The sequence below is a fragment of the Heloderma suspectum genome, chromosome 2 (assembly GCF_057233095.1).
Source record: "Heloderma suspectum isolate Gila_16-S chromosome 2, 16-S_ref, whole genome shotgun sequence".
NCBI classification, from domain to species: domain Eukaryota; kingdom Metazoa; phylum Chordata; class Lepidosauria; order Squamata; family Helodermatidae; genus Heloderma; species Heloderma suspectum.
The window spans coordinates 165,891,656-166,161,633 of NC_139459.1; the positions used below are offsets into that span (position 1 = coordinate 165,891,656).

General features: G+C 45.7%; 3 protein-coding genes and 1 long non-coding RNA gene across 5 annotated transcripts; 2 read left to right on the top strand and 2 right to left on the bottom strand.

Annotated features, from left to right (window-relative positions):
* Window positions 1–442: 442 nt before the first annotated feature.
* On the top strand, window positions 443–139,838 carry LOC146353124 (A.superbus venom factor 1-like). 2 transcript variants are annotated; one of them, XM_084835752.1, is made up of 40 exons: window positions 443–922; window positions 14,312–14,504; window positions 19,065–19,227; window positions 26,808–26,878; window positions 28,028–28,113; window positions 28,684–28,766; window positions 28,981–29,071; window positions 37,065–37,167; window positions 37,243–37,363; window positions 54,633–54,748; window positions 55,461–55,607; window positions 56,833–57,045; window positions 57,446–57,640; window positions 59,864–60,025; window positions 60,141–60,270; window positions 61,273–61,344; window positions 70,519–70,719; window positions 73,387–73,498; window positions 74,347–74,432; window positions 85,363–85,502; window positions 87,939–88,151; window positions 90,765–90,828; window positions 92,868–92,954; window positions 94,013–94,216; window positions 97,324–97,399; window positions 99,215–99,377; window positions 106,212–106,307; window positions 107,584–107,734; window positions 112,602–112,753; window positions 113,725–113,883; window positions 116,931–117,081; window positions 123,376–123,430; window positions 124,623–124,710; window positions 126,790–126,879; window positions 128,861–128,966; window positions 129,626–129,709; window positions 133,718–133,804; window positions 134,167–134,250; window positions 136,784–136,919; window positions 138,516–139,838. In XM_084835752.1, the coding sequence occupies exons 1-40, from the start codon at window positions 852–854 to the stop codon at window positions 138,661–138,663; spliced, it is 4,950 nt and encodes a 1,649-aa protein (XP_084691878.1). In that variant the 5' UTR covers window positions 443–851; the 3' UTR covers window positions 138,664–139,838. The 2 variants fall into 2 exon arrangements, with proteins under 2 accessions (XP_084691878.1, XP_084691879.1); XM_084835753.1 differs by lacking the exons at window positions 443–922; window positions 14,312–14,504; window positions 19,065–19,227; ... (2 more) ...; window positions 28,684–28,766; window positions 28,981–29,071 and adding an exon at window positions 31,272–31,417.
* LOC146353125 (uncharacterized) lies at window positions 138,036–156,161 on the bottom strand. Its single transcript, XR_014787984.1, has 3 exons — window positions 155,934–156,161; window positions 139,494–139,645; window positions 138,036–138,473 (listed from the first exon to the last, which is right to left on the bottom strand). It is a non-coding gene; the product is annotated as an uncharacterized LOC146353125 (long non-coding RNA).
* A 133-nt stretch (window positions 156,162–156,294) lies between these two features.
* Window positions 156,295–168,893, top strand: TNFSF14 (TNF superfamily member 14). The gene is made up of 4 exons (XM_084832203.1): window positions 156,295–156,549; window positions 159,638–159,674; window positions 163,602–163,646; window positions 166,493–168,893. Exons 1-4 carry the CDS (start codon window positions 156,349–156,351, stop codon window positions 166,912–166,914), a joined length of 705 nt encoding a protein of 234 aa, XP_084688329.1. The 5' UTR covers window positions 156,295–156,348; the 3' UTR covers window positions 166,915–168,893.
* A 47,035-nt stretch (window positions 168,894–215,928) lies between these two features.
* Window positions 215,929–225,066, bottom strand: LOC146353127 (uncharacterized). Its single transcript, XM_084832204.1, has 3 exons — window positions 224,802–225,066; window positions 224,410–224,446; window positions 215,929–218,492 (listed from the first exon to the last, which is right to left on the bottom strand). The coding sequence occupies exons 1-3, from the start codon at window positions 225,048–225,050 to the stop codon at window positions 218,071–218,073; spliced, it is 708 nt and encodes a 235-aa protein (XP_084688330.1). The 5' UTR covers window positions 225,051–225,066; the 3' UTR covers window positions 215,929–218,070.
* Between the last annotated feature and the right edge of the window lie 44,912 nt (window positions 225,067–269,978).

Consider the following 269,978-nt stretch of genomic DNA (forward strand, 5'->3'; position numbering starts at 1 on the left):
CACACTTCATTCCTTGCCGTCGGAGGTCGTTTGGCCACAGGGGTCAACTAGAGGAAAAGTCCCGGTGGAGTTGCCATTTGTTGCACAAATTATGCTTAAGTTCGTTCCCTCTAGGAGGGGTATGCCAATATCCCCTTAGAGACACACAGACCTCTGAGATTCAGTCCAACGCAGTTTTATTTGGCAGGAGACAAACAGCGCTGTTCGGGTGGATTCTTGCGGCTGACGCCACAAAGGAGAACCACACCCTAGATGTTTTTGGTACAGCTTATATACATTCAGTATAATGACCCCATTAGCTATGCGGGGTGGGCCACATAATATTCATGAACTACATTAAGCATGCATAGTTGACATGTCTCTATGGCTGACCTGTCCTTGCAAGCTGGGCAGGAAGTGATCTAGCTGGAACTGGTTCTAACCAGCTGCAGGAGTGGCGGCTACTCGAGGGGGGGGGCTCCTCTGGCTGTACCTGATATGAAACAGACCGTTACTGTTGGTGCCAACAAGGCAGTTGATAGGACTATCTTCCTCTGAGACTTTCCACTGTAGGAGGCTGCCTCAGATGGCTGCCAATACTTTAAGATGGTGCCTATTCGATTCTATCACCACCTCCTAGCACAATTCTCAGGAACAGATTGCACAAAAATACTGTTTAGCTGCTGCTTTAAAAAGGACATCATTGTGATTTCTGACAGCCTTGTTCAAGTCTTTTGAAATTCCCAGGTTGCTCAAACTCCTCCCCATTTACTGATTAAACTTTGAGCTATTGCAAAAGGGCTTGGCTTAGAAGCAGGCTGGCAGGATAAATACTGGGATTGTACTTGCCTCTCCTGGCCCTCCGGATCACCATGGAGGGGACTGCTCTGTATCTGGTGGCTGCCCTTGTGGCTTGTTTCCCAGCTTCTTCGCACAGCCAGCTGTAAGTACAAATTACATTTCAGCAGCCCACCCAGCATTTCTCTTCTGTGAAGTTATATGTTGAGGAAATCTATTACATTTAGGACTTCTAGGGGTAGTTTGGGACTTTTTCAAATATCACAAATTTCCCCAGATTTCAGTAAAGAAAGGTAAGTGAGGAGGTCTAGGCCCCATTTGCTCATACTGGAGGCTGATGATTTAATGGCATCAGCATTCTTGCAAGTGGTGTAAATCTATAGGTGTAAATCAAGAGTACATCCATGAAAAAGAGAAATTTATGAATCCTAAACACTGGTTTAGAGGGTTTTTTTAAAGAGTGAACTGGAACCGAATCCAAGCCTAAAATCTTTTTATTGCCTTTAACATGAATAGGAACTAAACTTCTAAATACTAAAACTGGTAACTGTCAGTGCTCGAATTATAGGAGGGGACAGAGAAGGCCTGATCACCTTACCTTTTGTGATAGTCTGTTTTCCTGTTTTGGTCTCAGTTCACCCTTGGATTAAAGGTACTGAGGTTATATGTACGTTCACTACAAATTTACAATAGTTTCATATCAGTCTAACTGCCATGGCTTTTCCTGAGGCATCTTTGCAGTTGTCTTTGGTGAAGGTGCTGAAATTCTGTGTTAGCGATCCTTAACCCCACTCTCGCCTCTCTCACAACCATAGTTCCCAGGGCTTTCTGGGAACGGGGATGTTAAACCAGTGGAAGAATTCTCTAGTGCAGATACTTGAATTCTCCTGATTTCACTGAAACAAAGAAAAGCCCCGTGCTGCTGGCTGTTGGTCTGGCCCATTTGGGCAGAACGAAAACATGCCTTTGAGAGTGAGATACGGGGCTTCTCCACATTAGCAGAAATCCCATAGCATTACTGGGGCTTTGTCTTCTAGAGCAGGGGTCCCCAACCCCCGAGCCGCAGACCGGTACCAGTCCGTGGCATGTTAGGAACCGGGCTGCAGTAGGGGTGTGGGAACCCCCCTTACCTTGGGTCCGCGGGGCGGGGGAGGCAATCCGTCCCTCCCCCCCCCGAATCCTCGCTGGCCCTGGCCGGCTGCGGCCGTTGGCGGACTTCTGGCCATTGGGACGCAAATGGCGTCCGCTATGCGGACGCCATTTGCATCCCAGAGGCCGGAAGTCTGCCAGCGGCCAGAGCCGGCTGGCAGCTCCGCAGACTCACCGCGGAGCGCAGCTGGCCAGGGCTGGCGAGGATTCCAGGGGGGGAGGGACGGATCGCTTCCCCCCACTGTGGACCCAAGGTAAGGGGGGTTCCCACACCCCTACTGCGCCCCAGTCCGTGGAAAAATTGTCTTCCACAAGACCGGTCCCTGGTCCCAAAAAGGTTGGGGGCTGCTGTTCCAGAGTCTTCGCAGGTTTAACACTTGGCACAATACACGCGCACCCCCGCCCTTTTTGCTGGTTTCCTTCCCATATGTTTTATTTATACCATCAGCGGATGGCGCTGTTTTATCGCATGATTTCGATTTATTACAGCATTTTCAGGGTTTTATGAAATGGCAGATTCCTGCTTGAAAATGGCAGGAGAGGCATCCAAGGTTGACCATGTCTTGAAAAGCACCCGCGAACCTCTGTGACGGAACAATCACGAGTGCATGATAAATGCCTCGTATAGAGACACTCACAGGCTCTGAGGGGATAAAATCTGTGGCTGGAGGATGTAGTGCAAATTCCAAGGAGAAATAGGGCAGAAATAATGTGAAGGTGATTAATGATAGTAAATGGAGGAAGAACATGAGGTGTTGGTTGTTGTTATTGCTGCTGCTTTTTACTAAAATGATAATATAAAACACTATACAATCATAAAAATGAATCAAAAGACTTCACATACTTTATCCTGATATACCTCACAGCAATCACATAAGCAGGGCAGGCCAAGGGCATTTTGTGGGCTGAGGCAGAATGGCATATAGCGGCCCCTCCCTCCAAGCCAAGGAAAATAGTACCCAAGGCTGGTCAAGTTATTTTGGTACCTGAGGCACAAAATACCAAGTGCTTCTCCCCCCACCCACCCCTCCCTGGCAATCACCACCACCACCACTACTTAAATAACTAGCAATTTGCTACTCTTTCATGACATCTAAAATCAGCTGCCCAAGGCGGCTGCCTAATCATAAGGTCACAAAGAAGAGAAACAGGTTCTCAGGATGCAGAAATAACTGAATAACAAGAAGCCCGACACGTTTTGGCCTATCCCTTGTTTTGAGGTCTTCTTCAGGGGGCTGTAAATAAAAAAAGTGATAAAAATTACAAATGAGGCAACACATAACAGTAAAGCGCTTTTTCAAAACTGATTACTAAAACATTGCCTCAAGGGTCTATTTAATATTGTTAAAAAACCATGTAAAACCTGCCATAATGCTAAGAAATAACATATACATTCTTACTAGAGAAAGATGTCTGCAGATTCTTTCACAGCAAAAAGGTTGTCTCCTGTATTAATCTCCTGGGGCCTGGAAAAAATATTTTTCAAATTCTGTCTTATACTCTTGGCCAATTTTTTTCTCTTTTTCTTTTCTGGGGTCTATCAGGTGTTTCCATGATAATATGATTAAGTCAAAGAGCTAATCTTCACAGAAATGCATAGAGAAGCGTTTTCAGCTTTTCTCTGTTTTTTCCTGAATGGGCTTTGGTCCATCAATGGCACACAAAGCAAGAAAAGCGGGGCATGCACTACCTAAAATCTGGCTTTTCTTGCTTCATGTGCCGCTCACAGGCCAAAGCCGATTTCATCATGAAGAACATCATCAACCCCGTAGGTGCTGCTCAGCGACTGAGAGAGTTGTTCCCCGCCCCTGTCTACACTCCCGTGCTCAGGGAAGACTCTCGGAGACTTACTTCTTATTGGGGGGAGCAAAACTTACTTCTGAGTACACATGCCCAGGGTGCTTTTGGATGCAGGCTTCTTTTCCCACTTTTTTCTCCCCCTCACCAGACCACATTAGTTAGCCTTTTTAATTCATAAATAATTCATAAATACTAGCCTCTGATTGACAACTTTATATATGGACTTCACCAGATGGTCGACACACTGAAATCAGATTGACTACATCTTTTGTAGCCAAAGGTGGTAGACATCTATACAGTCGGTAAAAACAAGACCTGGAGCTGACTGTAGTTCAGATCACGAGCTTCTTATTGCACAATTTAGAATCAGACTAAAGAGAATAGGGAAGTCCCACAGATTAGTTAGATATGAGCTCACGAATATTCCTCATGAATATGCAGTGGAGGTGAAGAATAGATTTAAGGGACTAGATTTAGTAGATAGGGTCCCGGAAGAACTATGGACAGAAGTTCGCAACATTGTTCAGGAGGCGGCAACAAAAAACGTCCCCAAGAAAAAGAAAACCAAGAAGGCAAGATGGCTGTCTGCTGAGACACTGGAAGCAGCCCAAGAAAGAAGGAAAGCAAAAGGCAACAGTGATGGGGGAGATATGCCCAATTAAATGGAAATTCCAGAGGTTAGCCAGAAGAGATAAGGAATTATTTTTAAACAAGCAATGCACGGAAGTGGAAGAAGATAATAGAATAGGAAGGACAAGAGACCTCTTCCAGAAAATTAGAAACATCGGAGGTAAATTCCAGGCAAAAATGGGTGTGATCAAAAACAAAGATGGCAAGTACCTAACAGAAGCAGAAGAGATCGAGAAAAGGTGGCAAGAATATACGGAAGATCTGTATAGGAAGGCTAATAATATCAGGGATAGATTTGATGGTGTGGTCAGTGAGTTAGAGCCAGACATTCTGAAGAGTGAGGTTGAATAGGCCTTAAGAAGTATTGCTAATAACAAGGCAGCAGGAGACGACAGTATCCCAGCTGAACTGTTTAAAATCTTGCAAGATGATGCTGTCAAGGTGATGCATGCCATATGCCAGCAAATTTGGAAAACAACAGATTGGAAAAAATCAACTTATATCCCCATACCAAAAAAGGGAAGCACCAAAGAATGTTCAAACTATCGAACAGTGGCACTTATTTCACATGCCAGTAAAGTAATGCTCAAGATCTTGCAAGGTAGACTCCAGCAATTCATGGAATGAGAATTGCCAGATGTACAAGCTGGGTTTAGAAAAGGCAGAGGAACTAGAGACCAAATTGCCAAAATCCGCTGGATAATGGAGAAAGCCAGGGAGTTTCAGAAAAACATCTATTTCTGTTTTATTGACTATTCTAAAGCCTTTGACTGTGTGGATCATAACAAATTGTAGCAAGTTCTTGGTGGTATGGGGATACCAAGTTATCTTGTCTGCCTCCTGAGGAATCTGTATAACGACCAAGTAGGAACGGGAAGAACAGACCACAGAACAACGGACTGGTTTAAGATTGGGAAAGGAGTACGGCAGGGTTATATACTCTCACCCTACCTATTCAACCTGTACACAGAACATATCATGCGAAGTGCTGGGCTTGATGAAGCCAAGGCTGGAGTTAAAATTGCTGGAAGAAACATTAACCATCTCAGATATGCACATGATACCACTTTGATGGCTGAAAGCGAGGAGGGGCTGAGGAACCTTCTGATGAAGGTAAAAGAAGAAAGTGCAAAAGCTGGGTTGCAGTTAAACCTCAAAAAAACCAAGATTATGGCAACTAGCTTGATTGATAACTGGCAAATAGAGGGAGAAAACGTGGAGGCAGTGACAGACTTTGTCTTTCTAGACGCAAAGATCTAGAAATTTAGATCTAGAAAGATTTAGAACTGCAGGTGCTGACTGCAGCCAGGAAATTAGAAGACGTTTACTTCTTGGGAGGAGAGCAATGACAAATCTTGATAAAACAGTTAAGAGCAGAGACATCACACTGACAACAAAGGTCCGCATAGTTAAAGCAATGGTATTCCCCGTAGTAACCTATGGCTGCGAGAGCTGGACCATAAGGAAGGCTGAGCAAAGGAAGATAGATGCTTTTGAACTGTGATGCTGGAAGAAAATTCTGAGAGTGCCTTGGACTGCAAGAAGATCAAACCAGTCCATATTCCAGGAAATAAAGCCAGACTGCTCACTTGAGGGAATGATATTAAAGGCCACATAATACTTTGAAGTATTAAAGTAGTACTGAAGTACTTTGGCCACATAATGAGAAGACAGGATACCCTGGAGAAGATGCTGATGCTAGGGAAAGTAGAAGGCAAAAGGAAGAGGGGTCGACTGAGGGCAAGATGGATCGATGATATTCTGGTGATGACGGACTCGACCCTGGGGGAGCTGGGGGTGGCGATGGCCAACAGGAAGCTCTGGCGTGGGCTGGTCCATGAAGTCACGGAGAGTCGGAAGCGACTGAGCGAATAAGCAACAAAAAGCCTCTGATTAAGTCATTCACAATCACATCCCCGGTTCATTCATTCACAACCCCGCAATGGTGATGTTTCACCCCTTTAATACAGTGCATTAACCTTCATCCAGAAATACTAGCCAGTTTCCCCTGTTGTGTGTGTGATTTTACTGGTTGGGGGGGGGGGAGGAGGAGGCTTTCCTGTAGAAAAACAAGAGTTTGGGCAGGGGAAGCAGAGGTGGTGGTGGCAGCAGCAGCCCTGCTGAACACTAGCAGAGGGAGACAGCAGCTGCGGCAGTACTAATAATGATAGTAATAACAGACACTGCTGTGGCAGGGCCCTAAGTCCGGGTGAAGTAAGGCTCAGTTCGCCCATCCCTACTTCCAAGTTAGCATGAATTAATATTTAAAAGGAGAGGCAGCAATTGAGCAGTTTTAAGAAAAAGGGCTGGCAAAGGAATTCTCCCAACCCCTCTGCTCCTGTAGGCAAAGTGCTATTGAGGGCAATGAGTTACTTACAAGTGGACCTTTAGCCCTCTGGCTCTCCCCATGCGACTTTCCCTTCTGCCAATCAGCGCTGCTTCTTGCAGCGAAGCCAGCTGGGATCACACAGATTGCCAAATTGCATCGAAGCTGCTATGATGGAAAAAAAAATCCCAACATGAGTATGAAAAAAACCCCAATTTAGGGCAAGAAACACCACGCTAACTATGTGCATCATCTGACATGATCGACTTGGGGGCAGAGTAGAGCCGGAGTAAAAGCCTCGTGTGGATACCCCCAAGGTCTCATAACTGGACTGTGCTGCATAGCTAGGGTAAATCACCCATAAGTCATAAAACTGGTAAACATTCTAGATCTTCATTTAAACCACATGGAAACAGGATTTTTAGTCTCAAAATCCACTCCATTTCTCTTTTTAACAGACGTTTGTCATCTCTGCTGCTAGGCTTGTCCAGTGCCCAAAATTTCAGATCTCTAAGATAATGCTGTTCTGTGAAATAACTTGCTAGTGGAGGACCTGGCCTGTTGTTCTTAATGTTACTCTGGTGTTCACCTTTCCATCTTTTTAGGGGTCTTGCTGTTTTTCCCACATGAATCTAGGGCATTTACACTGGATAGCATAGGCTACAAAGACACTACTGCAGGTGGTAAAATGCTTCAAGATGTATGAGTGTTGGTTGGAGGGATTTTCAAATTCTGTGACTTTGGAGGTATACCTTTAAAACATACACAAAAGGTGCATAACAAGCAGCTCATGAACTGCATGCCCCTGCCCTGGTGTGGTCCCTGCTGACCCAGCCACACTAGGGGCAGCAAAAAATAAATAAAAAAGAACCCCCCTTTTTGCCCTCCCAAATTGCACTTTTAGCACTATGGAGCACCAAAAGGGCCAAATTTAGCTTGTCCTTTTACAACAGTGCAGGGGCATTGCTAGGTTCTTAAAAGATCCAGGGCACAGGCCCATAATACACATTTGCATATATATATATATATATATATATATCCGAGTCTAAGCACACCTCTAATACATATATATGTGTGTGTGTATGTGTGGTGTGTGTATGTGCTGTGCTTGCGTGTGTGTATAGATTACATACATATGTTAAGAAGTGTGCACTGACCCCCCACCCCACTTCAACTCAGACCCCGATTCAGCATTTTGGAAAACATCCTGCTTCTGCTTGGGCCAATTTGTAGTTGGACCATTTCAGCTCAGCTCCAAACCTGAGTCAAGGTTTGGAAAAATGAGTCTTTATGCTTCCTGTTGACTATCATTGGAAATTAAAAAAAAAAACACCTGTAACTTTTTCTCTTGATCAGGACTGGATGATCATTTCAGGCATAGCAGCCCCCTAGAAGGGGATTACACCTGCCCAATGTCAGAAAAATAGGTGCAGGGTTTATATTTTGATTTTCTTTTAAAGGCAACTGCCAATAACATTTTAATTTTTTGGAAGAATTGGATAAAAATTTCAGGATTCATTGCCCCATCAGAGGAGATCATGTCTGCCAAATTTCAGAATGCCAGCCACAAGGGTTTTTGTGCAAGGGTGGCCTTGACATTTTGAGGTCTCCAAAAGAAGATATACTTCTCTCCCTATGTTCCTTGTGGGCCATTGTTCTGAAAATTACAGACAGTCTACAGTTGCCCTTAAGTAAGAAATCAGCAAAGTTTCAGAAGGATAGGTGCAGCAGTTCATGTGGAAGGGGAGTTCTCCAGTTTGGGGGAGGGAGTGATTTGCTTTCCTTTCCATTCACCCCTTCCCCATTAGTTTTTGGATAAATTTGTATGAAAATGCACAGGTCATTAGAGGTTTCCCCCAGGCAAGAAACCTGCAAAGTTTCTGAAGGATATACATGCATTCTAATTTAGAATTAGAATTTATTTACATTTCACTAATCTTAGTAGCAGGGGAGCATGGGTGGGAAGGTGCTATTGCACTCATGTCCTGCTTGTGGGTTTCCAATGGGCATCTGGCTGGCCACTGTGTGAACAGAATGCTGGACTAGATGGACCTTGGTCTGATGCAGCACAGCTGTTCTTATGTTTTTAAATAGCGAGTGCCTCTGAGCATGTGTAGAATGTTTTTCTTTCACCACTGAGCACTTACATTCTCCCCCTACCAATTATATTCCCCTCCATGCAACCATCCCTCCTCATCCTACCATCCTCCAGAAACTCTTCATAAAAGCAGATGTCTTGTTTCGTACAACTCCGCTCTACCTCCTCCTTGTTATGCTCTCATTGTATCTTCCTCCCCATAACTTCATTTGTGCCACAACTTCACCAGGATTCAGCCAATGAGTCTGTTTTCAAAACTAGGGCTAGGTTATGGAGAAACTCTGAGTATGCACTAAGTGCCTTTCCCTCACCACTGAAGCCAGAGTTCATGCAAAAACAAACAAACCCCAAACCCACAAATGACAAAACATGCATAGGACTGAGCTGAAAGGGTAGTCAATTCATTAGACAGAATTGGGTAGACACTGTATTAAGTCTGCAGTACCATGCCCACAACTCAGGAATTATTTCTGAGTAAACAACAGAATGGGAAAGACTAGAGATCTCTTCAAGAAAATTGGAGATCTCAAGGGAACGTTTTGTGCAAAGACGGGCATGATAAAGGACAAAGAAGGCAGGGACATAACAGAAGCAGATGAGATTAAGAAGAGGTGGAAAGAATACACAGAAGAACTATACAGGAAAGATCTGAATGTCCCTGATAGCCATGATAGTGCGCTCACTGAACTTGAGCCGGACATCCTAGAGAGTGAAGTCAAGTGGGCCTTAGGAAGCATTAGTAACAACAAAGCTAGCGGAGATGACAGTATTCCAGCAGAGCTATTTAAAATCCTAAAAGATGATGCTGTTAAAGTGCTGCATTCAATATGCCAACAAATCTGGAACACTCAACAGTGGCCACAAGACTGGAAAAGGTCAGTTTACATTCCAATTCCAAAGAAGGGCAATGCCAAAGAGTGTTCAAACTACCGCACAATTGCACTCATTTCACATGCCAGCAAGGTGATGCTCAAAATCCTACAAGCTAGGCTTCAGCAGTATGCGAACCGAGAACTACCGGAAGTACAAGCTGGGTTTAGAAGAGGCAGAGGAACTAGAGATCAAATTGCCAACATTTGCTGCATCATGGAGAAAGCACGAGAATTCCAGAAAAACGTCTATTTCTGCTTCATTGACTATGCTAAAGCCTTTGATTGTGTGGATCACAACAAACTGTGGCAAATTCTTAAAGTGATGGGAGTACCAGACCACCTTACCTGTCTCCTGAGAAACCTGTACGAGGGTCAAGAAGCAACAGTAAGAACCGGACATGGAACAACCGAGTGGTTCAAAATTGGGAAAGGAGTACGACAAGGCTGCATATTGTCACCCTGCTTATTTAACTTATATGCAGAGTACATCATGAGAAACGCCGGGTTGGATGAATCACAGGTCGGAATTAAGATTGCTGGGAGAATTATCAACAACCTCCAATATGCAGACGATACCACCCTAATGGCAGAAAGCGAAGAGGATCTAAAGAGCCTCTTGTTGAGGATGAAAGAGGAGAGTGCAAAAGCGGGTTTGAAACTCAGCATTAAAAAAACTAAGATCATGTCATCTGGCCCTATCACTTCCTGGCATATAGAAGGGGAAGAAATGGAAGCAGTGACAGATTTTACTTTCTTGGGCTCCAAGATCACTGCAGACGGTGACTGCAGCCATGAAATTCAAAGACGCTTGCTCCTTGGGAGGAAAGCTATGGCAAACCTAGACAGCATAGTAAGAAGCGGAGACATCACCTTGCCGACAAAGGTCCGTCTAATCAAAGCTATGGTTTTCCCAGTAGTAATATATGGCTGTGAGAGCTGGACTATAAGGAAGGCTGAGTGCCGAAGAATTGATGCTTTCGAACTGTGGTGCTGGAGAAGACTCTTACGAGTCCCCTGGACTGCAAGGAGGTCAAATCAGTCCATCCTAAAGGAAATCAACCCTGACTGCTCATTGGAAGGACAGATAATGAAGCTGAAGCTCCAATATTTTGGTCACCTAATGCGAAGAGAAAACTCCCTGGAAAAGACCCTGATGCTGGGAAAGACTGAAGGCAAAAGGAGAAGGGGACGGCAGAGGATGAGATGGCTAGACAGCATCACGGATGCAATGAATATGAACTTGAGCACGCTCCGGGAGAGAGCGCAGGACAGGAAGGCCTGGCGTGCTATGGTCCATGGGGTCACGAAGAGTCGGACAGGACTGAACGACTGAACAACAACAACAAAAACATGCAGAACATCAAGGTGCAAACCTCCCTGCAAAAGTAACTTGTGTTGGAATCCTATGCACACTTTCCTGAGGGTAAGCCTCATTAAACATAATGAGGCTTCTGAGTAGGCATACGTAGGCTTGTATAAATGAGCAGCATTTATCTCCCCTCCACTTAAAAAACAAACCAAAAATTCGTATTTTTATTAAAGCTTTCTGTTCATAAGAACATACGAAACTGCCGTATACTGAGTCAGACCCTGGGTCCATCTAGCCCAGAATTGTTGACACTGACTGGCAGCAGCGGCTCTCCAGGGTTTTGGGCAGGATTCTCTCCTAGGCCTACTGGAGATGCTGGGGATTGAACCTGGGACCTTCTGCCTGCCAAGCACAAGCCACTGAGCTGCAGCCCTTCCTGTTGCTGGATAATGGTGACTGACAAACAAGACAGCCCCAGATTTGTTTCTCTGCAGCCATGTGAACCCACTCTTCTCAAAGACTTGAGTGAGGAGGAGGAGAGAAAACAACCCTCTTGTCTGTCTGTATAAAGTCAAATACAGTTCAGAACTTCTCTTGCCTGCCAAAGAGAATTCTCTTTAAGAATTCCCCAAGATATGCCCTGGGTGGAATAAAGAAGAGAAGAGAACAGGATAGGGGAAGGAAGAAGAAAAGAAGAATGGTGATTGGAAATGTGCGTGGGGGTGGGGGGTAGGGAGAATTCCCTAAGCCAAGTGGCTCCTTTCAGAGAGGTAGTACTTAAGAGGAATTTAGGAGGCTGTGGAGGGTTTATAAGGATTGCACGTACTTAAATGAACTTTATGAGGTGGCTGAGGGCTTTTTCTAGCTTTTTAAAACTGTAGAACATATTTAAAAGCCCCAGCAGTTTCTCGATCATGACGCCACATAGTCCTAACCCTCCCTTTGGGATTATTTGAGTCCTACAGCTATTTAGGAGGAATTAAAGTGAAGGGAGAGAAAGAAGTTTGTGGAGATTGATTGGACCCTTTGCTGTACTGAAGCTACTAAACTTCTGCAGAATCCAAAGGGTCCAGTTTGGGGCAGTAAAATCAGATGCAGTGTGAAACACCAGTATTTCACATGGAGCTCTTTCTTCCCTTCCTTCTCCCACTTCAAAATGTCATTGCAGGCAAGGTCTCAGCAGTGGGCATGTAAGAGCGGAAAAGTAGGGGGAGAGAGGGGTTTTGCACCTCAAAAAAAACCCCTACACCAGAGATTAGGGATAGTAACCTTGTAATGGTCACCTTAAATACCTTCTGATTAGGTTCTCTAATCCTCTGTGTGGCTTGGCAGTTTTTACATTGTTTTAGTCTGTGAGAAAAGGAAACTTTACGCATGACTTGCACAAAAGCTACTGGGCCTAACTGTCTGAAATTTGGCAGATTCAGTCATCTATATAGGGGCTGCCAGGTCCCCAAACTCTATGCACTTATGTGGAGGAACAACAACAAAAAATAGCTCTTTGCTTTGACAGATTTTCTTGAAAATAGCAAATTGTACCTGTGACTAGCACAAAAGCCACTAGACCTAACTGCCTGACATTGGGCAGGTTCAATCAGTTCTATGGGGGCTACCAGGTCTCCAAATTTCATGTATTTATCGTACAAAATAAAAACGTTACGGGCATTTCTGTTTTCCAATGCAAGTCAATGGGAAAATGTAAAAAAAATGGCGATTAGGCCAGCTCAAAAGATCCGGGGCACAGCTCAAAAAGATTCAGAGCCCAGGCCCAGGTGGTCTTCCATAACGATGCCCCTGCAACAGTGATCTTCACTAATTTTAGGAGAGAGCCACCTTGGCAGAAATATTTCAACATGAGAGCCATAACAGCTCTATTTTCGATAGTATATGAGTGGAAGGATTCCCAGCTACTTCGTTCAAAAATATTTTTGAAACAAACAAATCTGCCTGTCCAGCCGGCAGTGTCCTCAGGAGTTCTGAGGATTTTCTTTTTAGGAACTGTGTCTGCAAGGTAGCAGAGTCTGGTTTTGCGTGTGGGAGGGGAAACCGAGCATGCTTAGACCCTGTGTAATTCTTTCAGCTTTGAAATTAAACATAATTTAAATTGAGGGGAAGAGGTAGAGTTCGGGGTGAGGGGAAGCAGGAATGCATAGCATTGACAGAAATTATTAAGCCTTCATCGCAACATAGTTCTGAGGGACTCAATCCTTTGAGTGAGTAGGGAAGAGAAATGGAGGAAAAGGAAGGGTGCCTGAGTGATTATGAGTCATGGCTGCTTCTAAATAACTTAATGTCTACATTCTCTTTTTCAACATAGTTTTTTTTTGTAAAAGGCACAGAGGCAGAGCCAGGACAAGGTCACAGTTCCTTATCAGCTGCTAAGATTCTGTTAATTAAAGCTACAATAGGAGAGTTACAGTGCAGGTTGCTGATGAACTAATGTCCTTTATTGAATGATTTGATTGGTACTCTGACTTTCCACCAAGAAACAGCACTCAAGGCAGCTCCTTTCCCCAAAGAAGCTCAGAACAAATGCACAACTTTTTACCTGCTGCATGTCAGCTGTCTGCAGCAAAACTACAACAGTCGCTCTACTTGCTGCTCTAACACCCTCCTTTGCCACCAGTAAGCTGCGCTCCCCCCTTCTTCCCCTACCACACCAATTAGAAGGAGAGTGGGAGAATAGACCAGCGTGGCAGCCAGTAGGGGTAAAAGGCTGAGGAAAGCCCTGAGGGAGGCAACGAGTTATGGCACGACAATTATGGCAAAGGAGAAAGGGAAGGTTTTGTTGCAGCTAACACAGGCAGAGCAATGTGGCTGTGATTGGAACTCAGAGGGACAGGCAGACACATGGCTCTTTTTTGGGCAGTGGTGGAAGGCGGTGGGTTTTCCTTTCCCCAGTCTTCTCAATCTGCCGCTTAAGGCAGGAAGATGGAGAGTGCGGCACTTCAGATGATTAAGAGCTGCCAGCATCCCGCAGCCCTTGCAACAAAGAACTCTTTTACAGAGTGGTTTGCTGCCAAATTTCAGTGGCAAACTGCCATTTTTTCTAAAGATGTTCTGGGCATGCTGCCCTGCAGACTACAGCCCACTGCAGGGTGTGTGTGTGTGTGTGAAAATGGCCCCCAGACCTCCTACAGTTGCCCACCCCTGTCATACACAACCACTTTCCACTTGATTTATTCTATTGATTTATCCTATGACTGGATTGAATGTGAGGAGTGACTAAAGAGTGGCCTTAAACCATTTATTTATTGAGTTTTCCAAAGCAAGAGAGTCAGGAGATGCAGCATGGAGATGTGGTCTGCCATTTAAATGCAACAAACAAATTCAATATTTCTCTTTTGTAGCTACACCCTCGTCACCCCTGGTGTCCTGCGGGTAGAGACGGAAGAGCAGGTTGTAGTGGAGGCTCATGGACTCAATGTTGCAACAGAAGTCACAGTCTCTGTCCATGATTTCCCACAGAAGAAGAAGATCTTGTACATGACCAGAGCTTCCCTGAACCCAGGAAATGGCATGCTGGCATCCCCTTCCATAAAGGTGGGTGTGTGGTGATAGTTATAGATGGTGCCATCCTGTATCTGCATAAATCAAGCTGCAATGCTATATTCACTGACCTGGGAGTCATTCCATTGAACACGGTAGGGCACACATAGGACTGCACTGATATTTGGGGATGTTGAGCGTAAAAACCTGTGTGTAAAAGGAAATAGCAAATTGACTGTGTAGTCAAGCCAAGTTATGGGAAATGTCAAAAAAGTGTAGCAGAATTATCGTGTATAATCAGACCAGCACATAATGCATTGTAAGAACCAGATTGCTAGAGGTTCCAGAGCAGACTCATTTTAGTGGTTAATGAATATACTTTGAAGACCTGTGCAAACAAGCCTCCTAGTTTTGCTGGAAGAGGATGTCAGTGGGCAACAGCCACGATTCTCAGTTGCAGCAATTTGGGCACTGCAGTGTCTGTACCACATCATCCTAGAGATGTGCTCCTGGATCCCTTGTAATGTCATAGGAATGACAGTGGGAGCAACTCAAATCCTGCAACTGTACTGGGTCTTTCGGCAAATGCAAGTTCACAACAGGCTCCCTTTACGTGCGCTTCCCTTCCTCTCCTTCCCCCCTTATCTATGTTGTTCTATATATTTCATTATACAGCTGCTAGATGGCGCTGCGGTCTAGCTCTTATTGTGGGATTTCATCTTATCATGAGGAAGCTCAACTTGCTGTAATTTGATAGCTCATTATCTCCAATCTTTCTAAAAATGGGATACAGGTCATTTAGTGTGGGAGACGCCCTGGAGGTTGCTGACAACATGTGAAGAACCTGCAAACTTCTGCAAGTAACTAATCTCAATAGCAGGATAAAAACCCCATGTGGAGAAGCTCTTGGACACATGGCAGCTGTAATGTCCCTTTCCCTTTAACTCAGAAGCCTACAATGGCTTGATATAGAGGGCATTCACTGGTAGGCAGGAGATTTGGCATTCAAGGCCTTGCTGACCCTGACAATAGGACAAGAGCCAGGGTAGTCCTGGCAAAATAATTGTGAGCAACCAGATCACAGCCACAATACATATGAATGATCCAATTCACTGATGGTGACATCTTTGTCCAGAATTAGGGAGGCGAGTCTACACCTGTCAGGATTCCCCCTTTGCCCTGCTGAGAACTCCAATAGCCAAATCAACACTCAGACAAGAGGCTGCATTTCCAAGCATTTAATTCCATTTACCCTAATGAGGCATACAGATGCAAATTTCTAGAGATTCACAGACTACAAAGGAAAAGCCTTCAAGGAGTTCAAAGGAGAGCTAGGAAAGTTGCAAACCCTCTTAACTTAAGGGGTGGGAGGGGAAACTCCCCCCCTCTCCCGTGACACCTCTAGGTGCAGCTGTTGATGCCGAGCCAATCGGGCAGAGTGCCTAAGTTCAGCCTAGGAATGGCGGAGAATTCTGCCATGGACCCCAATGAGGCCAGATTCAAAAGAATCCGGCCTCCAGAGTCTGTGGCGGAAAGGATCTCTTACCTCCACCTCTGATTCCAAGGAGCCTATAGGCTAGCCTATCGCGGGAAAAAACACAGACGCAAATGGTGTAGTGGACGCCATTTGTGGCCATAAAGCCCTTAGTTTAACATAATTGCAGCCATTTACGGCTGCATTTAGGTTAATCTAAGAGCTTTATGGCTGCAAATGGCATCCACTACACCATTTGCAGCCAGAGTCATCCCTCAGCCAGCGGCATGGCAATGGTGGCCGTTTCACCAAAAATATGGAGCTGGTGGCTGGCTCCGCAGAATCGCCGCAGAGCAGAGCCGGCTCCTGAGGATTCCGGGGAGAGGGATGGTTCGCCTCCCCCCGCAGGCGGATTCCTGGCCGGGACGAAAGTTAGGGAATCCGCCCTTCCCTAGTTCAGCCCCTGCAACTTCCCGCTTGTGCCTTCGTCTGCACTTTGCGTCTAAGAGTTCAGGTTGTCCTTCCCTCACTTCCCCATGTTCGCTATCACTCACAGGGATGTGTGAAGGGAGGGCCTCTCACCGTCCAGCTGTGCCTCTGAAGCCTGGGAAAGTTCCTCCCCCACGTGTTGCAGCTCTTCCTCAGAGTCTGAACTGCTCTGGCACTCTATATGCTCAGAGGCAACCCTGACACATACCCACATCTGAATCTATTGCGTTCTCCTGACCTATATCAGTAGATACTGAAGATATGAATGTCATGGAACTGAAAACAGAGTAATTCTCAGTCTTTTTCCGTCATCTTCTATTGGAAAGGGTGCATTTCTAGGCTTTCCCTACAGAACCTCAGACTGCAGGTACTTGACCTCCTATCTGAGTCATTGCTTGTTTTTTATTCTGTTTGTCATCTCCTCCCCCTCCTTGAAGCCAAACTGGAAGGAGTGTGGCCCATGGAGGAACACATAGAAGTCTGCATAATTATGGGTGCTTACAGACATACCTAAAAACAGAAGTTGGTATGTTTTTTTGCTTCCTATATAATAAGCCCAGATTCTCTCCACCTTCATACCGCAGGTGACAGGTATCCTTCTCTGTGAATCAAATGCTGATTTACTGTTTAGACTAGCCACACTTCAGATAGGCTGCTTGCCTTTTTAATTTTTTTTAACAATTTTTAAATTGTTTAAAAGCACCATTTGTATGTTAATACATTTAAAAGTGCATCCAATGCCTTAAAAATCCAGATGCCCTTTTTTAAGTTGAAAAATGCTTGGAGGGGCAGAGACGGACTTATGATGTTGCAGATACCAGCTAATCAGTGTGAATCATAGCTGGTTTCTGCTGCACAATGGCAAATCAAGTTGTCCCTGAGTGAGACCTAAAGAGATTACACTCCACCCAGTGACTGTGTTTCCATTACTTCCCTGGTGTTTAAATTGTGTATATAATCTACAGCTGCTCCCAGTCAATGAATCCTGCACGCTGTAGGTCAGTCTAGAGCAGCGTCCCACAACCTGGTGCCCTCTAGATGTGTTGGATAACAATTCTCATAGTGTCCAATGGCCATGCTGGCTGGGGATGATAAGACTTGTCATCCAACACATCTGGAGAGTATCAGGTTGGGGAAGGCTGCTCTAGAGAGCTGAGTAACAATAAAGGCCTGGAGTCACATACAGGCCTCCCCCGCCCCCACCGCTAAATATGTGGACGGGGTGATGCAGAAGACATTGTTTACTTGGACTTCCAAAAGGCTTTTGACCAAGTCCTTCACGAAAGACTTCTGAGCAAACTTAGCAGTCATGGAATAAGAGGAGAGGTGCTCTTATGGATCAGTCTCTGCTTAAAGAACAGAAAGTAGAGAGCAGAAATAAATGGTAAATTCTCCCAATGGAGGATATAAACAGTGGGGTCCCACAGGGACCTGCATTGGGACCAAAGCTTTTCAACGTGTTCATAAATGATCTGGAATTAGGAGTGAGCAGTGAGGTGGCCATGTTTGAGGATGACACCAAATTATTTAGAGTGGTTAAAACAAAACGGTATTGCAAAGAGCTCAGAAAGGATTTCTCTAAACTGGGAGAATGGGCATAAAAATGGCAACTGTGGTTTAATGTAAGCAAGTGTAAAGTGATGCATGTTGGGCAAAGAATCTAATTTCATGTATATCTGAGCTAGTGGTGACTACCCAAGAAAGAGAATTTGGTGTTGTGGTGGACAGCTCGGTGAAAACATTGATCCAGTGTGTGGCTGCTGTGAAAACACGCAAATTCCATGTTAGACATAATTAGGAAAGGAATCGAAAACTGCCATCATCATATTCCCCTTATAGAAATCTATAGTATGACCACACCTGGAGCACTGTGTACCGTTCTGGTCACCGCACCTAAAAAGGATATTGCAGAGTTGAAAAATGCAGAAAAGAGCAACTAAAATGATCCAAGGGCTGGAGTAACTCCCCTATGTTGAGCTTAGAGAAGAGGCAAGTGAGGGGAGATACGATAGGGGTGTACAAAATGATGCATGGTATGGAGAAAGTAGATAGGGAGACATTTTTCTCCCTCTCATAATACTAGAACCTGGGGTTATCCCATGAAACTGATTGGTGGAAAATTCATGTCAGAAAAAAGGAAGGACTTCTTCACCCAGCAGATAGTTAAAACTATAGAATTCACTACCACAAGATACAGTGATGGCCATCAATTTGGGTGACTTTAAAAGGGGATTGAACAAATTCATGGAGGATAGGGCTTTCGATGGCTATATGCTACCTCCAGTATCAGAGGCAGTATGCCTATGTACACCAGTTGCTGGGGAAGATGGGCAGGAGGATGCTATTTATGCTCACATCCTGCTTCTGGGTTTTCTGCAGACAGCTGTGTGAAGTTGTGAATAGAATGCTGGACTAGATGGACCCTTGGTCTGAACCAGCATGGCTCTTCTTATGTTCCTATGTTCTTAATGGGCAAAAATACCTCCTTCATTGTCCCTCTAACTGGGGAAGTGTGGGGAGGGAGGGTACTCTCCAAGTTGTGGAATTTACATTTTTCTCCTGCAGCACCCTCTATGCAATTTCTGTATGGCACTACTTGCCTTGCTAGGTCAGGAGAAATTAATTCTCTAGTTCCTGATCTTCCCATACAGCTTTCTGCAAAAGATCTAAAGCAGGATTCCAAGGAAAACCAGTATGTTGCTGTCAAGGCCAGCTGTCTTCAATTCACACTGGAGAAGGTGGTTCTGGTCTCCTTCCAGAGAGGATATATCTTCATCCAGACAGATAAAGCCATCTACACACCTGGATCTCTAGGTAAAGCTTTCTTCTGGCTCCATCGGTAGCTTTATCTGGGACCAAGGGGTGTGTGGAGTGGAAAACCTCCTCAGAATCTATTTCCCTGTCAGATCTTTACTGTTATGAGATGTGTCCCTTGCAACTGGAGCTGGGAATAGATTATTTTATTTTCTCCCCCAGCATTTGAAGTTGGGTTGAAAGAAGGGTGCTTCTTGAATAACGCTATTCTGCACTAGATATTTAGCGTGCTTTATCATGCCATCACCCTGTCTCATTCATGGAATGTTACAGGGGGTCCAGAAGACATCAGCGTCCACTTGTAACCCTCCTGTGTTTTCCCACTACTTCTTCCATCTTTTTCTTACCTCGGGAAATCCATTAAGTAAGAAAGGACAGAATACCTGCATGTTGCCTTCTGATTGGTAGCACTAGGACTGTGCCATCTGGAACCCCTTTAAACATTTTCAAGCCTGTTTAACTATCATAGCTGCCAATCAAGGAAATCAGCTGACTGTAGTTCTTCTCTGGCAGGGTCTAGAGATCTCTAACAAAGGATTACCAGCACACCCGAAAAATTACAGTTCAGATGATTCTTGGGTAGAAGCCATGATACTTTGCCTAGATCTAAACCTAATTTATAGGGTAGATATGCTCCAGTGTTATGCTTTAAAACACACACACCAGGGCTTGCTCTGCTCAGCAGCTCTCTGTTTACTGAATCTATCCTGATTCCGGGCTGCACTCCTTGGCGAGAGCTGCAGGGTCACTTTTCACTCTACACTGATGGCACTAAAAAAATAAAAAAACTGATGAGAATTAGGATCCTTGGGGTGGGAGGACATCATTCTCAGGAAGGGAAACTTTTTGGGAGAGGAAATGGTATATCCTCATGTAGAGGATATATCTTTGTGGATTGGGGGGGGCTCTGGGTAGTGGGAGAACCAATAATTAAGAACAGAAAGAGAGATGGGTTTCGTTTACCACATAGACAGGCTTACAGATAATGTAGTGGAGGGTTCGTTAGTTGTGGTGAGCACTGGCACCAGTGGCTAGGGGTGCTGGAGAAATCTGCCATGGACTCAGATGAGGCCGAAGACAAAGAATCTGATCTCCGGAGTCCGCAGCGGACCAGCCACACTTGCCTCCATGTCCACAAGAGTTCCTATGGGGTAGCTCTCCAGCTTTCTAAAAAACATGATAAGCTAATGGCGGCTGCCATTAGCTTATCGCAGGAAAATTACAGCTGCAAATGGCATATTGTATGCCATTTGTGGCTGTACAGCACTTACTTTTACATAAATACAGCCATAAACAGCTGCAATTTATGTAAAAGTAAGTGGCGTATTTTATGCCATTTTTATGGCTGCAAATGGCGTAAAATACCATTTTAATTTTCCCGTGATTTGTATCTTTTTGAAAGCTGGAAAGCCACTCCACCAACTCCAGCAGATTCGGCAGGGCTGCGAAGAAATCCGCGGGGCCCCGAACGGCCCAAATTGCTCTTCAGTGGACGCCCCCAGACCGAACGTTGGGGGATTTGCCCATCCTTACCAATTACACTGTAAAACAGTGTCATGTGGTCATGGACACTGAATTTAAGTTGCTAAGTAAGATGCCCAGACTGTCCATATTTAATTTCAAAAGAGGAAATAACAGTGATTGGGTTAGTGGAAAAAAATTAAAATGGAGAGTGAAGAGGGCCAAAATTTCTTCAGGATTCTTGAAGATGATTGAAAAGTATAATAATAGAAGCTTAGCTGGAATGTACACTACAGATAGGGCTGCATGCGCCTGATCTCATCTGATCTCGGAAGCTAAGCAGGGTCAGCCCTGGTTAGTACTTGGATGGGAGAGACCACCTGGGAATCAGACTTCCTGCACTGAGCAAGGGGTTGAATTCGATGGTATTGTAGGCCCCTTCCAACCCTATGATTCTATGATCTATGATTCTATAATTCTAAGTCTGAGAGGATGCCAGCATGGTTAACAAGTAGAGCCAAGGAAGCTATAAAAGGCCAAAAGGCTCCTGGGCTTCCTGGAGGCATCTCATGGGCCCTTGTGGAAACAGGTTCCTGGTAGGGATGTCGGAGAATTTCTCCACGAATCTCCAGGAAGCCGAATGCCAACGCATTTGGCCCCCCGAAATTGGTGGAGAAACGGTCCGCCCCCCCGCCCCCCCGGAATGGGACTTACCTTTGCTGAATGTCCCTGGCGCTGGTGGCTCCCGGCAGCGGTTCGGCGGCGGTTCGGCGGCGGCGGCGGCCAGTCTTCTGACCGGCCGCCGCCGCCGCCATTTCCCAGTAAAAAACAACAACAACAACAAACATGATAGGCTACGTAAAGATTTACATAGCCTATCACGGCTAGATTTTCAAAAAACACTGTGATAGGCTACGTAAATCCTTACGTAGCCTATCACGGCTGACTTTGGGGGGGGGAAGCGCGTATGCAAATGGCGGCGCCCATGGGCGCCGCCATTTGCGTTCCTTATTTGGGCACGTGTAGTCTACGTAAACATTTTTGGGCAACGCAACATTTATGTTGCGAAAATAAGGGCAACGCAAATAGCTAAGAACTCACAGCTGAGACTTGGATGTGGCTCTGATAGCCTCTGCGTAAAAACAGCAGTTTAAGGCTGAGAGAGTAGCTGGAAACAACTTCAACCAGGCCTTCCAGAATCTGGCTTTCTTTGCCTTGACTCTGGACTGCTTCCTTGATTGGAAGTACTTCTGAACTGCTGTGTTGCCTTGGGCTCTTCTTCTGCCTGGTCTTTGTTACCTACTTCTTCTGCCTGCCTCTTGTCTGCAGTTTTGCCTTGGGACCTTGTTGGTCCCAAGGTCCTTGGGACCTTGTTAAGGGCTGTGACCTTGACTTTTGTCTGATCCCTCTTTGTGCTGATCATCTTGGAACTCCTGGACCCTTGAGCTTACAACTGCTAGGCTCAGACTCTGGAAATGTGACAAGTATGGCATTTTCTTGTGTCAAGGCCTCCATCTATGCAAGGGCTGGAATAAACTGTCTTGCTGGGACTGGGTCAGGCTCAGTCTTGGAGCAGTGTATGAGGCATACAGCAAATTCAAAAGGCAAACAGAGGTCCAAAATGCAGTTTTACTGGCCAGGAAGTGGGGCAGTTCTAAAGCAGGGTCTGAGGCAAAGCCTCAGAACAACACCAAACTGCCAGGGCTTTGCTTCAGGCACACCAATCCAAGAGCAGAGGTAATGGACGTCCTGAACTCTCCATAGCCCTAGGATTAGGGATGTACGAAACTCACTAACCTTTTCACGGAATCTTTTGCGGTGGGGGGGGGGAGGCACTCCGTCCCTCCCCCCGGAATCCTCGATGGCAGGGGAGGTGATCTGGTCCTCCCCCCGGGATCCTTGATGGCTGGCTCCGCTCCGCAGCCAGGCCGCGGAGCACCTGGCCAGGGCCATCCACAGCCAGATTTCCGGCCGCGGATGGGCTGCTGCGGACACAAATGGCAGCCGCCATAGTGGCCGCCATTTGTGTCCAGCCAGGCAGCTGTGATAGGCTACATAAGAATTTACGTAGCCTATCACGGCTAACCCCTAAAAAAACCAGCGTACACAAATGGTGGCGGCTACAGTGGCCGCCATTTGCGTTCTCTATTTTTCGCCGTTCTAGCCTACGTAAATATTTACGTAGGCAATTATGGCGAAAAAAAAGGGAACCGCAAATAGCGTAGTGGGCGCTATTTGCGTTTCTTTTTTTTGGCGCTGTAATTGCTTACGTAAATATTTATGTAGGATAAAACGGCGAAAAACAGAGAAAGCAAATGGCGGCCGCTGTAGCCATCGCCATTTGCGTCCATATTTTTTTTTGGTTTTTTTTTTAGGGGTTAGCCGTGATAGGCTACGTAAATTCTTACATAGCCTATCACAGCTTGATGGATGGCAATGGCAGCCGCAGCAGCCCGGCCGCGGTCGGCCAGGAGACCAGCTGCCACCGCCGCCGCCACCACCGCATCATCCGCCCCAGGTAAGTTCCATCCCGGGGGATTCCACGGGGGGGGGGGCAGGAGGCCATTCCGTCACGGATTCCAGGGGGATTCCAGGGGGATTCTTTAGAATCCGGCCTCTCTGGAATCCGTGGCAGAATTCTCTGCCATCCCTACCTAGGATCATCTCTATGCCTTTCCTCCAAGCCCTCTCATTGCCAGAGTGCTTCAGAAAGCAGAAAGAACAACAGTTGTTCTCCTGGCTTTATTTGGGCCAAGAAGACTGTTTCTCAGATACTACAGTTATCTCAAGGATAACTCCCAGGGTATCATAGAATCATAGAATAGTAGGGTTGGAAGGGGCCTACAAGGCCATCGAGTCCAACCCCCTGCTCAATGCAGGAATCCAAGTCACAGCATCCCTGACAGATGGCTGTCCAGCCTCGTCTTGAACACCTCCAGTGTGAGCCCACTACCTCCCTAGGGAATTGGTTCCATTGTCGTATTGCTCTAACAGTCAGGAAGTTTTTCCTGATGTTCAGCCAGAATCTGGCTTCCTGTAACTTGAGCCCATTATTCCGTGTCCTGCACTCTGGGATGATCGAGAAGAGATCCTGGCCTTCCTCTGTGTGACAACCTTTCAAGTACTTGAAGAGCGTTATCATATCTCCCCTCAGACTAGTCCCCTCTTCTCAAGGCTAAACATGCCCAGTTCTTTCAGTCTCTCCTCATAGGGCTTTGTTTCCAGACCCCTGATCATCTTTGTTGTCCTCCTCTGAACCCTCTCCAGTTTGTCTGCACCCTTCTTAAAGTGTGGTGCCCAGAACTGGACACAGTATTCCAGATGAGGCCTAACCAGTGCTGAGTAGAGGGGAACTAGTACTTCCCGGGGTTTGGAAGCTATGCTTCTATTAATGCAGCCCAGAATAGCATTTGCCATTTTTGCAGCCACATCACATTGTTGGCTCATATTCAGCTTGTGATCGACAACAATTCCAAGATCTATCTCGCTTGTAGTGTGGTTGAGCCACGTATCCCCCTTCTTGTAACTGTGCATTTGGTTTCTTTTTCCTAGGTGCAGAACTTGGCATTTATCCCTATTAAATGTCATTCTGTTGTTTTCTGCCCAGCGCTCCAGTCTATCCAGATCACTTTGAATTTTGTTTCTGTCTTCCAAAGTATTAGCTATCCCGCCCAATTTTGTGTCATCTGCAAATTTGATCAGCATTCCCTGCACCTCCTCCTCCAAGTCATTAATAAAAATGTTGAAGAGCACTGGGCCCAGGACTGAGCCCTGCGGTACCCCACTTGTTACCTCTCCCCAGTTTGAGAAGGTCCCATTGATAAGCACTCTTTGAGTCCGATTCTGTAGCCAACTGTGGATCCACCTGATCATTGTTTCCTCTAGCCCACTTTGAGCTAGTTTGCTCATCAGGATATCATGGGGCACTTTGTCGAAAGCTTTGCTGAAGTCGAGATATGTGATGTCTACAGCATTCCCACAGTCCACAAGGGAGGTTACTTGATCAAAAAATGAGATCAGATTCATCTGGCAGGACTTGTTTTTGACAAATCCATGTTGGCTTTGAGTAATCACTGCATTGTTTTCAAAGTGCTTACAGATGGATTGCTTTATCATCTGCTCCAGAATTTTCCCAGGGATTGATGTCAGACTGACTGGTCTGTAGTTCCCAGGTTCCTCCTTTTTCCCCTTTTTGAAGATAGGGACAACATTAGCCCTCCTCCAACCATCTGGCACTTCACCCGTCCTCCATGATTTCTCAAAGAGAATAGACAGCGGTTCTGAGAGTTCTTCTGACAGTTCCTTTATTACTCTAGGATGCAGTTCATCTGGCCCTGGAGATCTTAACTCATTCAAAGTAATTAGGTGGTCCTTGTTGTTGTTGTTGTTCAGTCGTTCAGTCGTGTCCGACTCTTCGTGACCCCATGGACCATAGCACGCCAGGCCTTCCTGTCCTGCGCTCTCTCCCGGAGCATGCTCAAGTTCATATTCATTGCATCGGTGATACTATCTAGCTGCAATCCTGCCCCTTCAGCCTGTACTTCGCCTTTGCCAGGGGGGTCATAGACGGTGTGAGGAGGCATCCAGACCACACTCTAGTTTCGGGGGAGGGGCTGAGTCTGAATACAAATTAATGGTTTTTACTTTATGCTCAGGTGGCGCCTCTTCTGCAGATGGGGCAAGAGGGTTTTTCTTTCACGTTACCCTTTTCTCCATTGTCATTCATTTCCTCACTGGTCTATAATAAGTGTTATCTGTCTACTTCTTGGCCATGAATGGAACTGGAGAGGCAGAGCCAGAATCTCCAGGACCAAGGCAAATGTTCTTAATCAGATGATCCCCGCCTTGACTGGGGTGGAGGGGGAACATAACCCATCCTGGATGACTCCTCAGAGCAACCCAGAAGGAAGCTTCATAGTGAGTACCCAGTGCTCCATTCTCTCATGGGTGAAGAGGAAGATGCTGCCATCTCAGAATCCCCAGGGTCTTTTATCTGCAGCATTGCATGTTGCTTTTGTTTGAGATGCAGAAGATACAGACTAAACTTTGAGCATGCCTGGTCAAATTCCAACTGTTTGCCTTTTGAGACTCACAGTAGCAGCCACAGGGAATAGTTGACTACTTTTTTCAGGTTGGGAATTTACGTCCATCTTCCTGGATGCCAGCACCTGCTGCCTCCTTTAAAAAATATATATATATATATATTAGATTTATTAGCCACCCATCTAGCCAGCTACCTGGCCACTCTAGGTGGCATACAATACAAATAACAAATTCCAGCCTTAAGCCCTTACAAAATACAACATAATCAACTAAACAAAACAACATTGCTCTAAAAAAAACCCTAACCCATCCCAAATGCCCTCCTGAACAGCCAGGTTTTCAGAGCGGAAGCTCATCAAAGAGGGGGCATGGCGAAGGTCACTAGGGAGGGAATTCCACAAAGTGGGGGCTACCACAGAAAAGCCCCTCTCCCTAGTCCCCACCAGCCTAACTGTTCTGGTTGATGGGACAGACAGAAGGCCTACCGAGGCCGATCTCATTGAGTGGCGTCTGTGTTGTTGCTGGAGGCGCTCCTTAAGATAGACTGGGCTGGAACCGTATAGGGTTTTAAAGGTCAATACCAACACCTTGAATTGGGCCCAGAAAACAACTGGTAGCCAGTGCAACTCCTTCAGCACTGGAGTGATGTGATCTCGCCGACAGCTGTCTTTAATCAGGCGGGCCGCCGCATTCTGCACCAGCTGCAACTTCCAAACCGTCTTCAAGGGTAACCCCACATAGAGCGCGTTACAGTAGTCTAGGCGAGAGGAGACCAAGGCATGAACTACTGATGGGAGCAGATGGTTAGGGAGGGAGGGGTGCAGCTGCTGTATCAGATGGAGATGGTACAGCGCTGCCCAGCTCACGGCTGACACCTGAGCCTCCATGGACAGCTGGGAGTCTAAAATGACCCCCAGGCTGCAGACCTGGTCCTTCAGGGGCAGCCGCACCCCATTCAACACCAGGTCAACCTCCCCTTGTCTCCCACCAAAAGTACTTTGGTTTTGTTGGGGTTCAGTTTCAGCTTAGTCCTTAACTTTATCACAAATAAACAATATCCTCTTATTCTTTCTCAGTGCGCTATCGTGTCTTTTCTGTGGGTCATGGCTTGGAGCTTTTGGATAACAATGTGATTGTCGAATTTGAGGTAAGAGTTATAAGTGCAAGTGTATATGGTGGCTATAACCACCTGAATAGGTAGTGACTGTTGGTGCTTCACTGAAACTTTACATGCATCTGTGGTAATGGCAGAGGAAGAACACAGACCACTCTGTATAGCTTGCTTTTTTTTAAAAGAACCATCTTGCATGTGTATTTTCCCATAAATCTTTATTTTCAGACCATGTTTATTTTCAGACCAAATCTTTATTTTCAGACCAAGTGCCAAAGTTTTGTAGAGATGAGGCCAATCTGACCAGCACCACAGAATTAAAATTGTCCTGCCTTGTAAAAAGAAATGTACTGAGATGAAGTGGTTGTTCATTTTTTGTCTATATGTTGCAGAACCCAGAGTCAGAGAGACCACGGAGTGAAGGAAAAAGAGATTCTTTATTTAATGCGCGGGCTTAAGGCTGGAATCATTTCCAAAGAGCCAGAAGCCCCGATTTACATTAGCACATTGTTTTTATAGACATTGTGACACATATGAAATGGCTCCTCCTCTCCCTCCCGCGTGGGGTTGCAGTCCTCAACATTTCTTCTCTTAGCATTATTGTTTATAATACAAGAACTGGGTTATAGGGTAGCCATGATAAGGAGAGAACAGAAGAGAACAGCAGAGAACAAGATATACAGTTGTATGACCTTTGACAAGATAAGGAATTCCTGTGTCTCGTCAGCTTACAACAATATATTCAAGGGAGAAAGAGCTCAGCAAGAACATGAAGCATGATACTGCATGAGGCTACTTAGTCTGACCCCCGATATGGCTGCTACATATAACTAAAAACCATTTATTTCTTACATTTGCCATCATGCTCTTCCATGTGGAGCTCAGAGTGGCATATCGCCTTTTATGCTCAAAACAATTTGGGCTGAGTGTTTAGTGCAGGGCAATCCAGTGAGTTTTATGGCTGAGCAGGGATTTGAATCCAGGTCTTGCTGGTCTAGATCCAATTCTCTATAGAAAGTACTACTGCATCACATTTTATCTCCACACTCTGATAGCACAGAGCTCCTGAGGACACAGGATAGGTCTTTTGCTCCAGTAGAATGCATGCCATATGGAATATAAATAACAAGTACAAGCAATTTTTATCCTTTCAGTACCCATGTAAACCTGTTTTTCCCCTCTCAGACACCAGAAGGCCTTATTGTCAGCCAAGGTTACATCAAGCCTACATCAAGAATCATCCAGGCTTACCATTTACCCGAGATTCTCAGGTAACTTACTATAAATATTCTGTTACTTTACAGAAATGTAGCTGCAACAACAATTAGTGAAGAAAGCTTATTAGCATGTACGGTGTTCTTTATCATGCATTCCTGCTTTCATATTAAACCAGGAACACCTCAAGCTCTCACACACTTCCTTATTATTATTTTCATTATTATATTTGTCCATCACACTTCTGTCCCCTCCTTTCCTTCAAGGAGCATGGGGCAACACACATGGGGGTTATTCCATTTTATCCTCACAATAAACCTGAGGTACAGAAGGTAGAAAGTGAATACACACTGATTGCATGAAGACCACTCAAGAGCTCCATAGGTGAGCATTTGAACCTGTGGGGGTGGGAAAGGCAGATTTCAGTTCCACATATCCAGGTCCTAAGATTTCTCGGTCAGGTGTTCGGTTCTAAGCTTATGTCTATTTTCCATGGATGAGCCCCAAAGGACGTAAAATATACCCATATTCACAATAAGAGGTACTGTGACCTATGCTTATTTCATGTATTCTTATGAATTGATGAAGCAGAAGCAGTGAAGAATCCCTTCATTTTCCTTCTCTAGTTTGGGGACCTGGAAGGCTGTGGCCAGGTATGACGACTCCCCACAGAACAGCTTCAGCACATCATTTGATGTCAAGGAATCTGGTAGGAAGGAGGGCCATCCCTGCTCAGCATTTTCCTCGCCCGATCCCTGGCTTTATCCCCGCTTTAATCCCCTTACTCTTTTCCTGGGAAGACCCACTTTTGCTTTTGACCTTTGCAATGGAAATTGCGAATACTGTTCTTCAAGGTTGCTACTCTTATCCTGTCATCCTTCCATTAATATTTATGTTCTCCCTCTTCCTGTATTTTCCTCCAGTATTTCCAGGCCTTGAAGTCACAGTGAAACCATCAGAGACATTTTTATACATTGATGAAAACATGGATTTCAAAGTGTCTGTCACTGCAAGGTGGGTGTATGTGCAACTGTGGGAAGGTGAATGAGAGTTAATTTGACACTTTCTATCATCTTAATAAAATCAAATTGTCTCATAATATCCAGAAAGAAATGATTTGCAGCTTGATCTTGATTTAAATATTTTTACTTGGAATTTTTTACATGATTTTAAAAGTCTTTTATTTATAAAAATACAAAGGATGAACAAGTGAAAAACGATAGCAATGAAGAAAAGGAATTAGACAAAAAATGTTTTCATTATGTTTCGTAATAAATTAATTTGGATATTAGAGCAATTGTCCAGACTTTACTATACCATTTAGAAACCGAGGAAGCTACACATTTTTTTCCAGTTGTTGGGTCTTCAGTTATAATCAATATTTATTATAGCAAGTACAGTTTTCTAATAATAATAATAATAATAATAATAATAATAATAATGGTTATGGTTTGTTTATTATATTTTTTTTTACTGAATGTATTTTAAAATAGCTTTCAACAAGAGTCTCAACAGAAGTATCTTTTATAACTCTCCTCCCATGTCTACCCATCCACTTACCTTCCCTCCTTTCTCTGCTTCAGACCATCTTTGGTTTAATATTGCATGAGTATGTTTACTTAGTGAGTGCAATTCTACAGATTTCTATTCAGTGGGATTTATGCCCAGGTAAGTCAGTATATATAGGATTACAGCTGTATGTAAAAAATCGTGATGCTGTCAGCATCTTCATAATGGAAACTAAGCGCAGAGCTGTTTTCTCTACTGCAGAACTTTTACAAACGTGTGTGTGTATGTGTGTGTGTGTGTGTGTGATTAATACAGCACATAATTGGAAAGTAGCCTTTGTAATCTGAATGGCCACCTTTAGAAATGTGACTTTTTAATTTAAAAAGACCTGTGTGTGGAGATGGACATGTATGAATGAATTTTCTTCTTCCAAGTAATATCTGCAGACTTGATAACACAAATACCTTAACATTGACCTTGAATAACAGGGATTGGTGATGCTATCATTCAGAAGCAGGAACCACAAAAATCAGTTTAAGCCTTAGCCCAGAATCATTCTGCATCATGTCAATCCACGCCACTGCCAAATTGAGATAAGAGCACTGTGTGAATCCTGCTTTTGCAGAGGATTGAGGAATCTAATGTCATTTACTCTTTCTTCATTTTAAGTAGCAATCCATGTGTAATGCATGCATAACCCAAATCCATGTGTAATCCATCCTAGTCACCAAGCTTCTACCCTGCTTTTGGCCCCCCAGCCTCTCCTGCTTGGTTAGTGTTGTGCAACTGCATTCACTACATGGGTGAATTCCAACCTGCCCGAAATGCAGAAATGAGCATTCTGGTAACTGGCTCTCATAGACTTACCTACGGCTTTTCTTCAGATCAAACTGCACATGACACTAAACACATCACTTGTAGCTGTGATTGTTAAAATTTATTGAGTTATAATGCTTGTATACTGCCTAATACCTGTAAGTGGTTCACACTAAAATGAACATAGAATACAATATAAAATAAATAAATAATTAAAAACATTGCTGCTGCAACAACAAAACAGAGTAGTTTTATAAACTGCAAATCTTCCAGGCAGTGGAACTCCCTCCCAAGGGAGGCTAGGTTCACTCCCTCTCTGCTATCCTTTCACCAGCAGGCAAAGACCTCTGTATTCAAGAAGGCCTTTGGCATGTAAATGGATCTGTTGCGTTGGGTGCTGTTTTTCCCCCTGTAATTGTTACGTGTTTGTTGTATTTCAGTGTATTGTTTTAACCAATTTAAATTGTCTCTGTAAGCTGCCCTGTGTGCTATTTTTGGTAGAAAGGTGGGGTACAAACAGTGGTGGATCCAATCAAAGTGCGTGTGAGGCAACAGACGCCCAACCAAACACACACACCCAGCAGGCAGCCAGCAGCAGTCTCCTCCTTACCGCCACTCTCAGTCTCTCTCCCTCCCTTCTCCCATACTGCTTCCCTGGCTGCTGCTGCAATAACATCCCCTGTGGACAGGAGGAGCTTCCTTAACTGTGCAGGCGCCGCAAAGTGTTTTCGGAGGACCGGGCGATCTTTGAAACGATCCCTCAAAGCAGGCAGGAAATGCGCCCCGCCCCGCCCCGCCCCACCCTGCAAGCCATATTGTTCCCCCAGCCAATCGGTGAACAACCCACTCTTCCCTATGGAGCAGTGGAAGGGGCACCGCCCAGCTCATTGATCCCTAGGAGTGAGTTGGCTTGTTGAGTTGAGCCAATTGCAATCGTTCCGGGAACGGCTGGCTGGAGCGCCTTGGGGCAACCCCAGAGTCACTTGAGTTCAGTTGAGCAGAGCGATATGAGGCAAGCCGCATGTGTCTTTTCAGGTGAGGGAGAGGGGCAACGATGGAGCAGCAGCTCCCTTAAAACTAATTGCAAAATAATACACGTTGCTGCTGGTTTATATAATAACAAACCGATAATGTTGCTTATTGCTTGCCTGCCTTACAGTGCACTCCTCTGCATGTCTACTCAGAAGTAAATCCCATTAAGTTCAATGGGATCTGCTGTCAAGTAAGTGTGGATTGCAGCCTTAATTGTAGCTAAATAAATTCATTATTTATGTATGGGGTGACACTGACTTCTGTAAAAAAAAATTCTGTAAAATAAATAAATGTATTGTTTTAAACCCAAGCCACCTTTTATTGTGGGCTCTGGAACTGCTTCCCACTCTCCTGGAGAAACACACTTGAAAAACATTTCCCAGCATTTCTAAGCTCTCACTTAGGGATGCTGTAAGAATTCCAAACCCCTTCCTTTAAGTGGGCATGAGCTTGAAGGAGGGATATAAAACATAAAGGGCACTGCATTTGAGGAAGTTTGAAGGATGGTCCTTGAATCACAAAATCCTGGCCTGAGAGGAGTGAATCATCTCAGCTGCAGCGCTCCTAGGTCCCTCCCTTCTAGACATGTCAGTGACCCGTAGTGTGTGTGTAATCCGCACAAGACAACTCCCCTCACCATAAAGACTTGCTTCCCAATTGCTAGAATCCTCCACTCCATCACACACCCTGATCCCCATTATGTATTATTAATCACCGTCCACCTCCTTCTTTCATTGCCACCCTCACTGTGCCTCCCTCCCCATGCTCTTTGCTGCCCCTGTTTCATAACCTCTGTCAGGATTTAGTCTGAGCCAGATTCCAGCCCTCAAACCAAGCAATAATAAAGAGTGTCTCTGAGCATGTACAGGGTACATTCTGCTCACCTATCACCTCCCAGGGCTTTTATCCTGCTATTGAGATTGGTTACTCACGGAAGTCTGCGGGTCCTTCAGATAACATCATCAATCTCCAGGGCGTCTCCAGCACTAAATGCCCTTTTTTTCCTTTTTAAAAACGATTGGAGATAATGAGCTATCAAATTACAGTGCTTGAGTTCCACTTGGGTTACCTCCATGAAAAGAGGAAAACTTGCGATAAGAGGAGCTAGACCACACCGCTATCTAGCGACTGTATAATGAAGCATATTGAAGACTTGGAAAAGGAGGGGTTAAAATGGAGGAAGAAGTGCATTTAAAGGAAGCCTGTTGTGACCCTGCATTTAAAATGGAAGCAGAAAGCCCTGTTTTAAATGCGGGTTTTAGTGTAGTGTTTCATGCTCCCAGTCTGCATGTGAAGAGGACATTTTAGGGGATTGAAAAAAATCTCTATGCTGTCCAATGTTTTAGCTGTGGGTTTCTTACCCTCAAGGAGCTACTATTAAAGGCACACTGGGTCTTTCTTCTCTCCCCCCCACCCCCATTAATGTTTTTAAGATAAAAGTTAATTTCCTCCTCTATGGTGTGGAATGGGGGTGGGGGGAGGAGAAAAGAAAAATGTTTCTATCTAATTTGATCTATCTATCCCAAATGTTATCAACTTCCAATGGGAAACAAGGAACTTTACCAAAACTATTTCTGGAAAACATTAAACAAAAAGAATTAACTGCTATCTGGAGACATACCCATCTGGGGGAAAGGGATTATACTTTTTTTCTCAATCCTTCATAATTCATATTCAAGGATTGATTGATTTTTTTGGCTCCACCTCAGTAATTAGATTCATGGATAACATTATAAAAACATCACACCTTTATGCTGACCATACACCTGTTAAGCTGGAATGGTTGTATGATAAAAAAAATCAGATCAGAACTAGAATGTGGAGACTCTATAATCTTTTTAAATATTCAGAAGACTATTTCTGAATTAAATTCTAAACTGGTTGAATATTTTCAATTTTATAGAACTCCGGATCTCACCAAAGTTACAATCTGGGAAGCATCTAAAGCTGTGATCAGAGGTGAACTTATACAAAAGGCCTCCTATTTAAAAACAACAACAACAGAGAGAGAAGCTTTTCAAAGATGTTACAACTCAAATAACCATTTTAGAGCAGAAACATAAGCAAACCTGTTGGAAGGGTATATATAAGAAATTAGAGGCATTGAGGTAACAATTTGACCTGATAAACTCTGTGGAAACAGAAAAGAAATTAAGGGAGCAATCCTATGGTTGCTAGTCAGCGGCTAGACGGCCATAGGATATGTGATTTTCTGGGAAACAACCTTCCCCCCCTTCTGTGCTTCCTCGCAGCCAGTGTGGAACAGACCCGCACTTGGAGGAGGAGCATGGAGCCCTCAAAATGGGGAATTCCAGGGGGCGTTCCAGGGCAGGGAAGGCGGAAATGACACATCCTATGTGTTGTCCGGCAGCCCCCTCCCCCTCTCTACCTTCCCCGCTCTGCCTTCCGGCAGCTACACAACCAAAATCAGCTGTCTAGCTGCAAATGCAGGGCAGGAGAAGCGTGGAGATAATGAACCCCTCTGTGCTTCTCTTGCCCTGCATTGGATAGGCCGTCGCCTCCGAGTTTACAAAACAATGTTGCTGTTTTTTTTAAGGTAATAAAGCTGGCAAATTATTAGCATATATGTTAAAAAAGAATTGGGTTTTGGGTAATGCACAATTTAAATCAGCTAACAAAATATAATCATGAAAGGCTCCTGTCTGAAACAAAAAGGAATTAAGGCATTGGTCACAAGTGCATACATCATGGATGGGAAAAAATAGCAACTCTTAAAATGATGGTTTACCAAAAATTCTATTCTTATTTTAAAATGTACTCTGTAGAAGCTCATCCTAAAATACTGAATGATTGGCAAAAGGTCTTCTCAAATTTTGTCTGGGATAAAAAGAAACCCAGAGTTGCTGTAACAACTCTAAATAAAGGAATCCATAAAGGCAGCTTAGCTTTTCCCTTGAGTAAAAGATATGAAGCCGCCATTTTGGCACATCTGAAAGTCTGGTTTAACCCAGACAGATCTATAAATTTGGAACAACATAATTTATCTACAAATTTAAGAAACATTCTTTGGCATGTAACAAAAGATAATAAAATGAAACCCCTGCACTTTATAAACATATAAAATGTGGAAGAAGCACAAACCAAAATGTTCCATGAGGAAATGAGAGAGGACACATTTCTTGGAAATACAGCCTTGTGGGTACAATATGGATATTTGCAAATCAATGAATTATTCAGAGATGGTGTCTTCAAATCATGTCAGAATATTTTTGCTGAAACGCATTATAATTGTCCACAATTTTTTCAATATCTCCAACTTAGGAATATCATATATATTTTCATTACTAAACATGGTCCAATAAAAGAGGTTACAGAAGTTGAAAAATTAATGTTAGAAAACCATCCTAAATATGTATTAAGTAGTATCTACAAACTGATTATGAATATGTATACTTCTGTTAACATATCAATGTTCTTATCAAGCAAGATGGAATAGAGAGATCGGTTGTGATATTCCAGTTGATATTTGGAAATGGCTATGGTGGAATGTCACATGCTACATGACAAGCATTAACCTTAAGGACAGCTTCTGCAAGTTATTACTCAGATTGTATTTAACCCCAGCATGTCTTAATCATATTTACAGAGCTGTAAATAATCTTTGCTGGAGATGTAACAGTCAGAATGCATACCTATTTCGTATTTTTTGGTCCTGCCTTAAAATTCAGAAATTCTGGCAAGAAATATTAGGAGAACTTCATTTGATCACGGGTTATAGACTACTGCAACAGCCACTAATACTATGCTTGGATATGTTAAACATCTGGTCTTAGCTGATGATATGGAAATGGTTCAGTATTTACTGTCAACAGCTTGGTTAACAATATCCTGTAACTGGAAAAAAGTGTGAGCGCCGACCCTGGACGAATGGCTGATCAAAATATGGGATATAGTGTCTATCGTAAAAAATAACACATTTGATCAGAGTGAGGGAGGGCAGACAGAGCGAGGGAGGGCAGACAGTTATATGATTCTTTGAGAAATGGACCTTCTTTATTATGTACTGGTCTAATAAAGTGCAAGAAAATGTCAATCCACACTCTCTATTAGGGGTATTATGAGGCTGTATAGATTGCATCTTATACAAGAAGGTACTTTCCCCCCTTTACTTGTAAAATGGAACATGAATGACTTATCATTTGCTAATCATTTGTATGATCTAATACTTGTAACATGTGTAAAAATTATTTGGAAAATAATTTTAAAAGAGAAAAAAAGAAAAATGTTTGTTTCTTTTGGGGCTGGGGCCAGAGTCAGAGTGGGTTGAAGAGAAGTTAAATGGCAGGCTATCTGGGTGGGGGCTGAGTTTGGGGAAAACTGATTTGGGGGTGATCTGGAGATGTTCTTGCAGCAGGATCTGGGTGACCAAGATGGGGGGGGGGATTGATTGGGGGTGGCAGTATCAGTGCCTGGCCATTTTTTTCCTTTTTAGAAACTGTTTATGGGAGCTATTGCCTAGCAATGTTCGCTTTTATTTTTAGAAATGCTGAGGGTTGTTGTTGTGACTTAAGAAAGATTTCTGTGATGCTCTGAGGACATCATCACCATTATTATAATTACTACTACTGCCATCATCATCATTCAGAGAGAGCGCCAGTGTAATATTAGAGAGTTGGGCTGGGACTCGGGATAACCAGGTTCTAGTCCCCACTTGGCAGAAGGCTCACTGGGTAACTTTGGCCAGTCACTGACTCTCAGCCTAACCCACCTCACAGGGGATAAAATGGAGAGGAGGGGGACCATGTAAGCCACCTTGGAGTCCTCGCAAGAGGAAAAAAGGTGGAATATAAATGTAGTAGTAGTAGTAGTAGTATTAATAATTTTAAAAAATCTATTATTACAATCAGCCCCACCAGTCACAGTTGCCACGAGCCACCACTGGGTAAAAATCAAATCAATCCATCAATCCATAGTGGCCACCAGAGAGCCTAATCATGATTGGGATCATGGCATGCAGATCCCGTTCCTCAAGACAAAAGTCACCCACCCCCAAGCAGCTTTTATCCCAATGGTAGCGTCCCTTCCAGAACTATCAGCAGCTAGATGGGTGATTTTTGTCAGGACCACAGACTAGAAGGAAAGGGATGGTATGCACACAGAGATGTGCCGTGTTTCTCATCCTGACTCAGCTCCCCAGTGGCTTCCATTTTCAATTTTTAAAATCTACGTGCAACAAGTGACACATTTAGCACCACATACGGTTTTGCCCTTAAAGACTTAATCAATGTGGCAGGGGCAGCGACATTTGTTCACATATCTACTTTAATCACACATAAAGTGAGGGGTGGGATGGGGGTCTAATTTTAACATCAAAGGGGGCAGATGGGCAACAGAGCCGAACCCTCCCTTCTCCCCCACATGATCTCCCTGCAGTGCGTCGCCCAGATGCCTCCTTTCCCCAGCCCAACTCCAATACCAGAAGTGAGTTGGGCTGGGAGAAAAGTGCCTGAATCAATGGAGCAGAGGGAGGTGAGTTGATTGTGAGAGATGGTTCGCGCCCCTCGCCCATGTGCCCCCCTTTGATGTTGAAATTAAACCTCTCACCTCCCAGCCTGCATGTGAACAGGAAACTAGTTACGAACATATAAACATGTCTAGTTTTACCCTTAATTTTGTCTTGTTCTTCCAGCTTCCTCTATGGAAAGAAAGTAGATGGTGTGGCCTTCGTCCTCTTTGGAGTGAAAATAGATGATGAGAAAAAAAGTATTCCAGACTCACTCAGGAGAATTCAGGTAAGATGAACCTGTGTGTGTGTGCGTGTGCGCGTTAGTGTATACCCCTTTGATTTCCTCCTTTTTGCTTTTCAGATAAACGAAGGGGATGGGGAAGCAGTACTAACAAAAGCCATGATGCAGACCAAATTTCCCAACCTCAACGAGCTCGTTGGGCACTCTCTCTATGTCTCTGTAACAGTGATGACAGATTCGGGTGAGTGATGGTTTTAAAGCCAGACGAAATAGCAAGTGTGTCATACATGGGAAATTTGTGTCTGGCTTACTTGGTGCAGTTCATAGTGTTCTTTGATGACTATTCAATCTCTTCTTATTTAGATTTTTGGTTTGTTAGTGAATTCAGAGTAGAACCAGATAAGGCGAGCCCAAGACATTTTGCTGCCTGAGATGAAAAACAAGATGGTGTCCTGTCCCATTCCATATTCTGGCAGTTGAAACTTACTTCAACACTGGTGATGGGACAGTATCCTCTTTTGGGGAGGGGGGGATTTTTTAATTATTTCATCAATGAAAAATATGACATGAAAACACAACTGACACTAAGCATGAAATAACCTATCAACAGTGACCTGCATATAGTGATACAGATATGTAAAATTGTAGGGCTAAACTTCCTCTTGAAGGTCTACCGATCTAGATTTACTTAGGGAGTATTAATTAGGTATTTCCAGATGATGACATGGGATTGTGGAAGTGTCAATCCTCCCATCGCTCTGGTTGGCTAAAGAAATCCAGGGTTGCCAGCATGTGTAAAAGTCATTGCCATTTGCACTATTACACATGGCCCTTAGGTTTTTGGTTAATTTTTCTAGTAAGGCAATATCTCAGAGTCTCCTTTTCCAGCTTTCAGTTGATGTTTCACTTGTAGATTTCCAGAATGACATGATTTCCATTCTTGCTGCAGCCCAGAAGAATGTTAGTAAATCCTTATGCAGTAGTTGCTTGTAGTCTCCCGCAAAGGGGGACTGTAGTCCCAGTTTCGCTGTTTTACATATTTCTGATTTGTAACTTTTCTTGCAAAATGAAATATCTCTACCCAGAAGCTCTCTATAACTTTGTAATCCCACCACATGTATTTAAAGATCCCTCTCTGAGTGCAACTTCTCCAGCATTGGGAGCTGCTCCCCTTGTAGATATAGCTGATTTTTACAGGTGTGAGATGCCATCTATATATTGTTTTAATTGCCTTTTACCTCAGCTTAGGTGAAATTGATTTGTATAGAGACAGAGCCCACAAGGAATTCCATTGACTTTCTTCAGTGGTGATACTTAAATCTTTTTCCCATACCTGCCTTACACCATTAGTATCTCCCATTGATATTTCTATAAGCATTTTGTATATTTGCAAGACCAGGCCTTTTGAGTTGGGATTAATTTCTGTCAGTAGGCATTCAGACTTGGTTAGAGGTTGTACCACCTGCGCTTTCACTTGAGGAATCGAGGTAAAATGTGTAATTTGGGCCAATTGGAACCAGTTGGTTTTACTTTCCTGTAATTGTTCTTTTAATTGAGGTCCACTTTTTGGTTTGAGGTCATTGAACACATCTTTCACTGTGCGCAAGGCCTGAGTCTCCCAGTCTCCAAACTGTGTAAATTTATCAGCATTAAAAAATAAGGGATCTTCTGAGAAAGAGAACTAACTTGTCTGATTCCAGTAAGCGCCTGGACGTGGATCTGGAATAATATATCACAGCAGGCTATTAGTACAAATCTGAATGAAAGCTTTTAAAAATGTATTTTCCGCTGGTATTTATTGCTTGCAAGGCTTAACCGTATTTATCATAAGGTTGATAACAGGTGCTGGAGATGTAAAATGCCTAATGTAGATGTGGCCGATATTTTCTGGTTTTGCCCAATGATTAAGAACTATTAGCTAAAGATAATAGATGAAATTGAAATCATTTCAGGGAATAGATTACCACTGGATCCAATACTCTCTTCAGTTATATAAAGGAAGTTATTCTGTCTGATGACACAGAGATGATAGTGCATTTACTAACATCTGCCAGAATGCTGATATCTGCAAAATGGGGAAAAAACCGAAAGCCCCCACAATTAATGATTGGCTTATTAAATTATGGGGAATAATATATATGGTTAAGTTAACTAACACAGTAAGGGGTAGGGAGGGATAACAACAGAATAATAGATTTAGAGAAAAGTGGTCCTTATTTGTAATGTACTGGTGTAACAAGAATCAAGATAATGTGCAACTTTTTGTGTTACCTTGTGATATTTGTTGGTATTGTTGGTATATTTGTTTATATTTATTGTTAAATTGTTGATAATACTTGGTCCAATTATTTGTTTGTATACTTTTGTACACTTTTTGTCAGCATTGTAAAAAATAATGAAAACAATAAGGGAGTTTTGGCGGGAACCCATTCCCCCACCTTTCCAGTGCACATATCCCTGGTGGGTTCCCACTTATTCCCTCAGTTCTCCTTTGAACACCATTCTGGTAGCCTCACGAGGGAACTTCTCTGGCGTTCAGTTCATCTGTAAGCACTAAAAGTTTTTTTAAAAGCTGAGGTTTTATTCTTTCTCTCTTAATGCTTCTGACTTTGCCTTCTGTGTTATTTTGTGTTTTTTTTCACAATCCTGTGATCACCCTTATGGGCGTATGGCCCTCAGGACGCCATTTAGAAAGTGTGGCCTCTGCAGGAGCAAGTTACCACCGTCCAACGGACACTCATTATGTCTTTTCCATCTTGGCGAAGGCCACATCGTTGAGGCTTATCCTCATTGCCTGGCGTTCTCAAAGCAAGCCCATTGAAATCACACAGATCGGCTGAAAGCCGTGCTTTGAAGAAAGTGCCAGAGGCTGTTGCAGAGCCAGCTATTCCTGCCTCACAGGAGCCTGCTCAGGCGTTGGGGGATGTTTCTGCTCAAAAGTCATCAAGCATGAGAAAGCCCCTAATCTGGGGAGAACGCTGGCATTTTTGTTGGCCAAGAAAGCTGACTAAAAAGGCCAAAACGCTGGAACAGGTGGTACTATCTTCTTCAGAAGTGAAGACGAAAAAAGTCTCTAAGAGCTTAGCAGGCTCCTCTTGGGATTGAACCAGACCATGCTCCCCACCTTGGGATCGGACTAGGTGGCCAACACTGGCAGTTGCTGCTGATGCCCCTGTGAGACCTTGTGATTGACCGGTGTTCCCGGTACTGGAGGTGATTACCACTGCTCTGCCAGTGTTTCTTTTGCCTATCCCGCTGGTCACCGGGATCAGATCCAATTCTGATTACGTCTTCTTTGGAGGGTGAGATCTGGGATCTCTCCCCACCCGTGCCACCTGCTCTGCCACCTTGTCCATATCATTCCCCGAGGGGAGATGGTTTCCCAGATAGATATCCCGGCTTGCCTGATTGTTTCTTCTTGGTTGGTTCCATCAGGCAGCGTCAGCCGAATAGACTGTATAAGCAGTCACGAGAGCAGTCCAGGTCTCTGGTTTCAGAGTGGGGCAGATACTATGATTGGGATCTATGACACAGGAGACCCCAGGGCTGGGGAGATCATAGAGATGATCTTTATGGGCGGTGCTGCTATTACCACCATGAGGTCCTATCAGATGGGGCACCCACCTGGTACCGAAGCCAGCCATCGGCTACAGTCTCAAGACCTCCTGAACCACAGGAATATTCATTGCTCCTACACCAGTTTCCAGGAAATTGCGCAGCCCGCTGGCTTTTCAAATGCCTCTGCCTCATCCACCTTTGAGGTAACAAGTGCCACCTCCAGCCTCAGCCATGCTACTGCCACCTGCACAGACACTGCAGCATCCACGGGAACAAGCTGCTAATCAGGCCACTGTCCCACTGCCTACGGAAAGGTTGCCACTATTGGGCATGGAGGGCTACGAGTGTGATCCCACCTCTCTTTGCACCATCCTTCCTTGTCATCTCTTGGTGTGGCATTTGAATCTCAGAACGTGATCTCTCCTTCAGAGGATCTGGGCAATCCTTGGATCAAATTATGAGAACGGCCCAATCACGAGGGTTCACTACCCAACAGGCTGCCCCTACACTACAGGACCCAGTTTTCGACACCGTCAACACAGACCTATTGAGACCACTTGCGATTCTGCTTTTTCCTGCTTTGCAGGATACTATTAAGCCATCATGTAAGGTCCCCTCCACCATGCCTCCCACGTCCAAGTGACTGGAGTGAATGTATCAGGTGCAGGAGGTGGATCCTGAAATTTTGTTTAACCACTCTGCCCTGAATTCGATTGCAGTCGAGGCAGCCCAAGGAAAGTCCAGCAGAGTCCATGCTTCACCATTGGACAAAGAAGGCCAGCATCTTGATTTCCTCAGATGTAGGATATACTCCTCTGCAGCACTTGGCTTGCGGGTCTCCAACTACAGGCTGCCATGTCCAGCTAAGGACTTAGCTCACGTTTTCAAAAATGAGGTGATGAAGCTTTCCAGGCAACAGATAAACACCCCCAGACACCAGGTGGACTGTGACGCCAAACTCCTGATTAGTTCCATCACCCTCCAGCGACACATGTGGTTTAGGTCAGTGGAACTCTCTTGAGGCTCGGTTCTGAATAAAGGACCTCCCCTTCAATAGATAAGGTCTGTTCAATGCCAAGACCGATGAGGCATTGGACTCTGTACAGAAAGCGAAAACCATAGCTTGCAAAATGGACTTCCAACAGGAGCCCCCAGCTCCATGACAGTGCTGCTGGTTTCGACCTTCTATGGCTCTGTACCAGCCTTCAACTTCGGGTGCCTCACAGCAACCATGCCAACAACCTTCGCAACCAAGGAAGCCCTATTCAGCATCAAAGTACTGTTCCTTCCGCCAAAGGGATGATGGAGGAAACAAGTGGTGTCTTTGGCTGTCTCTCCCTTTCTCTTCATCAAGTTGCTCAGCCTCCATCTTTAGCACAGTTCTGTCTGGTTTTCTTCCTGCCTAGATCAACATCACCACAGACTCCTGGGTACTTTCCATCATATGGAGGGGTTATAGAATCGAATTCGAGACCCTTCCTCCCCTCTGTATTGTACAAGTAACTGCTCCATCACTGATTCTCCATCAAGAAGTCAGTACACCTCTCGGGAAAGGAGCCATTGTTCCCATTCCGCATTCAAATCTCCGTGACGGGTTCTACTTGAAGTACTTCATGGTGCTGAAGAAGGATGAAGGGCTCCATCTGATCTTGGACCTCTGGGAGTTGAACCTGTATATCTCACCCAGGAAGTTCCATATGGTTTCTCTGGCATCTATCCTCCCTCTCCTCTCCCAACTCGAGGAGATTGGATTGCTTATATCATCTTCAAGGACTCCTACTTTCACATTGCCATAGAGGAGTCACACCAACTCTACCTCCATTTTGTCATTGATACTGATGCCTACCAGTTCCGGGTACTACCCTTTGGCCTTACCATCACTCCAACAGTATTCGTTAAGTGCATGGCGGTGGTTTGTTCCCACCTTCAGGTCCCATGACTGGCTACTCTCCGCATGATGACGTAGAAGATAGGGTGGCAGTTGCTGATTTGGTTCTGGCAGTGATACAGAGGATCCTTGATACCACTCGTAAACCCTCTATGTCATGTTCCTACTCAAGGGACTGCTTTCTCCTTCCTCACCCGCGCTCAGGGTTTTCGCCCACTCCAGTGCTCCTTGCACCAAATTCTCCAGTTCCTGCTCTCCCTTTTTGAGAAAGGATTCAGGCTGTCATCTCTAAGAGTTTACCTCTCCGCTGTCTCAGTGTTCCACCCTCCTATTGAGGGGTTTTCTGTGTCCTTGCATCCAATAGCAAAAAGGGTTTTGAAAGGGATCAGGAATCTTATCAGGAATCTGGCACCACCAGTTTACTCTACAGCACTGAGCTGGAACTTCGGGCAGTGCCAAAGGTGCTCTCATTCAAGCCCTTTGAGCCACTGGTGACTATGGACTTATGCCTCCTCTCTTAGAAGGTGGCGTTTTTGGTGGTTACATCCGCACGCCGCACCGGTGAACTCTGTGTGCTCAGAGTAGACCACCCTTACCTCACTTTTCGCCGGGATAAGGTGGTTCTCAGACCTGACCCTACTTTTCTGCTTAAAGTGGTGTCGGATTTGCATTTAAATCAGGACATTGTTCTGCCTACTTTCTTTGCCTCTCCTTCTACCCCTCTGGAGTTGACCTTGCATATGCTTGACGTTCACCGTGCTTTGGCCTTTTACAAGTCAAGGACTGATCAGCTCCAACTTTTGCTTCACCTCTTTGTGTGCTACCGTGTGGCAAGCACAAGGGTCAGCCTCTCTCGACTCAGTGCTTTGTGTCCTGGGTCATCAGGACTATTGAGCTATCATATGAGCTGGCTGGACTCGAACTGTTTGCCCCAGTCCAAGCTCACTCTACTCGTGCAGTAGCAGTGTTGGTTGCATTCCACAGGGGGGTTGCCATCCCTGAACTGTGCTGCACTGCAACCTGGCCAACACCATCTATCTTCATTCGTCACTATAGACTGGATGTTCGGGCTAGAGCTGACTGTACTTTTGGTCGTGCCATCCTTTCCTCTGTTTTGTAAGAGGACACCGACCCGCTACCTTATAAGTTAGGTTGTTACTCACCCATATGTGTGATGCACAGAGAGCCCGAAGAAGAAAGGCAGGTTTCAACCTGTAACTGTAGTTCTCTGAGTAGTCATCTGTGCATTCACACAATCTGCCTGCCATCCCCTCTTTGGTGTCATACCTGAGTTCAATGTTGGTAGTTCTTCTAGGTTCTGAGGCTACAATGTCGGTCTCAAGAAACTGAGGAAATAAGCGGGAACATGCTAGGGACATGTGCACTGGGATGGTGGGGGGCATTCCTGCCAAAACTCTTCAGCTGTAGAAGTTTCCCGAATTGAGGCTCTGCGCAGGCACAGAACCCATATGTGTGAATTTTCAGGCTGCTTTCAATTCCATATCATGGCCTAATCTTTGGCACAAACTGGCTCTTTTGAATCATAGATTGCTAAGGGAATTCAGGGGTTGTATGATTATTAGTGATGTCACTGAATTTTGTAATTAGTCTGCTTGCTGGTTGAATGATAGAACCATTTGTAATGCTCACCTTTTTAATTAGCCTAGACCAGTGGTTTATGAATTCGCTATTACGTTCAGAATGGATCACAAGTTTTTGCATATGTGCAGTCATTTCTGTGCATGCGCTACATTGGTTGGAGTAACCATTCCCTTGTCTAATCTGGCATCTTCATATGCACTGCATTGGTTGGATTAACCCTTTCCTCACCTAATCTGGTGCTGCTTCCTCCTTGCCACTGCCACTGCTGCTCTGGCTTTGTGAGAAGGACTTGGCAGTGTTCCCCCCTCCCCCCTTAAGTTTTAGTTATCCTACTCCCCTTAGCAGCTTATTTATTCTATTTGTTTACATTATTTGTGATATTTATATACCACTAAATATAATAAAATTCCTCAGCAGTTCACATACAAATATTAAAATCATGTTTAAAGTACAACAACATTAAAAACACAACATTAAACCAATTCCGGTTACAATAAAATACAAGGAGCAGTAAGATGGAGCAGCATGATTTATTTAATTACAGCCCAGGGAAAGCCTTGGTGAACAAGTGTGTTTTCTGGAGGCATTTAAAAGAAGCCACGTTTTCTGCCTCCTGAACTGCATGTAGGAGGATTTTCCAAAGGGTGTGTGCCACTACTGATAAGGTCCTGCTGTCGGGGTATTGTATGGCAACATTCCATTAGCTTGGGAATGACCAGCAACGCCTCTTCTGATGATCTTAAAGGTCACCTGGATATGTATAAGGGAAGGTGGTCTGCTAGGTAACCTGGTCTCAAGTTGTTTAGGGCTTTGTATGACAATAATATAGCATTGTATGAGGCTTAGTAGCTAATAGGCAGCCAGTGCACTTCTTTTAACACAGGTGTTATGTGAGCATAGCTGGGTTTCCCAGTGAGCACGCTGCCTGCTGCATTCTGCACTAGCTGCAGCTTCTGAACCACATACAAGGGCAGCCCCACATAGAATGCATTGCAGTAGTCTAATTGTGAGGTTACCAGTGCATGGATTACCATGGCTAGGCTATCCCTATCCAAGGGTGGGCATAGTTGGTGTACCAACCGAGTTGGTAATGGGTGCTTTGGGCCACCGAGGTCACCTGGGCCTCCAGTGATAAAGATGGATCCAAGAGCACCCCCAAACTATGGACCTGCTCCTTCAGAGGGAGTGCAACCCCATCCAAAATAAGCAAACAGCCCATTTCCTGGACCTGGGAACTGCCAACCCATAGGGTCACTGTCTTAATGGAATTCAGCTTCAGTTCATTGGCCCTCATCCAATCCTTAATTTCATCCAGGCACCAGTTCAGAATATGCATGGCCTCTCCTGATTCAGATGTCATAGAGAAATAGAGGTGGGTGTCATCAGCATACTGGTGACACCTTGCCCCAAATCTCTTGATGACCGCTCCCAACGGCTTCATATAGATATTACATAATATTGGGGACAGGATGGTGCCCTATGGTGCCCCACAGTTCAGCTGCCATGGGGCTGAGGCAGAGTCAGCCCCAATGCTATTCTCTGGAACTGACCCTGAAAGTACAAGTTGAACCACTGTAGAACAGTACCTCCTTCTCCCAACTCACGGAGGCAGTCCAGGAGGATACTGTGGTCAATGGTATCAAAAGCCTCTGAGAGATCAAGAAGAAGTAACAGGGTCACATTCCACCGTCCCTCTCCCGAAAAAGGTCATCCATCAGGAGGACCAAGGCCGTTTCCATTTCAAAACTAGGCCTGAATCCAGATTGGAATGGATCCAGATAATCAGTTTTATTCAAGACTGCCTGCAGCTGAGACTCCACCACTCTCTTGAGCACCTTACTCCAGAACAGGGTGTTTGTGAAGGACAACAGTTAGCATAGATCTCTGGATCAAGGGAGGTTTTTTTTCAGGAGTTGTCACACCACTGCCTCATTCAAGAAAGTAGGGACCACACCAGTGATGTGTTCACCATTCCTCTGATCCATCTGGTCAGCACCTCATGACTAGCTTGAATAAGCCATGATGGACAAGGGTCAAGAGAGCATGTGGTGGGTCATACAGACGCAAGCGTCTTGTCAGGCTAAGGCTCCAAAAAGTGAAATTGATTCCACAAAACAGGATAAGATGATGCACTGGACACTGCATCAATAGTGGTGTTCAAGTCAGCATAAAGGTGAGCAATTTTATCTTCGAAGTGTCTTGCAAACTCATCACGGTGGGCCTCCAAGGGTTCTAGTACTGGATTCATTGGGTTTGATGAAAGCAACCCCTGAACCACTCGGAAAACCTCAGCTGGATGGCTACTCGAGGATGCGATGGAAGTGGCAAAGTAAGTCTTCTTTGCTGCCTTCACCATCATGCAGTAGGTGATTATATGGTCTTACGTGTGCTTGATCACCTTCATGATGAGTCTTAGCTACTTACATTCCAGCCATCTTCTGACCTGTTCCATTGTCTGGAGCTCCCCAGTAAACTAGGGAGTCTTCCAAACTCCACAATGCCAAAGAGGGGACTCGGCAGCGATTGTGTCAATGGCCTATTGTACTTCACCATTCCATAGTGTGACAAGGAACTCAGCACCATTGCCAGCTCTTAGGGATGTTGGAGAAATCCTCAACAGAACCAAATGTGTTTGGATTTTTATGAATTCAACCCATGGATTCCTCAGTGGACCAGCTTTTCCCCTGTCGGGCAGATTCCGCAGACTTGTGGACCATTTTTACAAGTTTCCCACATTTTGTGCAAATTTCATCCATAGAAAAATACACGAAATAGAAAACCCCAGCATAAAAATGCGCATTTTGGGGAATTTGCACATTTTGGGGAAATTGCTCATTTTTGCACATGCAAATTTGCACAAATGCATGTTCACACAAATGGGAATTTGTGCAAATTTGGAAGAACCCTGCCCCCCCCCCCGGATTGTGTTGATGGGCAGACAACAGAACGAAAGGCACCTGACAATCTGCAAAAGAGAGATGGAACAGATTTTACACAGTCCAAACATCCTACTAGCTCTGGCTACTGAAAAATCCCCCAGAGCATTCAGGACTCACTTGGATTTCATATGTCTCTGGGGGCAGACCATCTTAAGGGGCCCACAGCCCTGCAGGGGGGGACTGGCACCGCGAGACCAAATTTCACCAGGAAGTGGTCTGACCATGACAACAGGGTAATTTCCACCTCCATCTAATATCCAGACCACCCCCCTCATGTCCAAAGGCAAAGGCCAGGTAAAGGGTATGCCCTGCCCTAGCCATTGGGCTGGTGACAAACTGAGCCAGCCCCATGATTATCATGGAGGCCATGAAGTCCTGAGCTGGTCCTGTTAAGCCAGCCTCAGAATGGATGTTGAAATCTCCCAGGACCAGAGTCCTAGGGTTTTCGAACAGCACATCTGAGACCACCTCAGCCAGCTCAGTCTGGGAATCCATTGGGTAGCAGGGTGGGCAGTATACCAATAGTATTGCCAATCTGTCTCTTTGGCCCAATACAAGGTACAGGCCATCATAGCCTGTCCCAGAGTGGAGGGGTTTCCTGGTGAGTGAGATTGAACTTCTGTGGATCATGGTGAATCCCACCCCCGCCGCTGGCCCTCCAGCCTGGGTTGGTGCTGCACCAAGTAACCAGGTGGGCAAAGTTGGGTCATGTCTACAATGCCCTGTTCACCTACCCAGGTCTCTTTGATGCATGCCGGGTCAGCTCCCTCATCCATGATCATATCATGGATGAGCGAGGTGTCCATGTCCATGATCACATCATGGATGAGGGAGGTGTTGTTATGAACCGACCTGGCATTCACCAACACCACAACCAAGCCAGAGGGTGCAGTAGCCAGTCCCCCAGGAACCTGTGAGATGGGGAGGGGATCAGAGAGAGGAATGGCTCATAGCCGTCTGAGTTCCCCATGACTCCAATGATATTTCCTCTTCATCATACCATACTTTCCCTTACCCATGACAACTGTTATGGGAGTACCCTCTACCTCCATATCACCCTCCTTTCCACCGTGACACATCCTGGCTTGTAACTGCTGCTTTCCCCAGAAATTAGCAAGAAAAACAGAGAGAAGAATAAGAGAAGGAAGGAAAGAAAGAAAGGAATGAAGGAGAAAGAAGTGGGGAAATGTTTAAGGAACAATGATTACAAGTTAGGGCAGATAAATGAGACCACATGGATGGTTATCTCAGTCCCAGTTGGATACCATATGGGTGGTTGTATCCCACTCCCAGCTTCCCTCGTTGTTGCCACTGCCATCACAGCTCTGGCTATGAGGAGGCACTACATAATTCCAGATTACATTCCCAAAATGCACTTTGATGTTGTGCATATGCAAAGCTTGATTACACAGAACAAGAGTTTGCTTTGAGCAAGAACTCTCATCCAAGCTTGCATGGGTGAGTTCATTATTTTCCTAGTAATTAATGAACCCCTTTATGGATCACTGCCTTGTTGTGGCGAAGGGGCTTGCGTAACTCAGTGAAGCCATAAGCTATGCCGTGCAGGGCCACCCAAGACGGACAGGTCATGGCAGAGAGTTCTGACAAAATGTGGTCCACTGGAGAAGGAAATGGCAACCCACTCCAGTATTCTTGCCAAGAAAACCCCATGGAACGTATCACAAGGCTAAAAGAGATGACGCCGGAAGGTGAGACCCTCAGGTCGGAAGGTGTCCAATATACTACTGGGGAAGAGCAGAGGGTGTTTCCAAGTAGCGCCAGAAAGAATGAAGCGGCTGGGCCAAAGCCGAAAGGACACTCAGCTGTGGATGTGTCTGGTGGTGAAAAGAAAATCCGATGCTGTAAAGAAGAATATTGTTTAGGAACCTGGAATGTCAGATCAATGAATCAAGGTAAGCTGGAGGTGGTCAAACATGAGATGGCAAGATTGAATATCAACATCTTGGGAATCAGCGAACTAAAATGGACAGGCATGGGCGAATTTAATTCAGGTGATCATCATATCTACTATTGTGGGCAAGAATCCCTTAGAAGAAATGGAGTAGCACTCATAGTCAACAAAAGGGTGGGAAAAGCAGTACTGGGGTACAATCTCAAAAACGATAGAATGATCTCAGTATGAATCCAAGGCAAACCATTCAACATCACAGTAATTCAAGTCTATGCCCCAACCACTGAGGCCGAAGAAGCTGAGGTTGATCGGTTCAGTGAAGACCTACAACACCTTCTAGAACTAACACCAAAAAAAGATGTCCTCTTCATCATAGGGGATTGGAATGCTAAAGTAGGAAGTCAAGAAATCACCAGGATAACAGGCAAGCATGGCCTTGGTGTACAAAATGAAGCAGGACAAAAGCTAATAGAGTTTTGCCAAGAGAACATGCTGATCATAGCAAACACTCAACAGCACAAGAGACGACTCTACACATGGACATCACCAGATGGTCAGTATCGAAATCAGATTGATTATGTCCTTTGCAGCCAAAGATGGAGAAGCTGTATACAGTCAGTCAAAACAAGACCTGGAGCTGACTGTGGCTCAGATCATGAGCTTCTTGTTGCAAAATTTCGGCTTAAATTGAAGAACGTAGGGAAAACCACTAAACCATTCAGGTATGACCTAAATCATATCCCTTATGAATATACAGTGGAGGTGAGGAATAGATTTCAGGGATTAGACCTGATAGACAGAGTGCCTGAGGAACTATGGTCGGAGGTCCGTAACATTGTTCAGGAGGCAGCAACTCAATCCATCCCAAAGAAAAAGAAATGCAAGAAAGCCAAGTGGCTGTCTGATGAGGCTTTACAAGTAACTGAGGAAAGAAGGGAAGCGAAAAGCAAGGGAGAAAGGGGAAGATATATCCAACTGAATGCAGAGTTCCAGGGAATCGCGAGGAGAGACAAGAAGGCCTTCTTAAATGAACAATGCAAAGAAATCGAGGAAAACAACAGAATGGGAAAGACTAGAGAACTTTTCAAGAAAATCGGAGATCTCAAGGGAACGTTTTGTGCAAAGATGGGCATGATAAAGGACAAAGAAGGCAGGGACCTAACAGATGCAGATGAGATTAAGAAGAGGTGGCAAGAATACACAGAAGAACTATACAGGAAAGATCTGAATGTCCCTGATAGCCATGATAGTGCGGTCACTGAACTTGAGCCGGACATCCTAGAGAGTGAAGTCAAGTGGGCCTTAGGAAGCATTAGTAACAACAAAGCTAGCGGAGATGACAGTCTTCCAGCTGAGCTATTTAAAATCCTAAAAGATTATGCTGTTAAAGTGCTGCATTCAATATGCCAACAAATTTGGCACACTCAACAGTGGCCGCAAGACTGGAAAAGGTCAGTTTACATTCCAATTCCAAAGAAGAGCAACGCCAAAGAGTGTTCAAACTACCGCACAATTGCGCTCATTTCACATGCCAGCAAGGTGATGCTCAAAATCCTACAAGCTAGGCTTCAGCAGTATGCGAACCGAGAACTACCGGAAGTACAAGCTGGGTTTCGAAAAGGCAGAGGAACTAGAGATCAAATCGCCAGCATTCGCTGCATCATGGAGAAAGCAAGAGAATTCCAGAAAAATGTCTATTTCTGCTTCATTGACTACGCTAAAGCCTTTGATTGTGTGGATCACAACATACTGTGGCAAATTCTTAAAGTGATGGGAGTACCAGACCACCTTACCTGTCTCCTGAGAAACCTGTACGAGGGTCAAGAAGCAACAGTAAGAACCAGACATGGAACAACCGAGTGGTTCAAAATTGGGAAAGGAGTACGACAAGGCTGCATATTGTCACCCTGCTTATTTAACTTATATGCAGAGTACATCATGAGAAATGCCGGGTTGGATGAATCAGAGGTCGGAATTAAGATTGCTGGGAGAATTATCAACAACCTCCGATATGCAGACGATACCACCCTAATGGCAGAAAGCGAAGAGGATCTAAAGAGCCTCTGGTTGAGGGTGAAAGAGGAGAGTGCAAAAGCTGGTTTGAAACTCAACATTAAGAAAACTAAGATCATGGCATCTGGCCCTATCACTTCCTGGCATATAGAAGGGGAAGAAATGGAAGCAGTGACAGATTTTACTTTCTTGGGCTCCAAGATCACCGCAGACGGTGACTGTAGCCATGAAATTAAAAGACGCTTGCTCCTTGGGAGGAAAGCTATGGCAAACCTAGACAGCACAGTAAGAAGCAGAGACATCACCTTGCCGACAAAGATCCGTCTAATTAAAGCTGGACTATAAGGAAGGCTGAGCGCCGAAGAATTGATGCTTTCGAACTGTGGTGCTGGAGAAGACTCTTACGAGTCCCCTGGACTGCAAGGAGGTCAAATCAGTCAATCCTAAAGGAAATCAACCCTGAGTGCTCATTGGAAGGACAGATACTGAAGCTGAAGCTCCAATATTTTGGCCACCTAATGCGAAGAGAGAACTCCCTGGAAAAGACCCTGATGCTGGGAAAGACTGAAGGCAAAAGGAGAAGGGGACGGCAGAGGATGAGATGGCTAGATAGCATCACCGATGCAATGAATATGAACTTGAGCACGCTCCGGGAGAGAGCGCAGGACAGGAAGGCCTGGCGTGCTATGGTCCATGGGGTCACGAAGAGTTGGGAACGACTGAACAACAACAACAACAACAACAACAATTAATGAACACTCAGGGTATGTTCACCCATCACTAATGATTATTCTAAGGGGCAGTTTATCAGAAGCCATTACTGTGAATAAGGGAGTGTGACAGGAGTGCCTGTTGGCACCACTTTTATTTAATCTGTATCTTAATGATATAGTTTCTTCCCTTTCTGGTATAGGCTTTTCTTTTCTGATTAAAAGAAAGGAGTATTTCTATTCTTTTATATACTGACTATGCTATTCTTCTGTCATATACTCAGTTGGGGATGCGTAGACTTTTGAGAGCCTTAAGTTCATACTGCACTAGGGAACCTTTACAGGTTAACTATTCCAAAACTAAAATCCTGGTGTTTGGGAAGAAGAGTAAAAAATATTGATGGAAATTAGATAATCAGTTGCTGGAACGGGTTGATTCATATAAATATTTGGGTTTATTTTAACATTTAAAAATTCCGGATCCTGGTCTGCTCATTTGAAAGCCACTGCACAAGTGGCTAATGTAACTAGTACTGCTGTTTTTAATTTCTCAGGTAGGCCAGGTGGGAAGTGAGTGATGCCCCTGCTTGAGCCATGTAAAACTAACTTACTGTCCCAGCTCCTATAGGGCTCCTGTGTGGGTTAATTCAGATATCTCTGTCCTAGAATCAGAACAGCATAAATTCCTGTCTAGAGCCCTGGGTTTTCCTAGATCCACCACCAAGGTAATTGTCTGAAGAGAGACAGCCTGTTGTTCAGTGTGAACTTTAGCTCAGAAGGCAGCTATTTAATTTTGGCTTAAGACAATTTTTCAGTGGGCCTCTCCTCTCTTTTTACTAGCATTCGAAGAAGTCTCAGGAAGTCTGACTGATGCTGTCTTCCAGACTACTATTGCACTAGTGGCAATGTGTTGTTCCAGCATGCTGTATTAAGATTTTGTAGTCCTTCCCTTGCTCCCATATTTCTCTTTTATGTGCCCATATGATTTTAGATGGCTCTTAACTAAATTCACATTAAATACACTGCAGTTAATGAAGCTTAAGGGAAGCTGTAGTGGACGACTTAGGGTGTATAGATCTTGTCTACTTGGATGGCAGAAGATAAAGGATCTGGTTCGCTTTCTTTTGGAATGCCTATTGTATTTAGATTTCAGGACTCGATACCTTGATCCCTTACTGCTGGTATTAGATAACTCCTTAAATAAAATCTTATTTTTACCGGCGGAGTTAGATAATTTTGTAACACACCTCATTGCTAAATTTAGTAAGTTGGCTCTAGGGAAGAGGATGTTTTTTATCCTGACAGATGCATTGCACTACTTTAGCTACTTTAATAATTTCTAGTGTACAATCAGTTGCTGACTGTATGTTATTACTGATTTTCCTATTATTATATCTAGCCTGAGTTATTTATTTTTTGTATGCTGACATGCTGTATCTTTCTTGCTTTGTGTTTTTAGTCTGATGTATGTGTAAAAGCCTGGTTGGCTATCTAACAATAAGCTGAACACATGGCACATTCCATAATTCATGGAATAAGATGGGGGATTTCTGTACATAGTCCATTTATTTGTATCCTTTATTTCCACAATACAGTGTACTCAAAGCAGTTCACAAAACAAACACAATAGCCATAATGCTAATACATTACAACAAAGCATTAATTACAGTTCATTTAAACCATATCAAAAATTTAAATAAGCACAAGATACAGCAGTAGGCCAGTTAATGGTATCCAATACAAATAATATCAACATCATACTCACATTAAACAATTCACTAAACAGATCATGTTAAGAGACCTAACGATAAGATATCTCGACTCATCCACATTAAACTCGCAGCAAGAAAAGGAAAGAAAAACACACACAAGGCCTTCAACCAGCCCACCCTCAAGCAGCAGAAAGAGACCCTCCTCTCACCAGGCTCTCACGTCCTGAGCCAAGAAAAGGCACACTCATCCCCATGGCAACACCCCTCCTGGCTGACTCTTGGCACAGGAGCACCAGAAGAGGCAAGCTGGAAAAGGCCTCTCCCTGGGCAGAGAAGCTCAAGCTGTCCTAAAGACAGCATAAGCACCCACACACGCTCACCCTCCCCCAACGGAGCAGCAGCAGGCCTTTATCGAGGCTCCTAGGGCTGGGGAATGGGAAGGCCAGTGGAAACTGCCAAGCTCTGCTGCCACACGCACAGTCTCTCTGCCTTAACTGGAGTCTCCATGAGTTCGCTCTGGAAGTAACCTGTGTTCTTAGGAACTCAGGGGGTTCCTCAGTGGCAGACAACATACTAGAAAGACAGCTTATCCGCCATTACTGTTGTTCTTTGGCAAGGTGTAGATTGGCATGTGGTGGTGAATTTGTTAGTCAACATGGGGCAGCAGCTAGTCCCAACAGTCTTGGCCACTGCTCTGTGCCAACTAAATACATACCCTAGAACATGCCGCAAAGTCAGCATCCTCTGAAATGCCCAGCGATTCTGTGGTCCTTTAGCCCTCCTAGCTTGGCATACCAGGAAGAGCGTGCGTGAGCTCTCCGGCATTATGCTTTCACCTTCATTTCTGCATTGCCAGCTGCAATTTGTGGCATGGCTTTTTCCGTATACGCCTCCCGTTGTTAAAGTTCTTGTTCATTCACCAGCATCCTCTGTGTGGCCTTCTCTTCATGATACATAATAGACTCTGTGGCCTATGCAGTGCACAGGGATTCTTCAGCAGACAAACAACTGTGCAAAGGCTCTCTGAGGTCAGGATGTTTGAAAACTGCTCGTGTACTGTGAGGTTTCGAGCAAATGATGACAGACCGGCTGTAAAATCACTCAGGGATTTTGCTCTTCCCTCTCATGCAACTGGTTTTCGTATTTTTACCTGAATTCCTTCTCTTCTTTCTGCAGGCAGTGACATGGTGGTGACTGAGCGGACCGGCATTAACATTGTGACATCTCCCTATCAGATCCACTTCACGAAAACCCCCAAGCACTTCAAGCCAGGGATGCCTTATGAACTGACGGTAATATTAACGGGAGTGTCTTTCCCTCTTAATGGCCAATTCCTAGGACTGACACACATTGTTTGTTTGTTTATTGTTTATTGCATTTATATCCCGCCTTTTTCCTCTTGCAAGGAACCCAAGGTGGCTTACATGATCCTTCTCTCCTCTCCATTTTATCCTCACGACAACAACCCTGTGAGGTAGGTTGGGCTGAGAGTCTGTGACTGGCCCAAAGTCACCCAGTGAGCTTCCATAGCGGAGTGGGGACTAGAACCAGGATCTCCCAGCTCCCAGTCCAACACTCTCAACGCTACAGTGGAAATCCCTTGAGTCCTCTGATGGTGCAAATGTTCTGGCAGTGGTGATTTAGACTCAGCAGGGACTTCTACATTCCACGCTCAATTATCTCTTCTGACTTGCTTCAGAAATCCAACAGGTCAAAAAAGTGGGGTAGATTTTCAAAACAGTGCACAGAGCTCCCCTTCCAGAAACAAGCATTTCCATTCATTTCAGGGCTTGCCACCAGAAGGGCTACATCCCAGAAGGGCTGCAAGCGGTAGGGGCCACACACGGACAGCAACTGGTGGCACTGGGTGTGTGTACAAGGCTCCTATTGGATCCTGCCCTCTGTCTCCTCCTCACTTTCTTTTCCTCTTTCAAACTCCACCTCCCTGCTGCTGGTGGTTTTTTCTACATTCCACGCTCAGTTATCTCTTCTGACTTGCTTCAGGTGTACGTCACCAACCCTGATGGCAGTCCAGCTGCCCAGGTCCCTGTGGTGTCAGAGCCTATTCGGGCTGAATCGACTACCCAGAATGATGGGACTGCCAAGCTGATCCTGAACACACCAGCAGACAGCCAAGAGCTCAGGATCACCGTGAGTCCCGCTGAGACAAAGCTAATGCGCTGTGATTGGTGGTTACTTTACCTTCTATACACAGAACCAAAACTACCCTTCAGTGGCGAATGTGCAAACCTTTAGGGTACAAGGACCCATAGCTCTCTGGCAGACCACATCCTTTGCTTGTAGAAGAGGGCTGGGCATCCTGCAGCCCTAGTCTGGGTCTATTTCATGAAGCCCTCAGCCTGATTTCAAAACCTCTGCAAGCTGTCAGTTCAAGAGAGATTGTCCCATCCTTGGCAGCCCCTGGGCTGGGAAGAGGGGGAGAGAGAGAGGGAAGTGGGTGGAGGAAAGAGAGCATAGGGGTGACCCCATCCACATTTGGCTCTGGACCCGTCCACTGCTGACTTCATCCCCATCCACCACAGCATGTGACCCCCAACGGATTACCCCCAAGGGAGTGAACCCCTCGACAGGAAAAAGGTTCCCCACCACTGATGTAGAAGGTCTCAGTTTCAGTCCCCAGCATTTCCATGGTAAAAGGGTAGCTGGGCTGGGAAAAAAACCCTCTCGGTCCCAGGCACCCTGGGAAGATGTTTTCACTCAGAGCTGACAGTATTGGGACTTGGTATTCAGCAGCTTCATATGCTGATATGGATGCTAGTGATGATCTTCAGACAGAGTCATCACTAGCAGTCTGTGCACCCTACGTTCACTCAGCAATCGATTATCATCCAGTTTTCCTTTTGTGGGCAGTCCATGACTCATGATTTGTGAACCACCCAGAGAGCTTTGGCTATTGGGCAGTATAGGGAGGGAGGGAGGGAGGGAGGGAGAGAAAGAAAGAAAAAAAGAAAGAAAGAAAGAAAGAAAGATCTGACTTGCATCCTGGTCCTGCTGCTCAGCCATAATTTTGCTATAGCCCGCAGTTCACACGCTACTTCAGATAGAGTGTTTTCACGTGAGAGTTCGGTTGGCTTGTGCTGAACATCAGCCTGTAACTTTGTTCTTTGTTGGTCTGAACAAGGAAGGTGTGAGGGCCCAAAGTGTTCAGGGGGACAATGCCGGCCGGCACCCCCTCAGTCCCTGAGATTGCTGCATTCTACTCACATTTGCTGACGATTCTAGCCAATTCCACACCCCTTTTTTCAGTGGTGCTCATTATGGACCTTCTGGTCATCGCTGAGTGTTGGAATTAAAAGGGTTCATGGCTGCTTTGAGATTCTCATCCTCTCTAGTTAACACATCTCATCTTCTCTAGGTAAAAACCAACCACACAAGATTCCCGAATGACCGCCAGGCAATCAAGAACATGGTGGCTACTGCCTACCAAACCCAAGGAAATTCAGGAAACTATCTCCATTTATTAGTCCCACCTATAGAGTACAAGGCTGGTGACAACTTACATATCAATTTTTTTGTGAAAGGCAACAACCAAGGAGTGCTGAATCAGATCCAATATTTCACCTACATAGTAAGTGCTATAGACCTGGACTGTGTGGAAGTCCAAGGGCCAATTCTCTATTCACCTGTTAACATTAAAGATGTTGGTGGGGGAGGGAAGAGGAAGTCTATAGTCATGTATCTAGACATCATGGAAAAACAGGTTTCTGAAATTTTCCCTACAACCCCTGTCTTCTTAAGATCTCTCGGTTGAGGGCAGCTTCACATTGTGGTCCTAATGAAGAGCCCACAAATATAAATCAACTCTTTTATATCATAGTGCTCCCTGTGGAGGTGTACAAGGTTTCTAATGCCCTTATTGTGCGTGTTAGCCTAATACGTGGAATTTTTCCTGGCAAGCATTACATTGTTCAAACCAATCTATGCTTCTTAATCCTCTTCATTAATCAGTATATCATGTTCACCTTCAGATCTTGACTAGAGGGAAGATTTTCAAGGTTGGGAGGCAGAACAGGGCAGCTGGACAGGATCTGGTGACCATGTCTCTACCCATCACCCCCGCTCTCATCCCTTCCTTCTGTATTGTGGCTTACTACCAAGTGGGGAACAATGAGATTGTGGCTGACTCTGTCTGGGTGGACGTGAAGGATACCTGTATGGGAATGGTAGGTTTTCATATGCTCCATATCTGATTCTTTTTCCTCAGAGCATTGGCATGAGACTTCCCCCCCCACACACACATTTGTTTCAGTTCTGGTTAGAAAATTTGTACAACCTGATAACTCGCATGCAAATGTATTACCCTAAGACTATTCCTCATCAGGCAGAGTGGCACATAAAATACCGTACAGGTATACTTCTTAGGAATATGAAGAGTACATGCCTCCAAGTCACTATGTACCACAGACATTCCTTTTTGTGGGGAGAGAGAGGTATTTGTTCCTGGTAAAAACCTGTTCCAAATTGTCCCTGTGTATTGCATGTTTAAGATTGTAGTATTATATGCTCACATCTGCACCTAGTTTTCAGGTTTGAAGCCTCTCTCCTAGGTCTCTGGGTATTATTTGAGTGGAGGAGAAATGCCTCTTGACTTCAGTGCACATGCATATAATGCACATGTGTGGACACCAACTGTTAGTGCACTGCTTCCTTCCCAGCCCTTCCAGGGCTCCATCTACATGAGCCATTTGCCTCAGTGCTGCTTCGAAGGGAAGATCTTTGTGACAGATGATGCAGTCACCACTTCACAGCCCAATCGTGGTTTTCACAGAGAAATCCAGATTTTCTCAGGGTCGATTTGCTGTGATTTTTTCATTTGCTTCAGGTTCACTGTGGGGGGTTGAGCTGTCTGTCCCTCAGATTGAAATTGTAGTGTCTTTAGTGATGGTGTCACCATGTGACATCTTTTCACTCCTCCCTGTTCCTCCTTCGCAGCTCTGCAGTTACAGAGGCATGAAGAAGTGGGCTGGTGGAAGCTGTGCTGATTGGTGGAAGGGAAAGTAGCCTGGGGCCAGGGGAGAGCAGAGGGGTAAACATGTATACTGGGAAGTAACTTGTTGCCTTCGTTTCCATGTCATTGGCTATCACTGTAAGTAGACTTTAAGTAGTCGAGCGTGAGAGTGGAACCGTGTAGCTACAAAGGAACACAGTTGAGAAATAGTGGATGCCTGTTGATTTGAAGCTGCGAAGTTGAGCAAGGGTGGGTGTCAGGGTGGATGATTTTCATAAACACATACTCAGAAGCACTTCATGCTCTCAGCGCCTGCTCAGTCTCTGGAGGCAGCGGCTGCCTACTTGCCTGCCCACCTCAGAAATGTGTGTGTGCATGTGGGGTATGCAGGGTTTGTTACGAACGTCTACTCGTAAGCAAGTCCTGCTTTGCTGAACATGTTCCCAAGGACAGCCAAGGAATGGTGATGTGTCATCGCACATCGGAGTTCCCTGCTTGGGAAGTCTGCATTAATCCTCCCGTCTACCGTCCCAGTTGTTAATTCACAGCACTAATACTGGGCAGCTCCTACAGAGCGAACAATGAAATCGGTGCCATGTAGATGTGGCCTAGAACTTCCTATCCAGGTAGTAAATGTTGCTAAATATGTTTGAACTGCAGCTATTGTATAATAAGTGCGGTCAGATCCATTACAGGAATGTATGTTCTATTAAAATCTTAGGTGTGTGTGGTTCTTTACAATTCTTGTGCTCAGGTATATAAACATTCCTTGATTCAGAAGCTAGTGAAAGGCAAGTTGTCCAGAGAGTAAATAAATATAGCAGGCAGAGAAGAAGTAACAGGGGATACTAGAAAGGAGCTCAGGCAGTGATTGGTGGTATAAAAACTGAAGTTGCAAACATGTATGTTTCTCTGTTGTCATCTCTGAAGAGCTGAGAAATGGTGCCTTCATTATTATTTTTTAATTCTTTTTTGGATTGGGGATGTGGGAGGCTGACCAGAAAAATTGATGCTGAGGAATAGCCAGATGACCTTTTGGTGGGGTGGGCAGGGTGTCTCATACACTGTCACAGCTGATCTCTGAAGGTCACACAGTGATCAGCTAAGGCTGTGAGCTATGTGGGGTGCACTACCGGCTTCCTGTACTGAGCTTTGTTGTGTCCCAGGGGATAGGTGTCTGCCTTTTTCTGGGACCTCTGTCCTAGCTGCACATTGTAGATTGAACCATGACATCAGGACTTTACACTTACACCCTTTTTTAACTTTGGGAGAAAGAAACATATGGGAAATTTGTAAATCATCTTTACAACTTACTTAAAAGGTTGACACAACAGTTTCTCTCTCCCTGCCCTCACCCCACCCCACCCCAAGACAGTCAGTCAGCTAGGCACTTTCCCAATCACAGAACTGAACCTCTTTGTTGTCTTTCTCCAAACAGTTGGTTGTGAAAGGAGCAACTGAGCGAGACAATCGAATTCACGAGCCAGGAAGTCAAATGAAAATCAAACTGGAAGGGGATGCAAATGCTCGGGTTGGTCTTGTGGCTGTGGACAAAGGAGTCTATGTCCTTAACAAGAAGCACAAGCTTACCCAAGCTAAGGTAAGGCAGTGAATTCCTTAGAATGAGGGGACTTAAGTGTTGAGGTTTTTCCAATTCGGATCTTGCTATGTCTAAACACTGGTTTTGCCTGTCACTTGTGTCTACTGTGTGCCAGGTATGGGACACAGTGGAAAAGAACAACATCGGCTGTACAGCTGGCAGTGGCAGGAACAATGTGGGTGTGTTTGAAGATGCGGGACTGGCCCTGGAGACCAGCAATAAGATCTCCACAAAACAAAGAGCAGGTATTACTGGGGGTGGGTGTTTATGCCCATGAGAGGACAAAGGATTTCCTGTGTGAGAAACACCTTCCATCTAAAGGCGCGGCCTAGGCAGTCTGTTTCCTCAAGTACTAGCATCATATGATCTGCTACCTGTGGCCCAGGACCCCAGGCAGAGGATGCTGGGGCACAGGTTCTTGGACCACATGCTGCTGACCCAGCATCCTCCACTACATGATATGCAAATATGTGTCAGAAATCCCAGAAGGCAGCTGTTTCTAAGGACAGAGGTGCATTGGGTTAAACATGCCTCCCCACCCACCATCACTTCTCCGCCCAAATTGCACCCTCCGTAAGCTATGTTTGCTTAGAAGTGGTCGCTCAGTACACACATGTTCATGGAACCGTGTAGTTAAGCCTTAAGGCTGCAAGCCTGTTGTGTCTTACATGGGAGTAATCCCCATTCACTTCTGAGTAAACATGCCTAAAGCTATGGTTTTCCCAGTAGTAATGTATGGCTGTGAGAGCTGGACTATAAGGAAGGCTGAGCGCCGAAGAATTGATGTCTTCGAACTGTGGTGCTGGAGAAGACTCTTACGAGTCCCCTGGACTGCAAGGAGGTCAAATCAGTCCATCTTAAAGGAAATCAGCCCTGAGTGCTCATTGTAAGGACAGATACTGAAGGTGAAGCTCAAATATTTTGGCCACCTAATGCGAAGAGAAAACTCCCTGGAAAAGACCCTGATGCTGGGAAAGACTGAAGGCAAAAGGAGAAGGGGACAGCAGAGGATGAGATGGCTCGATAGCATCACCGATGCAATGAATATGAATTTGAGCACACTCCGGGAAAGAGCGCAGGACAGGAAGTCCATGGGGTCACGAAGAGTCGGACACGACTTAACGACTGAACAACAACAACAACAACAAACATGCCTAGGATCAGTCTCCACAAGAATCAGAATCCAGCAGTATCTTCTTATTTCAAGTCAGGGTAATAATTTCCTCTTGCTGGCTTCCACCCCACAGATCCAAAGTGCCCTCAGCCTGCAAGACGGAGACGTCGCTCCTTGCAGCTCATTGAGTCTAAGGCAAGCAAAGGTATGTGATGAGTGACAAAGGTCCCGTCTACCTCAAGAGATCAGGCTCATTTGAGCCACATTTAATCAATAATGTCAGTGGTGTGTGTCATCTGCTCTAGGCTACGGCTCAGGCTATGGGGGCATGACATGAGGCAGCTGATGGGAGCAGGCCCAGGACGGGAGATTCAGGACCATGGGCAGTAATACAGGTATCAGCTAGGGACTTTGGGTTCAGTTTCAGGACCGTGGAGAGCAATCCTGCAGTTGGATTGCTGGAGAACAGACAAGTTACCCCAGCATTGACTGGATTTTATAACAAGGCCAGGAGAGGCTTTCTGGAAGCTGCACTGCGTCATGTGCTGTGTCTGGCTGTTAAATGGCCATTGCCCTTTTGTGTAGTCACTGGCATCTCCTGGGGGTTTTGGTGAGGGTTTTAGGACTGAGGAGTGGGTTGGGGAATGCTCCTCAGGGTCTGGAGAAGCTTAAGGTTCACTCCTCAGAGACAGAGGGCAACAGGATCTCCTAGCAATCATGTGACTAGGATGTGTGATCTGAGGCAGAGGGCCCCAGTTTAGAAGGACTAGGGACTTGGTTCTAATGTCTCCTCGGAGTTGCTGTTACTGGAGACCTCAGTCTTCGAGGGCTCTTGCTCCTGGGTCTTGAAAGTTGAGTGGATGTATGCTAAAGGATACTAAGTCTGCTTAGATTTGCAGGTGAGTGTGAATATTGCAAATTGATCACTGGTGCCAATTCTTGTTCTCTCAGTGAACAGGCTCATGTCTGACAAAGAAAGAACTACCTCCATAAAGGAGAGTGTCTCATTATATCTCATTATCATCGACAGTAGGGAAGGCCAAGTGACTCCTGTAGATGTTTGTTAGGAGAACCCATTGGTTAGTGGTAGAGCATATGCATTGCACGCAGAGGACCCAGGTCCAGTTCTAGCTTCTCGAGTTTAAAGGGATCTCACGTAGCAGGATTGTGGAACGACCTTTGTCTGGCGAGCAACTGCCAGTCTTAGTGGGTAATACTGGGCTAGATGGACCAGCTTTCTGACTTGGACTGTAAGACAACTTCATGAGGGGCCGCAATTCAGCAAAAGAGCACACACTTTGTTTGCAGAAGGTTCAGTCCTGGGTATCTCCCATTCAAATAATGTCAGGTAGCAGTGCTGGTGAAATACTGGCCTAGATGACCTGTGATGTAGCATAAAGCAGTTTCATTTGTGGAAGGGGTTATCATTTAGTGGCAGAGCATAAGGTGTGAATGCAGAACATCCCAGGTTCAGTCCTTAAAAGAATCTCAAGTAGCAAAGCCATGGAAAATCTCTGACTGAGATTTTGGAGAGAAGCTACCAGCCAAAGATGAGAATACTGGGCTTAAATGAACCAATGGCCTGACTTGGTGTATTGGCCCCAGGAGCATAGCCAAGTCATTTATAGTGTTAGAGGGGCCTAGAGATCCATAATGCTTCCTTAAGTTCATTATTGGTGCAATTCCCATGCTAGTAAGCCTCTGAGCATGTGCAGATGAGTCAAACAGCCGATAACAGCCTTCTTGGTGCATTCCTTGCTAATGAGGAGAGTCTTTATCTCTGATGTGCCTGAGAAGCGGAGTTTGTTTACCTTAAAGCTGCAGGTGGCTATGCTTGAGAACCAAGTGCTGTTAGTTTACGCTGAGAATGAACGCTAGCGGTTATGCTGCTGTTATGCTGCTTATTGCTAACCTGTATTGTATAAAACCCATTGTGCCCGATGGCTCAGGGTTCAGAGAAGCTGTCTGATCCAACCATTGGTTACGCCTGTGTACTGTAAGTTACTTACTAAAGTCTCCTTGTAAGCAAACCTCTGAGTTTGATTTATCACTATCTTGGCACTTCTAACATGCCAAGATACGGCACGTGGCACGTGGTTCAACGCCCACGGCCGGGGCAACACATTTGGTATTGTCCTTCACTCCAATATCAAACTGTATGGTCCAGTTCCTATCACTTTTGAAGCAAAATGGGCAACCCAAAAATGGTATTAGTTTCTGCTTACTCATGAGACTCCCTTGGTATGTAGAAGTAGATATATTTGTACATGAAAAGCAAGTTTTAATCCTTACTGCCAAAATGGCCCAACAAGGACATGTGCTCTGTAATTTCCAGGACCTATGGAGTTTTGAGGGCAATTGAGCCATAGAACGTTGAAGATGTTGGTTGAAAAAAAGAAGGAAATGGAGGGGAAGGGAATTCACCTGCTTAAGCTGCTAAGAGTGTATCGTGTCCTGGAGGGAGGAACAAGAGTACTCCTGCTAGGGGCTTGGGATAAACTGCAACATGTTGTTTGTTCGTTTATTGATTGAATGTTTCTCAATCCAAAATATAACCTGAGTGTAAACCAAGGCTCCTGATGTAGTAAACAATAAAACTCTCACATAAAATGGCAATCCATAAAAATCAGCAAGAAATCCAATCATGTTCATTTATTTGCTTATTTTTTCTATTTTATACCCTGCCTTTCCACCCAAAAATGGTGCTTAAGACAGCTTATATGTTCATGGAAGCTGGGTAGGGCAGGGTAAGCAAATTGTTCATTCACAGAGTTCTTCCGCGTATCAGCCTTCATCTATCTCCTGTTATGGAGGGCAACACTATGACGGCAACACTAGTTTGGGGCCCAGGCATCCTCTGAAGTTTCATGTTTCATCTGCGCAGTATCAGGATCAGCTACTAATAAAATGCCGTGAAGGTGGCACGCATGAGAACACATGCAAAGAACACGCACAATACATTGTGGATCAGCATGAGTAACAACATCCATGAATGTTGCTGCTACATCAAAATCATGCTGGTCCATGGGTCCGAAAAGAGGTGACCATTACCACTGGAAGTGAATGAATAAATGCGGTAGTCGTTTTTGATAGCATATAACCATAATAACATTCTTAGTCAGGATGGCCATCGGTAGTGAGTAGTGTTCATTGAAAAAATATCTTAACGGTGCCGGGGGGAGACAGAAATATAAAACACGTGTTTGGGGCTTTTACGTTTGACACTTTTTGCCCAGTTAGAGCTCAGATTGACCAGACAAGATCCTTAATGTATTGAAATTAGGGATGTATGAAAGTCACTTACCTTTTCGAAGGGTGACATTCACGGTGGGGGGGAGGCGCTCCGTCCCTCCCCCCGAAATTCTCTCCGGCCGGCTCTGCTCCGTGGAGATTCCGCGGAGCCACCGGTCGGGGCTGCTCGCAACTGCACATCTGGCCTCTGGGCAGCCTGCAGGAATGCAAATGGCAGCTGCCGTAGCCGCCGCCATTTGCGTCCCTGTATTTTGCCGTGATAGGCTACGTAAATATTTACGTAGCCTATCATGGCAAAAAACAAACAAACAGTGAACACAAATGGTGGCAGCTACAGCGGCCGCCATTTGCATTCCCTTTTTTTTTTTGCCATTTTAGCCTACATAAATATTTACGTAGGCTAAAATGGCAAAAAAAAGGGAACGCAAATGGTGGCTGCTGTAGCCGCCGCAATTTGCGTCTCCTTAGTTTTGCCATGATAGGCTACGTAAATACTTATGTAGCCTATCATGGCTTCCACAGGGATGCAAATGGCATCCCTGCATTAGCCGTGATAGGCTATGTAAGTATTTACGTAGCCTATCACGGCTACATGGAAGAAGCGAATGGCGGCCGCAGACGCGGCCACCATTCGCAAGTCAGTGTGGACGACAGCAGGTAGGTGCTCCCTTCCGGGCCCATTTCGCAGGGTGGGGGTGCGAGGGGCTTCGTTCCGCCATGGATTTCGGGGGGCCGAATGCACTGGCATTTGGCCTCACCGAGATCCGTGGCGGAATTCTCTGACATCCCTACTTGAAATAATATTGGAGTGGGGGTGGTATCATTGAAAAGACGCAGAATGGACAGTGCAAAATCTGCAAATCATGTGGGGAAAAAATCTTGTATTTTAGTTTGTATGGAGCAAATTGCTACTGGAGGCCCAGGTGTGGCCTACCTTCTACATATTATACCTCCATTTTTTCCTCATTTAGCCTGTTAAATGATACTGATCAACAGTCAGACATAACTCTATTGAGATAATATTTCTGGTGTAAAACAGTACTTCCCCAGCTTTTCATCCGTCAGTGTTAGGGATGGCATGGACACCCAACTGGGTTTGGGAGTCTGTTGGGCTCCCCCATACACCTGCACACCTGGAATGTGCCCGCCGAGACCCTGGCCTCACTTGACCCCACTTGCACCCTCCTGGATACTCTGCACACTGACCCGGCCCCATCCATGAGTGCCTGCCATTCTGCCAAGTTTTTTGTACGAAAAAAGGAGCTAATTATAGATGCGCATATTTAAATATGCGCACATTCGGGCTGGGAAAGCTTATCTATGCAATATTAGAGGTCTATGCCTTGAATATTGTGTAGCTCAAGCTTTCCCAGCCCGTATGTATGCATATTTAAATATGCACATTTTTAATTAGCTCCTTTTTTCATTCAAAAAACCTTGGCAAAATGGTGGGTGCTCACGGGCAGGACCCAGGGTGAGTGCGGGCGGCTCACCGGGCTCATGGGGGCTTGAGCATGGGTCTGGGGGCTCAAGCAGGGGTGGCGCTTCAGCAGGCACCCTCGATACTGGACCGGGGTGGGTTTGCACATCCCTAGTCAGCGTAGTTCCTTCCATAGCTATTGGTGTTTAAATGGGGTGATTTGTACTATCTTGAGGGATTCAGCTCAGCACTTTTTAGAAATTGCCTATGACCCTAGTAAAATTATTAGCCATATTGCCTGGTGCTAATGAGTAGCTTTTACTGAAAAGCAGTAAAGTATTATGGTGTAAAAAAAGACAAAGAAGAAGAAGAAGACAGAAATAATACTCAAATGTGAGTGCAAGGAGACAAATCAAGTTGACAAACGCAAAGTATTCTAGGTGAAATAAAAGTCAGAAAGATGAAAAAGAAAGAGAACTTAATTCCGTGACAAAACCTGGTATAATGCTGGAATGTTGATACCATACCATTCAGAAATCCTTTTTAAAAAACACAATAAAGCTGTTGTTATCAATGGGCACCATGGCTAATAATTTTACTAGGTTCATAGACTATTAAGAAGTGCCTAGTTGAATCCCTCAGGATGGTACAAATCAGCCCATTTAAAGACCAATAGATTTTGAGGGCTAAATGAGGGAAATTTTAGTGTATAATATGCAGAAGATAGACCACATCATGGCCTGTATGAACAATTTTATCTATGAGTGAAATCTAAAAGACAAGATTTTTTCTGTGCATGTGTGCATCCTCCACTGTTTTTTGCTTCTTTTCCATGATACCCCCTAAAATTATTGCAATATATTTTGGATTTTCTCAGGTCAATCTGAGCCCTCTTGGGCCCTACTTGGGTGAAACATATCAAACCCATAGTCCCAAACATGTATTATGTATTTTTGGCTATTTTTTAAAAGATTTTTTAAGTGCAAACTACTCATTACTGATAGCCATCATGGCTAATAATTTTACTGGAGTCATGGGCTATCACAAAGGCTACCTCATTTGTTCTCTGCCACCTTTTCTGTCCCATGGACTATATTTGATAATAAGCAATGCAAGGAACTGATACTGGCAAGAAGCAAGTAGAGGGTGTTTTTTTTTAAAGATAATTTGAAAGCATTATATTGAGGAGATGGAAAACCTGGCTAGTAAAGACACTAGGAAGGACTTCAAAATCCTTTGGAATATATTATTATTAAAGGCAATTGCTAAAAAAAACCCTGAAAATATTCTACCAATATAAGCCTTAAACTTCTACTACTTATACAAATGGCACATGTTGAGCTACTAACTTGAAACCTGGCATCCATGGTTTCTAATGAAGTTTCTAATGAGGTTTACAATTGTGCAAAATTTCAAAGCAATCCAATAAAATCCAATAAAAATTGCCACAAGTACAGTACATTAAAAAGTGCTGAAGATTGACACCGTTTACCTTTTTTACTCTAATTTACAGGATGGCAAATATACTGTATATTTAAATATTGGCAAAAACTACTGAAGTAATTTATTCAGGCTTTCAAGGAGGTTGAGGAGCTATTAATTACCAATGGGCACCATGGCTAGTAATTTTACTAGGGTCCAGAGTTATGACAATCATGCTCAGCCTCAGTTTTGTTCTGAAACTAGAATGTTTTCAAAGGGTCTTGCAAAAGTAATCTACTGTTTTCTGTGTGCAGTGCCTATTCCTTTAGTTATGGAATGTGACTTCAGTAGGTCAGAATACACATAAGTACACAGATTGGGATCCTACCTTTCCCCGCCCCTGCTGTGGTCCCAGTCTGGATCAGGATCCCTACACCTCCAATTTACATTGAGAAAAAGGCATCCAGTCGTAATGTAAATTGCATGCATAGGGCAAAGGCCCCTAACCCTCCCCCCTTGCACTCTATGGTCCATATTAGGGCCCATGTTCTTACTTTTAATTAAAACCTATCTACATCTTTAACATGTAGTTTGATCTTTAGGGAATTGTTGTGTGGGGGTGGGGGGTCAGGGGTGGGGATGGAATGCACAGGTGGGGGAAGCAGAAGGATTACGGAAAGCAGAATGAAAGCAGAAATGCAGCACAAGGCCTCCAGCTGCTGATCTGAGGCCTTAACAGATGTGTCCGGTGATCAGTAATGATTTTGTGCCATGTCAGAAATTGTGCTTGCTTACAAGCAACAAACAGGCATGGATCAACTCACAGCAGGATTCCTCTAACAGTATATAAGGCTCAGGTGCTTCATAAGGCAATACAGGACTAGTAGGTCATCTTTGCTGGTCCCAGGCACTCCATCCTCCCCATCTGGATTTGGGCCTGAAAGACCAAGGAAAAGTGGGTGCATGGAGAGCAAGTTGTAAGCAAGCACAATTTGTGACATTGCACATCACCATTACTGATCACAGGGAATATCTGTAGGAGTATAGAACTGTTCTGGGGTGGGGGGCTGGATTGCCCCCCACCCCGCAGGTCAGATGACATCAGGAGGCATGGGCCTATCCCTGATATTATGTTTGGGCATGGCCCTGGCCCCTGATGGCATCCACTTTTTGCTATGTAGGTGGCAGGGGTGGGACTCCCCCCACTCATCCCCACATGAGGCCAAGTCCCTACCCAGCTGCCTCTCATCCCCACTGCTACCTTGGAGATCAGAGGCAGCAGGGCTCACCTGCACAGGGGAAAGAACGATCACTTGTCCCCATGCATGGCCAAGCCCCAGCTGTGCTGCCTCTCATCCCGGCTGCTGCCTTTGAGATGGGAGGTAGTCACAGAGATTAGAGGCAATGGTGCTTATGCATGCAGGTACGTGATCATCCCTATGTGCCCTTTTTGCTGGCATTCCTGATGCTATCTCTGATTTGAGACTAGAAATAATGGGGGAGGGGGTTGGCTTGCTGCGGGGGTGCATCAACAGGGGAATCCCCTTTTACCCCAAGGGTCCTTGGTGGGGAGTGGGCTTCAAGCCCTCTCCAGTCATGTTTTGGTGGGGAGGACATATTTCCCCCTAGGCAAGTGAAAGGAAGAATCATTCCATTCACTTGCAGAGGGGGAAAATAGCTTGGTGGGCACCTCAGCCTGGCCTTGTGGGTGCAGTGGCATCTGCAGTTGCTGCGATGGAGATCCCTGCTCTAGATGACAGCTCAGGCCAAGGGGTACAGTGTGAGGCAGCTGATGGGAGCAGATCCTGGACAGAGCAGATTCAGGACCATGGACAGTACTGCATGTATCAGCCAGGGTTCAGTTTCAGGACCATAGGGAGCAATCCTGAAGCTGGAGAACAGACAAGTTAACCCAGCACTGATCTGCAATAACTGACTGGGTGACAACTAGCCATGTCCATCACAAGGAAATCCAGCCCTTTTAGGGCCCAACAGATTCTTGCAATGCCCCTGGTTCAGCTTGCCTTCGCCAGCCTAGCCAGGGGGTGGTTCCCAAAATTCGGGAACTTTCCCCGCCTTTGCAGAACTGCGGCGTTCCGCAAATTACACCAGTAATTTGCGGAACACTGCAGTTCTGCAAAAGGGGAGAAGTTCCCGCCACCGGGCGCATCCCTCGCAGTCTCCTTGCTGATGCCAATACCAACAAGAAGATCACGAGGGGTGAGTCCTCCCTCCCTGCTGCCGCTGCCCGCAACCACCATGCTCTCCTTGCTGATGCCGACACCAGCAAGGAAAGTGTGAGGGCTCAGCCCGGTGACAGTGGGGAGGGAGTCCTCCCCCCCTGCTCCCTCTACAGACATGAACACACCCCTCGCACTCTCCTTGCCAGTGTTGGCATTGGCAAGAAGAGCACAAGGAGTGCGGGTGGCATCAGAAAATCCACCAGCTGGCCCATCTTGTTGCAGACCAAGTCAGGCTAGCTGGCAGATGTCAGACCAGAGTCCTGCATTGGATAGGCAGTCACCTCCAACTTCAGGAGAAGTTGGAGGTGCCTGTCTCTCTCTATAGGATTACACCCTTAAGCAAGTTAATACCCTTCCACTCCATTACCCCCTTTTTCCCCAGCCAACACCCTCTCCTTTCTGTGGTTCAATTAACCTCAACATTCCATAAGTCCTGGGAGATTCTGCAGGCAAAGCCTATGCTCTACCTCTCCCACATATAAGACTGCTTTCTACTGCACCACAGGCAGACCACTGGTCCAGCTAGCCCAGTATTTACTAGCACTGCTCCCAGAGATCTTTTAAACAGGAGATTTATTTATTTATTACATTTCTATACCGCCCAGTAGCCAAAGCTCTCTGGGCAGTTCACAACAATTGGAAACATAAAATACAATGTAAGATGCCCAGGACTGAACCTTTTGCATGAAAAATATACTCTTTTGCTGGGCTATGGCCCCTCATAAAGCTGCCTTACATACTGAGTCAGACAGGGGGTCCATCTAGGCCAGTATTACCTACTCTGACTGGCAGTTGCTTGCCAGAGAAAGGTCTTCCCACAACCCTGCCACTTGAGTCCCCTTACACTAGAGAAACTGGAGATTGGACCTGGGCTTTCTGCATGCAAACCATATGCTCTACCACAAAAACTGGGTCCTCCCCACAAACATCTACAGGAGACACTTGCTCTTTCCTCCTGTTGATGATAATGAGATATAATGAGATACTCTCCTTAATGGAGGTGGTTTTTTCTCTGAAGGTTCATGAGACTTGCATGTTTCAGCTGCCCAGTATCAGGATCAGACGTCAAGAATATGCTGTGAAGATGGCATGCGTGAGAACCCCATGGAGCACACATGTGAAATGCGTGCACACTACATTGTGGATCAGCCCAACTGCCAAAATGTCTTCCTTGAATGTTGCCGCTACATCAGAGGCATACGGGATAACCTACAACGGGATGAAGTGCTGCAACTGACAAGAAGCAAGTAGAGTTTAGTTTCTGTTTTTAACAAAAACATAATTCAAAAGTACTGTACTGGGGAGATGGAAGACTTGGCTAGTAAGGATACCAGGAAGGGCTGTAAAACCCTTTGGAATGTATTATTATTTATTATTGATATGAGGCCATTGTTGTATGTGACACTTTACATTAGGAAGACTGGCCCTTGTGCTTTGATGGAAGGGAAGCAACTAAGAGAGGAGGGAAGCGGAGACACAAGGGTAAGAAGGGATCAATATGCACAAATGCAGTTTCATCTGCTTAGGTTTTGTTTGAGGTGGAGGTGAGGACTATAAGTTAAGCCAAAGCCTTCATAGAGAAAGTGGGTTTTGAGGAAGAGTTTGAAGGAAGGGAGAAAAAGTGGCACTGTGATGATTCAGTTTCAGTTTATTGGCCCTCATCCAGCCCATTACCGCGTCTAGGCACTGATCCAGGACTTGCACACCCTCTCCTGATTCAGATGTCACAGGGAGATAGAGCTGTGTGTCATCAGCATACTGATGGCACTTGGCTCAAAATCTCCTAATGACCGCTCCCATTGGCTTCATATACAGTCGGGGCCAGCAATATTGGAGCAAGGATAACTGTTTTGGCAGTTGGCCTCTGCACATCACCACACTGAAGGTGAAAGGAAACACACCCAGATGGGAGCGAAGTCAGGACTTTCAGCTGTAATTCAAGGGGTTTGACAAAAGTGGGGCACTAACCATTCAGGAAGGACAGCCAGTGGCATACACACACACCTATCCTTGGTGGCTCATAAGTAATGGAACGTATGGCTGACAAGCAGCTGCATGGCCAGGTGTGGCCTGTTTCCTGGTTACCCCATGACCAGTCAAGCAGATAAAAGGCCTGGAGGTGGTTCTGAGTGTTACATTTGCATTTGGTAGCTGTTCACTGGAACTCCCAACAAGAGGTCCAACAAGGTGCCCATGTGAGTGAGGGAGGCCATCAGTAGGCTGAGGAAACAAAATAAACCCACCAGAGAGATAGCAAAAACAGTGGGAGTGGCCAATACAACAGTTTGGAGCATCCTGAAAAAGAAGGAATTAACTGGCAAGCTCAGCAACAGCAAAAGGTCTGGAAGACCATGGAAGACAACTAAAGTGGATGACCGCAGCATTCTGCTCAGGGTGAAGAGGAACCCTTTCACATCTAACCAGGTCAAGAACACTCTTGCGGAGGTAGGCATGTCATTGTCGACATCTACAGTCAAGAGACGGCTTTATGAATGTAAATACAGAGGCTTCACAACAAGGTGCAAAACACTGGTAACACTCAAGAACTGAAAGGCCAGATTAGCCTTTGCCAGCAAAAACCTCAAAAAGCCTTCCCAGTTCTGGAATAAGAGTCTTTGGACTGATGAAACCAAGATTAACTTGTACCAGAATGATCGGGAGAGAAAAGTATGGAGAAGGAAAGGAACAGCTCATGATCCAAAGTATACCACATCATCTGTCAAACATGGTGGAGGCAGTATTACGGCATGGGCATGTATGGCTGCCAATGGAACCGGGTCACTGGTGTTTAATGATGACCTGACTGCTGATAAAAGCAGCAGGATGAATTCTGAAGTGTATAGGACTATACTTTCTGCTCAGGTTCAGCCGAATGCTGCCAACCTGATAGGACGCCGCTTCATATCGCAGAGGGATAATGACCCAAAACATACCACAAAAGCCACCCAAGAGCTTCTGAAGGCAAAGAAGTGGGATGTTCTTCAGTGGCCAAGTCAGTCACCTGATCTCAACCCAATAGAGCATGCTTTTCACTTACTGAAGACAAGACTGAAGGCAGAAAGACCCACAAACAAGCAGCAGCTGAAGGCAGCTGCCTGCAGTAAAGGCCTGGCAAAGCATCTCGAGGGAGGAAATTCAGCATTTGGTCATGTCCATGGGTTCCAGACTTCAGGCAGTCATTGACTGCAAAGGATTTTCATCCAGGTATTAAAGGCGATCCTTCAGTTTGAAATGATGTTGGTTTGTTCCATTACTTATGAGCCACCAACAATGGGTGTGTGTGTATGCCACTAGCTGTCCTTCCTGAATGTTTAGTGCCCCACTTTTGTCAAACCCCTTGAATTACAGCTGAAAGTGCTGACTGTGTTTCCTTTCAACTTCAATGTGGTGGTGTACAGAGGCCAACTGCCAAAACAGTTATCCTTGCTCCAATATTTCTGGCCCTGACTGTAGATGTTAAACAACATTGGGGACAGGATAGTAACCTGCGGAACCCCATAGCTCAATTGCCAAGGGGATGAAGAATGGTCACCCAATGTTACTGTCTGAAATCATCCCCACAGATAGGACTGGAACCACTGTAACACAGTGCCTCCGATGCCCACCCACGGAGTCAATCCAGGAGGATACCATGGTTAATGGTATCAAAAGCCGATGAGAGATAGAGCAGAATTAGCAAGGTTGCACTCCCCCATTAGAGTCCTTCCATATCAGACTTGTTGTATTAAACAGTACAGACACTATGCAGGGGCTAAGCATTAGCCATTCAAGCATGGTGAAATAGTTTTTATTCTCCTCTTAACGAGGAGGATCCAAGAAGTCAAGCTTTGGATCAGTTTTCTGCACCTTTCGAGGCAACATCACAGTAATAAGTTAATCAAAGCTAAGTCTGTGCCTCTTGTTTTCCCAGGTGACTTAGATGATGAGTTCTTCCCAGATGAAATGATCATCTCCAGAACAGAATTTCCAGAGAGCTGGTTGTGGCAAACGGAACAGCTGACTGCACCTCCTAACGATCAAGGGTAAAGGACACTACCCATGTCTACATTCTCCTCTCTGAATTAGCCCACTTTTGAGTCTGAAGGCAAACTTAGCTGTCCCACATAAAGATGGGAAATCAGGCTTGTCTCTAGACTAAAGAGAGCCTTACTCCAGGATTCCACATCCTAGAAGAAGGGAAAAGAAAAGAGCCTAAGTGGAGCCCAAGGTTTACTCTCCAGTCCCCACTGGAGGTGAAAAACTTTATCTCAGTTCTGAGGCGGGAAGTGTCTACCCTTCTTCTTTGACAGCATGAAAGGGAAGGAAAATGGCAGAGGGGCCAGTAAATAGTATATATGGGGGGAATGCTGCCCCTTTGCTCTTGCCTGATGTACTGGGTTGGCCACCAGCCTTTGGGAAAGGGAGAGCTTCTGTATACAGTTGTTGTGTTTTTTTAAGCCTGCATTTCTGTTTAACTGGCTTGCTGTTGTGGAATGAACATGGTTCCTCCTTCAAAGTGGTGGGACTCTAGAGGCAATAAATGGAACAGCTGTCTCCATTTTCAACAGGCTTCTTTAGACAGGAACTGAATGTTACGCTGTATATGGGGCTGCTGCTGAAAACAGCAACCACACATATAGATCCCTGTTCCTTCCCTGTAATGCCTAGGACAATGTACTCCATCTCCCAATCTGTTATGTGTTTCCCACCCCCACCCCACTTCATTATGGGCTGCTGTTAGCAGGGATGAGAGGAAGTGCACAAAGCTGCACCATCAGGACAAGGGTAAATTTTCCTAAATGTTTTGAAGACACAGAGGGGAATTGTATACCATAGCACACGATAGCAGCTGCACCCAAGTATGACATGACACCATTCTCTTTTTATCTAGGATCTCATCCAAGATAGTGTCTTTTTACCTGAAGGATTCAATCACAACCTGGGAGGTGCTGGCTGTGAGCATTTCAGACACAAAAGGTAAAGAATTCTGGACAGTCAAGAGCAGAGGTTGACAATGAGGCATCTGTGGGCACAACAGCACCCTTAGACACACCCTGGGTGTCCCCTGCCTCTCCTGATAGTTTTTTTTTTTTTTTTACGATTTTAAAATATGTTTAATCTTTATTTTTTTAAAGATCCATGTCTGCAAAGGAGATCTCTGGCCTTCAGCCTCCTTTTCTTTTCCCCAGTATGCCACTGGGACCCTGATGAGCCCCAGAGCATTCTTCTGAGAGGAAAGGAAGAAGGCAGAGGGCATCTGCTCCTTTGCAGTATGTCCAGCTAGCTAAAACTGCTTTTCAAAAGAAGAAAAAAGGAACAGACACTGCTTGGGAGGCATGGCAGATGCTGGAGGAAGTGGGGGTGTTCGGCCTCTGTGTGTGTGTGTGTGTGTGTGTGTGTACGTGTGTTGGGAGGAAGTGCCAGTATGATTTTGGGGTTTTTTTTCTTTGGGGAAGGGGTGTGTGTGTGTGTGTGTGTGTTTGGGGGGGACAGTAGTTGTATCTTTGGTTTTGGGGAGAGAGTTGTGCCTGTGTGTGGTTGGTTTGGGGGGGCAGTTTGCCTGACTGCTGCCTGTTTCTTTTTGTGCGGGAGGGGTTTTTGGGTGGGGGGGGGAACAGATTTGCCTGTTTCTTTTCTTTTTCTTTTTTTTGCTTTTGGGAGTATGTTTGCCTGTCTGTTCTTTTTAGGAGGAGGTTTTGCCAGTTTACTTTTGGTGGCGGTGTCAGAGACCATCACCATTTTTTTCCTGTAAAATGGGTATCTTGTGCTTTGTGGGGGCACATATGTGGTGTGGCATTCCCATCCAGTGCAAGGAGACAGCCATCATGGGTTAACTCCTCCCACTGCCCAGGACAGGCAAGGAACATGTGACCAGGCTTTTTGCCTTGGTCCTGGCCACTGTGGCTCCTCCCAGCCAGTTTGTTCCTTGCCTCTGCACCTGACAGAGCTTGTTCTAGTTTCTTCAACAAACTCTATTCAGGCCTCTTATTATCTCATTCTCTTTTTCTGTTTTTTATCTCTACATAACCTTGGAGTGTATCTTCTGTCCTTTCCCAATTTTTCTATTCTCTGTTTAAGGGGGTCAGGGAGAGAGAGAGTGTTTGTTTCTTTTCCTTCTCTTGCCTTTTCCTTCTTTTGCTACAAGATGGCTCCAACAAGCAAGAAAAACTCCAGACCTGGGAAGGAAAAAGGAAGGTCAGTAACTCATATAAGAGTTGCTTGGACCCAAACTGCTGCTCATAGAGCACCTCCCCCTTTCAAATCAGATGAGTGATTGGTCACTGCTGCTTCATATCACAAGGATCTCTCCGGGGGGCCTGCAGTATAGAGGGAAAAGCTGACGCCCATGCCTCACCGGGATTCTGTCAGGGGGCCTGTGGTGTCCAGGCAAAGATGATGCCCGACCATGCCACGCTGATTCTGATGCCATTACAGCAATCAACCGTCATACAATGCAGCAAATGGAGGCTGATTGTGGCAGATTCCCTCTGGAATGGGAAGATGCAGGAGTGCGCATCCTGTCATCTGTTCCCGCCTCACCTGAGACTGATTCAGACATCAACCCGGAAGTCTTCGCTAGGGTCTGTAAGCAATTCTGGGGACCTTCAGAGTGGGATGAGGCGGTGTTTTCCCACCAAAAATCACTTTCATTTTCCCAGGCCTGTACTGCTTGGGTTATCAAGCATACTCGGCCATCCCCAGGGAGGAAATAGAGATACAGCAGGCCCCTTTGGATGCCCATGCCTCTTTCTCAAGGCAAATGGCTAAGCAAGTCCCCCCACCCCTGCCACAAGATCAGAGGAAGCTCCATAGCGCAGTGGTAGAGCATATGCTTTGCATTCAAAAGGTCCTGGGTTCGATTCCTGGTACCTCCACGTAGGACAGGGAAAGACCCTTCTGTGCCTGAACCCCTGCAAAGCTGCTGCTACTCAGTGTAAATTATCCTGAGTTGGATGGACCAATGGTCTGAATTGTCATAAGGCATCTTTTAAGACCTTCAGGTCACTACTAAAGGAAAGCACTGTAAGACTAAAAGGGTTTCGCATGAGCATCTTTCAGACTCAGATTCTCCTGTTTTGTTAGATGCAGCAGCACAATTAGAAGGGGAATTGTCTGGATTCAGTGGAAGAGCCTTCCAATAGGATAAGGAAGACTTCCTTCCTATTCTGTCCAAAGCTATGGTGCCTTTAAATATTCATTCCTTCACTCAGGACCAGCCAGGCCTTTTCCTAGAAATGATGCCTTGTTTCCAGAGCCAAAGCCATCTAATCTTGACGTCCTTTTCCCTTTGTCTTTTGACAAACTGGTTAAAGCCAAATGGAATGGCCCCCTCCAAAGCAGGAAGGCCTCCAACCTGGCACAAAGGCATTATTCTTTACCACAGAGAGTTATCAAAGAACTTAAGGTGCCCTTTGTTGATGTTCCTGTGGCAGCCTTACTCTCGGGAGCCATGAGTCCTAAAGATGGGGATGCCCTGCTTCAAGAATCTACCGAAAAGCACAATGAAGCAGCAATAAGGCTCATGAGGCCACTGTCTTGGTGCTTTGGGCTTCTTCCACAGCATCCTTTTTTCTTTAGGGCTTACCCTCCCTTGAGTGGAGGGTGCTGTCAAGGATAATGGCCTGCTTTCCGCCATAAGATTGGGTCAGGCTGTCACGTAGGATGTAACCACCTGGAATTGTTTGTAATCTAGAGGCTCCTCGGCCCTTTGCCCAAGGCTAGATGCAGTCCCTGCTAACTAGAAAGTGCCAACAGCTGGAGTTGGTGGGGAGTTGCTCCTTGGAGGCAAGGGTGGTCCACCCAGGGACTGAGCCAGTGATTGGCTGAAGCAAAATCTGCCCTGGGTTGTCAAGGCTGGGCTTCAAAAGTGGGCTGAGGTCAAGGCATGGGGTCTCCCTTCATCCTGGTGGTTCTGGACCTGCAGACGGCTGGTTGCTAGCTGGGAAGATCCATGCTTAGGTATGTAAGGATAGGCCAGGTAGATTTATTATTTTGGCTTGGGTGTGTGTTCATGAAGCTCTCTGTATATAGTTAAGTGATTTAGCTTTGTACCCTGTGTGTAACTTGCTACTTCCATTCTTCCCTTTCCCTCTACCCCTTTATATTGATCTTAAGAAACCTTTATCCAGTCTTTAGTTGGTGTGGTCTCCCTGCAGAACCTTAGTGATAATTTCAGTGCCTCTTGGCTTACGAGGGTGGCTACTGGGTATTTTGGGGGACTGAAAGGCCGGGTTTGGCCAGTCCTATTTTTGGGAAGGGGACCCCAGGATCGGGTCCTGGGCAGCCCTCCCTCACAGGGAGGTTGGGGCTGGTCCTGGCGGGATCCTGCCTTCACAGGTGCTATTAACAATAGGAGTTGGATAGTTTCACCCTACTTAGGAGTTTATTACAACTATATAAGACTTACACCTTTATGTGACATGCCACACAGGATTCTATGATTTATGTAGCACATTCCATTCCTGCGACCACAGTGGCGATATGTTCACCTTGGTTAAAACACTGCAACGTGGATGCTTATTCCAAAGGAAACTTGGCCACCCTTCCAAGTGGAAGGGCCCCACCTCTTTGGAGAAGAGGCTGTTAAGAATATCTTAGTGGAAATTGATGACAAGAAGAAGGGTATGCCCACTTCTTCTAAGAAAGATGAAAGGAAACCTAATAGGGCCCTCTGTTCCTTTTGTACCTTCAGGTCCCCATTCAACCCTTCCTTTTGGCCTTGACGTCCTTTTCCCTTTCTTAAAGCCTACCTGGTCCTGGACCAGATTCAATCCTCTGCTCCCGGTATTGGGGGGAAAGGCGGGATATAAATAAATATAATACTAATACTAATACTCCGGGCAGAGTAGATCCTTCCCAGTTCTCCAAGACCCCTCCCCAACAGTTCTGACTTCTGTTCCTGCATGTGCAGGAGGAAGGCTGCAACACTTCCTCCACACATGGAAGCAGGCAGCACCAGACACCTGGACTCTAAACACTATTAAACACAGATATTTTCTGGAGTTTCACTCCACCCCCAGAAGTAGATTACTTCCCTTTCCCCTTCTTCCAGGTCTGTCCAGAAGCAATAGCTAATGTCCGCAGCAGTTGCTCATCAGCAAGAGGTAGGGGCCATAGAACTGCCCCCCTGCCCCTCTGAGCAACCATCAAGGAGGGCCTACACCAGGGAGATTTGCTATCTGCAATAGACCTCGTGGAGGCCTACCTCCATGTCCCCGTAGCTGTACAGCACATGAGACTTCTTCACTTTGTTTTCATGGGGTGCCACTGCCAATACAGGGCAGCGCCCTTCAGCCTGGCGTCAGCACCAAGAGCCTTCTCCAAGCTCATGCTGGTGGTGCTAGTTCACCTCCAGCTCAAGGCCGTTCACATCTACCCTTGCTTGTACAACCTTCATCTGAGGTCCCCATCACTGACAGAGACCCATTCAGATCTACAGATCACGCTGTCCAATTTCCAGGACCATTGGTTCGTAATACAATTCAAAAAGAGCCACTTCAAACACCCCCAGTCCCCATTCACTTGAGAGCAGTTCTAGATACCTCCAAGGGCATAATACTTTTAGCTCCAGACAGAATTTCCAAACTCAGTCAGATAGCAAAGCCCCTTCTTCAAGCACACCCAGTGGACCTTATATTTCTAGCACAAGCCCTTGAATCTCATGACTGAGACTCATGATGATGGGTCTCAGTCTGTTTTCCGCCTCCCAGCTGAGCAGAGCAGAGCAAGCTGCTCCAGCTGGTCCAGGGACTACAGAAGCAAGCAAGCTTCCAGAGAGCGAGTGACCAGAGCAAGTGAACAGGGGGAGCAAACAGGAGTTGGCCAAGGGAGTTGCAGTGGTAGAAGAGACAAAGGAGACAGAGGCTAAGAGGTAAATGGGCTGCAGGAAGCCCAGGGGGCTGCCCTTTATCCTTCTGTGTGGCTGTGAGCTCACCAGGTGCTTCTGAGAGATCCTACTGGATTGGGTGTGTGTGGCCTGAGTACTCCCAGCAGCTGAGTGGGCAGGAAGCTTCAGTCTGTTTCCTGCCTCCCAGCTGAGCAGAGCAGAGCATAGCAAGCTGCTCCGGCTGGTCCAGGGACTACAGAAGCAAGCAAGCTCCCAGAGAGCGAGTGAACAGGGGGAGCAAACAGGAGTTGGCCAGGGGAATTCGGCAGGGGAGGTCAAGGGGGAAGCCCCTAACATTTTTTTTCTTTTTTAACAAACTTTTTTTTTCATTTATTTGTCTTGTAACACACACTTCCACACCAGTGGGACTCTGCTTTTAACCTCTACTGAGTAGAGGAGCAGGCACAGTCTAGTCTAGAACAATCAGAAAGCTAGACACAAAAAGGGGAAAGAGGCTATGGAAGGACAAGACTCGCCAGTGGTGGTGACCTGCAAGGTGTGTGCAATGTTTGTTTTCTTGCCTGAGAACAACATGGCCTACACCTGCAACAAGTGCAAGTTGATCACGCTGCTGGAAGAAAAAGTAAGTGGACTGGAGCAGCAACTGTCGACCCTCCAGGGAATAAGAGAACACGAAGAGTTCTTGGACAGAATGGGGGAACTACAGCAGCAAAGGGAAGACCAGAAGCTTGAAGAGCAACAGCAGGATGAGGCAGAAGTGGGAAATGCTGAGGTGAGGAAAAATGGCGTAGAGGATACTCCTTGGAAAAGGGTGACAGTTAGGAGAAGAAGAACTAGATGCCACTCTGCACCAGTGGAAGCAGTGGAGCTGTGGAACCAATTCCAGGTACTTGCGGAAGAGACTGGAGGACAGCCTGCAGAGGAAGAATCACAGAGGAACCTACATGAGAGTGAGCAAGAGGCTGAAGGTCAGTCAAACAGAGGCAATGAAACCCAGGCCTACAACAACAAGAAGAGAAGAGTGGTAGTAGTGGGAGACTCCTTGCTGCGTGGGATCGAGACCCAAGTATGTCGCGAAGACCCGTGGACTCGCCAGGTATGTTGTCTCCTGGAAGGACAGATTAGAGATGTGACTGAAGGGTTGCCTGCACTCATAAAGCCCATTGACAGGTATCCCTTTCTTCTCATCCATGTGGGAACAAATGATACCGCCGAGCGGAGCTACGAAGAAATCACGTCAGAGTTTGAAGCTTTGGGAAGGAAACTCAAGAACTTTGGGGCCCAGATAGTTTTCTCATCCATCCTTCCAGTAGTTAGAAGAGGGATAGAAAGGGAACGAAAAATACTCTGGGTGAATGACTGGCTACGAAGGTGGTGCCAATAAGAGAGATTTGGATTCTGGGACCACGGGCTATACTTCTTGGAAGATGGGCTGCTGGCAAGGGATGGGTTGCACCTCACAAAGGATGGGAAGAATATGTTTGGCCACAGCATGAAGAACTTCATCAGGAGGGCTTTAAACTGAATCCTATGGGAAAGGGAGATATAAAGTTGGGGGTAACAATGGATGTAGGCTCATGCACTGCAACGGAGAGAACAGCTCTAATAGTGCCCAATAATAGTCTTCAGACACATGTAGGAGGAAAGCCAGACTATGAAGCACGTGGTCTTCGATGTCTATATACTAATGCCCAGAATATGGGAAACAAACAGAACGAACTTGAACTCTTAATACAGGAGGGAAATTATGACTTGATAGGTATAACTGAGACTTGACTGGAATACAGCAATTGAAGGATATAACTTGTTCAAAAAGAACAGGAGGAACAGAAAGGGAGCTGGGGTTGCACTGTATGTGAAAAATACATGTCTCTGCCCAGAAATACACGAGGATGAGCTTGGTAGCCCCATCGAGAGCATCTGGATCAAAATAAATGGAGCAAAGAATAAAAGGAACCTAATGGTCGGAGTCCACTACCAGCCACCCAATCAAGAAGACAAGGATGAAACTTTTGAAAAGCAAATAGCCAATGTTTTAAGGAAGCATGATGTAGTAGTAATGGGGGACTTCAATTTCGCTGATATTTGTTGGGAGACAAATTCTGCAAAACATGGCCCCTCCAGGAAATTCCTGACTTGTGTGGTGGATAACTTCCTCCTACAGAAAGTAGAGGAAGGAACTAGAGGATTGGCTATCCTTGACTTGATCCTAACCAACAGAGATGACTTAGTGGATAAAGTAGCAGTTACAGGAACTCTGGGGGAAAGCAACCATGTTGTACTTGAGTTCTTGGTTCTAAGGGAAGCAAAAGCCGAGTGTGGTCAAATGCGTACCTTGGATTTTAGGAAAGGTGATTTTGATAAACTTAGAACAATGATCAGTAAGGTCCCATGACAAGTGACCCTAACAAGAAAAGGAGTCCAAGATGGGTGGGAGCTTTTAAAAAAGGGAATTCTCAAGGCACAATTACGAACAATTCCAACAAGAAGACAAGGTGAAAGACAACAGAAGAAGCCAATGTGGCTTCACAAAAAGCTTAGAGATGACCTGAAAACAAAAAAGGGCACATAAAGGAAGTGGAAGGAAGGCCAAGTAACAAAGGAAGAGTACAGGCAGGTGGCACAGAATTGCAAGGATCGCGTCAGGAAGGCTAAAGCTGAGAATGAGCTGAGGTTAGCAAGGGATGCTAAAAACAACAAAAAGGCTTTCTTCAGCTACGTGCATAGTAAAAGGCAGAGGAAATAAATGGTTGTTCAGCTATTAAATAAGGATGGCATAACGATAACAGAAAGAAAAGGCAGAGGTGCTCAATTCTTACTTTGGCTCAGTCTTCTCCCAAAAGAGGGTCTATGACCCCCCTGGCAAAGGCGAAGTACAGGCTGAAGGGGCAGGACTGCAGCTTGAGATCGATAGCCATATGGTCAAGGAACACCTCATGACTTTGAATGAGTTCAAATCTCCAGGGCCAGATAAACTGCATCCTAGAGTAATGAACTGGCAGAAGAACTCTCAGAACCACTGTGTATTCTCTTTGAGAAATCATGGAGGATGGGTGAAGTGCCAGATGACTGGAGGAGGGCTAATGTTGTCCCTATCTTCAAAAAGGGTAAAAAGGAGGAACCTGGGAACTACAGACCAGTCAGTCTGACATCAATCCCTGGGAAAATTCTGGAGCAGATGATAAAGCAATCCATCTGGAAGCACCTTGGAAACAATGCCGTGATTACTTGAAGCCAACATGGATTTGTCAAGAACAAATCCTGCCAGACGAATCTGATCTCATTTTTTGATCAAGTAACCTCCCTTGTGGACCGTGAATGCTGTTGACATCATATACCTCGACTTCAGCAAAGCTTTCGACGAAGTGCCCCATGATAATCCTGATGAGCAAACTAGCTCAAAGTGGGCTAGATGAAACAACGATCCGGTGGATCCACAGTTGGCTACAGAATCAGACTCAAAGAGTGCTTATCAATAGGACCTTCTCAAACTGGGGAGAGATAACGAGTGGGGTACCTCAGGGCTCAGTCCTGGGCCCAGTGCTCTTCAACATTTTTATTAATGACTTGGAGGAGGAGGTGCAGGGAATGCTGATCAAATTTGCAGATGACACAAAATTGGGTGGGATAGCTAATACTTTGGAAGACAGAAACAAAATTCAAAGTGATCTTGATAGACTAGAGTGCTGGGCAGAAAACAACAGAATGAAATGTAATAGGAATAAATGCCAAGTTCTGTACCTAGGAAAAAGAAACCAAATGCACAGTTACAAGATGGAGGATATGTGGCTCAACCACACTACAAGTGAGAAGGATCTTGGAATTGTTGTAGATCACAAGCGGAATATGAGCCAACAATGTGATGTGGCTAAAGAAAAGGCAAATGCTATTTTGAGCTGCATTAATAGAAGCATCGCTTCCAAATCCCGGGAAGTACTAGTTCCCCTCTCCTCAGCACTGGTTAGGCCTCATCTGGAGTACTGTGTCCAGTTCTGGGCACCACACTTTAAGAAGGATGCAGACAAACTGGAGAGGGTTCAGAGGAGGGCAACAAAGATGATCAGGAGATTGGAAACAAAGCCCTATGAGGAGAGACTGAAAGAACTGGGCATGTTTAGCCGTGAGAAGAGAAGACTAAGGGGAGATACGATAACACTGTTCAAGTACTTGAAAGGTTGTCACAGAGCAGACAGCTAGGATCTCTTCTAGCTCATCCCAGAGTGCAGGACCCGGAATAATGGGCTCAAGTGACAGGAAGCCAGATTCCGGCTGAACATCAGGAAAAACGTCCTGACTGTTAGAGCAATACGACAATGGAACCAATTCCCTAGGGAGGTAGTGGGCTCTCCCACACTGGAGGCATTCGAGACGAGGCTGGACAGCCACCTGTCAGGGATGGTTTGACTTGGATTCCTGCACTGAGCAGGGGGTTGGACTCAATGGCCTTGTAGGCCTCTTCCAACCCTACTGTTCTATAATTCTGTGATTCTCCTATTCTCATCCCTGTGAGTGGGTCTGGCACTTCCCAGATGTTAGCAGAGCCAGCAAAAAACTGCCATAAAATAACTGATGAACATTGATGTTCTGATTCCCTGTTTGTTTGTTTCCATCCTTCTGCATTTGGGAAGAAGGCCTCCTGTACCACCCTTGCTAGGTGGTTCAAGGCATGGATATTTGCAGCCTATGGGATTACAAAATGACAACAGCTCCCTAAAGCTGCACACACTACAGCTCACTCCACCAAGACGGCAGCTGCCTCAGCGGTTTTTCTCTTCTATTGCGCCTTTAGTGGAGATCCGCAAGGCAGATACTTGGTCCTCACATCACACGTTCATTAAGTATTATAAACTAAACAAATATACTTTGGCTGAACCAGCCTTTGGACAAAGAGTATTACAATAGGTTCTCCCTCAGACTTAGGTTCAGCATGCTTTGGGGCCCACTTTATCGGAATAGTAGCTTTTGTACATCCCATGATGGATGTCTCCTTGCACTGGATGGGAATGGAAAGTTGGGTACTTACTGTGAAGTTCCATTTTGATTCAGTGCACAGGAGACATGCACACCACACCCTGTGGCAGGCTGAGCAATCTCATTAGTTACATTTTTCCAAAGGGAGTGTGCAAGTTCCTAAGAGAAGGGGTTTTGTTCTGTCTCTTCAGTTGTCTCTACGTTTTCTTCCTTCTTTGTTTCTGCTCCTCAATCACTACTGCACCTAAAAGCTCATCTGGAAAAAAGCAGGCTGGGAGGAGCCACAGAGGCCAGGACCAAGGCAAAAAGCCTGGTCACATGTCCCTTGCCTGTCCTGGGCAGTGGGAGGAGTAAACCTGTGATGGATGTCTCCTCCGCACTGAATTGGAATGGAACTTCATGGTAAGTTCCCAACTTTCCATTTCAAGCTCAGCCCTAGTTTCTTTCTTACGGTCTGTTTCTTGAGGATGTTACTTGTCCTTTGTGACTAGATAGTCCCTATGGCATCCATTTTGTGGTAGTGTCCATGACAGTTTCTCAGCTTTCCAAATGTGCCTATGCAGGCTCAGAAAGGTTACCTACCCTGGTCAAGAGCCAGGTCAAGGGTAGGTATGGTTGGGCACCTGCCGAGGGTCCAAATCCCATTTGACAGAGCCCATTGACAAGAGCCCCGTGACTTGCTGCTCTTCATCATCGCAACCAGCTTGTTCACCTGCATCTTGCTCTGACCCAGACAACAGTGGTGGTGAGAAGGAGGAGCAGTAGATGCCACTGCCTGCTTGCTCATTGGCTTTCCGTCTCTTAAGCAACCAAGTGGTAGCAGTGATGGAGAAAAAAGAGGAGGAGCAATAGCAGCAGGTGACAATGGCAGTGAGAAGGTAGACTCACGGAGGGAGGGGGCCCACTGAGAGTGCCTTGCCCAAGGGCCCTGCAGAACCTGGAACTGCCACTGGTCAGGAGAGTGGGGTGGGGACATGATGCCATGCTATAGTCTGCCATGGAAAACACCTAACGCCTTCTTTTAAAAAAAGAATAAGTGATTTGTTTTAATTTTCAACCTGCTTCCTTTCCCATTGACCTTCCTTGCAGGAATCTGCGTGGCTGAACCTTATGAGATAACAGTAATGAAGGACTTGCTTATCGATCTACAGCTGCCCAACTCAGTGGTGAGGAATGAACAAGTGGAGATTCGGGCTATTATTTACAACTCTATGGAGGGGGATATCAAGGTAAGCTTGGGGATTTTGACAGGGTTGTGTGTTTACAACTACGTGAAGTGGTCTATCAAGGTATGCTTTGGGTTTTTGACAGGATTAGGAAGTTTGTGCCATTTGTGATGCTAGGGACTCTACTGGATACTGTGGTGCAACTCGATAGTGCATAGCTATTCATGTATTTTACAAGTTGTGCTGCTCAGCATTGTCTGAGCTATTGCAAGGAATTCAGGAATGAAATTTCCTTACCTCACACTCATGAGAACTGGTATAGCTTAGTGGAGCTGTTGAGTCTCCCGTTCAAATCTTACCTCACATATGAACTGACTAGGTGGGCCTTAGGCAAACCTTTATTGCCTCAGCCTCAGTCCTGCCATCTGCAGAATGGAAGCGCACACTTCTCCAGGCATTGCAGACTTCAGGTGAGACGTTCATCCGAGAGCCAGCATTGTCTGATGTCAAAAGAAGATGGCTATGGCGAAAGGTTTTTTTTTAATCAATCTTTCAGTGTTGTGAGTACAAACTTACACAAGATTTGGAAGTAACACCTCATTGCAAGTGAGGTTTTGGAGAACACACCTTACTGTCAGTGGTGCCTCTAGCCACAGACCATTGGGTGGAGGTCCAAGGCCCCATAACCCGATGGCAACCCAGAGGGCCTGCAAAGAGATGGCAGCACTTGTGCACCAGCAGTGTATACAGTGTGCAAGCAAAGTGCTGCACCAAGAGCTAAGAATGCAGCTGCACACCATTTTACTTTAAATCAAGAGTGGCAGTGAGAATGGCAGCTAGTTCAGCCAGTCACGCTCCACTGAGCCCTTCACCTGCCCCTTCACTGCTCCACTGCTCTCATTGACCACATACTCTGGAGTAGGCAAGTTGGTGTCTTCCAGATGTTTTGGACAATAACTCCTGTAATCTCTGACCATTGGCTATGCTGGGTAGAGTTTATAGGAGTTGTAGTCCAAAACATCTGGAGGACACCTGCTTGCCTAGCCAGGTGGAGTCTTGGAGTGCCATCCAGCAAGAAGCAAAATCATGGTAATGCCCTTGATAGTTCCCATTCATTTCAGCGAGGGACTGTGCAGGAGAAATTTCTGCTGGATGGTTGCCTTTGATGGTTATTTGACTGGGAAGTTGCCAAAAGCTAGAAAAGACAAATGAAAACAAAGTAAAGCATATGTCTTTGGGGAAAGAGGAGTTTAAACACTCTCTGTCTGCAGTGGGCCAGAAATAGAAAACTGTGCATCCTAGAAACACAATGTTAAAATAAAAATGTTCCAGCTCTCATAGCAGAGTGATGAAGAGACACCAGCCATTCAGAAGGAGACTGTCTTCCTTGTCTGAAGAGGTGATCACTATGATAAGCATATTCAAAAGAGACTGAATGCTGATCAGACTGGCTGGATTAGTTTTAACTTCATAGCTTACTAGGGTGAGGGACTATTTAGCAAGTAGACATGATAGAGGTGTACAAAATTATGCGTGGTGTGGAGAAAATGGATAGGCAGACATTTTTTCTCCTTCTTTTATATTACTAGAACCTGGGGTCATCCCATGAAGCTGATTGGTGGGAGATTCAGGACAGATAGAAGGAAGTACTTCTTCACACTGCGTGTAGTTGAACTGTGGAATTCGCTACCACAGGATGTAGTGATGGCCATCAATTCGGATGGCTTTAAATGGGGTTTGGACAAATTCATGGAGGATAAGGCCATCAGTGGCTACTAGTCACGATGGCTATATGTTACCTCCAGTATCAGAAGCAGTACACCTATGCGCACCAGTTGCTAGGGAACATGACTGGAAAAGTGCTGTTGCACTCATGTCCTGCTTGTGGGATTCCCGTGAGCAGCTGGTTGGCCACTGTATGAACAGAACTAGGTGGACCTTTGTTCTGATCCAGCATGGCTCTTCTTATGTTCTTAAGTAGCTTGCCAAATGCCACCATTGCCTTGTGTATGGTAAGGTACACCAGGGCAAGCCGACTGGTCAAGATTTGTGGGGCGGGGGCGGGGGGGAGCTGGACAATTGCCTGTTATCTACAGTTCCAACATTTTAAGAGTGGCCGAGGCTGTTTGGAACTGTTTTCACTGTCCTTAAAGCACATATACCTTTTTCCAGTCCTGGAGTGAGCTCTGGGGGGTGGGGGTAGAAAATGCTCTTGTTAGCTTTCAGGGTGAACTGTGGAAAAGCCAATTCCCCATCCTCTGATATTGATATTAATAGTGAGCTAACAACTGGCTAGTGCCTGTGACATCATCAACTTACTTCAACATACCTCTTGTCAGTCCCTGAAGATTAAAAAATATATAAAATAAGGATAAAATTATATGTATGTATACTTATATCTATATGTATAATCAATTGTATGCCTCTCTCCTCTGTATGTGTATATTTACATTGCCAGGTCAGAACGTATGGATCACCTCCTCCAATCTTTTTCCTCAGGTGCGGGTGGACTTGATACACAACCCGGCCTTCTGCAGCGCTTCCACTGCCAACAAAAGACACCAACAGGTGTTCACAATTAAAAGACAATCCTCCAGGGCTGTCCCATTTGTGATTGTCCCGCTGGAGCTGGGATTGCATGTCATTGAGGTCAAAGCAGCTGTCTGGGGACAGCATGTATCTGATGGTGTGAAGAAGCAGCTGAGGGTTGTGGTATGTAACAAGTTAGATGCTCTGATGCCTCTTGGGGGGAATCTCCACGGCGACGGGTTTAGTTCGCTCTCCCACTTTGTTGCGGTTTTTACTGGAGCTGAAGCTGCAGAGAGCCTGTTCCCACCCTCCGACTCTCACCTTGTTCCGCCCTTTCTGCTTTCTCTGGCCAGTGTGTGTGTTAGCACCTCCACCCTCCCCAACCTATGTCCAACCCTCCCCACCCAATATTTAGAAATTTATTTTCCCTATAAACCACAATAGCACAATAGCGCAATAGCAACAGGACTAAATGTGCAGCAGCGACCCCTCACATTACATACTAGTGAGGACACTCAATCACTTAATCACTTTAGGTAGCCTTTAACATTCTTTAACATTCCCCTCCCTTCTGTGCATGTTTACTGCAAAATTGGGGTGGGGTGGGAGCTAGAAATGGGGGACATTGCAATCCTATGTATCTCTACTCAGACGTAAGCCCCATTGGGTTCAGTAGGGCTTCATCCCCTGTGAGAATTGCAGCCAACATCTGAGAAGCAAAAAGAGGAACATTTGATAGTGGTGGTCGTGGTGATAGTAGTAGTAAGGAGGAGGAGGAGGAGAAGAATCCCTTCCAAAATGGGCACACTGAAATCTGAATTTGAAGACTGAATTTGAAGCAGATTGCTGGGATGTGGCAAAATTGGGGTTTGGCGGGGGAGCTCTGGAGGATTGGGTTCACAAAGAAGTCTTCGAATTCAGATTTTAGCTTGCCCATTTTGGGATTCTCTTCATCAACATCATCATCATATGTTCCCTTTTTGTTTCTCAGAACTCCTCTGGGAGATGTTGGCTGCAATTCTAATCCCACTTACACAGGAGGAAGCCCCATTGAATCCAGTGGGGCTTACTTCTGAGTAGAGATGCATAGGATTGCAATGTTCCCCATCTCTAGCTCCCCGCTCAGTTTCGCCTCAACCCAGCAATCTGCTGTGGAGTTACTGCTCTCCACCCCATTTTCCCCATGTGTGCACTTTGAACCTATGAGCTGTTGAATCTAGGCAGCATGCTGAGGCCATCACCTGTTTTCTAGTGTTTGCAATCTGTAATTCCTCACTCTGGTTTATCATCTAGCAGACTGGTAAGAGCATGATCTGGGTTGAGCAAGCTTATCTGGCATGTGTGACTGAAACCTGGTTGGGTGAAGAGGGTAGCAACTGTTCCCCAGTAACTGTTCCCCACTTACTGGGGAAAAATACAATACTGCCTTTGTATTGGAGGTAGCATATTGCCATTCTCCCAGTTTCGAGAGATCCTTTTGGAGCTCTTTGCAATCCCTTTTTGTTTGAACCACCTTAGATAATTTGGTGTCATCAGCAAACTTGGCTACCTCACTACTCTCTCCTAATTGCAGATCATTAAAGCATTGGTCTCAAATACAGATCCCTGTGGGACCCCACTGTTTACATCCCTCAATTGAAAGAATGAATCATTTATTCCTATGCTCTGCTTTCTGTTCTTTAACAAGTTACTGATCCATGTATATATCCTTACTTTTTCCCTTTGCCTAGCAAGCGCTAATGACGTTGCACTAGAGTTGGTTTACGCTAGTGCTCTAACATAATTGGATACTGCCTATAGTCCTTAAAGCCTTAACGTCTTGATTTGAACTGCTAAAGATCATCTCGCTAAGACTGCTTTCCCTCAGGGCGGCCATCCTCATGGCAATCACATCAACCTGAAGGACATTGGAATGGATTTCACTCTTGATCATGGATCAGCTATGTGTGTTCCATAGGAAAGAGTAATCCCTAAACACTGCAGATGAAACACCTTTGCTTCTTTGGAGGTAGCCTTGTGCGAGAACAGTGCTACAGCATGTTCTTTCTCCCTCGTAGTTTCAGCCATTGTCACCTTCTCTAGACATTAGGTTATCTTGTGCACATGTACAGCATAGCCTGGAACTGAAGATATGCTGGCACTGCTGGCTCTCTGTCCTGCACACTCCAGTTTGTTTATGCAAGGCCTGATCGGCGAGGGGATTCTTTTCTGTCTTTTTCTTTCTCTGTCTTGAGCTCAGCTATGGGATGGAACTGGGTGGAGTCTAGCAGCACCAAGCCTCAAAACAAAAATCACATGATCCCTCCCTTCCTGGGCAGTAGAGGGAGGTCACCCATTGATGGGTACCTCCGTCACACTGAGCCAGAGAGAGCCTTCATGGTAAGTGTGCAACGTTCAGTTCTCTTTGTGGGTTATGCCAGTTTGCTAGAACATCAGTGATATAACATCAGGACTGATAAAGTCTTGTAGGAATGGAAACTTGAGGAATATCCAGCCCTGGTGGCAAAACCCCCCATTAAGGACAGATGGGTCCTATCTGTGGAAAATGACCATAGATTCCTAGTCAAGATGGTTACAATGATGACTTAGCTACTGGGAAGTGATGGGGCTGACCTGAATCTCCTCCCATGATGTATTCAGACACATTGAACCACACTGCTTTTATATCAGAAACAGATCTGATGCGTTTGTGTTTCCATGTTGTCATTCTGAGTTGCTCTTTGCTGTCATGTTAACTAGTTTTATTTGTGGTGAGACTCTCATAAAGGGCAGTTCATGTTCTTTCTTCCTTACCAGCCTGAAGGATTGCAGAGAAAGCTTGTAGAAGTCATTGAGTTGAATCCAACTGAAAAAGGAATCAGTGAGTAACAGTTAGTCGCCCTCCTCCAGTTCTTCCCATTTTATTCTTCCTTGAGCTCTGTGAAGGCCTCTCTCTATTGCTCAACCCCTTCACCCACTTTGCTTTAATGTTTCCAGACAAAACCGGTATAATTTTCTTTGGAAAATTTCAGATGGGAGTTCTTTTAGTTTGGGAAGATGGTTGTGGGCACACAGAAAGGCATGCACATGCAAGGGGAGGAAACAGAGCTCAGTGGAAGAGCACATACTTTGCATGCAGAAGACTGGAGGCTGCGTTCCATGGCATCTCTAGCAGGTGATGGGGAAAGACCTCGGCCCTGGGCAGGCGCTGAGACAGAATAGGCAACACTGGACTATATGGACAAAGACTCTAATCTTAGTCTGATCTGGTATCCTATTTTCGTAAGGCTATTGTATTGGGCACCACTGAAAACCGAACTTTAAAATGCAGAAACCCTGTTCTGTAGGGCTTTGCTCTTAGGACCAGACATTTCTTTGCCCTTGGCCAGACTTAGAATATTTGTGCTCCTCACCCTTCCAAACTTTGAGCAAAAGTGCCAGTTGTAAAATCGTTACACTTGTGCTGCAATTGCCATCATTCTTTAGGTCACTCTTTCTTTAGGTGGTGTCTATGTCACATTAGCCCCTTTCACATGCTACTTACATGAAAGGGTATCACATGATGACTGTGGCTATGCTGTGTATTGACTGCAGACATCTGAAGAGGAGGCCCGCTGCTCCTGTGTAGGGGCTCCGCGCGATTGGTATGTCCGTGCAATGGTTATGAGCAGGGCCCATGGCGTGCCCCTGCAATATGGTTATTACATGATATCCCTTCATGTGAGTGATACATAAAAGGGGCTAATGCCAACGTTATTACATCCTAGCATTATTGGGTTTTCTTCCTGTGATTTTTCGGATCTGATTTGTGACAATTTTGTGTGCATGCTGAAGTGCAGTTGCAACACCAGTGTGGACAAACCAAATATGAGTGAGGCTTTTCAGGACGACTGCTCTTTAAATTGAAAGCTTTCTGTTTGCAGGTTCCAGCTCATTTTATTGCTGTGCTACTCATCTTGGCTACAGAATTAGTATTTTGCTACACTGGAAACAAAAGTAGGCAATACTGGACTGAACATTTTGGCTCAGCTCTAACTGCAGATTCACACAGCCTTCATCCAGCAGCAGACGTGGTTGAGGCCCTCAGGTGCATTCCAGCCTAGGATTGTGTAGCAGCAGATAGGCTTAAGAGAGACTCTAATCACACAGCGATGTATAGCTGATTTATTATACTCCATCCCCTTCTATTCTTTTGTTTTGTATACAATACCTTAAATTGTATATTGAATACCTCCTTGTTAAAGAAATCCTTGTCAGTAAACATTTTCACTTTCTTTAAGATTTTATTCATTGTTCAAAGTTTCATAGCAGTGTTTTGGTGGGCAGATGAAATTTAAAAAACTGGACTACTTGTACGCAACTGGACAGTTTACATTAATAATACTTTTGGTAGAACTAGCAACTTTTTCAGAGATCACAATCCTATGCAAGCCCCATTGAACCTACTAGGACTTATATCTGTGCAAGCTAGAGTAGCAGTAGTACTTTCATGAACAATTCTTTTTAAAACAATCTTCCATTTAAAACCATCATTTTTAAAACAATCTACCATTTGTTAATTAGGAAGCTTGAATTCTGTGGCAGCAATGTAAGGGTTACTGTATTCTGTCACATGTTCTTCCAGGTGAGGGGATGCCCTTTGATGGGCAAAAGGATACTGGGCTATCTCCCAGAAACCCCTGTAAGATCACATGCACACCCCATTAAGTCTGAATAATCTGTGTGCACATGTACATGGATTATATGCACATTGAACTTAATGTGTGATGAACACCCCTAGTCTTGGATTAACTGGCTGTGTGGAACCTCTGTTTAATTTTGTAGAAAAGCAATACTGAAGCCACACTAAAGGATTTTAATATGGAAGTAACTGGTGTTTCTACTTCCATGTAATTTTCCTTCTTTTCCTACCTTTTTCAGATGGAGTTCAGGAACAGCTTGTCAACGCCAGTATTTTAGAAGATTTGGTTCCTGGCACAGAAACTAACATCAAAATTAGCATTCTAGGTAAGAGCCAGTTACTTTAAATTATTTATTTATTTATTTATTTATTTCTAAATAAATAAATAAATAAATTAAAGAGCCAGTTACTTTAAAGTACATCACTCTAGGACTGTAGAACTGAACAGGATCAAACCCCCATCAGTCCAATCCTTGCTGCTACCCATCAGCAATAGGAATGCACTCAATGCATTTCCATTCTGAATGGATGGAATATACAGCAGGGCCTTCTTTACTTATCTCAGTGAGAGTGGAGGTGAGCAAAACCATTCTCACAGATGCAGTGGCTCCATCCTGCTAAAGGATAACAAGGGAACAACCAGCTCACATTGCTCCAAAGGAAGTGTTGGTGGAAGAGGAAGTAAAATTGCAGCTGGTACAGAACTCGGCGGCTCGCCTGATTAAAGGCAGCCGCCGGCGAGATCACATCACTCCAGTGCTGAAGGAGTTGCACTGGTTACCAGTTGTTTTCTGGGCCAAATTCAAGGTGTTGGTTTTGACCTTTAAAACCCTATATGGTTCCGGCCCAGCCTATCTTAAGGAGCGCCTCCAGCAGCACCAGACAGGCCGCTTAACAAGATCAACCTCGGATGGCCTTCTCTCTGTCCCATCAGCCAGGACAGCTAGACTGGTGGGGACGAGGGAGAGGGCCTTTTCTGTGGTGGCCCCCACTCTGTGGAACTCCCTCCCTAGGGAACTCCGTCATGCCCCCTCTTTAATGAGCTTCCGTCGTGCATTAAAAACGTTGTTGTTCAGGCAGGCATTTGGGGTGGGTTAGGGTATTTTAGAAAATGTTTTTATTGTAGAATTTTATTGTTTTAAACTGTTTTTATTGTATGTTGTACATCGCCCAGAGTGGCTGGGTGACCAGCCAGATGGGCGATTAATACATTTAATAATAAATAAAAGAATAAATAAATAAAAATGAGTTGGGGGGTGGGGAAGTAGTTCTGCAAAGGACTGTGGATGCTCAGCATTTTGCAAGAGCAAGATCACAAGCCACACATCTTTCACTGCCTTCCTTCATGCTTGAAATAAGACATTGCCATCCTTTTCATGGTCAGGAGACCCCGAGACTCAGATTGTTGCAGACTTGATCGATGGGAGCAAACTCAATCATCTCATCGTAACCCCTTCTGGCAATGGGGAGCAGAACATGATCAGCATGACACGATCAGTTATCGCCACCTTCTATCTCGACAGCACAGGGCAATGGGAGAAGATTGGTTTGGATCGCAGGCCTGTTGCAGTCGAGCAGATCATGCAAGGTAAAGCAAGCTGGTGTCTCTGGACTTGTTCTACCTCCAACTGATGCAAAGCTATGTCAGTGGGTCCTAGATTTATTCATCCATAATCTGGCTGATGTTAGGATCCTTCCAGATCAAAGAACATTGGAACACTATTTATTTATTTATTTATTCATTCATTCATTCATTCATTTCATTTCTATACCACCCAATAGCCGAAGCTCTCTGGGCGGTTCACAAAAATTTAAACCAAACGGCACACAATAAAACAATTTAAAATATATAGAACATTAAAACCACAGTATGACAATACAACCACAATAAAATCTAGCAGCAATGCAGGAATTTAAAATACAGATTTAAAACAGCAAAGTGAAAAGTCTAGAAAGCTAAAATGCTAAATGCCTGGGAAAATGAAAAGGTGCATTCACCTGGCGCCGAAAGGAATACAATGTAGGTGCATTCTTAACTGGCTGCAACAGCTCATTTTCTCACAGGATGGGTATCTGCCTAGTTAAGGGTGGGGATGTGCAAACAAGCAAAACCCAAGCTCGTCAAAGTTCTCCAAATTCCACCTTGAAGCTTGTTCCATTTTGCATCCATATCAGTTTATGATCTTTACTTCTTTTCTTTTTGCATGAATATTCATGCATGTTTTCATGCATATTTTTTCAAAATGTACACATCAATTCCATGCATATTTGGAATAGGCACAGAATATACACATTCTTCTCCCATTGATTAAAGCATGCTTGTGCGTGTTTTTCAAAAGTACAGATTTTTTCATGTGTGTTTTTCAAATGTATGCATGCTATCAAACTCTTTTTTGGTGGTCTGCAAATCATATTGCAAGCCTGGAAATGTGCGGACCAACTGCAGATTGTGCTCAAGTCTGTGTTTGGGTTGGGAGATGAGAACTAGATAAATCCTTATCAAAACTGAACTGTTTCCAAATCCCGGGAAGTACTAGTTCCCCTCTACTCAGCACTGGTTAGGCCTCATCTGGAGTACTGTGTCCAGTTCTGGGCACCACACTTTAGATGCAGACAAACTGGAGAGGCTTCAGAGGAAGTCAACAAAGATGATTGGGGGCTGGAAACCAAGCCTTATGAGGAGAGACTGAAAGAACTGGGAATGTTTAGCCTTGAGAAGAGAAGACCGAGGGGAGATAGGATAGTGCTGTTCAAGTACTTAAAAGGTTGTCACAGAGAAGAAGCACAGGATCTCTTTTCAATCATCTCAGAGTACAGGACACGGAATAATGGGCTCAAGTGACAGGAAGCCAGATTCCATCTGTGACTCTATGAAACTAATTTATCATACATCCCTAGCTAAGGGTTCTAATTCCCTTTTAGGCGGGTGATGATGACCTCTGATAAAAACCTAAATCCAAACTAACTGAGTTGTCACAATACCCTTTTATAAGGAAGGTTTTGATATTCTGGAGGATTTTGAGATACCAAGATGGAAAACTTGATGTGCAGGAATCACGCTTGCTGGTGCATGGGCAGAGCATCCAAATAAGAACTGCCTTTAGTTCCTTTCAGTAGCTCAACTGGTATAGTCTGAACTATAAAACAGAATGGAATTGCCATGCTGAGAGATCCAGGCTCTCTTCACACCTGGCATTTTATCCCACTACAAACCGTTCCTTTTGATTCCAGTTCCTTTCTGGGATTTACACTGGCCCTGTATACAGGCATCTCTCATAGCGCATTATATCTTTTCATGGCTGGGCTGAGCTGCATGGAACAATCAGGACAGAAGGGGGCTGCTGGCTCCATACCCCCTCCCACCCCTGATCATTGGTTTCTGTAACATGGTTGATGGCTCCCACCCCATCCCTCCACTCCTCCACAGCAGGAGGGGAGTCGGAAGTGATCTGGATAGCAGACTATGGGAACTGGTCCCCTCCTTCCCTCGAGGGAGCTGCTAGTCCTTCTCTGCTAAATATGTCAGTGTGTGATGGAATTAAATGCAGTATATTGCTTGCACTACTGAGTTGGAAGGGTATACTGATTTCCAGGTTCCCAACTACAGATGTAAGAAATCCACAAATGGACTTTTATACAGTCAATGCACCAGGCCATCCCTAGCAGCAGCAGCACCTCAGGCAACCCCCCCCCCCCACCTCAGGCAACCACTTAACAGGGACACTTTCTTCATTAGAACCAGATTGCTCTCCTCCGCCCGGCTGTAGTTGCTCTTCCCCCTTATTCTGGCTTCCCAACAACCCTGCAAGGTGGGCTAGGAGAAGAGATAGTGGCTGACTAGGTGGGAGGGAGTACTGTGGAAAACCACCGCAGCATTACTGCCTTACCTAAAACCACACCGGAAAAGGAAACTATTAAAAATGACAATTCCAAGCTCTGCATGATGGATTTATTCAGGGGAAGAGAAAAGGCACTTTAATACCCACTGAAATCCTAACTGTCAAGCATTTCTCCTGCATGGCTGAGAAGGGAGATACCCCCATCCACCCTGGGAAGAAAAAAGCCCATCAAACTGGTAAGTAAAAGGAAGAAGCAGTCAGTGAAATCAGTGGGAGGGCGAAGTTCCAAGTAAATGTACTGAAGGGGATGCATGCCTACTCAGAAGCAAGCCACGCAGATTTCAATGGCACTTACTCCCAGGAAAGGAAAGCCTTACAGCCAATGAATTTACTCGGAAGTAAGCATTGCTGTGTTCAAGGGGATCTCAGAGCCTGTAGTGGAATGGGAAAGAGGCAGAAACGGTAAGCGCTCTAGGGAGAATACACAGGGAGGAAATGGTGATTTCAGTCGCAAGCACAGAAAATGCCAGGTTTTCCCATTCTCAGATAACATGGAAAGAGGTAGTGGAAGTTGTGAGATAGCAGCAGGAAAGCAGCGGGTCATCTAAAACTCCCGTGAAAACCAATCATTAAAGAGGAACGATCCTGCTAAAAAGCTCAGGTGTGAAGAGAGCCCCAGAAGGGAAAGGTGAAAAGAATACAAAGCAAAGTAAATGTGCAAAGGGAAAGCAGCAGACATTAGACAATGCAGTGAAAGGAGGAGGGGAGCAAGGCGAGTAATGTAGAGTCTACCTGTTTGAATGTACGTATGCTTCTAAACTAGCATTTCACAGCTTCCTTTCTCCTCCCTTTTCAGGTTACACCCAGCAGATGGTGTACAAGAAAGCAGACCACTCCTATGCTGCATTTCAAGAACGCAAGGCTAGCACTTGGTAATGGCAGCACTTCTGTGGTACTGTCTGTATTTACTTGTATGATTTGTAGCCCACCTTTCTACCAAGAAAAATGGCACTCAAGGAGGCTTACAATCAAAGATAAAACTGGATTAAAACAATAAAACAAATGCATTAAAACACAAGAACAGAGTTAAAAACAGTATCGAGCCCAGCAGACTCATTTAAGGTGTTTCTACGCTAAGCAGCCCCCCTCCCCTCCCCCCCGCATCCTTACTGGAGCTTTCTGCTTTTGGTTTCTTTACGGGATTATGATGGGCTCCTATACACAGCAGGCACGTGCTTTGAATCGAGGGAGCGCCTCCCTCCCTCCCTGGCATGTGTGCAAAGGAGGGGAGGTAGTCTTGCTTTCCTCACTTAACTTGTGCTGTGCTGTTTCCGCGCAGACCCGAGGAAAGCAACCACTTACTTCTGAGTAGACATAAGATTGTGCTGTAAGTCTGCAATCCTCAGCACACTTACTTGGGAGTAAGCCCCACTGAACTTAATGAGGTGCTCTGAATCAACAGAGAATGTTGATTTTGAGCTTGGTGGGGTGGGGGATCAGATCTGTCTCCTTTTGTTGCGGGGAGCCATCTAGAGAGCCATCTAAAAACATAAAAAAACTTAGGCACAAGTTTAAAAATTCATGTGGTGCAGCTTCATATTATATATTTTCCTTGGATAGTCAGACAGAAGCAAAATTAAAACAACTCACACCCGCTGATGGTGCTTTTGAAAATAAAGTTCTTACTCATGAGGGGGAGGCCATCAGAAAAGGTTTCTAATGCCAATATGGTATCAACAGGGGCCATTGTGAGCTGTCTGATCATAATGCTTAGTGTTTATGTAGCACTTTGAAGAGATGTAAACATTTCATGTGCATGATTTCAGTAATCCTTCCAACAACCCTCTGAGGTAGGTCAGTCTTATTATCCCCATATGGTAGGTGGGAGGGGGTTGCTGAGGCTGAAAATCCATAGCTGATGCCAGGAAGATCTGAATTAGGGCGTCGTTGTGCACACCTGTGCACACTACTCTGAACTAATTCTCAGGGACTAAAGCCCCCATCCATGTGCACTATTGTGATTCAGTGTATTTATACAGCCTATGTGATTCCCCCAAAGATGTTCAGATGCACCATTACTCCAGGCCTCTTGCTTTGCTCCTGGATTGGCTGAGCCTTCTTTCCTCCCTGTCTTGATGAAGAGATGAGGTTGAGCCACTTTAATCTTGACTTAAAACACTTTAATCTTGACCAAAAACACTGGCATGCATTGCCCAGCAGCATGCATGGGTTCTTCGTGCTATAACCCTCCTTGAGGGCTATCTGCCATGGCTGCCTAATGTGAGCTTAGCAGCCACATGTAGCTTAGCAGCCACTTTTCCAGTTGCGGAATGACCTCCTGGTTGAAATGCACCTGCTGACCTCTTTGACGGTCTTGAGGTGGGAATTAAAGTCTCTATTATTCCAGCAGGCCTTCCCTTTTTAGAACTCCAGTTCCTCTTTGTTGACTTTTATATACTGCTTTTATGCTGTGTTGTTTTTATTGTTGGATTTTTTGTTAAATTCTTTTTAACTTCGTATGCTGCCTAGAGTATTCGAATATACAGTAGGTGGGTGATAAATTGAATTTATAATAATAATAATAATAATAATAATAATAATAATACTGTGCTGCAGAATGTGAATTTGGACAAGTCGTCTTTGCTAATGATTGCCCTGTCATCTGTGGCCCAAAAAGTAAGGTGGACAGCTTATTATATTAAGGACTCTATTGAGATGGTTGGACTGATGCATCATGTTCTTTGCAGGCTAACAGCATACGTTGTAAAGGTCTTTGCCATGGTTTTCAGACTTGTAGATACTATTAGTGACCAAGTCGTCTGTGGAGGTGTGATATGGCTGATTCGGGAGAGGCAAAAACCAGATGGGATTTTCCATGAAGACTCCTCTGTGATCCATAGAGATATGATGGTATACTTTCTTTCTGCTATTAATGGTGCTTGACTTGGATAAATCCAGGGATTTTCTGATTCCTGATTCAGAAGAAAACAACACGGAAATTAATTAGCAGAGTGTATTGTATTGTAGCCAGGTGGTCTATTGATCTTCGCATTCTCTCTGATGTCAGTTGCCACCGAAATGCATCAGGGGGGCTCAGAAGCAGGACATGATGGCAGTGGCAGTTAGTAGGGTACAGGGCAGGTCACCAGAGCCAGAAACAAGGGGTCACCAGAGATGGAGCTGTCTTTTGAATCCTTAACAGGTATCAACCTGTACCACAGAAAGGGTAAACTGAGATGCATTATTGTGAAGATTATGAGCGCAAAGTTGGCGGTATTCACACAGCCACAAAAAACACTGTTGAACCCACATTCTCCTTTTCCAGGAACAACTTGTATTACACAAATAAAGTGATTGTGTTCAGGACCCAAAACAATGGGGGAATCCACATGGCCACACAAAATAAAATAATATTAATAATAATAATAGTATTCTCAGTGCCACATAATAAATAGTCTTCAGAACCCAGCAGCAAGTTCTGAGAGCATCCAAAATCCACCCTTTACATGTGTCTTGGAACAGCTACGCCCTGATCCATATGTGGAAGGGAGAACAAGCCAAATAGAGTAGGCCCACTCCTGTTTGCCATTCCCTGCCTGGTATTGTGACCATAAGTAAAATTCCAAAACCCATATTAGTGGAATACCTTTAATGGGCCAACCAAAAGGTCACCCCAAACATGTGCAAGCTTTTAAGACCTCCAGATCTCTTTATCAGGCAAGATGTTATAAAAGGCAGGTTGGGAGGGCAGGAGTGAATGTGGAGGAAAAAAGCTGACTAGATGGTGAAGTCACACTGTCTTCAAGTTCAGACTAGTTCCAAGGTGGAATGTGGGAGGAGTTTGCAGAAGCACACTCATTTGAAGCCACATTCCCCTGTTCCAGCAACAACTTACCACTGCACAGCAAATCTAGTGACTTTAAGATCTTGAGTACAAAACAGCACACAAAATGATGCTGATGCTGATGTTAACAACAACAACAATGCATCTCTACTCAGAAGTAAGACAGTACAAAAATCCAGCTAATGCAGCTCAGAAGTAAGGAGGACTGGATTACTCAGGAGCAAGCACAGCAAGCAAGTTCTAAGCACCTAAAATCCACCTTTTTCACTGAGCCATCCCTGCAACCACCCCTCTCCCAAACTCCTCAGAAGTAACAGCATCCTGCTCTAGCTTGGTCAGACTCTATACAAGGCAAATACAGGGATAAGTCCAATAGACAATGCAAGTAAGCAGGCAAATAGTCAAGCACAAAAGTTTCAGTCCAGTATGGGAAAAGACCAAGGCAGGAGTAGTCAAGATACAGGCAATGGTCAAAGCACAATATTACCAGGCAAGTAGATGGTTTCCAGAAGAGAAGTCTGAGGCACAGCCAAGGTCGAACACAAACAGATAGTCTGATACAGTACATAGTTCAAGAAGCAGAGTCAAGCAGGAGTCCAAGAGTCAGTAGCACAAAGTTTCAGTCACATCAAGGTCAGGAAAACAAGGCACTGAAGCTGATAGAACAACACTGTTGCACCAATAGCTAGGAATGTACGAAAGTCACTTACCTGTTCGCGGATTATGTTGATGGGGGGGCGAGGATTCTGGGGGGAGGGACAGAACGCCTCCCCCCCCCAGAATCCTCGCTGGGGGGGGAGGCGCGGAGCTAGCGGGAAAAGGAGTCCAAGATGGGTGGGAGCTTTTAAAAGGGGAAATTCTAAAGGCACAATTACAAACAATTCCAACAAGAAGAAAAGGTGGGATGCTGTCAGGGATGCTCTGACTTGGATTCCTGCATTGAGCAGGGGGTTGGACTCGATGGCCTTGTAGGCCTCTTCCAACCTTACTATTCCATGATTCTATGATCTCCGCGCTGGTTTCATCATTTCATGGAGCCGTACATAGGGATGTACGAAAGGTTCTTACCTTTCGTGGATTATGCTGATGGGGGGGGGGGGGCGTTCCGTCCCTCCACTCGGAATCCTGGCCGGGGGGGGAGGCGCTCCCCCCCACCCCGAATCCTGGCCGGCCGGCTGTGCTCCGCAGCAATTCTGCGGAGCCGCTGGCCGGCTCCACCAGCAGCCAGACATCCGGCCACTGGCTAGCAGGGACGCAAATGGCGGCGGCCATAGCCGCCGCCGTTTGCGTCCCTGCAGTCAGCCGTGATAGGCTACGTAAATGTTTACGTAGCCTATCACGGCTGATTAAAAAAAAAAACGTGCGTACGGGAATGGCCGCGCCCATGGGCGCGGCCGTTTGCATTCCTTATTTTGGCATGTCTTAGTCTACGTAAACATTTATGTAGACTAAGACGGCGAAAAGAAGGGGAATGCAAATAGCGTAGCGGATGCTACGCTATTTGCGTTCCCCTTATTTTTGCTGTCTTAGTCTACGTAAATCTTGAAGTAGACTAAGACGTGCCAAAATAAGGAATGCAAACGGCCGCGCCCATGGGCGCGGCCATTTGCATACGCGCGTGTTTTTAAAGTCAGACGTGATAGGCTACATAAACATTTACGTAGCATATCACGTTTTTTTTTTTTTAAACCTAGCCGTGATAGGCTACGTAAACATTTACGTAGCCTATCATGTCTTTTTTTTTTTTTTTAAACCGGGAAATGGTGGCGGCGACAGCCGGTCAGAAGACCAGCCGCCGCACCGCTGCTGGAGCCACCGCCGGAGCCGCTGCCGCCCAGAAGATCCGCCCCAGGTAAGTCTCATCCCGGGGGGGGGCAGGGGGGCAGGCCGTTCCGCCACCGATTCCGGGGGGCCGAATGCATTGGCATTCGGCCTCCCCGAGATCCTTGGCGGAATTCTCTGACATCCCTACCAATACCTAGGCTAAAACTGAAGGTCAGAGCTTCCTGAGCCCCATCCAGGGCTCAGCTACAGTTAGTAAGATGCCCTCTGGCAGAAGTTGGGTCTTGCTCCCGAGAAGTCCTTTCCTCTTGAGGAGTCCTCCTTTGTAACCGAGCTCCTCTTCTCAAAGGAGCCCTACTGGTCTGTGTCTTGAAGGACTTGGTGATTGCCCAGCCTTTGCCTCAGAGGTAGAACTTCCCTCCTCCTATTTGGATGGACCTGCGGTCATCTCCACTGAGGTCCCAGGCTCCCCCAGGTCTCCTGACATGGGTGGCTCCTTGGCATTGTCCATCTCTGGGAGCTCTAGCCCCTCCTCAGAGGAGCATGAGAAGAGTGAGAAGCAGCACAGTAAAAAAAAACCCAGTTTATGGGTCTCTCACAAGTACAAACCGCTGGATTAGTCAGGAGCAAGCATGTCCAGCAAGTTCTAACCATCCAACCAGCCCAGTCCTCCTATATTCAAGCCAGAAATGCATCATTTTGCAGCAGCCAAGGTTTGAAATTAAGCTAAATACTTCTTATTTGTGAATAAATATGATATACAGGATTTTAAGCAGGAATGGAATAGGGAATTAGATTGTCCCATTCTGCCTGATCAGTGGATCACCGCTTTGGCATCTATAAAACGGTAAAGGTGTCCCCAACCAGTCGTGTCCGACTCCAGGGTGTGGTGCTCATCTCCATTTCTAAGCCGAAGAGCCAGCGCTGTCCGAAGACGCTTCCGTGGTCATGTGGCCGTCATGACTGAACACCAGGGTGCACGGAACGCTGTTACCTTTCCCGCCAAAGCGGTACCTGTTTATCTACTTGCAGTTTCTTGCTTTCGAACTGCTAGGTTGGCAGAAGCTGGGACTGAAGATGGGAGCTCACTCCGTCACGCAGCACTCGGGTCTAGAACTGCTGTCCTGCTGACCTTCCGGTCTGCAATTCAGCATCTTAACCACTAAGCCACCGCGACCCCTTGGCATCTATACCTGTCGCATCTATGGGTCTTATGGCTGTGTCTTATTCAGCAAAAACGTCATTTCGTGTCTGTTGGATACTGTAATGTCTCTTTAATAAGGGATTGTGTAATTGGGCTCATTGCTGGTGGTGGAATGCAGCTAATCCTTCTCTTAAAACATATGTTTTGGCAATGTCCAATAGTTGCTTCTCTTTGGGAGGAGGAGATTATATGGATAAATGTTGTACTGAAACAGTTTTTAATATTTGATGATGTATAGACACACTTTTAAATTATCTGTTTCATGGAAATTAATGAATAGTCAGCATAAATGGATTCTCCGCACCTTCTTGACAGCTAAAAGACTGATATTACAGCATTGGAAGGATAAACACTCACCTCCTATAATGCAACGGATTGAGGACCTTATAATGCTACCAACATTTGAACAGTGGCATATAGATGCCACCTTCAAATGGATGCTTTTTTGTCTGCTTTTGTTGAAGCCTGTGTATAATTGTTAGTAAGTTGTATTTTCAAATGTATGCATTTCATATGTATTCATTGCTATGGGAGTGGGGGGGGGGGAGTTGAAGTTGCTCCATTGTCATGGTCAGACCATTGTCTGGTGAAGTTTAGGTTTTCAGAGTCAGTCTCCCCCTGCTGGGGTGGGGGACCTATTAAGATGGTATGCCCCTGGCACCTGACGGCATCCAATGGATTCCTGAATGTGATGGGGGAATTTCCAGTAGCCAGAGCCACCTATCCTATCGAGGCTTTGGTTACACTGTGGAATGGTGAGACAAGATGGGCTGTGGACACGATCGCTCCAGAGTGCCCTCTCCATCGCTGTGGAGCCCACGGTGCTCCCTGGTTCTCTGGTGAGCTCCAGCTAATGAAAAAGGCTGGGAGATGGCTAGGATGTAAGTGGTGTAGGACTTGTTGTGAAGCCGACTGAGTACACCTGGGAGCACATAATCGTGCCTACTGCGAGGCAGTGAGGACAGCAAAGAAGGCCTACTTTGCTGCCTCTATTGCATCCTCAAGTAGCAGTCCAGCAGAGCTTTTCCAGGTGGTTCAGGGCTCGTTGTCATCTTCCCCAGCGAATCCTATGTTGGAGCCCTCAAGGGCCTGCTGTGATAATTTTGCAAGGTACTTTGAGGATAAAATCGCTCGGTTTCATGCCGACTTGAACGCTGCTTGTATTTAGTGATATGTCCAATGCACTGTCTGGTTCAGCTGTATAGAATAAATTTCAATTTTTGAGACCTGTAGACAAGATACTTGTAGCTATTTGATGGTGCAAAGCCTGGTAGGCCCCCAAAAGAAGAGACACATCTCAGGATGCAAGAATTTTATCAGTGAAAAATCTGACGCATTTCAGCCTCTTTTCTTATCCTGAGGCCTTCAAGGGGCTGTAACAGTAGTGATAAAGGACAACACATAAGCACATTGTAAAAAATGTTGGAAACATATGACAAGGCACATTGCAACAAGGCCTGTGCATAGAGTTTAACATTAAAAACTATGCATCACTCCACACTGCACACTATGCCTGTGTATCCATACTTATAGGAGCGTTCATTAAAAGAAAATAACAAGGCACATTGCAACAAGGCCTGTGCATACAGTTGAACATTAAAAAAAACAACAACAACTAAACATCACACTGCAAACTAGGCTATGTATTTATACTTACTTGTAAAAATCTCTGCAGACCATTTTACAACAAATGTCTCCTGGTGTAATTCATTGGCGACTGGAAAAGAGTATACTGAAGGCTGTAATTTATGTTGCTAGATAAGTTTTTTTCTGGAAAGTTCTTACAGGTGTTACCATGACTTAGAGAATACCTTGTACTGCAAATGGGAGCTCCGAAAATGGGGTAGACCAGTGATCACCATTAAAATGACTTGGGGAGGGGTGGAATGGAAGGGGAGACCCCCAAATGTCAGGGAAACACTTCAAAACTTAAGGATAACTTTGCTAAGGGGTCGATTTGGTCCCCCACCACCTGTCAACACCTGTCAAACTAGTGTATATACGGCCCAGTCTTCTCAGTTACCTTGTATGCTTCATACTTCGAAAGTGGAAACATAGAAGGCAATAGGCAAGGCAATGCTATATATACTTGACAGCCGCAATTGTGCGCCTCCGCAATTGTGAAAAACCAATCAACCAGCCAACCAACCAACCAATCACAAAGACATTTGTGTACATTCCTGGGGCCAAAAAAAAAAAAAAAAGATTCAGCCCCATTTTGGGCAAATGTCAGGACATTTTTTTTTCCTGCAAGGAAGCTTGGAGCACAACCAGGGTTGCGATCAGAGTGGGGTAGGGGACTTGGCAGCAGAAAAGGCAGGGATCTGTGCTGGAGCCAGCTGGAGAACCAAGGGGGAAAGAGGGGAAGAACAACCCACAGTAAGCCCAGTCGTCTGTCAGGCTCACTGTGGGTTGTTCCATGGGCAACACAGACTGCATGGCTTATTCACCGGTGTGGGTTGTCATGTTGTGCAAACTCAGCAACTGTCTTCTGTTTGTAGCCATCCCATATTTTCCCAATGCTGCTTCCATCTTTTTTCTTGCCACAGACAAGAAAGACAGAATAGCTGCACAGTGTCTTTTGATTAGTAGTGCTAGGAGCTGCCCTTCTGGAAATACTTCAACTTTTTGTTTGCTGGAAACCCAACTGTGGGACAGAGGAAGTGTTGCTCTATTTTGAAATCACATTTAAAAATCAAAACTAAAAGCAAAAATATCATTTAGTTCTTTAAAGAACTGTATCTTGGTGTTCTTAGTTTTCTGACATTTTCAGTTTCCTGGTATTCTCAGACTGGCTTTTTTGAAGTTGCCATCCCTTCTGCAGCATCTGAGTGGGACTGCTGTTTGGGGCTTTGGCACTATGTAATATATGCATTCAGTTCCTGTTTTATCTCCCTCCTCTGCTTCCTTTTAGGGAGGCTGTATGGGTGTCGAAGCAGAGGTATCATTAACAGCTTTCATCCTGGTTGCATTGCTGGAGTCCAAAGAGATCTGTATGGATCAAGTCAATGTAAGTAACTCTACAATGAAAGAGATTATAAGCAATGGTCACCTCTTAGAATATGAGGATCACATTCCCAGCCCCTTTTCCAGTTTTCCAATTTTCGCCCCTTATTTGCTTACCATAAGCCCAACCACAGCATTAAAAGCCTTCAAGACCTAAGAGCAATCCAGCCAGCACTGCTGTGGTACATCCTCCATTAATTTCAGTAAGGCTGTTGTTGATTTTGTGTGTCACCTAAACATTGTTCTTCCCCATCTAGTATTAGCTCAAAATTTTGGGAGTGAGATGGAAAAGATTGTTCACACTGAGGAGTGATGGGGTGGGAGAAATTTGCCCAAATGTTTGGGAAAAAGCTTGCTGATAGAAGGCAGGGGACAGTGGTGGCATTTTTTCAGGTTTGTTTTGAAGACAGAGTGCATCATTTCCCCCCAGAATGTTCTGGATGTAGTCTTGTTCCAGAGGGGAAGTGGAGATGGTGGTCCCTGGCAGGTGCTATTACACACACACACACTGCAATGCAATGCCTGGAATGACATTATTTCCAGGGCATTCTGGGAGGTGATTGGCAGCCACCAGTGGGCAGCCATGGAGAGACCTGAGGTGTGTCCAGGAGTAAGTTCACACACACACCCCAAACTGCCTCTCTCCAATTTCACTGTCCACAAATGGGGTTGCAGGGCGGGTTTCGGAGTAGCCTTCTTTTAAAGCCTTAAAAAGCTTAGCACCGCAATTCCTAAAGGATGTTCCCACCCCACCCCTTGAATCTGCCCACCTGTTCTGGACATTGGTGAGGCCCTTTTGTACATTCGCCTGCCTTCTAAAGTGTGGCTGGAAGAGACATGTGGTAAAGGGCTCCCTTACTTTTTAAAAATGGCATTAAAAAAATTGTTTTTACTTCCTGTTAAGTCTTATTTAATTGGTTTCTAGTTGTATAAGCTTCCTTTAGCATTTCCATTTTGGGATCTAAAAGGCAGGGTATATACAACATTTATAAATAAATGTGTAGCTGGAGTCAACGAGAACTGGGGGTATGGCCTGGGATGGCTGCACAAGCTGTTCTCTGGGGATCTGCTGCCTTCTGTAGGAATGCCTATTTGTTTCAAAGATGCTATGTTTGTATGTTTGTAAATAATGTAAAAACACCATAAGTATCTGTTGCTTTCTCACCCAGAGGAAACTGAATCCAGTAGAGGTGCCTTTGGAACATCTCACTGCTCAGAAGTGGGGAATACAGACATAACACTGTACTTACATGAAATGTTTTCCTCCCTTTTAAATCCAGATTCTAGACAGCAGTATCAACAAAGCTGCTGCCTATTTATCCAGAAAGTATGAGACATTGGAAAGACCTTACACCACGGCCCTCACGGCCTATGCTTTGGCCCTAGCTGGGCAGCTGAATGATGACAGGGTACTCATGGCGGCATCAACAGGTACATTTTAAGCAGTGTACTGAATAGAAGAAAAATGGCAGACCATTTATGTAAGGAGCAGAATGGAAGACTACTGGCTTGGAGAAAGAAGCAGAATGGGCACATGCCTTAGGTACTGCCTTGGCACAAGGAAAACCAAAAGCTTCTCTCTGCTTCTGGCTGGCCTCTGTGAAATGAAAATCAGTGAGTTTTAGACTCACAGCAGCTTTTCCCCTCTGCAAGGATGGGGGACCTATTAAAATTATTATTATTAATAATAATAATAAGTTAAAAAATTAAAATACAACATACAGAGTTTAAAAGCCATTTACATAAAAGCACATAGACAATATACACAAACAACTAAAAACAACTTTGAACAGTCAGTCATAACTAAAGACAAATTCAGGACCAATTAAAACTCATCCTCTGCTCTCAAAGTTTTGACCTGCCCCAGAGGCGGATGGATCTGGATGGTTTCCAGAGGGCTCTGGGGGGGTTTTCCAGCTGCTGTGGTTGGCTCTCCTGTTGATCTCTGGAATGCAGAAATAGCCAGGGTGGTTGACACAATTGCTCCTGAGGGCCCACTCCTAGTCAGTAGAGCTTGTACGGCTAGGGATGTCAGAGAATTCCGCCATGGATCTCGGGGAGGCCAAATGCCAGCGCATTCGGCCTCCTGAAATCGGTGGCGGAATGGTCTGCCCCCCCGCCCGCCCCTCCCGGGACGAGACTTACCTGGGGCGGATCTTCCTGGCGGTGGCGGCTGCGGCGGCCAGTCTTCCGACCGCCTGTCGCCGCCACCATTTCCCGGTTTAAAAAAAAAAAACACACACAAAAAAAGTGATAGGCTACGTAAAGATTTACATAGCCTATCACGGCTAGATTTTAAAAAAACACCATGATAGGCTACGTAAATGTTTACGTAGCCTATCACGGCTGACTAAAAAAACAAACACGCGTATGCAAATGGCGGCGCCCATGGGCGCCACCATTTGCGTTCCTTATTTTGGCACGTCTTAGTCTACGTAAACATTTACGTAGACTAAGACGGCGAAAATAAGGGGAACGCAAATAGCGTAGACACTACGCTATTTGCGTTCCCCTTATTTTCGCCGTCTTAGTCTACGTAAACGTTTACGTAGCCTATCACGGCTGACTAAAAAAACAAACAAACACGCGTATGCAAATGGTGGCACCCATGGGCACCGCCATTTGCGTACGCATGTTGTTGTTGTTGTTTTAATCAGCTGTGATAGGCTACGTAAACATTTACGTAGCGGCTACGGCCGCCGCCATTTGTGTCCCTGCTGCCCAGCGGCTGGATGTCCAGCTGCTGGCGGAGCCAGCCAGCAGCTCCGCAGAATCGCTGCGGAGCACAGCCGGCCGGCCAGGATTCCGGGGGGGGGGGTAGGAACGGAGCGCCCCCCCCGGCCAGGATTCCGGGGGGAGGGACGGAACGCCTCCCCCCCCCATCAGCATAATCCGCGAAAGGTAAGTACCTTTCGTACATCCCTATGTACGGCTCCATGAAATGATGAAACCAGCGCGGAGATCATGGAATAGTAGGGTTAGAAGAGGCCTACAAGGCCATCAAGTCCAACCCCCTGCTCAATGCAGGAATCCAAGTCAGAGCATCCCTGACAGCATCCCACCTTTTCTTGTTGGAATTGTTTGTAATTGTGCCTTTAGAATTTCCCCTTTTAAAAGCTCCCACCCATCTTGGACTCCTTTTCCCGCTAGAGTCGCCTGCCATGGGACCTTACAGATCATTGTTCTGAGTTTATTAAAATCAGCTTTCCTAAAATCCAGGGTATGTGTTTGACTACACTCGGCTTTTGCTTCCCTTAGAACCAAGAACTCAAGTATAACATGGTCGCTTTCCCCTGGAGTTCCTGTAACTGCTACTTTATCCACTAGGTCATCTCTGTTGCTTAGGATCAAGTCAAGGATAGCCGATCCTCTAGTTCCTTCCTCTGCTTTCTGTAGGAGGAAGTTATCCACCTCACAAGTCAGGAATTTCCTGGAGGGAAATCAGGATGCATTTCAGGATCCATTTCAGTTGGGGTTCAGGCTGACTTTTGGCATGGGAAAAAACCTTAGTCACCCTGTATGATGACCTATGTGGGGAGAAAGGTGGGGGAGTGTGACCCTGTTGATTGTCCTTGATCTCTCAGCAGCTTTCAATACCACTGATCATGATACCCATCTGGGGCGACTGAGGTGGGAATCGGGGCATTGCAGTGGTTTTGTACTTGGATGGCTGACTCCAGAAGGTCCTGCTTGGGGGAGATTACTTGGACTCCATGGATTCTCTAGCATGGAGTTCTGCAGGGGTCGGTTTTGTCCCCCATGCTATTTCTACATGAAACCATTAAGTTTTAGATTGAATTACCATCATGATGCTGATGGGATGCAGCTCTATTTCTCCTTTTCATCTTCATTAGGCGAGGCTGTGGATGCGTTAGATCAGTGCCTGGCTGTGATAATGGGACTGGATGAGGGCTAATAAACTGAAACTCAATCCAGACAAGACTGGGATGCTGTTAGTAGGTGGTTCTCCTGATTGAATGGAGAGTGTTCATTCTTTCTGGATGGGTTTGCACGCCCCGTGAAAGAGCAGGTTCATAGCTTGGCTGTTCTCCTGGAGTCATCATTGTCACTTGGAGCTCAGATGGTCTCAGTGGCATAGAGTGCCTTCTACTAACTTCAGCTGGTGGCCTGTTTACACCTACCCCTATCTGGACAGGGATAACCTGTTTTCAGTAGTCAACGCTCTGGTAACTTCCAAGTTAGATTACTGCAATGCTGTATGTGGGGCTGCCTTTGAAGATGGTTTGGAAGCTGCAGTTTGTGGAAAATGTGGCAGCCAGATTGATAGTAGGGACCAGAAGGTCTGAGCATATAACACCAGTTCTGTCCTGCTTGCACTGGCTGCCTGTACGTTTTTGAGCCCAATTCAGAGTGCTGGTTCTGACCTATAAATCCTCACATGGCCCAGGACCAGAATACTGAATCGAGCTGCTCTCCCAATATGAACTTACCCATACACTGTGTCCAACATCAGAGGCTCTCCTCTGGGAGCCTCCTCTGAGAGAGGTTTGGAGGATGGCAACAAGGGAAAGAGCCTTCTTGGTGGTGGCCCTCTGATTGTGAAATGCTCTCCCCAGGGAGGTCCATCTGGCACCAACATTGTCATCTTTTGGGCACCAAGTTAAAACTTTCCTCTCATCCCAGGCATTTGACGGCATATGATGGGACTTTTTAATGTTTGTTTTTATCAGGTCCAGGCAGTTTTATCGTTAAATGTTTTTAACTGTTTCAAACTGTTTTACATTTTTGTATTGTAAAGGTTTTATATTATATTTTATCATGTTGTGAACTGCCCAGAAAGCTGTGGCTGTTGGGCGGTATAGAAATGTAAAGAAATGAAATAAACTATGCGAAGCACTCTGGGGCATATTCTTATTCACACACGTTAGCCAGATAAGCTGGAAGGGGAGCGCAGTTTGTTTTGTTTCCCTTCTTCATGCTGCTTTTAATCTTGCTATGCTGATAGCCTGTGAAACCTAGATAGGTGACCCTATGGCCTTTGGAAATAGCACAAAGAGGCCTTTTAAAGTGCCCAATAAGACACATTCTCTACCTGGTAGATTATGTTCTTAACATTAGAAAACAGTTGGTGGGTTAACGGATTTTCCCCTCTATTGCCATAATATGGCAACTTGGGGATTGCCCTAAATTTCCATTGTTATCTATTATAAATGCTCTCCTTTGCATTGATCCTTACACATAGATACACTCTCACACATAGAATTTATATATCCACCAACATTTTGATGGCATCTGTTTTTTTAGTTTTCACAGAATATATTATCTCTGGTGGTTATTCTGTGAAATTATTTCTGATCTATTGACCATAATAAAGACGATAAACCAAACCAGAGGATTCTGGGATACATGCCAAACTTGCTCAGAGCATCAGCATCAGCTAGGCTGAAGGCAGCATGCAAGAGAGCTTCACACCCTATGGTTGCCCTTTGTGAATTCAGAATGCTCAATGACAATACAAACAACTCTGAAGTACATCCCAGCTTCACACACTCTTCTCTGGTTGGTGTCAGGAGGCATCCAAAGCAATGGGTTATCTCATCTCGCTGACCAGGATGGCCAGGATCACATAACAAGTGATACTGAAGAAGTATTGGGTTGTCCAGCTCCACCTCCAGTTCCCTACCCTGCCTTTGCCCAGAACAGTTCTCTGCTGTCCAGGCCTCATCCATTTGGGTCTAAAATTTCATTTGTCTGTCCTTCTTGGCTGTTCCTTACATCTCCTGTCAGCTCGTTCACTTCTCTTTCAATCCTAGTCTATTTGAATACTAAAAATAAATATTTACCTTCCTTACCCTCTTGGCTTCCCTCCTCTGTCCTTATGGCTCCAGTAGGAAAGAGTTCTTTCTCCTCAACTGTCTGCAAAACAAAAGCTGGATTTGACCTTAGTTACCAGGCTCCCTCCTCAGAGCCTGCCTTCGTATCAAGGTTGCACATTGTAAGGGAATCTGCCGTGTTGTTGCCCACGTGGCTGTTGCACCCTCCTGCCCATGTTTCCCAGCAACTGGTTTTGAGAGGCATACTGCCTCCTACACTGGAGGTAGCGTATAGCCATCAGGACTAGTTAGTAGCCATTGACAGCCTTATCCTCCATTAATTTGTCTAATCCCCTTTTGGATGTGGGAGAAAGTAAAACTGACAGATTCATCCATCCCTACATTACAGTGTATCAATAATCTCTTAATGGAAACTGTCAGGCGTTAGATCACTCTTTAGGGGTATGAGCTCATATGCCCTCAAGAACTGTTAAGTCACAATCTGCTTCTGGGTTGGTATTTAGGTGGGAATCATTGGGAAGAATACAATGCTGGTACCTACAGCACTGAAGGCACTTCCTATGCCTTGCTGGCCTTGCTGAAAATGAAGAAATTTAACAATACTGGTCGCATCGTTGAATGGCTGACAGAGCAGAAATATTATGGTCAAACCCAGGTGAGTGTTGGCTTTATTGGCCTTTTGACTGCAGACTTCAGGCATTGTCTTCTGAAGAGCTGTCCCCAAAGCTGGGCTGCTTAAAACTGAACAGTAGCCACATTATCGCCTAGTTCTGATCAAGATGGTAAATTTGTGGCTGTGCCACTTCAGTCTGCAGGTGGGGACTCACATGATGGAACGTTTTGCCATACAAAACAATTCCTTAAACATAGAAAACCAGCCTGTCAAGGGTTCTAGCACAGCCTTCTCCTCAACATGCCAGTATCCTATATGGAGGCAGTTTTTCATAGCGAGGTGCATTCATAATCACATGAGCTCTCACCTGCCATCTCAAGTGGTACAGCCCAGGCCCCCTGTTCAAGAAGAACTGATTGAGGGCCAAATTACAGGTTATACTGCACTGCTGAAATGTTAGCTTCTGTGTCGCAAATTATGTCTAGGAAACGGTCCTTTGCAGCTGAGAGGGGATGGGAGGATTCTTCCCTGCCCTGTTATCACAGAGGTATGTTTTCATCTGCAGGGCAAGTAGTACCTTTCAAGGGAAATTTGATCAGGGAAATGATGTAGGAGTTAAGTCCTCCCTCAGCGGCAGAGTTTCAACCTGAATCAGGGGCTCCAATAGCTACTATTAACTTCCTTTTAGCAAACAGTGGGGGGGAGCTCCTGTTCACAGACCTCCTGTGTCCTGCCAAGTTTGGTCCCCGAGACACAAAGATGTGGGTGTTTAAAGAACCATGTAGATGCATGTATGTCATCCATGTTTTACATGTTTGCTGCAGGAAGTCCAGTGCCGCACTGGTGTACTTTCATGAAACGTGCGTCCTGCCTGAAATATGGAGCTGCTCTGAGGGCACTCCAGTTCCCTGGTAATCTGTCACCGGATATCCAGTTCCTCTGTGCTAAGATCCCTACCTAGACAGCTACTTCAAACTGAACTAACTTATTTCATCTTCCTCCCGGCGTTCCAGGCAACCATCATGTTGTTCCAAGCTCTTGCCCAGTACAAGATTGACATCCCTACCCCCAAAGACCTGAACTTGGATGTTTCTATTAAATTGCCAGGACGTCATGAGCCAGTTCGTTTCAGGATTGACTATTCCCACGCCCTCTTGGCTTGTACAGCAGAGGTACAGCATTTCTCTGAGCAAGTTTCATTTATTGTTTGCCCCTCTGGAAATGGTTACTTATTACTCTGTGTTTAGATTTCTCATTGGGTTCAATACCATCAACTATAGTATCCTTCTGGGTAGGCTATCTTGGCTGGGAGTTGGAAGTACTGCACTGCAGTGGTTCTGCTCCTACTCAATTGGTGCTGGAGGATTATTGCTCTGTCCTTTGGCAGAGGGCTCTATTTTATCCCCCATGCTGTTCAACATCTACATGAAATGGTGGATCCAGCATTGTCACTAGAGACACAGGTGTACTCGGTGGCACGGAGCACCTTTTATCAGCTTAGAGCTGATACACCAACTATGGCCTTATCTAGACAGAGATAGCCTAGCTACAGTTATCCATGCTCTGGTAGCCTTTCGTCTGGCTTATTGTAATGCATTATATGTGAGGTTGCCTATGAAAATGGTCTGGAAACTTCAGCTAGTCCAAAAGGGGGCAGCGACATTGTTAACGGGGACTGAACAACATGATCCTGTTATGCCAGTTCTTTCCCCTCTACATGGGCTGCCAGTCCATTTCCAGGCCCGATTCAAAGTGCTGGCATTAACATTCAAAGACCTAAACAACTTGAGGCCAGGTTTACCTGAAGGATTGTCTCCTATCTGTACCTGCCTGGACCCTAAGATCACCTTCAGCAGTCCTTCTCTGGGAGCCCCTGCCAAAGGAAGCAAGGTGGCTGGCCACAGGACCTTTTCTGTTGTGGTATCCCTGTCGTGCTGTGAGCTTCCCAGAGAGGCCTGCCTGACACCTACATTGTCTTCTTTGAAGCACCAAGTGAAGATCTTATTTTTTCAGACATTTTAGTGTTTCAGTTTTAAATCTGTTGCTGTATTTTAAATCTTTGCACTGCTACTAGGTTTTATTTGGTTTTTTTTATCGTATACTGTAGTTCTCAACTTTTATACTGTATTTTATCATGTTGTAATAATGGTTTTAACTGTTGTGAACCGCCCAGAGAGCTTTGGCTATTGAGCGGTATAGAATGTAATAAATAAATATAAACATAGACCTGCCACAATCACTTAGAGCAGGGGTCCAGTAGTGCCCATAAAGCTCTTCACTCCCTGCCCTCTTAAAAAAATTTTTTGAAAAAGTCAGGGCGCCAGGTTCCTCTTCCCATTTCTGAACCTGGAGAGAAAGAGTGAGGCTAAAGGCTAGCAGTGGGGAGAAACAATGAGGTAAAGAGTTGGTAGGGAGAGAAAGCGAGGCTAGGGGAAGGAAGAGAAAGAAGGCTAGGGACGGGGAAGGGAGAGAAATAGCAAGGAAAGGGGTTGCAGGAGGGAAATAGCAAGGCTAAAGGCTGAGAGCAGAGAGAAAGAGAGCAGAGGGGAAATGTCTGTGTGGACAGACAAGGTTGAGCAGGCCAGGAAGCAACTCTTTCCATTTCCCCCTCTCTCCCAGCCTTTAACCTAGCTATTTCTCTCCGCACCATGCCTCTTGAGTAGCCAGGCCCCCACAGCAGCCATTACATGGCTGGCCACATCCTCCACGGGAGCCATTTTGTGGTGGTGCCCACAGCAGTTTCTCAAATTCCCCAAAGTGCCCCCAGGTCCAAACAGGTTGGGGACACCTGAAGTAGAGTGTGTGTGTGGTGGTCTGTTTTTAATAGCAAAAGAGTGAGGAAAACAAAAACTCCTGCCCACTGCTTACCACTGTTGGAATGTCTAGTGTGACTTACAGCAAAGTTATCTTCTATAAAGAAAGCATGGTAACACAGCATTTAGTATTAGAGGGAATAAACACAGCTTAGAGCCAATTTAGAAGAAGATCAAATGGCTTACTTTATTAGTGCTTTTATACACATAATTGAAGAAGGCCATCTAACCTATTTAAATACAGGCATCCCCGAAAGCTGGGTGCATGAATGTAACTAAGCAAAGGCATGAGGTACGGTTACTTGCTTCCATCTGGGAGAGAGAACATGTTGTCTGTTGCAGAGGGGATGGGGAGGGAGAAAGGAACCAATCAAGTTACAGGAGAACACAGGGGATGAACAAGACAAGTGGCTGTTGATACAACACATGCTCTATCGCCTTCTAGTGTCTGGAAGCATGCAGAGTTCTTCCTATTATCCAACAACCACCCTGCCTCTGAGTGTTTTTTTCCCCAGTTGAGTGCATTCAATTATTGGAACTTAGCTGAGGGGAAAAAGCACTCAGGGGTTAGCCTGTTGGGGAGGTTCTGCACCCCTCACTTGCATGCCCCTTTTGCTGTTTAAAATGGACCTTTCCCCCCCATACAGGCTCTGTACATGTGATCTAGTTCCCTACATGGGCTATGGATGTACAGCTAGTATGCATGTAGGCTCAGTGCATGCAAATCATAGATCAAGGCATGGAGATCGCAGGTGGGACCTGCTGATGTGATCCTGATGTGTCCCAAGCATCGATTCTACCCCTGTTCAGATTAATATCTTGACAGGGCTGGTGGAAAGAGCTCGTGATCATCGCAGGCAGGCACAGTCTGGCCTTCCTGAAGCAATGAAGGGCAGCTTCCCCCACAGGGCAGGATCTGCCATGCAGCAGGATGAAGCAGGCTGCTTCAGGTGGCAGAGTTCGGTTCAAAGGTTATCTTTAGACCCCCAGATCTCATTCTTTAAGATTTTGGTTTTTAATTTCTATTGCAGCTAGCTAAATCCATGTATAGTATTATGTTATATTCATTGCTATGACTATAACAAATCTAAAATAATCAATAGGATCTGTGTACAATAGCTCCCATTCATATTCATGAGACTTGCATGGGGAAGACTTTGGTAGATTGTGTTCTCAGATTTTCTTTTCTTCTTAATATTGTCTTATTGATTCAAGCAAACCTACTATCACTTCACCATACATGCACTAAAACATTTATTTTAGTTCATAGATCTGTATCTTACTTCTAGTTCAGGTCAGGTTACAACAAAAATAACAAAACAGTAATAAATAAATGAACACAATCAAACAAATCAAGATAATCCAATACAAGGGGATGCTAACCCTTGCTTTTGATTGCTTTTTAGACCACGACCAATGAAAATTTCACAGTGCAAGCATCTGGTCAAGGAAAAGCAACTATGACCGTTGCGATGGTGTATGACGAAAAGCCACGGGAGGATACAGTTCAGTGCAGAAATTTCCATCTTGACGTTACTGTTGAATCCCTCGAATTGAGTAAGTCTGAATGGGAGGCTTAGATGTCCTAGAAATTACAGGGCCAGATCTGCATGGCAACTGAATGGGCAGCGTGGGCAGACAGAAGGCACCAAGGTCCTGCAGGGAGGGAAAGGGCTGGAATTGCCTCCCTCGGCTAGCGCTCTGGAGTCAGCAGTGGTGGCTACTGCTGCTGCCACCGCCGCTTCCCTGACTGGAACTAAGTCTCCTCCCCCCTGTCCCTGCAAACATGCAGGAAAATCACACACATGGGACTATTCTGAAGGGGAGACATGAATGAATCAGAGGCTGTTTGTGAATGGAAACAGCAAAGTGCTGCATTACGCTGAAGGGGTGACCCAGCACGATTCCATGATTGGGAAGGCTTGTTCCCAGCCCTGTCCGTGCTCCCTTGCTGTACTGGCCACCCTTTCTCCTTCCCCTCTGCATATTCCTTAATTGTAGGTGTATCTCATGACTGCAAAGTTGCAGCGACTGCGAAATAGCAGCTGCAGGGTCCTGCTACTGGCTGCCCTTCTCCTTCTGTTTTGTGCATTCTTTATTGTGCACTACATAGAAATGGGCTACTCCACTACTGAAACAGAGCGACTGCTATTATGAATGGGAAAAGGAGGCCACTTGTTGTGAAAGAAGCCCTACTGCAAATGGGGGAAAAGAGGGAATGAGCAGGAGGGGTGGCCCCACCCCTTGGCCACGTCACTGGCAGGTCACAGAGGCATGCCCAGGCTTTAATGCAGCGGGACAGAGCACACTACTGCAGAACCCCTATGGAGCAACATTTAAGAAAAACAACAGAGTAAAAGGACTAGGGATGTACAAATCCCTTACCTTGTTCCGGTGGCAGCGTCCGCTGGAGGGGGGAAGGTGCTCTGTCCCTCCCCCCGGAATCCTCAATGGGGGGGGAGGCGATCTGGTCCTCCCCCCCGGAATCCTCGACAGCCGGCTCCGCGGAGCAGCCGGCCAGGCCTGGGCCATCCGCAGCCAGATTTCCAGCCGCAGTGGCTGCTGGGTTAAAAAAACAACAACAGCGTACGCAAATGGCAGTGGCTACAGCCACCGCCATTTGCGGTCCTTATTTTTCGCCGTCTTAGTCTACATAAAAATTTACGTAGGCTAAAACAGCAAATCAAAAAGGGACGCAAATAGCACCCACTATGCTATTTGTGTTCCCCTTTATTTTCGCCATAATAGTCTACGTAAATATTTACGTAGACTAAGATGGCGAAAAATAAGGAACGCAAATGGCAGCGGCTGTAGCCGCCGCCATATGCATATGCGTTTTTGTTTTATTTTTTAAACCGGGATGCGATAGGCTACATAAGTCTTTATGTAGCCTATCATGTCTCTGTAAAAAAAAAACAAACCTGAACGACCAGACTGCAAATGGCAGTGGTGGCAGCCGCTCAGAAGACCAGCCGCCAAAGCCGCCGCCGCTGCCCGGAATATCCGCCCCAGGTAAGTCTCTTCCCGGGGGGGATCCGCGGGGGGGCAGGGGGGCAGGCCGTTCCGCCACGGATTTCGGGGGCTGAATGCACTGGCATTCGGCCTCACCAAGATCCGTGGTGGAATTCTCTGACATCCCTAAAAGGGACTTCCTGAAAATGTGGCTTTTCAAGAGGGAAGCTGCTGGTTGGCTGCGGATTGGCAAAAATGTCATGTGTCGCAAAGGGTCTCAAACTGCTCTCCCTCCAGATTCTCATAAAATGGATTTTGCTCTCTAGTTAAACTGCAGCACGGTTCCTGAGGATTTGAGCAGTGCTTTTACACTTTTGTTACAGATTAAATGTATGCATGTAGAACAAGGCGCATCTACACACCAGTATCCTTAATATTTTTCACCTCAAATTTACCCTTCAGGCTTCTGGAACAAATATTCATGTGCTTCTCTCATACATACATACATATCTATATCTATATGAGAGAAGCACATGAATATTTGTGTGTGTGTGTGTGTGTGTGTGTTTTTGTTTGTTTGTTTATTTATTTATTTATAATCCAGATATAGATATATAGATATAGATATCTATCTATCTGGATTACTAATAAAAAGGGCAGGGCACTTTGAGACCTGGTCATGGAGTGGCCTTGTTTATCTTCTGCTTTACAAAATTAACATACAAAATTAGCCAGATAATGGCTACTAAATGAGTACAGTGGTGCAAGTCACCATTTAAAAACTAGGCCACAGGGAATAGGTACTGAGGTAGTGGAAGACAGTTGCAGGATCTGGTCCTTGTTTCCCTCCCCCCACACACACACTTTTCAATGTAACCTTGGTCTGCACCATCACCACAGAGAGGCAGCTTTGCCCTTTGGGACTTGGAACCAGGTGAGCAGAGCAGATTATTACAGATGGATCAGCCAGAGTCAGACTGATTGGTTTGAGTGCAATAAAGTTGGACGTGCGCTGGAGGTAAGAGTTCATCGGAGGGCACAGCCTGCGGGGCTCGGCTCTTGGGTGAGTTATTCTGGCAAGCTACAAGGCCAAGGCCAGAAACTATAGCAGTTAAAACTGAAACAGATTTGTCCCTTCTAGCCCAGAGCTCTGAATTATTAGTTCTGCAAAGTTTCTGGTTGGATCTCTGTGTATTCAACCATGTTTGTGGTGCTGGATTGGCGTTGCCACTTCTTTTTTCTAACAGGTACCTTATCTTTGACATTTGTGTGGTAGGCAGTTACAACATAGCCCACTCCATGCTGGCAATAGCAGAACCTGTTGAATTTGGCCAATGCAGGGTGAGAATTTAGTTTTGGGTGTGTGTTTTTTTTTAATAAGAATTTACCAAAATTCACAAATATCTTTATATACGGGACAGAAAGAACTTCATATTTTAAAAAATTGAATGTGAGAGAAAGCAAAGCTGACAGATTTCTCCATCTCTAGTCAAGACGGAGGGTTGCTGCATAGATTTTTATCACCAAACCCAAGGACATGTTCTTGCCTCACAGTCCATGCCCAAATAAGAAATTATACAGCAAGCCAAAACACGCCTTCTAGAAATAGCAGTCATAGAACCTGTCCCTACAATGGACAGATTTCCTGCAGTCTATTCTATTTTTTTTTGTAGTCCCCAAGAAAGGAGGCAACTGGAGGGCCATCCAGTATTAACACATTTGTAGTGTACTATAGAGGGCCGCGGTGGCTTAGTGGTTAAGACGCTGAACTGCAGACTGGAAGGTCGGCAGGTCAGCAGTTCGAGACCCGAGTGCTGCGTGACGGAGTGAGCTCCCGTCTTCAGTCCCAGCTCCTGCCAACCTAGCAGTTCGAAAGCAAGAAATTGCAAGTAGATAAATAGGTACCGCCTCGGCGGGAAAGGTAACAGCGTTCCGTGCACCTCGGTGTTCAGTCATGCCGGCCACATGACCACGGAAGCGTCTTCGGACAGCGCTGGCTCTTCAGCTTAGAAACGGGGATGAGCACCGCACCCTAGAGTCGGACACGACTGGTTGGGGACACCTTTACCTTTACCTTTTTAGTGTACTATAAGTTTTGAATGGAAACTCTCAACATAATCAGGGAAGTCCTACACAAGGGTAAATGTCTACCATCCATAGACCTAAGAGAGGCATATCTCTGTGTGTCCATCACAACTGCCTGCAGAAGATACTTCTACTTTGCCTATGATTGGGATTATTATCAACTCAAAGCCCTCCCATTGGCCTGGGGTCAGCACCTAGTGTGTTTTCCAAATTGATATCTGCACTGACGCACCCCTGCCTCTAGGGAATACATGCTTACTCATACCTAGGTGACCTCCTCCTCCAGTCCCTCTCCTTAGAGAAGGCTTGCCAGGGTCTTCATACCACCCTAAGTGTCAGGTCTGGGGCCTGGGCGGCAAGCATCTTTGGCAAGAACACCAGGACCAGGAGGGATGGAGATAGGCAGACAGCAGAGGTTCCCTGGCCAAGGGGCAGACCCAAACAAGGTGCAGCAGGGCCAGAGGCAAAAGTAGAGTCCAAACAGGCAGGGGTCTGTTACCAGCAAGTTTGCAGCAGGGCCAGAGGCAAAAGCAGAGCCCACACAGGCAGGGGTCAAGAACCAGCAAAGCATAGCAAAGATCAGGCAAAAGAAACCGGAACAGGGTGTTGCCACCATGATGACTCATGTTGCTGTGGCAAGGTTTGAATGGAAAGGGAAGCTCTTTATAGGGCTCCCTGAGGCTCCCAGCTGGTCTGCATTAGGACCTGGGAGCACCTGGGGGGGGGGGCAGGGCCTAATCCTGCAAATACTGTGAGCCAGGCTGCCTTCTGTGTCTGGCCCCCAGGTGGAGCTGCAGAGCTTCCCAGACTGAGCAGATCCTGACACTAAGTTGTCTAGAAAGCCACAGCACCCTGGTCAGCTGCAAGAAAAGAAAACTTTGTCCAAGGAAAAACATAGTCCACCACGGTGCCCTAATAGACACAGACTTGGGCTTTATTGCCCTGACTCTGGACAGGATTCTCAAGCTCCAGTACAAGGCCCTGGCCCTCAAGGACTGGAAAGTGGCAGACCTGATGTCACTAGCCCTTCTCCTCAGGTGCATACCTGGAGGTGCTACCAGCATTCTCACTTCCTTCACTGGTTGATCCTGCCCTTTTACAATGCCATTGCTCAGCTACTCCACATCTCAGTCCCCATTTCCCCAAAAGGCAAGAGCTCCCTACTGTGGTGGAGGAACCCTTGGAATTTGGACAGAGATCTCCTAGCTACAGTTATCCATGCTCTGATAACCTCTCGTCTGGATTACTGCAATGCGTTATATGTGGGGCTGACTTTGAAAGCAGTCCGGAAACTTCAGCTAGTCCAAAATAGAGCAGCAAGATTATTAACAAGGACTGGCCAATGAGATCATGTTATGCCAGTTCTTTCCCCTCTGCACTGGCTGCCGGTCCATTTCCAGGCCCCATCCAAAGTGCTGGTATTAACATTCAAAGCCCTAAACAGCTTGGGCCCAGGCTATCTGAAGAGGCACCTCCTCCCATATGTACCTGCCCGGACCCAATGATCATCTTCAGGGGTCCTTCTCTAGGAGTCCCTGCCAAAGGAAGTGAGACAGGTGGCTACCAGGAAGAGGACCTTTTCTGTTGTGGCACCCCAGCTGTAGAATGAGCTATGTTATACTCCTTTCAGCACCAGGTGAAGACCTTTTTATTTTCCCAGCATTTTAGCACTCTAGTCTTTTAGCTCTGCTGTTTTAAATCTGTATTTTAAATCTCGGCATTGGTGCTAGGTTTTATTCTGGTTGCACTTTTATATTGCAGTTTCAAGCTTGTATATTGTTTTATGCTGTACTTTGTGGTTTTAATTTTTGTGAACCGCCCAGAGAACTTTGGCTATTGGGCGGTAGAGAAATGGAATGAATGAATGAATATGGAGGAATGCCTCTGCACAACCCTACAAAAGTAATCCTCTCCACAGATGCCAGTCTCTCAGGCTGGGGAGCTCACTGCCAGGGTCAAGAATTTCAGGGCATGTGATCTTTCCTAGAATCAAAACACAACCCATTGTAGAAACCTCTGTCATGCCAAACTAGAAGCAACCTTCACAGTAAGTTACCAGCGTTCAGATATGGACAGACACAGCATATGACTAAGAGTGAAAACCGTGGTACTTACATCACTATGAGCTTTGTCAACTCAAGAGGCATATTAGCTGGCAGATTTGTGGCTGCTCTTCATCGCCAATGTGGTTCTGCATCAAGATCAAACTTCCAATGGCTTTATACACACCCACTCTCTCCAGAGTGGAATTCAGGGTATTTATTGCATGTTTATCCCACAATTTCTTCAGAGGTGCTCAGATGGTGTACATGGTTTCTGCCTCACCTGTGTTATCCTCACAATAACCCTTTGAGGTTGGTTAGGCTGAGAGATTTAAACCTGGTTCTCCCTTAAGTCCAGCTACACCACATTAGCTGTTGTTGAGCAACAAAGGCTAAAAGAGAAAGATCTTATAGCTGCATGAGTAGCCATCTCTTCTGCCATGGCTGGCTAGTGAAATCTCATACCCGGTTTAAAAATTACTGCTGCATCCACTTTGGATAATACGTATCAGGTTCTTTGGATTCAGATGTGCTTATCTACTTTTTAGACACTCCTCACAGCATGGCTTCCTTTAGAAAGGGGGCTATTAGTGGGCAGGCCAGAAATGGAGGGTCTGGAAGATGACAGATGAATCCTTTTTTCATAGATACTCCAATGCCAGATGGACAAACGTACCTGTTACTCTCCTTCCAAACACCCTAGCAGATACCTGCTGCATGGAATTTGTTCAGAGGCTGATTTTTACTCCCCCCCTTCCCTTACAATTTCTAGATGGTGTGCAGGCAAATGGGGCCCTGGGAGGAGTGAAGATCAAAGTCTGCACCAGGTGAGGATGTTGGGCTTTAAAGATAATCCTGGGTCATAATTGGAGGTTAAGGGTCTCACTGCTCAGAAGGAGCAAAGCTTGGAAACTTCTGAGATTCATATGCTCTGCTGGGCTGAAGTCAGCAGGGTGAGAGGAGAGGCAGAGGCGATCTTTGCCTTCACGTCTTCTGATCTTTGTTGTAGCTCATCTAGCAAGGGTGCTTTGGAGGGGGAGGGAAGGAGGCTCACAATAAATTGTGTCCTGGCCTCTCTGGTCTTCTCCCCTCCCTCCCCCGTCTCTGAGATTGATTTTCCAACCCCGGAGAGGCAGCTGGTGCGGTTATCTCCAAGCCAGCTGCAAGGGGTTGGGGCTGGGAGTCAGATCTCAGACTCCCCCCTCTGAGGTTGGAATGCTGTCTCAGACTTAGGATGGTTCAGAAAACCCCTTCTGATGGTCCCTGGGATGCTCTCTAAGTGTAATAATGGGAGAAGCAGAAATTGTTGCTTTACAAGGACATATAGTTCACTCAACATTTTCCAAGCGCTTCTCTATTTTGAGGTGTTTGATATATTTTGACTCTGATTTGCAGGGCAGGTGATTTGCCCTGCTCTGAATCTGCATTGGTGGGAAAGGAATACATCAGAAACCAAAGGGCAACGTTTGAAGTCCAGAGGTTTCTACTGATGTTGCTAATCACCTTTACGCTGCCTTTGTTTTTGTGCACAGATTTATATCTGTTTTGCCTGGAGGGTCCTAGTCTACAATATGCTGATGGAGGGTGAAAGTGAGGATTTTAAGTCACAGCAGGTTTTTCATCCCTGGTTTGATCCCACATTTACAATTTGCATTACACCCCTCTGTAAAAACAAGCCAAATGCTGTTTATCTTGGCTCCTCAGACAGACTCCCCCACCCCCTGCGTATCAGGCAAGCTGTCTACCTTTTCCCTTTACCTTACCTCCTCGCTTTCCCACCCCCGATTCATAAATATTGTATAACTTTTACAAAACTTCTCCAGGGATCAGGAGCAGATATCCGGCTGCTGATGCCACAGGCAGTAGCCAATGAGCACCCTCTATAGCTGGCTCTTCCCCTTTCGGGCTGAACCACTTTGCAAACATGAAGAACTGAGCCAATCAAACTAAAGCCAGATCCATTTCTAAGTTATAGAAATGCATTCTTGGGTCATTTTTTCCTCTTTTCCCTGACTGTAGGTATCTTGGTCTGGTTGATGCCACAATGACGATCATTGATGTCTCCATGCTCACTGGCTTTGCACCTGACACTGAAGACCTTAAGAGGGTAGGCAGGCCTTGCTAGAAAATTAACTGCAGCCAAGGAAAATCTTTTGGCTATGAAGTTAGATCTGCAGAGATAATGGATTAGGATTAATCATAAATGCCTCCAGTTTGTCTGCTATAACATAGTGGACAGTTTACTGTGCTGGATGCAACAGGGAATAGCTGTTTCCACTCCAGTGTCTGTGTAACTGTGGCCTGTGCCAAAATTGGCATCTTTTTATTATCTGTTATGTTTTATTTTATAGTGCCGTTGGTGTACATGACTTCTTATTCTATGGGCAAAAATAGAATGATCTCTGTCCCCAAAGATCTTACAGTGAAAAACGGATAATAAGAAAAACAGCGGGGAGAGGGGAAAGAAAGATAAGCACAGGGATGGGTGTATAGGGGTAATTGCAGTTACATACAGTTGAAACTTGGTTACTATTGGGGATGAGAACTCAGGGACAAGCTACGGGCCATGTGACAAATCTGGTTTTTAAGGAGAGATTTGAAGAGAGAGAGGTGGCACCACATGTTTAGTGAGGGAGTTCAGTCCTGCACAAGGACAGCTAGGAAGAACGGGAAGCTAAATTATGGAGAGATTTGTGCCCAGTGAGGCACAAGCCACTGGGCAGTTCCACTGCACCCGAGGCTGTTTGAAACAGGAGCTACACAAGAACCCCCACCGCCAAAATGTCTTGGCTGGTCCTAAACCATTATGACATGCATGAAATGGAACATGGATTACCAGGTGTTGCATTGTCAGTAGCCATCATGACTGTACCTGGGAACCTAAAGATCCTGCAATGCAATAAAGGATTCGTGAGCTCCAGTGTAGGGAAGGGGTGAGCATTTTGTTCAGTTCATTTTTGATTAAAAAAAATTTTCCCCCCCAAATGCATAAATGTCTTCATATTCAGGACAGAAAGACCTTGAGATTTAAAAAGTTGGAACATGAGGGAAACCGTCAGATTTGTCATCCAGATCCAGGGCCTTGAGGGCTTAGCTCTTAAAAGTTTGAATCCCTGTGTATTCAACTACATTAGTGCTGTGCTAGAGTCTCCATCTCTTTTTTTCTGACAGCTCATCTTTAACAGCTGTACGGCAGGCAGGTACAACATAGTCCACTCCATGTGGAGAATAGCTGTACCTGTTGAATTTGGCTAGTGCAGATGGGTGAGAATTTCACCTTACAAAGAATCTGATTGAAACCGAGGGATGTGTGGAACCCCTCTGACAAATGTCTCTAGCTCAGACTTCCCCAATCTGGTGCTGTCCATGCTGGCTGGGGGAGATGGGAGTCCAACACTTCTAGAGGGTGAGGATGGGTGGATCGGCCAATTGTGATTTTGCAAAGTTCCTCTTTTTCCTGTCTCCAAATCCATTCCATGCCAGTTCTGTGTAGATATTTGGGGGGGGGGGGTCATGGGGGAAAATGTGTACTGCCCCCCCATTTTTAATAAATGCGACATTTTTGTGCGCATTTTTGGTCCACATTTACCCATTCAGTAAAGTGTGTTTGCGCATATTTTTGAAATGTAAATATTTTTCTTTACACATTTTTCAAATGTGTGCATTTGTTTGGATTCATTTTTCCTGTTCCTCGGAACACTTTGCAATGCCTGAATGAGCAGTTTTCCAAATGCAAAGTGCATTCAGGTCTGCGTTCCTTTCTGAGTGGTCTGCATTGGGGTAATCTGCCCACACACACACACAAAAATCCAACAGAGCAAATTCTCCATATTGGTGGCAGTGTTGGACCATAACATAAGAAGAATCATGTTGGATCAGATCAAGGGGCCTCTCCAGTCCAGCATTCTGGGTTTTTTGTTTATTGAATAAGAGTTGATGTGAGACACTGTCTTGCTACTGGACAGCATAAGGTTGGAGAAGGCTGTTCTCGTCTTATAAAAACTCCACCTCTCTCAAAATCCTCAGATGCATATCCTGAGTAGGTACTGCCAAATGAGTAGGTAGGTACCTTTGAATTTTGCTAAAGAAGAAATACAAGGGCAGTTCTAGTTCTGAGGGATGGCTTGCTTGGGTGACCTGCAACTCCTGGTGCCAACTATGTCTCTTGTTTTCTTTTGATGTTTAGCTCTCCGAGGGAGTCGACAGATACATCTCCAAGTTTGAAGTTGACAATGTCATGTCTGCACAAGGGAATGTCATTATTTACTTGGACAAGGTAAAGACTTGTGGAGGAGTTTTGTGGAGTACTTGGCCTAGTTGAAAGTAAACACAGATAGGCCAGCACTGGTGTTTGTTAAGGGAAAGTTCTAAGAGCTGAAGAAGATGGAATGGGTGTGTACGTAAGCTGACTCAAGAAGCATTTTATCTTCTTGAGCCATCTCTAACCTGCATCAGGCCCTATAAAAACTGAGAATGTGATACTTTGCTGTATTTTGCATTATGAGGTGTGTTAGGCTTAAGAATAGTTTTTAAAATCTTATTATTTACACCTCAACAATAGCGATAGCAAGAACAACAACAAAAAAGAAAAAAGGGAAAAGTCATACCAGTATACAGTATTCATTATCATTCTTAATATATAAAAGAAAGGAGGAAAAAACATAGAAGGGGGAAAAGAAAGTTTAAACACTTCAATTTCAAATGCATGCCTTAATATAAGCAGTCTATATATCTAAAATAGGTATCTGTACAACTTTGATGATTGTAGGAGATACGCTCAAACCTAGCAAAAGCAGTGAGATCTTCAGTCCATTGAGTGATAGGTGGCGAGCGGCTTCTCTTCCAAGCTTGGAGTATAAGTCTCTCTGCAGCTGTAAGGGCTTTCAGTATCCACTTTTGCTGTCCATCTGTTAATCTTAGGGAGGGTTAGTTGCTTAATGATGTCCAACAAACCACCTGGTTGAGGCAGGCATTGAGCCCTGGTCTTCCCAGTCCAAGATTTTACCCTGACAGCAGCGAAACCCCCAAGGTTTTCTAGCCACTACCCCCTTTTTGCTGCACTTCAGACCTTTCACTCCTCTGGGGTAACTGCGCAGGGTTTTGATGATGTGTCGGGTGCCTCCTAAGTACGGGAGGCTGGCTATGAGGTTTGGTCCCGATCCTGCTCATTCCCCCCCCCCCCATTTACACTGCTGGCTTGGTCACTTTTAACGTGTTCCTAAGCACTAAGCCAGTGAAGAGCAAAGCGGCAGCGGTTTTGACTGCTCTTCCCACTCAGCTCTTTGGTCGCCAAAATAGCCTACGGTGACTGTCAGACAACTCGATAACCCACCATGAGTTGAATAACCCACTCTGCAGACCCTGGGCTATCAGAGTAGGTTATTTTGGGCAAATAAGCCATCGTGAGTTAAAAAAAACTCCCACCAGATGACACAATAACCCATCGTGGCTTAATTAACCCGTCATGGGTTATCATGACATCCAAACCCAGTCTAACATTGCCAGTCAACAATTGTAGGTCATCTGGTGCTTAGTAACAACAACACCATCACCCGATTTTATGGTGGAGCCAGCTTGGGGCTGGAAAACAATGACATTTTCCAAACATTTGGTGGGCTGTAATAATACATGAATGGGCCATGGTGGCTTAGTGGTTAAGACGCTGAACTGCAAACCGGAAGGTCGGCAGGACAGCAGTTCGAGACCCGAGTGCCGCGTGACGGAGTGAGCTCCCGTCTTCAGTCCCAGCTCCTGCCAACCTAGCAGTTCGAAAGCAAGAAATTGCAAGTAGATAAATAGGTACTGCTTTGGCGGGAAAGGTAACAGCGTTCCGTGCACCTTGGTGTTCAGTCCGGCCAGCCACATGACCACGGAAGCGTCTTCAGACAGTGCTGGCTCTTCGGCTTAGAAATGGAGATAAGCACCACACCCTAGAGTCGGACACGACTGGTTGGGGACACCTTTTAATAATACTTGACTGGAGAGCCGTGTTCACTGTGGCTCCCTAAGTCTGACAGACCTTTATTGGCATACCTCTTTAAACTGCTGGATTTCACCATACTTGTGTCACTCTTGTTCTGGTTCTGAGCCTTGTGAACTTTAGATACCCTTAAAAATCAGCCTATCACACCTGATGCCCTGTCTGAACTGAAGGATGGAGTGATTTCCTCAAGATGGCTCAGGGAGTCTGTGAGAAAGGATTACCTCTGTTGGACAGCTGGCACCCACTTATTTTCCCTTTTCTCTCTCCATCACAGCTCTCTCACAGGGAGGATGAGTGTCTGCAATTTAAAGCTTACCAGTATTTTCAAGTTGGTCTCATTCAGCCGGCATCAGTCAAGGTGTACAACTACTACAATCTAGGTAATGGCAACTGCAGCTCTTCCAGTGGACTCAGCTCAGTAGAGGCCAGCCAAACAGCATAATTTCATCTGGTCCTTGGCAGGCCCTAATGAATTCAATCAAGGCGTAGCGAAAACATTTGCCCACAGTCTCACTTCTAAGGCACTTGTAAGAAACAATGATATTCTACATTTCTAATGTTACTTCTGGATGTTATGTGTAATAGCCTGGCCATGCTTAAGCACAGAAGCTCCGCTCCACTTGTGAGGCTAGATGGCACTGTTTCTATAGTGGAGCCTGACCGTTTGTGCATAGGTCAGTCTGTGCTGCAGCAAAATGCACTTCCAGCCCTGAGACCATTGCTTGGGGAGAACATCGAGAACAGAAGCTGGCCATCCCTATTGCAGGGGATGCTGGGGTACCACTCTCTCCTTTCCAAGTGACTGCTTAAAGCAGCTCATTCAGCCAGCCGACCTTCTTGATGAGTTTCCACTGCGTAAAGTCAGGCTGCTATGTCAGTAATAAACAATATTCTCCTTGGGAGAAATAGGTCATCCACCCCCACTTTGCGTGCTTCCAAAGGTTCTGCTTTTGGGATTTCCTCCTATGTAATTAAATCAGTGAATTACACAGGCTTGTCAGCGTGAAGTAGGGACATCTCTTTTAATTCCTTCCTCCAGATGAACATTGCACCACGTTCTACCATCCAGACAAAGCAAATGGCAGTAAGACATGCCATGATGATGTTTGCCGGTGTATAGAAGGTAAGGTGGGGTGGGGAGATCCTGCTTCTGCTTTCCCTGATGCAAGATTTTCGGGGATGACTGTATGGAAATTGGGGTACTGTAGAATTTGAGATCTCTGGTTTATAGGGCTTAATTCAGGGTTTCTCTATGGCAACCTTCCCCAACCTGGATCCCTCCAGATCAGTGGCAGATGGGGTCCATTGGGCCTCGTGGGATGGAGGGCAGTGCACCTAATGGTAGGTGGAGCCAAGGGGTCACAGTAGGTGGAATTGCAAACCTAAGCAAACAAGTTAACTGCAAGATCATGAGTTCAACGCAGAAGGCTGGGGGCGGGGGTTCTGATATAAAAGCCGTCCTTTGAGCCCGCACACAACAACACAAAAGTGGTCCTTCGAGTTCACAACAGCAACCCATTGCACAGAAAGGATAAACCTGGGCACATTAACTTTGACATTAAGAGTGCAAAGCGAAGAGTTGGACACAACAATACAGATAAGCACTCCTTTGAATCAACAGTTTTCTGCTCCAGCAGGTACCCATTGCATAAAGAGGGAAAACCAAAGCATGGAAATTAACTTCAAGATCATGAGTTCAAAGTGGAGGGTTGCGCGCGCACGCGCGCACACACACTTAAAAGTAAACAAAAAAATCAACCTGCATTTTGAGTATAAGCCCCCAAAGCATACTTTAAATGGAGGATATCCTGAAACCTCTCAACCTATCAAAGCTGTCAGTTTAGCTTTCCCTGTAAAAAGTTGATGCAGTGGCCTCCATGGGTGCAACCCATCCTGTCATGTCTGTCTTGGGCTTTTGAATCCACAACCAGGAAGCTCTTGTGAGCAATCCCTTTGTTTTAATACCGCACAACCCAGCAAGGTGAGAGCAAGCATACTTGGCTACGTGGCTTGAGGCCCATTGGCTAATTCAATAGCATCTGCCAATCAAACCCACTCCTAGCCAAACCTAATAAAATGAGCTAGGGGTCCTCTGTCACCTAGACATGCTGTCACTCTGAAACCCAAGCACCCTCCCCAGCTAAGGATGAGGTGCATGCTGTGCTGTCCAGCATCCCCTACCTGTGAGAAAGTGACTTCCACAAGTTTAGCGTAGGTTTCCTAGATTCATTTTACGTTTTATTTCCTTTTTAAGTGTCTTTTGCTTCCCCTCTTGCATCTTTTGATATCCTCTTTAATAAACATTCTGTCTTGGTTTGGACTGGAGAATTTGGAGTGCGGGTTTTCTGGCCAAGAATCAAGGGGGAGGTTTCTGCCCCGCACATTGCCACTTGCCAACACCACCAGAGTATTTGGTAGTCTCTGTGGGGGAGGAAGTAGGGCACAGTCTGTGGGCTCACATGAGTGAGCGCAGTTAGGAGCTTCCCCCCAATCCAGGCAGATAATTAGCACATATCTCTGGAATTCTCCCAGTCTAATAGGAAACACAGGAGTAGCGACAGCGCTACCAGTCAGTCTCAAATGGTGCACAGTTTAGCTCTGGGAGGGGAGATTGCAGCACAAGGGGAAGGCAGCGCATCTGTTACAAATAGCAATTTCTCTGTTCCAGAGAGCTGTGAATTTTTTCTAACAAGCAAGGAGGTCATCAGCCTCACATTTCCGTAACACTATGACTTGCAATCAAATAGGTGATGCGTAAGAGTGTTTATAATTCCTTCCTCACATAGACTAATACGAGAACTGGTGTAATGTAGCTGGTAAACGGTCAGGAAGTAAGAACGTAAGAAGAACCATGCTGGGTATCATCGTCATCATCATCTCTATACCACCCCATAGCTGAGGCTCTCTGGGTGGTTGGTAAAGATTAAAAACATTTTTAAAAAAATAGTATATGAAGTTTAAAAACCATTTACATTAAACACACAGACAGCGTACACAAAGACAACATATATCTAAAAACAATTTGAGCTATCAGCCATAACCAGAAGACAAATCCAGGACTGATTAAAAACTCACCATATGCTGCCAAATGCCTGAGAAGAGATATAGGTCTTAACCTGGCGCCAAAAAGATAACAATGTTGGCACCAGGCGGGCCTCGCATTTCACAGCTGGGGAGCCACTACTGAGAAGGCCGTCTGCCTTGTTGCCACCTTCTGAGCCTCCGTTAGAGGAGGCACCTGGGGGTGGACCTTAGATGCTGAGTGTAGAGTACAGGTAGGTTCATGTTGGGAGGGGAACTCCATCAGGTATTGCGGTCCCAAACTGTGCAGGGCTTTATAGGTTAAAACGAGCACCCAGAAGTATATAGGCAGCCAACGCAAGCAGACCAGAGTTGGGTCTTACATGTTCAGACTTCTAGTCCCTGTTATCAATTATTAGACTACAGGTTCATCTAGTCCAGCATTCTGTTCACAGGGTAGCCAATCAGCTGCCCATGGGAAGCCCACAAGTAGGATATGGGTGTGATAGTACTCTTCCACCCATGTTCCCCAGCAACTGGTGTACATAGGCATACTGCCTGTGATACTGGAAGTAGCATATAGCCATCAAGACTAGTAGCCATGGAAAGCCTTATCTTCCATGAATTTGTCCAGTCCCCTTTTAAAGGCATCCAAATTGGTAGCCATCATTACATCTTGGGGTAGCGAATTCTATAGTTTAGCTATGCACTGTGTGAAGAAGTGCTTCCTTTATCTGTCCTGAATCTCCCAACAATCAGCTTCATGGGATGACCCCAGGTTCGAGTATTGTGAAAGGGAGAAGATAACCCCCCCCATCCACTTTCCCCACACTATGCATAATTTTGTACACCTCTCTCATGTCTCCCCTCATTTGCCTTTTCTTTAAGCTAAACAGTCCCAGATGTTGTAACCTTTCCTCATAGTGGAGTTGCTCCAGCTCCTTGATCTTTTTAATTGCCTTTTTCTGCACTTTCCAATTTGAATTTTGTCTCTGCCACACACTCACTAAGGGGGCCTAAGCCTCAGCCCCAATCAATCTGGGTAATGATACATAAGAAACGCACTTTTTGTTTTAGTTTTTTCCCCTAGAGCTGGGCTGTACGGAGGGGGCCTTGGCAATGGGGCTGAGAAACTCCCCAAGCAGCTGCACAGACTAGGATGTATGTAACAGAAGGTTGATCTTGACAGGTGGCTGCCTGTCAATAAATGTTTTTCCTGGGGGACCCTAGTAAAGCAGGAGTCCACCAGGAGGAAAAGTAATCCCTGTCCCAGCTCTTAACCAATCAAAGTCTGGCGACCCATTTTCCTCTCTTAGTTCACATTTATCATTTCATATATGCAATGTTCTACTCTTGGTGAAGATTACACCTTGTTCTTCAACATCAAGGATGCCCAAGTTTTAAATGGAGTGTTGTTTAACTGTGGAGAAATCAAACCTTTGAGGATTCACTGGAAGGCATTTTCCAGTTGTGCATTCAAGGGAGCTGATGTGTTTCATCCTGTCTTCCCATTTTCGCATATACTCAGATTGGGTGATTTCCTAATCTGCGCAAACCCCTCATGCTCTACTTGCTGGTGTCAGCATTAGCAAGGAGAGTGCGAGGGGTTTGTGCATGGCAGTGCCAGCATGACTCACACAGGCCACGCTGGGCCAGCTTGCAAACAAGCGCACCGGAGTCCAGGGGGCCTAGCAGCCAAAAGCTCAGCGGACCTGACCTCTACCATCCCTATTTTCCTCCACCATCCCTACTTTAGAATAAGGTAAAGCAACCTTTTTTTAAAAAAAAATGTTTGCTAGCTTGAAATTTAAGTGCTGACGTGGGAAAGAAGAATACGGGGATGCTTGGCTAAATATTGGGGAGGAAGACTTACACAACAGCGAAAATCTCCAAATTTTATTTTATTTTTAGAGCTGGCAAACATGTTAACACATTCACAAGGGCTCCGAAAATGAATTCCATTTGGTGAACTGATGTGGGAGGGAGTTTCCTTTGGTAGCCAGCAACCCCAGCAGACCAATCGCAGAAAGGGTGTTGACGTAGGGGGTGAGCAAGGGAGATCTTCCATGTCCTCATGCTCTCTTTCTTTCTTTGTGCTGTTCTCCCAAAGAAAGCTGCTCCTTGACCAACAAGGTAAAAAATGCTGTCAATCTGCAGATGCGAACTGAATTCGCCTGCCGGCCAACCGTGAATTATGGTAATTGTTTATATTGCTGAACTCTGTCAATGGGGCAGAGACTGTGTCTGAATGTTAATGGTAGTAACCAAAAGCTAGGGCCATTTCGCATTTCCTCGTGGTAAAGCTGGGTGCCTCCCTTGTGAGCTGCTGCTACACAAACTCATCTGTGGTGGCATTTTCTGTGGTCACTTGTCCTATGTTGGGTCTCAGGTGCACCACCACAACTCATGTATTCTAAGATGAAATCTGGATCAGGGAGCAGGCTCAGGATTTACCAGTGTCAAAATGTAACAACATTTTTGGGGTCTCCTGAAACTTCAGTGGCACCAATGATTATACAAACAGCTTAATTAGTATCTTTCCACTCTCTTGTTTTTAAGTATACAAAACCAAGCTGATTCGAATAGAACAAGAACATGGTTATGACAACTACTTCATGAAAGTACTGGAAATTATTAAAGCAGGTGAGAATTTCCCTCCTAAAGGAAATCATACCTTGGATCCAAAAGCAGGAATGTTTGCTGTAAATAACTCCCGTTTTAATAGTCTAAGTCAGGGGTGCACAATCATTGGGGAGCACCAGGGGACCAGGGCCCTGCACTCGTGCACATGACATGCACACACGTGTATTTATTTAAAATATTTCTTGGCCACCCTTCAGGGCAGAAGCCCTTCCAAGGCGGCTTATGGTGATACAAGGGTTTCCCTTGCTGGGTGGGATTTCCCTTGCCAGCGCTAGCAAAGGAAACCCTAGGCTTTCCCTGGCTAGTGCTAGCTCAAGCAAGGGGAACCCTTCCCTTATTTCTGATCTCTCATCAGAGACGGGAGATAAGGGAAGGGTTTCCCAGACTAGTGCTGACAAAGGAAACCCCAGACTTTCCCTGGCTAGTGCTAGTGCTAGTAAGGGAAACTGTAGGCAGGTGGCCCCGTGGCTCTGCACAGTGCACAGGGAGTGATGGAGGGCTGCAGGTTGTGCTCCCCTAGTTTAGGTCATTGATTTTCATACTGTGTTCAAGGGAATCCTGGGGTTCTCCAGAAGCTTCCTAGAAATACAGCATGCCTAACAGTGTCAATCTTTCCCTGCCATAGAAAGTTGTCTCAGAATTAGGGATGTCAGAGAATTTCACAACGAATCTTGGGGAGGCCGAATGCCAGCGTATTCGGCCCCCCGAAATTGGTGGTGGAACGGTCTGCCCCCCCCCCCCCCCCGGACGGGACTTACCTTGGGCGAATCTCATGGTGGTGGCGGCTCCGGCAGCACCACCGCTGCCATTTCCAGTAAAAAAAAAAAAGTGATAGGCTACGTAAAGATTTGCATAGCCTATCATGGCTAGATTTTTAAAAAATACCGTGATAGGCTACGTAAATGTTTACGTAGCCTATCACGGCTGATTTAAAAGGAAAAAAAAACGCGCGTACGTAAATGGCGGCGCCCTTGGGCGCCGCCATTTGCGTTCCTTATTTTGACACATCTTAGTCTACGTAAACATTTACGTAGACTAAGAGGGCGAAAATAAGGGGAACGCAAATAGCGTAGCGTCTACGCTATTTGCATTCCCCATATTTTCGCCGTCTTAGTCTACGTAAATGTTTACGTAGACTAAGACGAGTCAAAATAAGGAACGCAAATGGCGGCGCCCATGGGCGCCGCCATTTGCGTACGCGTGTTTTTTTTTTCTTTTAAATCAGCCGTGATAGGCTACGTAAACATTTACGTAGCCTATCATGGCTGACTGCAGGGACGCAAACAGCGGCGGCTATGGCGCCGCCATTTGCGGAGCCGGCCGGCCAGGATTCGGGGGGGGAGGGACGGAGCGCCTCCCCCCCCGGCCAGAATTTCGGGGGGGAGGGACAGAGCGCCTCCCGCCCCGGCCAGAATTTCAGGGGGGAGGGACGGAGTGCCTCCCCCCCTGGCCAGAATTTTGGGGGGAGGGACGGAGTGCCTCCCCTCCACCACGAATCACACTGGCAAAAAGGTAAGTGACTTTCGTACATCCCTACTCAGGATGGGTATGGTAGAACACTTCCCAGAATTTTCTGCAACACACCATTATTCGGTATCATCATAATTGTCAATCAGTCAGCCAGACCTCCATTGTAGGTCCCTTTTGAGCTATGGAAGGAAATATGAGAGAACTTACAGTGGAATAAACCAAAGCATTTTTAAAAGGACAGGCCATCTTTAATGTTTCTAATTACAGTTGTTTATTTCCTGCTGTAGTGAGCTTGGATTCCACCTAGTTTCTCTTCTCAAATGACACACACACATTTGCCTTTGAATTCGATGCTGATTGCTTTTTCCTGTTTACCCCTCCACCGTACTTTAGGCGAGGTGCCTGCCATCCAAGCCCCTTGAAAGTTTACTCAATTAAACATTTTTGGTAGCTTGAAAAACTACACACACATACCCCAGGACTTATCCCGGGGAGGGAGGTGATTTTTACCAATTTCCCATCTCTCCTGCCAGAGGGTTGGACAACACTTTGCAGAATGGGAGGTGGTGAGGGGGCTGCAGTGGGGAGAGAGACCTGGCAAAAAATTGCCTCCCTCCGCTGAAGCCACCACTGGACTAAAGAGCCTCCCATCAGCAGAGCGGCATGAGTGGATACAACTATCAGTGTTCAAAACTTGAAAAATTGCTCTAGGGATGGGATGGGGAAGTGGAGAACAGGCTTTGTGATGCCACATGGACCAGCCACTCAGTGTTATGCACCACAGCTGGCTTCTCTTAGAAGCTAGTAGAACAGAGCAGAATGTATGTGTGAAGCAAATGTGATGAGTGTGGATCCACAGTAGCTTAACCACTCTAATTAAGTTAGTCTGCATGCACCCTAAGACACTAGGGGCAAAATGGCATCAGAATAAGATCGTCCTTCTGTCTTCTGCCTACCAGTTCCATCCCTGCAGGCCACCAACTATTCAACATGTTTCTCAATTAGACCAGTAAAAGCTCACAGCCCTGATTCAAATTTATGATTTTTTTCCTGATTCCTCCAGGGAGCGACCCAAATCCACAAGCCAAGCCCCGCATGTTTATCAGTCAGCTGAAATGCCGGGCAGCTCTGAACCTGGAGCTGAACATGGACTATCTGATCTGGGGTCCCAACGATGACATGTGGACCCCAAAAAGCGAGTACGTATTTCATTTCATTTCATTCCACTTATTAGATGTATACTTTCCTTTTCCACCATCAGTTCCACGGAGCGCCTAACAATATATAAGAAATGCCATACAACATTACCATTTGAACACAAGAGCAATCAGCCAAGAAAACAAGTCACATAAAACTAGTAGCTCTTCCACAGATTTGTCAGGTGCCACGGAGGATCCCTTGTGACGTTTTCAGCTGACGTTTTCTTGAGACATAGATGGGGCTGTCAATTAACGTTAACCATGATGCTAAGGCGCCTTTATACCTAGCTGGAGTGATGTGGCTAATGCCACCTTGGTGGTTGCTCCCCTCCTTCACCTCTCAAGGAATATATAAAGCTTTCACCCATGTGCTTCAGCCTCACAGTATGTCACATAATACACAATGTGCTTGCTGTGCAGAGTGCTGGTGTAACGCCAATGTACACGCAGAGTTCCAAATTGCCTCATTAAGCATAATGCAGTCTGTATTCTAAAGCAGGGCTGGGCAGAAGATTGATCTCTAGATGTTCTGGACTTCAACTCCCAGAAGCCCCTGGCAGCATGGCCAATTGTCAGCAATACTCGGAGTTGAAGTCCAAAACATCTGGAGATCTACTTTCTGCCCACTCCCATTCTAAGCTCCATTTTAAAACTAGTGTATTTCTCCCCATTAGGATCTTCTAGGGAGGTTGTTCCTAAGGGAAATGAAAGGTTTTCTCATTTCATCCCAACCTTATTTAAGTTGACCTGAACCCACATTTGGCTAGGTAGTAACCCTGAAATGTCTTCGTAGTCCATATTCATGATATGATCTGTTAGAGGGCCTTTTATTCCCTTTGCTTGTATGTTTATAATATCATGAGCGTTGACGTGGCCCCTCCCTGGTTTTGTTAATGTGGATCGTTTTGCTGATTCTTCAGCACTTTTACTTGAGAGTAACTCTGATTCAATTCAGTGGGGCTTACATCTAATTAAACATGCATAGGATTACACTATTAATCTCTGATTCTCCCCGCACCATCCAAAAAAGATTATATGAGGCGCCTTTTAAACGTTAGGGTTCTACTTCTGAATATAGTGCCTTTGGATGTTTTGGAAGACATTCTTATTTTTTTTAAGAGAGAGAAATCCAAACATAATTTTTTCCCCTAATAGTTCAGGTTTCAAAACAGGGTTGCATGGAATGGCTTTTTTTTTTTTTTATGGTGGCAGCCATTTTCAATTTCCCAAAATTCAAAAAGCGCCTCGGAACAGGGCTTTCAAAGAAAAACCAAATGGTGGTTGCTCCATTCTCTTCCCACCAAAATAATTTTGCTTCATCTCCATAATACAGCCAAAACAAAACTGCCATGTTCAAGATGTGTGAAATGGCTGAGAGGTGGTCCTTGGCTGAGAGATGGTTCTTTTATATCTTCATAAATATAAAGATGGTCCTTAGAGATTATGGTCCTTAGAGATGACAGTCCCTGGAGATGATGGCTGAGAGATGGTCCTTGTCAATTCAGTCCAGCCCTCTAGTGGGTTTCTCCACAGCATCCAGGCTAACCAATATGTCTATGAGGCAAAGATTTAAAGCTTCCTCTCTCTCCTTTTCAGTATCAACTACATAATTAGCAAGGACACTTGGATTGAGAGATGGCCAAACCATGACGAATGCCAGGACAAAGAATTCGAGAACTTGTGCAATGACATCCTCCAGTTCTCCATCTCGCTGTCTATTTTGGGCTGCCAGACCTATCTATAAAAGAGTCTGGCCTTACTGTGAATTTACACAGTATTCAAGAGCTGCACCTCCAGAGGTGGTCTTTTCTACTAGTGCCTCATATTCCTCTCTTCTTTGCTTTGAGTTGTTTACACAATTTCCACAATAAAGCCAAACATGTGAATTACAAATAGCTGTTCTTACCTAAACACTCCAGTATACCCAGTAGGGAGACTTGATAAGCTGCCACAGAGTCTTTTATGCGTTTTATAGCTGTGGAGCATAACACCACATCAATCTGGATCTGTGGGCACAGCACTGTACATTGAGCATGGCAGCATGCATTATAGAATGGAATGGGCATCAGCTTAGACCTACATCAAGGGATAAAGCTGACCTGGCTGTGCAGGAGGGGCATGCTCTGGACCAAACTGAAACCAATGGACACGCAACACATAGCCATCCTGATGCCACTGTCATACAATTGGGTGAGAACAATCTGGGGGCACATAAAGGGCTTGATTTGAGCAACGTGGCTCAGAGAGACATCCTGGAGGTGCAGCAGCATCTGCCAGGTGTGACCATATTATGGTCAGAACTGCTGGGGAGTGCATCTGGAGGTGGGCCGAAGACCCAGCAAAGTAGATGTGGCCAGAAGGAAAATGAACAAGGCCATGAGGCGTTTCATGGAAGCCCAAGGTGGGCACTGCAGCATCTCATTTAGCCAGGAAGAGCGGTACAGGCCAGATGACGTGCACCTCTCCGACATGGGCAATCAGCTCCGGTTAGATGATATCCGATATGGCATCAAAAATTGGCTACAGCTAGAATAGGCTGGTGGCAAGGCGGGGGGAATGGTAAGACACACCCACCTCTTGTGGCGTGATAGGCATTGCACTGGATCAATTTGGGTGCGAGAGCAGGAGTAGGCTCCCCGCTTCCCTGTGGCAGGATCCCCTTAAGGGATCTGGATGGGTGCGGCACCAAGACCAGGCCGGCATGGTGGCTGCAAGCGTGCCACATCCTGGGTGGAGGAAAAGGGTTCATGTTAGCAGTCTGCGCCACGGTGGGCCTCTGACCTTTCCACCCACCACCAACGCTCCTGGCAGGCGGGCCAGGAAGGAAAATCGGACAGCAGTTGGGCTGCCCAATTGCAGGATCCAATGCCTCCGCCAATCCTATTCAAAATTAATAAAGTTGTGGCCAATAACCCATTTAAGTTGGTGTCTCTGTGTTGTTCCTTTCATCCGTCGCTTCCCTGCAGCCCAATATCACCGAACCAATCGAGCGGTTGATTGGCTTGGCTGGGGTATGGCTATGAGGAGACGAGCTAAATGAGAACAGCGGCAGACAGTTCCCTCTCTGGTGTGCCTGGGCTCATGAAAGAGTGGGGCCTTGTGTGTTGGCTGGTGGCATTTAGGGATGGCGGAGAATTCTGCCACGGATCTCAGTGAGGCTGAATGCACTGGCATTTGGCCCCCCCCAATCCGTGGCGGAACGAAGCCCCCCCGCCCGCGAAAGTCACACAAAACGGAACACCTACCTGGTGCCGTTCATGCTGCTTTGCGAATGGCAGCCGTGTCTGCATCCCTGCGGAGGCCGTGATAGGCTACGTAAATATGTATGTAGCCTATCACAGCAAAAAAAGAACACAAATGGTGGCGGCTACGGCGGCCACCATTTGTGTCCCTGCGCAGCCCAGCAGCGGCCAGATGTCGCTGCGGGCGGCCCCAGCCGGCAGCTCTGCAGAGTGGAGTTGGCCAGCGAGGATTTCAGGGGGAGGGACGGAGCGCTTCCCCCCAACCGTGGATGTCACGGAACGAAACAGGTAAGTCATTTCATACATCCCTAGTGGCATTGCTGTTGCCAGCTTCCCCACCCACACCTGGTAATAGTAGATCTTGTAGTGGACAGAAGTCAGTCGCCAGTTAACGGGGCTGGGAAGGAATTTTATTGGCAAGAAAGGGGGGGGCAAGGCTTTTGCCTTCCTCATTGCAAGTGCAGTTTGTGTGAAAATACGTTGAACTACGTATTTGTATGCTCTCTTGGTAGAATTGTATTTATGTCACAACTTTGTGGGGGGAAGTGATAGGCATTGGGCTGGATCAATTTGGGAGGGAGAGCAGGATTGGGCTTCCCGCTTCCCTGTGGCGGGATCCCCTTAAGGGATCTGGGTGGGTGTGGTACCAAGACCAGCCAGCATGGTGGCTGTAAGAGTGCCACATCCAGGGTGGAGGAAAGGGGTTCATGTTAGCAGTCTGCGCCGTGGTGGGCCTCTGACCCTTTCACCCACCACCAACGCTCCTGGCAGTCGGGCCAGGAAGGAAAATCGGACAGCAGTTGGGCTGCCCAATGGCAGGATCCAGTGCCTCCGCCAATTCTACTCAAAATTAATAAAGTTGTGGCCAATTTAATAACCCATTTAAGTTGGTGTCTCTGTTTTATTCCTTTCATCCGCCGCATGGACACAATTAGATGCTGCGCCACACAAATATGTATACTAAAGCTCCATAAAACTAGTTTATCTCAGCCAAGATCTTCTTGGGAGATTGTGCCTGGACTTCACCCCCCTAAGGGAAATGAAAGGTTTTCTCATTTCCATCCTAATATTATTTAAGTTGACTTAAACCCATAGTTGTCTTAGGTAGCAAGCCTGAAATGTCTCTTAGCCACTGTGGTTGGCTGACCAGGGGCCAGTTTTCCACAAGTGGTTTACTCCAAACTGGCTGCGTGCGGAGGTCGTTAGGGGTACCTGACTTGGTGGCCATTCAGTGACCACCCCAGAGCTTATCAGGGAAAAATCGGATTTCCTGAAAGTGCTTAAACTCCGATTCTTTTCCTCAAGTCGGGTTCTCCCCAGTATACTTGCTGTGTGCCCCAACCCCCGCATTGACCTCTGGTATGCTAGCCCTGCCCAGGGGTGTGCCTTTCACCATGACCCAGTCGTTTCCTCCCAGGATGCTGAATGAGGCTTGCCCTCTGAATGCCCACAGAACTTACAGAGATGCCCCTCAATTGACATGGCACAGTTTAAAGCCTGATCTCGAGGCTCTGATTCTCCTTCGTTTGGTTTACTGCATTAGGAAGAAACTACTTCCACCCTTCGTCGTAGAGATCCTGTGGGTTAAAATGGGGATTGGTTTCTGTCTTTGTGCTTACTGCTCTCTTTCCCAGCACATGCATATGTGTGTCTACTTGGAAGTAACTGGCTTTCTGCTCAGTGCAGGTGCATCTGGACTTTCAGGAGAAAGGGAGGGAGGTGGGGAAGCCTCTCTTATTGGTTGAGCAGCCCCTGCCAGTCAGATGAGGTTCACTCCAACCCCCACCCCCACCCCCACCAGGAATTATGTTCTGTGAAGCAATTTTTACTGCTGCAGATAATCTGCTTGTGGAACCCTGCTCACAGCAGAGCCGATTCCTTAAAAAAAAATCCGGTACTCCTCCACTAGCTTCTCCTTCCGTTGTCGTGGAAACACGACAGTTGCTAACATCTCCCAGGTTCAAAGAAGGTTTCTTAATGAGTGGACAGCACCTCCCCTAGCAAGGAGGTATTGGCCACCACTTTGTCCCATCCAGTCAATCTCCCCCGGCTAGCTGTTAATAGCCAAGATGGGCAAGAATCAAGAATACAGCTGGTCAGCCACATCCGCAGCCTGCGTTAGCTGAAACTGATCCCAAACAACTAGAATAGACGGGGCTCTGGACACCTCCATTGGAATTGTATCAGTAATGGCATCATGTTCTGTGTAGATACGAGCAATGTCATCCTCAAAGTGCCTTAGAAACTGGTTCCATATTCTCATGCTGTCATGTATATATTACTATAAGCTTCTTAAAATGGATGACAGTATGTTACGGGGGAAATGTTTCTGGGAGAAAAGCAGAATTCCGTCCCGAAACAGCTCAAGATCGCAGAGTGAGCACAAAATGTCCAGATTTAATATCTACCCCCTAAACCCCAGCGTGGGTAACCTGGTGCCCTCCAAATGTTTTGGACTACAGCTCCCATTAGCTCCAACCAGCTTGGCCAGTGGTAAGGGATTATGGAAGTTATAGTCCAAAACATCTGGAGGGTACCAGGTTGCCCACTCCTGCTCTAAATCTCAACAACTAGCACAAAAAGCCTTTCTCGAGGTAAGATACGTTTTCTCTAGGCAAGGCAGGGAAACAATTTGCTCTTCCTTATTTTGTTGCATCTCTGGTTATTGAAACTGAGCATGTTATTGAAAGCTACTTTTGCTGCTTCTACCCTCCTCCTTCACCAAGTATTCTAAGAGCCAGGAGACTCCATCTGCAGATGGTATCTCCTGGCTACACAACTCAAGGAATGTCCTATTCAAGGAAATGCACAGATGAAACAGTTGTGAACACTTTAGAATTAAGAAGGTTGGAATGTTTAAATTTTTGCCCAAGTTTACCATGCAAACCTCTTTGAAAACTGCTTACTTAAAGGTTGTGTGTAAAGAACGGAAGGAGTCCGTTCTTAATGTTTTTAAAGTAGGTAATCTAACTTGTCTTCTTGGAGATGACATGAGATGTTCAAATGTGGAAATATTCTCAGGACATATGCAAGAGAAAGCATTAAACACGTTTTGGCAGTGCTGTCTGAAATTTATAATAGCACACATGTATTTAATTCTGTTAACACAACACCAAAATCAACCCTGTGTTCAGTTACTAAGGGTGTTTCCACATAGAGGCCTGGTAGCACCACCATCTTCATATGGAAGGAGGTGGTCTTTCAGACATCCTGGCCCCAAAACGGCCTGGAAACAAACTGGGAGCCCATGATGTTGTTCCAAGACTGGCGTAATGTGGCCTACAAAGCACACTCCTGACAGGAGTCCAGCTGCCGCATTTTGCTCTAGCTGTACTTTCCAAAAAAATCTCATACTGATAAATAAGTGGAAAATACTGGAAGTTGTAAAGAGGTGTTCTACTTCTAGAGCAGAATACTGCCTGCACATTTTCCTTCATTTGGTGAGGGGCTTTCTGTTTTCTCAATTAAAGCTGAATCTTCAGGGAAGTTGTCTGGAACATGTCCAGGAGGGACAGGCACCCACACACACCCTCTCCCTCAATATTCCATTCCAAGAAGCTCCCACATTGTGGTTACAAGTATGAATCAGGTCTTAGCTGAGCAAACCTCAAGACTTCAGCTGAAAGTCACAGTTGATTAACCAGGGGAAATAGCTGAGCAAATACTACTAATTATAAAATGAAACTGTTCCAGCCAGGAAACTACAATTAGCAGGGGTGTTTTTCCACCCCAGAATCTACGGTCTTCTGTGCACCACCTTCTATCAGTGCATGTACATCTCATCAGTTTTTAGGGGGTTCTAATCAAGGCCCATGTCAAGTGTAGGTACCTGCCAAGAGCCTATGCCCCAGCAGAGGCCCATTGACAAGAACCCCCTGGAGATGCTCCTCTCCTTCACCACGGCAACCTGCTTCTTCACCTGACCTGCCTCTCATTCTGTCCAGACAGCAGCGGCAGTGATGAGGAGGAGATGCCACCGCCCACTTGCTCCCTGGCTCTGTGCCTGCCAAGCAAGTGAGCAAGTGCTGGCCGTGATGAGAAACAGGATGAGGAGCAAGGGCAGCGGTGACAAGGCAGACTCACTGAGGAAGGGGGTCCTTTGAGGGTGTCTTGCCCGGTGGCCCTGCAAAAACTGTAGCTGGCACTAGTTATAATATGTATGAGGCCCAGAGGAGACCCATTATTAAGAGGGGCATGGAACTGGAGAGCTGGATGAGAGTTTTCTAGGACCAGGAACTTTTAATGGCCTCTTGGACTACGGAGGGTGAGGCTTACCATATAGGAAATTCTGAGCAAGAAGCCCAGGCCCCAGCATCCAGCACCCAGAGCTATTTGCCAGGGCCCAGTTGCTGCAGCAGGGCCCAGTGCAGCTGATGCCTTACCTGGATCTCCCAGTGCCCGCAGCCCCTTGGGCCCACTGGCAGTGCTGCTGTAACAACCAGCCTCCCCATCGTGCTCTTTTGAAGGCTTGCCCAATGATGGTGGCGGAACTGGAATGGGTTGGGAACCAACCGAGCGACCATGTGGGTCCCACCCATGCCTGAGCAAGGCTGACGTCTGCAGTAGTGCTGCCACCAGAAGGGGGCAAGTAGAGGCAGGCATGGGGGGGGGTTTGCTGGTCAGTGCTAGGGGGACCCACCAAGAGCAGCCTGCTCCAGACTCTCCACAATACAAAGCCAGCCCTGAACAAGCCAACGGTGGGGTGTGGTAATTACCTGCCTTTCTTTGTACCAATGTGGTTAAAGTCCTAAGTGGTTATTATATTTAGTGGCTATAGTTTTATTGACCAAGTGTTTTATGGTGTTAGACTAGAGTAGCCTTCCCCAACCTGGTGCCCTCCAGATCTTGTTGGACTACAACTCCCAGCGTTCCTGACCATTGCCCATGCTAGCTGGGGCTGATGGGAACTGGAGTCCAAAACTTCCGGAGGGCACCAGGTTGGGGAAGGCTGGACTGCACTCTAGAGACATAGCCCTAGCTAACGCAAAATCCACCTACTAGGGTACTAACTGGGCCTGGCCAGTGGGAACTTATCTTGCTGTTGAACCTCTTTAGCCAGATTAAATCCTGAAGAAGCTCCTGGGGCCTGAATTCTAGTGATGGGTGGCAGGGCCAGCCCTAGGATAAATAGCGCCCTGGGCGAGGAGTGCCTTTGGTGCCTGCCCCGCTCTGGTCAGCTTTGCAGGGCCACCCAGAGGGTTTATGGGGCCTGGTGCAGGCGTGATGTTGGGGGCCCTGCTGCTGCCCCCTGCAAGGACCCCTGCAGATGTGTCCAAAGCCACATGTGAGAATTCTTGCATGCACAGACTGCATCTGAGAATTCTCGCCTGCAGCTCCTCCTTGCCCTGGGACCAAGCAGAATGATAGACGTGCTTTGTTTTCTCTTACCTGGGGAATAGAGATTGGGGTGTGCTTCTCCCGAGTACCCCTCCAAATCCCAAACCCCTTCTGGCAGAGCTTCTTTCCGCTTCCTGGGGCTCAGTCTCACAGGTCTTCTGGCTGCGCCTTCAGTCACTTCTCGGACTCTTCACCTGGCGGGCCTGAACCTCTTCCTGTGATTGGAACAGGCCGCCTCCTCTGCCACAGAACCCCTCCGGAAGGCCTTCCCTGTCCCTTCTCTCCTCACAACAGACTCTGCAGCCGGGGCTACTTGGCCTGGGCCAATCGTAAGCCTGCCCGGCCAACCGTAAAGAAAGTTTTTACTGTGCTGCAATTGGTTTAGATTCCCTTACAGTTGGGCCGCAGGCCTAGCTAAAGAGCAGGGCCCTGCATCCAAGCGGACACTAGAAAAGAGGCATACTTGAAAGCTCATTGAAGGAAGATCATTTTTGTAGTTAAAAAAGATTAGACACTTGCTTTTTGCCACCCTGGCTCAGTGCAGACAGTACATTAAAAAAAAAAAAAAAAACCGGCCACAGCCACTGAGCTCCGCTTGGCACCCCCTCAGCTTGATGACCTGGGAAACCCCCCAGCTCACCCACCCATAAGGCCAGCCCCGGTAGGCAGGACCAAGGCAAAATGGGGCAAGGCCAAAAGCAAAGGCAAAGGTGGTGGCGCTAAAACAACACAAATACCCACATATTTTAGCTTAAAGCATTTACGGCCGGTAAAGCCTTAGGACAGGCATTTCAAGCTTTTAGAATGGGGGAAAACTGCACAAAAACCAGGAAGCCACCAACGATTGGCTGTAAGCCAGGGAAGGGGCCAGTTTGTTTATTTATTTATTACATTTCTATGCCGCCCAATAGCCAAAGCTCCCTGGGTGGTTCACAATAATTAAAACCATAAAATGCAACATAATGAAATACAATGTAACAAATTTAAAATAGTATAAAATAAAAATAAAAACCAAAGTAAAACTAGCAGCAGTGCAAAGATCTAAAATACATGGGCCATCTGGGGAAACCCGGACAACTGGATTTGACTAAGCAGGAGCAAGGTGGGGATTCCTGCCTTGATTCTGCTTTGACGTCTTGCCTCGTCCTTAAACCACTCCCTAATGCAACATCCCTTTCCTGAGGCCCCACTTCCCTTGTCCTGCTGCCTTTGAAAGTACCCTCTTTCCTGTTTCCAGGCTTTAGCTTTGTCTGCCCCTCTTCTCACATCACCTTGCCCTGACCTTTTCTAGAAGGGCAGGCAAAGACCTTGCTGTCTGCTCAGACTCTGTTCCCATGAGGTATTTGCTGTGAATTGGGGGCATTTTGAAGCCATTCAGGGCACATGATGTCATGGCCATTCCGCAGCTACCTCAGAGTGTTCTGATAAAAAGCTAGAGTTTCTGAGACTACTTTTAGTCCGTTTTATTCCTTTAAATCGGCTTATCCACACTTCTGGTGCTCTGTGACTCATCTCCCGCATTTACTTCGGTATGAGAGCCCTGCCCGGGATGTGTGTGTCTTTTACCTGCCCGTGACCTCGCTGACACCGGTCAAAAGGTGTCAATTTTTCCCCATTGTTCCTGCCATTTTTCCCCATTGTTCCCACCATTTCTCAGCCAGGCACTCTGGAGTTCAGAGCTCACAATAATTCACTTCATCAGTCTGGTAGTTGATATCTCTCTTCTTCTAACCTCCATCATCCGCAGAAGTTGCTTGGGAACAATATTTCTTTTGGGTAAACCATTAAAATGCTATGGTGTTAAAATGTGAAGTCTTCATTCTGAGGAGGAATCATGGGGGGCAATGGAGGGATAAACTGCAAGAGGGGTGTGTGTGATGTGCGAAAATGCAAACTAGCGAAATGTCACCCAGCGGATATTGTGAGGGGGGAGGGGAGCCCTCTGCACGAGCAAGCAGAAAGCATGTAGTTCCCCTTCTGAAAAACTTTGTCATAATACGAGGGTGCAGGACAGTGAAAATGCACTATCGCGAATTGTCTCTATAGTGGGAGGGAGGGGTCAAAGGAGATTCCCACATAACCCCAATAGCTCCTAAAAGCTCAACTGGGTCATAAAAGAATGGAGCGGGATAGAAAAAATGTGCAATAACAAATTGTCACTCTATTACTACGGAGAGGGAGGGGTTGAAGGAGAGTCCTTCACTCAATATAGCACATTTATAAGACTCTCTCCTTCCCTAAAGTCTGAGGGCACTTAGGCAGGGTGAAAATGACATGCCACACACAACATAAGGTTGAGATTTTGAATGGGGAGGTGGTACGCAGGGGAAAGCCATTGCTTGTATTTGTGGATGCGATGTAGCGAAATTGTGCTTTAATGGGGTGCAGGAACATCACTACAGTGATGATGCGATTTAGGTAAAGTTATCAAAAAATAAAAAGCATAGTGAGCCAACAGTGCTACCAGCCTGACTATCAGAGGGATGTATGGGGTGGGGTGGGGGGAACAGTATAGGAAGAGTCGGGGATGGAATACATGGTTGGTGGGGGAGGTTCTCTGATGACACTAAACTCCACCCAGAAGCAGCCCAGAAGCAGCACAAAAAAGCACATTTAAGCACCGTGTGACCATCGCGGAAAATCTCCACAGCACCAGTTTTGTACTCCATGGGATAACACGCAGTACTGTTTCACCAAACAAGCAAGATTGAAGTGTTGTAAAAGCACAGGAAAATGGAGAGTGGAACAGAAGCGGTGCCATGGAGATTCACCCCATATTGCTGGGTAGCACAGCCAATCTCTCCCAAAGCCCATCACCACAACAATTTACAATATTTCATCCAGACCATTGATCTTCAGGTGCTGAAGGATTGCGACCCATGACTGGATTGTGTTCCAACCCAAGGAAATAATACCACTAGTTTGGTTTGCCCGGTTTTTTTAAGAAGGAAAAAAGGAAAGGGACAAAGATGGGAAAGTGTGAGGAGAAGAGTGTAGGCAAAAAAAGGGAGAGGTAAAGGGGTGCATATATGGTAAAAATTAAACATTGTTTCCATATCGAAAAATATAAAATTTCCCTGTACGCAGGGATGGTATAACAAGGCTTCAGAAATGTTAACAATGGACAACATTTCTTCGTACCTTATAGGAACAGCAAATCCTTCATGCACAAATAATATCTTGGGGAAATGGCTCCCTTTCTTTACTTACTCAGACAGGAGTCTTATGGTCCCTGGGAGGGTGTCTCAGGTGCTGAAGGATTTGGGAGATCTCCCTTTCTGAGAGCAGAGAGAGAAGGGTCCACCCCCAGAGAGAGAGGTCCAACTTCATAAGCCACAGTGGCAGCACTGGCTCAACAGCAGCACTGCGTAGAGCTCCAGGCCCAAGCCCAACAACGTGTCAGCAGCATCACCATCTTTTTATTATGCCAGCCCTGCCCCCAACCTACACACATCAGGAGCTGGGCTGGCAAAATTAAGATGAGGTGCTGGAGAGTTATGGTATGCTACACACGCTTGGAGCTATACTCAGCATTGCACCCCCAAATCATCTGCAGAGGCCCTTCTCCTGGTGCCCCTGCCCAATGAGGTGAGGCGGCTGACTAAGGAGAGGGCCTTTTCAGTTGTGGCACCCCAGTGGTGGAATGCCCTCCCCAGAGAAGCTCACCCGGAACCTACGTTGTGGTCTTCTCAGTGCCAAGTGAAGGACTTTTTATTTTCCTAGGCTTTTTAGTCCTTCAATTAAAAAAAATATATGCATGTTTAGATCTCTGCGCTGCTGCTGATTTTTACCCTGGTTTTTATTCTCTGTTAAACTTAATTTTTTATTGTATTTTATGGTGTTAAGTTTTGTTTTGTGAACCACCCAGAGAGCTTTGCTACTGGGAGGTATAAAAATGAAATGAAATAAATAAAATAAATAAGCATGCAATCCTATGCGTGTTTAGACAGAAAAAAGTCCTACGACTCCCAGCATCACCCAGTCACCCCCAGACAGACATTTTCCTGCCTAAACATGCATAGGATTGCAGCCTAAATTGGTGGACCTGACCATCATTCCAGTCCCTGCCACCACCCAACTGAGCCACATCAGCAATGGTGGTGGTGGCCGCAACCCAGAAGCTGCAGCAGTGGGGCCCTGTTGGGGCCCCAGCATTTGCCCAAGTATGCTGCTTGCTGGTGCCAGACCTGACTTCAGTTTTACCCCATGTTCCATTTACTGTGCCACTGGCTAAAGTGATCTGCTCTGGCGACCTGCAAACTGAATCAACATCTAACTGATTAACTTCTTTCTTTCTCCTGTCTCTCATATCCCAGACAGACTGATTGCTGCTCCATAATCAGCTGGAAAATCCACAGTGCCCAGCGACATAGCAAGGGGTAGGTGGGAGAATGGCAGTTGTTGGAAAAGTAATGGAGGGAAGGGACCACTTAATTAACTTCTAAAATGTAAATTTTAGGAGCACAATTCTGCTTTCATGCATCAATGATTTTTTTAATGTGTTGCACAAACCTGGGGAAGGGCAAGGGGATATCCCAGACTTCCCACTCTTATCTGGGGCCAGAAGAAGATTGTGGGACTCTCCCTCACCCACACTGGGCTTTTTAGTCTGGGAGAATCCTCTCACCGATCCCACCCTGCGTTCTCTGTGGCCAAGATATTTTACAGACACACACACACACACACACACACACACACACTGTCCTGGTCCTCCTTCTCCGGCATGAGAGGCCAACCAGTGCAGGATAGGGAAGGGAAAGTTGGCTGCTTATGGGGAAATGGCACTGTAGTCAGAAAGGGCTGCTGAAGCAACTTGCAGGAAGTTCCTGGTTATTTATAATTCCCCCGCAAACCAAATCACAGACAGCAAATCTCCCAGATACCCCCAACTCTGACAAATCGACCTTTGCTGCAATACCGCATCATCTTGCTTCCTCGCGTCAAATGAAACACCTCCCTGCACTGTGCACGAGCCCCAAAATATTGACCTGGGACACACACACACCCCTTCCCGCTGGATCAGTTTCTGTCTCCAGGCCTCTAGTGCTGTTTGAGACATGAATACACGTGTGCTTTCCTCAGCAGGTGAAAGAGCTATGAGAGCTGCTGTGCAATGAGAAAGCAAGGCTATGAAGAGGGAAGAATGGGAAGGGGGTGCCGTTTACAGCCCCATGGGTTACAGGAACCCTAGGCCTGACCTGTTTCTACACCTGCTCCTTCTCAAGCCAGTGTCATTATTTATTTACTTACTTACTTACTTATTTATTTACTTTATTACATTTATATCCTTCCTTTCTTCCATCATGGAACTCAAGGTGGCTACATAAGGTTCCCAGGTGGTCTCCCCTCCAAGCACTGACCAGACCCAAACCTGCTTAGCTTCAGCACGTTGGCTGCCTCATGTGCCTTCAGACTATGCTCTGGGACTATGCCCATTATTAGGGATAAGGTAGTCCAGGGGTAGGGAACCTGTAGCCATCCATATGTTGTTGGACTATAACACCCATCATCCCTGACCATTTGCCATGCTGGCTGGTGCTGATGGGAATTGGACTCCAACAACATCTGGAGGGGTTCCCCGCTCCTGAAGTATTTCTACTAGTTCTCCTCCCCTCCTTGCCAAATACATCTCTTTCTTTCGCACTCTCTCTCTCTCTCTCACACGCACACACGCACGCACGCACACACGCACACACAGAGCATCAAAGGGAATGGGGCACACTCAGACTGGCCTCTGCCTTACACTGTAGTTTGCAGTCACTCCGCAGCTGACTGCATGATTAACAAGCCAACCTGGCTACGTTCAGACAACATGATAACCTACGGTTCAACAAACAACCCACGGTTCAAAACAACCCACACTTAAACACTGAGTGTGGGTTAGCAAGTTGTGTGAACAGCCCCGGTGTCAAAGGGAATGTGGCACACTCAGACTGGCCTCTGCCTTACACTGTAGTTTGCAGTTGCTCCACTGCTGACTTCCTCTGGGAACATCCTGCGCTCAGCAGGATAACAGTATCACAGTCACGCTACCACCACCACTACCACCATGTCACCCCATGCACCTCATGGATTTTGCCTCTCCACATCCCTTTTCTCAGATTCAATGTCATTAATGCTGCACTTTCCCTTTTGTGCTGTAAAGGAGTATTTGGGGGGCGGGGTGTGTGCTTTGAATGAGAATTCTAACTGTCCATCTAGACTGGCCAGGGTAGCCCTACAATTCTGTTCTAAGTCAGAAAAATCTTCACAAACCGGGGCTGAAAAAATGTGGGAGAATGGCACAGGAAAACCTGGAGTGCAACGATTTCATAATTTTGGTGTTTGAATTCTCCATAATAACTGAGTGACAAAGGATGGTAGCTAACAGAGAAAAGGTGGTGCCAGCCCAAGATGTTTTGCTGCCTGAAGTGGAGCTTGAATGGTGACCCACAGTCCTGCTTGGGACAGTTCTTTAAAAAGTCTTGCGGCACCATTCAGACATCAGTTTCTGCCCTCATCTGTCCCCTCAAGTTACCACCTGGAGAATACTTCCCCACTTGCGTAAGAGTCCCAATGTGTGTTCAACTGCTCCCTTTGCAGATGTTTAGGCAAATACACTGACATTTGGGGTGGGTGGTAAGTAACATCTGCAAAGAGCTAGGGACAAAGGAGAACACGAATCTTAAGGGGATATATGTACTAAAAACAACATGTTCTTTTTGGTGGATGGAACCAAATGGGAGATCCTTCCATCAGATGTGAGGGCTTGCAACATTTGCATCACTGCTTCAGGGCTTTTGGAGACAAGGCTTTTATTGTGCGCTCACCATTTCTCAGTCACAGTAGCTTGCAGGTGCTTTAGATGATAATGTCATCCCCTGAGGCCTCTCCCTGCTTTTCAAGCACTTTTGCAGGGTGGTGGTGGTGGTGGTGAAAATCTTGACTGGGGAAAATCTGGCATTTGGGGGAAAGGTGGAATGAAATGCTAGTGTAGTTGCACAATGCTGCTATACCACAGCATCACCTAGAGGTTATGTAGCGGAATATACAAAAGGCAAAGAAAGCATGTGTACAGATCCAATCTTAATCCCACAAAGAGGCTTTTTACACACAGCTGTTAACGCATGCACTTTTGGTTATGTTGCAGAATTGAGAACTGAGCAATACACAAAAAGCTTTTCCTTTCCTGATTTTCTGCTACATAACCTCTAGGTGGCTCTGTGCTATAGTGGAAAAACACAATTACACAATAGGAAAATCAGTTTTCTTTCATTTTCACAAATAATACTCCATTTTCCCTGCTCTAAAAAAACCCGGGAAAGTGCTTTAAAAAACAGAAATGAAACTAGAGAGTCACTACGTTGTCTGAAGAACCTGTAAACAAATGAGAGTAAGGAATGACGAGTGCACGATAAATGCCTTTTGTAGACAAGCTCCATGAATCCAGAAGCAGGAGTAGCGGTAAAGTGGCAGGTTCAAAGCCTCATCTAGAAAAGCCCAGACAACGTTTGGGGGACATAGGATTTTTTCAGTTTCCTGGCTCCACATTCTTAGACAGAACTCAGAGCCAGGAAACCATGCTCCCCTCCCCCTTGTAGTGGGCACCGAGAGAATTGCGCTGGCTGCCTCTCCACACTCCAGAAATGGAGCGTGGAGACAGGGGAAAGGCAGCATTCCTGGAGGTGGAGAGGAAGAGGCCAAGGTGGCTGGCTTACACCTTTTCCTATTGCCACCTCAGCCTCCTTCCCTTTCCCTCCCCGAATCCTCCACTAGACAGGCAAAATCACCCATCTAGCTAAAATGCAGCACAAAGTGCCTCCCTCCCTGCATAGGATTCTTGTAAGCCTCTGAGTTTGGGGGTTTACAAGTACCCAGGGCGCAATCCTATGGGGAGAAACTTACACATCAGATATAGGCAGCATAGGAACATCACAGGCAGGGGTTTTCAAAATATGGATCCTTTTCTGGGCTACATGAGAAAGTAGCCAGAGAAGGAAAAGCTACAACAGTGGATTTCAAACATTTCACTTTCAGAAAACCCCTTACACATAATGACTCTGAACCTGCAAACAGGAACTTTTCCATTAGCATTGAAAAGGGTCTTTGCTAAATGGAACTCAGTTCTGAGCATTCATTCTAGAAGAATCTTGGCTATGGAGAAAGGCTTTTCTGGATAAATGTAGCACTATATTAACCACTGTGTGGTGTTCCTTTTAGGGGTGCTTCCATGCTAAGCATTTAGCATGGAATTGCCATGCTTTATTCACACACTTTTTAAAGGCACATCAACAGCATACTGTCATCCAGTCATGGTCATCCTCCATTTTCTTTGTGGTTTTTCCAACTTTCCACAGACTGCAGAATGTCTGTCTTCTGCCTCTCCCACTGAAGAATAGAAGATTAGTGCAATCTCCATGGGTGTAGGTGCCCTTAATGCCACCCTTCTGCCTTATTAAACGGACAGTGATGGAGGTGGGGGGTTTCAACATGGGAAGCGACTTGGGAAAGTGAACCTATCACAGATCCGCATGGCAGTAACTTTCTGGTTACTGCCATTTTAGCAACATGATTAGTGGCAGTGACTGGAAAGGTTCCTCCCACCCACATTTTTTAAAATTAGCATTATAGTGTTATTATAGCACATGTTAGAGCCTCATGTGGTGCAGAGTGGTAGGTGGCAGTAATGCAACCGAAACTCTCCCCACAACCTGAGTTTGATCCCAGCGGAAGCCGGGTCTCGGGTAGCCGGCTCAGGTCGACTCAGCCTTCCATCCTCCCAAGGTCGGTAAAATGAGGACCCAGCTTGCTGGGGGAAAGGTAGTCACTCACGACTGGGGAAGGCAATGGCAAACCACCCCGCTGTAGTCTGCCATGAAAACGCCAGCGCAAGCGGCGTCCCTCTAGGGGTCAGTAATGACTCAGTGCTTGCACAAGAGGAACCTTTCCTTTCTATAGCACATTAGCACTCTTTCATTTAAGTGGTATTTCACTAATATTTAAATATTTTTGAAAATTATAGCTGAACTTTTTTCTTTTTTCATTTCAAGATGGATTAAACAATACGATAATGGGGTGATAAAATGCCACCCACTGTAAATCTTATAATGAACGTGTGCTTATAAAGGTTATAATGAACGTGTGCTGAGCTTCAAATAGCCAGTCAGGTGAATTTCCCATCCATAGCAGCTATGTCACGCCCACTTGTGTGTACAGAACGTAGCAGGATGAGATGCAATATCCCTAGTAGTGTGGAAAGTGAGTTGCAATTCCACTTGTTGCTTACTGCGGAAGAGCAATGATTATTAGCATGAAGAGCCACCCATCAGGAAGCAGCCTTAGGCCTTTTCTACATGAGGCATTTATCATGCACTTGTCATTCCCTAGTCATGGTTGTTTACAGGTTCTTTAGACAACAACATGACCCTCCAGTTTCACTTCTGTGTCTAACCAGCATTGTATTTTTTACAGCAGGGAAAATGCGGCATTTAATTGTGAAAGCGAAAGAAAGTGCAATTTCCTCTTGTGTATTTGTGCTATTCCTCTATACCACAGTGCCACCTAGAGGTTAAGAAGTGGGAAAACAGGAAAGGAAACTCTCTTTGTGTACAGCTTGGATGTCAATTCTGCAGTGAAACCAAAAATAAATACAGCAGATTAACAGCCCCATGTAGAAAAGCTCTTACTTTTACCCCTATTGATACCTAGAAAGAAAGAATTAAACAATTAGGTACAATTATCAGTTAGCCAAATGTTCTTTGAGAAGATGTTTAGAAAATTACAGAGCTTTTAAAAGTAGTTCTTTTACTAGTCTTGTTCCCCCCCCGAAGAAGATCTTGTGATTGAAATACACACGGAACATCTGCTGGTTTAATAAGAACATAAGAAGAGCCGTGCTGGATCAACCAAGGGTCCATCTCGTCCAGCATTCTGTTCACACAGTGGCCGACCAGCTGCCCACGGGAAACCCACAAGCAGGAGATGAGTGCAACAGCACCCACAAAATGCAAAAGAAAAGAAAATATCTTTTCTTGTTAAACTATTAGATGTGGTGGAAGAACGTAAAGGGATGCTCATGATAGCATATGCAAAGGGTAGCACGCAATTTCTGTTCAATTTTATATATAGGTAAGGTTTAAACTTTTGTTGGTGTTGCTAAATTTCCCCCCTGACATCTACACATCACTGCTAAATAGTTATGAAGGGCATCTGAATAGATATGACCGATTTGTGATGCTTCCTCTTGCCACCTTTTGCTTTTTGAGTTCTCTGTGAAACATTTTTTTTCAGTTAAGGAAAGGGGGGTTGGAGTCTGCAGAGTTGTAGAATCCGAAAGGCGAGGGTGATGTATTCCTTAGATGACTGGCCTTACCAGCCATTCGATTTCACCTGGAATGGCTAGTAAAGCAAAACAAGAACCCCACCACCACACACACACGCACCCCCTTCCACCTACCTGCGGCCAAAAATGCTTCTCTTCCCGTGGACCCTCGGTTCCCAGCAGCACAACTAGCTGTGAGGACATGCGCACAGGTGGTGCTCCTGGCTGGGGCAAGGGCAGGCCCCTGCACCTTTTTTCTTCATGGCAACATGTGTGGGCGTGCAAAGCTCCAGAGTGCAGCAGAAAGCCCTGTACACCCACCCAGGAAAGGGCCGAGAGGAGTGGCTTCCCTCGAGGAAGTCCCAGCCCACCAAGGCAGGCGTACAGACCTAATGCATAGAGGACAGTTGGGTAACCTTGTGGTTTCCTCTCCAGAGATGTGGGCGTTGTGCTCGCTTGTCTACATAAGTCAGGCCCCAGAGAAGCAACCAGCCTATTTGCTCAGCAGCACCACAATCGTCCCAGTGCCTGTCTACTGAAGGGTGGCATTATGGAAGGCAGAGCAGGATACCCATCTGTTTTTGTCGTGGATGCACCACCGAGAGATGCCCCTGTGCACCAGCGCCAGAGGAAGCATCAGCCTGGGCAGCTGCTCCTGGGGATCCTGATGGTGCTGATGCTGGCTGGCTTGGCCATCCAAGCCTATTACCTGATCTGCTTCCGCAAGGAGCTGGACAAAGCAGCGGCACAGGTCATATCGTGCATGGAGAACAGTGGGCTGATGGGGGGGGGGGCTGGCTGGCTGCCGGGACTTTTCCTCTGTGTGTGGATGTGATACCCACAGAGAGAGCGAACAGAAGCAGGCATGTGCCAACGCACATGCACGTGGGAATGCGAAGCTTGTCTCTTTGGCTAGGAACTTTGTGCATGTTGAGATGGGGCTTTATGTACCACTATGGAATAGCACACATGTGTGTGATTGATTTAATTTTGCTCAGAACAATAGGGGTGTGTGTGTGTGTGTGAGAGAGAGAGAGAGAGAGAGAGGCAGGCAGGCAGGCAGGCAGGCAGGCAGGCAAGCAAGCAAGCAGGGAGGCAGAGACAGAATTCAAGTACTGTAGCTACAAATGGGTTGTATAGGAGTAATTTCTACTGGAGAATGGTCTAATTAGCTTTCAAGATACAAAATGCTGTTTATCACACAGAAATTGAAATATAGCTAGTTCTGTATAACTGTCCCTGCAAACTGGTTAACTGAAGGATTTAGACTTAAAAGCCAAGTTTGTTTAATTTAAGATAATGGGGCTAAACTGAAATCAACATTGTCCAAGGTAACCAGAATATGCACCCAGCTGTAAATTAGTGTATAGAGTTGCCACTCTTGTTATCTAAAACATGCACCTTTTCCCTTCACCAGTAGCCTGACGCACAGAAATGAAGCAGGTGAAAGTTTCTTGGCATAGAGATTAATTGTGGAGACGGGGAAGAGAGCATTTAAACTGCTTCATTTCTGCACAACAAGCTGCTGGTAAAGGCACAAGAGCAGAGAAAAAAGTGGCAACCTGTCCTGATGCCAGGATTTGGAGGGCCCTCTTAACCTAGAAGATGTGGGAAGTAGGTAGGTGAGCTATGCAAACTAGGGATATCAAAGAAATCCACAATGGATTCAGCTGAGTTTGGATTTCTGTGACTCCAACCTGTGGATTCTGCAGTGGACTGTTTTTTTTCCGAGGAGTGTGGATTCTGTGAGCTTGCAGGTTGGTTTTTTACTGGGTGGGTGGGATTTGTGCAAGTGTGCACTTGTGCTAACTCACATTTGCACAACGATGTAGTAGTGTAAATTCACACTTGCACAAGTATGCAGTAGTGCTAATGCGCATTTGCAAACAAGAATGAAAATTCTCATACAACCCTAAAAAAAATCAGATCCATCAATGAGTGGAAGACGGAATGAAAGATGCCTAATAATCCACGAAATGCAGGCAGAACAGATTTAACAACATCTGTACATCCCTAGTGCCAAACAAGAATCCTCTTGTGCTGCCTCTGAACTTCTTGGGAACTATGTGCCTGCCAGTGAAAATGGCTGGGCTGTTGGAGCAGCCCTTTGTCTGGGTCCCTGGCAAATACCCGAACTCACCAACCTCTGGAGCTGGCCTTGTTGGCAACTTTAGTTGGTTGCAAATGAAAGCATTTCTTAAGATCCCCTTTGACAGATCACACAATTATTCAAGTGTTTGTGCTTCTGCCACAAAGATCATAGTTTTGTGCTTCATAAATTAGATGCTTTCAGTGACGGTGATGTTTGGGGGAGCTGCATTGCTTCTATATAACTGACAATGAGATTTCTTTTCCATTTGGCTTGATGGAACACAATTGCACAGTGTAACTCGGAAGTATGCATACTCCTTCAGCCAAAAAACATTGGCCCAGTGAAAGAGCAGCGAGCAGTGATTTTAGTGCACGTATTTAGATATAAATTCCCTGGGACAGGGCTACAACAGATGTCTATATAGCAAGCAAGGATCAGGGAGGATGTTACAAGTGGCGTTTTAATGATACTCCCCACATTGTGACCTCTGATGCAGAACACCCAGCTGTGTGCATAAATGTACACATGCTCTGCCAGAGCAGTGGGTGAATGGAGAGATCTTTGCAAGATTTTCAAGGACTAGGTACCCGAGGCACAATCCACTGGGAAGTTTTCCTAAGCAAGCTGTACTGAAATGAATGGGAGCTGCGCAAGAGCACATAGATCCCTCTGTCCTGGGTATGTAGAACTAGGACAGAACTCCACATGTATACTGTATCCACCAGCAGAGGCCGGTGGCTCCAATGTCAGTGGGACGGTGAATCCACTCCGGGTTTCAGCCAGAACCAGTCAGAACTCTTAAGGAGCTATCCAAGGTTCTGAGCACCTTGGATAGCTCCATTAGAGTTCTGACTGAAACCTGGAGAGGATCCACTGCCCCACTGACATTGGAGCGACCAGCCTCCACTGTTATCCACTAAAGGTAGGAGACTAAAACAATATCATTAATTTATGAGATAACAGATCTGAGTTAAACTTTATGAAATGCTCCTCATCTGAACAGCAAGTCCATAACAGAACAGAAGCCCCAAATATTTCAATATCAGTTGAGTTGCCAATGATAATTTGTAATAAACCTGCCATGGTTACGTCTGGGGGTCTGTTCCAAATTGAAAGTCCACTTGAACCATTATGAATTTCCGATGTGGTGAGCATGTAGGAAAAATGAAAATCACAGGTAGATTATAGTATATGATGTTTCCACTGCGACTGTTTTGCTGCCTTTATACATCCTGCAAATCTGCAATGGGCTCCTAGCTTCAAGGTGCAGATAGCCTGGGTGCACAGGAAGTCAGTGACACATGGATGCAATTGTAGTACACCATTATCTGTGTGCAGTTTTAGCTCTTGCCCAAAGTGTCTTCAGTGAAGGATGTTTTCAAGATTTGAATTGGCCCTAAGTTCATAAGTATTGTGATGACTCCTTTCCCTGTAACTGGTGAACAGCCATTCCTTTTTTTTAAGAGCCTCCAGCTGCCTGTTAGAGAAGCAGAAGAAGGAGTGAGGCAGGGAAAACAGGTTGTGGTTCAGAATCAGATCGCTGCATCTATCTAGCACTGATTTCCTGTACATTGAGTGAGAATCAGTGAGAATTTCACAGAAATGTAATAAACAAATTAATAAATAAGAAGGATCTTTCAGCTCTGAGGTGGCATCTGTGGCAGAAGGAAGGTTGTTTGAATGTGAATTTGACATGCTTCTTGAAATGGGTTTACTGAGCATTGACTTCTGTGTTTTCGTTGCTTAGGGAGGAGCTGATGCAACCTATGAGAAATTTGTACAAGGTAAGCTGGTCTTGCCCTTTATCCTAATTCTCATTTAGGTTTGCTTCCACACCAGAGCCTTTGAACGCTGTTGAAGCATTTGCTTTTCTGCAAGTAACTGGAAGTGGAATCAAAACAGGTTTCACACAGTATTTAGTATAGTGCTATATTATCCAGCAGATCCCTTCCTCATGGCTAAGACCCTAGTATAATGTCTACTCAGTAGTAAGTTCTGTTCAGCAAAGGTCCCTTTCAAAACTAATTGAAAGCTTCCACTTTGAAAATTCAGTCCATTTTATTGCTTCCCTGTTTGGCTGGGCCATTATTGCTGAATTGCCCCTTATTTAGTCAGCTTTTGCTCCCCACAGGTTGTGTGTGTGTGTGTGTGTGTGTGTGTGTAAAATTTTTGGTTTCTTTTCATTATTTCCCCTTTCTATTATAGTGAAATAGTGCTATTTTGCAATAAAATAAAAGAGGAAATTAAATTAAATTAAATTGGTTGACCAAGAGGTGTTGAATTTACAAAGCAAGAGTGTGCATGCTCAGATCTTTTAACTGTTAAGGCTTAACTAAGCCGAGTTGGTGCTCATGTTTATGGACATACGAAGTGTCTTGATGGCTGCTGCAGACCATGATCCACCGTAGTCTTCGCAAAATCCAGGAACCAGCAGGTGTTAGTTAGGTAATCCATTAGCAATTGGCCACAGGTGGGCAGTGGTATACCTCTGCCTGACCCAGCTTTAAAGAATGGCACTTTTTGAAGTGCTGTCAAAATGTCACCGTTCCTTAAATTGTTGATCAATTCACTGCCTGAGGTGGGTCTTGCTCTAGGCCCTCCTGGACTATTATAAATACATCTGCATTCTCCCTCCCTAATTTGAAATATTCCACTGAGCTGAGAACCTGATTGATACCAGCAGAGAGACATACTTTGAAACATGCTGCAACGGACCAAGACCTAGATAGAACTTCCTAGATTAGGGTTGCTGGCCTTATTTTTGGCAAGACTCCTGTGTGCTTCTAGCGGCACCATGCATTGAAGCAGATGGCGAAGGTGTTCTTAGTGCTGAAACGCCCCACCAGGAAAAACACAGGTTGAATTTCTGCTTGACAAGAAATTGTCAGTGGTAATGCCCTACCATTAGGCAGAGTGAGGCAGCTGGCAAATGCTGGGGAGCACGGTGGTGGCAGCCCCCCACAGATGTTCCCTGTGAGACCCCTGTTCCCTTCCTCCTGAGCTGGCACCCAGCTGCCTTGTTGCTGGCCTGGGCTGGGTGGCTGACTCACCTAAGCACCTTTTCCCAGTACATCTCTGGCAGCACCCCTGGGAAAGCCCCCTGCCCATGCAAGCAGGCTGAGAGGTGGCCACACCAGGCCACACATCCCAGCAGGCCTTCATGCACGTTCGTGTTGCTCTGCTCACGTGAGGCATGCTGCCGCTGTGGCATTGCGGTATGGCATTGAGTTGGCACAGAGCAGGTGCCAGGCTAAGCGGTGAGTGAGCAGCGGCGAGATGTTGGGGGACAGAACCATGTGTGCCATGCGGTCCATCCTGCATCCCCTAAGGTCTGGTGGAGGATGCTGCTCTGTCACCAATGCTGAAGTCAGATTCAACTGCCAGTCCATATGTGGAAGGGGGCCATCTTGTCCTTTGCCTCAAGCAGCAAAATATCTTGGGCAGGCCATGTGCAGGTGGGAAAGCTATCTAAGAGCACTGGGGAACTCTGCTAGGGAACGGAAATCTCTGATGGCCATAGTCAACCCGAGCATTGAGGCAAACTAGGCAACTTGCAAATTTCCTGGGGCACCTATCTCCACCGTGCGGGCCTCTGCCCGCACAAGGGCTTAGCAAATCCTCAGGCATCTCAGGAGACATGCCTGAGAACCGTCTGATCCCCCTCAGAGCACTGACCCAGTTGTCAAAGGGAGGAAGTAAAGACGGGCGAGGTATGAAAAATGAAAATGAGACGACAGTATTCCAGGCAAGTCCTGGTCTGTGTTATTGTTATGCTTCTCGCCACATAATAGTAACATTTTAATTCTCTAGGACAGCAAAAAAGCTTGGGCTGGCCCCACCAGTGACTCCAACACCACCCTCTGTTCCCCTGGAAGGAAATGTTTCACAATCCATTTGAGGAATTAATTACAATAGTCTAATGACAGGCGTAGGGGGATGGGTGGCTGTGTAGGTGTGTGTGTGTGAGCAAGAAGGTCAAGATGCATGTACATCCATCCAAAAGGCCAGCGGAAACACTGAAACCAGGAAATGCCTGTTACAAACACAAGCCACAATACCTAATGTGGTTTACCCCATGCTCTGAAGGGGCTCTAACTAGGAGATGGTCTGCTTAGTTACCCCAAAACAGATTTTTGGATTACAGCTGTTGGAGGATATTTCAGGCACCACACGCATGACTTAATATGATCATCTAGATTTTTTTTTGTTAATTCTAATCCTATTTAAATCTTTCCAGCGCTTAAATTGTGTGCTGAAATTAATTTGTCAAGGAACTGAGGTCTTGCAAAATAGCTTGCTTTGATCTAGCAACTCAGCTCTTTGATCTAGCAGCTTAGTATGTTTTGTTTAATAGCCAGCAACAGCCCTGGCTGCAGGTTTTGTGGGCTGTTGGGCCCCAGTGTATAAGTGGGCCCCATTTCCCCTGACCATTTGACACCTGTGATGAGGGCCTGGGTTCTCAGACTCCCCCACCCCACCCCCAAATCTCTCTCTTGCTTTGGGCTCCAAAAGGCTCAGGCAAAGCCATAGACTCTGTTACCATAAAGTGAACCAATATGGAGCTGGGCCCAGAACAACATCCTTGTCCAAGTCCTCCCCTTCCTCATTCTCAATGTGCAGCTGCTGCTGCAGCCTCCTAGTTCTTCCGCCATTCGGCTGCCTAGGGGACGCCACGTGGCGCAAGGGGACAGAGGAGCCCTATACCCCCTTGCCCCTGTCTGTGGCAATTTGTTTCCGAGTGAAGGAGGAAGCAGATGAGTGAATGAGGTGATGGGCAGCAAGTCAGCTACTGCAGAAGCTGGTCTGGCTGAGGTCTGAGTGGGTGGTGAGTGTTGGCTCCATTCAGAAAAGTTGCTGCTTTCATGCCACTCACCCTGCTCCTTACTGGCTGCTGGGTTGTGCACACATATCTTAGAACGTATACAGACCTGAACAAAGGGGTCTGCCCTGTGGCCCTCAGCAGGTGCTGGTTAATGCTGACCACTGATGCCTGGCTGGCTGGCCTAGCAAACAGCGAGGCATGGGAAACATCAATGACGAAATGAAAACCTGGTGCTGCTTGAGAGGAAACTGGCCACAGGGAAAGCCAACTCTTTGAGGGAGTGGCATAGAAGAAATAAAATGGTCTGGCTTCTCTCTCTCTCTCTCTCTCTCTCTCTGTCTGTCTTTAGCTCTGCATTAAAACTTTTTTTTAACAATTTGCCAAATCCTGTGATAGACAGAAAAACTACAGTTCTATGACCTATACAAATTATGGAAACTGAGCAAAAGTGTGAAATTTTTCTTACATTGCATCATCTGTCCTGCCGTTGTTATTCTTGTGTGTAATTTAGCCTGGTTTTCCTAGACAGAAGGTTAAGATCCTACACAGAGCACAGGACCTGCCACCTCAACTCTGGGGATATAACTTATTCAGCAATTTTTCTGGTTTCTCAGATTTCAGCAAGCATTGCCTATGACGTGTGTTTAAGCATATCTTTGCAGCCTTAAGAAACTTCCTTAAAGGAATCTGGGATTTCGTGGAAGTTGAATTATGCACCCGCTAGCACATTTCTGTACATATTTTTTCAGAATTGTAGCATATACTGAGTCCTGTTAACAGTAGCCTGCTATCCAAAGGAGTTAAGTTACAATAGTCTCTGATGCCTATAGGTGCCTGTAGACAAAGGAACAGCTAGCAAAACTCAGTTTTGTCTGAATTGTTTTTACAGGTCCCACACCTACCTCTGAAAAGCCGGCCGCTCATCTGCCACTAGGTAGGAAAACTTCCTAATTGAGCCAAATGTCTCCCCTTCCCAAATGTCTTTCCCAAGAGCTTGAGTGCAGTGGGGCTGAAGCAGAGCTAGTTGACTGCTGGTAAGCAGGGTACAGGGGGTTGAAGCAGCTACATTTTAAGCCAGACCTTCTGAAGTCTGTCCTTGGGTTTGTGAGGTGGGTTGTTGTTGTTGTTGTTGAATTGGTTCAATTGAACCAATTGAGCATGTCAGTTGAGGGGAATGCCATCTGGCTACAAGTTGTTTACCTAAAAAAAATAAACAATAGCTTTATTATCCTGATGAAGAACAGAAATAACATCAGGTTCTGGAGCTGTCATCAATTTACTGTTGTTCGCTATTACTGTTATTAATTGTAACGAAATATTTTTGGATTGTATTTAATTTTTGTGCAGCAAACATCCTTTTGCATTCTTGAAATAGCAAATTGTACATTTTTTTGAACTTAAATTGTACTGCTTGTTCCAGACCTCGTTGTATTCTCAAGAAACAATTGGTCCTATGTCAAATTGAGACCCTGAGTATTTGCTTGTCTAAGCAAGCTCAGTTGGGTGTACATGTACCACACATTCTCAGTAAAAAAATCATATATTTTAAATTTTGAGTATCATTCTGCTTTTTGTATCTGTGGGTCTATTGATTTGGTTGGTTGGTACTCAGAACTAAGTCCCATTAAGTTCAATGGGGTGTACTCCCAGGTAAGTGGGTATAGGATTGCCTACAGCTCCCACCTGCCCTAGCCAGCATAGCCAGTGGTAAGGGATGATGGGAGTTGTAAGCCAAAACATTTGGAGGCCCACAAGTTGCCCACCCCTGGCTTACGTAGTACTAGTTAAAGGCTCATGAAATGTCACTGCTGGAGTGGAGTTTCAAGCCTTTCCATTATCCTGGTCCTCAGCCTACTTCCTCTTCCCTTTCTCTGGGGACTCCAACACTGCCCATGAGCACCAATGTGTCCACAGCCCCCTCTCTTGGTGCCCATCAGGCGCCCTGTCCCTCCTGATGCTTATTTATCTCTTTGATTTTTAAGTTAACTGGTAGGTTGCCATTCTCCAAAACAAGCACTGCCCTCCAGCACCCTCTTTATTTGGGTTCAAAAGACCGGTTTTGTATTTTGGAGCTCAGACCCCCACCTCTGCCTTGGACTTAAGGTCTTAGTAATTAGGTACTTTTATTGTAGTCTCACCACTTTACCTTCTGGGAAATGACTATTTTGTGACTGGCCATGCCCCCCCCCCCATGTCTGCCATTTTATGACTGGGCAAACCCCCATGGCAGTCATTTTGTGAGAGCACCTATGACACTCTTAAAATTCCAGATGTGCCCATCAATCCAAAAAGGTTGGGGATCCCTTAATCCCCCTTCAGTCCTGCAAACCATTCCCCACCATCTTCCACTCCTACCCCATCTGCACTTCTTCTCCCCACTTTCTCCCCTTCACTCACACTGCATCCCCACATACCATTTCTTCCCCCCACCTCTCATCCAATCCCACCCCAATGTCTCCATCCCCATAGCACCTGTTCTCCTCAGCACCCTCATCACCACAGCTTCCTCCATCCCAGTAAGCATAAAGCAAGGCCTTCTCTGGAAAAGCCCTGGCCATGGCAGCAGCTTCAGTGACAGGTGGGAGGATGTGGATCTGGGGCATTTTTGATTCTGTCACCTCCCTGCCATTCACCATTGAGGCCGCAGACCTGGATGGAGGAAGGGGCAAGACAATGCACAGATGTTCAAAGACTCAAAGCGATGACTGCTGCAGCCTGCTCGAATTAAAAGTTGGGAATGCCTCCCACCCCCCCTTCCAACCAAAGTGCTAGTTCCCAAACCAAGGAACAAAGCACCGGAAATGCATTTCCGATTTTCCGTACACCCACAACAGTAGAGCTTGTGCGTGTTTGTTTAGAAGTAGGATGGCCACTTATGAATTGCCAAGAAAGTGGAGATGGATCTCCCAGAAAGAAGACAAAAGAGGACACCTATTTGCATAAAACTTGCTATGCTAATTTATACATGCAGATGCAAATGTAGAGCTAATTGATGTATTTTAAATAGAAATACAATACATCTCAGAATATGTGGAAGACTGTCACCCATGTGCCTTGCCCAGCCCCAGTCTGCTGTCTTCTGTTGATGGGCAACTTCAAGGCCCCGCTCTTTCTTCTGATGGGTCTTTCTCTTTAAACTGGACTTGGACTGGACAGGCCTTCACACACAGAGGTCACCTTCAAAATAGAGGATAGTCCTCTGGCAGCCCTTCAGATAGAGGATTTTCCTCTGTAAAAGAGGACACATGGCCGCCTAGAAGGGAACTGGGTCTGAGGTAGTAGGGGTAAAGTGTCAGAATGCACTGCTCCCCTTTCCTGTCTCAAAGCAGGGTCAGCTTGAAGGGAGGCAACGGGACTCTGATATTCAGGGTTTCTATGTGCTGAAGCCACACTTTTTAAGGTTTGATTCCATTCCCAATCCACTGGTGAGCATGGCCAGCCCTACCATGAGGCAGAGTGAGGTAGTCACCTCAGGCAGCAGATTTGGGGCCTCATGAAAGGGCAGCAAATGGTTAGTTATTTGGTTTCTTGTTACTGACTTTTTTATTGCCAGGGATGGGGGGGAGGTGCTTGTACGGTTTTCTGCCTCATGTGCCAAAACAGCCTGGCTGGCTTGGGGTGCCATGCCTCCTGACTTGGGGGAGGTGCCATTTGAGGCTCCACTCTAGGCAACAAAATGTCTTCGGCCGGCCCTCTTGGTGAGGGGTAGAACTTGTTTGTTTACTTCCCCTCCACCCTGCATGAAATAATGCTGAAGACAGAGGTGGTTGTGTTTTCCAGGTGCCTCTGTCACTGCAGCTGCAAGCGGAGCTCTGATGTGGGAGCACAAGCAGGGCTTTGCCTTTCTGCGGGACGTGGGCTACAAGGACGGCTCCCTGATCTGCAACAAGTCTGGGCACTACTACATCTACTCAAACCTCTTCTTGGGGCATTCAAACTGCTCCGTCGCCCACCGGAACAGGCTGTTTGTCACCCACAAAATTTTCAAGAGGACTTCCCAGTATCCAGAGGCAATAGAGCTGCTGGCCAGCAGCATTCCCTACTGCCACTGGAAGGATGGTCAACCCTGGAGCCACAACAGCTTCCTCGCTGGGGTGATGCACCTCGAGGAGAATGAGGAAGTATTCATCAGGGTGTCTGAGACACATCTGGTGCGGGTCAGTGAGGAGTCAAGGTCATATTTTGGCACCTTCATGATCTGAAAGCAACTGGAGCTGTGTACAGACAATTATTTCTGTGGAGCCATGGGAACGGCTTCTTCCTCTGTGGTGGCATTAGTCTCAATCCTGCTTCAAAAGCTTGAAAACATTTCAAATATAAGGGAGGAAAGCCATGGTGAGGGGGAGAAGCCTCTTCACTCTTTCCTGGGGGGAAAAAGAAAGCTGTTTGCTCTATGTTTGTGTAGGGGTAAAGGGACCAAAGTAAAGCAAATAGGAAAATGCTTTAGGGAAATGGCAGGGGACGGCTTGGGTGCCATGGCTAACCTTGCACTTTTTCTGTCTTCTTAAAGAGTTGCCTGAGTGCTTATGCGGGTGAGCTCTTCCTTTCACATACTGCAAAAAATAGATAAATAAAATAGTGTGTTACTTATCATGGGTACTGCCCAAAAGGCTCCATGACGGGCCCACCAAAAGTATGCCCATCTATTGTAGTAGCACTACTTGCTATACTTGGGTGAGTTTTCACTTTTCCATATTACACTTTGAAGTGCGATGGTGACAACCTGCAGTTTCACGAGGCACTGTGGTTGGACACAGACAATGAAAACATAGGGTACCACCTCAACATCTCTGAAAAGCTGCCCTTTGTACACAGAGACAGTGAAAGAAGATGAGGGTTTTCCATTTTTGCCACTGAATGACTTCTCTTCACTGAGATATCCAGCCCAATCTAGAATGCTAATCTTACAATGTCCTTCTCTAACACAACACTGTGATACTAAACTAAGGAGGCTCCTGTGCTGGAGGCTGTTTCAGTGAAAAGTATAGATGATGCTGAATAACTTGGCAGCCTTCTGATGAAGACATCGGACCTGCAGCCAGCTATAAAAGCACTGCTGTGTGGATAAACTTGGAGCCCAGAAAACAACATTGACCATTCAGTGTTTTGATAGGCATTGCAACTTTGTACTTATGCTTTATTTATTTTCATAATCTTTTTCCCCAGCCCAAGTATTCCAGAGTGGATTGTGTAGATTTTATTTAGCCATCACTTTATGTGTTCTCTATGTATGAGTAGCTGCTTTTTCTGAGTCCTCTCCTTAAGATACAAATATGACAGTAGAACTATATTTGACTATCTGATGATACAACTGAGGACAACTGCAGATGATTCAGAGCAAGGGCAGTGCTAGCTGGAGTAGTCAGCTGGGTGATTCTAGCCAATGAGGGACCATAGACTAACAGGGCAACCTCATAATACAATAGATTTGGCTGAGAACAATGTAAATGAATATCCCCAAACAAGAAATGCTGAAAGCCCTTTGGCAAAGGGAGGTTGTTTTTTAACACTGCTGAGAATATGTCCCCAAACCCTGCCTTAATAATAAAGGTATGAAATAAATTTAAAATATTAGTAATGAAAACCAGCTGTTTGTCCTTTTGCTTAGGTTAGGGGGAAAATCTATCAAAGGAACAGTCCTTTGTTAAACCAGGAGAGAATTTGTCTCCTGGCTTAGAATGGGTTACTATATTGTTACTTGAGAACCTCTGAGCTGGACCTAGGGATGTTGGAAAAATCCACAATGTATTCCAATTAGTTTGGACTTCTATGACTCCATCCTGAGGATTCCACAGCAGACTGGCTTTTTCTGAGTCATGTGGATTCTGTGGACTTGTGGACCATTTTTTACTTTTTGTCGGGATTTATGGCAAATTCTCACTTGCGCTAATGCGCATTAGTGCAAGTGCACATTAGCACTACTGAGCATTAGTGCAAGTGTGTACGTGCGCTAATATGCACTTCCTCAAGTAGAACGAAATTCTTGTACATTCCTAAAAAAAAAATCAAATTCCATCAATGAGTGGATGACAGAATGAAAGATGCCTGACAATCTGCAAAACACAGACAGAATGGATTTAACAAAATTGGTACATCCCTAGCCAGACCAGCATAGGCCTGGGAGAGTCCATGAACAATTGTAATGGCATTGATTTGCATGTAATAAACTCAGAAGTAAGTCATCTTGACCTTGGTGGGACTCAGTCTTAAGTACTGATACATCACTACTGCAATGCGCTTTATGTGGGTCTGCCCTTAAAAAGTGTTTGGATACTTCAACTATTGCAAAATGCAGTAGCCGGTATGTTGATGGGGATCCACTTCACCGTGGATATAATTCTAGTGTCACATGAGTTGCCCTGGTTCCCAACTAGTTCCAGGCACAATTCCAGAGGCTGGTAATTACCTGGAAAGCCTTAAATGGTTTGGGGTCAAACTGTTTGAAGGACTGTGTTCTCCCACATGAACCTGCCAACTTTCTATGATCGTTATTGGAGGCCTTCCTCCATGACCCATTTGTCTTCCGAAGTTGTTTGGGGAAACAGGACATTAGCAATGCAAAGGCTATGGAACGCTCTTCCTCAGTCAGCCTGTAGGTGAATGGACAAGACGATCATATTCTGCTAGGCTTTTGCACTATTCACTTGGCATCCTGCTGCTATAACTGGTGTGTTCCTGCTGCGAACTCTCAGTTCTTTTGTATGTTATTGTGATATTGCTGTGATTTATTATACATGCTTTTTATCTATATTAAAAGCCCCTTGATGGGGTCCTTGTTCATTTTCCTAATAAATACATGTAGGGTATCTCTACACCAGCCTAAAATCCTTCATTTAAAATGGGTCTTTCTGCTTCCATTTTAAATGCAGGATCACGACGACTCCTTTTTTCACCCACTTCCCTTTCCCCCTCCCCTTTCCCCTTCCTTCTCCCCGTATCTGAATCTTCCATTATCTTTCATGGATCTCGCTCCTCTTCTTGCCGCCTTAACACTTTGTACAGAGGAAACTGAAGCTGAACAGAACGGGGTAATTTGATAGCTCATTATCTGCGATCTATTTAAAAATGGAACAAGGGGTGTTTAGTGCAGGAGGGTCACAGCAGGGTCACTACGTCATGTAGAGAGCCCGCAAACTACCGTGAAGGAGCCATCTCAATCGCAGGATAAAAGCTCCGTGTGAAAAAAGCCGTACTCTGCTTGGTGCTGCCCCCCTCCCTCTCCAAGCAAATGCCATTTCCCTACCTGAGCAAACCACAACAGCCACAGCAACCACCAGGCAGCCATTTGCCTGTGCGTGGGCTCAGAAGGCCTCCGTCTTGCCTAGCTGAATCACTGCTCCGTGTGGGAGCTTCTGCCAGCTCAGAATGGCTGTGATCAGGGGCCGACCATTTTTATGTGTTTATTGTCATTCTGTATATGTTGCCTTTCGGGATTCAAAGCCTTCCAAAGCGGTTTACAAGTACCATCAAAATACATTAATAACATCAAAATAAACAATATCAAAAATAGAGTAAGTCACCAAGATTCTTCCCACAGGAGTGTTGGTGGTAGATGGTCCTGTGGAGAGGGGAGGGGGAACAGTCTGGCTGGAGCAGGTCCCAAGGTTGTCTTCACCCCCTCCCCCCAAAGCATCTTCAAAGAGCTGTGCCCAACACACCCCAGCCCTCCCTCCCCGAGAGTAGGATGGCCCTGGAGCATGGCCAGCTGAGGGACAGAGCCATCAGGTGGCTGTGTCCAATCCGGCCCCTGCCTTTCCCAAGGGAAGGATGGGTACAGAGGCAGTGCCTGGTTGGGGGTCTCACTTTGAAGGTGCCCAAGTGCCTTCAGGGAGAGGTGTCCAACCCCCCACCTCCCATATTTTCTACTTCAGAGCAGGAAAGACCAGCACGGGGGGGAGGGGCAGGGGAGGATTGAGAGCTTATCAGATACTTTGTTCATGCAGCAGAGGAGCAGCGGATCAACAAACAGCCACAAAAGGGGCATGGGGGCTTTGTGGGATTTTTGTGTGTCTCACCCCCGCATTTTTTTCCATGAGTGATACTTCAGCCTGCCCTAGTTTTCTATTATTTCCAGAATTATTTGCCAACCCTTTTGGCAACAGTGCAGAAAAGGAATAACTCTGTACACTATGGGAAGAGATACCTCTTTCAGACTTTTATATCCCTTAAAAAAAAAACCCCACAGTTCTGTCTCTTTCTCTCTGGCCCTAGAATCCCCAGCTTTGGAAAGAATTCCTTATCTGCATTGCACAGCTTTAAAGCCAACAGCAACAAATAGCGCCTGGCCTCGTATAGCTCCTTTGAGAAACACGACTGGTTCAGATCTCTGTGCATTGCATAGCCCCCTAGACATTCATGGAGAAATCCAACATCGTGCAAATGGACTTCTGCTCCCACAGTGGGACATCCCCTTCCTCTCCTCCCTCCTGTAGCCCCCCCCCCCACACACACACACACTTTCTCTGGAGAAGGTTTGAAGGGTGCACAGGAGGCTGCAGGGGCAGGGGGAATTGCCACCTCCTGTTCCATCTGTTGGTAGGAGGGGATAGCTGGATCTAACTGTAAAAGTCTGTCCCAGAACTCAGATGGTTTAAAGAATTGGTAGCCAATAACCACAGGTTTGGAAACTCATCCTGTGAACTAAGACATAAAACAGCAAGACCATATATTTATGCTGGCTGCCTTCGAAAAGGGGTGCACAGCCCGCAGCCAATGGGCCACTAGTGGCCTTTGGCCGCTCTCTGTGCAGCCCACAGGAGTTGACGGAGTCCCACTCACTTTTCCCTGCAGCTCTTCCGGGAAGCTGGGCTGCAGGGAAAAGACCACTGTTCTGCCACCGGTATTAGCAGTGCCAGGACAATGATCCCGATCAGGGTCCCTGGGCAGGGGGGAGGAGACTTTACCCTCCCCGTCCCATTGCAACCCCGAAACAGCCGGGATTGCTGCTTCTGTGCCGCTAATGGTGGTGGGGAAGCAGCGATCCGATTCGGTGTCTCTGGGGCAGGGAGGAGACCCGGATCCCTCTGCTTCAGTGGCGCCAAAGCAGCAACCCCCAGCCCGGTGATGTGCACATTTGTGTATGTCTGTGCACATGCACCCCTGTGTGCCTGTGCACAGCCCTTGACCCACTGCCTGGCATAGCAGGCGGCCTTGAGGGCTAAAGAGGATGTGCACCCCTGCCTCTGAAGACCTTGCGTTCTGGTTGTTGGGGTTTTCTTAATGCGAAGTGAACCAAAATAAACGTGAGCAACTGGGGATGGGGAGAGTGATTGTAATGATTTCTGTTATTTGTAGGGAGGGAGGCCAGGGTTTCTGTTTATTGTTTTCTGTATTACTTTGGGCCACTTGAAGAGAACATTAGGGCAAATATGACATTCCATGGCAGTGGCAGCTTGAGATGCCTCCTGAAATGCTAACATACCAACTCACATCGCTTCTGCTGTGCCTCACATATGCTTCCTTTCAGTCAAACCGCATCAGAGGGGGCTTGCTAGCATGAGGCATCACAGAGAGGATTTCCTGTGGCCTGCAACACTTGACTGGAACTCACTTAGGAGAGGGGTTTAGGTGAAAAGCTGCACCAGTTTCTGTAACCTGAGCTGAAACAATGCACTTCGCATCAATAGCACTGAGAAACGTAGAAGGCCAGCCCCAGACTGAGCTTTACTTGCTGTAAAGCAACCCAGAACCTTGGAGGGAGAAGAAACTCACTTTGTTTGTATGCAATCCTAGTGCAATCAGCTGTCTCCAATCTCATGCTCTCCAGATGTTTTGGATGGTAACTTCCAGCATTCCTGACGGTTGACTATGCTGGCTCGGGCCGATGGGAGCTGAAGTCCAAAACATCTGGAGGGCACCAAGTTGTGGAAGGCTTCCATAAATCCTCCATGCTCATTTATTCTTATTTTTGAATTCCCTCTGATCAATATTCAGCAGCTGCCTTGTCTCCTTCCTTGCATTGTCACAACTGCATGTCCTCTCCAGTGGTGTAGTACTAAATCCTGAAGTAGTGCAGGCGTTCATCATGACAGTCCCCATAGCCACGCCCCCAAGGAGAGTCCGAAATTGCAGGCAGCTGTGTTGATCCATATCAACAAGCCAGTTCTAGCACTTTTCATTTCCACCAGGAGCAAGTCTTTTGTAAAGCTGATGAGTCTTAATTGCCATTCAAGACCAAGCCACCCCAATATATTTTGCATTTCAACAAGGACCAATACATTGTTGCTGGGGAAATTCAGTGTTTCCCAGCTACTGTGAGGATTACAGTTAAACTCAGAGAGATCAGGAAATTCTGAGGTGGGAGAGGGGGGAGGTGACATCAGCGTCTCTGCTAGTAAAAATGTACTAGTGCTGCGTCTCTGTGAGCCCTGGCATTGCTACATCACTGGTTGCCCACTCCTGCCCTCAGACAGCAGGTCCACAGCTTGGGGATGCTATGAGATTCAGCCATGAAGATGGCTGTGCAGATGTTCTTGACAGAACATAATGCCTTTGTCTGGTTTGTACATCATGACCTGGCCACAGATACCCATGCTCCGGTGACTTTTAGGAAACTTCAGTTGGTCCAAAATATAGCTGTGAAGCTGCTAACTGGTTGATACACAGAGAAATTAACTTATCTGGCCAGTTTCCTTGGGGGCACACTTTGAAATGCTGACATTAATCTTTAAAGCTGTAAGGGCACAATCCTATGCATGCTTAGGCAGAAAAAAGTCCTACAATTCCCAGCATGAATAGCTGCAGGATGCTGGGAATAGGATTGCACCCTGAATGACCTAGGCTAGACCCAGGGAAGTTGAAGGACCGCCTATCTAACAAGCTGCTGAGATAATTTTCAGAACTGGGAGGGGTCACTCTCTCCCAGCTGTGCCCTCCTGGGTACTCGGTGCAGCACCAACACCGACTTGAGGTCGGGGAGGGGGGGTTGCCGTGGTCTATAGGAATTCAATCTCCCTATCCAGGCTTCCTGCTCATTCGAGTGCAGATCTTGAGTGTTTGTACCTTGTGTTGGATACCCAGGACAGATTAAGGATTCTGTTGGTGTACCGCCCACCCCGCTGCCCATCAGACTCCCTGCCTGAGCTGACGGAGGTGGTCTCGGACTTGGTGTTGAGGACCCCCAAGATGATGGTCCTGGGGGATCTCAACTTCCATGCCGAGGCCGCTGTATCCGGGGCGGCTCAGGACTTTATGGCCACCATGACAACCATGGGGCTGTCCCAACATGTTATCGGCCCAACGCATATAAAAGGACACACGCTTGATCTGGTTTTCTCGACTGGGCAGGAGGATGGTGATCTGAAAGTGGAGGAATTAACATCTGTCCCTTTGTCATGGTCAGATCACTTCCTGCTGAGGTTTAGACTTCTGGCGGCCTTTCCCCTCTGCAAGGGTGGGGGACCTATTAAAATGGTCCGCCCCCGGAGATTAATGGATTCCGATGGATTCCAGAGGGCTCTGGGGGATTTTCCTGCTGTTATGGCTGGTGCTCCTGTCGAAGCCCAGGTCGCTCTGTGGAACGCAGAGATGACTCGGGCGGTTGACACGATCGCGCCCAAGCGCCCTCTCCCTCTGAGCAGAGCCCGGCCAGCTCCTTGGTATACACCTGAGCTGAGGGCAATGAAGCAAGAGGGGAGACGGCTAGAACGCAGGTGGAGGAAAACTCGTGCTGAGTCTGACCGAACACAGGTAAGAGCCCACTATCGAGCCTACTCTGTGGCGGTGAGGGTGGCAAAGAGACAGTTCTTTTCCACCAGCATTGCATCTTCTTAGTGTCGTCCAGCGGAGCTTTTCCGAGTGGTTCGCGGCCTGTTACATTCTGGGCCAGGGAGAGAGACGGTGGAACCCTCGGTAGCAAGCTGTGACATGTTTGCACGGCACTTTGAGGATAAAGTCGCTCAGATTCGTCATGAATTGGACACCACCATTAATGCAGTTCCATTGGTAGAGGCGTTCAGAGCACCGTCTGGTCCAGTTTTATTGGATGAGTTTCAGTTACTGAGGCCTGAGGATGCGGACAAGGTGCTTGGCCAAGTCCGATTGACCACTTGTGTGCTTGACCCTTGCCCTTCATGGCTTATTAAATCAAACAAGGAGGGGTTGTCCGGCTGGGTCCAGGAGGTTGTAAATTCCTCTTTGAGAGAGGGAGTGGTGCCTGCCGCTTTAAAAGAGGCGGTAATTAGACCACTCCTGAAAAAGCCTAACCTGGACCCAGAGGATGTTAACAATTATAGGTCAGTGGCCAACATCCCCTTCCTGGGCAAGGTGCTTGAGCAGGTGGTTGTAGGACAGCTCCAGGCACTGTTGAATGAAACGGATTATCTAGATCCATTTCAATCGGGCTTCAGGCCTGGTTTTGGAATGGAAACTGCCTTGGTCGCCCTGTGGGATGACCTTTGCCGGGAGAGGGACAGGGGGAGTGCGACCCTGTTGATTCTCCTGGACCTCTCAGCGGCTTTCGATACCATTGACCATGGTATCCTTCTGGATAGGTTGTCTGGGTTAGGAGTTGGAGGCACTGCACTACAGTGGTTCCACTCCTACTTGGATGGCCGATTCCAGAAGGTGGTGCTGGGGGATTATTGCTCTGTGCCATGGCAATTGTGCCATGGGGTTCCACAGGGCTCTATTTTATCCCCCATGCTGTTTAACATCTACATGAAACCGCTGGGGGAGGTTATCCAGAGGGGTGGGCTGAGGTGCCATCAATATGCAGATGACACCCAGCTCTACCTCTCTTTCTCATCAAAACCAGGTGAGGCAGTGGCTGTTCTGAATCAGGGCCTGGGCACGGTAATGGACTGGATGAGGGCTAATAAACTGAAACTCAATCCAGACAAGACGGAGGTACTGTTAGTGGGTGGTTCGTCTGCCCAGCTAGGTGATAATCAACCTGTTCTGGAGGGGGTTGCACTCCCCCTAAAGGATCAGGTTCGTAGTTTGGGGGTGCTCTTGGATCCAGAACTGTCACTTGAGGCACAGGTGAACTCAGTGGCATGGAGCATTTTTTATCAGCTTTGGCTGGTATACCAACTACGCCCTTATCTGGACAGAGATAGCCTAGCTACAGTTATCCATGCTCTGATAACTTCTCGTCCGGATTACTGCAATGCGTTATACGTGGGGCTGCCTTTGAAAACGGTCCGGAAACTTCAGCTGGTCCAAAATAGGGCAGCAAGATTGTTAACAGGGACTGGCCTGCGAGCTCATATTACGCCAGTAGTTTTCCAGCTGCACTGGCTGCCAGTCCATTTCCGGGCCCGATTCAAAGTGCTGGTGTTAACATTCAAAGCCCTTAACGGCTTGGGGCCAGGTTACCTGAAGGATCGCCTCCTCCCATATGTGCCTGCCCGGACTTTAAGATCATCGTCAGCGGCCCTTCTCCGTGAGCCCCTGCCAAAGGAAGTGAGGCGGATGGCTACTAGGAGGAGGGCTTTTTCTGCTGTGGCACCCCGGCTCTGGAATGAGCTCCCTAGTGAGGTTCACCTGGCGCCTACATTGTATTCCTTTCGGCGCCAGGTGAAGACCTTTTTATTTTCCCAGGCATTTTAGCTTTCTAAATTTTCATCTTTGCTGTTTTAAATCTGTATTTTAAACTCCTGCACTGCTGCTAGATTTTATTGTGGTTGTATTGTTATATTGTGGTTTTAATGTTCTATATATTTTAAATTGTTTTATTGTGTGTTTGGTTTTAATTTTTGTGAACCGCCCAGAGAGCTTCGGCTATTGGGCGGTATAGAAATTAATTAAATAAATAAATAAATAAATAAACTTCGGGTGTCTTCATCCTGGCATTCGTGGTTTGTAAGAAGACACCCCTGGTCTTCTCTTTCTGTATTCAAGAGCAAGACAGCATCCACCCCACACAGCTCTCCTCAAAATGACACAGGTCCCGCTTGTATCTTTTGAGTGAGAGGTGGGTAACCCCACAACAGTGGAGGCTGGTGGCTCCGATTTTGGTGGGGCTGTAAATCCATTCTGGGTTTCAGCCAGAACCAGGCAGAACTCTAAAGGAGCTATTCAAGGTGATGGACCTATTTTGTGGGTGGGTCCCAGCACCTTGGATAGCTCCTTTAGAGTTCTGCCTGGTTTTGGCTGAAACCCAGAATGGATTTACTGCCCCGCCAAAATCGGAGCCACCAGCCGCCACTGATCAGGGGGGAAATCTAGCATATACATGATCCAGAAGTGAAGTAGTGACCATGATCAGAAGGTGCTGATGTTATTGTTATGACTGTGCTAAAATATATGCCTGTTTTCATTGCAGAGTCAAAAGTAGTGCTTTCTAACATGACTGATATATGTCCCTCAAACCCCCTTAAGAGTAAGTATGTGCACATATTTACCGTGTTTGTTATTGTTTCCCCTCTCTGCAGCTGCTTCAATGCAGTTTTTATTCTTCAGATGACAGCATCTTTGTCTCTCTGGTTTACTTGCAGGGATGACTCCAGCAAATTGAAGGTCACAGAATAAATAGGATGACTTCCCAGTGCTAATGTAGCTAATCAGATTTGGTTAAGTGTAGTGGGCAAAGGAATCCAATGCAGGAAGCATTGCATTTTAGACCCTTTTCGAGGTAATCACTGAAAGAGGAGGATGCTTTCAATGTCTAAAAATGTTCATGGAAAGCACTGCCTCTCTGGCTCAGTCCTCTGGGTACACATAGCCTCGGGCACGCCTAACAGTTTGTGGCTGTTCCTGCTGTGTGCAGCTCAGAGCGCACCACTTCGTGCAAGCCATGACCTACATCTGGGTTCGCAGTGGGCAATTCTGAGAACTCTCCCTTCTCTGAAATGCTCAGGTTTCCAGATCTTAAGGCTAGAAAAGGAGTCACACATATATTATTTAGTGGTCTATAAAACCAGCTTTCCCCAAGCTTGTGCTTTCCAGATATTTTGGACTTCAATTCCCATCAGCCCCAGCCAGCATGGCCAATGGTCACAGATGCTGGGAGTTGTAGTCCAGCAACCTGTAGGGCACCAGGCTGGGGAAGGCTGCTTGAAACCTTCATTTATTTCAGGCTAAATCAAGAGGGACACCACCTCCATTCTGAGGCTTGGAGTGTTCGGCTCGTCATTCCCTTGATAGCTACTGTTAGTATTCTCTTGTTCCCATTACACTGCTTTATTATGTGTTTTATTGCGTCTACTCTACTATGAGCCATAGCAATACGACTCTGATGCACATGTGAAATATAGCCACTAGTAAACATAAAACAAATACAGACATAATAAAGCCATATCCCCTCATAAAACTGTCACCATGGACTACTCAGTCGCTATGTTTGAATGGCCAGGGCTTTACATATAGTCAAATAGAACACACTTGGCATCTGTCCTTCCCTCCCCTTTAAAAACAGGTGTGGGTATCAAGTCTGACTTTCAAGCAAGGAATCATATTGTGAAACTATGGATCTGGATGGTTTCCAGAGCATGGGGGTGCTTCTGGCAGGTATGGCTGTCGAAACTCTGGTTGATCTGTGGAATGCAGAAATCGCCTGGGATGATGACAAAAGTGATCCTGAGTGTCCTCTTCAGAATAATGTTTGTATGGTTCCATGGAATACTCCAGCGCTGAGAGCGATGAAACAAAACAGGAGACAGTTTGAGTACAGATGGAGAAAAACTTCTACTGGATGCAATCGAACACTGGTGTGTGCCTATTGTCAGGTATATCCAGGTGCTGTGAGGGTTGCAAACAATATCTCTCTGCCTCCACTGAATCCCCTATGTGCCACCCAGAGAAGCCTTTCGGGATTGTCTGAGGTTTATTACATGCTGGCCCTAAAGATGCTGTGGATCTATCAGAGTCCTGCTGTAATACACTTGCAACGCATTTGCAAGATTTAGGGCTTCACAATGCAAGGCTAAAATTCTGCATCCTTACCCAGGCTTTTGCTTCTGGATTCTTTGCAGGATTAAGATCGGCTCCTTTACACAGGTAAACACTTGCTTTGAATCATGGATGTCCTTCCTTGGCAAGTTCTATACGTTTCATTTTACAGCCACTAGATGGCGCTCTGTCATTACACACAACCGATATATTGGATTAACATTCCTTATTGGGTTATCTCTGATCTTTTAAAAAATAGGATAAAGGTCAGAAAGCGCGGGAGACACCCTGGAAGCTGGCGACATTGTGTAAAAACCCCATAAACTTCCGTGAGTGAACAATCAAGAGCGTGCAATAAAAGCCTCGTGTAGAAATGGATTGGTTTGTGCAACCACTTCTGTATTGGATCTTTGCCCCTACTGGCTTATAAAAATCAGAAGGGAGGGAACGGCTGGCTGGGCCAGGGAGGTGATCAATGCCTCCTAGTGAGAGGGAGCAGTCTGGGGCTGCCTGAAAGAGGCAGCGGTGGAACCGCTCCTGAAAAAATCCTCCCTGAAGCCGAAGGATCTCAACCACTTTAGGCTGATGGCAAATGTTCCTTTCCTGGGGAAGGTGCCTGAGGCCCAATTCCACCAGCAGTTTCTCTTCTAGTGGCTGAATGGCACCTCTGGATACAATCCATAGAACCCAAAGGGCTGAAGCAGACATGACTGTAAATCCACATCTAGCAGCCATGTTTTTCCTCCCATTTTTACTGACACTGACTTGATTTGGGTCTATATTTTTGCTGTTCCAATTTCTACCAGTAGGAGATACATTTAGCCCATGGGCACAGTGAAGGAGAGCAAGAGGATATGGGGAGACCAGCATAACAGCCACTGAGCTTAGGAAAAGAAAAAGCATTGAGGTTTGAATGCAGAAAACTTTGTTCCTCTTCTTGGTCATGTTTGAAAAGTGTTGTTTGTACATAGCAGTTGGGGAGTTCCACTACTATATATTTAAGGAATGGCTGCTGTCCACTTTTAATCATGAGAATTTTTGGTCTCCAAAAAATACTCCTACAAATAATTCCCCTCAAACACACACATACACACACAGAAAGTAAGTCTGTGGCCTCATTCTCACGAAGATGATACATCTGAATCTGAGGAGTATCACTTGAGGCTGCAGGTGGGAGTTCATTTAATTTACTGCTCCTACTTTTAGTAAATAAATACATTCCCTGCACATAAAAAGAATGCATTTCAGAGTATGGTTCTGTCTTGGGTTTCTCCATGACATGCTAGTTTTCTACATGCAGGGAACATCTTTTCTATGGATGAGCATTCCCTCATCTGAGCCTCCACCTACAGCCTGCAGTGAAGCAGGGGATTGCTACTTCAGAGAGTACTAGGCCTCTTGCCTCCCAGGAAACCCTCCAGAGAGCTTCGACTATAGGGCGGTATAGAAATATAAACGAATGAAGCCAGACATGAGTATGATAGAAATTACGGAAAATACAAGAGCATATATTTACAATGCTAATGATTTTGGTTTGGAGAGTAACTTCTGAAAGTCTTCCAGCAAACAAAAATGAAAATACTGGAAAGCAGCTGCAAGTCGGGCTGAGCTGAAGAAGGAATTCAAAAGGGTGGAGAATGGAGGCCGGTGAGGACTGAGCTCTTGCCATTACACTTTGGAATGACTTCTGGCCCTTTACTAGGCTACTCCACTCATGATTGTGGTAGGAAAGGGAGCAGGAGTGTTTGCAGTAGTAAACATGTGAAATGTGAAATGGATAACGGGTGGTCTTATGGAACAGAAAACAGTGTGTTCAAAGGAGTGGTTTTGTTGTTCTGCGACTCGGGCCCCACCTCTGCCATGCACTCATGTTCTCGGGCTAGTTCCTTGTTTTTGGCCTCACCAGTCTCTCTGTGAAATGGATGTTTTGTGACTGGCTGCTCCCCCATGGCAGCCATTTTGTGGCAGCACCCATAACATTTTCTCAAAATCCCAAATGTGTCCACTGCCCCCAAAAGGTTGGGGACCCCTGTTTTAGTATGATATGTGAATGTAGCCAATATGCCAGCCAGCCCAGCGCACCCCCACCTACACAGAGCTGGTCCAGGACATTTTGCTGCCTGAGGCAGAGCAGCGAACGGTTACCCGAACCCCATCATAGTGCCTAGTGTCCAAGAGTGGTCAAATTATTTTGGTACCTGCAGCAGCAAATTCTGCAAGCACCTCTCCCTGGCAGTGAAAATACAATAATAATAAATTAAATAACAAATAATCTTTTTTCCTTTCATGGCACCCAAAATCAGCTGACTGAGTGAGGTGGCTGGCACAACCTACATGCCTTCATCTTACAAGGAAGAGGCAAGCAGGGGGCAAAGTCTGGGAACCCTTTCCATGCTCTTGTGCTGGTGCAGTGTTGCCAGAGCCCTGAAGCCATTTTTAAAACCTTCAGCTGCCAGCTTAAGTGAGGCAGGGGAGAGAAGATGGCAGTCAGATGGCTTTTCCCCTTAAGGTGGTGGTTTACTATACTGTGCTCTCTGTATAATGATCTAAATGGGTTTGGGGGGGTTTCCCCATCTCACAGTGCTAAATACCAAAATTGCAAAATAAGCACAACGGCCTGAAATTGCTTTGTGGGATTATGATGTGGGCTACATTGTGGGTACTTGCATAGTGCATTATGGGCATGGCTATTGGTGCCAGTTCCTCTTTTCCTTTTGAACACTTGTGACTAACATACCATGGTACTACACCATGGGCAGTAGAAGATGTATCAAAACTTTCCCTCTTCCTGAATGTGTGAATGCACACTGTTTGTAGCAGAATAACAAGAAATCAGCACTTTCCATGCAGTTTTGCAAATGTGCACAAGAGGGCTTTTAGCTGAACAGGAGCTATGTGAGCCTATTTCTGTGGTTATGATTAGGGCTATGCACCGCTTCGGTTTGAAGCCCGAATAACAAGGCAAAAGCGGGCTGATTCGGAGGTGCCTCGTTGCGATCAGAAGCGGATCAGAATAGCAACGAGGTGCCCCAAAGCGAAGTGGCTTGTGGATGAGGCAACTCGTCCACCTCCGAGATTTGTAGCTCTTCTTATGTCTTCTGAGCAGTCCAGACAGGCTGTCTCCAAAATGTATCAACTTGTGAAAGATCATGTGGAGGGAGAGGGGGGGGAAGGGGAGAGGAGGAGGGGGGGGAGGGAAGGAGGTTTGCTGTGAGTCAGCCTCCATTTGCTCATTGTGAGAGAGGTGGTGTTACTGGAGAGGAGAGGACTCTGTCTGAATGTTATTTGGCTAGAGCAATGGTCTCCAAAGTGGGGTGCGCACACTCCAGGGGGTGCACAAGATGATCCATTGGGGTGCACGAGCCACCTGATAACTGAGCAGCCTCCTGCTGCCCTGTCGAGCTGCCATTGGGTGCAATGCTGGCGGTGGCGGTGGCAGCAGGATGGGACAGGAGCCGAGAGGGAAGCTCCATGGCATTTCTCTCTTGGCTCCAGGCCTGTCCTGCCTCTGCTGCGGCCACCGAGAGCAACTGCGCCAGTCTCTGCCAGGCATGGCAGAGGAAGCCGTGGCACCAGAGCAACTGCCATCCTGCTGAAGGAGAGAAGGAAGGAGATTAACCCTTCCCACTCTGCTTTGGCAGAATGACGCTGAGAAGAAAGTGCACGCTATGACAGCTGTGTTAGTCTCTCCCCACCCCGCCCCACCCTTTTGTAATAGTTTTACTGTTCATTCTTCTTGTTAGTTCATTTAAAAATCCAGAAAATGTCACTGTAGTTGCTTATCTTCCCCCCACCCACCTTTTCAATTCTCTCTCAACCATTAGTTTGTCCTTACTTTCCTTGTTCTTGGCTCCCCTCCACCCCCCCTTCTCAGTTTCTGTATTCCTTCCCTTCCCATTTTTTCATCACTTTTCCCTAAAAAAATAAAAAAAAAATAAAAAACCCTTTCTCTTCTGTTAGGATTATAGCTAGTCGCCCCCCCTTGCTTGTAGTTTAGTGTTTGCTTTTCTTTTGCTCGTGTGTGTGTGTGTGTGTGTGTGTGGACAAGCAAACAGTGTGTGTCAAAGGACTACACACAGTCCACATTTCCAAAACAGTGGGCAAAGCACTACCCACATTAACAGCTATTATTTAAATAATATAATACTACACTGAGTGTTGCAAAGCAAGCAAGCCCAATATGAGGCATCTTGGGCGTCTTGGCAGGGGCAGAGGTGGGCGAGGTGCTGCTGTGCCCTCCTGGCAGAGCTGCTGTGTTGCCTCCTGCCTCTGTCAGTCCAGCAGACAACTGTCATTGCCCTTTGTTCAAGTGAATGTGCCCACCTGGCAGGGTTGCTGTCTTTGTTTGCTTCCTGCCTACCAGCAAGTGTTTTCCCAGGCAATTCATCCAACGAGATCCTGAGGTTATTGACTGTGAATAGGAAAGAAGTACTAGGGGAAAAGGGTTATTTGCACTTCAAAGAAACCTACAGCAGAGTTTAGGGATAGTGACCTCCTCATCTCTTCAACACCTAACTTGATTATCCCTTTATAAACTTTGGTTTGAGTTTCTGAGAACAGCCCATACTACCTGTGCCTAGTACAAAAACTCCTGGGCCAAACTGTCTGAAATTTGGCAGGTGGGCTGCCCTCCAGGAGGGCTGAGTGTTTCCCAAATTTCATGCACCTGTGCAACCAGTGAAAAGTTATAGCTCTTTGTTTTGAGAGATTTCCTTGAAAAAACCAAATTTTACTTGTGTCTTGAGCAAAAACTAGCAGGCCAAACTGTCTGAGATTTGGCAGGTGGGATTCCCTCCAGGGGGGCTGTGCATTCTCCAAACATCATGCACTTCTGTTAAAGCAGTGAAAAGTTATAGCTCTTTGCGTTGAGAGTTCTTGTGGAATAAATCAAATTTCACCGGTGCCTAGCACAACAACTGCTGGCCCAAATGGCCTGAAATGTGGCAGGTGAACACCTCTCCAGGGGGGATGAGAGTTCCCCAAATTTCATGTATGTATCATGAACACTGAAAAAGTTATGGCCGTTTGTGTTTTTCCATGCAAATCAATGGGAAAGCACCAAAAATAAGTGATTCAGATATCCGAATTTTGCTTTGGACTTGGATCCGAGTCAAAGCTGATGGGGTCTGAATCTGTCTGGAGCGAAGTGGGGCTGCTTTGGAAGGTCCAAAGAGGCATCCAAAGCAAAGTAGGGGGCTAGTTAACGATACTGCTCCAGAAGGATTCCGTCCTTGAGCTGCAGACTTCTGGATTCTTTAATCTGTTTAGATATGTGAAAAGAGCCATTTTACAAATTCTAAATCACCATGCCTTGATCTTGAAATACACATATGCATCGAAGAAACTAAGGGCTTTGTGGCACTTTGAAAACCAACAGATTTATTATGGCATACATAATCACAGAGGAAGGAAATGTAAACAATGGAACCAAGAGGTCATGAAATGGAAGTGGGGTTCCCACTGTTTATAACTGTTTCCTCTGCACTCACATGGGGAAAGCACTTCGTGCATCTGATGAACTATACTTCAGTAAATTAGCTAGTCTTTAAAAGGCCACAAGGTTTGTTTTTTATGTAAGAGTCTAACGTGGGTATAAATATTCAAATGTCCAAATGTTTGAAATCCAGTCCAAATCCATCTCTTTGGCATTAAAAGCTTTACAATATTCATAAAATGTATCTCAGGGACTATTAACTGTTTTTTTCCCCATTGCGTTTACCATAATTATTACATGCAAATATGGTTGGTTTACTGAGAGCAGGCCTTTCCCTTTCTGGTTCCCCCCCCCCCCCGCTTTTCTTTTTCCAATGACCTTCTGAGAGCCCAGTCTGTGTATTTGTAGTGTAAAACATAACAATTGTGCACAACGCTGCATGTCGGAAAAGAAAAACCTCAGTGCTTTTTCTTTTCCTAAAGCCAGTAGGTGTTATGCTAGTGAGAGCAGACTTGCTGAAAGTCACTGGTCTCCCCACATCCTCTTGCTCTTCTTCTCTGTGGCCAGGGGCTAAATATATCTCCTACTGGTGGAAACCGGAACAGCAGAAATAAAGAGCCGAATCAAGCCAGTCACACGCAAGCACGCCTGTCGCCTGATGAGCGCAGCTGGACCTGGCAGGCAAACTGGTCTCAACATTTGGGACTGCTCTCGCGCGCATCACAGGGCTGATGTGTGACATCACATCACAGATTCAGGGTTGCATTCTTGATTTGGATGGAGAGCCAGCCAGCCTTCTTCTGGCCTGGCTTATACCTCATATAAACTAAGAGCTGCAGTGGCTGAAGACCTCTCTTGGTGATTCCGTTCCTCCCTGCCCAGCAAGGAAGTGAATGCCAGGCAGGGCCAGCATCAAGGGTAGGCATGGTTGGGCACCTGACAAGTACCCACAGCCTAGCAGGGGCCTACTGACAAGAGCCCCCTGGCCTTGCTCCTCCTCTTCACGGTTCCAACCTGCCTCTTGCTCTGGCCCGGGCAATGGTGGTGGCAAGCAGGAAGAGCAGGAGATGCCCTGGCCTGCTGGCTTCCCGGCTTTCTGCCTGTCAAGCATGCAAGGGGCAGCAATGCTGAGAAAGCGGTTGAGGAGCAAGAGCAGCTGGCGACAATGGCGGTGGGAAGGCAGACTCACTGAGGGAGGGAGCCCACTGAGGGGGCCTTGCCCAAGTGTCCTCAAAACCCTGGAGCCAGCAGGACAACTCAGCTGCCTTTATTTATCTAGACTACCATTCCTCTTCCTTTGCTCTGCCCTTCCAACTGTATCTAGAAAACCCTTTTGGTTGCTCAGTCTGTACAACCTAACTTGTTGGTGTCATGTAGAGGCAGCAAACGTGGTCAGAATAGTCCCCATATGACAGAATTTGAGTCTTCCAACTACATTCTCACAGCTCCTGTTGGGTAAGAGGACATTACAGTCTAGTTCCACCCACAGGGTGTGTTGTGTCACTGGTTGGCTTGAGTCTGAGGTGGCATTTTAGATATTGCCCATGATAATCCAAAATGTCTCCCAGCTTTCTTGGGACACGATTCTTTTCCTTGCTTGCTCACATATTACAAGAAGGGAATGTTGCTTGTTGTCACCCCTTCCCCTTCAAACCATGGGCATTGTCATTGCAGAGACCACCTGGGTATGGGCTCCTGGATCTTCTGGGCTGTGCCCTGGATCTTCTGAACTGCCCCAATTGCTGTCATCTGCCTTAATACAAACCCGCTTCTTCCCTCTGAGCTCAGTAGCCTTCCAGTTACTAAGACTTGCCCCCTTAACAGACCGACACAGAATCTAGTATGAATGCACCAACCTTTAAACTAGAGGGGAGACTGCCACCTTTCCTTCCACAGTCTGCTCATTGTTTTTTCTCTCTGTCCCCACTTTTCTGCTCTTACTTGCCCACTGTTGGGAGCTTGCTTGCAATGATGGTTTGAAGAGGGAGAAGAAAGGATTAAATCAGCCTCCACAAACATTTCTCCCCCTCCACTTTAATTTCTCCTAAATAGTTGCAGGCTTCAGATTATTCCAAAAGGAGGGCTAGCGCTATGTGACATCGTGATCAAGGAAGGGCTGGAACTTTTAAATATGTCTTACAGTTTTAAAAAAGCAAGAAAAAGTCCTCAGCCACCTCACTTCATAAAGTTAATTTAAGTATGTGCAGTCCTTACAAACCCTCCACAGCCTCCTAAATTCCTCTGGAGTGCTACCTCTCTGAAAGGATCCACTTGGCTTGGGGAATTCTCTCTCCCCCCACTCCATTTCCAATCACAAATCTTTTTTTCTTCTTCCTTCCCCTATCCTGGTCTTTCTTTCTCTTCTTTATTCCATCCAGAGCATATCTTAGGGAATTCAAGAGAATTCTCTTCAGCAGGCAAGAGAAGTTCTGAACTGTCTTTGACTTTATACGAACAGACAAGAGAGTTTTTCTCCTTCTCCTCCTCACCCAAATCTTCGAGAAAAGTGGGTTCACATGGTCGCAGAGGAATGAATCTGGGGCTACTTTGTTTGTCAATTGCCATTACGCAACAACGGGAAGGGCTGTAGTTCAGTGGTCAAGCACATGTTTGGCATGCAGAAGGTCCCAGGTATGGTATCTCCAAGTAGGGCAAGGAAAGAATCCTGCCTCAAACCCTGGAGAGCCGCTGCTGCCAGTCAGTGTCAACAATACCAGGCTAGATGGACCAACGTTCTGACTCAGCATAAGGCAGCTACCGATACTCCTATGAACAGAAAGCTTTAATAAAAATAGGAGTTATTTTATTCTTGAAGTGGACGGGAGATAAATACTGTTCATTTATACAATCCTATGTATGTTTACTCAGAAGAAAGCCCCATTATGTTTAATGAGGCGTACCCCCAGGAAAGTGTGCATAGGATTCCAGCACAAGTTACTTTTGCAGGGAGGTTTGCACCTTGATGTTCTGCATGTTCGTCCTGAGTTGTGACCATGATACTGCAGGCTTAATACACTGTCCCATTCACTTCCAGTTTAATGAATTAACTATCATTTCAACCCAGTCCTATACATTTTTTGTCGCTTGTGTTTTTTCATTTTGCTTGAACTCTAGCTTCAGTGGTGAGGGAAAGGCACTTAGTACATCCTCAGAGTTTCTCCATAACTTAGCCGTAGTTTTGAAAACAGACTCATTGGCTGAATCCCATTGAAGTCTTGGCACAAATGAAGTTATGGGGAGGAAGATACAATGAGAGCTTGTGCATAACAAGGAGGAGGTAGAGCGGAGTTGCACGAAACATCTGTTTTTATGAAGAGTTGCTTTAGGGTTGATAGAATGAAGAGGGATTGTTGTATGGAGGGAACGGAATTGGTAGGGAGAGAACTTAAGTGCTCAGTGGTGAAAGAAAAGAATTCTACATATGCTCAGATGCACTCTGTATTTAAGAACATAAGAGCCGTGCTGCATCAGACCAAGGTCCATCTACTCCAGCAGTCTGTTCACACCAGGGCCAACCAGCTGCCCATGGGAAAACCACAAGCAGCACATGAGTGCAAAAGCACCCTCCCACCCATGTTCCCCTTCTGCTAACACTGGTGAAATATAAATAAATTCTAGTAATTCTAAATTTGCATGCACACACACACACACACACACACAGAATTAGGGATGTGCATTGAATTCAGACCAAGTCTGAAGCCCAAGCAGAATTGGGGAGTCTTTATGTCTCAAAGTAATGTATTTTGCTTTAGTTTCACTAAGAGCTACAGGAGGAGGGAGGGAGGGAGTGTGGTTCAATGACTTACAAGTCCAATTTCTAATGATACAGCACATTTTTACCATGGTTTCCCATCAGTGTGCTTTGGAGGAGGGCAAAGATAGGACCATGAGATGGCCATCCTTCCTGTGCCAGCACACTTAAGTATGAAAAAGCCTTAAACAGATTTCAATCATCATAATTCCCTAGCCCCTGCTCCTATCCTTCTGAAACTTTGCAGGTTTCTTGCCTGGGGGACACCTCTAATGACCTGGGCATTTTCATACAAATTTATCCAAAAACCATGGGGGAGGGGTGAAGGGAAGAGAAAGCAAATCACCTCCCCCCCAAATTGGAGAACTCCCCTTCTACATGAATTGTTGCACCTATCCTTCTGAAACTTTGCTGGTTTCTTACTTAGGGACACCTGCTGTCTGTAATTTTCAGAACAATGTTCTTCAAGGAAAATAGGGATATAAGTATGTCCTGTTTTGGAGACCCTCAAAATGTCAAAGCTACCCTTGCACAAAAACTCCTGGGGTTATCATTCCGCAATTTAGCAGACATGATCTCCCCTGATGGGGCAATGAATCCTGAAATTTTCATCCAGTTCTTCCAAGATTTAGTACTGAGCTGAAGTGGACCAACTCCAAATTGTCCCAAGCAGAACTGGGATGTTTTCCAACCCACTGAATCAGGGTCTGAGTTGAAGTGTGTGTGGGAGGTCAGTGCACACTTCTAATGTATGTATGTATGTATACACACACGTATATTCTCCCCCACACCCACTTTGACTTCGATCATGAAAATTTGTGTTATGGGCCTGTGCCCCAGATCTTTTAAGAGTTTAGCAACGCCCCTGCTTCAAACATATATTTTTAGAAGAAAAGGCTGAGGATGTTTGAAATTAGTTCAGCACACCATTCTGGTTTTCCAAAAAAGATGGGTAAACTCTGTCCATAATACTGTTTTTATAAATTAATTTGGGAATATGTATAGGCCATGTGCAAAATCAGCTCCCCACCCTCCCTTCTAGAAATGTCTCTGAACAAAGAACTTGCCCAGACAAGTTTCCTGATCTGGTAAGACCTGCCCAAATGAGGAACATCCTGGGGGTCAGCTACATGTGTGATTTAGTGTGGAGGGAGAGCACTCCAGGGTCGTTCGCGACACATGATGTCACCACTACCCTGCAGCTTCCCCCTCAAAAATGCGCATTTTCTGAAAGTCGTTTAGTGCATATTTTTCCTTAAATCTGGTTCCTGCACACTTCAGCTGCAGTGTGCCCCATTCACCCAAATTAAATCCTGCATACTGGGCATGCCAAGGGGTATGTCTGTGTCTGGCTGTGACCTTTGCTCAAGGGGTATAGCCCCCCCCCCTTTGTTATTTTTTGCCATTGGCAGTAGTAGCGCGCTTTTGGGACATAGGTTTTTCCCCATTCGCATCTTGAAAGGGAGGACACCAGGCTGTGGCTACTCTGAAGGAACTCGTTGCCATCAGTCACACTTTCCTGAGTATGGGAGCAGAGAGGGGTCTGGAAAATTAAAATTTCCAGATCAGCAAATGTGCGCAGAAGTCTCCCACCGCCTCCGCCTCTCCTCAGCTGCCTGTTACTCTGCTTTCTCTCCTCAGCTGCCTATTACTCTGCTGTGGAGGAGCAAAGCCAGGACTCCCCTAGGAGCATTTAGACCTCCTGCCTGTCTTTGTTCCCAAGATTTAGACCACCTACCAAAAGGTGGGGATTGAAAGACTTTTCTTCTCCCCCCTGCCCACCCACATCCCCAACAGGTAGCTAATAATTCCCTGGTGTCGGCTGGGTGGGGGGAAGGTGGAATGCCACACATTCTCCTCTTTCCCTCACCTCTCACCTACCTGCCTCTTGGTAGTTTCCTCCTGTCCTTGCTGAGAGATCCTCAAAAGCATAAGGGGGGCAGGCAAGCCTGTTGCTTCAAAGCTCCACTCTTACGAAGCTATGAACAACAGTAACACCACTTGGTAGTTTCAGTCATTCAGAATAGCCTTTTCCCCCATTCACAGTATCAGAGAAGTGCTGTTTCAATCATTCAGAACAGTGAAGCGGCTTCCTTACATTCACCGTACCACTTTTGGGCACAGGCTTCTTCCCACTTAGCACTACTTCAGTTCTACTCCGTCCACCCAGCCCCAAAGTATGAGGGTTTCAAGTGCCGTGTGACCTGTGAAAATGGGTGTTTAGGTAGGGCATACTCTGCTTTTCTTGCTTCATGTGCCCCTGATGGACCAAAGCATTTTCATGAAAATCTGGATATAACAGAAAAGTGCTTCTCACTCTGTTTCCATGTAAATCTGGCCCTGGACTGTCAGTTTACCTTGCTAGCATACAAAGACCAAGGGTGCCTCCAGACAAAGCTTTTATTGTGCCATCACTCTGCCTTATTCACAGGATTTTATGGGAGTGGGTAAGTGGGTCCAGACAACAACATCTTCCACTTGTAACCCTCCCGTGTTTTCCCACTGCTGCTTCCGTCTTTTTTCTTACTGCAGAAAATCACTTTAGGAGGAAAAGATGAAATAGCTGCACAAGGCCTTCTGGGTGGTAGTGCTAGGACCCCTCCATCTGGAAGAACTCCAGGTTGGCTCTTGTGGAATTGTGTTACTCAAAAGCTGACCCCTCCACTGAAAGTCCAGATTTGTTCTGGACTCTCAGAGAAATGGGCACATCTGCCTCTCCTTGCTCTCTAGCCTCAGAAAACTACATTCCAAAAAGAGTGGCGCTGAACTGAAGCAGGTTCTCTCATCTGCCTTCATTTGCATTTTCACTGAACTGGTTTGGAGAGACAGAGTTGAATCTCTTCTACTGCTTGGTTGATACTTGGTTGTACCTCCTCACCTTGAGGGAACAAACTTCCACTTGGAAGCTATTATTTACTAACTTGATTGTTTTCTTTTTTAAATTATGAGCTTTTCTATACGAGGCTGTTAGTCTGCTGCATCTACTTTTGGTTTCATTGCTGAATTGAGATCTGAGTACTGAGGCGTTTCCTTTACTGCTACATAACCTCTAGGTGGCACTGTGATATAGCGGAATAGCACAAATACACAACATGAAATTGGGTTTTGTTTCTCTTTAACAATGAAATGCTGCATTTTCCCTGCTCTAAAAAAAACTCAGCGAAACACAGAACCTGTAAAGAAGCACATGATAAATGCCGTGTGTAGAAAAGCTCCAAGTAAACAGTCAGGGCCTTTCAAAGAAAAATTGCAATGATCTCACTGTAAGCTTGAATTTCTTCCCTTGATTTTTCTTTTCTTTTCTATTGCTATTGCTTTGTTCCAGATAACCTTCTAAGAAAAATAGGACTCAGCCAACTGCACATGTCTGTGACTCCCCTTATTAATGCAACTGGTTAAGATTTTTAGGAAAGAGACTGAAGCCTCCTTAGATTGCATATACTCCAAATTGCATATAATTAATGATTGTTTATAATCCTGTGTCATTATAACTTAATGTTTTGAAAAGTGCGCTTTAACCATTAGTAGACATAATACTCCATTTATTATGTAACGAGATTGCAAATGTGTTTTGATTTTAAGGTAGAGAGGTCTGGATCTACTTCTCTGATTTTAGTTTACCCACACCCTAAATTCTCCTGTAAATCAATTTATCCAGGCTGTTCAGAAAAACAAGCCTCTGAATGTCCACCACACCACCCCAATGGGCATGTGTGTGACAAAACCAACCTCTCCCTGCCACCTTCTAGAAATGTCTCTGAAGTCTGAGGAAACAACATGCCCAGAATTGGCCAGACATGATTAGGCATCTATAGGCAACAAAATCTGTATTACTACACATCTGAGTGTTGACTATCTGCCCCCCCCATGACTCACCCCTTTACAAGATACATGCAGGATTGGGGCCTCCCAAGCTATTGATTGGTTAGTTTGCATTTCCAATCCCTCTCTGGGAGTTGTGCAGCCCCCTAGAAATACCCTAGTTCCTTAAATCTTCTTTTGTCTTCAACCAGCTGGCAAAGAGTCAAGATTAAAGTCTTCCAGGCTCTGGAGTCCCAGGTGGGCCTTGTCCCTCCCTCACCTGCAAACTGCTTTGGGGGATTAAGTAAGTTTTAGATAGCTCATTCTATGTTGCATTTTATTTTAAAATAGACCGAACATCAAGTGGAAAATGGAAGTTGGTTTAGTTCTCTTGCCTTGTCTGAAGTTGGCCTTACTCATGCCTAGACCACTTGGCATACATGCTTATCTGAATTTTAGGGTGCAACCCTATCCATGTTTAGACAGAAAAAAGGCCTGCAATTCCCAGCATGCCCCAGCCAGCCAAGGTGATCTGCATTACACCCAATTCCCTTCATGGGAGGACATACAAGTCCCAATGGACAAAAAACATTTTTTAATCTTAAGAGTTAACAAGTTCCATTGTTCCTGGAATGCCTCTCCCAAGTTGTCCCTTTCCAGTGGCTGAAAATGAGGGGTGGGGGGGTGTTCCTCAACACTTTACCCTACTCCACCAAAGTCTGAGGGCTGATCTACATTGTGCCTGTCATTGCAACGAATTTGGTGTCCTGTCGGGTTAAACGCTCTCGCATTAAAACGTGATTATCCACACTCAGCCATTTTCCCCGTTGCAGTGCTTCATCGAATGCGCGAGCTCAGTTCACTTTCGAGCCCTGTTCTGTTTTCCTGCTCTTAAAGACAGTGGCTCTCATTGGAGGATCAGAAACTCTTCCTGTTTCTGCTGATCCCATGCCCATCCCATGCAGCAGTGGCGCGGGAGAGGCTTGTCATTTTCCGCATGTTTTCCTGGCCTTGGGGAAAATGACCAGCTTGTCCCTTGCCACTGCCGCTGTAGCAGGTGGGGGTGGAGGGAAGAAGGAGGCACCTATCCTCTTCTCCACCACCACCTGCTGGAGGCCAGGGCGAGCAGCTGGGGGGTGTCTGCCAATGTTCTTTTCCCCGTGCTAGCCCTTGACAGCTGGCCCGAGGAAGAGGGGCAGTGGGGGCGGCACCCAGTGCTCCTGTTTGGGGGGGGTGCTGCTGGCATCTTCAAAGATTCGAAGCTTCACGTTGGCCTGGTCAGTAGTTGAATGGGCAACCGCCTGGGAATCAGGCTTCCTGCATTGAGCAGGGGGTTGTTCTATCCCTTCAAATGAGACTAAGTTTTACCCCCTTCTATCCCCCGCTTCAGCTTTTTTTTTTTTAATTAAGGCGTTATCTTTGAAGAATCGCGGCTTCTCCACAGTGTTGGTTTTTTTTTCTAATTCAGGCATGATCTTCGAATTTTTCAAAGATCATGCCTGAATTAGGGGGGAAAAAATCTCAGAGAAGCCACGATTCTTCGAAGATAACACCTTAATTAATAAAAAAAAAAAACCTGAAGCAGGGGATAGAAGGGGATAAACCTTAGTCTCATTTGAAGGGATAGAACAACCCCCTGCTTAAGGCAGGAAGCCTGATTCCCAGGTGGTCACCCATCCAACTACTGACTGGGACTGACCCTGCTTAGCTTCCAAGATCAGACAAGCGCACGCACATCCAGCCCTTTGTTTGTTGCTGAGGAAACATTGAGTGCTGAGGAAGCTATGCGACCAGTAGCCGGAAGACGACATGGAGCCGTCGAGAGCTGTGATTGGACAGGAGGGAAATACAAACACCGCCATATATGGACAGGCAGGGCAGGGGACTACTACCAGATATGGTAGCGAAGGCGGAAAATCAGAGCACATTAAGGGGAAATACTGGGATATCAGGGTATTGAAAGCAGTAGCACGGAAGCGGGAAATTCCGGTTCCAATTCGAGGCGGGTACTGCGTAGTGTGAAAGATGGGTGGTGAAACCTCATTGGAAGTGAAAAAAACCGTAAGTGTAGATCGGCCCTGAGTGTACTTGAAGGAATAAAGCAAGGCACAAGAGAAAAACACTGTGATGTAATCTAGGAGCATATTCTGGAGTTGTTCTCCTTCCTGCTGTTCTAGGCAATTCCTCTCTTGCTACCTGCCCAGTCTCCTGGGTCTATTGAGCCTTTCTACATGAAGCTTTTTTTGAGCGCCTGTGATTGGTCATTCATGGTAGTTTGCAGGTCCTTTACATCATGCTGTCATCCTCCAGGGCCTCTCCTGTGCTTTTCAACTATTCTGGTTTTTTTTCATGCCGAGGAAAGTCTGGTATTATTTAGAAATGGTGGGATGAGCATCTTGTGTAATTATGCAATTTTGCTACACCACAGCACCATGAAACTTATAGAAAGGCAGAGAAAGAAACCCCCCAGGAAAAGCACATGTAAAGGAGCTGAGCTTAATCCCACAAAGAAGCAGAAGCCTTGGTAAGGGTGCAGGATAAAAGCCTCATGTAGAAATCCCCTACTTGATATGGTGCAGGCTATGTGTTGTATACCTTTCGCCAGACTCACAAAAATCACAGCCACCCCCCACCTTCCTCAGCTATGGCAGTAGACAAAGGTGGGCACCCCTTCCAAATTTTTTGCATTTTGAGTTCCACTGAATGATATTTTATGTACTTTGAAAATCACTTGCATGTCAAAATGTTTACCAAACATTTATATGAAGTGAGAAACAAAAGTACATGCGCTGCTGAATTGATCAGTGTGTTGGGAAGAACCACCTATATTTGCAACTGTGTATTTAAAATAAACCAAGTGACAGTCTAGGTAATTTTTAATAGTGTCTAAAGTATGTTAATCAGATGTATGTAGCAGGGCTGCCACCCAACTGAAGAAATTGATTAAATTTGCATATGAGTAAAAGCAAAAACTCTGAAGCATAAAGAATGCTTCCTTTGTTTTTACTTGATGCATGCATTTTGGTTGCAGGCATCATCTTTTAGAAAATGCATTCCCCCTGCATGTGAAAGAAGGGGAAATACCTGTTTTAAAATTGAAGCCAGCATCAGCAGTTTTTGTTAAGTACTTGTATTTAAAATAACACATATAAAAAATCTTCTGCCTAATCACAGAGCTTTGAAGTCCATCAAAAGTTTAATGGATTAAACTTTTTGTAGTTGATAGCCATACTACCTGCTAATTAGATAACACTAGAAAACTTCAGAAATTTCTTCTGTTTTAGGGAGCAATCCTATGGCCCGTAGACAGAGTCTGAGGGCCATATGACAATTTAGATTCCTGGATCTGAGGTCAGAGACAGTGCTCTGAATCTGGATCCAGGAATCCACCCCCCTCCCCGTCCCCCTCGAAGCCAGCATGGAGAGAACCAGGCCAGCTGCCTCTCCAAGGTTGGAAAGGTGACCTTGGAGATGGGCTAAAGGGGCATGCTGGTGGGCAGGGAGGGAAGGGGACTGGGGAAGCCAGGATATGACATATCCCAAGACCTCCCCAGCCTCCTTCCCTCCTGCCCTGACCTGCCCCAGCTAGACAAACGAAAAAGTCGGTCTAGCCAAAATGCAGAGCGGGAGGAGTGCGGAGGCAAAGATCCCAGTAACCCAAGTTTGGATGCTTATGGGCATTGCCACAGCATTGGGCTCTTAGTGGTTCACACTGGGAAGGGATCTTCCTGCCCTTAACTAAGGTTTCCATTTTGTGCAACCATCTGATGGGTAGGGATGTCGCGGACACCCGCCCGGGTCCAGGACTCCGTCAGCCTGCCCCTGCCCGCAACCTAGACCTGCCAACACTTGCCCCACTCGCACCCTCCAAGATGCTCCCGGCACTCACCCAGACCTGTCCAGCGAGTGCCCACCATTTTGCCGACTTGTTTTTTTAAATGAAATTATGCCTCTAATATCATGTAGGTGAAGCTTTCCCGGCCCCAATGGGCACATATTTAAACATGCAGAGTTTTTTGAGCTCCCTTTTTTGGTAAAAAACCCAAGTCGGTGAAATGGTGGGCGCTCGCCAGACGGATCCCAGGGTGACTGCAGGTGGCTTGCCAACCTTGTGGGGGCTCGGGTGTGGGTCCAGGGGGGCTTAAATGGAGGTGGCGCTTCAGCAGGCGCCCACTGATCCTGGGCAGGGGTGGGTTCGCACATCCCTACTGATGGAAGACTAAAGTAATATAAATTTGGTGACAAGTCTTTTGCAGCGCTGAATAAAATCAGTAATCATGGGCAACGGAATCAGCGAAACCATCATGACCGACACAGAATTTCAGACTACCGAATTCCCTAATTGAGTCTCTCCCAAGATTATCTAAGTTGGAATTTGGGCCTGGCATGCTGGCTAGGGAATGCTGGGAGTTGTAGGACTTTTCCCCCAACTAATGCATAGGATTGTGCCCTTAGAAATTTATTGTGGGTGTGATACGCTGCTAACAATAATGCTTCTTAGAAATGCTTAGTCTCTCTCAGTTCTTTGAGAAAACTAAATATTTTTCCAGCTAGGCACTAAATAAGAGATTGCTGGCTCATCATAGAGGCTAAGTTTCCTCAAAGGTATTTTCCGTCTCAATTAGTATCCCGAACAGAAAACATGCCTGTGTGTTGTCTGGCTTCACAAACAGGACCCCTTGGTGACCCCTCCTTCCTGCCCCCCCGATGGGTCTTTCCTCTGTTCTGATCTCTGGCCCCTTGTTGCTTTGGCTCATTAGATGCACCAGGCAGCCAGCTCCCACCTCCTTCAGGAGAGGTGGGGAGGCTAGCCAAACTTTCACCCCTACCTGGCTTCTCACAGTGGGTGTTTGAGGGTGCCTCCATACCAGGGGCTTAGTGAGGAATCGCCAGGCTTCATTCACTCACTTTTTACAGGGCAGCCACGTGATGCTATCATCCAATCATGGTCATCCTATATTTTGTATGTATTCTGTCTTTTCTCAAACTGCAGAAAATCCATCTTTTGATAATCATGTCAGAGAAGCAAAATCTCTGCAGGTGTAACCCTACTTTTCTGTCACTTTTAACGGGCAGGATTTTAATGTGGGTGGTGATCTATCAGAAAAGTGAACCTATCACTACTCAGAACACTTTCCTTAGAACCTTTGTGGTGGGTGCCATGTTATGACCCCATTTTTATTTTGTTTTTTTAATCTATTTTTAAATTATTGCTAAAACATTTTCCACCTGGATTTTTTTTTCTGGTAAAAGAGAGCATTATAGCATTATGGTATTATAGGGCCATTTCTATCTTTTATTTAAAAAAGGGGGAGGGAGGTATAGTGCAATAACATCATAATTCTATCACGCTCAATTATGTGCTATGGTATTATAGTGCTATAACATGATAATACAATACTGATACTTTTTAAACATGATTAAAAAAACTTTGCAGTCACTGTAATGTTTCTGGGTCCAAAACAAACTAAAGGAATGAGGAATAACTCCAAATATAACTGTATGTAAAGGGGCATCCAGGGCCGTGTTTCCATGACAACAGAAGGAGAAGTTAATGGAGGAGTACTGGATTTTTTTAAAGGTATCGGCTTTGCTGTGAGCAGGGTTCCACAAGCAGATTCTCCGCAGCAGTAAAAATCACTTCACACAACATACTTCCTGGTGGGGGTGGGGCCTAGAGTGAACATCATCTGACTGGCAGGGGCTGCTCAACCAATAAGGGAGGCTTCCCCCTTCTCCTTTCCCCTGAAAGTCCAGATGCACCTGCATTTCAGGAGCAAACCTCATTGAGCACAATGGGAGTTACTTCTGAGTAGACACACACATGCTTGTGCTGGGAAAGAGCGGGGGAGAGAACACAAAGATGGTAACCAGCCTCCATTTTAACCCACAGGACCTCATTGACCACAGTAGGAGTTACTTTTGAGGAGACAGTAATGGGTTTGTTGTGGGAAAGAGACCAGTAAATACAAAGACAGAAACCAGCCCCCATTGTAACCTGCAGGATATCTGTAACAAAGCTGTGCAGTACTTACTTCCTAAGGCAGTTAATCACAGCCTTGAGATTGCACTTGATCGCTTAATCGCACTTAAGGAATTGGGCTTTAAAGTGTGCCATTTCATTTGTGGGGGAATCTCTGTAAGTTGTGATGTGGGCATTCAAAGGCAAGCCTCATTGACTGCAATGGGAGTTACTTCTGAGGAGACACTAATGGGTTTGTTGTGAGAAAGAGACCGAAACCAGCCCCCATTTAATGCACAGGATCTCTATAAGGGAGCTGTGGAGGAGTTACTAGGGATGGTGGAGAAATCCACCACAGACTCCAATGAGGCTGGATTCTTTGGAATCCGCCCCCCCCCCAGAGTCCATGGTGGAACGAACTACCCCCCCACCCCTTGAAATCCCCCCAGGACGGAACTTACCTGACGGTGGCTGGTCCAGATCGCCATCTTTGTTCCGCAGCTATCCGGTGCTGGGCTGTGGAACAAAATGGCATCCAGCATAGGGAACGCCATTTGCGTCCCTGTCGTTGGCTGTGATTGGCTACATAAATATTTACGTAGCCAATCACGGCCAACGGCAGGGACGCAAATGGCATCCCCTATGCCAGACGCCATTTGCATCCGCAGACTGGCCGTGGCCAGAAGTCCGGCAGTGGCTGGAGCCAGCCGGCAGCTCCGCAGACTCCCCGTGGAGCGAAGCCAGCTGGGGAGGATCCCAGGGGGAGGACCAAATAGCCTCCCCCCACCTGCAGACCCCCCCCACGGACCCCAGGTAAGGGGATCCGTACATCCCCAGGAGTTATGTCCTAAGGCAATTAATTGGAGCCTCGAGATCACACTTAATCGCATTTAAGGAATTGGGCTTTGATATGTGCTGTGTCAATTGAGGGGCTTCTCTGTTATTTCTGTGGTCATTGAGAGGACAATGGGAGGAAACATCCCTTGACAGGTGACTCATTCAGGACAATGGGAGGAAACACCCTTTGACTGGGGTCATGGTGAAAGGCACACCCCTGGGCAGGGCTAGCATGCCCGAGCTAAATGTGGGGGGTGGGGGCGGGGGCATACAACAACTATACTGGGGAGAACCCAACTTAAGGAAAAGAATCGGACTTTAAGCAGTCTCAGGAAATTTTTTCCCTGATAAGCTCCAGAGTGGCTGCTGGATGGCCACAATGTCATGTATCCCTAACGTAAATCGCTGGTGGAAACACCCCTAGGAATCTCTTGTACAACAACCTACAAGCCTCTGAAACTGCCCAGGCCATGTGCCTTTAGGGCAAGTCCTCAAATTACCAACTCCTTAATACTAAGGGATTGTCAATAAAGTATAAACTCTGTCATTACATCTTCCCTCTTAATTATTAAATGATAAAATGAAATAATTACCATAATGCCTACAAGTTGAAAATACTGTATAAACTGTGTTACCCATGGAAAAAGAAGTATCTTGACTAGTTAATTACACTATTCTGGAGGTTTTATCTTCCTGGCAGTATGCCTCAGTGTTTGTTCATCATGGCTATCTGGTGGGCCCTTTTGTTGATAATCAGATGCCGCTTGACAAGAGAAGCTATTTGTTGGTTGATTGCAGCTAGAATCAGTACCTCCTGACACATCTGGCTTTTAGATCATGATGGTTATGGCACATTAAGTTTCTGCCATCTGTTTGTATTACATAAGACCTCAGATATGGCTGTTCTACAATGATACCCTTTTGATCCCAAGTACTAGTAGAATAATTACTCAGACAAACTTTGTCTCCTGGTTTGAGTTCTGGAAGGGCATGGGCTGTCTTATCAAAATAATATTTTTGTTTCTGCTTCTAAATTGTCTTCATCCTCCTCAGACTGTCATTGGTGTTAGATTGTAGTAAATCATCACTTATAGGCAAATTAGTTCAAATGCACCTTCTATTGTAAATCAACAGGGATTTGTACAAATCAGCACCACTATCAAAGGCTTTCTACATCAGATTTTTGACAGTCTGGACAGACCTTTCTACAAGTCCATTTGAGAGAGGGCTAGATGTAGTGTGCTGAAAAACCCAGTCTTTGGCAAACTGCCTGAATTCAGCACATGAGAAGTGTGGGGCATTGTCACTAAAGACTTCCTCTGGAATACCATGCCTGGCAAAGATTCCCTTCAGGCTCTCTCAGTCACTGTTTTACTGCTGGTACTTTGCAAAGTGCATACTTCTGGACAGAGAGAATAATAGTCTGTGACTATTAAATAATCCTTGGAATGCCATGTGAATACATCAGTTCCTACCTTCTAGTAGGCCCTTTGGGGAACACGATGTGGATTCAATGGCTTTGGTTGTTGACATGACTTGTATTTTAAACAGGTGAAATAACCCTAGTTTTTTTTTTACATTTCTCAATGCCTGGATGACCCTCATGGATTTTCTGCAGCATTTCCTTATGGAGGCTCTTAAGTATCACCACTTTGCTCCCCTTGAAGATCAGGCCAACTGTCACATGAATTCATGTCTATAATTCCAGGAATCTCTGATATTCAGATCACAACTATCCTTAGTCTCAGGCCAGCCACCTGAGTTTCAGGACCTGCAGTGAAGGGTCAGTATCAGTTTCCTCTTTGATTTGTTGCCATTTTTAATTTGACACTGGGAGGGAAGCTCTACCTCTCATTCAAATCTTCACCAAGGTTGGCCGTAGAATCCCTGTCCAAATGTCTGGAGACGGTGAGTGGCTGGATGGGGAGGAATAGGCTAAAGATGAACCCTGACAAGACCGAGGTACTTTTGGTGGGAGACAAGAGGAGGCTAGGGGATGTTGACCTGGTGTTGAATGGGGTACGGCTACCCTTGAAAGACCAGGTCCGCAGCCTGGGGGTCATTTTGGACTCCCAGCTGTCCATGGAGGCTCAGGTGTCAGCTGTGAGCCGGACAGCGCTGTATCAACTCCATCTGATACGGCGGCTGCGCCCCTTCCTTCCCGACCATCTGCTCTCATCGGTAGTACATGCCCTGGTCTCCTCTCGTTTAGACTACTGTAATGCGCTGTACTTGAGGTTACCCTTGAAGACGGTTCAGAAGCTGCAGCTGGTACAGAATGCGGCGGCTCGCCTGATTAAAGGCAGCCACCGGCGAGATCACATCACTCCAGTGCTGAAGGAGTTGCACTGGTTACCAGTTGTTTTCCGGGCCAAATTCAAGGTGTTGGTTTTGACCTTTAAAACCCTATATGGTTCCGGCCCAGCCTATCTTAAGGAGCGCCTCCAGCAGCACCAGACAGGCCGCTTAACAAGATCAGCCTCGGATGGCCTTCTCTCTGTCCCATCAGCCAGGATAGCTAGACTGGTGGGGACGAGGGAGAGGGCCTTTTCTGTGGTGGCTCCCACTCTGTGGAACTCCCTCCCTAGGGAACTCTGTCATGCCCCCTCTTTAATGAGCTTCCGTCGTGCATTAAAAACGTGGCTGTTCAAGCAGGCATTTGGGGTGGGTTAGGGTATTTTAGAAAATGTTTTTATTGTAGAATTTTATTGTTTTATTGTATGTTGTACATCGCCCAGAGTGGCTGGGTGACCAGCCAGATGGGCGATTAATAAATTAAATAATAAATAAATAATAATAAGTGATAAGCATGTCCACATAAGCTTGCATTTCTGTCTCCACAGTCTTTTCTGCTACAATAGTGGAAGGAACAGCTCTTGAAAGTGCATCTGCAGAGAACAAAGGTTTGCCTGGTGTGTAGGTGAGTCAAATCATATCTCTGTAGTTTGATCATCATTCCTTGGATCTGTAGTGTACAGTTATTCAGTGGCTTGCTGAACAAAGGTATGAGGGGCTTATGATCTGTTTCCACAGTCACTGTCTGTCCATAAATCTATTGGGTAAATCTTTCACAAGCAAACAATATGCTAGGTAGCTCTTTCTCATCTGTGCATATCTAGCTTCTGTATCAGTGAGGGACTTGGGTGCATATGCTACTGGTTGCCGACAGTCATCATGTTTTGGTAATAGCACAGCATCCAAACCAGATTGTGAGACATCTGCCAAAATCTTGATAGGTCTGGCTGGAGAGTAGAACTTTAACACTGGCTGATTTGTTAAGTGTTGCTTTAAAACTTTCCAGGAAGCCTCCTGTTCTGCATTTCGGCACCATTCATTTTTCTGTTCAAGAAGCCTCTGAAGAGGAGCTGCTGTTGCAGACAAGTTAGGGATAAATTTCCCAAGATTTATTTTATTTATTTATTTATTAAATTTATTAATCGCCCATCTGACTGGTCACCCAGTCACTCTGGGCGATGTACAACCCACCACAAACAATTTAAAACAATAAAATTTTACCATAAAATTTTTTTTAAAAAAATACCCTAACCCACCGTCCCAATAATAATTGGGACGGTGATAAGATAATTCACCGTCCCAAAAAATCACTGAACATGCTTCTTTGATTGTGGATGTGGCATTATGTTTATAGCCATTACTTTCTTCGTGTCTGGTTTCACACCTGCAGCAGAAATAATGTCTCCCACAACTGTCAGTTCTGTAACACCAAAAACGCATTTCTCCCTGTTTGCAGCTCTAGCATTCAGGACTTGCTGTAGTCATTGATCATGCTCTTCTTCAGCTGAACTCCAAATTATGATGTCATCCATGGAGGTGTCCACCCCACTGATGTGTTCATAGAGCATATGTATGGTTTTATGATAGACTTCGGGGGCAGACGCAATACCAAATGGTAGGTGCAAAAATCTGTAACGTTCACATGAAGTATTGAATGTACAAAATGTACACAACTTTGAGGTTCCTCTGTTAACTTCAATTACCAGAACCCTGAAGAAGCACCTAGTTTTCTAAAGAAGCGTCCATTTGCAAACTGAGCCATTATCTCCCCTCTAGTCAGCAATTTGAAGTACTCTCTTTTCATTGCCTTGTTGAGGTCCCTTGGATCTAAACATATGCACAACTGGCCATTGTGTCTTTCCACCAGTACCCATTAGTTTACTCAGTCAGTGGGTTCATCTTTTTTTTAATTACTTGTAAGTCCACCACCCTGTCTAGCTGAGTTTGTAGTTTATCCTGAAGCGCAAATGGCGCTTCCCTTCATGGATGAATAACTGGAGGCACTGCCTTATTAATCTGGATGGAGCGTTCTCCTGGCAAACAGCCCCTACAAACCAAGCCTCATATACCTCTATGAGCGGCGCATACCCTTGGTCAGTAGGGTACTGTAATGCAAACACATAGAATAGAATCATAGAATAGTAGGGTTGGAAGGGGCCTACAAGGCCATCGAGTCCAACCCCCTGCTCAATGCAGGAATCCAAGTCAGAGCATCCCTGACAGATGGCTGTCCAGCCTCGTCTTGAATGTCTCCAGTGTGGGAGAGCCCACCACCTCCCAAGGGAATTGGTTCCATTGTCGTATTGCTCTAAAAGTCAGGATGTTTTTCCTGATGTTCAGCCGGAATCTGGCTTCCTGTAACTTGAGCCCATTATTCCGTGTCCTGCACTCTGGGATGATCGAGAAGAGATCCTGGCGTTCTTCTCTGTGACAACCTTTCAAGTACTTGAAGAGTGCTATCATATCTCCCCTCAGTCTTCTCTTCTCAAGGCTAAACTTGCCCAGTTCTTTCAGTCTCTCTTCATGGGGCTTTGTTTCCAGTCCTCTGATCATCTTTGTTGCCCTCCTCTGAACCCTCTCCAGTTTGTCTGCATCCTTCTTAAAGTGTGGTGCCCAGAACTGGACACAGTACTCCAGATGAGGCCTAACCAGTGCTGAGGAGAGGGGAACTAGTACTTCCCAGGATTTGGAAGCTACGCACATTGTTGGCTCATATTCAGCTTGTGATCGACAACCATTCCAAGATCTTTCTCGCTTATAGTGTTGTTGAACCACGTATCCCCCATCTTGTAACTGTGCATTTGGTTTCTTTTTCCTAGGTGCAGAACTTGGCATTTGTCCCTATTAAATGTCATTCTGTTGTTTTCTGCCCAGCGTTCCAGTCTATCCAGATCACTTTGAATTTTGTTTCTGTCTTCCAAAGTATTAGCTATCTCGCTCAATTTTGTGTCATCTGCAAATTTGATCAGCATTCCCTGCACCTCCTCCTCCAAGTCATTAATAAAAATGTTGAAGAGCACTGGGCCCAGGACTGAGCCCTGCGGTACCCCACTCGTTACTTCTCCCCAGTTTGAGAAGGTCCCATTGATAAGCACTCTTTGAGTCCAATTCTGTAGCCAACTGTGGATCCACTGGATCATTGTTTCATCTAGCCCACTTTGAGCTAGTTTGCTCATCAGGATATTATGGGGCACTTTGTCGAAAGCTTTGCTGAAGTCGAGGTATATGATGTCTACAGCATTCCCACGGTCTACAAGGGAGGTTACTTGATCAAAAAATGAGATCAGATTTGTCTGGCAGGACTTGTTTTTGACAAATCCATGTTAGCTTCGAGTAATCACGGCATTGTTTTCAAGGTGCTTCCAGATGGATTGCTTTATGATCTGCTCCAGAATTTTCCCAGGGATTGATGTCAGCCTGACTGGTCTGTAGTTCCCAGTTCCTCCTTTTTCCCCTTTTTGAAGATAGGGACAACATTAGCCCTCCTCCAGTCATCTGGCACTTCCCCCATCCTCCATGATTTCTCAAAGAGAATAGACAGCGGTTCTGAGAGTTCTTCTGCCAGTTCCTTTATTACTCTAGGATGCAGTTCATCTGGCCCTGGAGATCTGAACTCATTCAAAGTAATTAGGTGTTCCTTGACCATATGCCTATCGATCTCAAGCTGCAATCCTGCCCCTTCAGCCTGCACTTCGCCTTTGCCAGTGGGGTCATAGACCCTCTTTTGGGAGAAGACTGAGCCAAAGTAGCAATTGAGCACCTCTGCCTTTTCTTTGTCATCTGTTATCGTTTAGCCATCCTTATTTAATAGCTGAACAACCATTTCTTTCCTCTTCCTTTTACTATGCACATAGCTGAATGTTTTACCAGATTTAATTTTTCACAGACTGCTAGATCCAGGATGGGTGTCACATTCTTGGGTACAATACGAAATAGAAGCTGGTTTATGGCACTTTTGTACCTGGCACTAGTAATACATTTCCCAGTACTGGGATATTTGTTGCATAATAACCAGTAACTTTAATATTTGTTGGTCCTAGTTTTGGCCTTATTAGCAGACTTTTTAGCATCCTTTTTAGGTAAAATATTAACGTGAGCACGAGTAGCCAATTTAAATGGGATAATTGTCTCATTCACCTGCACTGAGAGGATCCAGTCCCTTTCAGTAGTCATTCTTTCTTCTACTACAGCAACATAAAACTCTTGATGTAAAGTATAATCAACAATGTGTACCTGGCTTTTTTGTGCTTTGGCTTGGCAACATCTTGCAAAATTATTATGTTTCCCACAGTTAAAACAGAGTTTTCCAAAGCATTACACTATTTAGGACCACAGTGCATTCCACCAGATTTGCATGCTTGTCTCTTTTGGATTCCTCCTCTTACAGCTGCTTGGGAAGAAGGTATTTCCACTTTTGAAATGGGATTTCTTACACTGTTTCTTCACATTCCGAGTATGGACAACACCTTCTGCGGAATTCAGATCTTTGGCTTGTGTTTTCACAACTTCTGAGACCCTGCCAATCTGAAGAACTTTGTCCAGGGACAAATCTTCCCCATGTAGCAGCCGCTCTCTAAGACATTATCTCTGATACCACACACAGTTAATTCTGTCCCTGATCAGAGACTCTTTCAAGTCACCGAAACCACAGTTCTTATTCAGCCTTCTTAATTCTGTTACGTATTGATCCAGTGCTTGATCAGCTTTTTGCATGTATGTAAAGAACTTATTTCTTTCAAAAGTTTCATTCTTTTTAGGCATGCAGTATTCTTCAAACTTATCAAGGATTACTTTCAGTTTCATATTTCCTCCTTCAGCAAGACCAAAGTTATTATAAATGTACAAAGCCTCCTCTCCCACAACATGAAGAAAAATGGAGACTTTGATCTTATCAGTTTTCTCTTCTGCTCCTATTACTGCTAGGTAGAGTTCAAATCTTTGTCTAAACCTTTTCCAGTTATCTGCAATATCCCTTGATAGCTGCAGGCTTGATGGGGCTTGCAACACATCCATATTTACAAAGATCCCTTCTGTTGAATAAGCACTTACACATAGATAGGCCTTATTTCTTTCTCTGGGTGCGTCCCTTCCCTTTGTAGCTGTACAGCCAGAAAACTGCTGCCAATTCAGTATACTCCTCATTCTCCACTTCTGACACCATGCAATCAAAACAAACAAACTAAACGGGTCCAAAACAAACTAAAGGAATGAGGAATAACTTAAAATACAACTTTTATTTAAAAGTGTATCCAAGAATCTCTTGTACAACAACCTACAGGCCTCTGGAACTGCCAAGGCCATGTGGCTTTAGGGCAAATACTCAAATTAACAACACCTTAATACTAAAGGTGTGTCAATAAAGGATAAACTCTATCATTACAGTCACTGCCATTTTCTCTTTAATTAAAAAAATTGAACAAACAGAGCCTTAGCAATTATTAAAAGACCAATTAAAACAATAACAAGGTCATAAAATGGCGACTACCACAATGGTTACAATGAATGTGCACTGAGCTTCACCCACAGTAGCTATGTCTTGCCTATTGGTGTGGACAGAAAATAGTGGGACATACACATAGATGAAACACAATACTCCTAGTAGCGTGGAATGGGCAATGCTAGGAACCACTAATTTGGAAGCAGCCTGAGTCCCAAATCCACAACATCTGGAGACTGTCTGCTGGTGTTTTCACTTGCCAGGTTGTTCTATTAAGGATAACAGTCAGTTTCAAAAGTAAATTCTTCTAAGGATGGACGAAAGTCCCTTACCTGGTCCCGCAGCTGTTTTCGGGGGGGGAGGGGCCCTGCCCCTCCCCGCCGAAATTCTGGCCGGGGGGGAGCGCCCCGTCTCCCCGGCAGCGAAATAAAAAAGTAAATTGTAAAAAAAAAACCAAAAAAAGTCATAGGCTACGTAACGATTTACGTAGCCTATCATGGCTAGATTTTCAAAGTCAGCCATGATAGGCTATGTAAATCTTTACGTAGCCTATCACGGCTGACCTTGAAAAAAAAAAAAGCGCGTACGCAAATGGCAGCGCCCATGGGAGCCGCCATTTGCGTTCCTTATTTGGGCATGGGTAGTCTACGTAAAGATTTACGTAGACTACGGCGAAAATAAGGGCAACGCAAATAGCGTTGCCCTTATTTTCGCCGTAGTCTACGTAAATCTTTACGTAGACTACCCGTGCCCAAATAAGGAACGCAAATGGTGGCGCCCATGGGCGCCCCCATTTGCGTACGCGCTTTTTTTTTTCTCAAAGTCAGCCGTGATAGGCTACGTAAAGATTTGCTACGTAAAGATAGGCTACGTAAAGATTAGGCACCAAAAACTTTGAAAATCTAGCCGTGATAGGCTACGTGTTGTTTTTTACTTTACTGGGAAATGGTGGCAGTGGCAGCCGGTCGGAAGACCGGCTGCCGCCCCCGCCAAAACGCCGCTGAAACGCCGCCGGGACCCGCTGCCGAGAGGGACATTCGCATGAGGTAAGTCCCATCCCGGGGGGGGCCGGAGAATTTCCCTACCAATTTCGGGGGGCCGAATGTGTTGGCATTCGGCCTCCCGGAGATTCGTGGAGAAATTCTCCGCCATCCCTAAATTCTTCACATATTTCTGACAGCATTTTGGAATGCTAGTGGCTTCAGTGTCTCTTGAGATAAATCCTGAAAAGTTTGTATGATTTGATCTTAATTGATCTTAACATTTTAAATGTATTTATTTTTAATTAGGAGAACTTAAGTGTGGGAAACAGCAATTTTGTGATCAGATCTTGTTCACTTGAAGACAGGGAAAAGCTGAAGTTAGCATATGGGCCCTTTAGGTGATCTGATCAGAGGCTTGGATCTGAGGACTAGAGTGGCTGCATGTCCTACTTCACAGAGGACAGCCCTCTGTTTGAAGGGCTGCCCAGTCCAAGTCCAGTTTAAAGAGAAGGAACCCTAAGAAGGGGCCTTGAAGTTGCCCATCCACAGTTTGCACCTGGATAGCCGCTTTAGCAGGCACACAGGTTACCTGGGGGGTGTCTCCACGGTTGATTTGCTGTGAGCTGTCTCCTTTGGGAGGGTGTTTGGGGCACATGACGTCGTGGCCATCCTGATGCTTTTCCTTAAGTCGGATTCTCCACGTTATGGTTGCTGTGTGCCCCAACCTCTGTATTTAGATTGGGTATGCTAGCCCTGCCTAGAGGTGTGCCTTTCACTGTGACCCCAGTCAAGGGGTGTTTTCTGTCCCTGTGTTACCCATCACAAATCATTTAGCGCCAAACCATAACTGGGAATGTGGTTTTCGTGGGCCTGAAATATGTTTACCGGTGGAGGAAGTTGGGGCCACTATAGATATAGTGCTGGGCAGAGGGTGTTATGGTGGTGGGAGGCGATGACATCTGGAGAGGGGAAGGCGATTGAGACGCCTGTGTGCTGTGTTCCAGTCTGCCTTCTAACCTCAGTGATTTTGGTTTCTTGCCTGCAGTCCCCTCTAGCCTGTAGGTGCTGCTTAGAAATGCCAGGCTGGCTACTCAGAAAGGTAACATGTTTTCTGAGCTTATAGCTGAAGAACATGCCGACCTGGCTTGTGTCAGCGAAACCTGGTTGGATGAGCAGGGAGGAGTCAGTGTCTTCCAAATGTGTCCGCCAGGATTTCTTGTGCAGCACCACGCTCGACTGGGGGGGGGGGGTAGCCTTGGTCTATAGGGATTCTGTCCCCCTGGTCAGATTCCCTATCCAACAGTCAGCCAGTTTTGAGTGTCTGTAGCTGGTGTTGGGTGCCCAAGACAGGATACGGATTCTGTTGGTGTACCGCCCACCCCGCTGCCCAACAGTCTCCCTGCCTGAGCTGACTGAGGTGGTCTCGAGCGTGATGTTGAGGACCCCAAAGCTTATGGTCTTGAGGGACTTTATTATTCATGCTGAGTATGTCAACCATGGGCCTGTCTCAAATAATAGCTTGCTTAACACATGTAACAGGACACACTTTGGACCTGGTTTTCTGTGCTGGATTGGCAGAAAATGATCTGCAGGTGGGGAAGCCAGTGGTGACTCCTTTGGCATGGACAGACCATTATCTGATCAGTTTTGACCTTCAGGCCACCTGTAACCTCTGCAGGGGTGGGGGACCAAATTTGATGGTCCGCCCCCGGAGACTGATTAATTCGGATGGATTTTTGAGGTCTCTTGGGGATTTTTCTGCAGGCTTAGGCGGCAGTCCTGCCAAGGTCCTGGTCACTGCTTGGAATGAGGAGATGACCCGGGCTATTGATATAATCGCTCCCAAACATCCTCGACCTGGTCGTAGAACTGTGTCAGCTCCTTGGTATTCTGAGTTGCTGTGGGCGATGAAACGACTGTGTAAAATCGCTCATATTCGCACCGACTTGGATGACATTGTTTTGATAGAGCAGGGGTTGGACTCGATGGCCTTGTAGGACCCTTCCAACCCTACTATTCTATGATTCTATGAGTCTGATATGGATGGGGCTGGTGCACCATCTAGTCATGTTATGGATACCTTTTGGGTTGTGCAACCTGAGAATGTGGACAAACTGCTTGGAGGACTGACGCCTACTACTTGCCCTTTAGATCTTTGCCCATCTGGCTTGTGAAATCTGCCAGAGCTGGGCTGTATATCTGGACCTCGGAGGTAGTCCTTCCTTGAGGGATGGCAAGGTCCCTGCAGCTTTGCAAGAAGCTGTGGTGAGGCCCTTGCTGAAGAAACCAAATTTAGATCCCTTGGTTCCAGGTAATTATTGCCCTGTGTCAAATTTGCCATTCTTGGGCAAGGTGCTGGAGCATGTGGTAGCCTCACAACTCCAAACAGTTTTGGATGAAACTGATTATTTAGATCCATTCCAATCAGGTTTCAGGCCTGGTTATGGGACGGAAACAGCCTTGGTCGCCCTGGTTGATGACTTATGCTGGGGAATAGATGGGGGGAGTGCTACCCTGTTGGTTCTTCTGGATCTCTCAGTGGCTTTCGATACCATCAACCATGGTATCCTTCTGGATCATTTATCTGGATTGGGCGTGGGAGGCACAGTTTTAAAGTGGTTCCAGTCCTTTCTGGAGGAGCGGTCTCAGAAGGTGGTGCTGGGGGACTTCTGTTCCACCCCATGGCCATTAGCCTGTGGGATGCTGCAAGACTCTATCTTGTCCCCCATGCCTTTTAACAACTACATGAAACTGCTGGGGGAAGTCATCAGGAGGTTTGGGCTGAAATGTCATCAGTATGCGGATGATACTCAGCTCTACCTCTCGTTTCCATCCGGACATCCCAGGGAGGCTGTGGAACTCTTGAACCAGTGTCTGGAGGCTGTTTTGTTTGAACAAGCTGAAACTTAATCCAGACAAGATGGAGGTACTGTGGGTTGGGAAACCAGCTACTTCAGATGGAGGTTTACAACTGGCCTTAGATGGGGTTGCACTCCCTCTGAAAATGCGCAGTCTGGGAGTCCTGGACTCTGAGCTAACTGGGGAATCCCAGGTGGCTGTGGTGTCCAGGAGTGCATTTTACCAGCTTAGGCTGGTACGCCAACTATGGCTCTATTGGGAGAGGACAGACCTTGCCTCAGTTATCCATGCACTACTGATGTCCAGGCTGGACTACTGTAATGCGCTATACGTGAGGCTGCCTTTGAAGACGGTTCAGAAACTCCAGCTTGTGCAGAATGCGGCCGCCCGAGTATTGGTGGGGGCGAGGCGATTCAGTCATATTACACCTATACTGCGCCAGCTGCACTGGTTACTGGTGCGTTTCTGAGCCCAATTCAAAGTGCTCTTTTTGACCTTTAAAGCCTTAAAAGGTTTGGGACCAAGTTACTTGAAGGACTGTCTACTTCCATATCAGCCTGCCCGCACTTTAACATCAGAAAGAGAGGCCCCTTCTCATTTGCCCACCCGTGACAGCAGTCAGGTGGGTGAACACATGAGAGAGGGCCTTCTCTGCAGTGGCCCCACACCTTTGGAACAAGCTGCCATCGGAGGTCCGCCATGCTCCATCATTGCAGACTTTTAAGAAGGCCTTGAAAACATATTATTTTACCTTGGCCTTCTATTGATATGACTGCTACTGTTGCTGCTGTTAACATCGTTGTTGGTTTTATTGTTGGTTTTAATTGTTGGTTTAATTGTTGGTTTTAACTGTTTTTATGTTTTTAGCATTTTTAATATTTTAACTTTTTTAATGTTATTGTTGTAAGCCGCCTTGGGAGGGCTTCTGCCCTGAAAGGCAGCCAAGAAATATTTTAAATAAATTATACTCAGAAGTAACTCCCATTGTGTTCAGTTAGGCTTGTCCCCTAAATGCACACTTCCGAAGTTACTGAAATCTGTTTCTTTGATGTTCGGTTGACTGCTGTAGGGAAGTAAGTAATGCACAGCTTTGATATTTCACAGAATAGGAGCTTCAAGGGTGAGGAGAAAGGGGGTTAGAAGGGGCTGGCTGGGGCCACGGTAACTCAAGCGTTTGTAGGGGTAAAGGCAGGCTGTAGGGGTAAAGGCAGACTCCCATAAAGGCTGTCTTTTTTGCTTCCTTGTGAAGTGTGATTTCGAAGCTGCGTGTCTTTGATGTTTGGTTGACTGCTGGAGGAAAGTAATTAATGTGCAGCTTCTATCCTTTGCAGAACGGGAACTTCAGGGGTGAGGAGAAAGGGGGTAGAGCCTGGAGTGGGGGGAAGCCTCTCTCATTGGTTGAGCATTCCCTGCCAGTCTGATGACGTTCAGTTCCAATCCCCCCCACCCCACCTAGAAGTATGTTCCTGCCAAGCAAATTAAAGTGCGCTACACCCATTCCTGTGTCCCTGCATGGACCAAAGCCGATTCCTTGAAAAATCCAGGTAATCCTCCATTTGCTTCTCCTTCTGTTGTCATGGAGATCCCCCCCCCCCGCCCAGTCACAGTCTTCCCCACTCTCGTGAGGTATATTTTATTTTTATTTAAATTATAGTAATTATTTCTACATTTGCATCTATACATATAAATTGGTGTATGTACATTGTATGCAAATCTGAGTACCCTTTTGTGCTCTTTTTTGGTGATGCGTAAGTGAGCACCCTTCACTGGGCACAAAAGGGCAGGTAGTACAAGATACCTGAAATGGAAGTCTGCAAGAAATCATCACTATCTCCTGGAGAACTACAGGGGATAAGGCAAGGTAGTGGGGAAAGTTCAGTGCCCCTTAGTCATGCTCCCCTCTTGATGTTAAAAGTAATGCATGCAGCGCCCTTCACTTTGTAAGAGCGGGCGGGCAGAGATGTGATGAAACAAATGTGGCTGCCACAGTCCTATCTAGTTTAAGTATGAGTGAGAATGTGAACACAGGCTTCTCATATCAGAACCTCAACTAGAAAAACTAATTTGCTTCCAGCAATTCTCAAAGTTATCTTCTGTGAATTTTGAAGTCAAACATTCTCCAACTTTTTTCTGAATATCACAGAGTATTTGATATCTGTATTTGACATGCAATGGTATTTGATTTACTGTTTGGTACTATTTGTTGAACATGCAGCAGTATTTGAGATTTCATAGTTTGATAGCTGACATGCAAATAATGTTGGACTATTTCATATCATGCTATATTATTTAATAGCTGCCAATATTTGATAGATAACATGAAATTGTATGTAACATTTGACAGTTGACAACATGTGACAATTCATATTTGATATATTCTCCCCCCAACTTCCCCTCCCCCATTTTTCCTTTCATTACTCTTTTACTCATTCTCTCTTCATTTCTTTTCCTTCTGTCCTGCATTTCTGCTGACTTCATTTTCTCTTTTCTCCATTTCTGGAGGTATGAATAGGTGTTGAGTGTGTGGCTGAATGTATCAAAGGTTCACAGTAAGAACCAAGTTTGTTGATGGGGAGATGTTTTTGTGGAAGTTTGAAACTGTATGGACCACGTTGAATGGAATAGGAAGGGAGGAAGTTGGGGAATAAAATGATAAACTGCTTTAAATAACTTTTTATTGATTCCCAAGTTTGTATTAACATTCATAAAACGTAAATAAATAGTTGATGATAGTCAACATGAAGAGATGCCAATAAGTCTGAGGTACTTCAATCCTGAGGTAAAATTTAACGCTGAAAATGCAAACATTTAAGATTGAAAATTTTATTTCAGCTCTCCTACCACATAAGCCACACCATGTAAAAAACAAACTTCCACATAGGTTGGCAAGCGAAGGGAAAACAACAGGTGTTACTTTCCAAATGGACAAACAAGACACAGAGAGGAAAGGACCAAACCTGCATCTTCAGAAACAGGATGGATGGGTGGAGAGCCGCGCTGTGTTCCAGCCCAGCGCCTTCATCACATGAACAACCTTCCAGGCATCATTGCTGGCTGCAGCAACGTAGAGGAAATCATCAGCTTTTGAGAAAATTGCTGAATGGATAGCCAAGCTGTTTTTCTCAAAATGATCCCCAGTGGGGATGTGGTTTTCTTGGTTTCAGTGTGCTGTACTGACTTCCCTTGCCATTGTTTGCAAGAGGAGAGGTGACAGTGATGCAGGCTGAAGCATCGATTTCCGCTGAAGCGGAAGCATCGGATGAATCATTCCGCTCCCTCTAGGCAAATCTGCATCACAAAGGGGGACCTACTGATGGAGCCTTCCCCGAGCTATTACCCATGGAGCAAGCCAGGGCGAGGAGGAGGAGGAGCCATAGCTGCTGTCACTGCTGGTCCCATTCCCTCGACCTCTTCCACTGGGTGAGGGGGTGGTGATGGCGTCCAAGAGGACAAGCAGCATCAGTGGCTGGCTGCTTGCTCTCCTGACTACTGTCATGGTTTAAGGGGGCCCTTCAGTGCCCTGGAGTTGGCACTGAGATAGTCTACGAAAAGTGAAGGGGGCGGGGAGAGAGAGAGAGGGAGAGAAACAGACTGAGGTTTCTATCTACAGTTTTGTGTAATCAAGCTGTCTGTAAGAGCTAGTGGTGGGAAAAGGGTGCTGTCAGCACTTAGCAAAAAAGAAATGACGGGCCCGTTCAGGACCGTCTGTAAAACTGGATATTTTCAAGGCTTGTTTTCAAAGCCTACATAAGTGTAATTTATTTTTATGATTTATATCCTGCCTTTTTGTCTTATACCAAGACATCCAAGGCAACCTACAAAAAGAAAAAAATATATAGAAAAAATAAAACCAAATTAAAAACACTAAATATAATTAGAACGATAAAAGAAAGGGAGAACAGCAGATAAACCAATTTCAGAAGAGCCCAAATTCAGAATGGGGTGCACTTCCCCTAGAGCGGGGGTGGGCACCTTGTGGTCCTCCAAATGTTTTGGTGTACAATGCCCATCATCCCTACCATGGGCTATTCTGGCAAGGGCTGATGGGAATTGTACGCCAAAAGCTCTGGAAGGCCACAAGTTGCTCACAGTGGTGTAGTGGTAAATTTTGAAGTCCAGGCACTCATGACAGTTGCCATGGCTGTGCCCCTAAGAAGAGGCCAAAAATGCAGACAGCTGTGTTGATCCATATCAACAAGCCAGTTCCAACAGCTTTTAACTCCATCAGGAGCAGGTCTTTTGTAAAGCAAATGGGTCTTAAATGCCCATGCAGGACCAAGCCACTCCAAAATACTTTGCATTACAAAAGGAACAATGTACTGTTGCTGAGGAAATTAATTGTCCCCCAGCTACTGCACATAACATCAGCACCCCTGTTAATAAAAATGTATGGGCGCTGTGACCCTGTGAGGCCTGGCTCTGCTACACCACTGGCTGCCCACTCCTTCCCTCAGAGAGCAGGCCCACAGCTCGGGGACGCTGAGATTCAGCCGTGCAGATGTTCTTGACAGCACATAGTGCCTTTGTCTGGTTTGTACATCATGACCTGGCCACAGATACCCATGCTCCGATTACTTTCAGGAAACTTCAGTTGCTCCAAAATATAGCTGTGAAGCTGCTAACTGGTTGATATACAGAGAAATTAACTTACCTTGCCAGCTTCTTTGGGGGTACAATTAAAAATGCTGATATTAACCTTTAAAGCTGTAAGGCTGCAATCATTCGCACGTTTAGACAGAAAGAAGTCCTACAACTCCCAGCATCCCCCAGCCAACCATGGTGTCTGGGGAATGCTGGGGGTTGTGGGACTTTTTTCTGTCTAAATATGAATAGGATTGTTCCCTTCATTGTTTTAAACAGATGTTGTAAGCCACTTTGGAAATCCTGTGTTGAAAGCCAGGGTAAAAGTCTTTCAAATAAAAATTATCTACAGTTATGCTCAAACACATTAATCTCTCCACAGGCACTGTCTTCTGCATTCAGAGAGCTCACAGCCCCTTGGTGCACATGCATGAATGGGAGACCCACGCACATCTATCCTCATCCAGCCCTCTCTGTTGCCTGGATAAATTATTTCAGCTTGGAACTTTAGTAAGTTGTACTGGCCTGGTGAGACAGAAGGCTGGATGAGAAAACCGGAAGTGTGCAATGCTTGGACCATTAGTGCATGCACACATGTATGCACTGGGGGAGAAGGAACAGGGTTCTGTTGAGCCTTATACCATTGCTTCTGAATGCGCACAACTGATCTGATATGTGGGTGACTCATTCCTTGTGCATATAATTTTTTTTTTAAGGTGGTAAGATTCCATTCCACTGGTATTTAATACCATATAAACTTCAGAAGCAGTCAAGCATGCTTGAAATCAATAATCTTAAGCATCTTTGGGGCTGTTCACACAACACACTATCCCATACTCAGTGGTTGAGTGTGGGTTATTGAACCATGGGTTTGTTGAACCGTGGACTAGTGTGCTGTCTGAACCCAAGATATATTCTGCAGGGTGGCTTGTTAACCATGCAGTGTGGCTTGTTAAGCACCTTGAACAACCCAACAACAAACCATGTGTTCTCCAGGTGTCTTGTTCAAGAAAAATAAGCCACACTGCATGGTTAACAAGCCACCCTGTGGAAAATGTCCTGGGTTCAGATAACACAGTAAACCATGGTTCAACAACCCACACTCAACCACTGAGTGTGGGTTAGCGTGTTGTGCGAACCCAGTCCTTGTGTTGGATTGCGGCCATATTCTGGAACTGGCCCATATGCTTCAGAACATTTTCATTTTAGATACACCAAGGGAAACTACTGAATATGAAATAGCATCAGATCCAACTATAGTATTACTAGAATGTTTATAGGTAACTTGTGTCCTAGAATTTTGAATATATTAGCAGTTTCTAAAAACGTTAGTTATAAAATGAAAATCTATTGAAATATTGACTATATTAGATTAGGAAAATGTATAATATAGCTTCAACAATGAAACTGACTAAACCTCATAAGACAGAAGAAAAATGATGGCTAAAATTGTTAAGAACTGGTCTTTATTTATTCAGTACTCAAAAGAGATAAATATAAAAATGTACATCCTTTTTCATTATTTTCTTTACTATAAATAACCTGAATAATTACTATGCAGGCCTAAGGCCAAGAGAGACTTCAAAAAAATAAAAACAGCACCTTGAATTGTGAGCCTAGGCACAACCCAACCATTTATTTATATATTTATAAAACACAGAGGTTACATCTCTATTTTAAAAAAAAGAACCAAAAGTCATGTGCAATGCTACGTGTTAAAAACAAACCAAGACCTGAGTCGTGACTAATTTGCCTCACTGATTTCAATGGGACCCAAGCTCAACTAACTTAAGTCTGGATCCAACCCGGAGAGTTCCCCAAACTTTTCATACCAGGATTTTCTCTGGATTACAGCTGGCAGCACATTTCATTCATATACCTGAGCAGAGAGTGTGTGTGTGTGTGTGTATATATATATATGCGTGCGTGTGCGCATTTACAGTGTAAGGACAAGGTTGTAACAAGTATCTGCGGAAGAGAATGATAAAGGCCTTTGGTGAAAAGAATAATGGCCAAATTGGAAGCAAAGCCTCCTTAGACAGTAGGCAGGCAGATATGCACACACACACGCCTATAATGGTATAAGAAAGACTGAAGTGTACTACTCGTTTATATATTAAATAAAATGCAAATATTAAATATGTCAATATAACACACTGTGTTATTATACAGTACTTTAAATATAAAATAGGGGCTTTTTTCCATTTAAGAACATTCTAGATGGAATTGGGTTACATGGGTAGTGCTACTACTTTCTGGGTGCTCAGTTTGTGGGGTCTGAGGGGTAGCAGAGGAATGAAATCATGGATGTGCTCCTTTACTACTTCTGAAGATCCTATTTTTTTTTATTTTATTAATCCTAGCAGGGACTTGGGCTGGTACCTGGTGAAAGGGAAAACCATTTGGTTTAATAGCATTTGGTTTAAGGGAAAGGTAGATTGGTAACAGAAAGTAGAGCAATTCACATGCAGGCAACAAGAATCTGTGGAAGAGATGCTTTAGGGAAGAGACTATGGGACAAGTGGGAAAGAGAAACAAAAATTGTCTGCAGCAGAAGGAAGTTAAGGGCACAATCCTATGCATGTTTCAACAGCAAGAAGTCCTATACTTCCAAGCATTCCCCATGGCTGGCTGGGAAATACTGGGAGCGGTAGGACTTTTTGCTGTCTATCCATGCATAGGATTGCACCTTACATGAGGAAAATGTTGGCTAGAGTCCAAGCAATTGTGAAACTAGTTTTGTGCGCATATTTCCCGTCACCCAACAGCCCCCTTCCTGTACTACATGGCAAAATGCTGATGAACGGAGTTTCAAAAAGCAATTTGTGCTGTGGTGTTGATTGAAGTCAGCTATTCAAGAGAAGAAAATGTAAAACTTCCACTGGACTAGCCCATGCCCATCCCCTGAATGTCAATAGCTCTTTGGACCCTGGACATAAGGTTTGAGAAGTGGGAGCCTGAGGCGGCTGCCCTCCAAAACTATAACATGGTTTTGAGGGTGCTCAGAAGCCCTCATCCTCTGAAACAGCAGGAAGGGGAACAGTCTGCTGGAGATATCCTGGAAGCTAGCATGCCCCACACTTAGATGAACTGAGCAGCTTGCATACCAGTAGCATCAGAAGCCGCCAGGACAATCAGAGCCTTCAACTGGGCAGAAAGGGCACACAGATGAGGACTGGCAGTAAGCCAGGGAGGGAGGAAAGACTGCATTTTGGTGGGGGCACGCTGGTGGGGGCACTATAGCCCAATGTAATTCTCAAAGCCAGATACTGAAAAGCTGCCCTAACAGCTCAAGTTGCCCAGTGTTCTCTCCAGTCCCACAAAGAGATTGACCCCCTAGTGAAACATCATCATGATTCATGCCCGTTACACACCTTAGCCCAGTTCCCAGACAGAACCGTGTATTCCGCAGCAACACTTTGAACAGATAATACTGAGTTTCAGGCGGAAGTCCTGGCCCTATTTCAGCCAAAACTCTAATCTGCAGGATCCTCCAAGCATCTGTAGCAGTAAATCCTCTGATTTACAGCATCTGGTCCCCTCTCAATGTAACGCTGGCACCGTTATTGAGTCCAGTCACTTCTGAACTAGGTCTCAAGGATCTGGAAGAGACCGAAGAAGACGCCACGCTCATTAAGGGCCCACTCATGCCCTAAGTCCTCGCTTGCCTTTAATGTCACATAGAGCTTGTCATCACTCGCCAGTGGATAAGATACAGCCCTGAATTCTTCAACTGTTTCACTTGAGCGATGTGACAGATACAAACGGATGGTGAGAACCTGGCGAGCAGCAGAACTGGTGGCACTCGTATGATGGATGATGAGGCTGGCATTCACTTCCTTCTTGGAGTTACTGTCAAGACGTATGACGTTCATCTGAGCGTAGATACAGTACCGGCCAGCAACCTTAACCGTTAGCTTTGAAGAGCTGTATTCAAATGCTGAGCCAAGGTACACTCCTTTAATTTGAGCCCTGTTGAACCAATCCAGTGTCCTCTCTCTTATAACTGCTGCAGACAGAGGGAGAAATCAAGCGGGAACATCAATTGCTGTTCACCATGACAGCAATATACGATTTTGCAGTATCAGCATGAATTCCCAGTAGGGAAACCCAGCAAAGCCACACCAAGAACAAGCCCTGCACCACTGTCTGAAAGGTGAACCCCCAAATTCCTTGCAGTGTCATAGAAGACTTGGGTTACACACAGCCCCTGCCATTAAGATGTGCGTTGATTCTTGCAGAGTGAAGCCCCAGTGCTGAGTGTATCTGGTCCAGGCTTTCCCTAGAGCGGCCTTTCCCAACCGATGCCCTCCAGAACAACAACTCCCAACATTCCTGAACACTGACTATGCTGGCTGGGCCTGATGGGAGTTGAAGTCCAAAACATCTGGAGGGGACCAGTTTGGGGAAGGTTGGTATAAGCTGTAGAGAGCTCAGTCAATGAATAAACTACCTGCGAAAAAGCCAGCTCTCAAAATTCCATCATGCCCTAGGGCAGCGGTGGGCAACTTGTGACCGTCCAGATGTTTTGGCCTACAAATCCCATCAGCCCTTACCAACACAGCCAATAGTGGGGGATACTGGGAGTTGAAGGACAAAACATCTGGAGGGCCACAAGTTGCCCACCCCAAAAGCATAAAATAAGATGGAGCTATGTAGAGAGGAGCTTACTTCTTAATGGCCAGAGTCATCACGGGCAGGGAGCAGACTTAGCCCCAACCTCCTTCACTTTCTCCCATAAAAGTGAAGGGATGATTCTACCTAGGGAACATGTCAGTTGTCAGTCACCCAGTGAGCTTTGGCTATTGGGTAATATAGAAAAAGAATAAATAAATAACTCAATGATGACGTGCTTCACTGCTGCAGACAGGGCAAACCCGAACTCCCATCTCAGACACTGAGCCCTCTTTGACAGAGATCTTGCAGGGAGGTGCAATGTTCCTCTGTGTGTAAAGATGCCCCCTCAAAGATCCTCTGTCTCAAACCACCCTTCATAATGACAGGCCACGTGTTCAAAACACTTCTCACTAGTCCTTGCAACAGGCCAGTATTACAACCCCCAAACTACAGTTGGAGGAGGGGACGCTGATAGTGGACTCACTGATTATACCGTTAACCGCTACAGTATACCAACTCTCACTGTAGATAAAACCGGTGGCATGTTACGAAAGCAAGGCTCCAACTAATAAAGAACAGAAACTATTATGATTACTACTACAAATTTATATACTGCTTTCCAGTGGACTATCAGTTAACAAGGTCTAACAATAAAAATACAATAAAATCATCACTAGTTGGTAATAAAACTAAAACTATACTGGTTAGGGGCTAAACAACACAGCAGTCTGGGTTCAGCCAACACACTCAGCCACCTATGAAGGAGCCGTCTGTGGGTTGCTGAGGAAAAGGAGAAGCGGCAGGAGTGCTGGAGGCAGCATGCCCACTTTTTCCTGCTTGTCCCCAACAGCACATGGGTTTAATCCATGGGCTGTTGTGTCGCACAAACTGGCCCTATAACTAGGCAGATATAACTGGCCATCTTGGAACATTCAGAGACAATGACCTGGTCTGCACATTACGCTAACCCATGGGTTACTGAATTCTGGGCTGTCGTGATGTGGTAACCCAGCTGCACTAATGAACTATGGTTTGTTAACCACGAACAACTCAGAAAGAGAACCAATGCGGGTTTTTTTGGTTGTGAACTCTGGTTCTTTAAACCATGGGTTGTTGCCATGTGTGAACAAACTATGGGTTGATCATGGCTTGTTTCACCAGGCTACAGAGGTGGTGGAAAGCAGTAGAAAAAAACCTGGCTGCTGTACATGCCAGTACTACAGCATCAGAAAGGCATTTGGGATGTAGGGAGGAAGCAGGCAAAGGAGGAGGGAAACAAACAACCCAGGGATTGAGAGAACAAACCATGGGTTGTTCGATCGCCTACCAGATAAACCCTGGGTAGAGCAACAAGCCATGAGTTAAATAAACCTGAGTTAGTGTTATGTACAAACCAGGTCAATGACATGCTAGTATGGTGCACACACAAAAACATGCTCTGCAGAATTTAACATCCAAATGAATGGTCTGCAAGCACCTGATGCAGCTTCATTACCGAAGCTAAGCGGGTAAAGAGGTTGTCAGTTCCTAGGATGGAAGCCTTCTGAAAATTTCACGGAAAAGTATAAATAACAAGGTCTTGGGCCACTTCCCTGGAACCTATGTCTCTCTTGCCAAAATGAACATATTAGGGTATACCTATGTGTGGTTATGATTTTGAAAAGAGATTATGCAGGCTGCACCTCAGGACTAGAAGCCAGTGTGGTGTGGCAGTTAGTGTTGAGCTAGGACTGGAGAGGAGGAGGATCACGTATGCCACCTTGGGCTCCTTGTTAGAAAGGCGGGATATAAATGTAACAAATAAATAAACCAAAGGGGAGTGATGGGAAATACCAGTCCAAGAAACAGAGAAGAGAAGAACTCAAAGGTACACAGGAATCAATTAGCCCCAGATGCATTTTGAGTCTCTGAAGAATCAGGAGATTCAGAGACAACCAAACCAGCTTCTTCAGAGGAATTTCCTTTATCAAATAGTCTGCAAGACAGTTAAAGTGATTGTCTCTGAAAAAGGAACTTCTTGATTTGAAACACATACGGCCCTAATAAAACTGATTCCTGTTCCGCTTTGAGGCCTCTTTGTTTTTGGCACATCAGGATTACACAAATAAAAGCCCTTTTAGCTGGAATTGATTTTGCCGCAGCAGACTAAATTGTCAGAAGCTTTTTCATGTTTTGGAGAATTAAAAAAGTGCATCCCACACTTGTAGCTTCAAATAGTACAGTCTACAGCATCTCTCAAGATTCTCCCACCTCATTCTGATTCATGGCTAGACCAGGCTTTCTAGAGGCGCACTGTCTGCATGACCCCAAAAGAAAAGGGATTTCCCAATGACATTTTATTTAAGGACAGGCAAAAGATCCCATTTCAATCTAAAAATAAAACACAGTGGGTAACAATTTTCTTGGCAAATGCCCACCAAATGTTCCCTCCCCATTCTAAAACCTGTCTTGAATTTCAAAGGCCCAGATTCAGTGAAGGTGAAAATATTGGAACAAGAACATGATGTACACTCTGTAGCTTTCTTCCTTATAACAGGCTTCTGCCATATGTTGATAAAAGTCCCTCCACAGAACTTGGCCAGAACTCATGAAATTCTAACAAGTCTCCTGGTCTAGTTTGATGCAATTCTGCCATGGACACAAACTCAACTGCTGAATTTAGCCTAGTTCACATTTCAGTGTCATCCCTAATTTCACGTTTTGTGTTGTATTCTCACAAGCAGGGATCCAGCCTCCAAGTGCATGACATCCCATCTCCAGACATATGAGGAGAGGACAGCCTTTTTCTGGGGTTAGACTTGCTGCAGGGATAAAGCACGCTGTGGATCCCTTTTAAAAAAATGGTCTTCAACAATGCAGGGAAGCATACCTCTACTGAAGAATAAAATAAGGGATATTTAAGATAAAAACAAAGAAAATAGATGGGAGGGAAAAGCTGCATTTGGGACTTGCTGAATCAAATAATGTTGATGCCTCTATTAGAAGGGAAATGTGTGCAGCCTCCATTGTCACACTGGAATTTCCCCATCCCTTGCAAATAGCAGCCAATGAAGAGCGGAGGTTTGTCAGCAGTTACCATGCTGACATCTCCCAAACTGTATGGTTTGGGCTTCCATGAAGGGAGGGTGGTAGACCATTATCGAGTAAAGGAAGGAAAGAAGAGCAGTTAATAGCAGTTGGTGGAGATGGAAGCAAGAAGAAAAGTAAAGCAAAGAAGAGTAAGACAGAAGAAGCTGAAAGCCTGAGCATCCGAAACATTGCTCCATTTCAAGAAAACAGGATCAGAGAAGAAGCTGGTGGACAGACAAGAACATCTACCATCCAAGAAAAAACACACTTCTAATAAAGAGGCACTTGCTGTGGATATATTTAATGTTTTAACGCACAATCCTATCTGGATAGTCGCCAGCCTCCAAAATTGGAAGTGCTGACTATCCTATGCAGGGTGGCTGGATCACAGAGGGGATCTGTGCTCTGGTCACCCTGCATTTCTGCCTAGATGTCACCCGTCTAGGTGTGACTTCAGGGAGGGGGAGGGAAGGGGCCTGGAGGCCTCATAGGAAGCTGCGTAAAGCAGCTTCTGTCGTCTCCGCCCCTTTTCCCCTGTCTCTGGGCTCCTTTTCTGAGCAGGGAGATGTAGCCAGTGTGGGCAGAATGGTACTGGCCAAGAGGGGATGGGGGACGGGAGTGCAGTTTCTGGGCACTAACATCAGCCCTGACTCCAACCTCGGTTCCTGGAAACTGAACAACCCTATCGCCTTCTAGACAGAGTCTAAAGGTCATAGGATTGTTCCCTTAATGGGTTGTTTGGTGACAGAAACTATCCCTTGCCGATGCCCATTTATACATCCTGATTAACCATATTATTCTTAACTGATTTTCTTTATAACGTACAAAGCTTTCCCTGCAGTCCTGAATGTTACGGCTCTTCTGCATCTTATCAGGGCCTAACTACATGTTCCATATTAACAAGTCTAACAATACTCCAATACCATTTTTGAAAAAACTAAGTTTCCTCCTCCCAAACCTGCTTTATTGCCAGAGAAGCAGTGGGAGTGAATGCTAAACCTTATCCCTGCCTGTCATTTTCTGCTCAAGAACACCCACAAATATATCTGCTTGTGCAAAACCGTCCTAAGAAATTCTAATGATGATGTTGAAAAATGCAATCTTCAGAGTGATGCAGAACTCTTTATAAGAGACATTTGATTTCCTGATCACACACAAGGAATACAGAAATCCTTCCAGCAAGTTTTGAGTGTGTGTCCACAGAACTGGAAGCGTGCCTCAAAAAAGGTCCTCGTCCTATCCACACTACAATCAAGAAATGACCACAGGACCAGCTTAGATCTTTCTACACTGCATACAGGGAAGTTCCTGGGGAAAGGTTTGTTGTCTCCCTGTGTCCGGAGACCCCTCTAGGCTAACTCTGACACGGCAGCATTCCATGTCCACAGAGTGCCAAACCACACATTGCAGAGCAGATACAAGCAACAGTTTGTCATCTAAAAAAAAAAAAAAAGTTGGGAAACCGCTGCAAGAGGCTAAAAGTTTGAGTGCACAAATGCCGGGAAGGATGGGCTGCTTAACCTCAGCTGCTTTTTTGTACAAAGTCATCCCAATCTGCTTTTCCACCTGAAGTAGAAAAAAAGCTGTTCCCCCTCCCCACCCCTTGTGGCTGAAAAAAACAGCTGGATGAGTAAGCAGGAGAAGGGAAGTATTAAGCAGCTCCTAGATTGCTATTGTTTACCCTCTTCCCTGAGGGTTACAAGGTTCTTACATGCTTCTACCATGTACTAGGGGTTTAGCCCCTAGGAAACAGCCTGAAAAACTCTCATGCAGATGTCCACCTATGCCAATTAAATGCAGGCGCATGCACACGTGAAGTATTGTCAGTGCTCACCACATAGGATGTGCTTGGTGCAGATTTTCAACGTCAGACTAAAATCTGCAGGCACGTGCTTTTCGTGGAACCATCATGCCCCCTCAGAGTCCTTATTTGTGGAACCAGTGCTAGGGCTCCCCGTTTTTTGGTGATGGTGGTAGGTGCTTCAAAGGGAGCAAACATCTCATTCATTTCATTTATTATATGTCTATACTGCCCCATAGCCAAAGCTCTCTGGGTGGTTCACAAAATTTAAAAAGCCGTTAAGAAGGCATCATACAAAGCACAAAATTTTACATGAAAACACATAAACAGATGGCACACACAGACAGGCAACATATATCTAAAAATAATTTTTAGATCAACCACAGACAACCCAGGCCCTGATTAAAAACTCAAACATGTTAGGGAAAGGGATACTTACAGGTTTTATTCGGGTTCAGGACGAGCTGCGCAAAGTTCTGAAAAAGGAGGAGAAAGTTGGTGTCAGGGCCATTCCACAAGGAGAACCGAAAGCGCTGGGCTTTCCCAAGCACGGTGGAGCGAGGGGGCTGCTTTGGTGTCGGCCGGCGGCAGCCACTCGAAAGTCAGCGAGCTCTACGCGGGTACGCGCCAGCCAGCCAGCGCGATCCGCGCTTCCCCCGTCCCTGGGTAGAAGCCAACGTAAATATTACTTAGAGTAGACCCATTGCCACGAATGGGGCTTCAGCTAGTCATGACTAACTTAAACCCCATTCATGGCAATGGGTCTACTCTAAGCAGGGCCTCTGTTGGATTTCACGCTCTCCCTCCGCTCCCGCGCGCCCCTGGCAGTACCTGAAGCGCCCGCGGCGGCTCTGTGGCTGGTGGCGGGTTAGTCGACAACGAATTCAACGCTTGCGGTTGCGGCACCGCCGCCGGCGGCTTCTGCTCCTTCGCCACAGTCAGGACCAGCGCCGCCAGCGAGACCACCAAGGAGCAACAGGCCAGCGCCAGCGCGCAGCGGACGGAGGCGGCGGCGGAGGGCGCGCAGCCGCAGCGTTCCTGGCTCTCGAGCGCCCGCGAGAGCTCTACCCGCGCGTCCATCGCCAAATCCGCGGGCGCCGCTGGGAGCGCGGGCTTGCCTTTAAAGGCGCGCTCCGCCCCCGCGCGGCGCATGGGAGGCCCCCCGCGCGTCACGGCTGGGACCCTGGCGGGCGCCGCGCCCCGATTCGGCCTTCCAGCCAAGACGGTGAATCTGGCAGAGAGACACATCAGTAGCTCTGTCTGCCTAGGCTAGGCTAGGCTAGGCTAGGGCTCAATCCTTTGCATGCTTAGACAGAGAAACAACAACATCCTACAGCTCCCAGCATTCCCCAGCAAGCATGACTGGCTGGGGAATGCTGGGAGTTGTAGGACTTTTTTCTGTCTAGACACGCATAGGATTGCGCCCTTAATCTGTCTATCCACGACATATGTCCCCCTTTCGCCTACTTTTCCAGGGTTCCTCGTGCCTTAATAATTGTACACAAAGGGACCGGTGCCGCTTGTCAGGCAGCGCTGAGAAAAAAGCGCACCTGCTGAATTTTCCTCCCTCTTCTTCGCATCTATTCGCACGAAGAGGACGCTCTGCTCTTTTCGGGTTGGCCGCGGGCGCGCCGTTTGCTTCTTCTGCTTCTCTCCGTTTCTCGCCCTGCCTCTTCCAGAATTGTCCTACTTTGTTCCTAAATGTCGGGGGGGGGGGGGAGCAGTCCGCCTGAGCTCAGTCAGAGCGGACCCCGCCGTGGCTGCCAAGGAGAAGCAGCAAAGCAGTGCGGATTCCGTCATCCCGCCCGCCACCCGTTTGGACTTTCTCTTTACTCTTGAGGAAACCGGCTCAAGCCGACCTGCCCGGTGAGTGAGTGACGCTTTTGCGCCTCCCGGCCCCGCAAAATCCCAACCGGTTTGTGCACTTGGCACGAGGGCAGTGGAGCCGTCGTTTTCTTTTTCTGACTTTGCATTCAGCTGCCGTGGGGGGGGGGGGGTGGCTCATCGAACCCTAGACAATTATTGTATAATTGGTTGTGACTAGTTTTTCTCTTGGCTTTTTTTGACTCTAGGGTGGGTTTCTATTTCTCTCTCTCTCTCTCTCTCTCTGGTATGTCCAAAGGGTTTGGAGTATTGGCACCAAACGGCTTGGAATCTTGGGGCAAAAACTTGTGCGTTTGGCCAAAGTGAGGATTGTATTTATAGCCCCGCATTTGTTTGATATATTCTGAATTTTGTATTTATTCCTTGCCTTTGCGTTTAAGTCTTGAACTGAATGTTTGTTTACAGGTTTACTGTAGAATTTTCATTATTAGATTATTTTTCATTTTGTTATCTTTTGATATTGTGATATCAGTGTATTTGTTTCTGTATGACAATGATAGCCGTTTTGGGCTTCCTTTTGGAAGGGAAATGAGATATGAATAAAATTATGGTGGTGATATACCATGGATCTCCCAGGATCCCTTTGATGGATCTTCCCTGGTTGTTTGACGGATTTGCACAGCTGGCAGAACATATTTGGGTGCCTGAGGTTGGATAAACAGATGGCAACACCACCACCCTAGCTTCACACTAACGGAGCTGGGGTACAATTTTCCAGGAAGCCTATCCCTGATTTAGTAGATTATATCACTAATTATGATTTTTAGGCAAGCAGAGGAAATTTTTTATTCTCCCTCGTTTTTAATGTTTTTAAATTTGAGATCAAAGGGTTTAACTCTGCTCTTCTTGATTTTAATACTCTCTGCTTCCACCCAGAACACACCAAAATATTTGTTGTCTACATCCAAGCCCTGGGATACAGCGACATCTGCTCAGACCCATCAGACAGAGACTCACACTGTAAGGATCTGAATCAGCATTTCTCAGGGTACAATCCCCACTCAAGGAAGTGAAATAAAAACCAAACTTATATCAACGGGCCTAAGGCTGGTACTTCAGCACAATCTACTACAGCACAGGAAAAAGCAGAAGAGAAAACAAAAGAACACCTACAGTTCCCAGCTAAGACCACTCAAATGTATCATCATTGATCCTGGACAATAAACTTCCCTCTCACAGGCCTTGGGTAGTAGGCCAGTACTTGCTTATAGACAGCCGCCCAGCCTAAAGAGGATATCTACCAGCAGTAACAACAAAGCTCACAATGGAGATAGACACAGGAACCAAACCCAGTGGCAGACCCAGATGTGAGCCCTGTCCCCATGTCTCCTCTGACAACACTATTACAGGACCTAATAATTCCACCCATAACATCAGGGGTTCATACACCTGGTCATGTTCCAGTGTGATATATGCCATCATTTGCCAGCAGTGCCCTTCTGCATTCTACTTAGGACAAACAGGCCAGTCTCTATGCAAAATAATTAATGGTCACAAACCTGACAGGAATGGCAATATTCAGAAACAAGTGATTATTTCACCCTCCCAGGACACTCTGTCAATGACCTTAAGGTCACCATTCTTGAACAAAGGAATTTCAAAAACAGATATCAATGTGAAATTGCTGAAGTACGATTCATCAAGATTCAGCTCCATTCCCTTGCTCTGAATAAGGAGAGTTTTTCTTTTTATCACACAACATAGCTACTCCTCTAGAAATTCTTTTAACTCTGTTATTATTTAAATGGTGGTATTTGTAAACTGTCTTGAGGGCCCATGTTAGGACTGAAAGGCGGTATAGGAATGCCATTATACATACATTAAAAATAGTGGTGTAGTACAACACATACATAGGTGAAATCCATAATTTCATATTTTGTATAGGTGTGTCTAGTTTCAAAAGGAAGCTGCTGACACTTACAAGATATGTTGACTGTTGACGAAAGTGGAACTTAGTTTCCTTACTGTAAGCCACATTTTAATTAATTTTCTTGGCATTTACATTTCGTAATAAAGCAAAATGTGTAGAGCAATGTAGAGAAATGAAGATGGGAGAGGCAAAGCCTGGGATGCGAAACCTCTGGTCTGCAGGCAAAATTTGGCCCATCAGGCTATCCCATTCAGACTGTGGGGTGAGGCCCCTCCCCAAAGCCCCACTCCCTTAATGGAAGGGGGGAGGGCAGCTGATCCACTGCCTTGAGGCCATGCCTCAGTTGCTTTGCTCCTCCCATTGCTTCCCTAATGGGGAAGGGGAGGGAGGAGTGAAGCTGGCTGCTCACTCAGCCAGTCCTGAGTTCAAGATTCAGCCCGTGCCAAATCGCCCACCCTTCTTTGTGATCCCCCCCTCCCCGGGGCTATTTTCAATAAATAGGAACTGCGGGGGCAAATAGCAGTGGGGTGAGGAATTACCATTTTTGACTGCTAACCAGCATGGGCCCCTGATTGGGATTAGGACTACATTCCATATCCACATCCTGAAACTGTTTTTTCTTCAAAATAAAAACAGCTGTTTTACAATCAGGTCTTGTTAGTTCAAAGACAGAGAAAAGCTGTCCTGAGCCCTGTAGGTGATGAAGCTGCCATTAAATTTTACAGGACCACAATAACTTAGCAAGATACTTTGTGGGAACATGCTGGTGTAACATCCCTTTACCAAGTAAATTCAGTACTGTTGTCATACCCACCCGTGGCACTTTTGACAATTTTGACCATGATGAAGAGATTCTGTCAGGGATCGGTGGGAGCCAGGATACTGTATCAGTCTTATAACAAGAGATTTCTGAATGTCAAACCATGGAGAACAAACTGCTGTGGAACTGCAGCTTGTTGTAATTTGAAATCATTCAAATCAGAACGACCTTGTCAGACATTTCGGAGTGAAGTGATACATTATGATAAACATGCTTTAAAAAACCCTGTGGTTGAACTAATAATTTCCCACATTAAAGATCTCCTCATATATATATATATAATGTTAAGCTCAAGTATGATCAAATTGTACAAACTTTTCAGGACCTTTCTCAAGAGAGTCTCCTGCTGACACAGAAGCCTTGATGATTAAAGCAGGTCCTATGCACACTTACCCTGCAGTAAGCCCCTTTGAATGGACCGGGTCTTCACTTCCAAGAAGAGGTGCAAAGATTGCACTGCATGGGTCAAATGAAGCAGGAGTGACTGGGACTCCTATGTCATGTGTAGTTTGACCCTGACTCTTGAATGTCTAGGTAGGCAGAGCATTCCATCGCGTGAAGTTTGCGTTCATTACTTTCCATTGTATAAAAGATAGTCCATTGTTTGAAATAGCTAAGGGCATGCTGGCTGGGGAATGCTGGGAGTTGTAGGACTTTTTTTCTGTCTAAACATGCATAGGATTGTGCCCTAAATAAATTTAAGCTTCCTTCCTTTAGATGAGCCTTCCTCAACCTGGTGCCTTCCAGATGTGTTGAACTGCAATCCCCATCATCCCCAGCCAGCACGGCCATTGGCCATGCTGGCTCTGGATGATGGGAGTTGTAATCCAGCACATCTGGAGGGCACTAGCTTCAGGCAGGCTGTTTTAGACAAGCCCTAGGATTTTGACTGCTGCCTATCAAGCTCTCGATTAGTTCCAACACTCGTTTTGCCACCTTAGTTTCATCTTTTCTGTGGGAGTGCTCTGGAGGGAAAGCAGACTTTCCGAAGGAATACCGTGTGAAGTGGTGATCCCCTGCAATGGTGATGACTGCAAGTGCTTTGTCATCAAAACAACCTTCAATGCTTGTCATTGCTGACTTCATCAACTGTGCCCTATTGTCCTTTGCATGATGGTTGATGTGACACTATCAGCTTTTTCCTCTAGAGGAACTGGTGACATGGAAAAACACATCTATTCTTTTCGCTTCCCTCCATACTGAGAACATCACCCCATCTCTAGATTCCTTTTCCTGTTTAATCACTGCATTTGTAATGGTGCCTTTTCTTCCGTAATTCAGAAGTACATGCGGGGTGAAACCTTTACCTCATTGACGTTTTGGCTTTGGCTCATTCAAGATAAAGAGTAGTACTTCGTTGCAGCATGCTGTCCTGGGTTTCTTCCAGACAAAAGTCTCCTAGGGCTACCAATCAAAAAGACCTTGTGTATCTAGCCTTTTAAAATATTGAGTTTTAATATAATACAAAAAACAAAACAGGTACAGATTATGAGGCGAGCAGTTTTACAGTGCATCTCTCTAGAATGTGTGCAGATGGAGGAACAAGGGTTGCTGAATGTGCATTTGCATATGCAATAAATGGATACCACACTTCTATGAATAACTCTCAGTTTTCCAGTCCTTGTAAGCCTCAGCCTATGCGTCAGCTTCTCAGAAAGAGCAATTTTCCATATTCTGTTCATCCATTTTTGTATTGATAATCCAGTAGATAATTCCAATTTAATGCAATCTTGGGCAGCTGCAAGCATAACAGCAGTCAAGTCTTTATGTAAAAGGTGTTCATTCTCATCTTTGAAAACTGAAAGTAGGAGTAGGGCTCGACAATTTTTAATTCGCTGTTCAGTAATTTCACATATTGTAGAAAGAACTTGATTCCAAAAGTCCACAACTACTGGACATAATTGCCACATATGTATTAAGGAACCAATGTAATCACATCTTCTCCAGCACAATTTATTTATTTATTTACTAGGGAGGGAATTCCACAGAATGGGGGCCACCACAGAAAAGGCACTCTTGCTAGTCCTCACCAGCCTAGCTGTCCTGGCTGATGGGACAGACAGAAGGCCTACCGAGGCCGTTCTTGTTGAGCGGTGTCCCTGGTGTTGTTGGAAGCGCTCCTTAAGACAGACTGGGCCGGAACCATATAGGGTTTTAAAGGTCAATGCCAACACCTTGAATTGGGCCCAGAAAACAACTGGTAACCAGTGCAACTCCTTCAGCACTGGAGTTATGTGATCTCGCTGATGGCTGCCTTCAGTTGGGTGGGCCGCCGCATCCTGCACCAGCTGCAACAATGATTAAAGAGATTCGTTAAAATTGTGTATATTAGTTGGGGTGAAGTGCCACCAGTGAATTAATCTTCATTGTGGCTTCCCTTATTTGTGCCGAAATTGTGTGAAGAGGGCAGGTAGACCAGAGTTGGGACCAATGTTGTTCCATTACAGTTGTCCTCAGGTCTGCTTCTCACACTAATTTTAACCCTGATGAGTTTCCATAGATGAGATCAATTCACCATTTATATAGTATAGACACTAGACATTTTGTGGAACCACTCTGGGGTGAGCATGCATTTTCATAGATGGTTAGCGCTTGAGGAATACCTTCTTCTCTAGCTAGTGTTTTACCAAAATTAATTATTTGGTGTTTTTATAGCCAGGAAGCCTTCTCCTCTTGTAAATGTGCCTCCAGGATGGGGAGATGGGCTGTCCCCTTATAAACAAGTTTATAATATGGAGAAATCCCCTCTCCCTCCAAGCCAGGAACTGTGCTGGTTTGTCTGGTTCTACAAAGTTAGGGTGGTTTAAAATCGGGTACAGCGGGGAGGGGGAGGGAGCAAGAAATTTGACCCATGGTTTCCACATTTTGAGTGTTGCTTTGTAAAAGGGGTTTTCAGCCTTCTCTATTTCAGCTTTGGTAAGCTTCTTAAAGGGAAGTTTTTTGTGTGGGAAGGTGCTATTTAATATTTCCAAAGAAACCCAGGATATGCCTCTTATCATTTCTTATGATGCTTGTTAATTGCTTGATCTAAAAAGAGGCAAAATACAATCATAAATTGGATATGGCAAATCCTCCTCTCATTTGGCTGTGTACTGTGAAGCCTTAATTAATCTAGACTTTTTCCCCTTGTTGATAAATCTCTCTGGTAGTTGTTGCCATTTTTTAGTCTATTATCTGCTGGGGGAACGGGAATCATGTGAAAAAGGAAAAGAAGCTTCGACAGAATCATCATTTATATAGAGGCAATGTTCCCCAGAATGGATCGCTTCATATTAGCCCATGCTTATAATTTATGTTTCATCCATTTTATAACAGGTGTGCACTTTTGAGGAACTTAGCTGTTGCAAGTCCGTTGGTATTTGAATGCCCAGGGATTTTAGGCAGGAGTGTCTCAAAGTTAGTTGGGATAGATTTTGAAGTGTCTTTGAGGTTTTAAATGGTGTTTGTATGCAAAATAAGTCGGATTTATTTTAAGACCAGTATGGTGTTGGAAAGTAGTCAATGTTCCTTTAAGTGCTGGTATAGCTGTTTCAGGAACAGAAAGAAATAGAAGGGCATCATCTGCAAAAAGATTAATCAAGTTGGTGGTGAGCCCTATCACGCCCCTTTAATTTCAGGGTGATGATGAATTGTTTTGTGCCAGGGGCTCTATAGCAATGGTAAAAAGAAGAGGGGAGAGCAGGTGCCCTTGTTTTGTCCCCCTATGCAGTTGTATAGGTAGAGAGCCCATTTGTATGGATGAGTGCCTCTGAGGCAGCATACAGCTGGGCCACTGCTGTCTGGAAACACTAACCCATGCCCAGTGTTTGTAAAACTTTGAGCAGATATGGCCATTCCACCTGATCAAAGGCTTTTTAAGTGTCTAAGGAGCAATCCTACCGGGATAGGCAGCTGCCTCCAAACTCAGAGGCAACCACCTATCCAATGCAGGGCAAGAGAAATGCACAGGGGGTCGTCCCCTCCACGCTTCAGTCACCCTGCATTTGTGGCTAGACAGCCGATTTCAGCTGTCTAGCCACAGGAAGGCAGAGCGGGGGAAGTGGCTGTAGGACAACACGTTGGAAGTGTCGTACCGGCATTTCCGCCTTTCCCACCGCCCCCAGGAATGCCCCATTTTCGCCGCTCTGCACTTCTCTTCTGAGCACGGAGTGTGGGGCCGTTCCGCACTGCCTATGAGGCAGCATGGGAGGGGGGAAGGTTGGTTCCCAGAAACCAATGTATCCTATGGCTGTCTAGCCGCTGACTAGTGGCCATAGGATTGCGCCCTAAGGATACAACAGAGACTGGAGATTTAGTAGAGTTGCTATAATGGACAATGTTTAAGACCTGTCAGATAGCATCAGCCATCTGGCAGCCTGGCATGAACCGTGTTTGATCCGTATGGATGTACTCTGTGATGAATTGATTCAGTCGCTTGTCCAGGATGGATATAAACAGCATTGCATTTTGGTTAAGCAGTGTGATTGGGCAGTAGGACCCTGGTGGTTTTACGTCTTTACCATCCTTAGGAATGACTACTACCCTTGCTCTTTTCCAAGATTCTGGAATCCTGGAACACCCTAAGATTTTATTAAAGAGGGTTGTGAGATGTGGTGAGATTGAGGTGGCAAAAACTTTATAGAATTCCCCCATAAATTCATCAGTGCCAGGGCGTTTGCCTGGTTTCAGGTGTTTAATATGACCTCTTGTGCTGTTATAGGTTGGTTAAGCATTGATCTGTGTTCAGCCTCAATTGTTTTTATATCTAAAGAATCTGTAAAGGTATCTACACCTGAGGGATTAAGGTTGTCTGACATGTATAGATTGGTACAGACCTCCTAAAAGGTGTTGCTAATAAGCTTAAGATTGGTTGTTATTGACCCCCTTTTTTTGTTAGGATAGCTGGATTGTTGCTCTAGCACTCCTTTGCTTGAGGATCCTAGCAAGTACCTTTGTTCCCTCGTTTCCAGATTCAAAATAATTTTATCATAGATCAATTAGGGAGGATTGTATTTTGCTAATTTCAGGAGCTTTAAATTCTGCCTGTTTAGCCACTAGTTTAGTGTATTTTTTTTTTATTCCCACTCGTTTATGTTCATCGAAGAGGGGCCCCACTTCTTTTATTAGTTTATCATTTTGCTCCTCTCATTGTTGTTTTTAAAGAGGGAGCCCTCCAGAAGGAACAGCCCTGGTAAGGCAGTCTTCAATGTGTCCCTCAGAAGGCTGGTGGAGTCTGTGGCAGGTTGATTGCCTGCATAAAAACGTATTATGCTCCCAACAATTTTCTCTCTGAAGGGCGGTCTTGTGAGCAAGCTCAGATTCAACCTGCACATAATTTTTTTGCTACAGGTGATATCTGTGCTTAAGGTCAATTACATGGGAGCAAAAGGAAGAGGGCCTTTTCTGCTGTGGCACCCCGGCTGTGGAATGAGCTCCCTAGAGAGTTTCGCCGACGCCTACATTGTACTCCTTCCAGTGCCAGGTGATGACCTTTTATTCTCCCAGTATTTTAGCATTTTAGCTTCCTAATCTTTTAGCTCTGGTGTTTTAAATCTGCATTTTAAATCTCTGTATTGCTGCTAGGTATTGTTCTGGTTGTACTGTTGTATTATGGTTTTAAGCTTTCATATTTTATATTGTATTATGCTGCACTCTGTGGTTTTAATTTTTGTGAACCGCCCAGAGAGCTTTGGCTATTGGGCGGTATAGAAATGAAATAAATAAAATAAATACAGGATCAGAAATATTGCTCACCCCTATGCTAGCATCAGTTGCAGCTAAGGAATGGCTGATACTATCTACATTAGGAGAAAACATTAGTTATTGGGCAGATTAGAAATGTAATAAATAAATTTATTCATGAGTACTTCCCATGTCTTGCGGAGTACTAAGTGTAGTTGTGCTCATTCCCATGTAACATTCTCCATGCGTCAGCTAAGCCATATTTATCATGGAGGGTTTTTTTGAGCAGTATGTGCCTTAAGTGATCAGGGTGCACTAGTGCTTCTATCTGAGTTGGGATTAAGGATGGCATTCATGTCTACAGCCATCACTACATCACCTGTTTTAAAATGTGCCAAGGCCTCAAGCAGGTTTGTCATAAAAAGAAATTGCACCTGGTTTGGGGCATAAAAGGAGACTAGCATGAGGTGGCGATATAAACAACCGAATAAACAACAACAAACATAAATAACCCATTCCTTGTTCTTTGTGCCTCTAAACTGGCACAGGCCATCCCAAAACCACTGAAAGCTTTATCCTCCATGAATGTGTAATCCCCTTTTGTTGTTGTTTATTCGGTCAGTTGCTTCCGACTCTTCGTGACTTCATGGACCAGCCCACGCTAGAGCTTCCTGTCGGCCGTCGCCACCACCAGCTCCCCCAAGGTTGAGTCTGTCACCTCCAGAATATCATCCATCCATCTTGCCCTTGGTCGGCCCCTCTTCCTTTTGCCTTCCACTTTCCCTAGCATCAGCATCTTCTCCAGGGTATCCTGTCTTCTCATTATGTGGCCAAAGTACTTCAGTTTTGCCTTTAATATCATTCCCTCAAGTGAGTAGTCTGGCTTTATTTCCTGGAGTATGGAGTGGTTGGATCTTCTTGCAGTCCAAGACACTCTCAGAATTTTCCTCCAGCACCACAGTTCAAAAGCATCTATCTTCCTTCGCTCAGCCTTCCTTATGGTCCAGCTCTCGCAGCCATCGGTTACTACGGGGAATACCATTGCTTTAACTATGTGGACCTTTGTTGTCAGTGTGATGTCTCTGCTCTTAACTATTTTATCAAGATTTGTCATTGCTCTCCTCCCAAGAAGTAAACGTCTTCTAATTTCCTGGCTGCAGTCAGCGTCTGCAGTAATCTTTGCGCCTAGAAAGACAAAGACTGTCACTGCCTCCACGTTTTCTCCCTCTATTTGCCAGTTATCAATCAAGCTGGTTACCATAATCTTGGTTTTTTTTAGGTTTAACTGCAACCCAGCTTTTGCACTTTCTTCTTTCACCTTCGTCATGAGGTTCCTCAGCTCCTCCTCGCTTTCAGCCATCAAAGTGGTATCATGTGCATATCTGAGATGGTTAATGTTTCTTCCAGCGATTTGAACTCCAGCCTTGGCTTCATCAAGCCCAGCACGTTGCATGATGTGTTCTGAGTACAGGTTGAATAGGTAGGGTGAGCGTATACAACCCTGCTGTACTCCTTTCCCAGTCTTAAACCAGTCCGTTGTTCCGTAGTCTGTTCTTACCGTTGTTACTTGGTCGTTATACAGATTCCTCAGGAGGCAGACAAGATGACTTGGTATCCCCATACCACCAAGAACTTGCCACCATTTGTTATGATCCACACAGTCAAAGGCTTTAGAATAGTCAATAAAACAGAAATAGATGTTTTTCTGAAACTCCCTGGCTTTCTCCATTATCCAGCGGATATTGGCAATTTGGTCTCTAGTTCCTCTGCTTTTTCTAAACCCAGCTTGTGCATCTGGCAATTCTCGTTCCATGAATTGCTGGAGTCTACCTTGCAAGATCTTGAGCATTACTTTACTGGCATGTGAAATAAGTGCCACTGTTCGATAGTTTGAACATTCTTTGGTGCTTCCCTTTTTTGGTATGGGGATATAAGTTGATTTTTTCCAATCTGTTGGCCATTCTTGTGTTATCCAAATTTGCTGGCATATATGGCATGCATCATCTTGACAGCATCATCTTGCAAGATTTTAAACAGTTCAGCTGGGATACCGTCATCTCCTTCTGCCTTGTTATTAGCAATGCTTCTTAAGGCCCATTCAACCTCACTCTTCAGGATGTCTGGCTCTAGCTCACTGACCACACCGTCAAATCTATCCCCGATATTATTATCCTTCCTATACAGATCTTCCGTATATTCTTGCCACCGGTTCTTGAACTCTTCTGCTTCTGTTAGGTCCTTGCCATCTTTGTTTTTGATCATACCCATTTTTGCCTGGAATTTACCTCCGATGTTTCTAATTTTCTGGAAGAGGTCTCTTGTTCTTCCTATTCTATTATCTTCTTCCGCTTTCGCGCATTGCTTGTTTAAAAACAATTCCTTATCTCTTCTGGCTAACCTCTGGAATTTTGCATTTAATTGGGCATATCTCCCCCTATCACTGTTGCCTTTTGCTTTCCTTCTTTCTTGGGCTGCTTCCAGTGTCTCAGCAGACAGCCATCTTGTCTTCTTGGTTTTCTTTTTCTTTGGGACGTTTTTTGTTGCCACCTCCTGATCAATGTTGCAAACAACGTTGTTGTCCATAGTTCTTCCGGGACCCTATCTACTAAATCTAGTCCCTTAAATCTATTCTTCACCTCCACTGCATATTCATTAGGAATATTCGTGAGCTCATATCTAACTGATCTGTGGGTCTTCCCTATTCTCTTTAGTCTGATTCTAAATTGTGCAATAAGAAGTTCGTGATCTGAACTACAATCAGCTCCAGGTCTTGTTTTTACCAACTGCATAGATGTCCGCCACCTTTGGCTCCAAAGGATGTAGTCAATCTGATTTCGGTGTCGACCGTCTGGTGAAGTCCACATATAAAGTCGTCTCTTAGGTTGTTGGAAGAGAGTGTTTGTTATGCACAGTGAGTTGTCTTGGCAAAATTCTATCAGCCTAGGTCCCACTTCATTTTATTCTCCCAGACTGTGCTTGCCTGTAATTCCAGGTGTCGTTTGACTACCCACCTTAGCATTCCAGTCTCCTGTAATGAAAATAACATCTTTTTCTGGCGTACTATCCAGTAGGTGCTGCAGATCCTCATAGAACTGATCTACTTCTGCTTCTTCAGCATCTGCGGTTGGGGCGTATATTTGGATCACTGTGATGTTAAATGGCTTACCCTGAATTCGAATTGAGATCATTCTGTCATTTGTTGGATTGTATCCAAGCACTGCTTTAGATACTTTATTATTAATTATAAAGGCTACTCCATTTCTTCTGTGGTCCTCTTGTCCACAGTAGTAGATCTGGTGGTCATTTGATGTGAAGTGGCCCATTCCAGTCCATTTCAGTTCACTGACACCCAAAATGTCTATATTTAATCTTGACATCTCCCCAATAACCACATCCAATTTGCCCTGGCTCATAGATCTTATATTCCAGGTTCCTATGGTGTGTTGATCTTTAGAACATCGGATTCATCGTTCACCACCAGCACCATCGGCTGCTAGCTGTCCTTTTGGCTTTGAGCTAGCTGTGTCATCACATCTGGGGCTAGTTGAACTTATCCTCTGTTCCTCCCCAGTAGCATTTTGACCATCTTCTGACCTGGGAGTCCCATCTTCCAATGGTATACCAACACATGTCTGGTTGTACTGATCCATTTAGTTTTCATGGCAAGAATACTGGGGTAGGTTGCCGTTTCCTTCCTCAGGGATCGTATTTAGTCTGACCTCTCTGCCATGACCTTCCCGACTTGGGTGTCCCTTCATGGTTTAGCTCATGACGTCATTAAAGCCATCTAAATGGATGGTCATCACTACATCTCATCTGTCCTGACTCTCCCCCAATCAGCTTCATGGGAAGACCCGGGTTCTACTATTATGAGAGAGGGAGAAAAATGTCTCCCTATCCACATTCTCCACACTATGCATAATTTTGTACACCTCTGTCATGTCTCCCCCTACCCTCCTTTTTTCCAAGCTAAACAATCCCAGCTGTTGTAACCTTCCCTCACAGGGGAGATGCTGCAGCCCCTTGGTCGTTTTAGTTGCCTTTTTCTGCACTTTTTTGAGCTTTGCAATATCCTTTTTTAGGTGCAGTGACCAGAACTGCACATGGTATTCTAAGTGTGATCGCACCATAGATTTGTATAAGGGGACTGTGATCTTGGCACTTTTATTTTCAGTTCCTTTCCTAATTATGCCTAACATGGAATCTAGTGGTCAGCTTACTAACAACTTGCTGCCACCAAGGGCACCGTGGCGTAAATGAGTTCAATATGCCAGTGTTCTCCAAACTTTTTCATCACACACCTCATCAGTAAAAAAGTTTGAGCATGCACCCCCAATATATATGTATATTTATTTATAAATTATATGCATGTACTACTGTACTACTATATTATGTGCATTATAAAACATACACAAAAATTGAAATTAAAAATGATGATATAAAGATGAAATAAGTAACATTTTAAAAATATTTTATTTATTAACGGTACAAAAAACCCTTTTGTTCTCACTATTTTTTATTATTAATAATAATATTTTTTAGTGAGAGCAATGTGATTGAATAGGCTTCATTATTTTTGAAAATCATGGTTTAACACTTTGTGATACAGTGATTTGAAGGTCTGGTTCTAAGTTCAGTTTATTTCAGTGCTTGGTTTTAATGGCTGTCATAGCTAAAAAAGACACCTCACAAAGATACGTAGATCCAAATGGAAGAAGTGCATATTTGCTTATGCTTACATAATACTCATTTTTCAGTCCCATCCACCAATTATGCAAAAGGTTTTGCTGAAATTCAGCTATTAAATTTCCATCTTCCCTGATGTCAATCAGTTATTCTTGCAAACTAATTGGAAGGTGTTGCATTTTTATATTTTAACAAATGGGTTCAAAACCCACGGAAAATCTTTGTTTTGAAGATTTTTTAAACAAGTTAGAAAATTCCGTTTCCAAGTTTTTAAAGTGCGCAGATATGAGAGTTTTTATAGGTGACACACATCGTTTTCAGCAGCAAAATCACATGCTGATGGAAACACTTCCAAACATCCATTTTCAAAATGCTCTCTCCACAGCACAAGTTTCTTTCAAAAAGCGGTTACTTTCTCACTCATGGTTATTTCTTCAGAAATATCTGCTAGGCAGCATCCTACTGACAGCCACTTGTCATCACAGAAAACGTCAGCAACAAACTTGCTCTCCCTTGGCAGGATGGCTGCTGCTCCTCTGGTGCTGCAGAGACTGCGCAGTTGCTCCCCGTGGCCGTGGCAGAGGCAGGACAGGACTGGAGCCGAGAGAAATGCCACAGAGCTTCCCTCTCGGCTCCTGTCCCATCCTGCTGCCTCCACCGCCGCCATCATTCTACACATTGGCAGCTCGTCGGGGTAGCAGGAGGCTGCTCAGTTATCAGGCAGCTTGTGCACCCCAGTGGATCGTCTTGCACGCACCCCACTTTGGAGACCACTGCTGTAGGCAGAGAAGAACCTTCAGCTGTATATAATCCAGTGGTGGGGCTGCTTAGGCAACAATCTTCAAATAAGAACTGGGTGGGTAGAGTGTTGGAAGACCTGGGTTCAAATCCCCACTCATACCTTCACAGTTTGGGAACGTCATATTCTAAGAAGTGGCAAATATACACATAAGACTATACAGGTTACATCAACATTGTCCCTATTAACAATATGGGAAGAACAAGGACTGAATTGTGCTCATGCTGATGCAGCCTGAAGAGTCATAGCTAGAAGTTGGACAACTGCAGAACTTCTAACACTGAAATCTTGGTAGATGGAACTGTGGCAAATAGCCAGGGCAGAAAAACTGGCGTAACAACTGATACTAGCCAAAGGCAAAGTCAAAACATCCGACTTTTATAAAACATGGCAGGATTTTCTTTTATATACTGATCAGGGACACACACAGCAGTATTTGTCAAAGCCTTTCCTCAGACTATGGAAAAGAGACTAAATGTAATCTTATGGTGAAGAATTATAAAGAAAACCTCCAAGCAGCCTATGGATTCCATCTATATTTTGATTTGTAAGGTAAAGGGGTGTGTGTGTGTGTGAGAGAGAGAGAGAGAAATGTACTACTGTCTATCAATAAGTAGATCTAAATCCAATATGTTTCTATTTATTTATTTATTTATTTATTTATTTATGTTGGTTTGTTTAATCTTGTTTTGCAAAACCAATATAATAATTAAAAAAGAAGAAATTCACTGGATGACCTTGAGCCAGCCACTCTCAGTCTCTGTCTAACATAAAATAAATAGAATGTGGGGGGGAAGGCAGGGTATAAATGCCATTAATAACAACATAAATCACCACTACCATCAGCCCCACACTTTTGTGCCTGAGAAATAGTAGCTTGCCAAAGCCACCAAGGGAGTTCACAGCAGAAGTAAGGACTTCCCAGCTCATTGCTCACCTCTGTACTACGCCAGCTCAGATAGAGATCCAGCCAGCCTGATCCTGTTAGAATGTTCTCTTGGGGCTAGAGCTGGCTGTTTGTGCAAGATTTAAAATAAAATTAAAATGCCCCGCTTGACCTCCTTTAATGAAACAGGAGAGTGCAATGGAAGTTCTCCTGTTGAGGGAGAGTGACTATAGCTTCCCTCCCTCCCTTTCTCAAACTCAACTGCAAGCAGCCCCCCACAACCTGGTGCCCTCCAGACATGTTGGACTGCATGTTCCATCTTCCCGAACCAGCATGGCCATCTGGAGGGCACCAGATTAAGGAAGGCTTTTGTAAAGAAGGGGAAAAGACTCAGGGGGAACCTTATTCACAGTGGAGGCTGGTGGCTCCTATTTCAGTGGGACAGTGAATCTGCTCCAGGTTTCAGTCAGAACTGGTCACAACTCTAAAGGAGCTATCCAAGGTGCAAAGCCTGCACTGCTTCTATTCTTTTGTGGGAGAGCAACCTTTTCTGTGCTGTACAGGAAGATTACCCCCCTCTCTGGCAGCAGTGTTCCATCAACACTGTTCCATCAATTAATAGAAGCATAGCTTCCAAATCCCGGGAAGTACTAGTTCCCCTCTACTCAGCACTGGTTAGGCCTCATCTGGAGTACTGTGTCCAGTTCTGGGCACCACACTTTAAGAAGGAGGCAGACAAACTGGAGAGGGTTCAGAGGAGGGCAACAAAGATGATCAGGGGACTGGAAACAAAGCCCTATGAAGAGAGACTGAAAGAACTGGGCATGTTTGGCCTTGAGAAGAGAAGACTAAGGGGAGATACGATAGCGCTGTTCAAGTACTTGAAAGGTTGTCACAGAGAGGAAGGCCAAGATCTCTTCTTGGTCATCCCAGAGTGCAGGACACGGAATAATGGGCTCAAGTTACAGGAAGCCAGATTCTGGCTGAACATCAGGAAAAACTTCCTGACTGTTAGAGCAATACGACAATGGAACCAATTACCTAGGGAGGTGGTGGGCTGTCCCCCACTGGAGGCATTCAAGATGAGGCTGGACAGCCATCTGTCAGGGATGCTCTGACTTGGATTCCTGCATGGAGCAGGGGGTTGGACTCGATGGCCTTGTAGGCCCCTTCCAACCCTACTATTCTATGATTCTAACAGCCTTCCATAACCTGATGCCCTCCAGATGTATTGGACTACAATTCCCAGCATCACCAGCCAGCATCTGGAGGGCACTGGGTTGGAGAATGCTGCTTCATCATGAAAGAGCCTTTTGGATTTTTGCATTTCATTTTTTAAAATCTCTGCTGGATGTGCCCTTAATGGATATATCCTCTCTTTATAAAGAAAACTGTGTGGGCATTGGGATGAGAGAACAAGTTTTATTCTTCCACATCAAGGCTTTCTCTTCCCTCCATTTTATCTGAGCAACTGAAGCATTATTGGGAGGGCAGGATACTACTGTAGCAATGGAAACATTCCATTTGCTATTGAAAAAATCTTCAGTGTCCCTTAGAGAGGCAGCATAGTTGTCCAACTGGAGATGGTCCTCTTTCCTCTCCCCAGCATCCCATAGCACCACCTATGCTGTTCATATTATATTTATTCACACCCCTGCTGATAGGTGAGAAGTTTCAGGGACAGCACTATCCAGGAAACCATTGGTTTCCTATCAATGAAGAGTACTGGAGACTTACAACATTTTTGTAATATTTTGTTTATTTACACATTCACAAGTAGAACATAAGCAGAAATGCATTTCAGCAAGAACACAGATCCACTTAGCTTGCATCACATCCCAGGGTGCTTCCAGACAAGGCCTTTTATTTTGCAATAGACCTGCCTCAAACACTGAATTGTATGCGGGGTCCAAGTTACTTCTTCTTCCACTTGTAACCTTCCTCTGTTTCCCCACTGCTTCTTCCATCTTTTTTCTTACCATAGAAAATCTATTAAGGAGGGAAAGATGGAGTAGCTGCACAAGGCATTCTGACAGCATTTCTACACGTGGCTTTTACTGCACGCTCGTCATGGAAGTTTGTGGGTCCTTTACATGGCGTCGGCAACTTCCAGAGCATCTCCTGTGCTTTTTGAGCTTAATCCCGCTTTTTAAAAGATCAGAGATAAGACAAAATAAAATGTAACCTGAAATATCAGCAGCCACTAGATGGCATTGTTTCATTGAACACTATAGAGCATTTGCTGAGAAGGGAAGTTTTCAATTCCCAGTCACCTGCTCACTGTCTAGTGAGCCCATCCTGATCCCGCAAAGAAAATGGAAACAAAAGCTGCAGGATTTTTCCTTAATGTAGAGAAGCCCTGAGAGCTAGCTCTAGGAGCCCTCCATTGGGAAGCATCCCTAGAAAGGGATATCCTGCATCCCCAAAGGTGCTTTCAGTTCTCAGCTTTCTCTCTATCTCTGTTTCTTACAAGCTGAAAATGGCTGTTTTTGATATATGCACACACACCCCTGCCCTTAGCTGGGCCACACTATTAAGCGGAGTGAGCCGGCCACCTCAGGGGGCAGATGCTTTGAGAGTAGTGGAGAGAGCCATGGGTGCTACTTATGTGCCCTGCCCTGTGCTCCCTAAGCTACCCTGCTGCCCTCAGGTGCAGTGGAGGATGCTGTCCCATCACCAGTGCTGAAGTATGATGCAGCTACCAGTCTGGTTGGCTTTTGCCTCAGGCAGCAAAATATCTTGGGCTGGCCCTGGGTGTCACCTTCCCGTAGCACTGATAGGTTTATCATTCAAACACACAGGGGCTGTTCGTACATAACAGCAGCATTTGGTGGCAAATCGTGGGTTAATTAATCCATGATTTCTGGGGCCGCACATGAACTGTTTCCAGTTTGCAGTAACAACCTACGAATGCCCCTTTCATAGGTTGTTAGTGTGATATCTGAACCTGGACACTTTGGGTTATTCATGGCTGAAACCACCGAAAGTTGACCTAAGAACAAACCATGGGTTAAATTTGGGTTGTTTAACCCACAAATAACCCAGTGTCCCCACTAATGTGCATCCCTGCAAATTGTGGGTTAACTAACCCACGATTTGAGGCCAAATGCTCCCATTATGTGCAAACCAGGTCATAGTTTTCTCACCTATCAAGAAACCATCTAACAAAAAGATGTCATTGAAGGTATACAGGGCGGGCTCCATGTTCCGGAGGTTCCTTCGGCCAGACACCCAATGGGCCCCTCCCTCAGTGAGTCTGCCTTCTCACCACCATTGTCACCAGCTGCCCTTGTGCCTCATCCTGTCTCTCACCATTGCTTCCACTTGCTTGCTTGCTTGACAGGCCGAGAGCCAGGGAGCAGGTGGGCAGGGGCATCTCCCGCTCCTCCAGCCCAGCACTCCCATTGGGCAGACTGAGGCAAACGATTCAGGTGGCAGCTTGTGGCGAGGCCCCGCTTGCTTTCCCTCCCACCAAATCCAGTTCTGCTTGCCTCAGCGGGGTGCAGCTGCTCACTTGCCTTTGTTCTGTGTCAGGTCAGAGACCCCCGCCTGATGTTCCCTTGGCCACTGCAAATGACCGTGAGGCAAGGTGAGCCCCCCAGCTCAGGAAGAGGATTGGGGGGAGCAAAGACAATGCGCAGCACTTGCCCGTCACCCACTTGCCGGTTTGCCCACTGCTGACACTGCCAGTCTTCTGCCCCCCCATCCCTGAAAGGTTCTGCCCCTGCAGAACACAGCTGGGTCTGGGCCAGCACGGCAACAGGCTTTTTTCTCATGGATTGAAGCTGCATGGCAGCCACTTCAATCCAGGGCTGGGGGGGGGGGGCAGGGGACTCTGCTTCTCTGCTGGCCCAGCCACATCACTTCAGGGTGAAGCAGAATAGGAGGGGAGGTGGGGTGACTAGAATCTGCTCTTCCCCAGCCAGGCCATCTTGTTTCTCTCCGTTGCCACCCCTTCCAGCAGTGGAGGTGGGGAGGCAGAGGGGCAGTTCCCCATCTAGCTTCTCTCTCTCTCTTTTAGGGTGCAATCCTATGTATGTTGAGACAGGAAAACGTCCTACAACTCCCAGCATTCCCCAGCCAGAATGCTGGGAGTTGTAGGACGTTTTTCTGTCAAAATGTGCATGGGGTTGTGCCCTTAATCAACCAACTTGGAAGCCTCCCCATCTGTTCCCCTCCCCATCTCCGCCCCCCCAACATCGCTTGGAGATGTGAACCCTCCAAACCTAAACGTGTTTTTTCAACTCCACTGAAATCAGCCAGTCTTACTTCCGTGTAGGTTTCCTGAGGGGCTGCAGCCTGACAATGTGATCCTGTGCATATCTATGAGTAAGTCGCACTGACAGTACTAGCCTCTGACTCAGGAGAAAGTCCCATAATACTCAGCGGAGCTTTCTTGTGTGCCCAGGATTGCCGCCTGAGCAAAAGTGAGAGAAACTCAGGGTGCGGTGGGTGGCTGTGTGGGAATGGAAGAAAGGCAAAAACAAAAAGCAGGTGATGGAAAGAAGACAAAAAGAAGCAGAACGTGGGAGTGCAGAGTTGTCTGTGAGCATATGTGAGAGAGAATGCCTATGAGAGGTCACACAGGGAAGAATTAAGAGAGGGGGACTAGCTAAGGAGCAAAGAAATAGGGGACAGGCTGGAAAGAAAAAAACCTGTTGCTGTGGAAGGAGCACTGAAGTTGGCTGGCGAGTCATTCTGTTTTACAGCGCAATCCTATCCATGTCTAAGTTGCAGGTGACATGGTTAGGGAGGCCTGTGTGCCGGATACAGCCCTGGGTATTTAACGGATGCTTCACTGTTGTGATTTATTTATTTATTTTGGCCAGTATTGCCTCATTACGCTTCACATCATGTCTTCTTTAGAAGGGAGGTCTGTCTCAAACTTGGGCTCATCAAATGAAGTTGATGGGCAGCATAGCAGATTGAGGACAGACAAAAAGAAAGCCCATTGTCATGTATTCGTTCAAATTTTATTGTTTATAGTGGATGGCCATTACAAACTAAACACAATAAAATATATTTATAAAGCACTGAAGAATCAGTCCAGTAAAACACAAGCAGGGCCTTGGAAATACAAATAAAAGGTTTTAAGCATATGTTTAAATTAGAAAACAAAGCTCCCCTTAGCTTTTGTCATGGATGTGATTCAGAATGTTCTTTCTCTGCTGGGAGAAACTCTCTTTCTTGCCAAAAAGCCAGGCCCCCCTCTTTTTTGCCTCTTTGATGAAGGGAGGGATCTGTGTGTATGTTTTGTGACAGTCTTTAAGGGAGCAATCCTATGGCCGCTAGTCAGCAACTAGATGACCATAGGATATGTCGGTTTCCAGGAATCGACCTCGGAGCCCGCACACAGTGGGTGTGCCAGGGCAGGGAGGGCAGAAATGTCATTCCAATGCTTCCTATGCATCGTCTGGCATCTCCCCCCCTCCGACTTCCTGCGGCTAGACAGCCAAAATCGGCTTTCTAGCCACGAATGCAGGGTGGCTGAAGTGCGGAGGGAACGATCCCCTCCATGCTTCTCCTGCCCTGCATTGGATAGGTGGTCACCTATCCCCATAGGATTGCACCCTCCCTCAGTGAGAGAAGTCTTGTAAAGTCCTGCAGATCAGCCTGCTTCCTGTTCTCACCTGAGAAGGGGGAAGGCATGCCACCTGCTCAGGAAAACAGCACCTGGGATAACGCCTGCTGCTTCAAGGGAACCAGGGCAGCTCCAACTTTGAGTTAAGGGAAGTGTGTAAGCTTTTCTTTGCTTTTATTATCTCCATCCATTTTCCATTAATAAACTGTATCATTCTTTTACACAAGTGGACATGAGTCATACTGGTACCTTTGAATCTGTTTAGTGTGGGTCCTGGCTGGATCAGGCTTCAGGTTTAAGAAAGGGAGGTTTAGCAGATATTAGCCATGATAGATAAATGGTATCTCTGGATACTACTAGATGGTGGAGACACAAAACAGGGAGGGATATTGCCTAGCTGACCACTGTGGGAAGCTGAAGGATGTTGAACTAGATGGACCTTTTGGTATGATCCAGAAGATAAATTCTTAGATGTCTATGGTGTTCCTTCCTTTGTATGCCTCAGGCAGTTCTTAGAGCCAGGAGCTGATCTGATCTTAGAAAAGATGTCAGGTGAAAAATTGTGCTGTATAACGCTTGAGGGGGAGGGGGATGCTCTTTCCTCAGGTAAGATGCTCTTGATGCTCTGCCTCAGGCAGCAAAAAATATCTTGCACCAGCCCTGTGCTTCTCCTTCTTGCCACCTACATTGCCTGGGCTAGAGTGAGAAGCAGGTGAACAAGCAGGTTGCCATGCTGACGAGGAGGAGCAACTCAGGGTGGGCCCTCAGCAGGTGCCCAACCATGCCTACCTGCACACTGGCCCTGAACATGCATCAGCATCTGGACTATTGGCCAGCTCTGCCAAACAAGGAATCATCAGCCAGCAGCTGTAACCCATGTTCAGGGACTGAGAAACCATCAGTATAGACGCACCTCTGACCACAACACACAAACATGGATACATTCTTCCAAACACGCACCACAAACTATGATAACACAATGATATCATAACACTTTCAGCTCTTTCTGGGAAAAAAAACTTTTGTCTTCAGATGAACAAGTATAAGAATACATTTGAGTCCCCTGCGTTCTCAGATTGCCACAGATCTAGGCAAAGAGCTATCTTAAATGTATCACCATGGGGGCAAGTATAGATGTAATGCCTCAGTCATTTTCTATTCTGTGCTGCCTCCCATGTCCCTATTTTATGTTCTTGTTTTAAGAAAATTCACTATTCACTACTTGGTTCTTTTCTGTGAGGTTAGGCAGAATCTTATATAGGAATTGCGAAAGCAATTGCATACTGAAAGTGGTGGGAACTTGTTTCGAATTGGGCAATTCTGTTTTATTTATTTTGTAACCTCAAGGCTGGATTACTGCAATGCGCTCTATGTGGGGCTGTCCTTAAGGCTGTCCCAGAAGCTGGAGCTAGTGCAGAACGCAGCAGCTCGGATGCTGTCGGGAGCTGCCCTTTTTCAGCCTGCAACTCCTCTGCTAAGGGAACTGCACTGGCTGCCGATTTGCTACCGGGCCAGGTTTAAGGTTTTGGTACTAGCATACAAAGCCCTAAACAACTTGGGGCCAGGATACCTGAGAGAGTGCATTCTTCCTTGCCAACCTGCCCAGTCACTGAGGTCATCAGAGGGCTTGCTCCTGGTGGTTCCACATGGACCTGTGGCCTAGAATCATAGAATCATAGAATAGTAGGGTTGGAAGGGGCCTACGAGGCCATCGAGTCCAACCCCTTGCTCAATGCAGGAATCCAAGTCGGAGCATCCCTGACAGATGGCTGTCCAGCCTTGTCTTGAATGCCTACAGTGTGGGAGAGCCCACCACCTCCCTAGGTAATTGGTTCCATTGTCGTATTGCTCTAACAGTCAGGACGTTTTTCCTGATGTTCAGCTGGAATCTGGCTTCCTGTAACTTGAGCCCATTATTCCGTGTCCTGCACTCTGGGATGATCAAGAAGAGATCCTGGCCTTCTTCTCTGTGACAACCTTTCAAGTACTTGAAGAGTGCTATCATATCTCCCCTCAGTCTTCTCTTCTCAAGGCTAAACATGCCCAGTTCTTTCAGTCTCTCTTCATAGGGCTTTGTTTCCAGTCCCCTGATCATCTTTGTTGCCCTCCTCTGAACCCTCTCCAGTCTGTCTGCATCCTTCTTAAAGTGTGGTGCCCAGAACTGGACACAGTACTCCAGATGAGGCCTAACCAGTGCTGAGGAGAGGGGAACTAGTACTTCCTGGGATTTGGAAGCGATGCTTCTATTAATGCAGCCCAAAAGAGCATTTGCCTTTTTTGCAGCCACATCACATTGTTGGCTCATATTCAGCTTGTGATCGACAACAATTCCAAGTTCCTTCTCGCTTGTAGTGTTGTTGAGCCACGTATCCCCCATCTTGTAAGTGTGCATTTGGTTTCTTTTTCCTAGGTGCAGAACTTGGCATTTGTCCCTATTAAATGCCATTCTGTTGTTTTCTGCCCAGCGCTCCAGTCTATCCAGATCACTTTGAATGTTGTTTCTGTCTTCCAAGGTATTAGCTATCCCGCCCAATTTTGTGTCATCTGCAAATTTGATCAGCATTCCCTGCACCTCCTCCTCCAAGTCATTCATAAAAATGTTGAAGAGCACTGGGCCCAGGACTGAGCCCTGTGGTACCCCACTCGTTACCTCTCCCCAGTTTGAGAAGGTCCCATTGAGAAGCGCTCTTTGAGTCCGATTCTGTAGCCAACTGTGGATCCACTGGATCGTTGTTTCATCTAGCCCACTTTGAGCTAGTTTGCTCATCAGGATATCATGGGGCACTTTGTCGAAAGCTTTGCTGAAGTCGAGATATATGATGTCTACAGCATTCCCACAGTCCACAAGGGAGGTTACTTGATCAAAAAATGAGATCAGATTCATCTGGCAGGACTTGTTTTTGACAAATCCATGTTGGCTTTGAGTAATCACTGCATTGTTTTCAAAGTGCTTACAGATGGATTGCTTTATAATCTGCTCCAGAATTTTCCCAGGGATTGATGTCAGACTGACTGGTCTGTAGTTCCCAGGTTCCTCCTTTTTACCCTTTTTGAAGATAGGGACAACATTAGCCCTCCTCCAATCATCTGGCACTTCCCCCGTCCTCCATGATTTCTCAAAGAGAATAGACAGCGGTTCTGAGAGTTCTTCTGCCAGTTCCTTTATTACTCTAGGGTGTAGTTCATCTGGCCCTGGAGATTTGAACTCATTCAAAGTCATTAGGTGTTCCTTGACCATATGCCTATCGATCTCAAGCTGCAATCCTGCCCCTTCAGGCTGTACTTCGCCTTTGCCAGCGGGGTCATAGACCCTCTTTTGGGAGAAGACTGAGCCAAAGTAGGAACTGAGCACCTCTGCCTTTTCTTTGTCATCTGTTATCGTTTTGCCATCCTTATTTAATAGCTGAACAACCATTTCTTTCCTCTGCCTTTTACTATGCACGTAGCTGAAGAAAGCCTTTTTGTCGCTTTTAGCATCCCTCGCTAACCTCAGCTCATTCTCAGCTTTAGCCTTCCTGACGCCATCCCTGCAATTCTGTGCTACCTGCCTGTACTCTTCCTTTGTTATCTGGCCTTCTTTCCACTTCCTATATGTGTCCTTTTTTGTTTTCAGGTCATCCCTAAGCTTTTTGTGAAGCCACATTGGCTTCTTCTGTTGTCTTCCACCTTTTCTTCTTGTTGGAATTGTTTGTGATTGTGCCTTGAGAATTTCCTTTTTTAAAAGCTCCCACCCATCTTGGACTCCTTTTCTCGTTAGCGTCGCTTGCCATGGGACCTTACTGATCATTGTTCTGAGTTTATTAAAATCAGCTTTCCTAAAATCCAGGGTATGCGTTTGACTACACTCAGCTTTTGCTTCCCTTAGAACCAAGAACTCAAGTACAACATGGTCGCTTTCCCCCAGAGTTCCTGTAACTGCTACTTTATCCACTAAGTCATCTCTATTGGTTAGGATCAAGTCAAGGATAGCCGATCCTCTAGTTCCTTCCTCTACTTTCTGTAGGAGGAAGTTATCCACCACACAAGTCAGGAATTTCCTGGAGGAGCCATGTTTTGCAGAATTTGTCTCCCAACAAATATCGGGGAAATTGAAGTCCCCCATTACTACTACATCATGCTTCCTTAAAACATTGGCTATTTGCTTTTCAAAAGTTTAATCCTCGTCTTCTCCTTGATTGGGTGGCCGGTAGTAGACTCCGACCATCAGGTTCCTTTTATTCTTTGCTCCATTTATTTTGATCCAGATGCTCTCGATGGGGCTACCAAGCTCATCCTCCTGTATGTCTGTGCAGAGATATGTATTTTTCACATACAGTGCAACCCCACCTCCCTGCTCTTTCTGTTCTTTTTGAACAAGTTATATCCTTCAATTGCTGTATTCCAGTCATGAGAATCATCCCACCAAGTCTCCGTTATACCTATCAAGTCATAATTTCCCTCCTGTATTAAGAGAAAGTTCGTTCTGTTTGTTTCCCATACTCTGGGCATTAGTATATAGACATCAAAGACCATGTGCTTCATAGTCTGGCTTTCTTCCTTCATGTGTCTGAAGACTATTATTGTGCGCTATTAGAGCTGTTCTCTCCATTGCAGTGCATGCGCCTACGTCCATTGTTACCCCCAACATTACATCTCCCTTCCCCTTAGGATTCAGTTTAAAGCCCTCTTGATGAAGTTCTTCATGCTGTGGCCAAACACATTCTTCCCAGCCTTTGTGAGGTGCAACCCATCCCTTGCCAACAGCCCATCTTCCAGGACGTATAGCCCGTGGTCCCAGAATCCAAATCTCTCTCGTCAGCACCACCTTCGTAGCCAGTCATTCACCCGGAGTATTTTTCATTCCCTTTCTATCCCTCTTCTAACTACTGGAAGGATGGATGAGAAAACTATCTGGGCCCCAAAGTTCTTGAGTTTCCTTCCCAAAGCTTTAAAGTCTGACGTGATTTCTTCGTAGCTCCGCTTGGCGGTATCATTTGTTCCCACATGGATGAGAAGAAAGGGATACCTGTCAGTGGGCTTTATGAGTGCAGGCAACCTTTCAGTCACGTCTCTAATTCATCCTCCCGGGAGACAACATACCTGGCGAGTCCACGGGTCTTCGCGACATACTTGGGTCTCGATCCCACGCAGCAAGGAGTCTCCCACTACTACCACTCTTCTCTTCTTGTTGTTGTAGGCCTGGGTTTCATCGCCTCTGTTTGACTGACCTTCAGCCTCTTGTTCACTCTCATGTAGGTTCCCCTGTGATTCTTCCTCTGCAGGCTGTCCTCCAGTCTCATCTGCAAGTACCTGGAATCGGTTCAGCTCCACTGCTTCCACTGGCGCAGAGTGGCGTCTAGTTCTTCTTCTCCTAACTGTGACCCTTTTCCAAGGAGTATCCTCTACTCCATTTTTCTTCACCTCAGCATTTCCCACTGCCTCATCTTGCTGTTGCTCTTCAAGCTTCTGGTCTTCCCTTTGCTGCTGTAGTTCCCTCATTCTGTCCAAGAACTCTTCTGTTGAGCAAGCTGTTGTCACTCTTGCTGCTTGACAAAGAAAGGTTTAGGGACTGCGAAAGGAAGTTCACAGACTGAGTTCTTTTGAAGCAAACAGGTTTGCTCATGGTGGAAACTGTCAGCTTCAAGTCTTCATCCATAATATCTAAGGCAAGGGATTTCCTGACCTTCTTAATGGGACTCCTGTGCAGGCCCTGCTTTCTCTTCTGCTTCTCTGGCTTCACATCATCTTCTATGATCAGCTCAGTGGGTGACTGGCATCCACCCAGAGAACAGCCTTCAGTGTGGCAGCTCCCTTTCTTTGGAACTCCATGGAGGTCAGGCAGGTGCCAACACCGTGCTGCTTTCGGCGCCTCCTGAAAAAAGCTCTTTTCCAGGAAGTGTTCCTTAACTAACCAGTCGTGGTTTTTATTGGCATTCTGTTTTTAAAAGAACCATTTTAACAATGGTGTTTTAATTCTTTTTATCTTTTTACTTTTTTACTTCTTATGTTCACTGCTCTGGAATCTGTTTTAGATATAGAGCGGTATACATATGCTGTAAATAAATAAATAAATAAATAAATAAGGGGCAACAGCTGGAAAGCAGATGGTATAAGACACAAAATGAATCCAGTTGAACATGGATAAGAGCTCATTTTGGAGCAGGAGTGGGCAATCTGCAGATGTTGTTGGGCACCATTTCCCATAATCCCCGACCATTACTTATGCTGGTCTGGGTTAACAGGAGTTAAGAGTCCAACAATTCCTGAGAGGGTGCCATTTGCCCACCCATTTTAGAGGCTGCCCTCTAGCACTGCTGCTAGTCCTTTTCTGTCACTATCCACATTTTTATCAAGTTGTCCTGATACGGGTCGTCTTCATCTTGGCCAACAGGAAGTTTTTTGGGATTCCTTGGGATTTCTGCTGTGATATGTTTGCCAGGATAAAATTGCTTGTATCTGCAGTGTCTTCGAGGCCACTGTTTCTGCAATACCATCTGTGAGCAAGCAGGTGGTTGCCCATACCCCTCCAAGCATATTGAAAAATTGATGACCCCAGCTCTACCCCTTTTATATTTTATTTTTATCCCTTGCCCTTCTTGGCTTATATCAGGGGTGGGAAATTCATGGCCCTCCAGATGTGTTGGTCTACAACTCCCATTACCCCTAGCCAGCATAGTCAATGATGGGGGGTTATAGGAGTAGTAGGCCAAAACATCTGGATGGCCACAAGCTGCCCACCCCAGGCTTATAGCATCTAGCAAAGGAGTGCTGACAGCTTGGTGCAGGGACAGGAGATCATCAATGCCTGTGTGAGATGGGGGTCACAGGAGTACTGCTAAAGAAAGCCTCCATGTTTTGGGGGTGGGAGTCATCCTCCTACTCACGCATTACCCCAGAAGTTGAGTTCTCTTCAGGGTCAATATATGGGGAAATGGGTAAGAGATGGCTATACAGGACTTTCTTCGACTGTTCTAATAATCGAGTCCTTACATCTGATTTTGAATGTATTATCCAGGTGGCCGTCTGTTTCCAACAGTAATAGAAATCTTTGGTCAAAGGCCCTTAGACTTTTATCCTTCCTTGCGTGCTCCCCTTCCTTTGGTCTAAAAAGCAAGTCAGGAAGCAAGACCCAGAAGATATTCCGTGGCTGTTTGGTTTTATTCAGTACCAGGCCATGTTTGCTTTGGCAAACTAAGCAAATCAGAACTTGAAGCCAGTAAAGGAATTATCATCTTGGGGAAAGGATAAATTCAGCAAGTCCTTAGCTGCGGCACTATTTCTTTTTTACAACACATGCACACACCAAATCTCCACGATGATAACATGAATTTTTTAGGGGGGGAAATACCGGACAGGCAAATGGGGAAATCCCTAGCTTCTGGAGAGGGGAATTCAAAAATCAAACTGATTCTCTGCTGTCACCCACTCTCCCCTGACTGGTTAGAAAGTCGTGTGTGTGTGTGTGTGTACATACAGAGAGAGAGAGAGCTTTACCTAATTTATCCCGAAACCTGGCCATCCACCAATGCTTTGAAAAAAGCAGCGCACCTACTATATCCGTCAATGTACATCATTGCACTCCAGTTCTTGGTAAGTCCCTTTGAAACCCCCTTATTCAGAATCTGGTAGCCCCTGTGGTGTCAAGTCAGAAGTGAAGGGACAGATTCCTCATATGCATAGATTCTATTCTGAGGCAATTGGAGTGCAGAAAAGAGAAATTGTAGGAGCTTATCTCACCACCGTGGGCAGGAAACGCCATGCCTCATGACTCAAGGGTTGCTGCCTTCTTTGAAACTGGCCGAGAAAGTCACCTTTGCTTTTTTGTTTCTGTTCTCTGGCTGCCGCCAGGCTGGTGCTGCCTGCTCTGTATTTACTTCTAAAGCTTAGTGCCCAGCTGTGGATTACCAGGCAACTACTGAAAACACCAGGAGGGGCTGTGGCCACATTCAGGGCTAGGGATTTTGGCTCTGATGTAATTTTGCATCATTTTATTTATCATCCTAAGTAGAAAAGGTTGCTTAATGTAGCTTAACTGAAACCTTCCTTAAAGTGAAGTATTATTTGTCAGTTCTGGAGGTGTTGGTATTCTGCCTGCAAGAGACATGCTGCATTACAAGGCCAAATCACCTCAGGCGTTGATGGGCTTGTGCCAAGGGAAAGGCACATAAGAGCCCCATTGGAGCCCAGCCTTGGTTCTTGCCTCTACTGACTGCTGCTTATACCACAGGAAGTTCTGGAATGTTCTTTGGAGTCAAGGGAGAATTGCCATCCTTTGTTAACTCACTTTTATGGAGCATCCAGGCAATGTCATTGTCAGCTCGTTGCAGCCTAGTGTTTTCTGTTCTGGCCTTCCATGCCTTTCAGACCTGATTGGGTACAATTTTAGAGGCAACAAAATTAAATTGCTGTACCAGCCTGTCCAGTGTGGGCAGATAATGGTTGAGATTTTTTTTAATGGCGCCTGTGTCTTTAATCAAAAGCTTCCTGTTTGCAAGTTCCTGTTGAGCGTGATTGGGGGATTAGTGATTAATTGCCTCTTAAGGCTGGGGGAATAGTGATGCTCAAAGGCATTTGCAGATGCAGGAAATGATAAAACAAGCCATAAAGGTAAAAGAAGGGCAATTCCCACTTCCCATTTTTCTCTCCCTGCCCCCGCACCCTCCCACCACCACACACACACACACACACACACACACACACCCCACCCCATTGGAGAAGATATGACTTCAGTCAAAAACTTCCTTTGGTTAAAAGCGCCACAAAATTAGTCTCCCATAAGTAGAAATAACAATGTATTTGTACACTCAACACATGACGTTGTTGTAAACCTAAGCAGAGACTCAATCTTTGTTAAAATAACCTTTATTGTCACATTGAAAACAAAATGAAAGAAATGGAGAACTATTCAATCAGACACAGCTTAGAAGAAACAGGTGCTTGTCACCACCTCCAAACCTCTGTCCCAGCTGACAGCATGGGTGGCTGTAAGTGCCCTGGGACAAGGAGATCCTTGAAGAAGTAGAATTCTTGAAGAAACAGGTGTTGCCTCCAGTTTGTACAATGCAGAAAGGCAAACAAGCCAGCCAGTGACATCTGTGTCCAGTTCAGGTGTGGCAGCTCTCTTCTTGAAGTACATAGGAACATGGGAAGCTGCCTTATACTGTGTCAGATCATTGATCCACCTAGCTCAATATTGGCAACACTGAATAGCAGTGGATCTCCTGGGGTTCCAAGCAGCTCTCCAAGTAGACTGCTCAGGATTAACAAGGAGAAGTGTCACGAGCAGTTTCATCCTACCTGGGCCATAGGTAGACCTGGCGAAGATCTGCCGGGGAGGTGATGGTATTACACTGAGGGCAAAGCTTCTTTGTACCCTGTAGAGCAGTCAGCATGAAGCCTGTTAACGCGAATCAGGTGTCAATTAATAAAGTAATGAAAATTTGCACAATCCCTCTGATACCAACATCTAAATCTGAAACGGATCTTTGAAAATACTCAATATTCACCAATCATTATAAATTTCATGGTCAAATACCTAATTTTAAATTTCACATTTGGAATCTGAATTTTGCAGGTTACATTTTTATTTGTTATGCCCATATTGCTGGGGGTGGGGGTGCTGGGAGGGTAGCATATGACAGCCCTATATTGTAGCCTAGTGTTGTCATCCAGTCTCTTCGCATGCGTTTGTTTTAGGAAATGCAGTTGCATCCTGTTAAGTTGCTGGTAGTAGCAATGTGGGAGGGAGAAGGGCGTGATTCACTGCTTTCCTTCCCATGGGGGAAAAAATAGGGAGACTCTTGTGGGTGAGTCATGCTACTGGTATAAACACTTACATGTGTGTATTCATGTCAAAAGCTCAAATATCTTTGCTCATAGAGAAAGAAAGGGGTGACTGTGCTGATAACATTGCTGTTGGTATTACAAGGTTCTTTGAGGTCATCCACAGGAGCCCTTCTTCACATGCCCCTTTGTTCTGAGGTTCCGAGGGTAACAACAAGTGAGAGGGCTTTTTCAGTAATGCCCCCTTGCTCTGGAGCGCTCTCCCAAGGGAAGCACAGCCCGTGCCTACATGGCTACCTTTCCAGGGCCAGGCTAAGACTTTCCTGCTTTCCCAGGCTTTTGATGTTTAAAAAGTATTTTGGAGGGGAATCCTATGCTGCCAAGACAGTGTCTGGGTGGACATAGGCTTGCTGGGTTTCTGGGATCTGAGGTCGGAAACAGGGCTCAGACCTCAGAGCCCAGAAACTGCACTCCCCACCCCCAATAACCAGCGTGGTTCTGGGTATGTCTCCATGCTCGGAAACGGAGCGCGGAGACAGGGAAAAGGGGGTGGTCCTGGTGTCAGCGGCACTTCTGAGCGCAGGGAGTGGGATAGCAGTTCAGATTCTGAAGGAGAACCACCAGACATGGGGGAGGTGTTTTCCCAGGCTAGTCCAGATATGAGTAGGCCGGCTTCCCAGGTTACAAACGTCCAGCTGGCTGAGGATGAGGATCGCTCTTCACACACACCCCTGAGAGGCAGCGAACAGGAGGAGGCGGAGGCTGGGGAGCATGACCTAATAGATGCCAGACGCAAGCGTGGAGCAAAGAGAGAGAAGGCTGGGGCGGAGCTTAGACAGTCTACCCGATTGGCCTTGCATGAAAAGCTGCGCTTAGAGGCCTCAGGAGAAGAGAGGGACCTCCCCTGCTTAAGTTAGGCTAGCGAGACTGCCTCCCACTCTCGTAAATTCCTTTTGAATCCTCTGAAGGCATTCCTTTGTAGACTGAGAGTCACTGAGAATTTGCATCTGTATGACCCTGTGAAGTAATGGATTAAAAGCTGTAGACTGAAGCCTCTTGTCTGTGTATGTTTGGGCTTATAAGTAAAGTGGGGGCTAAAGGAATCCTGACACCTGGGGGCAGAGAGGGGAGGGGACGGGGATGCTCGCCCCAGCCTCCTAACCTCCTGCTCGGAAGCGCTGCAGGTAGACAGGCAAAACTGCCCATCTAGCGAAATGCAGGGCAGCCTGAGCATGGGGGCAAGGATTGCCTCCGTGCTCCGGCTGCCCTGTGTGGGATGCTCAGCAGCCTCTGACTTTGGAGGCCACCGACTATCTCCATAGGATTGTGCCCTTAAAATCTTTAAAAAAATATTTTCATATATTTGTGTTTTATTATCTGAGTCCCTGCCATGTGGTTTATTATCCTAGTCCAGAGGTCTCCAATGTGGTGCCTGCAGGTGCTGAGGCCAGACTAAGGCACCCGCCAAGCTTTTTTACCCTCTGCAAGTGAACAGAGAGATTCCTCCATTCACTTGTATTGTGTGTGTGGGGGGGGGGGGAGTCCACCCTGCCTAGAGATGTGAAGGTCCAGGGAAAAAATGGAAGAATTGGGGGGGGGGGAATTTTCCCATTTTTTTCCAAGTACTATTTTTGTTTTTTCCAAAAAAAATGGAAAAATTGAACAGCTTTGGATTATGAAATATTTTCTTTTAGAATTTAAGACAAGGTGTTTATATATTGTTACCAAACCTTTACTTCCCCAACCCCCAGATGATTTCTAAAAACTATGAAATCAGAAGACTTTTATAGAAAGACTAGAGATGTAAAATGTTTGGAAATAATGAAGCCATGAGAAAAAAATTTAAATCTGCATAATTCTCAGCATAGTTATTTCTTTCATTTCTTATTAAAATTATTGATCCAGTCTGTCTTCTACTGATAAACATTTTGGGATGCTCCAAATCCTGCTCAGTTTCCCAAGATGTGTATAGAGTTACCATATCACAATATGGAAGAAAATGTTCATTCTTGAAGGTTTGGGTTTTGTTCTACAGAGTCCTGTGTTTCTGGACTTGTCGTCTTCTGCCTCCAGTTCTTCCTACTTCTTCTGGCTTCTAGGATGATTCAGATGTTTCAGGGACTACTTGCTGAAGTTTCCTCTGGCCAGACATAAACTAGGAACCTAAAATATAACTTGGTTTGCTCATAAAACTAATCATGTTTGGTATATGACAATTTTAAAGTATAGCTTATACAGACAATAATTACAAATTTACTGAGTTCACTTTTTAAAATTTTCTAATATAACAATAATTTTACAAGCAAACCAAGTTATACATAATATAATTTTAGGAACCTAAAAGCTGCTTTACGTTCCTAAAGTGGCCTTCCACAACCTGGTGTTTTGGACTACAATGCCCAGCATTCCTGACCACTGGCCATCCTGCCTGAGGCTGATGGAATGTGAAGTTCAAAATATCTGGGGGGGTACCAGGTTGGGGAAGGTTGTCCTAAAGCAACAAAGTGATTTTAGATCTGTAAAGAGTGCTAAAAAAAAAAGTATTGCTTATTTTTCGATTTTCCCCAACATTCCATTGTTTTCCGGAAAAAATGGGGGGATTTTTTCCCATGGCATCAAAATTTCTGGAGATGTTACATCTCTATCCCTACCGAAAAATGGCTGTGTGTGTGTGTGTGAAGTCAAGGACACTTGGGACAGCAGGATCGTTAGTGTGGGGTGACCTTTGCCCCCTGTCCAGCTGATTTTTAGCAGGGGGGCTTTTTCTCACCTCATGCAAATACATAGAGAAATTGCTCCGTTCTCTTCTGTGAGGATGAGGAGACAGGGGAAGAGAAAGAGAGAGAGAAGGAAGGAAAGACAGACAGACAGGCAGAAGAACTAGACAGAAAGAGGAACCAGAGGGAGGGAAGGAAGGCGAGAAGCCAGAGGGAGAAATTAAGAAATGTCAGAAACTGGGTTTGCATGACACACTAACTCATCATGTTTCCCAAACAACCCACCCTGATAACCAGTGATGTGCAGTAGGGATTGTTTTACCCATGATGGGTTGGCATATCATGCGAACCCAGACATGCCAACCTATCGTTGGTAAAGGGCATCAAGCAGGAAGCCTGCCTGTGCTGTCTCCCCCTTGCCAGGGACAGCCCCTCTAATGGCACCTTGGAGGGGCTGTCACTCTCCCCTTCGCCCCTGCTGATCCCCCCTTCCTGGTTCGAATCACGATCTTGATCATAGTCAGAGCCCTGTTAGTTTTATTTTTCCAGCTCCTTTTGTGCACAAAAATAGGACTGCAATTTTTTTCGCACCTCCCCATGCCTGGGGAATGTGTGCAATTTCTAAAAAATTTAAAAGCACCCCATGCTGAAAAATGGCTGGGGGGGGGGGAGCCAACCCCCTGCCATGGACCCTTGGGGCAACAGGGTCCATGGCAGGGCTTTGCATTCCCCCCCCCAGCCAATTTTCAGCAAGGGGCACTTAAAAAAAAATTATAACGAACATTTGCGCACATTCCTTGGTCATGGGGAAGTGCCAAAAATTTTTCCCGGACCTGTTTTTGCACACTAACGGGGCCAGGAAAATAAAACAAAAAGAGTTGAGAAGGGGGACTTTGCGGCAGAGAAGACGGTCTGCCGCCAAGTCACCTGGGATGCCAGGTGGAGGACTGAGGGAGTGGGATGGGGGGGCAACCAAGCCACAGACTCTGGGAATGAAGGAAGGAAGGAAGGAAGGAAGGAAGAAGCCAGAGAGAGAGAAAAGGAAGGAGAAAAGAGCCAGAGTGAAGCCAGAGTGAGCAGCGCGTGCACAGGGCGCACAATCATGCACACACAAACACAGATGGGGTGGGGCTGCTCCCGTCATTTTTGTGATTGCCCCCCAGCATCCAATTTGTGGTGGTGCCCAGGCACGTTTTCAAAATGCCAAATATGCCCACAGGCTCAAAATGTTTGGAGGCCCCTATCCTACTCCCTGCAATGTGATATTTTATTTTATGCTCTGATGACATGTTAATTAGTTTTATACTGTTGATTTTAGTGTGATTTTATTCATATTTTTATCATTATTGTGTCTGTGTGTGTGTGTTGTCCTAAAGAGGCCACTTAGTTTGGATCTAAGGGATTTGGCTTGTTGTAACTTTAGAATAAAGCAATCCAAAATGTGCAGGTGAGGAAGGGGGCTTACCAAGCAGATGTAAGAAGTGTCCCTGCGCCACGCCTGGTGTCATAGGTCCTGGACCTGAGCCTTTAGCATCTCCATGGAGAGGCCTGATGGTTTCTTTTCTCCTTTGGTTCTAGGACAGCTAGAGAGAGGAGAGTCAGAGAGGAGCAGCAAACACTCGCACAGAGACTAGACCCGCAGCAAGATTGGCTTTATTGTGAAGTCTGTTGACTGAATCAATACATTGATTGATTGGCATGGAGACTGGTCCACAGAATGTGAGATAGAGCAATGCAAAACCAAATATATAGTGGACAATCTGCCAAGAAAAGGACTCCTCCTCCATGGAAAGGAACAGAGGGTCATCCATCTTCTTTTGGAATAGTCATCTGCTTTTAAAAATCACTGTCCTTTACCTAGTTCTGGTTTCGAAAGGACATTTTTCTGCCAAAAAGTCTGCTTCAGAATTAAGCAAGGAGTTGGCCCTACGCTACTGTGAATACATACAAGAGGAAAGTGGCAATATGTACTAGAGGAACTTTTTCCAGCAGGTGTGGAGTGGTAGCTGGCACCATTTATATGCTAGTGCAGGGGTGAGGAATCTCAGGCCCAGGGGCCAAATCCAGCCCTCCTGTATCTTGCTGGCTCATGCCAAGAGGGTGGAAGGGGTGGTGGGGATACACAGAGAGAAGCTGCACCTACTGAAATCCCCTCTTCTACGACCATTAAAGGCACAGTAGCCATGTGGAAAAGTTCACTGTCCTTCTAGACTAGGGATGCAGAACCTCAGGCCCTGGCCAAATCCAGCCCTCCTGGGGTTCCCCAGGGGACCATGCCCCCTTTTCCTGGCTCTACCCTTCCCCCCCCCCCACACCACCATTGACTGTTGGATAGTTTCCTGGTTTTGTTCCATTTTTTCCCCATTCTAAAAGCTTGCAATGCCTCTCCTAAGGCAGTCAGAGCTCTAAGCTAAAATACACTGGTACTTTTTCTTTGCCCCCTTTTGCCCCACTCACCACTGGAATGTGGCCCCTGAAAGCTTCTTGGAAGTGGAATTTGGCCCTCAGGCTGAAAGAGGATCTGCACCCTCGCTCTGGACAGAAGCGGGTGCTGTTACCTCTTCATGCTGTTGTCTGTGCCCAGATTGTCTAAGTTTCTAGTGTCTTCCTTGAAGGATGAATGCTTCAGAGTCATAGTCAGACACCTGGTCAGGTGAGCATGAAGGAAAAGATATCATTTGTATGCCACCACCACCCCATTGTCCCTCAAAGAACTTCAGCACCTATAGATCAGAGGCAAGGAACTTGTGTGCCTCTAGATGTTGATGGACTGCAACTCCCATCAGCCCTAACCAATATGCCCAATGGTGAGGGATGATCGGAGTTGCAGTCCAACAACATCTGGAGGGCCACAAATTGCCCACCCCTGACTTACAGGAAGGATTAGAAGAAAAGAGAGCTTTGGCTATTGAGTGGTATACAAATGTAATAAAATAAAAGTACCCAACTGTACCCAGGCTGGGCTTTCTGCTATGCTCTAGCAGCTAGAATGCCTTTAATGTGTGTGTAAATAAGAAATTTTAATATGTCCTTAGTGTTAATATAGCACTGTAGCACTTCTCACCCATTATTTTGTTGTAATGGAACAGTTTTAATTAATGTATAACTACCCGAGGGAATTCAGTGCACTACTACTTGATACACCAACTAGCCAAATCAATGGACCCATGATAGTCAACAGGAAGCATAAAGACTCATTCTTTCAAACCTTGACTCAGGTTTGGAGCTGAGCTGAAGTGGACCAACTACTAATTGCCCCCAGCAGAAGCAGGATGTTTTCCAAAATGCTGAATCAGGGTCTGAGTTGAAGAGGGATGAGGAGTCAGTGCACACTTCTTATGTATGTATGTAATCTGTACACACACATGTATAGCACATCACATGTACTCCACACATAAGTGTCAGGAGCACCCTAGCTGCCTCTTACAGTCTACTCCAATAGCCAACTCAAGACACAGACAAAAGGATTCTTTTCAAGGCTTTAATCCTTTTACAACTTAATGACTCTTTTAGATGCTAATCACCAGCGACTAAGCAAGGAACAGCAGAGTAGCCTATGCTCCCGGTTAGGCAGTTGGTCCCCGTTTGAAGGAGAATCACGGGAAGACCCTGAACTTATGGGCTAGGGAGAGATCCTCCCTCTTTCCCTTGGGTCCTCGGGACGCGACCGTTGCTTGTGCGCCAAACGAGCGCTACACCTCCTTTCCGCGCCCTCCATTGCTCCCTGCATCGGCGCCGAGCATCCAGCAAGCCCCCCTCCAGCACTCTTTCACTGCCAGGGTCACTATCTATCCCAGGAATGCTGGCAGGAGGAATCTCTGCCAGCTGCTGTGCCTGTGAGAGATGAGCGAGCTTCTCTCCCACGGATTGCTGTTCCTCCTCAGAATCAGAACTGCTCTGGGGTTCTATCGGCTCAGTTTCCACCCTGACAATAAGCACATTACATGCACACATATATATCAGAGGTGCACTTAGATACGGATATATATGTGTGCACATCCAAATTTGTGTTATGGGCCTGTGCCCCGGATCTTTTAAGAATCTAGCAACGCCCCTGCAGACGAGACTTTTATTGTGTAATTACCTTGCCTCATTCATAGAATTTTCCAGGAGTTCAGACATCGTCTTCCACTTGTTACCATCCCATGTTTTATCACTGTTCTTCTTTCTACCAACAATCTATTAAATAAGGAAAGGTGGAATAGCTGCACAATGTCTTTTGACTAGTAGCATCAGGGCTAGATCCACATGCATGCTTTTTATTGGTACTGAAGCACACTGAGAACTGTTGGGGTACATTATGCATTCCATATGCTGCTCTTCTAGTGTTATTTCCTGCTTTTTATTCCATATTATCCAAAATACCACAACAGATGTCACTGGGTGTGCTATGAGGTATAAATGCACAAGAGGGATATAGCATTACCATGATGGGATCGTCTCAATATGACACGAGGTGTAGATCTTGTCTAGGAGCTGTTCATCTGGAAGCAGCCTCCATTTGAAGACTGGGACTAAATACAGACTTTGTGGCTTCAGCAGCAAGCCCACGTTTTCCTCTCCTCGCTCTGCTTGCTTAACCTCCAGCCTAATTAAGAGTTCTGGAGAACTCAAAGGCTTGCAAGAAGGATGAGGTTTCTGCCTTGTGACAGAAGGGCTGCATTACAGAAATAAAGTCATGTGCCAGTATATTCCAAGGCCTAACCCTTTTTCTTGCAAATTGCTTGCGCAACAGCAGCCCAATCGAACATTTTCCCCTTCCACTCACAAAACCGATACCCTCAAAATCTAAGCAGTTACAGTCTTGGCCTTGTAGGCCCCTTCCAATCCTACTATTCTATGATTCCTTTGCAAAGTTACATTTCAAAAGATCCTAACCTAGATATGTTTTTATCTCCATCCGTTAACCAGGAACCTCTTTCACTTTTGGAGAAGTTGACTGGGTTCACACAACACGCTAACCCACACTCAGTGGTTGAGTGTGGGTTGTTGAACTGTGGAGCCCTGCATGGGCCAAAGCGCAGCAAAGCTGATTCCTTAAAAAAAAATCCAGTACTTCTCCATTCACTTCTCTTTCCATTGTTGTGGAGACACAGCCCTGGCCACTAGAGAAATTAAAGTTGTTAAAAAAAAACGTAACCATGGGTTGGTGCCAGATTTAGTCACTTAAAGGAGACCCATTGAAATCAAAAGTCCCATTGATTTCAGAAGGTCTACTCGAAGTATGACTAAATCTTGAACCAACCCATAATAAACATGGTTTTAAAAAGCGCACACTCACCCAGAGTAGTGAGAGCATTCCCTGCTGTGCCGTGGCTGCTGCAGCCTCTAAAGTGGCCCAGGCTACTCACAAGCAGTAGGGTGAGGCAGTTGCCTCAGGCAATGATGTTGGGTGTTATGAAAGGACAGTTTATTATTGTTGTATTTTTACCGATAGGGATTTTCTGCCTCAGGTGCCAAAATAACTTTGCCAGCCTTGGGTACTATGCACCTTGACCTGGGGGTCGGGGGGAATCAAACATCTTGGGCCAGCCCTGAATTCCCTGCTGGGTTGTGGATTCAACTCCAGCCTTGGGACTGGTCTCTTGCCAGGCCAATCCAAATAGTGCTGTAGCGGAAAGAGGTTTCACTTGGTCACTCTCCTGCACTTCCCAGATTCACTGTGCAGCTTGAATACAGAAACACTTCACCAAAATATCTGGCGTGTGTACAAAAGGGCAAGGGTGAATGAAGAAGATTGGGTTGATTTTAAAAAATTCATGTTGGGAGACACTGGGACGTAGTTTTTAGATTCGCTGTCCCTTCAAAATTTAATAAAGAGGTTAACTAGAAAACATGGTTTAGCTATGCCTATACACTTGCAATTTTGAAGCACGCATGCTTTCCATAGCAGAGGCCTCTGCAGCCCAGCTTTCCCACCGCATATCCACAAGCAGTTCAATCAAAACCCCAGCCTGCTCTCACAGTGAGGCAAGAAGAGGGGCAACTTTCACACAGTGACAGGGTATGGAAAAAGGAAAATTAGTGGAATTGTGAAGGCAGGGAGATGTCTTGAAAGCTTCCAGTGCCTTCCGACCAATGACTGAAGGGAAGAGGAGCATCTCTGCTAGACGATGCTAGAAATTTCTGAAAAGGCCTTGATTAAAATTAGGCGCCTGTTTTAATCATATTTTGCCCTCACCACAACCCTGTGAGTTTTTAAGGTGCTGCAAGATTCATTTTTGTTTTTCCTGTGGAATAGCTCACCATTACTCTCATGTTATGAACGGGGGACATGGCTCTCAAGATGGCGATGGAGGTAGATGTCTAAGCTGGGAGCTCCCTGCTGCTTACTTGAATCTATTTGAAAACGGTTTGCTTGAAAACTCTTAAACTCTCAAAGACTTTTAAGGTGCTTACATTTACAATCCCGACTCATTACAGAGCATTTGACAGAGGTAAGAGACAGCAAGACTTTTCTGTGGAGGAAAGGATTTACACCACCACCACCACCACCACCACCCCAGAATAGTTTTCTCAGCTTCTAAGGTCTAATGCTCAAATATCCCATGGTTTGTTTTAAGGTTACTTTAGGGTTGCCTAATTCTCAAACAACCCCTGCCACCTCTGCGTGACATACGCTATGGCAAGCTGGGTGCATGACAGCCCCCATGGGTAAATTAAACAATGGTGGGCTGTTGTGTCCTGCTGTGTTCACACAACATGATAACCCACACTCAAGGGTTGAGTAGGGGTTTTTGTTGAAACATGGGCTGTCAAGTTGTCTGAACTCAGCCATGATAACAAACCATGGTTTGTTAACCACAATCCAGGAAAAGAACACATGGTTTGTTGTTGGGTTGTGAACTGTGGGCTGTTTGTTGTTAATAAACCATAATTTGTTATCATGGCTGGGTTCAGACAACACAACAACCCACATTTCAACAACAACCCATGGTTCAATGACAACCTACACTCAGCCCTTGAGTATGGGTTATCGTGTTGTTTGAACCAGTCTTTCTCAAAGCCAAACAAACAGACCATGGGTGAGTTGGGATTTGAACACAGCTCTTTTAGAAGCATGTCCAAATCTCTTAAGTGGACCACATCCAGGTCTGTTGCAGAGAGCACCATGATGAGCATCACCAGTAAGTGCCAGTTTATGGGAAAGATTTTATGGCCATAAGTTTCACTGGTGTAAAACTGTCTTCTCGAGGGGATGCACACTCATAGACTGCTCTCATGTGGGAGACTCAAACCTTCATTTGAGCCTTTCCCTCGCTACATCTGCCTCACATAAATGCTGCAGAGAATGCAAAAGACAAATCCAATATCTATTTTAGTCCTGGGGTGGGCAGACTTCAGGCTTGCGGGATCTACTTTCTTTTTTACTAGAACCCCAAACTCCACCAACTGCAGCCCAGTGCAAAATGCGTACATCTAGAATTGAAGGAACCTTCCACCTGGAAGCACCCCTGGTTACTGTAATCTTTGTTCATTTCAGCACTGTAATTTAGGGCAGAACGGGAGTCATTTTGTTGCTGCTCTTGTTAAACAATTGGGAGTCAGAAGTCCTAGGGATGTACGAAAGTCAGCTACCTTTTACGAAATTTGATTTGCGGTGGGGGGGAGGCTCTCCATCCCTCCCCCCGAAATTCTGGCCAGGCGGGAGGCGTCCCGTCCCTCCCCCCCGAAATTCTGGCCAGGGGGGAGGCTCCCCGCCCCTCCCGCCGCGAATCCTGGCCGGCTGGGTCTGCAAATGGCGGCGGCCGTAGCCGCCGCCGTTTGCGTCCCTGCAGTCAGCCGTGATAGGCTACGTAAATGTTTACGTAGCCTATCACGGCTGAGTTAAAAAAAAAACCCCACACATACACAAATGGCGGCGCCCATGGGCGCCGCCATTTGCGTTCCTTATTTTGGCACATCTAGTCTACGTAAACATTTACATAGACTACGGCGAAAATAAGGGGAATGCAAATAGCATAGACACTACGCTACTTGCGTTCCCCTTATTTTCGCCGTAGTCTACATAAATGTTTACGTAGACTAGACGTGCCAAAATAAGCAACACAAATGGCGGCGCCCATGGGCGCCGCCATTTGCATATGCGCGGTTTTTGTTTTTGTTTTTAACTCAGCCGTGATAGGCTACGTAAACATTTACGTAGCCTATCACGGTATTTTTTAAAAATCTAGCCGTGATAGGCTACGTAAATCTTTACGTAGCCTATCACGTGTTTTTTTTTTTATAACTTGGAAATGGCGGCGGCGGCAGCTGGTTGGAAGACTGGCCGCCGCAGCCACCGCCGCCGCAGAACCGCCGCCGAACCGCTGCCAGAGCCGCCACCGCCAGGGAGATTGGCCCAAGGTAAGTCCTGTCCCGGGGGGGCGGGGGGGCAGACCGTTTCGCCACCAATTTCGGGGGGCTGAATGCGCTGGCATTCGGCCTTTCCGAGATTCGTGGCGAAATTCTCTGACATCCCTAAGAAGTCCTTGCTAATCCTCTGCCAGTCACCTAGAGTTCTACTGTAGATCCTGATCTATTTTCTGCTCAATCCTCTCTAGTCAATGGGCTGGATCCAGACTTTGCGTTATGTGAACGGAAGGACTCTTTCCATTTATGAAAGTGTTTGACAGTGAAGGCTGGTGGCTCCAGTGTCAGTGGTGTGGTAAATCCACCCCAGGCTTCAGTCAGAACCAGTCAGAACTCTAAAGGAGCTATCCAAGGTGCACCTTGGATAGTTCCTTTAGAGTTCTGACTGAAACATGGAGTGGATTCACTGCCCCACTGACATAGGAGCCACCCGCCTCCACTGATGTTTGATCCAGCAAAGGATCCCGTTGGTGCAAAGTGGGAAGGAGACGAATTTTGTCAATTCCCCCCTCCCCCTGCAGCTGCTTGTGTCCTCCAAGAATCTGCTCCAGGAGGTTCAGATTTTCAGAGAGTGCAAGCTCTCTGAAAAGGGGGAATCAGCAAAAGTCACCTCCCCGCTCTTCCACCAGTGGGAGTGAAGTCTGGATCCAGCCTGATGTCTAAATAGAAGCATTTAAAGAGCCTGGAGCCTACAATTATAATAGTCTCTTCCCCAAGGCTCCATCAAAGTCCAACCCAGTATACATTCTGGGAGAGCTGTAAAGCATTTCTCTTTGGGCTGGCATTTAATGGCAAGCAGAAAATAGCTGTGGTATAACTATAATTTAATTGGATATTTAGTTTTTATTTTATTTTTATTTTAAACTTGTTTTTGTTTTTTACTATTACTTACTGATGTAAACACAACTACATTGACCCAATTATTTAAACACAAATTGTTTTAAGCCTCACATCTGAAAACACTCTTATTAAGCTTGTGGAACTGTATGGTATTGTTATAGAAATTTCAGTTGTAATGTGTCTGTTATCCCATAATTTTATAAGCTAGGCTATGGCTATTCTACCTCTGTGTGAAATTGTCATGCCAAACAAAGACACAGTGCCTTATCAGAGACTCAGGAATGCCAAGAACGTATTTACATTAGAGTACAGGACTACCTCTCTGCGCATGCCTAGATACGTGAAAGGCGCTGCCTGCTTTCTGATCCCTTCTCAGCTAGACAAAGAGATTAGTACAGCGCAAGCATAAGACAGCCCCCAAAGGTCTTGCCTATATAAACTTTTGGATCACATTACTTGATTGTGATCTTTGTTGGAGCGTTAGCCCCAAAGGTTGCCTTATTCTGCAGAATAAAATGGTGTTGGACCAGATCTCTGCCTCCTCTCGTTCTTGGTAAACAAATTGGAAAGTCTACCAGGGAAAGAACGCAATTTTTGTAACAATTTCTGGCGACTTCTACAGGACTCCCTGTGTGACCTGGGAGCTGGACAAATGCTGGATCAACCCAAGTGGAGGGTGCCCTGGACCTTGTTTGGTTCACTGTGAGGTTTGAGGCGGCTGTTGCCTGGCAACCCGGCTAGCAAAGGAATCCTGAAGAGATGAGGCAATTGGCGGTCTTTGGAGGACAGGACGAAACGCTGTCTGACTCTGGGGTCGTTTGGAGGTTGAGCTACGCGGTAAGTTGGATCGCACTGTCTGGGCCGTCTGGGGAGTGTAAATCTCCCAATCTTGTCCAATTGGGCCTTGCTCAAGCAGCAGCAATTGGATAAAGAAGAAAGAAAATATATAGGGCCGACAGGATGGGATCGAAACATTCCATAGGAGAACATAGCCAAGACCCACTGGGATGCATGCTTAAGAATTGTAAGTTGTTCAAGCTGGATTATGGTGTTGAAATGACAAAAGAAGAACTCATAAAATTTTGTAACAGAGAATTAGTAATGCTTAGTGTCCGCTGGCCGACTAGGGGAAGCTGGGAAAAGAATGTTGTGTCTACGGTTTAGAATAAAGTGACTGTTGATAATCATTGTGATCAGTTTCCTTATATTGATGCTTAAATGTTGAAAAAAAAATCCTAATTGGATAAGAAAATGTGAAGGCCAGTATTGTAAAGTCATGATGGTATGCTCTGAGGTGAAGCCCCAAACCCCTGTTCTCCCTGACTCAAGCCCCACGGAAGGAGCTTTGAGATTAAGAGATCCTGCCCAAGGCTCCCTGGGTTTCCCCTGCCTTATTCGGCCTGTTAGGTTGGGAGGAGAGGTTGCTGGGGGAGGGAGCCCCCCCCATGGAGAACCCATCTGTTACATTTCTGCATCTCGCTCCCTCTGTGCTGAAAAATCCTCCACCATATTCGGGTTTGTTAGAGGAAGCAAGAACAGCTGAAAAGGTTGTAAATCCTGAGGAAAGAGATTTATTTGAAGCCTTAAAGACTGTGGCAGAATCAGGAAGTAGAGAGGATATTTTGGATGTCGTGGAAAAAGTTGCGGATGTATATTCGCCCCCTCATTTGAGATCTACAGCCAGAAAGGGCTCATATGAGTGCAAAATGACAAAAGTGGGAAGACAGCTCCCCCTGCGGGAAGTAGTTGGTCCTAACGGACAGGCTCTTGTTTATGTGCCATTCACTACATCTGACCTGTTTAATTGAAGGAATCAGAACCCCTCCTTAAGGGAGGATCCTCAGAAAATGTACAGGCTGTTTGAATCTATTTTCCGAAGTCATAATCCTACCTGGGGAGATGTGCAAACCATGTTAAACAAACTTTTAACTCCAGATTAAAAGCGGATGGTAGAAACACAAGCCTTAAGGCAAGCCCAGACTGAGAATGGAGCTCGTGGACCGCTCCCAGACCAGGCATTGCCAGATTGGGAGCCAGGTTGGCAGGCTGGGTCAGAGGAGTTGATCCGCTACAGGCGGCTCATTTTACACGGAGTTCAAACTGCAGTCCCCAAGACTACAAATTTAAGCAAATTATATGAAGTCCGGCAG

Excerpts from the sequence above, each read along its gene's own strand:
- TNFSF14 (XM_084832203.1), top strand. The coding sequence starts at position 156,349 with ATGGAAGGCAGAGCAGGATACCCATCTGTTTTTGTCGTGGATGCACCA. Across the intron at positions 159,675-163,601 it reads CTATGAGAAATTTGTACAAG|GTCCCACACCTACCTCTGAA; the intron begins GTAAGCTGGTCT and ends TTGTTTTTACAG. Across the intron at positions 163,647-166,492 it reads GGCCGCTCATCTGCCACTAG|GTGCCTCTGTCACTGCAGCT; the intron begins GTAGGAAAACTT and ends TGTGTTTTCCAG.
- LOC146353124 (XM_084835752.1), top strand. The coding sequence starts at position 852 with ATGGAGGGGACTGCTCTGTATCTGGTGGCTGCCCTTGTGGCTTGTTTC. Across the intron at positions 55,608-56,832 it reads GCCAAGAGCTCAGGATCACC|GTAAAAACCAACCACACAAG; the intron begins GTGAGTCCCGCT and ends CATCTTCTCTAG. Across the intron at positions 90,829-92,867 it reads TCCAACTGAAAAAGGAATCA|ATGGAGTTCAGGAACAGCTT; the intron begins GTGAGTAACAGT and ends TACCTTTTTCAG.
- LOC146353127 (XM_084832204.1), bottom strand. The coding sequence starts at position 225,050 with ATGGACGCGCGGGTAGAGCTCTCGCGGGCGCTCGAGAGCCAGGAACGC. Across the intron at positions 224,447-224,801 it reads AGCCGCCGCGGGCGCTTCAG|AACTTTGCGCAGCTCGTCCT; the intron begins GTACTGCCAGGG and ends CTCCTTTTTCAG. Across the intron at positions 218,493-224,409 it reads CCTGAACCCGAATAAAACCT|CAGTTATAAGAGAGAGGACA; the intron begins GTAAGTATCCCT and ends CTCTGTCTGCAG.